Genomic DNA, 288,358 nt, shown 5'->3' on the forward strand with positions numbered 1-288,358 from the left:
TCTTTGAATGTGGGTATGCTCCTTTTACTTTCTTTCTATTATGCTGCATTATCCCTATTGTTCATTTTTTCCCTCACATTGTCTAGATAACTGCTCCCTTGGCCTGTGCTGATACTTTAGCGAGGGATTAGCTGATGTGCCTCTCACACAGGCATCAGATGGTGTTCAATCGATTCCAGATCTGATGACGCGTGTGCATGTGAGTTCAGGCTGCTTCGGTAGTTACTGTGCATTCGGAGCTATGTGCTGCCTCAAGCCGCTCCTCAGCCTCTGTATACTTAGAGCGATGCCACGCGTTTTGCCAACAACCTTACCAGCAGTGTTAGCGGGTGTTTTTGATCCCACTCAACCGCAGGATGTCTGAATGCTTCCACAGCTGTGTATTGGCTGGGGCAGGCTTTCACTTTACATGTGCATTGTCGCAGACTGCGTTGCTGCGATTCTGGCACACCTGGCACTCACAATCAGTTTGCCGTACTGTTGCAAACTCTCAGCAAGAACAGACTTGTCCTTCAAAAGCGCGTATCTCCTATTCATCGCCAGATGTAGTATCTTCTCGTACCCAGAGCATTCCATGCAGATTACGCCGCACACACAGAAGCTTTGGTTAAGCACAACTTTATTCTCCAGCATTCACTCACTAAGGGCCTCATTGACAAGGCCCCTAGTAGCACTTTTGCACCGTCCAGAGCATCACTTTTTTGATGCTCCATTGATGCAATGTGGCACAGCATATTTACAAGCCCACAGAAAGTCACTTTGCGTGGCTTTTCATGGCTGTGTAAATATGTGCACATTTCAGGCAGAACACTGAGTGAAAGGGGGGGTTCCATGGCTGTTGCTGTGGGTGTTCCCAGGCAACAACCATGGAATCTGAAGCATTCTCAGATTTTACGAGGAATCGTAAACCTGGGAATGCGTCAGATTCTAACTCTACCCAAAGGGTGGGATTAGGGAGGCACAACAAGGAGAAATCTTTTGTTTTTTCCTCTTTCTATGTGTGCTGCATTTTGCAGCACACATAGAAAGAGGAAATTGTCTCGATTGATTTTATGCAGAAAGGTGAAAAGGGGAAAAGGATAGAATGTGCGAGATCTTATAGATATGACGCATTCCTACCATTTTGTTTCGACACAAGGCAGCACAGCAAGATTCCTTGCGACACTGCCCTGTGCCAAAAAAAGCCTCCTAAATGAGGCCTCAAGTGACCATTACCTCACACTTTGTAAACCATACCCGACCCTCTCCTCCATATGTTATGTAGTTCCTGTCTCAGAATCCACCATCAGGGTCTTAATGCTCATGGCACTGATATGCTACAATGTTCTCTTGTTGAGTGTGAGGGTGCAGTACCGCAAAGCGTTACTAGATGTAACAGCAGTCAACTGCCCAAGGTGCAGTAGTGCAGGTCTTTACTAGATATCCCTATAGTAGCACAAGGTGCAGTCCCGCATGTCATTACTAGACAGATCCCCCCCCCAGGATATTGCAGCGTAGATTTGCAAATTAACGGCACAAAATTGGAAAATTAGCAGCACAAAAATGGATATTTAGCTGCATTAATGCAGCACTTTATTTTACTCGTAATCATTCCTCTTCAGCTTTAAATCAATGTAAACTGATTTATTAGGGTATTCCACTGTGAAACTGGCATGTTTAAAGTGTCTGCGGCTCTACGGAAGCACAGCTCCAATCTGCACCTTGTGAGATGGGTCCTATTTTTCCCTGGGGTGTTTTAGCACCCATGTATGCAGCCCTGCCAGGGCACCCCCATCTCTCTTACCTTGAGGATGCAGTAAAATACCACTAGCCTACCCACCCTCACCATTTCGCCTCAGTCTTCCATTTTAGATTTTGCCAAGGACTGCTCTGTCTGGAGCAGGGTAACATGTCCTGTGACCTCCTTAGACCTTACAAACACAGAATAGAACCATCAAGATAAGCCTTCAGAAGGCCAATTGACCATAGATCATTGTTTCCACTCAATATTGAGACCTCTGTCTCTTAAGGGTTAAGTGTGAGCCAACTTTACACATCCATTCCCAGACCTCCTCCACATATGGTTGGACGGTCACCACTGGCACTGTATGCATATCTGCTGGTAGGTAAGCTAGTTAGTACTAAGTTGATGGCTACAACCAATATCGATATACGATCAGACAGGCTGGAGAGTGCTAAGCCTACAAATGCTTTTCAGCCAGATAGCAGGGTCTGCCACTAACCTGTTTAACAGCCACTGTTGCCCTCAAAACAGACACTGTTGCCATCAGTTTTATGTCTTGTAACTCAGCACAGCATTGAAGGAATGTGGAGACAAACTAAAATGGCACCTCTCTAGTGCCGTTTTAGTTTGTCTCTGCATTCCTTCAATTTTGCGGGCACTTTTGTAAAATCGCGGCATTTTTACAAAAGTGCCAATTTTGCGGGAAAGTCCTGGAGGGTCTGACTCTGCTGTGCGGGATTGTGAGAAGCACGGTAACAGGAAGTGCTACATGACTGCATAGGGCTCCCGGAAATCGCTTACTTTGCTTCCTGGGAGATCCATACACGTGGCAGCTTCTATTTCACATCAAGTCTACGGCATTCCTTTATGAGGGTGATGTTGTGGATACAAGGACCCTGAGGACAATTCCCTGGGCAGATGGTGAGGAGAGCAGGATTCCGAGGAACAGATACAGAAGGATGATGGACGGGCACCTGGATGGGGTGCTGGACAGTTGATATGGGTGAAGAAATAAATAGGCTGAAAATCCCTACATGGCTACTGTGAGTTCCTAGACACATGTGACATGACAGAAGGACTATCCCTTCCTCTGGGGGGATGGTTATCAGAATTCATTCTTAAAAGTAGTGAACTTATTTATACAAACATCTGTGTGTTGGAACATGTGCCATGCAACAGCTCTGAGAGCTACAGATCTTAAACAGACGTGTAGCGGTAAAAAATATTTTTTCCTAAACTAGCATGTTTTACTACTTTTGGTGAGTTTTCAGGCTGAACTTCTAGCTGTGCACTACAGTGTGTGATTCTTTGTTACTTTATATTTTAGAAAAACTCACTCTTACACCTGCACCAATACATATATATATCATTTTCGCGGGCACTTATGTAAAAATTGCAGCATTTTTACAAAAGTACTGATTTTGCAGAAAACCGCGAAATCGCGAACTCCTGGAGGGTCTGACTAGATGTTTCTGTAGAGTCCACCACACAAGGTGCATTACCGCACATTGGTAATATATGTCCCTGTAGAGTCAACTGCACAAGGTGCAGTAACGCACATTATTACTAGATGCCTCGAGATCCTGTACTGCAGGTTGTTACTAGATATCCATGTAAAGTGAGCAGCACAGGAGTCAAATACCACAGGTCGTAACTAGGTGTTCCTGTAGAGTCAGCAGAACAAAGTGCAGTTCCGTAGATGGTTAGTAGATGTCCCTGTAGAGTCAGCGGCACAAGGTGCAGTAGTTACTACATTTCCCTGGAGAGTAATCTGCTCAAGGTGCAGTGCCCATGTCCCTGTAGAGCTCTCAGCACAAGGTGCAGTACCGCAGGTCGTTACTAGATGTCCCTGTAGAATTAACACAAGGCACAGTAACGCAGGTCTTTACTATATGTCCCTGGAGAGTCAGCAGCCTAAGGTGTGGTACTGCAGGTAGTGGAGCCCAGGTTTAGTAAACTCTTGCGTTGCTATTGTGTCACTCAAAGCAAAGCAAGGGCTTAAGTGAAATTTACTAAACCACACGAAGCCAACTTATGTGGCTCTGCGTGTCTTAGTAAATGCAGACTAAGGCAAGGCAGTGCATATCGCTGACTTGTGTTACTCTCCATTGCGAAGGCGTTCCATGGGTGGAGTGTGCACGTTACCAGGCATCCATCTACGGATTTTGGCACATCCCCAGATTTACTAATTATAGTAAACCTTGGATTGTGTCAAAATGCTATGCCATCCCAACAGATGCGTAACGAGAAGAAATCTGTTTATTTCTCCTCGTTATTTCCTCTTTCTCTGTGTGCTGCATTGTGCAGCACATGTAGAAAGAGGATAATGCCTCTGGGGAAGGTGTGCCTTTTAGGGCGACCAACTGGCATGGGTGCAAATTCAAGACAGTCAGTGTAAAAAATAAAAATTCAGGAGAAAGGGTCAAAATTCAGAACAAGAATTCAGGACAGAAGGTCAGAATTCTGGACAAAAGGTATGTTTTACAGACACATCAGAGCAGGTCACGCAATATTACTTAAGTGAATAGACAACCAAGGAAAATAAGTGTATATTAGGTTGAGAGAGCCTTGCACTGCATCTATTGTGTGCACGAGTGAAACTTGAACACCTGTGTTTATATATTCAAAAGAAAAAAGAAAATGAAGAAAAGATCAAAGTTAAAGGCTTCTCAGATCTTACATACCCCGCTCCCCCATAAAAAAACAACCGACCCGATCAATCATCCCAAGGGATGTGATGTGTAAAAGCAAAGGAGGCTCGGATGGCCAGGGTACGCATGAAAATAATAACAGCACAAAAGCAGAAATTTTGCACTTTTGGAGTAAAAGAAATACATAACAAAAGACAATTGTATTTGTACCATTATCACTGGTTGTGTGACAGTTTAAGAGGCTAACAGAGGATGCACCTGGGTAACATGCACCAAAATGAAGCATCTACCTCCCCAGAGCTAGGTACCTGGTGAGGTGACAGGAGCCCATTAAAAAAGCAGTTTGCCATGCCCTGGCTCTGGCAGGAGGAGGCCCAGAAAATGGTGTCACTGCGCAGTTATCATTCTGTATGTGATAATTAGGATGACATACAGAATGAAAAAGGGCTGATAGCAGCCTGTGCCAGGTTGGGGGGAGGAGCTGCTGCAGGCCACTGACCACAGCAGGAGCATGAGCTGGCCCCTGCATTGAGCGTTACAGAACTCTCAGGCTGCTTGCAGGGGCAGTTCTCTCCAATGTATGAATTTACGGACAAAAGGCATCTGTGGAAGAAATCCTCACGGACAAGAGGCCCAAATTACGGGCAGTCCAGAAATGTACGGACCGTTGGTCACCCTAGAGCCTTTCTGCACAAAAACAATTCTGCCTGTAAGGCAGGTACCCTTGCACCATGGTGCGAGGGTGCCTGCATTGTTGCTAGTTTGCATGCAACCTGGCAGTGCAGAGAGAGCAGAAATTAGCCATTTCGTAGTAAATATGGTGCATTCTTGTTCTTTCATTTTGAGGCAGCTTCATGTTCCTGTAGAGTCATTTTCATTTTTCATTTAAGAATCTTTATTCGGTGATTAAAAAACACCATAAAAGCACAAACATATATACATTAATAAAAAGTTATTAAACATTGATCAAGATCCTTGTACATAGTCAGCATAGGTAAAAAAAAATGTCAATATACAAATCCATAAGCATACAATAGATGATCCAGATTCTTTCATACCTAACCCCTGGTCATCCTTAATCGGACCGCAACCTTAATAAAATTCATGATACAACACAGGGTAAGGGGATCGGAGGCTTTTTGCAAAATGATCCGCGCATCCCTAGCTTGTTCCTGATGGGCATTTTTTAAAATATTTACAAGAAAACTGCGCCTGGGCATAGAAAAGTAGGGACAGAGCAAAACAAAGTGAAGGGAGTCCTGCGGAGACCTGTTGTCGCAGCCGCAGGGTCCCTTCTGCTCAATTGATGTAGAGAAACCTGCTGGGGAAGCCAACATAAAGGGAAGTAAATTCAGTCTAAAACGGCACATAAGAAATCTATCCTGTGCATTGTGCATGAGATACAGATAAGGCTCCATACCCTCCACACTCTTCACCAGATTATGCGCCCTCACAGTCTTTTTGAGTGTTTCTGCCTCAGCTCTGTAATGGATTTTCCGCTCTAGGAAAATTTCCCCTACTTGTTTCTTATGCTGGGCTAAAATTGTTGTGGGGTTCGTGAAGAGGTTACCAAAACCTAGATCTTCGAGGGTATTTTTCACGTATTTGAGCCAAGGGATACGCATACAATTGGTCCTATCCAAGCAGTCCAATAAAATTTCTCTGCTTAGATGCGCCTCTGGGTTAGCCCATATTTTTAACCAAGCCACAATTGGCCTAAATTTTAACAGGTCATCCAGGTATGGCCTCCCTAGCTCCCTGTGGGCTATAAATCCAGCGGTGCTGGGTGGAACCCTCAGGATAGATTTCAAATATTTGTTTTCTTCCTGTTGAATTCTAGTGGTGTTCACAAAGCCCCATACTTCTGCCCCGTAGATTACTTTGGAGCATGATACGGAGCAATACAAATTCACCACCTGTTCCGGGCTCCATCTACCTAACCTCCTGCCGTATCCTGCTATTGCCCCGTTTGAGGCAATCATTTTGCGACAACGTTCCGTCACCAAGGAGTTAAACTGTAAAGCACCATCAAAAGTCACTCCGAGATAAGTGAACGTTTTGACCTCCTCTAAAATATGGGTACCTATTGTATAAATAAATCTAGAGGAAGGTTTTTTGCCGGCCAGGAGTACATAAGATTTACCCAGGTTGACAGATAGATCCAGGGTGCTCATAAAATTAACAAACCCATCAATCAGGATTTGTAGACTGCGTGGGGTGCGCGCGAGCAGAACCGCGTCGTCCGCGTAAAGCAAGACAGGGATGTGCCTCTGCCCCACCCTGGGGGAGTCTGCCTTTAAACCCAAAAGAAACTGCTCCAAATTGTTAATGTAGAGGGAAAACAAAAAAGGGGCAAGGATGCAACCTTGTCTGACTCCACTCTTACATGGAAAGGGGTCAGACAAACCTCCCTCCCTGTTAAACCGAACCCTGGCCGTGGTATCGCTATGTAATTCCCTTAGTATGGAGATTAAACCACTATCAATCCCCATACTTGACATCATGTCCCATTGCTTTCCTCTGTTGACGGGGTCAAATGCTGCTGCCAAATCCATGAAACCCATGTAAATAGGTTCATCACTTGCCAAAGTGTATTTGGCAGTCAGCATATAAAGGTTCAGGCATTGGTCGCTGGTAGACCTCCCTGTCCTAAACCCGTATTGAGTGTCCGAGAAGGTGTTATTCTCATCGGTCCACTCGGACAGTCTATTGAGGATTGCCCTACCCAAAAGTTTGGCCGATACGTCAATCAGGGAAATCGGCCGATAGCACTTAGGGTCGTCCCTGTTGCCCTTTTTAAAAATTGGCACAATAATTGCTTTTGACCAAGATGGTGGCAGGTCACAAGAGATGGCAGTATTTATGACCCTGGTCATCAGAGGGGCCCATAAATCTATGTTACTGAGAAATAGGTCAGGGGGGATCCCATCCGGACCCGGAGCTTTATTTTTAGTCAGACCCTCCATCCCTACAGTGATCTCTTTAAGAGTAAATACTACCGGAGAAACCTGATTTAAGGCTACCGGTTGCTCTACAGAGGGACCGGACTCATAATTATATAAACCTCTGAAATGTGCGGTCCACTGTTCCGGAAGGATGTTAGCCCCTATGTCCGGAGAATCTTTTTCTTGAAAAGTCGGTCTGTTAATAATTCTCCAGAAGCCCTCCAGATCCTTTCTTTCCCCTGCCTCTCTTAGGTCTGCCCAAGCTTCTGCCTGCAGGGCAAGTTTCCTCCTTTTAGTTTCTTTATTATATTTCTCTCTACATTCCCTAATTTTTTTGGGGTCCCTCGGTTTTAGCTTTAGGCAGCATTTCAACTCCCTTAGTGCCTTAGAGCAATCTTTGTCAAACCACCGCGGATTGACCGGGTTACGAGGGGGCGCACTGGACTTAAGTAGGCCATCAATCAGGTTAGCAATCTGCTCGAATGCTTCCAGTAACCTTGGTCCCTGGACTTCCAAGTCTAGACAATCGTTAATGGCCGGTAGGCCCTTTTCACCCAGGGTTTTGAAAAACTTTGCCCCATCTATTTTGGACCATTTCAATCGCCTACCTTGGTCTGTAACCGTCTCCTCAATTATACCACGGGGTCTAGTTCCAACACCCACCCTGTATAAGAGCACCAAAACGAGAGGGTTGTGGTCGCTAAAACTGCTCCATTCTATCCCTGCCCCAACTATTTTGTTTATCAGGGATCTTGAGGCCAGAATATAATCTATAATGGATGAGCAGCCCCTGCCCTTAAAAGTCGGAGGAAGTGTGCCATCCAACTGTGGGTCAATCATGGTAATAGTGTGTTCTAAGTCATACTTCAGCCGAAGTAGACCCAGAGCCGACCCAGTGGGTGTGTGAGAGAAATGCGGGCCCTTTTCCAATGGGCATTGTGACCAATCTGAGTTTGCCGTAACCAATGCCGGACAGAGATGGCAGTTAAAATCTCCCATTAATAGCAGCCCATACAACTGCCCCTTATTTTGGGATGTTATTTCTTGTTCCAGCCTCTGGTCTAATTCAGCTAGTAGCTGGGTTTGGGTGTTTGCTAACACACTGTTATAGATGTTTAAAATAGAAAGTCTTAGCCCCTTTCCACGGAACCGAGCTACCTGGATCCCATGCGAGTTCCAGTCTGGAGAAGACCAGGTACCTGGGAGGTCTAAATCTATGTAAATGGACAACCCGCCCATTGCTCTCCCGGATCTAGATTTTTGGGCAGGAACAAAAAAGCACTTGTATCCCTGTATATGGTAATTGCTCACCAGGGCCCATGTCTCCTGTAGACATATAACATGAAATTTCCTAATGAAATCGACCCATTCCTTATTGGTGAATTTACCCGCTATCCCCGCTACGTTCCAGGAAATTAATCGCATTCCCTCCCCCCTCTCTTCTGAACCCTCCTGGGGGTTTGAAACAATCTCCCGCGTTGGCCCCTGCATAGCCAGCCCATATCCCCCTCCTGTACATTCTGTGGCTATAACCTTGGATTCAATGCGCCCTGGTTTCCCAACACCAATCATTACAGTTTGCTGAACATAAGAGCTACCCCCTCCCAACACATCCACCAGGACACTCTTTTCCCTATGACCCTGGGGGGCATTGTCCATCTGTCAATCCACCCCCTCTAAATCATTCAGACAATTGAACCGATTATAGATGTGAATAGGTGGTTCTGGTCGGCCAAATGAAAGTCTGTAGTTAGAATCCTGGTGTCTCCCCCTCCTGCCCGCCCTCTCCCAGTTGTTTTGCATTTGTGGCGGCTTCAGTGGGACTGGAGTGATAGGGAAGAAGAAAGACACCCGAAGGGTTTGAATAGTGGATTCCCTAGATCTATTTTTCCCTTGACATATAAAGGACACTGTGTCTGTGTCCCTAAAACTCACAAGTATACAGTCCCCAATAATGGATTTTTGGGTTCTTCCCACCCATGGCACCCTTCTTACCATTATAATTTCATTATTGAGGTGTAACGGGAGGGGTCTATTTATGTTGAGCCACTTAATGACCCTACTTTTCAGGGCACAAAAATCCTCAGTTTCACCTACTTCGAGTGGGGGAACACCTGCCAAGACTACAGTAAAGTCATTGGTCTCAGGGGGTAGGTTGGGCCTACGTGGTCTCGGCGGAAGTTTCATTAAGGGAATCATTGTGGTGCTGTCTGCCTGCTGTGCCGAATTGGCTGGGCCTGACGGGGGGATAGGGATGTTAAAATTAGGGGGCCTAGTTGATACAGGGTTATTTTGCAAGACCACCGTATTTGCGGCTTGTGAGGGGACTGTATTTGCAGCCCTATTTACGGGCTGATGGGGGGCTGGGGTAATGGGAGTAGGTTCTGAGTTCTTTTTCTGATGATCAGCCGGGATTTTCAGACTACCTAATGTGGTCTCCAGTATGGTTAGTCTGATCTCGATCTTTTTTATACTCTCGCTAATCGGTAATAATAGAGACCTTAGCAAGAATTCCAGGTTCCCAAGCGGCACAACAGAGAGGGGAAGATTGGCAATATTAGTTCCCACGTTTATTGTTGAAGCGGGCGCTAAATTATCTTGGGCAGTAGATTTGGGGTGTGGGTCAACCGGTAACTTTGATACTAGCACAGGGGGTTTGATGGAAGACTTCCCAAAGTCCAAGCGCGAGTTTTTTGGCTTATTCCTTCCCTGCACACCCTTCGACTTTCTTCTACGTTTATTAGGGGGAGGCCCAAGTACTCCTTGCGCAATGGCAGGTGTGGATTGAACTTTACTAGCCTTTGGGCCTAGGGGTGCTTGGGAAACTAAATCAATGGTCACCCTAGTGGGGCTGGGACTGGGAACTGGGGCTATACTCATAGCTTCAACTGGAGGCGTGTTCATACATCCCCTCAACAGAAGTGGAACATCGTCTGTAAAAGACAGCTCCTCCCTGGGCATAATGGATTGATCTCCAAGGGGGGTGTTTTTCAAGTTGTCTATGGAGCGTCTCCTTTCAGCCCTTAATCGAGACAGGTTACACTCTTTATCCCCCTCCCCCACCCCTCGCGTGAAATAATTCTCAAGGGTTCTGCTTTTACCTCCTCCCGGCTTTAGTGGGGTACTCTCCTTTGCAGGAGACGGCATTATCCAAGTACAAAGTTATGTTCGTCCGGGAATTGTAACCAGAAGTATATCCAGGAATCCAATACACCAACTAAGGGGGGTGGGCCCAGCCCGGCCTCCTGCGGCCCCGGACGGCCACAGACGGTCCCGCCCTTGTCCCGGGCTTCTCCCGGCGCCCTCCCGCGCGCTCCCGTGCAGCGGGTTTGTCCTGGGTGTTATTAGATGACTGACGTAAAGGGGGAGGAGCCTGCAGGGAGAGCTGGCCAGGTGGTGTGGGTTAGGGCGGGCGGGCGCTCCTGGGACAGGTAGTCCTGCGCCTCCCCGCCTGCTCGCAGCCCTGCAGTGTCTTGGAGCTTCAGGTCGCTCCACGCCCAAAGATGCAAAAAAGTTTCCCTTTCGCCTCACACGCGACGCGGGACCCGTGCAGCGGGTACCGCTAGCTGAAGATGAAAATGCTGGGTTGATCACACAGAGACCAGGCTGCTTCCTGCGCTAATTCAGCCGCCTCCGAGGTAAAGGTAATGCTGGTGGTTCGCCAAGAGTCCCACCAGTGGACCGGTGCAGCTCGCTTTTCCGTCGGTGAGAAGGGGGAGGAGCCTGCAGGGAGAGCTGCCCAGGTGGTGTGGGTTAGGGCGGGCGGGCGCTCCTGGGACAGGTAGTCCTGCGCCTCCCCGCCTGCTCGCAGCCCTGCAGTGTCTTGGAGCTTCAGGTCGCTCCACGCCCAAAGATGCAAAAAAGTTTCCCTTTCGCCTCACACGCGACGCGGGACCCGCGCAGCGGGTACCGCTAGCTGAAGATGAAAATGCTGGGTTGATCACACAGAGACCAGGCTGCTTCCTGCGCTAATTCAGCCGCCTCCGAGGTAAAGGTAATGCTGGTGGTTCGCCAAGAGTCCCACCAGTGGACCGGTGCAGCTCGCTTTTCCGTCGGTGAGAAGGGGGAGGAGCCTGCAGGGAGAGCTGGCCAGGTGGTGTGGGTTAGGGCGGGCGGGCGCTCCTGGGACAGGTAGTCCTGTGCCTCCCCGCCTGCTCACAGCCCTGCAGTGTCTTGGAGCTTCAGGTCGCTCCACGCCCAAAGATGCAAAAAAGTTTCCCTTTCGCCTCACACGCGAAGCGGGACCCGCGCAGCGGGTACCGCTAGCTGAAGATGAAAATGCTGGTTTGATCACACAGAGACCAGGCTGCTTCCTGCGCTAATTCAGCCGCCTCCGAGGTAAAGGTAATGCTGGTGGTTCGCCAAGAGTCCCCTTTCTGCACAAAAACAATTCTGCCTGTAAGGCAGGTACCCTTGCACCATGGTGCGAGGGTGCCTGCATTGTTGCTAGTTTGCATGCAACCTGGCAGTGCAGAGAGAGCAGAAATTAGCCATTTCGTAGTAAATATGGTGCATTCTTGTTCTTTCATTTTGAGGCAGCTTCATGTTCCTGTAGAGTCAGTATCGTAAGACTGCAGTACTTTAACCCATACTGCCCTTGTGCTACTTTACTCTACAGAGATATCTAGTAACAACCTGCAGTACTGCACCTTGTGAAATTGTCTCCACAGGGACATCTAACTGAGACCTGCAGTACTGCGCCTTGTGCTGTTGACTCTACAGGGACATCCAGTAATGGTCTGTGCTAATATTGCACCCCAGTGCTGCTAATTCAACAGGGACATCTTGTAGCAAGCTGGGTGTTGTTGACTAAACATAGCCACACCTGAAGACCAACAGATGCCGTGAGCTACTAATCTTGCAGCTTGGAGACCCAAGAGAGCCACAACACCCACCCAAACCACCCCCAGGATCCCCCCCTCACCCCAGAACAACCCTCCTGTACCACCACTGAGACAGAGCTGAACAAGACAGCGGACCTTCCGAAATGCACCAGCCTCAGAGACTTAACGCCAGAGGATGTCATTGCCCACTACAGACCAAAAAGGACAACCATCCTCCACATTCCTGACCCACATTGCCCACAGGCTGACGGTACCAACACAGCGGACAACCAACATCCCTTCGCAGACAAAGCTGCTGGCTGTGCTGCACTTGTTGGCCTCTGATACCCTCCAACCAACAACTGCCAAAGTCGGAGGAGTCTCGCAGCCAGCCCCATCAAAGTTCCTCACACCTGTCTTGGATGCCATAATCAGCTTGATATCCCAGCACTTTCACTTACCCCCACACTGCGTAGGAACAGCTGGACACCAAGCAAGGCTTCTCTACGCCATAGCTGACTTCCAGCACGTGTTGGGGCAATTGACTGCACACATGTCCTACTTGTGCCCCCTGCCGACTCAATTACCGCAACAGAAAGCACACGCATTCCATCAATGTATAGGCAAAAGTGGACCACCGGGGACTGTTCACCAATGTCGTCGCCAACTTCTCAGGCAGTGTACATGATTCCTACATCTTGTGACAGTCCATCATCAACCAGCGCTTTCAGGATGGCACCTATGGAAATGCACTGCTCGTTGGTAAGTACCAACGGAACACACCACACACCTCAACTCCACAATTATATAACTCACAACTGTGGGAATGCAAACGTAACAAAATCACATACAACATAACATGCCAACCAGCACGCCCACCTGCCAGACACAACAACACAGTAAGTGTGGTAACAGGGGCCAGACATATAGACAAACCATCCACAAAGGCATAGCCCCTCGGCCACACAATTGCAGAATGTGGGGAGAGGTGGGAACCAAGAATGTGTGAAGGAGGAAATGGACCCACAAATAAGAATGTACACAAGGCCAAGTGTGGCGGTGATTTGCTGGACAGTCTTGAATATGCAGAGCACATATATGTCCATGTGGATATACACTGCTGGTGTTTGGAGTGTTGTGGACAGTGGACACAACCATGTTACCTCAGGCAGTGGGGAAGACCTTGGACATGTAGCTATGTCGCCCCCCTGTAAGCGTAAGTGTTGTGGGCTGGGCCCGCATATGCCAGTCCAGCGAAGTAGTGTGAATATATAGCCTAGGGCTGTGGGCGTGGTTCACTTCCGGGCTGGCCACAAAAGTAACTATGGCATGTGTTCCTGTTGTAGTTTCGGCGCCAGCCGGCCCTTAATCGACAATGTTACAATGTAGCATGCACCCGGAGGGCAGGCTCGCCCAAATGGAAAAATAAAGGAGCGCAAGACCGCTCGGGGTCTTGGCTCATACATGTCAGCTGTTGTGTCTGTATCTGCATTGCCGCAGCATAGGTCAAAGGCCTAGCCTCAATTGCAGCGGGTGTTCAGCCAGGCCTGTACTCCACATCTGTGTCCGCCCTATCCTTACAATAGGCCTACACACACGTGGCCACCCACCTTCAACGGCCAACATTACAGAGTTGTTGTCAGGCTTGCGGACATGCGCAGACAGGCATGACAATGGTGTGCCGTAGGAGTGCAAGTGATGCGAACTTTGCTGGGTACAGCACATGTGCATTGGTTTGTTGTGAGATTGGTGTTGTGTGGGGAGGACCCCCTCTGGACACATCATCGATGGGGGTATACTTGCTGTTTCTATGTGTGCTGCAGTATGCCAAGGAGATCAGGCACATGAACCAGAGTCATTATAGGTGTGCACTGTGCTATACTTAATTGTGTATTTGTGCCATTGTGCTCATCTCCCCTGTCCCCCCAGTGTCTTGTCGTTACTCACCCTGTTGCTGTTGGGTCAGGTCATGTTGAGCAGTGTCCAGTCCCTCAACTCCTGCCACAGTCTCCCCACTGAAGACTGTGGACACCCTTTCCTCCACCTCATCCAGCTCCTCCTGTGATGCTAAACTCCCACCTGCAGTCTGCATTGCTGCTTTCCGGTCGTTAGCAAGATTCCCAACATAATACACTGCACATAATACCACTCAGCACCACATAATTAACCTCCACATAATTATGCTCTACCCCATATTACATAAATACACTCCACATAAATGCAGTCTATGGCACATAACAACATCCCACATAACTACACTTAACACCATGCCTCATAATACCACTCAACATAATTTTCACTCAACAGCGCACACTTCCACGTCACACAATTCAACTCCACACATTTCCTTTCCACACCACATAATTCAACAACAAACTACATAATTCACACCAACAACACAATTACACAACAAACCATATACATCCAATCTACACCACACAATTCCACATCATGCTACAATATTTAACAGCACACCACATAAGTAAACTTCACTACATACCACTTCACAACACAAAATACCATTGCAGATAATCTCACTTCAAGACACACAATCCCACTCCATGACACTCAATTTCATGCCACTTAATTCCAGTACACTCAATACCACATAATTACTATCCACATAATTACACTGCACACAATGCCACATTATTTCACTAGACAGATCCAATCCACATAAACCAATTCCACAACTAACAATTTGATTCCACACCACATATGTCCACTTGAAACCACACACATTCACTCCACTCCAAACAGAAAATGCATAGGTAAAATACATTGGGCCCGATTCACAACATGAACTGAAGACGCAATCCTAAACTTACTACTATTTTGGTATTCACAGAATGCACTTACTACTTTTGGCATTCACAGAATGAACTTACTACTTTTGGTATTCACAGAAGTTAGGATTTTGTCTTAAGTTTGTCTTAAGACAGACTTAAGACAGACTTAAGACAGACTTAAGACAAAATCCTAACTTCTGTGAATACCAAAAGTAGTAAGTGCATTCTGTGAATACCAAAATAGTAGTAAGTTTAGGTTGAGTCTTAAGTTCATTCTGTGAATCGGGCCCATTGTCCTTTTCAACGTCAATAGCTCTAACTCTCACAAATGCGACATCAATTGCATTGCAAATGCTTGTTTACCTTCCAATGCATCCCAGCAGGTCCTGTTCCTGGAGCTGCAAACATTCTCTGGCCCCAGTCAGCACTGTGCTGCCTTGTCCCAAATGCATTCTATGGCATGTAGCAACATCCCACATTACTATACTTCACACCATGCCTCATAATACCACTCAACATAATTTTCACTCAACAGCGCAAACGTCCACGTCACACAATTCAACTCTACACATTTCCTTTCCACACCACATAATTCCACAACAAACTACAGAATTCAAACCAACAACACAATTACACAACACACCACATACATCTAATCTACACCACAAAAGTCCACATCATGCTACAATATTTAACAGCACACCACATAAGTAAACTCCACTACATACCACTTCACAACACAAAATACCATTCCAGATAATCTCACTCCAAGACACACACTCCTACTCCATGGCACACAATCCCACGCCATATAGTTCGAGTACACTCAATACCACATGATTACTATCCACATAATTACACTGCACACCATGCCACATTATTTCACTACACAGATCCAATCCACATAAACTAATTTCAGAACTAACAATTCGATTCCAAACCACATATGTCCACTTGACACCACACACATTCACTCCACTCCAAACAGAAAATGCATAGGTAAAATACATTGTCCTTTACAACGTCAATAGCTCTAACTCTCACAAATGCGACACCAATTGCATTGCAAATGCTTGTTTACCTTCCAATGCATCCCAGCAGGTCCTGTTCCTGGAGCTGCAAACATTCTCCTGCCCCAGTCAGCACGGTGCTGCCTCGTCCCTTCTCAGAGGAGCAGTGCCCTGTGGAGAATGGTCTCTCTGAGGGCCCCCACCCCATCCTTGTTCCGGCCGGCTCTGAATGTAGAGAAACAATGTAACTTGTTACTTTGTTTCTCTTCAGTCCTGGGTCAACCCGAGAAGCTCAGAGCAGGCTGCCCACTGCAGCTGCTTTAGAGCAAGAGTGCAAGACACACATAGCTCTCTACAGATGAGTTGAGGGGGCCCCCTTCATGTACTGAAGACTGGGGGCCCCCGCACTGCAGAGGCTGCATCTCCATGTGTCTCTATGGCAGTGTGGGTCTCCTTAGTGGGGTGTGGATGGTCCCTGAAGACACTTACTTATGTGTCCTAGTTCGCATTCCATGGGTTCGGCCCCCATCCACACCTGTTGGGCCACCTCCTTTGGCGTGCTGACACATGTCATTGGGGTGCCATGTGTGGGTGGGTGAAGTGTCGTGAGCCAGCTGTGCTTGCGGGTGCTCCCTGCTGTGTGGTCTGTTGCAGGCTCGGTGTTCTCCTCTGAGTAGCTTGGCTGGCCGGGTCCTGGTGGGGGTTCCATGGGATAGCCATGGGCTGTTTAGGGCGTCGGTGTCGACGGTGTGGTGGTCCTCTCCTGCATCACAGATGTGTTGTATTCTGTGCTCCATTGAAGGTGTTGTGTGCCCCTCTGCAATGTAAAGGGGAGATGCATGTTGACATTGTTTTGACATGTGTGTTGGCGCATTGTGCTGGTTTGCAAACAGACTGTATGTCAAATTTGTACATTTTGACTGTTTTGGAGGTGCTTGATTCGTCTGCCGGACAGTGTACATTTGGACTACATGACGGTTGTGAGGTCGTACATGTACATTTCCATTTCGCAGTTTCCGGCTCTGTCAGATGTAGTAGGTATGTTTCTGTGCATGTGCGAAGCCAGTTGTGTCCTCTGTTCTGCAGTGTCGGCTATGCGCATTGTACCATGTTGTCGTCAATGTGGCTGTGCTGTTCTTGCTATGTGCGTGTGCTGCAGTGTGCGAAGGGGATCTGGGACATGATCCTGGGTAATTGTGGGTATGCAGTGTGCTACACCTCGTTGTGCATGTGTGCCATTGTGCCCATCTCCTCCGTCCCCCCAGTCCCTGTTCGTTGCACTCCCTGTTGATATTGTGTCAGGTCCTCTCGAGCTGTGTCCGTACTCCCTACTCCTTGCACCGTCTTCACAATGATGACTGTGGCCTGGGTTTCCACCAGCTCCTCCTGTGGCGCTGGACTGCCACCTCCTGTCATGGTTGCTGCCTTCCTATTGGCATTACCATTAGAAAAAATGGGGTGACCCTGTGTTTATCAGAACCTGGGTACGTATGATATATAAAGAAGTGGTTCTGTCTTGAAAGTGTCAATTGCTTTGTTCAATGAAATCAATGCATCCACAACATTAATTTTTTTGTGAAGAACATTTATGATTTTGAGAAAGGTGCAACGTCACTATTAGAGAACCAAACCACAATTCTTGAAACACACCACAAGGACAATTATTTTTTTGTAAAAAATGGCACTTTGTATTATATGAGTGTTATGTACACAAATTAATGAACATGGCTGTCCATAAAACAATATAATGCAGGGTAATAAAGTGATTAAAGTGCAAAAGTGACTTCGTGGTGATAAGTGAAACAAGCATTGGCATAGCCAATAGGTCTTGCCTTTGGGAACTTATAAGTATTTAATTATGCAGCACAATATCCTTGATGCAACATCAACTGTTGCATGGCTAAACACTTATAATGCCCCAAAGGCGAGACCTATTGGCTATGCCAATTCTTGTTTTAATTGTTGACGCAATGTGCACAAGTAAATAATGGTATTTGAGCATTTGCTGTAGATGTGCGAATACTTTTATGAACTGAGCCCCATGTGAGAGGAGCTATGGGGGCTGTCCCAGTGGTTTAACCGTCAATTGGATTTCAATTGCCACATTTCATAACCCTGGATCTCTCACCCACCCTCTTTGGTGTTTCGATCTATGAGCAGGACCCCTGGAATTATATTTTTGCACCTGTGGTGTTTTTCACTTAATTATGGATTTTCTGCATTTGCCACATAATCTATCGACTGCAGCAATATCTTTTTGCTCATAAGGGTAAAAAGTTATTAAAAATGTAGCAGTGTGTATTGCAGTGTAGTGGAAGGCCTTTAGCACACCTAGACTCGTCACCTTTCAGTTCCTTATTGCTGTATTTCAGTGTTAACTGTTACTAATGAGGTGGAACCTTTGCCCAGACAGTGTTATTGTTAACGTGAAAAAAGACAAAATAATGCAGGAGTACGGTCACAGCATGTGCTGCATTACGCTGTATAATTTAGTCGACCCTACTGCATAATTTGATCTTCCCCATCGCATAATTCCAGTGCCTTTGCATAGACTCAACATCCATGAGGAGCATTACTCCCTTTCGATATACCTCCACACAAAGTAATACCACGTCTGTTTCCCCCCTCTTCTCTAAAGTGCCACTCTCATGGGCAGGCAGGCAGAGCACACAATGACCCATGACTCACTTCAGACCCATGAAGCACTCACAGCACCGGTGAACATTGCATGTGACCCCCTGAATGCACATTTAGGGTGCACTCCCCTCCATAGAGCACCACCACTTGCACACTGCTTCACATGAATGGCCCTAGTCAGTAGCCACCTCTCACCTGTTGTTGAGGCGAGTCTTCTGGCTTGGAGAGGCGCTTGGTAGCCGAGGATTGTAATCCCGAAAAAGGCCATTTTGGGTCAGGAGAGTTCGGTGTGATGGCTTATGCACTATCTCGGTGGTGAGTCACTTGTGATTTAGGAAGGTGTGGTCAGTGCTGCTATGTATGGCGTAAGTCTTCTGCTTTGGGGGCTATTGCAGGGGGAGGGGGTTAGTGTCCTCTGAACTGTTTCAGGGGTTGTGAAGTAGAAGTGGGTATTTCGGTGGTCCTTACTCTGTGTCTTGGATAAGTAAGTGTCTTGCTGTTTGGTGGAAGGGGGCAGTGACCGTTGGTTGTTCTTTAGCTCTTCCTAGTGGGTGATTAATAGAGAAGGTTGAGGCTTTGCTTGTTGCTGGCTTTCTGTGAGTGAGGGGTTCCTCTTTTAGTAAAACAACCCTGTTGTTTTAGGGGGTTTCTATATGTGGGGTGTAGTATCTGTGAGGTTGGTCTATTTGTCTGGGGTCACGGACAGTTGATGTCTCTGCTTTGGGAGTAGTCGGAGTATTGTTGTATCTGTGATGTGGATCCGTCCATAACGGGTCTGTTGCCGAAGAAGTCGCTTCCGGTTGCACATTGGATTACTGCCTGGAAATGTGGACCTCTGCAGTGCAAAAGCCTGTTGTTGCGGGGAGCTCTCTTGCTAGGAGTCGCTCGGAGCCCAGGGACGACCTGCTCCTCTATTTTTAGGTCTCGCCTGGACGTGGCAGGGCAGTCCCTCACGAGTCAAATGCAAAAGCTTCATGAAAGGGTTTCAATGCTTTTCTATTAGACTCGTAAGGGACATCTACTAACGACTAGTGGAACTGCAGCTTGATTTAGGAATAATTTTAATGTATTTACATTTGACTCGTGAGGGACATCTAGTAACGACTAGTTGAACTGCAGCTCTTTGTAGAATTATTTTGATATTGGATACTATAATATTCACTGCCCACTGCTAATCTCGTCCCATAATGCTTTGCAGGGCCTTTGGTTGGGATTGTTTTTTTGCCAATAACTGTGCTTGGGGTGGTCCTAAGCGGATGGGACCACCACCGAATCGTTCAATCATATGTGCTTTTTGTTTTCAAGGCATCTGCTTGGTACTCTCCCTAGGTTAGGGAGGATCCCAAAATCATCACCTCTCTCACTGCTTGTTAATTTATCAGTTTCACTTTTGTGATAGTACTATATGCATTTTTAGCATACAAAGATAATCATTTATATCATGTCTTGAACTGTGCAGGATGCCATTTGCAATTATTTCATGTTGTAGACAAGTACACAGTGCCATCAGCTTACAAAGCATACTAGTGAAACTGCAAACTACAAACTACAACCAGGGTTATTTTAGACCCACCCACACCCTAAGGACAGAAGATAGGGCCATGTCGGTTTTCTGATGCCACGCTTCTTCCTGCTGCCAATGTGGAGGCGCCTCGGATGGGCAAAATGGGTGAGCGCCATCCGGTATAACTGGGAGACCCAGTGGTTCTACAAAGAATTGGAGATGTTTGTGAAGGAATTTGGCCTGGAGGCAGCTAGCCCCGACACGTGGACTTCAAAGCTTGTCCAATGACAAATACGTGAAAGGGACATAAGCGAGCCGATCGGCGCCCTCCCCTCAGCCACAGCAGACCACATGTGGGGAAATGTTGCATCCAAGCGCCTGACGAACCAGCACAAGGAGATTGCCTGTAAGTGGCCTTCGCGCTGACTGATGCCAGGCCTTAGATTTGGGGTGCACCAATTGCGAAACACACGCAGCAGTTGGCATGTATGAGCCAAGGGCCCGATTGGCCTTGCACTCGTTCAGTTTCTCTCTTTCTCTCTCTTTCTTCCTCTCCCTCTCTCTCTTTCTCTTCGTCTCTGTCCTTTGATTAGTGCCTGACACACATTCTTATCTTGGATATTGTCTTGCAGGCTGTGACTCACAGATTGTCCAGAGATGCCCCGCCGTGACTCATCAATTTGATTGTGCTATTTTGTTCGGACTTTCAATGGTGAATGAATTAATCAGATTTTCTGTACTCACATGTATGTTGATTGCTTTAAAAGTGCGAACCGTGCCACATCAGGTGGATGCTATTGTTCATGATTTTGTGACGTTGGTGTGAAATCTCTTGGTCCGGGGGAGGTGGGGAGTGCCCGGTGGGGGGGGGAGTGGTTTGTCCTGAGGATGGTGGCGGTGGGTGTAGTGGCCCTCTTGGGTGTCCGCTCTGCATGATCAGTGGCTCAATGGCATCTGTTGTTTTTTAGGTGTGGCTCTGGGCTGGGTTCCCTTTTCTGGTGAAGGTTGTCATCTGACTTTACAGCAGGTCAGAGCAGGTGTTAATTTCCTGCTGCTAACGTGCCTTATTGCGTGTTTTGTGATCTTATCACCGATTTAGCTGGTCGTTAAAAATGTTGTGAAGTGGTGTTGTTGCGGCTTTTTGCACGGGAACGCCTTCTGTGCATCTCATTAGCGATAGTTGCCGGGGTCATCTGTGGCAATGTTTTTTGCAGCTGCTATCGCAGGTTAACTGTGGATATGGGCTGTTTGCACCAGCTTTATGAATGGGGTGATACATTTATTGTGACTTTGGCTGCGATAAAGTGCCGATTACTCGGAGATAGTTCCTTGAGAATATGCCCCTTTATATTTTACCAAATGAATTGCTGTATACCCGGTGCACAACAAAAAAACATTACAAGGTGCAGCTCAGTTATTGATGCTGGATACCTCAGGATGTTGGTGAACCTGCAAGTCCTATATAGCCCCACAACCAAACTGGTACAGCGGACGTAATAGTATATTGCTTTAAAAGATATGTCATGGTCAAAAGAAGTTACAGGTGAAAACGCAGGCATTCCAACTCAAATTCAATATTTTTTTATTTTAACTGTTACTTTGCACAGGAAGTCGAAGTCCCAGTTTTATCTAAGTTTCAGAGATATATGGCTTTATGGAATGCCGCATATGTATTAAAATTATTTCTGCCATTAACAGAAAGAAATTTAAAAGCACTTACTAATAAACTTTATAGACAATGTCTCATTCAAATGTTCCATCACTGGATACCACCAGTATTGTTACGGTATACTGCAATGAACTATTCACCAAAGTGCAATTGACGTAACAATTACTCCTATTTAACACACACATGGACATCCAGATCCAAGGATATTCTCTCAAAATTTGATACATCGTTTACCTTTTCACTACCACATGAAGTTTCGTAAACGTAGTAGATGCTTGATGGGAAATAATAAAATAGAGCAAATTGGAGGAGCAAATATAAGCAACAAAGCTCTCTTCTGTATTAGGGGTATGAAAAAATAAATTACACAGTTATTGTGATTCTGATACTGTGCGCTCTCTAAAATAAAAATTTCTTCTCATGAGTAGAAAATCGAAGTGTTTAGGATTTTTCAGGGAATCCTGCGTAAGCAGATTACGAACAGGGGGTTGTGGGTATGCCTACGTCATTGCGGCACGTGAGCTCCCTCCAGAGGTGGCTGAGCCCGGCTGCTCTTCTCTTGATTTCCATTGGAGCCTCAGAAGAGACCTGACTCTGCTCTGGAAGTCCGGGGCCTCATTTTTGAGGCTGTGCGTCACTTTTACGTCGCCGGTGCGTCACTTTGTGTGACGCACCAGTGGCACAAAAAATGCGCCTTGTTGCGTCATATTTACAAAGTGACGCATCTAGGTAGATGCGTCACTTTGTAAACCCCTGCGCCACATTATACCTGCGCCAGGTATAATGTATGCAAAGGGGGCGTTTTGACACAACAATGGGTCATGGAAGTGACGCAATGAAATCTATAAGATTTCACTGCGCCACTTCTAGGACACAAATGCATCAATTTCTTATGCCTGCCTCACAGCAGGCATATGACTGACGCAGGCCCTCTCACATGGGGCTTGCCCCATTCGAAAGGACACATTGCTGGAGTTGCGTCACTTTTGTGACACACTCCAGCAATGCGTCACTTTTGCGCCATACAGATACGTCAGAAATACTGACGTATCTGTAACTCCTTGCGCAATGATACGTCATACTGTAAATATGACGCATCATTGGTGTAGCAAGGAGGGCGCAATGAAAAGTGACGCATCGCTGTTCGCCGTCTGTCCCTGTGGTTTACTTCGCCTAAGTGATAAGCATTGCTGATATGCTGCTAACATGATGAAGTAAAACAGCGATAGACGGCGATATTTAATATTGCGCTATGTGCGTTTAGCGATAATTATCGTTTGTCCTTGTTAATATGCCCCATTGTTTCTCTTCAGTCAGAGCCGGGCCCGGAACAAGGATGGGGTGGGGGCCCTCAGAGAGAGCATTCTCCACAGGGCACTGCTCCTCTGAGAAGGGACGAGGCAGCACCGTGCTGACTGGGGCAGGAGAATGTTTGCCGCTCCGGGAGCAGGACCTGCTGGACGCATTGGAAGGTAAACAAGCATTTGCAATGCAATTGGTATCGCATTTGTGAGAGTTAGAGCTATTGATGTTGTAAAGGACTCAGGGCCATATTATGTGAACCTGGGCTTCTGTGGGAATTCACAAGTGCATATTATCAAGCCCCTTATTGCCGCTTTAGCTGCAGTTTATCGCGGTTCTTAATAATATGGCCCAATGTATTTTACCTATGCGTTTTCTGTTTGGAGTGGAGTGAATGTGTGTGGTGTCAAGTGGACATATGCGGTTTGGAATCGAATTGTTAGTTGTGGAATTGACTTATGTGGATTGGATCTGTGTAGTGAAATAATGTGGCATGGTTGGCAGTGTAATTATGTGGATAGTAATTATGTGGCGTGGGATTGTGTGTCTTGGAGTGAGATTATCTGGAATGGTATTTTGTGTTGTGAAGTGGTATGTAGTTGAGTTTACTTATGTGGTGTGCTGTTAAATATTGTAGCATGATGTGGAATTGTGTGGTGTAGGTTGGATGTATGTGGTGTGTTGTGTAATTGCGTGTTGGTTTGAATTATGTAGTTTGTTCTTGAATTATGTGGTGTGGAAAGGAAATGTGGAGAGTTGAATTATTTGACGTGGAAGTGCACGCTATTGAGTGAAAATTATGTTGAGTGGTATTATGAGGCATGGTGTGAAGTGTAGTTATGTGGGATGTTGCTATGTGACATAGACTGCATTTATGTGGTGTGTTTATGTAATATGGGGTTGAGCATAATTATGTGGAGGTTAATTATGTGGTGCTGAGTGGTATTATGTGCAGTGTAATTTTGTTGTATGATGAATTGTGTGGGGATGAATTGTGGAACTGTGTGACATGTGGAATTATGTGGCATGGTGTGGTTTATAATTGTGCGGAGTGAAATTATGCAGCATGTTGCAGAGTTGTATTTTGTGGAGGGTAATTTTGGGGGGCATTCTCAAGAACAGGCTATAATTATCGCCAACCTAGGTTAACGCAATTTTACATAACGCAGTCTATCGTGGGAAACTAACGTCGTATTAATGGCGTATTCTCAACACGCCGGCAACAGGCGATAGTTTCTCGATAACAAGCCAAATGTCCGCGTTAAAATTACCGGGACACCGATAAAAAAGGAAACTCAAACGTGAAAAAAGTGGTGATAGGCCCAACAGCGATAAAAAATATCAGCAATAAGCAGCGGCAGGTTTGCAATTCTCACATCAGGTGGGAAAAATCACTATAAAAGCTGCAAAAAAAACAAAAACAGCCAAACAACTGATAAGCACCATGGAGGAAGCTGGAGCAACTACAGACGCCAACCTGAACCCCACAAACCCCCCGGAGGACCAGCTGGGGACCTCGTGGAAGGAGAAGGGCAAGGAGATGAAGAAGAGGAACACGCGATTCAGTCCACAGGAAAACAAGATCCTGATTACAGAGGTGATAGTGATGAAGCAAAGCTTCGCATATTTTGCGGCTTGCCGAAATCAAGAACCTCGTTTATGTGTAATAAGGTAACAAAAATGTATGTTTTACTAACCTTTATTTTGTTTAGGCAAAGTTCCCGAAGCTTGCCTATGTGTATTTCTAATGAATTAATCCGTGTCCCTAAAAAAAAAAAAAAAAATGGCCGCCGCTTGTATTTTAGTTACTGCGCATGCGTCAGCCACACTCACGTGTCCTGACGCGTCTGCAGAAGTGGAGGGAAAGTTATGCGCATGCGTAATTCATAGCTGTGCTTATCATGTGGTACTGCTCGTGCCACTGCTCTTGTGTCCGTGTCAATGTAGCTAACATTTTATGCAATAAGTTTATTTCTTGATGATGAGTTAAAAGTACAAACCCTGTGATGTGTTTTCATAATGACATTATTATGTATTAATTTGTTTTCGCTTACTTTTCATGTACCGCGGGAAATGGGGGTCTGAGTGAGAGGAGAGCCATATTGGAGGTCCCTTCTGCGCCTGTGCGACATTCGGCAGCACGAGGGACCTTGGCTGATGGAACATAGCCAGTTGGCAGTGATGGGCGAGATGCTCCTGAGAAAGTCACCTCTGCCCTGCAAGAACAGCGAATGTGGCTCCTTATATGATACATTGTAATGTTGCGCTACTGTTTGCCGTGTAACTTCTCATGGGAACCCCAAACCTGCTAGGCGGTACCCAAAAATGTTAATGAAGGCTTCAATTCGTGTATTGTGATTGGTGTGTTACCCAAACCCTACCTTAGGACCAATCGAAATTGAGGGATTCTGACACTTTGCAACATTGGGGGGTGGTACACTGTCCCCAAACTGTATATCTACCCTGGGTTCACCTAGTGAACCGTCCGACTTGTCTGGTTTAGCTGACCTGTCACTGACCCAACGCACTCAATAGGTGACTGAAGATACAGAGCGCTGCGGAGCACTCTGTCCGAATTTGACCATAGACTAAGGTTCTACTGAACCTTAAAGTGCTGGCAAGGCACTTAGCTGGGAGTTCGCTAACCCAATCGGGGTCTTGATCGATAGCTGCAGAGCGGGTGGAGCGCAGGCGTTGCTTCCGAACTGTGGGTTCCGGTCCTGTCCTGAAGAGGGTCCTGTCCTGAGGGTTTGCTGTCCGGTCCTGAGGGTCCTGTCCTGATTCGTTTTCCGAGGGTATCCTGTCCTGTCCTGGGTGTCCATTCTGCACCTGCTGTCCTTTGAGGGGTATCCTTCCTTGAGGGTTTCCTGTCCTTAACTGACCCGTGGCCAGGGTTTGGTTTCCACACTTTTCTAGGTAAATATTGCTCTGAACCTCTTGAAATTCTTGCACCTTCTGAATTTCTAACTTTTGCTTTAATAAAGTTCAACATTGCATATGTGATATTTTCCATGCCTTTCTGCAACTATTGAAAGTCATTTATAATTTTTGCAAAGTTATTCCTATGTCTTCTCATTTGTTAGAAATTATATTTTGCATAGCAGTGTGTCATTTCCTGATATGGTCTAGAACTTCGTTGCCTAGATTGTTTAAAGGCCCCTTCACCTTAAGTGAAGCGTGTTATTCATTATAAACTCTCCTATAGTCACCCACACTTAGTCTATCCCTGTCTAGATAATACTGACTTGCATAGTATTTTTCTCGCTACATTTTATTTAGTACCTTGATGATTACTCTGTCATTATTTCTTCATGCTTATGTGATTTACGTTATCTTGGTTATTGATTGCCTTATTTTACTGTACCTCATGCAAGAAATTATTGAACTTTAGATAAACATTTTAAAACTTCCAGTTGTCCGTGGTCATTTAAACAGTATTTGAATGTTATTGGTTGGGTTTGTATTTTGCTGCCTTTTCTTTTACAGCTAGCTCCCTGATTCATTGTGGTCATTAGGCACCCGTATCGGTGGATGGTAAGTCGGGTGCACCGAAATCTGGTAGCAGGGAACACACACACACTCAACCTGGTAGAGCTCGTGAAGTCACCCGATCGATGTATATGGTGATTTGGAAAGTATATGGGCCCTGAAGCCGGAAACGGCGAAAACTATCGGCCGGGTGGCCTCGCGCGCTCTATCAGTTTTCTGGTAGCTAGAGGATGGTTAGGGACTAGTTGAGAGTAAGGCAGGGATTAGTTGGACTAGTTAAGTCGGAAGCTGCTATTATATTAATGCTGCTATAAGAGCGGCTGTTCTGAGGGAACTGATCACTCTCTTGTGAATACGCACGAATAATATCTTGTAAAAATAATTCATGAATTACTGTATTGCCATTATTCTTGTTCTTATATTGTTATATGTACTAATCCATGCAATTGTCAATCGTCTAGTTAAGTGTTGTCCGAACTCCCCGGGGAATTGAAAGGGCAAGTGGTGAATAGAATCCATTGTCCTGAGGTCACAGGTTCGAGGAAAGTTAGGTGCAGGTTAGGATAACCGGGAAGCACTAACTAGGGTTTTCTGAATACATGTGTGAATAAATGACAGTAACGGGGTTCATTGGCAAAATTCCCATAGTGGCGTAACCTAGTAAGGGTCACATCGGAAAAGTAGCAGGTTCCTCGGAGCTAGCGTGAAAGCAGAGGGGTCCGCTGAGAAACCTTAAACTCGGAATATATCCCGGAAAGAAGTGGATGAGTTTAGGGGAATAACAGGTTCACCGATGCTAGAGTGAAGGGTAGGCGGAAGAGATCTGCCCGCAGCGAGTGAAAAGTAAATGGAAGTAGTTTACTTGCAGTAAAAGAATTCTTTCTCTGTCTAGACACTTGAGCACTGTGGCGAATGTGTATTTGTTGTAAAATAACCAAGCACTGAGCACTTTAAAAGAAAGAAAGTTTCCGTTACCTTGTGAAGGGAGGGAGTCAGTCGCGAAGCGCCTCTGACGTCACTCTGTGCCGCGCTGGGATTGGTAGAAGCAGCGGGCGGGTAGCGGAGCTGAAATTGTAAAGGAGGGGTGAGTGCCGGAGCGTGGGAACTGTCTCACGAAGGGGCCGCGCACCCATTGGCGGAGCTTATTTTGTGTCGCGCACCCATTGGTTGCACGAATTTTCTGAAGCGCGTTTTGATTGGAGGTAGTTTGTAAACAAAGTTAGCGCAGAAGTCGTATGTGGCACTCGCAGACTACAGAGACTCGACCTGATCCAAGGCATCTAGGGTTTGAAAGGGATCAGTGGAAGGCTAATAGATACGATATTATGTACGGAACCAAGAGAAAAATGTCCCTTGTAAGTAAGGTGAAAAATTATTTTAAAACGGACAAACCGATTAAATCTAGAGAAGGTGTTCTTGTCCCAGCACCCAATACTCCCGCCTCATTCATGATGTTTGACCGAGGGTACAATACCTGTGTGTGGCTGGAGAATTGGGTGAAGTACACAAAAGATGACGGAGTATTGGCTTTTCCGTTAGATGGTACTTTCAATGGTAGGATCTTATTTAATTTAAGAACCCGAATGAATGAACTGCATCCCAGACCAAGACTAACGCAGTATGAGGCATTAGAGGAATGGGAGATTGAGGCTTTTGAAAGAGAAAGACCCCGAATGGACAAGGGTTTGACCAAGTGGTACCCCAGGCAGAAACAGGAGTCCAGGGATAAAAGGATGAAACAGTGGAGGCAGAGCATGATTGTTGAGGGTCTGTTTCCCATGATGCCGGCATGTCATAACATTGGAGCGGGTGAGAAAAGTACTGAAAAATGTAAGCATTGGGGGGCCCTGGGGGATTCAGATGATGAATTAATAGATGACATCTGTACCAGAAGTCCGCCACCTTACAATGAGGGAACCCGACCTTCCAGTGTAGGAGATGTTCCCCGACGCCACTTCCTAAAAGAAGAAGACAGGTCCCTGGGACTGGGAGGGGGTGGTCAAGTATTGCCCTATCCTGAAAAACCCGAACCGACGGAAACAAGGGATATATATCCCAAAATGCCCGCAAGCCAGGAAGAAAAATATTCACGTACGAAAACCTTTTTCCCCCGACCCTTGTATGAAAGCGAAGAGAAACCATCGAATTCAGGACTGCCTTTTGTTCAACCTCCATATGGGGAAGAGCGCAGGTCCTTTAATACTGGAACTTTATTCCCGAAACCAAATTATGGGGGAGGACCAAGTGAAACGCATCCTACTGCCCCGAGTTTTACTCCTCCATTGACCCCCCAGATATTACATGACACAACTTTAAGAAGGGTACTAGTGGAAAAGGAGCAAGAGGCTCTAGCTAGACAAAGAACAGAAATAATTCAGAAAATTTCTCAGTTAAATACCAGTCCTGAGGCATTGACTATTCCAGTAACTATTGGACCGGTGGTCCCGTTATACGGAAATGGTCAGGGAAATCCGATTACTCCAGTTATGACCCCAGTCATGGCAACCCCGAGACAGGAACCGATCATCATAGATGATCAGTCCAGTGAGTGCGAGTCTGAAGTTGCGTTTTTGGAATTGCCAAACAAACAGACTGGAAAGGGAATACAGCAGAGGTATAACCCTTTTAATACAAAAGAAATTAAATTAGAGACAGCAACAGGTACTAGGAATGTCTCTCTGGTAACTCCGGATGAAATAGAGAGTTGGAGTCGTGAATTAGAGAAGCAGACTCCGCAAACAAAACCTTTAGACCTCTACAAGCTGAGGGTCGAAATAGAAGAATTAATGGCAGGTAATGTGGGGTTGGATCGATTGAATACCTACTCTGAAGAAGAATTGTCGTTCATATGTAAAAGCTTTACAAGGAACACCAGAGTGCTCCACGAAAAACTGACCGAAACAGCAGTTAGTATGGGGGTAGATATCTCAAAATCCAAGCCCTTACAGAAACCGTACAGAGCAGACTTCTCAGACAAAGACATAGAACACCTGAATGTGGCAGGGAAGAAGTTGCAGATTAAAGAATTAATGGGGGTACTGCAGAAATGGGGAGATGTGGAAAAATGGAGAAGCAGGTGGGCGAAAAAGAGGGAAGAGGTTCGCTCCCGACAAGTGACTCCCGAGTTTGCTTTAAGAGAGGTAGAAAAACCTGAGCAGTTATGCCCCATGCGCGAAGTTCCAGGGGGGAAATATGTGCATGTCCCCTGGTCTAGGCAGGATATTGTGTCCTTCACGAACGATTTTCCAAAATTACGAGAGAAACCAGTTGACTGGTACAGACAGGTGGAGAGGTTCGTGAAGGTACAGAAATGTCTGTGGAAAGACCTGGATGGGTTTTTCGACATTGTGGTTCCAGTAGATTTATGGACCCAGTGTAAAATAAACATAGACTGGCCGAGTGAGGAGTACCCCAGAAACAAGGAAACTGGAGAGCCATCAAAGGATGTCATGCGAAAATATGAGCAGGTAATTCAGCATTTGAAAGAAAAGGTGCCCGCAAAGGAAACTGATTGGACAAAAATAGATAGGACAACCCAGGAAAGGGACGAGACAGTGCACTCCTTCTATGAGAGGTTATTGCAGGTATTTAAAACATACAGTGGTATTGACAACATCGACCTGAAAGATATGACGCACTTTATTTACAGGTTTGTAAATGGTTTAAGACCTGAAATTTGTCAGTGGATAAAAGACAATAAAATCTGTTGGCATACTAAGAAAATGGATGAGGTCCTGCGGTACGCTAAGTACTGCGAGGACGAGATGGCAGAAAAGAAAAAGGCCCTTAAGGAGAAGGTTATGTGGGCTCAGGTGAAGCTCGCAGAACAACAGGAAAAACAATTGAGTAACATGGTTAAAAATGCTGAGAACAAAGGTCCTGGGGGAGGGGGTGGAGGAAAGCCCCGGCCCAAATTTAGCAGGGAAGAGGCTATGAAAAAATTTCCCTGCCATCAGTGCGGCGAAATTGGACACTGGCGAAACGAGTGTCCCCAATTAGTCGATGTTAATGAGAAAACTCCTGATTTAACTCCACAGACGCAGAAAGAAAGACCAAGAAAGACTCAACCCCAGGTAAAAACAGTTCAGGTGCCTCGAGCACCCAAGCAGGTATACAGGGGAAGACAGGCAGAAAATGAAGAGATAGAGGTTTGGGAAAGCGGGGAGAACAGAAATACAGCAACTTCGCAGTATCTGCTAAATGATACCTTCCTTTGTAACGATCAGGACTGACGGGGCCTGAGAGGGGAGGACGAGGAGTGCGTACTTGGCGCTTCCTTGCCGGTAGACCAGTCTGGACCATATATTGAAGGAAAGGTTGACGGAAATGATGTCACCTTCCTGTTGGACACTGGCGCTACCCGTTCTACTGTAAGAACAGTGGACGTTCCAAACCTACCCCTCTCGGGAGAAAATATCCAAGTAGTAGGTGTATCTAATCAATTGATTAGTACTCCTGTTACCGAACCAATGGAGATTTCAATTGGAAATTTTAAACAGATGCATAGATTTGTCGTCTGTGACACCAGTCCAGTGAATCTACTGGGACGTGATTTGCTGTGCAAAATGAACTGTACCATCTTTTGCACACCAAAAGGTGTTGAAATACAGACCCCAGATGAAGACGGCATTTATAAATTATTGTTGCTTAGACCTGACTCAGAAATTAAAAGATTGACCCTGCAGGACTTGCCCCAAGAACTACAGGAAGCTGTAAAGCCAGAAGTGTGGGATTTCACTGGAAAGGATGTGGGGTTGATGAAAGATGTGGACCCCATACAAATAGCCATCAAGGACAATGCAGTATATCCTAACACTAGGCCCTACCGAATGAATGCTGAAGTGAAAGCAGGTGTCACTCTGGAAATACAAAAATTATTGGAAGGAAACATCATACAGGAAGTGATGAGCAGCCCATGCAACTCACCAATTATGGGCATCAAAAAGCCTAGTGGCAAGTATAGGGTAGTGCAGGACCTAAGAAAGGTTAACAAAATTGTAGTTCCTTGCTGCCCTATTGTCCCAAACCCTGCAGTGATATTGTACCAGATTCCTTGGGATGCTGAATGGTTCACTGTGATTGATTTGTGTCATGCATTCTTTTCGATACCCCTGCACCCCGACAGCAAATTTCTTTTCTCATTTGCTTTCGAGGGTCACGTGTATTGTTGGAACAGGGTCCCTCAGGGGTATACAGAGAGCCCCTCTATCTTTAATCAGATCTTGAAGAAATGTCTAGAGACTTTGATCTTACCTGGGAACTCTGTGTTAGTGCAGTACATAGACGACCTTCTACTGGCGTCTAAAAGTCACCGGGACTGTGTAGTTGACACCATTGCCCTTCTAAATCATCTGTGTGAGAAAGGGCATAAAGTAGCCCCTGACAAACTACAGTTCTGTGCGAAATCTGTAAAATATCTGGGACACCAAATAGAAAAGGGTGTCAGAAAAGTCACATCAGAAAGAGTGAGAATAATTCAAAAAATGCAGTTGCCCCGTACTCAAAAAGAGGTCAGAATGTTCCTGGGTGTATTAGGGTACTGCAGGCAGTGGATTCTTGGATTTGCAGCCTTAGCCAGGCCCTTGATAAAAATGACCACGAGAGGAATGCCAGATGTTGTACAGTGGGACGATGAAAGTCTAATGGCTTTCACAAGACTGAAAAACTGTCTGTGTACAGCCCCTGCATTGGGAATGCCAGATTATTCCAAAGAGTTTGCCCTTTTCTGTGACACTCGCGATAATTGCGCATTGTCTGTCCTGACTCAAGAACATGGCACGACCAGAAGGCCTGTGGCTTATTTCTCTGCCACACTGGACCCAGTAGCTGCTGGGTTACCAGGCTGTCTGAAAGCAGTAGCTGCTACCTGTGCAAGTTTGGAACAGAGTGAGTCCATTGTCATGGGACATCCTGTGACCGTGTATGTTTCACATGGAGTGGTAATTCTATTGACCAGAACTAAAACACAGTATCTCACCCCTAGTCGGCTGACTAAATACGAGAGGATTCTTGTGGGTGCAGCAAATGTAAGCATTGTTAGGTGCGGTATTCTGAACCCTGCCACCTTACTCCCCGACCCCTTGGAAATGGAAGGTGGGGATGATGATGAACATGATTGTATTGACCTGACAGAGTTCAGTACTAAGCCACGCCCAGACATAAAAGAAGTACCATTGCCTGAGCATGATAAAGAACTATTTGTGGATGGTTCCTGTCTAAGACATGAATTAGGAGGCTTGAGTGCTGCTTATGCAGTAGTGTCTTTCACAAAAATTGAACAAGCAGGTTACCTATATAACATCAAGTCTGCACAAGTAGCCGAATTGATAGCCATGATAAAGGCTTGCAAAATTGGGAAGGACTTACGCATAACAGTGTATACTGACAGTCAGTACTGTTATGGCGTTGTGCATGACTTTGGCCAATTATGGCTACAGAGGGAATTCATGACTTCCTCAGGTACTCCCATTCGGAATGCAAAAGTTGTTCATGACCTTTTAGAGGCCATCCAGTTGCCCAAAGAACTGGCAGTGGTAAAATGTACCGCTCATCAAAGGAGCATGGACAGAGTATCACTGGGAAACGATTATGCTGATCGAGTGGCTCAATGGTGTGCCAAAGATCGGTATATTGTAAATCCAAAACGAGGGGGGCCAGGAACCAGCTGCCAGCTTCAGGTGTTTGAGGAAGTGCCTACATGGGATGAGGTGAGAGAGTGGCAGGAGTCGGCTCCTTGGCAAGAAAGAGAGAAATGGAAGGAGGATGGATGTAGACCGAGACGTGTGGATGGTGTCATCTTGGGCCCAACTGGTATGCCTGTGTTACCCCGACACTTGCTTGGCACAATGGCTAGATTAATACATGAAGGATCACACATTGGTAGGGATGCCATGATTCTGGTATTTCAACAGACTTGGTACAGTAAAAAGTTCAGGAAGGTAGCAGAGTCCCTTTGCCAGAGGTGCCTGTCATGTCAACAGATGAACCCAGGCAAGAGGACAATGGTTGAACTGAGCAAGATTGGGAGATCAGGGGGTCCCTTTATAAGGATACAGGTTGATTTCATCACCATGCCCCGTTGTGAAGGGAAACGATATGTCCTTGTCATTGTTTGCGTATTTTCAAAATGGGTAGAAGCTTACCCTACTCCTCAAAGTGACGCACTGACAGTAGCGAAGTGTTTACTAAAAGAACTGATACCTAGGTTCGGAATACCATGCATTATTGAATCAGATAAGGGTGGACATTTCCAGAATGACATACTGGCTGAACTCTGTAAGGCCTTTGGAATAAGGCAGAAACTCCATTGTGCATACCACCCAGAGGCTTCTGGAATAGTGGAACAAGTAAATGGAACTATCAAAAACAGACTAGCAAAGCTGACAGATGCTACTGGCATGACCTGGGTGAAGGCCCTGCCCCTGGTCCTGATGGGACTGAGAAGTGTTCCAGACCGCAAGACAGGCCTAAGTCCCCATGAAATCATTATGGGAAGAGTGATGAGACAAGCATGGGTGCCAGGAAGCAAACTGTTGAGTATTACTGATGATTTGGTGCTTGAATACTGCAGGAGATTGGGTGACCAAGTGCGTTCTATCTCTCGCCAGATTGGAGACGACGGCATCCTCAATCCAACGACCCCTCTCCACAGCTTGGTTCCAGGAGATTGGGTCAAAATAAAGAAGCACACTCGATCAAGCTGTCTGGCACCAAGGTGGGGAAAGAAACGCCAAGTAATCCTGGTGACAACCACTGCAGTGAAGGTCGCAGGTGTTCCTCAGTGGATCCACGCTGGACACACCCAGAAGGTATTGCCAGACAGAGGATTTGAAGAAGAAGGGCAACCAGCAGAGGACCCTGAAGGAGCCAGACCAGAAGCAACTGACAACGAGCAGCCCAGCACCAGTCAGGTTGCAGGAACAGCAGACGTTGGCCCAGGAGTAGTTGACTACGAACTGCCAAGAATCCAGCCTGCTGAAGAGGTCCAGGAAACTGAGCCAGGAGTAGCTGAAGACGAGCTGCCAAGCATATGGCCAGAAGAATGGATACCGATGATTGATCTGACTGAAGATCCTATCAGAACAAGAGAACGACTTAGTGAAGGTAGAGAGTGGACTAGTCAGGAAAAGCAAGGCACAGGCGAAGAACCTCAGCCGCTTGAGATTCACATCAAAACTGAGGAAGGAGAAGGTCAGACAGGGACAGAGCAGGTATTTGATACACCACCGCGCACACCTGATGCAGATAAGGGAGAGACTAGAAAAAGAGTGATAGTTCGAGCAGAAGAAAATCAAGAGATCGAAGTGCTTGAACAGGATCAGAGAGGGTTAAAAGAACGGGTTCAGGAAACAGAAACAGAAATAAAGACAATCGAAAGCCAAAAACAAAATATTCCTGAACAAGGCCAGATTAGCAACCAGGCAGAAGAATTTGATGCTAGCCCTGGAACTAGCCAGATAAGGGAAGTAGGAGAAGAAAGTGGAGAAGAATTACCACAAGATAGAGAGAACAAAAAGATAAGGAAAGAAAGTGAAGTCCAAGTACCGACTAAGAGACTAAAGAAAAGAAACAACCTTGAGCCTAGGTTTGTAAAAAGATTGAGACTTAGGATAAAGACAGTGGAAGAAAAACGTGCAGAGGCAAGAAGAAGTGCTCGGATAGCAGAGCAAGAAGAAGACTCTTCCAAAAGAAGGAGTGAGCGAATAAAAAGACAAAACAAAAAGTACAAGTCTCCTGAATGGACACTGGTTTTGGAGGAACTTGAAGATCTTGATATAACTGACGTGAGCGACGGGGAACCTGTCCCAGAGTACTCAGCTGAAGAGGAAGACGAACCACCGTGAATTTGCACAAAGTAAGCTAGTTGTGTAAAAAGCCAAAAAGAGGGGTGAGAACACTCCTTCTGAGCCAAAATGTCTGATTCAACAGTGAATGGTAGTCCTAGTTGCAGCCGTTTTAAGACGTGTTGCAAGGTGTGTATATGTAGTGTAGTAGTACTGATAGTTATCTGGATAGGATTAACAATTTTCATTCCCTTTGCTGTAAGTAAAGATACTAACATTGTCCCTGCTGAAACTGTAAATACTGACAGTGAGGAGTTGACAACACAGAGTGTAGAAAGACATGAAAGAGCATTGAGACAAACAAAACAGAACTTAGAAGCATCAGATGAGGGAGGACTACATTATCATGGAGTTAAGAACAAGACACACTTAAATGTTTTCGCAAACTTGTTAATACACTATGTAGAGACTATGGAAATTGAAGATTGCTATGTCTGCATGAAGCTACCTACTTCTGTGGCTGAAGGCGTGACATACCATCATCTGCCATTGACATATGGAATTTCCTGTAGCATTTTAGCTAGTTTATTTTACAAAAGGGGACCGTTACAGTATTATTACTCTAACAATGACGTGATTTTTTCTGAACTTCCTATACGTGGGAACTTGAATCCTGTACATACCAAAACTGACACCATAAGATATATGGGAGACTACTTTCTGACTATAGGGAACATTGACATAGCAGACGCACACAGAGATAACTTGACTTGTTCTTTGCGTGAGCAGGAAAAGATGTTCCTGAACATGGCAGAGAAAAGGAGAATTAAAATTCAGAAGAAGGCTAATGACGAAAGTCAGAAAAAGCCAAAGTGGGCAGAAAACATGGAAGGCACCTCATCTGGTGGAGCGGGTCCTGCTCTGTTGCTGGATTTTGAAAAGAAAGGCAAGCTATGTCTTCACCGCGAGAAGACTAGCTACTATAATAATGTTTTCATTGGTTCCAGTGAATGCGAACATAATTACAAGGTAATTGGAGGTTGGGGTTTCAAAAATGGGTCAGAGCCTGTGTTTCCTGGAATTTATTACATTTGTGGGGACAAGGCTTATTTCAAATTGCCGGATCACTGGTATGGGAGCTGCTACTTTGGCATTGTTTTCCCGAAAATATACCATGTGAATGGAAAAGCTGGAAGCAATGAAGATACTAATGGCTTAGTGCGTAGTAAAAGAGAAAGTATAGGTGAAATTATGGGTAGTATTTTCAGTGCACTGATACCTGGAGTGGGAGTGGTTCTGAACACTCACAGAATTTGCAAATTGTCTACTATAGTAGATGTGCTGTCTACTGAAACAGCTCATGGATTTCTGCTGGTCAATACCGAAATGGTTGCGATCAGATCAATGGTTTTACAAAATCGACTTGCTCTTGACACCTTATTAGCGAAAGAGGGCGGAGTCTGCCGGATGTTGAAGGCGCAACATTGTTGCACTTATATTCCGGATAAAAGTGTGCAGATCAAAAGATATGTGAAAAACATTACTAATTTGGCAAAGGAACTCAAACCACTCGAGGTTGATAGTGCCTGGAAGAGACTGGTAGATGGTCTCTCAAATGTAGGTCATTGGCTTGCTAGCATAGGTAAAAGCTTATTATTCAAAATTCTGATGCCAATTGGTATTATAGGTCTTATTTTACTTTCCATTTTCTTATGCTGTAAATACCGCAAGCGCACCAAAAAGCACGAGATAAATGCAAGAGGAGTGAAACGAAGTGTGGATGAGATTGAATTAGAGGAAGTGAATGATCAGATATACAAAAAGGTGAAGACTTCTCACCCTGCTAAAACTGAAAGAGAAAAGTTAGAACGGTTGCTGGAAGAAATAGAACTTTATAAAGTGTGAAAGAAAGTTGGCATCTGGTTCCATTATAATTTGTGATGATAGTAGATATCATCAAAGAGGGGATTGATGAAGCAAAGCTTCGCATATTTTGCGGCTTGCCGAAATCAAGAACCTCGTTTATGTGTAATAAGGTAACAAAAATGTATGTTTTACTAACCTTTATTTTGTTTAGGCAAAGTTCCCGAAGCTTGCCTATGTGTATTTCTAATGAATTAATCCGTGTCCCTAAAAAAAAAAAAAATGGCCGCCGCTTGTATTTTAGTTACTGCGCATGCGTCAGCCACACTCACGTGTCCTGACGCGTCTGCAGAAGTGGAGGGAAAGTTATGCGCATGCGTAATTCATAGCTGTGCTTATCATGTGGTACTGCTCGTGCCACTGCTCTTGTGTCCGTGTCAATGTAGCTAACATTTTATGCAATAAGTTTATTTCTTGATGATGAGTTAAAAGTACAAACCCTGTGATGTGTTTTCATAATGACATTATTATGTATTAATTTGTTTTCGCTTACTTTTCATGTACCGCGGGAAATGGGGGTCTGAGTGAGAGGAGAGCCATATTGGAGGTCCCTTCTGCGCCTGTGCGACATTCGGCAGCACGAGGGACCTTGGCTGATGGAACATAGCCAGTTGGCAGTGATGGGCGAGATGCTCCTGAGAAAGTCACCTCTGCCCTGCAAGAACAGCGAATGTGGCTCCTTATATGATACATTGTAATGTTGCGCTACTGTTTGCCGTGTAACTTCTCATGGGAACCCCAAACCTGCTAGGCGGTACCCAAAAATGTTAATGAAGGCTTCAATTCGTGTATTGTGATTGGTGTGTTACCCAAACCCTACCTTAGGACCAATCGAAATTGAGGGATTCTGACACTTTGCAACATTGGGGGGTGGTACACTGTCCCCAAACTGTATATCTACCCTGGGTTCACCTAGTGAACCGTCCGACTTGTCTGGTTTAGCTGACCTGTCACTGACCCAACGCACTCAATAGGTGACTGAAGATACAGAGCGCTGCGGAGCACTCTGTCCGAATTTGACCATAGACTAAGGTTCTACTGAACCTTAAAGTGCTGGCATGGCACTTAGCTGGGAGTTCGCTAACCCAATCGGGGTCTTGATCGATAGCTGCAGAGCGGGTGGAGCGCAGGCGTTGCTTCCGAACTGTGGGTTCCGGTCCTGTCCTGAAGAGGGTCCTGTCCTGAGGGTTTGCTGTCCGGTCCTGAGGGTCCTGTCCTGATTCGTTTTCCGAGGGTATCCTGTCCTGTCCTGGGTGTCCATTCTGCACCTGCTGTCCTTTGAGGGGTATCCTTCCTTGAGGGTTTCCTGTCCTTAACTGACCCGTGGCCAGGGTTTGGTTTCCACACTTTTCTAGGTAAATATTGCTCTGAACCTCTTGAAATTCTTGCACCTTCTGAATTTCTAACTTTTGCTTTAATAAAGTTCAACATTGCATATGTGATATTTTCCATGCCTTTCTGCAACTATTGAAAGTCATTTATAATTTTTGCAAAGTTATTCCTATGTCTTCTCATTTGTTAGAAATTATATTTTGCATAGCAGTGTGTCATTTCCTGATATGGTCTAGAACTTCGTTGCCTAGATTGTTTAAAGGCCCCTTCACCTTAAGTGAAGCGTGTTATTCATTATAAACTCTCCTATAGTCACCCACACTTAGTCTATCCCTGTCTAGATAATACTGACTTGCATAGTATTTTTCTCGCTACATTTTATTTAGTACCTTGATGATTACTCTGTCATTATTTCTTCATGCTTATGTGATTTACGTTATCTTGGTTATTGATTGCCTTATTTTACTGTACCTCATGCAAGAAATTATTGAACTTTAGATAAACATTTTAAAACTTCCAGTTGTCCGTGGTCATTTAAACAGTATTTGAATGTTATTGGTTGGGTTTGTATTTTGCTGCCTTTTCTTTTACAGCTAGCTCCCTGATTCATTGTGGTCATTAGGCACCCGTATCGGTGGATGGTAAGTCGGGTGCACCGAAATCTGGTAGCAGGGAACACACACACACTCAACCTGGTAGAGCTCGTGAAGTCACCCGATCGATGTATATGGTGATTTGGAAAGTATATGGGCCCTGAAGCCGGAAACGGCGAAAACTATCGGCCGGGTGGCCTCGCGCGCTCTATCAATAGAACACCAACAACTATTGTTCATCACCTCCACTGTGTCATTGGCAACTAAAAATGCAATATGGCAGTCCATCTTGGCCATATGAATGCAGTCGGAGTGAAGAGAAGGGAAGTGGGAGACTACAAGTAGCTCTGGAATGATGTGAAGCGCAAAACCAAGCTGAAACTCGCTAACTAACAGAAAGCAGCAATGTAGACTGGAGGTGGGAGTCCAGCACCACAGGAGGAGCTGGATGAGATGGAGGAAATATTGTCCACAGTCATCAGAGGGGAGACGGTGGCAGGAGTTGAGGGACCAGACACTGTGGAACGTGACCTGACCCAACAGCAACAGGGTGAGTAACGACAAGGGACTGGGGGGACGGGGGAGATAGGCAAAATGGCACACTTACACAATTAAGTATAGCACAGTGCACACCCACAATGACTCTGGATCATGTGCCTGATCTCCTTGGCATACTTCAGCACACATTGAAACAGAAAGTATGCCCCGTCGACGATGTGCCCAGAGGGGGCCCTCCCTACACATCACCAATCTCACAACAAACCCATGCACATGTGCTGAACCCAGCACAGTTTGCATCCCCTGCACTCTTACGGCACACCATTGTCATGCCTGTCTGCGCATGTTCGCAAGCCTGACAACAACTCTGTAATATTGGCCGTTGAAGGTGGGTGGCCACGTGAGTGTAGGCCTATGGTAAAGATAGGACGGACACAGATATGGAGAACAGGCCTGGCTGAACTCCCTCTGCAATTGAGGCTAGGCCTTTGGCCTATGCTACGGCAATGAAGATACACACACAACAGTTAACATGTATGAGCTAAGACCCCGAGCGGACTTGCGCTCATTTAGTTATCTATTTGGGCATGCCCGCCTTCTGGGTGCATGCTACATTGTAACATTGTCGATTAAGGGCCAGGTGGCGCCGACACTACAACAGGGACACATGCCATTGTTGCTTTTGTGGCCAGCCCAGAAGTGAAACTGAAGAATAGTAGTTAGGAAACTACTAGTAGTGAGCACTGTTCACAATGGAAAAAACTATTTTCCTAACTATTAGATTTGTAAATCACAATTGTAATTTTTTTTTTAGATAGATACACAAATAAAACACAGAATGTATGTTTTCTACAATCAATTGTATTGAAGCAGCATACAATTTAACATATACTTTCTGTTCAATTCTTATTTAGTGTCGTGTATGTACACGTGATCATAATGTGTTCATCTATCGATGACTCAGTCATAGTATTAGTACATAGATATACTAAACGAAGTGAAAAAACAAATTCATATATCACTATACATTGTAGAATCTCCATTTTCTCAGAAATAATTAGTGTTCTTCGGCAATGCCCAATGCATTTCGAGACCTTTAGGTACCCTTCATCAGGGGCGGATTCCTAGAATGAAAAACATATATATCACATAGCTACATAGGTCATAACATAAAACTAAGTGTACAAGTGCATTACAACCATAATAACTTTTGACACCAAAGAGGGGGGAGAATACTTATAAAAAGAGCTTATGAATGGTCTAGGAAACTTGACCGTACTAATTGTTATGTTGCTAAGATGCCCATAGGTCTAGAAAATCCTTACGTAAACTACAGTAGTCCGGAAAATTTCAGGACTTAAAGTCTAAAAGTGGTACAGCGGAATGACTCATTAATACTAATAGCGGTACCCAATCGAATTAATTTCTGCTGTCAAAAGGTCTGTATTAGCGGTCTGCTCCAAAGTTGACCTACATGGAAAACACTATCCTTACGGAACCTCAATATTGTTAGGCAAGTGTTATGTAGAATATCACATGTCACGTACCACGGTCACGTGTCGTTAATGATAGGTTTGGGTCTGGAATTGTGGATACTTAAGATGTGTCAGCGCCCGCTGAACTGAATGGAAACATAAAAGTATCGATTAAACCTTGTGGAAAGTACTTAATGGTGGACGTTGGACAAGCCCGTTAGACAAGCCCGTTAAATAGTGGAAAAGACCCTACCTGTTGCATGTAGCTATATTGTTCACGATGGGAGAAAAAACCTGTTCGTACTAATACTGGTCAACGATGTCGGACACAACAACTGTTATCTTCACACGACCAGGGATATGTAACTGAGCGTCTGAAATTAAATGAAATGTGCAACCTGCTAAGTAGCTATACTAAATATTAGGTAAATGGATGCACTGGATGGTAACAAAATCTGTTGTACCTTATGTTGAGTCGCAGCTAACTGTACGTGCACAATATCTGTAACAAGACCACTGAGGTTCCAATTTCTGAGAAAAACGTCGAATACAAAATTTAAGTGGTGCTGTTAGTGTTAATGACTGGAAATATTGTCACAGGTGAACTATCCTATGAAACAACGATAGTCATACCTTGTGTCGAAAAATGAAACCTTTTTGCGCACGCCGTCTTGGAAACATGCTAACTACCAAGCTGGCCAACTCGTGATGAACTGCTTCTAAAAACGTCCGGGAACAATCAGTGCGTTAGTGTAACCAGCTTTCCTGCGTGCATGACTCACCAAGTATGAGAACACAAGATCTAGACGCCTACCTTTCCCAAAATATTTGTGTGATGGTATCACGTTTTTCCAAACATGCTGACTGGCCTGAACTGCTAGTTAAGTAACCGCGGAGGGATATCATACCGGTGAACAGATAGGTACACGGCCAAAGGGAACTACTTGACGCCAGGAATTATGGGAGATGTAGTGAACCATTTCTATGGTGGATATGTACATAATGATAAGTCCCACCCTGGGTTTATGCTAGTTGCACCGAGTTGCCACTATTCTGGTGCCTGCTTGAAATCTACATGATAAACATCGACTATATGCAATATAACGGCATCAATACATAACGACTGTCCTATCGTATGTGAATTCTCACTCGCTGCATATATATACAATGTTTCACAAATTCATTGCGGGGATGGGTACGGCGCCCGAGTCAGTGCTCGATAATGCACACTATCGAGCATTGACTCGGGCGCCGTACCCATCCCCGCATTGATCGGTGGATCTTTTGAGCATTTGCTCACACGGCACGCCAGACTTCTGATTCTCGGAGCTGTTTTGCAGAATTGCCGGATTCAATCCAACAGCCACATACAACCACGGCTGGTGCCATTTGATCATCTCTAATCCCACCTTGCTAACTATTACGTATTCTTTGGATCGCACTAGCGATTATTGTGTACCTTGGTCCTTGTTGCCACGTATTTAGAGATGAGGCCGCTTCACACTGAGTAAAGGCATTAATGTATATGTCCTGATGATGATCCCATATCCAAAGGGGATCGAAACGTCGTCGACAACTTACACTTGATGATTTGAAAATTTGTGTATGACGAAATCACACAAAGTGTACCTAATTGTCTGTTTTAACTGTGAATAATTTACAGACCTTTTGCTTTTGCCATGCATTTAAATGTTTTTTCTGTTTGTATTCAAGTGGTAGTTGGACACAGGCTGTGTCCCACTTGGAAATTGTTGAACAACTTTACTACATTTGGATATAACAACTATTAAATATGTCCGGCTGGACATTTAATATAGATTTCAATTTTGGTCTACATTTATTTTTGTTTGGTTATCTGATCTGAAGTTTGGGACCACTGTCTCTTGTAATATTGCCTAATCCCAAGGTCCCAGACCTATTGCTACTTTGGGTTCCCTTGTTGTGTATAATATCCTGTAGAGTAAAGCAGCACAAGGGCAGTACCACAGGTAGTTACTAGATGTCACTGTAGAGTAAGCAGCACAAGGTGCAATAGATCAGGCCATTACTAGATGTCCCTGTTGAGTCAGCAGCAAAAGAGTACTTTTGCATCACTCAACATCCATGTTTACTTTGAGCTTAATTTCTTTAACTGAAAAAAATATATTCTATTAGTGACGAGTTTGCTCATAGTTTAGGACGCATTTTAAAACTGCAGATCACAGCCCAGATGACCTGACATGGGTGGTACTTGAGAAGGCATCCCTTGGCCCGAGGGGTGGTAACATTGCAGCAATTCTCAACACAAGAAAATGTAAATGGATGTCCCTACAGAATGGCCTCAACGAATCCGAGGTCAGTCACGCCCAATTAGCCTGTCTCACGCATGAATAAACTTACCAGCTCAACGGTACTGTTTATCCACATTGGGTTTATAACATTCGTAGTAATGCACAATTCTCATGTAAAAATACACTATCAGGGTTGGCAACAATGAGCATTTTGTGGCGAGAATCATGCCCCTGTAAAGATGTGTCTGTATAATATATTTATTATGGGGCAACAATGTCTGAATCTAATCTGTAATGCTACTATCCGTACATGCACTGTGAAGAAAGCGGAGATAAAATTATCTCCCTATTACCTAGCTGTCGCTAACACCAGCTAGCAACAGCTAGTAGGAGATAGCGACCATCTTGGGCCCCGCTTTGCATGTCAGTGAAATTTCTCACTAATGACATGCAAACTGGGCGTGCCAAGATGTTAGCGACTGGAAACAGTCGCTAACATCGCTATCTCCTATTACCAACTTTTGGAGATATTCGCGCTAAGCGCAAATATCTCTAAAAGCTAACACCTGCCCCTGAGCAGTTCTTAGCCATGTTATCCAATGGTAGGTGGATAACATGGCTAAGAGCATTAGCTCGGTAATGCATGAATATCGCTGACTTTTCAGCGATATTCATGCATTGCGGCCGATTTTTATCGCTTAGGAGATAAACCTTGATAATAACAAGGGGGCATATTACCAACAACTAGCGATAATTATCGCTATGTTGGCTTAGCGGCAATATTTTTATCGCCGAGCTGCGGTGATTTTTATCGCTTAGGAATCTTGCTATTATCAAGGTTTATCTCCTAAGCGATAAAAATCGGCCGAAATGTTGGCCAGTGTGAACAACAGCGATCCATTCCTGTGGCAATGTAAAAAATCATGACAATTTAAAATGTTTGTTTTATCGCAAATTTGTTGGGCTTTAGAATGATATGTCAGTGTTTTTTGTAAATAATATATGTGTGTGATATACACTTCCTACTCACCTTACTATCCTCACTTCAAACATGCAGCCCCACTTCCCCTCTCTGCTCCAGGGGCATTTTTGAAAACAATTGAATAATACTATTAATGTGTATACGCCTAGTGTGATTAAATAACACTGAGTTAACCAAACATTTTTTTGCATATTTGTTTTTGATTGATATATTTGGTGTGTTTATTTATTGTTTACTGGGACCATTGTTCAGGGCAGCCAAAATAGGAGGCACCGCCAAAAAGTAAGACCAGGGAAACCACAGTCTTAACTTGGCGAAACCAGGAGAAATGCTTTATTTCTCCTAATTTTTGCTTTTCCCATGTGTGCTGCAAAGCAAAATGCCTTGGATTGTTTAGGTTCAGGAAGGTGACCCTTCCTGCACATTAACAATCCTTGGAAAAAATGACATGTTGTAGCTTCCCAGGAGCATAACAAACACCCCTGCAGCCCCTGCAGTCTGTGGGGGGCAGTCTTCAGTACATGAAGGGGACCCCCTCAGCTCATCTGTAGAGAGCTGTTTGTCAGTCAGTCAGTCAAAATACTTTATTTCTATAAATCAATATAAAAAAAGGCGCAGTACAATCATTATACAGTATCAAATTCAAACAAAACAAAGCACACATCATTCAAGATTTAAAATATACTTCAGTGTTTTTTTTTTTTTTTAAATACAATCATGTTAAAAGCAAAAAAAGGAGTAAAATGTCAAAATACATCACTAGTTTCATAAAATCAACATTTATCACAATATAAATTAGTCTCTCCTCCGTTGTCCTTACTTCCAATACACGGTATCCTTTGTATAACAAGATGCAAACTTCATAAGGATATAGTTAATCTCGCGTTTCCCATGAGCCTGTTTTTTGAACGCACAGCACCCACCAAGTAACTGGCTACATGGGAGATGACACTAGGGTTATTTAGAAGCTGCAGGTAGAGGAGTGCTGGCCTAACTTGCATAAACCCTGCCTTTAAGAACAGGCACAAGAAACTTTCTCCTCTCCTCTATGAAATGACCACAAAACATCATGAAGTGCATAGTGTCCTGCGACGAAAAATTATCGCAGCAACAAGGTAATGATTGTTCAGGCTTACACCATGTTGGATATTGACCTAATATCAAATGTATCATGTTTAAACGGAAGCGAGTTAAAAGGAACCTATGAAAGGGGCGGTTGACCAAGGTAAGGTAAAATTCTGGACCAGGGTGATTGGCAACCAAAAGGTTAGCTCTTACAGTTGGTTTTATGAGCTCCTTTTCCTCTCTTACTGAGGACAACCTCGTATGCATATCCCTTTTGGTTATGGCAATGTCTTTATGTGTAATTGTTTCCGGTGAGGAAAAGAGCTCAGATCTCCCCAGTGCGTTGAACCCATTTTTTGCATAAGTCAGCCACTTAATTTTATGTACATTATCAAGTGAGAGACAATCTTTGAAGATAGACCGATTAAGGGACAGTTCATCGTTCAGCCAAGTCTTAAGCCACATAATTAAAGGGGCCACTCTGATTATGTCTGTTATGAAACCAGCCCCCAACTCAGAATGGATAGAGTAAGATGGCGTAGAATGGGGCACAGATAGGACTGATCTAAAAAAAGTATTCTCTGTGACTTGAAGACAGTCTGTCGGACCATAGCCCCATAATGAACAGCCATAAGTGGCGACAGACAGGCAATTGGCTTTATAAATGTTAATGAGGGCTGAGATTGGCCTTGCCCCCAATCTTCTGCTAAAGCCCATAATAGCCGACGATGTTCTTACAAGGGCGCTGTTTCTATTTTTTATTTGTGGACCCCAGCTTCCTTTATCCTCAAAAATGATCCCCAAGTAAGGAAATGTGGACACTCTGCATAGTTCCTCCTTACAACAATAAAAAACTTTTCACTCTCTTACACCGTGAGCCACCTCCCGTGATCATTATTTGTGATTTTTTAGCATTTATTTTAAGGTCTAGGGAATTCATGAATAGACCAAAGGTGTCTAATAACCGTTGGAGCCCTACCCCTGTACGTGACAAAAGCACAGCGTCATCCGCGTACAGGAGGACCGGTACACAAGTCTCCCCTATGCGCGGTATATCAGGGTTCGCTTCCTTAAGCACAGGTTCAAGGGCATTAATATAAACTGTGAACAGCAGAGGGGCCAAAATGCACCCCTGCCTCACCCCTCTTTTAGATTTAAAATGGCTGGTGCATCGCCCGTCTGAACTAACCCTAACTGAAGCCAAAAGGCCTGAGTGAAGGTCCGCCAACAGGTTCACAAGAGCACGATCAAGCCAGGATGTGCCAAAGTTTAGTACGGTTCACGAGGTCGAAGGCCGAAGATAGGTCCATAAACCCCAAGTACATCGAACCATCTTTGGCCCTGGTGTATTTGTCCAGTAGTAACTGCAGATTTAGGCACTGATCCAAGGTACCACGCTTAGATCCGAAGCCGTATTGCATATTGGATAGAACCCCTCTAACATCAAGCCACGTCTGTAATCTATACAGAATGACCCGCCCCAAGATTTTCACTGATGAATCAATAAGGGATATCGGGCAATAACACACTGGGTCAACCCTACTACCCTTCTTAAAGACTGGGATGATTACAGACTCCTTCCAGGAGGCAGGGATACTATTCTGGCTCAAAACATTGAAGTCCCTGCACAGAACCCTAGACCACAGTTTTGGATCACTTTTAAAGAAGTCGGCTGGGACCCCATCTGGGCCAGGGGCCTTGTTTTTTAGTGTCTGTTCAATTGCCCTCTCGACTTCAGAGACCTCAAAAACTACACCGGGGACCTCCACAGTGTAAAGGGATGAATTTGGCAAGTCCTCATTGAGTGCGCTAGAGTATATCTTTTCAAAATGATTAATCCAATCATCATCCGGGATGTTGGATTCGAGGGAAGAAATATCCTTGTTTGAAAAGAATGGCTGATTAACTACCTTCCAAAACTCAGCGCTATTTTTAATAACCTCAGGATCAAGTAGTTGCAACCAAGCATTGTCTTTTATCTCCTTTTTCCTGGTTATAGGTGGATCTTAATATGGATATTAATGGGCGATCTTTTGGGGTGGCTTTAAAGGCCTTAAGCAAATCAGCATGCGCCCTGGAACATGCACGGTCAAACCATTTTCTCCCTGTAGGCCTAGACAATTTTTTGCTAGATGTAAGGCTACTATTAATATGTTTACAGATATTGTCAAAGGCAGTTACTACTTGGAGGTTTGATGCCCTTAATTCCAAGCAGGTAATCACATCGCTTTCTGCTCTATCCATGACAGACTGCGAAACATCCTCTGGAACAACACTTGACCATTTCAATCTACGGCCCTGATCCTTTACGACCACATCTTGACCTCCAATTACCCCTAGCCCCCTGCGAGTTAAAATAACCGTAGACAGCACCTCTGCTACTACTGGGTTGTGGTCGCTAAATACTGAAACCAAAGTGCTATAGCTAACCACCTTAGCTAAAATTTGACACGTCATAAAAATATAATCAATTACAGTACCGTCGCCATTTCCCTTAAAAGTAGGAATTCTACTTCCAGCCTCCCCACAGCTTGACTCATATAAGTTCCATGCTTCCAAGTAATTTTCAAGTGCCTCCCCCCTATTGGAATGCTCAAAGTGCATTACTAACGAGTGAGGTGGCCCCTCTTCTAAGAAGCTGGCGCATGGCTCGTTGCAGGGATGGATATTGAAATCGCCCAAAAGAATTATTTCAAAATCGTTTACTTTGGTTCTATAGTCTGACAAAAAGAATTCAATTATATCCAAATTATGCCTAGTACATTCATTAGGACTAGAATTATAAAAATTAATGAATAAAATTTTTGAAAAGAAAAGCGGATTCAATTCAACAATCATACAGTTTGGGGAGCCTACAATATACTGTGTTAGCACACCTTTTAGGTCAGTTTTAAACAAAGTTAATAAGCCCCCCTTTGGTCTTCCTGCCCCACCGCTAGTAGCAGGGATAGAGAAGTGTCTGTACCCATCCAAGGAAAAACTGTTCGATAAGTCCCATGTTTCCTGGAATGCGAGAATGTCAAAGGTTTTCAGCAATTTAATCCAATCGTCATTCCCAGCCTTGGCCCTAATGCCAGCAATGTTCCAAGTCACGATGGGGCATGGGTGGCCTGTTGTCCTTGGATTTTTAGACAGTCAATCATTTTCCCCTAATGATGATAACGGGGAAAACCGATTAGGGCAAAATTGGTTCAGGTTGTGGATTAGGCCTACACAAATTATAACAATATGCATCCGTAGGCATAGAAAGTTGGTGATCGTGTTGTGCCCTAGGGGAAAACACCTGCCTATGTATGGGATATGAAGGAGTCTGATGACCAGCATGGGGACTGGTAGTCATACTAAGGTGGTTGTAGAAGAATCCTAAGGGGCGCACACATATATTGTCTTCTGTGACCGGTAAGGAGGCGGCCCTTAACAGTACAGTGGCGACGTGCTGAGGGTGCTTAAGGTTTACAATAACGCAATAGCCTCTGCATGCTTTTCTCGAAGTACCAATCCAGTCAACTCTGCTCACTGACAATATGTCATTACAAAAAGCAGTGGGGAAGCCGCAGTATTTATTTAGCCATGCTATTACTTTGTTGCTTATAGAATTTCACATTTCCTCCCGTGCTTCATATGAGTTTGGGTCGACTATTGGGACATTAGTCAAAACCACTGTATACGGTGCACAATCAGGGGGTAAATTAACTATTGGTCTTTTTTTCCCAGAGAACCGCCCGAGTTATTTACAACTGCCCTGCTGTCTGAGCTGTTGTTCCTCAAAGTCGAAGCAGTAGTATCAGACTTTGACACGGACTGAGCTGATCTTACGGAGGACACCAGTTGTGTCACTTTCTCCCCCCTACCATTAGAGCTTGGGGCCATTTTAGTTGCAGATGTTCCAGCGCTAGCGTTCTCGGGTGATTTAGCCTGGGACAGGTGTGAGGATAGAAGACCCCCAAGTCTAGATACCTCCTTAGAGACCTGTTCTAGTTTGTCCCCGACCCCCTTGCTGTCAACAGCAGCACCTTTATGTGTTGCATCGCTCATGTTAACGTTAGTGCTCTTCTTTACAGTTACAGCAGCTGGTGGGGATAGGAGAGTACTTAATCTAGCTACCTCTTTTGATACTAAATCAACTTTTACCATTAAGAGTTTAATCAAAAGCTCCATTTTGGTGGTCAACAATTAGCGAGGAGCTGGATATGGTCGCTATTTAAGGTGTTCGTATCTGCCTCACTTAAAATAGCATTAGTAAGCTCGGGTTGTTTAGGTGGAGAAGTAGCTTTCTTAGTTCTTCTAAGCTCTCCCCGTTTGTTGATCAGCCTTCTGCAAGCCCTCACCGGTCTGCAGACCGGTGATGGCACCACCGTAGGAGTCAGGGGGATGTGAGATGTTGATGGCAGTGGGCTGTCCAATAAATCCATATTGGCTGGGAGGTTAGCAGAAGTTGAAACAATGTCTAAGTCCATCTCCACTGAAGGCAAAGCAACCTGACTAGCCCCAATAGTGTCATCGAGGTTATCTGAGGTAGGAAGTACATTAATAGGTGAAACAGGGGGGCTAAACCTACTAAGTGAAAGGCGTCGATCAGAGTTGATCTTGCTGACCACCCTGACCATATAGTTGTCCATGGTGCAGGATATTGTCGATGTTTTTCCAGAGTGCAGTTTAGCCATTTATGCTATATAGACATGCAATTTTGAACACAGTATATTAAACACTCACAATGAGGAACAGAATCCTATGTCCCAGCAAGAAGGATAAGGGTCCGTGGCCCAGCCCAGCCTCTTCCTGCCCCGGATGGCCACAGACGGCCCGCCCGCTGCCCGGGCTCCGCCCCGCGCTGCCCGCGCGTTTCCCGTGACGCGGGAGGGCGTCCCGATGTTTATTCGCCTCCGGGCGGAAGTGCGTGCTGCCAGGCGGAGTCCCTGTCACCGAGGGGACGCTGGGAACTGTAGTCCGCTGTCCGTCCACCCCTCTCGGCGGCCGAGGTTGTCTTGCGGCAGCGGGGGCAGACAGCACTGGTCGCGGACTCTCGGAACATCCTGGGCTGCGGTGACACTTGCGGTAGATACCCCAAACAGGCAACTCGGACCCCCCCTCCATCGGAGGGCGTCCCGATGTTTATTCGCCTCCGGGCGGAAGTGCGTGCTGCCAGGCGGAGTCCCTGTCACCCAGGGGACGCTGGGAACTGTAGTCCGCTGTCCTTCTACCCCTCTCGGCGGCCGCGGTTGTCTTGCGGCGGCGGGGGCAGACAACACTGGTCGCGGACTCTTGGAACCTCCTGGGCTGCAGTGACACATGCGGTAGATACCCCAAACAGGCAACTCGGACCCCCGCTCCACCGGAGGGCGTCCCGATGTTTATTCGCCTCCGGGCGGAAGTGCGTGCTGCCAGGCAGAGTCCCTGTCACCCAGGGGACGCTGGGAACTGTAGTCCGCTGTCCGTCCACCCCTCTCGGCCGCTGCGGTTGTCTTGCGGCGGCGGGGGCAGACAGCACTGGTCGCGGACTCTCGGAACCTCCTAGCCTGCGGTGACACTTGCGGTAGATACCCCAAACAGGCAACTCGGATCCCCGCTCCACCGGAGGGCGTCCCGATGTTTATTCGCCTCCGGGCGGAAGTGCGTGCTGCCAGGCGGAGTCCCTGTCACCAAGGGGACGCTGGGAACTGTAGTCCGCTGTCCGTCCTCCCCTCTCGGCGGCCGCGGTTGTCTTGCGGTGGCGGGGGCAGACAGCACTGGTCGCGGACTCTCGGAACCTCCTGGGCTGCGGTGACACTTGCGGTAGATACCCCAAACAGGCAACTCGGATCCCCGCTCCACCGGAGGGCGTCCCGATGTTTATTCGCCTCCGGGCGGAAGTGCGTGCTGCCAGGCGGAGTCCCTGTCACCCAGGGGATGCTGGGAACTGTAGTCCGCTGTCCGTCCTCCCCTCTCGGCGGCCGCGGTTGTCTTGCGGTGGCGGGGGCAGACAGCACTGGTCGCGGACTCTCAGAACCTCCTGGGCTGCGGTGACACTTGCGGTAGATACCCCAAACAGGCAACTCGGAGCTGTTTGTGTCTTGCATTCTTGCTCTAAAGCAGCTGAAGTGTGCAGCCTGCACTGAGCTCTGAGTTACATTGGTTCTCTTCAGTCAGAGCCGGGCCAAGAAAAAAGATGGGTTGGGGGTCCTCAGAGATAGTATTCTCCACAGAGCACTGCTCCTCTGAGAATCGACAAGGCAGTACAGTGCCAACTGGGGTAGGAGAATATTTGCAGCTCCAGGAACAGGACCTGCTGGGACGCATTGGAAGGTAAACAAGCATTTGCAATGCAATTGGTTTCGCATTTGTGAGAGTTAGAGCTATTGACGTTGTAAAGGACAATGTATTTTACCTATGCGTTTTCTGTTTGGAGTGGAGTGAATGTGTATGGTGTCAAGTGGACATATGTGGTTTGGAATCGAATTGTTAGTTGTGAAATTAGTTTATGTGGATTGGATCTGTGTAGTGAAATATTGTTACATGGTGTGCAGTGTAATTATGTGGATAGTAATTATGTGGTATTGAGTGTACTCGAACTATGTGACGTGGGATTGTGTGTCATGGAGTGGGAGTGTGTGTCTTGGAGTGAGATTATCTGGAATGGTATTTTGTGATGTGAAGTGGCATGTAGTGGAGTTTACTTATGTGGTGTGCTGTTGAATATTGTAGCATGATGTGGACTTTTATGGTGTAGATTGGATGTATGTGGTGTGTTGTGTAATTGTGTCGTTGGTTTGAATTTTGTAGTTTGTTGTGGACTTATGTGGTGTGGAAAGGAAACTACAAGATGGCCTCCTGGTAGGAGCTCTTGATAAGAGCTCCTAGTGCTTGGGATCCCACTTGTGGAAATATCCCTGTTAGCTCCCACTATTTCGAGGAACTCAACACTCACAAGTAACTGGATTGTAACCACAACACTCTTACTTGACTGGCAGATGGGTGAAACCTGCTGAAAGTCCCGCGGTCACGTGGAAGCTGTGGTCATCGGAGGAGTCCGAATCATCTGGAGTCACCCCCACCTTCACCGGACTGCCTCTGGCCATCGGTAGAGCCCGAGACGGATGGCTGGAGCCTGCTGAAGGTCTTGCAGCCACCTGGGAAGCTGTCGTCTGGAGTCTTCCCCACCTTCACCTTACTGCTGCGGGACATCGGTGAGCCCGGGATTGATTGCTGGAGCCCGCTGGGAGTGTCTGCTGGAGAGCTGTGCTGGCCATCGGAGGTGTCCGACCCATCTGCAGTCATCCCCACCTTCACCGGACTGCTGAAGACTGGGTCTGCACCTGGAGTGCTTGCGTCGATGCCCAGGTGAAGCGGCCAGAGTGGAGCCCTGGGGGCAGACTGGGCAGTGCCTCACGGAGCTGTCTGGGGGTGTGTGCACGCAAAAACTCCCATCGAGGTGGGCTTGGCTCCCGACCCGGACTCCAGGATGTTTCACGGCAACCCGCGGCCATCTTCGCCCTTCGCACTGCCGTGACGGGGGCTCCTGCTCCCGACGACGACGACGACAGTGTATCCTTCGTCCTGGCCCCCGGCTGCCCGCTGCCTGCATTGGCGATCCTGTTCCTTGCGTCGTGGATCTGCCCACTGCCCGCACTTCTGATCCTGGTCTTCGCCTCACGGCTCTGACTTCACGAGGCCCCCCTGCTGTTCCCGGGACCCTCGGGAGCAGACCCGCAGACCGTGCCAGACGACGATGCACACAACGACGATGCACACAACGACGATGACCCCGATGACTGAAACGAATTGCCGATAACGCGGTAGATACCCCAAACAGGCAACTCGGAGCTGTTTGTGTCTTGCATTCTTGCTCTAAAGCAGCTGAAGTGTGCAGCCTGCATTGAGCTCTGAGTTACATTGGTTCTCTTCAGTCAGAGCCGGGCCAAGAAAAAGGATGGATTGGGGGCCCTCAGAGATAGTATTCTCCACAGGGCACTGCTCCTCTGAGAATCGACAAGGCAGTACAGTGCCAACTGGGGTAGGAGAATATTTGCAGCTCCAGGAACAGGATCTGCTGGGACGCATTGGAAGGTAAACAAGTATTTGCAATGCAATTGGTTTCGCATTTGTGAGAGTTAGAGCTATTGACGTTGTAAAGGACAATGTATTTTACCTATGCGTTTTCTGTTTGGAGTGGAGTGAATGTGTGTGGTGTCAAGTGGACATATGTGGTTTGGAATCGAATTGTTAGTTGTGAAATTAGTTTGTGTGGATTGGATCTGTGTAGTGAAATATTGTTACATGGTGTGCAGTGTAATTATGTGGATAGTAATTATGTGGTATTGAGTGTACTCGAACTATGTGACGTGGGATTGTGTGTCATGGAGTGGGAGTGTGTGTCTTGGAGTGAGATTATCTGGAATGGTATTTTGTGATGTGAAGTGGCATGTAGTGGAGTTTACTTATGTGGTGTGCTGTTGAATATTGTAGCATGATGTGGACTTTTATGGTGTAGATTGGATGTATGTGGTGTGTTGTGTAATTGTGTTGTTGGTTTGAATTTTGTAGTTTGTTGTGGACTTATGTGGTGTGGAAAGGAAACTACAAGATGGCCGCCTGGTAGAAGCTCTTGATAAGAGCTCCCAGTGCTTGGGATCCCACTTGTGGAAATATCCCTGTTAGCTCCCACTATTTCGAGGAACTCAACACTCACAAGTAACTGGATTGTAACCACAACACTCTTACTTGACTGGCGGATGGGTGAAACCTGCTGAAAGTCCCGTGGTCACCTGGGAAGCTGTGGTCATCGGAGGAGTCCGAATCGTCTGGAGTCACCCGCACCTTCACCGGACTGTCTCTGGCCATCGGTAGAGCCCGAGACGGATGGCTGGAGCCTGCTGAAGGTCTTGCAGTCACCTGGGAAGCTGTCGTCTGGAGTCTTCCCCACCTTCACCTGACTGCTGCGGGACATCGGTGAGCCCGGGATTGATTGCTGGAGCCCGCTGGGAGTGTCTGCTGGAGAGCTGTGCTGGCCATCGGAGGTGTCCGACCCATCTGCAGTCATCCCCACCTTCACCGGACTGCTGAAGACTGGGTCTGCACCTGGAGTGCTTGCGCCGATGCCCAGGTGAAGCGGCCGGAGTGGAGCCCTGGGGGCGGACTGGGCAGTGCCTCACGGAGCGGTCTGGGGGTGTGTGCAAGCAAAAACTCCCATCGAGGTGGGCTTGGCTCCCGACCCGGACTCCAGGATGTTTCACGGCAACCCGCGGCCATCTTCGCCCTTCGCACTGCCATGACGGGGGCTCCTGCTCCCGACGACGACAACGACAGTGTAACCTTCGTTCTGGCCCCCGGCTGCCCACTGCCTGCATTGGCGATCCTGATCCTTGCGTCGTGGATCTGCCCACTGCCCGCACTTCCGATCCTGGTCTTCGCCTCGCGGCTCTGACTTCACGAGGCCCCCCTGCTGTTCCCGGGACCCTCGGGAGCAGACCCGCAGACCGTGCCAGATGACGATGCACACAACGACGATGACCCCGATGACTGAAACTAATTGCCGATAACACCAGCGTACTTGCTACACAGGAATGTATTTACAACAAGGGGTGGTGAGGGACAGAGTCTCTGAATTAAGCAGAATACTCTCACCCAGTCAAGAGATCAGGGCTAGATCCAACACCGTTTATTTAGCTCATTGCACCATCCCAGTTTCAGAACCTGGCTGTATGCAAATTAGTCTGTCCCTGGCCCAGTGCATCATGGGAACAGGGCAGACCAGACTACAAAAGCCAATTCTTACACTGGGAAGGAAACAAGCTTCCGGGGACCGGTTTCTGGCATTACAGCCGTCTTCGGCCCAGCTTGCTTGAATCCTGATGGTGCAATGAGCAAGGGACTCATGTCTGAGTATACCCTTCCACGCTTAGGGTGGACAAAAATATTTACAACAAGGGGTGGTGAGGGACAGAGTCTCTGAATTAAGCAGAATACTCTCACCCAGTCAAGAGATCAGGGCTAGATCCAACACCGTTTTTTAGCTCATTGCACCATCCCAGTTTCAGAACCTGGCTGTATGCAAATTAGTCTGTCCCTGGCCCAGTGCATCATGGGAACAGGGCAGACCAGACTACAAAAGCCAATTCTTACACTGGGAAGGAAACAAGCTTCCGGGGACCGGTTTCTGGCATTACAGCCGTCTTCGGCCCGGCTTGCTTGAATCCTGATGGTGCAATGAGCAAGGGACTCATGTCTGAGTATACCCTTCCACGCTTAGGGAATGTAACAAGGTATTATCTCTGCTCCGTTTTTAATTTAGATTTTTGACCATTTACCCCTCTGAGATCTATTGCCCAAAATGGCTGGGGTCATAAACTGCAGCAATGAATCGCCTCCGTTACTACCAGACGCTCACAAGGCTGAACAACAACTCTGCCTGGCACTGGGATCACAAAAATAGATATAGGACTTGTCCTCCCCACCCAGCAAGCTAGAAACTGGACTATCTCGATCTGCCCCAGGTTAGAAAGCAAAACTGGTCTACACCCCTGGTCTCAAAACATAATAACAAACAGAGGACTACAATACTTTTCTCTATCTGTCCAACTTGGCGGCCATCTTAGACTAGTCATTCTTCATTACTTAACCACGCCTAAGGAATCAGCCATTTTAGACTAGTCACAATCTCCATTTCTCCACGCCCACTTTTTAGCTTAACCACCCACACCTTACTCGCACTTGCTATAGCTCTGTATCTACACCTACCCACACAACCTCCTTCACCTACCTACACCTCTACTCCCAACATGGAACCCCAGGCAAGCACACATATAAAATGAATTACCCCCCGAGCTCCCCCCAAAAAACGCCAAACGTTTTAAACACAACTTCCTGAAGTCCCACCCTGAAACCCCCTTTGTGGGCCCCTACTTCTCACTAAACAATGGAGCCAAGAGCACCAATATCATCTTCTACACTATACGTAGAGCACAATGGAGTGTTCCTCACCTTACTCACTATCTCTGCCACCAGGAAATCCGCTCATGGCCTAACACTTTCCACCGCACCATCCCAACTCTTCCCTGCTAGAGCAACCATCACTATCTACAGCAACTGTATTATCTTAATTCAATCCACAGACAGGAACCTTGACCTATTCGACAACTTGTTCCCCACTTTCAAAGAATATATATCCAACCCTCAGACTCCAATCCATCTGACCTCCAATCCTAGCACCCTTGACTCCACAGCGCCTCCTACCACTAATCGCCTATCCGCCCCCACCCTCACCCCTTCTAACCTAGCACACCATCATAATGACACACACCTCCTCCCTCCCCCCAGTACTCTAGTCATTCACCCACCTACCACTTACCCCCGCCCCAGTAACACCAACCCCCTTACTAATCCAATCACACCCCTCTCCCCCAACTTTCCTACCCCTCCTACCACCAACCCCATCACTTGTACCACCAACCTTCTCCCTAATTCAACCACACCCCTCCCCCCCAACCTCCCTCCCCTTCTGAATACCAACCCACTCACTAACACCACCAACCCCTGCACTAACACCACCACACCCCTGCCCCCCACTCCAGTACCCTGGACACTTACTCACCCTCAGTGCCCATCCTCAACACCATTGCCAATCCCACGCTGGACAAGATTATGTCCACCCTCCTCCAAGTCATAGAAGATCTTCACACCCTCAAAGAGTTACTCTTCATACACCCCAGACACCCCCTACCCACCACCACTTCCCCTCCTAACAAGTCCCCCACCCATCCTACTCACCCTCTCACTCTAAACTCCCCACACTGGGCCTCAATTCCCGCTCGCAATCCCACCAACCGCTCCTGACGCACCATCAATCCGCTTTCGGACCACAACATATGCACCCTCCTCCGCTCATATGACCCAGTTCCCCAAAACCACATAGCCACCACACGCCTTTCCATCCCCACGATTCACTCAAACCCCCTTAGGCACCCCACACAAAACAGCAGAGGCTCCGTCCCTAATAACGTTTAAAAAGTCCCCCTCACTCTAGAACCCTTTACCACCCTTCCCCCCCACCCGGCTCAAGTGCACACTACTCAACTGCAGATCGGCCCATAGACACTCCTCCGACATCGCTGATCTCATCAAAACACTGGACCTTGACCTAACCATTCTGACTGAAATCTGGTTAACTGAATCTTCTACACCTATCATGGACATTCTAGTTCCCCCCAACTACCACATCATTAGACTTGACAGGTCCGGCAAGATAGGCGGTGGAATCGCATGCATTTATAGGAGCAACCTCTCAGTCACTAGAGTCACTTCCCCCTCTCTTACCTCCTGTGAATACATCTGCCTCGATGTCATCAGCGAGGGAAAACCTGTATGCTCTCAACACGTCGTCTACCACCCACCTGGGGACAACCTCATCTTTACCCAACAACTCATGGACACGATCTCAACCGATTCCGGACGGCAAAACACTCAAATTTTCCTTGGTGATTTCAATCTCCACTGGAACGATCACAATGACGCGGTGGTAAATAGTCTCAAAAATTTCCTCAACGCTCTTGACCTCACCCAAATCTGCAACGACCCGACCCATGACAAAGGCTCTATCTTCGACCTTATCATCTCCAAAGAGGACTCTACCCAACTTGGGTCAATCCAACCCCGTTACTGGTCAGACCACCACATTATCACATTCTTCATCAATGAAAAAGTTCAATTTAACCCGGTTAGATCCATCAAATCCAAGGTCTGGAAAAGGGACCTGAAGAAACTCAACCCCAACTCTTTACCTTCCCACAGCTGCAATCTCCTCCTTCCCCCTACCGGCGCCTCTGACGTTCAATCTCTGACCGACCACTACCTCAACTGTATGACCTCAATAGTCAATGAGGCCGCCCCTTGCAACTGAAGAGAGTCTTCACTAAGAACTCTAACCCATGGTAGTATGGTAGACTCAACGAAGATAGACATGCCATGTGAATGGCAGAGCACACCTGGATATCAGCCCCTTCGGCACTGCACCTTAAAGCTCTTAAGAAAAAGAGAAACGCCTACTTTAGGAAAATCAAGCGCTCAAAATCAGATTTCTTCAGCCTCCAGCTCGACCAAGCAAAAAACCGACCAAGAAAACTGTTTGAAATAATCAAAACACAATCCAAGGAACAACCCCAACAATCACATAGCATAATGGGCGATATACCATCCTGTGAAGACTTCTCTGCTTTCTTTAATCTAAAGACTGATAACATAAGGAGCGATCTCCTCAATGACATAAGCCTTTACTCCAGCCCCCACAGCATAACACCCACTGAACCAAAAAACAATGCTGCATGGTCGTCCTTTGACACCTAGTCAGAAGAAACAATTGACAAACTGCTCGGCACCTTGAAACCCTTTAATCACCTCACAGACCCCCTTCCTGCTAACGCTGTAAAAGACTTCATCCCATTGCTCCCCCCACTTTGGACCAAAATTATTAACAGTTCACTTCAACAAGGACTCATTCCCGACTCCCCCAAAGTGGGACAAGTCACCCCTATACTCAAGAAACCAACAGCTGACCCTACTGACCTAAACAACTACCGTCCTATTACCAATATCCCCACCCTGGCCAAACTGTTGGAAAAATGCGTACAACTCCAATTGACAAAACACATTGATCAGTTTGACCTCCTCAACCCTCATCAATCAGGCTTCCGAGCAGGACACAGTATGGAAACTGCTATGACACACATAATTGATGACGCCCTCCAAATCCTACATCAAAACGATAATACCTGCCTCCTCATCCTTCTTGATCTCTCCTCAGAATTTGACACCGTCAAACACGAGAACGTACTCGAGCTGTTAAACACCAGAATGGGTCTATCTGGGACTGTTCTCAAGTGGTTCACTTCCTTTCTGCATAACCGGTCTCAGAATTCAAGAGCAACAACGTGATGTCCCCGCCTGTAACATTAGGCGTCCCACAAGGATCTTCCCTATCCCCAACATTGTTCAACCTAGTCATGGAGCCACTCACCACCTTGTTACAAGCATCTAATGTACACTTTCACATGTACGCCGACAACACCCAACTCCATCTCAAATTACAATCCCCCGAAGACATCAAACTTCTGAACTCAACGCTCAGAAACACCCAATCGTGGCTGGCCGATAATCACCTCAAACTCAATGCTCTGAAAACTGAGTTCCTTCTGATCTCACCTCCCGCGAAAATCTCCACCACTCAAACTTGGCTTAAGCACCTAACTGCACTCAATGTCCAACCTACCATCGTGGACTCCGCAAAATCCTTAGGCCTAACACTTGACGTCAATCTCAACATGCAGCAGCATATCAGCAAGGCAACTAAGGGAGCTAATTTCCAAATCAATACTTTGAGGAAACTTAAACCCTTCCTCCCAGCTAAGGACTTCCAAACTGCAGCACAAGCCCTAGTCATTCCTCGCATAGACTACGGAAGCGTCGCCCTCTGCGGACTCCCCCTATCAACAACCACACCCCTAAGAGCCTCTTTTAACGCTGCAGCGAGACTTATCACTGGATCAAAAAAAACACTCGCATATTTCCCCTGACTTAAAATCCCTGAACTGGCTGCCTTTTGAAGCCAGAATACATCTGAAAATTGCCTGCATGACACACATGGCTGTACACCACAACTCACCCAGCTACCTCACTCAGAAGCTGACAATATCAGGTGGCTCAAGAACCACTAGAAGCACAAAAAATCTTCATCTGAAACCTCGAAGATTCCGGAAGGAAAAAACGTTTAAACGCTCCTTTTCAGGAATGGCACCCAGGATCTGGAATGCACTCTCTCCAGAAACCAGGCTTATCTCCTCCACTGCATTTTTTAAGAAAGAAGTATAAGCTATCCTCATGGCTAAATTCACCTGAACTTTTACTTTGGACCTATTGGAGACTCTGCACCTTTTTGTACTATTTGTTTATCGGATTGTCTATTTGTACTATTTGTTCATCTGATTGACTATGCTCCTTCAAGTACCTACCCTATTTTGCTACTCATTTATTACCTACAACTATTTTGTACTCAAAAAGTCTGTTCATCACTCTCTTGTTTTTCTTACCCCTTGTTTTTGTAAAGCGCTCTGATATCTGCAAAGATCTTGTTTGCGCTATATAAAACTTTCAAAATAAAAAAATAAATAGAGTTGAATTGCGTGACGTGGAAGTGTGCGCTGTTGAGTGAAAATTATGTTGAGTGGTATTATGAGGCATGGTGTGAAGTGTAGTTATGTGGGATGTTGCTACGTGCCATAGAATACATTTGTCTGGAGTGTATTTATGTAATACTAGCAGCCCGTCCCGACGTCCGGGTATGAATTGCTGCCGGTATATTATTTTGTAGGATTTCGTTTTGATAGCATTTCTTATCTGTGACAGGCCTGTGAAACGCTCCGATTCACAGTGCACTGCTGATGCACTTAAGAGTGTGCGTTCAGTAATGTGTGAACTCGAGTTTCCCTACTTTATTTTTCCTTGCAATATAATATAGCGCAAACTCGACAACATGGCATGAGCAAAATTTACATTACAGAAGAACACATTCATTTGTGGTAAGCGCAGGGAGACAAAGCGATTTCCCTGGAATCACAGGATGTTGAGCTGATGCCGATATTCGAACGTAGCTCCCCAGCTCTAAAGTTCGCAATTCTAGAACTTGTGGCGGGAGGTGTGTCTAAAAGTGTATGTCGGGGCTGGCTATCAATGAGAGAGACCTGTGCATTTTTCAAATCGGTGGTGAAAAAATATGAGTATGTTGCTGGAGATATGGGGCCCGATTCACAAAACTAAGTTAAGACAAAATCCTAAACTTACTACCATTTTCGTATTCACAGAAGGCACTTACTCATTTTGGTATTCACAGAAGGCACTTACTCATTTCGGTATTCACAGAAGTTAGTAGTCTTAACTTTAGGACTCTTAAATGCCTTCTGTGAATACCGAAAGTCTTAAAATTAGGATTTTTCTCAATTTAGTAGTAGTAAAGTTAGGAGTCCTAACTTTACTACTACTAAATTGAGAAAAATCCTAACTTTAAGACTTTCGGTATTCACAGAACGCATTTAGGAGTCCTAAAGTTAGGACTCCTAACTTCTGTGAATACCGAAATGAGTAGGTGCCTTCTGTGAATACCAAAATGAGTAAGTGCCTTCTGTGAATACCAAAATGAGTAAGTGCCTTCTGTGAATACCATAATGGTAGTAAATTTAGGATTTTTTAAGTTAGTTCTGTGAATCGGGCCCGTGGACCGCGGTGCCACCAATGTACTTACCGGGGAGGGTAAACACCCATTATTCCGCAACTTTCTTTCCGCATACCATCACTCCGCATACTTTCATTACGAAAGTACCATGACTCCGCAATGCCATTTTAACGCATGGCATTACATTTTATATGCTTTTACCATGCATACATTTTGAAATTCGTTGTAAATGCATGAATGGTAAAAGCATGTTTTTTTAATGTTTGGATAAGGTAAGTATGAGTATAGGGGTATATGATTTGGGTTACTGAGGTATATGTTTTTGGGTGTTTGGGTATTTTAAGGGTTCAGATATAGTTTGGGGTTATGGGGTACAGGGGTAGTGTTAGGGTTTAGAGATAGGGGTTCAGGAGTAGGATTGGGTTTTGGGTACAGGGGTATTTTAAGGGTTCAGGGCTAGGTTTGGGTTTGGGGGTACAGGGGTATTTTTAGGGTTCAGGGCTAAGTTTGGGTTTTGGGGTACAGGGGTATTTTAGGGTTCAGTGGTAGGTTTGGGTTTTGGGGTACAGGGTTATTTTTATGGTTCAGGGCTAGGTTTGGGTTTTGGGGTACAGGGGTATTTTTAGGGTTCAGGGGTAGGTTTGGGTTTTGGGTTACAGGGTATTTTAAGGGTTCAGAGCTAGGTTTGGGTTTTGGGGTACAGGGGTATTTTAGGGTTCAGGGGTAGTTTTGGGTTTTGGGGTACAGGTGTATTTTAAGGGTTCAGGGCTAGGTTTGGGTTTTGGGGTACAGGGGTATTTTTAGGGTTCAGGGCTAGGTTTGGGTTTTGGGGTACAGGGGTATTTTAGGGTTCAGTGGTAGGTTTGGGTTTTGTGGTGCAGGGTTATTTTTATGGTTCAGGGCTAGGTTTGGGTTTTGGGGTACAGGGGTATTTTAGGGTTCACTGGTAGTTTTGGGTTTTGGGGTACAGGGGTATTTTTAGGGTTCGGGGTAGGTTTGGGTTTTGAGGTACAGGGGTATTTATAGGGTTCCTGAGATTACCCGCCTCAAAGGTTTGGGCTCTCTCTTTATTATATTAGTATGGATGGAGTAGAGCATAATTATGCGCAGGTTAATTATGTAGTGCTGAGTGGTATTATGTATAGCATTGTATTGTATGTATTGTATCGCGTATTTATATAGCGCTAAACTGTCACCCAAAGGGTATCCTGGCGCTTTAACTCCTTGAAACCATACGCGATGGAACACTGCCATAATGTCTACACTATCCTGGGAAAAAGGAAAGTTTTTAACCCCTTCTTAAAAGAGGAGAATTCCCCGACGCTTCTTAGGGACAGAGGAAGAGAATTCCATAGTTTGGCTGCCAAAAATCCAAAGGAGCGTCCTCCCATCCGGGTCCTCAAGATCTTGGGAACTACCACCAGGCATGCTGATGAAGATCGCAGGGGTCTGGCTGGCATATACCACGAAAACAGCTCCTGCAGTGGAACAGGCCCCTGACCATGAAGGGCCCTAAAAACTAGGCATACTGCCTTGAAACAACTGCGCTGATGGATTGGCAGCCAATGAAGGTCCGCAAGCGCCAGAGAGGAGGAGTCAAAACGCCGCCGAGAGAGTGCCAGCTTAGCAGCCATGTTCTGTATTCGCTGCAACTTGCCAATCAGGTAGTCGGGCGCGCCCAGAAGTAGTGCGTTGCAGTAATCCAACCTGTTTAAGATGATACTACGCACCACCTCTGGTCGAGCATGGGCCGGGAGAATGGGAAGGATCTTGCGTAACGTGCGAAGCAGCAGCATACAAGTAGCCACTTTTTTATTCATGAACGCATCCAGCTGTAAATTTGATCCAAACATCACACCCAAATTCCGGACAGAGTCTGCCGCCACGATATTACCCTGGGAGGAAATAGGCCAAAAGTCCGTCGGCAGGGGCCGTGGGATAGGGTCCAAGGAACAATGCAGCACCTCAGTTTTTGAATTATTAAACTGCAAGGAGTTTTGGCGCAGCCATTCCGCAGTAGCTGTCATACAGCGATGGAAGGTCTCCTGAGACACAGCATCACTACCTTCAAACGAGAAAATAAGCTGCATGTCATCAGCGTAATTGATGGCCCCAATACCAAAGGACTTAATCAGCCTAACCAGAGGACGGAGATACAGGTTAAATAGAATAGGGCTGATAGCCGACCCTTGGGGTACACCCTGCCCTACTTTTTTGATGTCAGATCTGTAGGGCGGCAGGGCTACCACCTGGTGTCTGTCACCAAGATAGGAGACCAACCAGTCCCGAGCCAGGCCAGCCACCCCGATTTCCTCCAGTCTACTGACCAGGATGGCGTGGCTGACCGTATCGAACGCGGCCGACATGTCGAGCAGCACTAAAAAGGCTGCCCGGCCAGAGTCGACTCGCGAACGTAGATCGTTCAGACCCACCAGCAATGCGGACTCAGTGCCATGAGCTGGCCTGAAGCCAAACTGAGCCACATCCAGGCGGCTATTAGACTCCATGAAGCTGGACAGGTGTTTGGTAACCAGCTTCTCCAAAATCTTAATAGGAAAAGGGAGCAGCAAAATAGGTCTATAATTCGCCGGGCAGGTGGGATCCAGTGTAGCCTTTTTCAAAAGAGGAGAGACCACAGCCATTTTCCAGCATTCCGGCACCCTGGCGGTACTAAGAGACTGACAACAGATGGCATGAAGAGAGGAAAAAAGATCTTCTTGAAAAGTCTTCAAAAATTTGTGAGGAAGGGGGTACAGGGTAGAGCCAGACGATATACCGTTTGCCAAAGAGCAGAAGTCTTCGAAGGAGGGGAGGGGAAAACTATCCAGCTGTGCCTGCCTTCTAACTTCCTCAACAATCCTGGAGGTGGATACAAGAGCTGTGTCAGGCAGATGCTGGGGACAAGGAGTGGTCGGTCCACCATTGTTTCTCAGAATAGTGGCGATCTTATCCTCGAATGCCTTTGCCAAAGAGTCGCATAAAGATTGTGAAGCCGGGATGTCATTAGTGGCACAGGCAGGCCGAGAGAGATCCTTGACGATTTTAAACAGGGTCTGAGATGTATTCCCTGCTTGCAGCAGCGTTTCCTCGAGAAACCTGGCTTTGGCACACTTAATCTGCGCTTTATAGTCCGCCAAGGTCTGTTTAAAGACAGACTTGTCAGATTCAAGATACTGTTTTCTCCAGGCTCGTTCCGCCCGCTTACACCGGAGTTTCAGCTGGAGAAGATCTTGTGAGTACCAAGGCATGGCAAGTTTAAACTTGTCCCTAGCTTTCCGCAGAGGGGCCATAAGATCCAAAGAGTCTGTGATTTTCCGACTAAGGATCTCGTAGCTCTCCTCCGCGCTTCCTCCTAAGGTGAATCCCTCTGAAAGCAGAGTTGGTAGGCTCGATTGTTTTAAGAGCTTGGACCATTGCCTACTAAATTTGGTGGCGACTCCTGAGCTGCTACTCTTCAAGGTATGAGCAGGAAGAAAAAGTGAGAAGTGAACAAGAGCGTGATCCGTCCAGCATTGAGGGATAATGTCCCGGTACACAGCCTGACTAGCATCCGCAAAGATCAGATCTAAGGCATGGCCCTTTAAGTGGGTCTGGGAAAGCACCAACTGCTGCAGGTGAATATTACAGCAGGCCTGGGCCAGATCTTTATAGGCTGAGTCTGTAGAATTAGAACATAGTGTAATTATGTTGTGTGATGAATTGTGTGGGGATGAATTGTGGAATTGTGTGTTGTGGAATTATGTGGCATGGTATGCTTTATAATAGTGAGGAGTGAAATTATACAGCATGTTGCAGAGTTGTATTTTGTGGATGGTAATTAATGAGGGACATTCTCAAGAACAGGCGATAATTATCTCCAACCTAGGTTAATGCAATTTTACATAACGCTGTCTATCGCGGGAAACTAACACCGTTTTAATGTCGTATTCTCAATATGCCGGAAACAGGCGATAGTTTCTCGATAACGCGCAAAATGTTCACTTCAAAATTACCAGGACGCCGCTAATAAAGGAAACCCGAACGTGAAAAAAAGTGGCGATGGGCCCAACAGCGATAAAAATATCAGGAATGAGCAGCGCCAGGCATGCAATTCTCATGTCAGGTGAAAAAAATCACCATAAAATCTGCCTACAAAAAAGCCAAAAAACTGAGAAGCACCATGGAGCAAGCTGGAGCAACTACAGAGGCCAACCAGAACCCCAAAACCCCCCCGGAGGACTAGCCAGGGACCACTGGGAAGGAGGAGGGCAAGGAGATGAAGAAGAGGAACCCGTGATTCAATCCACAGGAAAACAAGATCCTGATTACGGAGGTGTTAGAACACCACCAACAACTGCTCATCGCCTCCACTGTGTCATCGGCAACTAAAAATGCAATATGGCAGTCCAACTTGGCCAAGGTGAATGCAGTCGGCATGAAGAGAAGGGAGGTGGACGATTGCAAGAAGCGCTGGAATGATGTGAAGCGCAAAACCAAGCTGAAACTCGCTAACAACTGAATAGCAGCAATGCAGACTGGAGGTGGGAGTCCAGCGCCACAGCAGAAGCTGGATGAGATGGAGGAAGTGTTGTTCACAGTCATCAGTGGGGAGAAAGTGACAGGAGTTGATGGACCGGACACTGCTCAACATGACCTGACCCAACAACAACCGGGTGAGTAACGCCCAGGGAACGAGGGGACGGGGGGAGATGAGCACAATGGCACAAATGCACAATTAAGTATAGCACAGTGCACACCCACAATGACTCTGGATCACATGCCTGATCTTCTTGGCATACTGCAGCACACAGAAACAGCAAGTAGGCCCCGGTCGACAATGTGCCCAGAGGGGGCCCTCCCCACACATCACCAATCTCACAACAAACCCATGCACATGTGCACAGATGTGGAGTACGGGCATGACCTTTAAGTGTAGCCAGTTTCATCTCATCTCATGATTCAAAAAAATTCAAATGTTAGTATTCTGGAACTGTAGCTCATGCAATTACACTACTGTGTCAAGAAAAGACAACAAGCCTCTTTCAATTAGGCCTATGGAAAAATTGCAAAGGCATTCTGCACAATGTCAGTCATGATACTAAGAAGCATATTATTCTTGAAAAATGAGCAGAGGTGATGATTTTGGGATCCTCGCTAACCTAGGGGGAGTACCACAGAGATGCCTTAAAAACAAAAAAGCTCATCTTATTGAACGATTTGGTGGTGGTCCCATCCTCTTAGGACCACCTGAAGCAGAGTTATTGGCAAAAAACATTCCCAACCAAAGGCCCTGCAAAGCATTATGGGGTGAGATTTGCAGTGGGCAGTGAATATTATATAGTATCCAATATCAAAATATTTCTACAAAGAGCTGCAGTTCAACTGGTGGTTACTAGATGTCCCTCACGAGTCAATTGCAAATGCTTGATTAAATGGTTTCAATGGTTTTGCATTTGACTCGTGAGGGACATCTAGTACCGACTAGTGGAACTGCAGCATGATGTAAGAATAATGGGGCATATTACCAAGGGCATTATCGCCGCATTAGCGGGACTTTTTCCCGCTAATGCGGCGATAATTTTATCGCCCTATTACCAAGCTGTCGCTAAAACCAGTTAGTGACAGCTTGTAGGCGATAGCGGGCATTTAGGGGCCCACTTTGCATGTCAGCGATAATTATCGCTAATGACATGCAAGGTGGGCGTGCCAAGATGTTAGCGACTGAAAACAGTCGCTAACATCTCTAACTCCTATTAACAACTTTTGGAAATATTCGTGCTAAGCGCAAATATCTCCAAAAGCTAACACCTGCTAAAAACAGTTCTTAGCCATGTTATCCAATGGAAGGTGGATAACATGGCTAAGAGCATTGTCACGATAATGCATGAATATCGCAGATTTTTCAGCGATATTCATGCATTTCGCAGGATTTTTACCGCTTTTGAGATAAACCTTGATAATATCAAGGTATCTCAGCGGTAAAAATCCTCGGTGCTCGGCGATATTTTTTTCCCGCTAACCAAGCAATAGCGATAATTATCGCTATTGCTTGGTAATATGCCCCAATTTCATTGCTTTGCATTTGACTCAGTGAGTCGTGGACATTGATGTCTACAATTGGAAAATACTAAGGGGCATATTACCAACAACTAGCGATAATTATCGCTATGTTGGTTTAGCGGAGATATTTTTATCGCCGAGCTGCGGCGATTTTTATCGCTTGGGAACCTTCAGCCTGATTCATGTACGGGCCGTTTTGCGTGGCCCTAATAGCGAATCATAGCGACTCGCTATTGAGGACACGCAAAACGGCATTCATGTAGGAATTGCTAAATAAATAGCGATTGCTACATGTTCTTTATTTGCGAGTAGCAATTTGCTACTCGCAAAAACTCCCCATTCATTCCTATGGGCCAAGAGGCCCATAGGAATGAATGGGGAATATCCCTTATTTGCGAGTAGCAATTTGCTACTCGCAAATAAGATAGCGATTTTAAGGGTGCCAGGGGTGTCCAAAGGACACCCTGTAGCACCCCTAAAATGCACATTTGAACAGGTGTTGCGCACACACATGTCCAAAGGACATGTGTGTGTGCACATGCAACTTAGAAAAATGCTTTTAAAAGCATTTTTCTGAGTTTTTGCTATTTACCAAGAGGTCTGACCTCTCGGTAAATAGCGGCCCAAAAGTGCAAAATCACAATTTTTTAATGTGTCATGAATAGCATTTGAGGAATCTCTAATAGAGATTCCTTAAATGCTAATCCTCGCATATTTGCTAATTCTTAAATAGCGATTTTTGCATTTGGGATCATGAATACCAAATGCAAAAATCGCACTCGCAAAGGGCCAGATTCTCAGAATCTGGCCCTTTTGCGAGCGCTGTTAGCTACATGAATCAGGCTGCTTGCTATTATCAAGGTTTATCTCCTAAGCGATAAAAATCGGCCGAAATTTATGAATATCGCTAAAAAGTCAGCGATATTCATGCATTACCGAGGTAATGCTCTTAGCCATGTTATCCACCTACCATTGGATAACATGGCTAAGAACTGCTCAGGGGCAGGTGTTAGCTTTTGGAGATATTCGCGCTTAGCGCAAATATCTCCAAAAGTTGGTAATTGGAGGTAGCGATGTTAGCGACTGTTTCCAGTCGCTAACATCTTGGCATGCCTAATTTGCATGTCATTAGTGATAAATATCACTGACATGCAAAGCGGGGCCCAAGATGGTCGCTATCTCCTACTAGCTGTCGCTAACTGGTGTTAGCGACAGCTAGGTAATAGGGAGATAATTTTATCTCCGCTTTCTTGGCCTTTAAGGCCAAAAAAGCGGAGATAAACCCCCTTGATAATATGCCCCTAAATTAAAACTTCTATGAACAATAGACACCATCTTTACATTCTCTGCCAAGATGGGAAACAAGCTAAGTAGAGAAAGATTTACACTATACAAGAGTAAGTGTGTCACTGGTGCTTGTTACAGCGTTGCACTGTATGGAATATCTAACTGTGCTTTTTTTCAGATTCAAAAGAATGTTTTTTACGAAGACTACTGGCCGTTCCAAGTTGAACCCTATCTTACGTTGTACATAAAGAGCTTGCAGTTCCCTATAAAGTAAAGAGGACTGCATTCGTGTCAGCCCAGTTATCACTTGGCGTAGTATGTGGAGTAAAACTGGAACTAAATTTACCAACAAAATTATAGCTGACTGAGTGACAGTTTGCTCTTGACCACAGTAAAAAACTTCCATGATTGGCATATGTCGATAGACTCTTAAAGGAGCTAGATTAGAACATTGATATCAGTGACCTTACTAATGTGTTGTGTTATTGCAAAAAAAGAACAGAAGACAGGTTTTATTGAAGCCAGCGAGTCAAGAGAAGCTTGTAAATGTCTTAAGACTACTATAAAAATGTACTGTGAAGGGCCAGTAGAGCAAGGAATTCAAAGATATTTGTTGCTGGTACCAAATCTACAACATATATTTAGCTTACCAGGTTACCAATGGGTACGCCGCACTTTATGGTAGCTTTTCCTAATATGGGTTAATTGAATCAAAAGCAACAAAAATATCCGTGCGATGGCAAATCCCGACAGTAAACCCAACATTTTCTTATTTCTTGTCATTTCCATAGGGATATTAGGATAAAATATGTTATGTCCCTTTTTTATAATGAGAAAATATATTTTTATAAACAATTAATACAATTTTAGCTTTGGTCTTGAAAATGAGGGATTATGTTACGCTGTGGCCGCTTATGTTCAATTAGTTATTTAAAGAAGGAAGGCCAAGTCCCATCTTGGGGACCTATTCAAATGTTAAAGGTTTGTGAAACTTATGTGACTCAAAGTGTGTGTTATGTCTCTTCTTCTTATTATATTTATGCTAAGCACTTTTGCACTTTATATTTGACATTGTTATTTTCAAATATTTGATTGGTTATACATGGATCAGAAGTAAAATGAAATGTAAGATGCCTTTTTGCATAAATATATTGCCTTTTTTCCTTCCTGTATAGATTCTTTGTAATACAGCCACTACAAGGTGTGATATTTCAGTTTTTTTCTTTTCTTTTATTATTGTAAATCTCTTCTATGGTTTTTTATCCGAATAAAGATTAAATCATTTGATTTGATTCTAGCAATGATCTCCTAGATATGCTGTTATCAGCCAGTCCACCTCCATATAATGTAGCCCAAACTAAAGGGATGATTGGTGCGGTTGACAGTGTAAACTCAGTAATAGCTACCACTCCAGTAAATTCAAGTCAGAAGTTTACAGGAGAGATTTCAGGGATTTGTGTCCCTGTGAACTCCACAGTTCCCAGTACATCAGATGTGATCACTGTTGCAATCACTATTGGTCCCACAGTTCCTTTGTATAAACCTGATTCAGCAGGAACCATGAAAAATACTTTGACAGTCCCTACCGGAGGAGATATGTCAGTTAATACTCCTGTGGTCCCAGGAATGGGAGGAACTCCTTTAATCCTGACTCGCGTGAATACCCCTTGTGTTATCTCTCCAGCATCAATCATGAATCAGACACAACTTACTCCTTGAGGAAGGTCCACTCCGAGATCGCAAAATTCGAATCTGTCTATTTGGAATTCAGCTCAAGGTGTTATCAACGGTAGTACCAGAGAAAGAATAGAGTCCAATATCCCTGTAGTACATAATAATACTAATTCTCAAGTGCTAGATGATTTGATTTGATTTTCAGTGGGTCCGCAAGAGAAAGTGAAGGTTCCCATCAGGCAGAGAAATAATTCACAGGATGGAGAGGATGAAGAGGGTGCTTCAAATTTCCCATTGAGGGAAGTGCCTGGTGTAGGTTATGTCTATGCTCCTTGGAGTAGGAGTGATCTTGTGTCATTCACAAATGATTTCCCAAAATTAAGAAAAAAAACAATGGAATGGTATAAACAGGTAGAGTGGTTTGTGAAGATTTCACAAGTCTTGTGGGTGGATTTCAATACCTTCTTTAGCATTGTGGTACCGAGCCACCTGAAAGAGACTGTTGACACCTGAGAGAAGACCAGAGACGATTAGGGAAGACAGTGAGTTAGACGAACAACAACAGGTTGACCGGATTGATATTGTGGATGAAAGTCAGAACTTGATCAGACCAACTGACCAAAACGAGAAAGAAAGATCAATCGGAAATATTCAGGTCCACACTGGACGTACCTTGCCAAAATCAAGTTTGAAACTCTTCAATGTCTCAATCTCACTTTTCAAATTCACCTTCCCACTCATAAACACGGTCACACCCTGGATCAGATTTGGACAGCCAACTTGCCTATTCTTTCCCCACAGTCCTTCCTTGCACTTGGTCTGATCACTCCCTGATCTCCTTTTCCATTGATCTTGGGGCCGTCAATAAGCCCTCCCCCCCAAGAACGTCTGGGCCCGCAATTGAACCGTGTGGATTCTGCTGCACTCTGCTCCTCCCTTGCGGCCTCCCGTCCCTGCTTGGCTGATCTTTCTACCGATTTCCAGGCTGCTGCCATTAACAGCTGGCTCTCTGCCTCCTGTGATCCAGTTGCCCCTCTCAAGCTGGTTAGGACGTGCCGCTCTCATGAGGCCAATAGATGGTTCACCAACGATCTTAAAGCTCTCAAACTGGCACTTAGACAGGCTGAACGCCTTTGGAGGAGTGGGTATTGCCCCATCCTAAAGACACAGGGCCCGATTCACAGAATGAACTTAAGACTCAACCTAAACTTACTACTATTTTGGTATTCACAGAATGCACTTACTACTTTTGGCATTCACAGAATGAACTTACTACTTTTGGTATTCACAGAAGTTAGGATTTTGTCTTAAGTCTGTCTTAAGTCTGTCTTAAGTCTGTCTTAAGACAAACTTAAGACAGAATCCTAACTTCTGTGAATACCAAAAGTAGTAAGTTCATTCTGTGAATGCCAAAAGTAGTAAGTGCATTCTGTGAATGCCAAAATAGTAGTAAGTTTAGGATTGAGTCTTAAGTTCATTTTGTGAATCGGGCCCACAGTATTCATCTCTTCTCCGTGGTTACAAAAAAGCCATTCTTTTAGCAAAAACTGAATACTTTTCCTCGAAGATTCTCCTTGCACCAAATAAACCCAAGGAGATCTTCACCATTGTCCACAGCTTAGCAGCTGCCGACAGAGTCAACCCCAAACCCGCTCCTTCTCAATCCCTTTGCAATTCCCTCAACGATTATTTTATTGAGAAGATTGCCACTATTAAACGTAACATTCCCTTGCCATCTGCCTCCCTCTCACCGCCTTCTCTGTCTCCCACGTCTATCTTCCTTGACCAATTTCCTTTGATTTCCAAGGAGGTCTTTCTCACTCTGGTAAAGAAAGTGAAATCGGAGTCTCCCTCCGACTGCTGCCCTGTCTGCATTCAGAGGGAGGTCTTTTCCAGCTGCCCTGACCCCCCTTTAACCCTCCTCAATACTTCTATCAGTCAGGGAATTGTCCCAGTTTCTCTTAAATCAGCTCTTGTTATCCCCATCCTAAAAAAACCTGGGGCCGACCCTACTTCTCTTTCTAATTTTTGACCCATCTCCCTGCTCCCATTCCTGGGAAAGATCCTGGAGAGCTATATCACCGCTTGTCTCTCAGCCTTCATCGAGGAGAACCGCTTCCTGGCCTCTCACCAGGCCGGCTTTCGCCCAGCTCATTCGATGGAATCTGTTGTCATCTCCGTCCTATATGAGCTCAGGAGGAGTGCCGATATCAACGCCCCCCAGGCCCTGATCCTTCTCGATTTGTCCGCCGCATTCGACACGGTCCATCATTCGATCCTTCTTGACCGTGTCGGGGGCGCCGGCATTCGGGGGACCGCCCTGGCCTGGCTCACCTCCTTTTTACAGGGTCGGACCCAAGCCGTCCAGTTGGAGGGCTTTTCTGCCCCCACCCGCTCTGTCCCCTGTGGGGTTCCCCAGGGTTCTTCCCTCTCTGCCCTTCTTTTCAACCTCTATATTCAACCTCTCATACCTGCTCTGCAAGACATGGAGGTCTCGGTATTCAACTATGCCGATGACCTTCAGCTTGTCTTCAATCTCTCCTCTTCCCCCGATTCTAATCTCAAGCTCCAAACAACACTAATCTTCATCTATGACTGGACGAACCACAATCATTTAAAACTTAATCCGGACAAGACGGAGTTGGTCCTTACTGGTGGCTCTTCTAGCCCTTGGTCTCCTGCCTTTTGGCCCTCTGCCCTCGGTCCCTCTCCCTTGCCCTCCGTCTCTGTGAAGACCCTGGGCATTAAAATCAGCCAAGACCTCACCATGCGTCCTCAGATTAGCACTGTTGTTTCCACTTGCTTTTTGGCTTTCAGGATTATACGTAAGATTTCCCGTTTCTTTTCTACCCAAGCTCTTAAACTTATCATTCTGGCCATGATTACATCTCGCCTCGATTATGGCAATGGCCTGTATGTAGGTATTCCTGTGTACGAACTTCGGCGCCTACAATCAATCCAAAACCAGGCAGCGCGCCTTATCTACAGGCTTCCGAAATTCCACCGCATTACCCCTCTGCTGAAGCCTCTTCACTGGCTGCCCATCTTACAATGATCTTTATTTAAGATGGGCTGCCTGATCTTCATGGCTCTGGCCGGCACTGCCCCAGTCTTCATCAATTCTAAGATCTGTCTTTACGTTCCCAGCAGAAGCCTCCGTTCCTCTACTCAGATTCTACTGAACGTTCCTCACTTTCGAAGGCTCAAATTTGGTGGCATGAGGTTCTCCACCCTTGCCCCCCGCTTTTGGAATGCTCTTCCCTTTGCCATCAGGTCCATCTCTGTCTATCTGGATTTTCGTAAAGCTCTAAAAACTCATCTTTTTTCCCAAGCTTACCCATTGCAGTAATCCTCTGGCGTCCTCTCAGTGCTGTCAACCCTTAGTGCCAAGAAACTGCCTGGTGTTAGAGCGCTCTATAAAACCTTTTAACTTCAACTTCATGTGCTGTTGTATGTCATTTGAAATTCCAAATGAATTTCCCGATTCATGCCCTTATATTGGTACAATTCACATTGCCCTTATATAGGCATAGAAAACCAGTCCTTATTTAGGCATAGTCCATGCTACCCCAATACAGGCATGGCTACTTCCATCCGTTCATCTACGTCACAATGATTTCTTGGAAAACCAGACTCTTAAGCAGAAGGGGCTTCCCCTAGCCTGGATATTGATTTCTCCAAAAAACTCATTATTATGCAAGAACATCTATTCCTTTGGGGTTCATCCATGACATTCATATGCCAGACTCTTACGTCAATAACGGCATTCCTAAACACCTTCAAGCTATAAATATACCTTCACTTGCTATGGCAAAGCACGGTGTGGTTCAGTGCAGTTCGACTACCTACTTGCCCGACGCAGCTCGCTACAGCCAGTGCCAGAGGAAGCCAACTCTCCAGCTGACGCACTGACTAGAAGCTGTCATCCTCCTGCCGAGAACCCAGCTCCAGTGTTTCTGACTCCCCTTGCGGGGTGTTGGGAAATCGAGTCCCGTCTAAGGTAGGGAGCTGATTAGAACCTAGAGAAACCTTTGGCAATTCTTGGCAAAACTAAACATATGCTAAAAGATAAACATCTACTTCTTCCCTGGTACTAGACCTAGGTTAGGTACATTGGGCTAGGCATATTTTAGAAGCACCAGTTGAGTACTTTAGCCTGTGTTATTTTGTATGTATTTTTTTATATGACATAGCAACAGACAATGCTATTACAGTATTATTTTATACTAGCAGCCCGTCCCGACGTTGTCCGGGTATGAATTGCTGCCGGTATATTGTTTTGTAGGATTTAGTTTTGATAGCATTTCTTATCTGTGACAGGCCTGTGAAACGCTCCGATTCACAGTGCACTGCTGATGCACTTAAGAGTGTGCGTTCAGTAGTGTGTGAATTCGAGTTTCCCTACTTTATTTTTCCTTGCAATATTATATAGCGCAAACTCGACAACATGGCATGAGCGCAATTTACATTACAGAAGAACACATTCATTTGTGGCAAGCACAGGGAGACAAAGCGATTTCCCTGGAATCACAGGATGTTGAGCTGATGCCGATATTCGAACGTAGCTCCCCAGCTCTAAAGTTCGCAATTCTAGAACTTGTGGCGGGAGGTGTGTCTTAAAGTGTATGTCGGTGCTGACCATCAATGAGAGAGACCTGTGCATTTTTCAAATCGGTGGTGAAAAAATATGAGTATGTTGCTGGAGATGTGGGGCCCGATTCACAAAACTAAGTTCAGACAAAATCCTAAACTTACTACCATTTTCGTATTCACAGAAGGCCCTTACTCATTTTGGCATTCACAGAAGGCACTTACTCATTTCGGTATTCACAGAAGTTAGTAGTCCAAACTTTAGGACACTTAAATGCCTTCTGTGAATACCGAAAGTCTTAAAATTAGGATTTTTCTCAATTTAGTAGTAGTAAAGTTAGGACTCCTAACTTTACTACTACTAAATTGAGAAAAATCCTAACTTTAAGACTTTCGGTATTCACAGAACACTTTTAGGAGTCCTAAAGTTAGGACTCCTAACTTTACTACTACTAAATTGAGAAAAGTCCTAACTTTAAGACTTTCAGTATTCACAGAACGCATTTAGGAGTCCTAAAGTTAGGACTCCTAACTTCTGTGAATACCGAAATGAGTAGGTGCCTTCTGTGAATACCAAAATGAGTAAGTGTCTTCTGTGAATACCATTGTGGTAGTAAGTTTAGGATTTTGTCTTAAGTTAGTTCTGTGAATCGGGCCCGTGGGCCGCGGTGCAACCAATGTACTTACCGGGGGAGGGTAAACACCCATTATTCCGCAACTTTCTTTCCGCATACAATCACTCCGCATACTTTCATTACAAAAGTACCATGACTCCGTAATGCCATTATAAAGCATGGCATTACATTTTATATGCTTTTACCATGCATACATTTACAACGAAATTTGTTGTAAATGCATGAATGGTAAAAGCATGTTTTTTTTTTTATGTTTGGATAAGGTAAGTATGGGTATAGGGGTATATGATTTGGGTTACTGAGGTATATGTTTTTGGGTGTTTGGGTATTTTAAGGGTTCAGATATATTTTTGGGTTATGGGGTACAGGGGCAGTGTTAGGGTTTAGAGATAGGTATGGGTTTTGGGGTACAGGGGTATTTTTAGGGTTCAGGGCTAGGTTTGGGTTTTGGGGTATAGGGGTATTTTTAGGGTTCAGGGGTAGGATTGGGTTTTGGGGTACAGGGGTATTTTAAGGGTTCAGGGCTAGGTTTGGGTTTTGGGATACAGGGGTATTTTTAGGGTTCAGGGCTAGGTTTGTGTTTTGGGGTACAGGGGTATTTTAGGGTTCAGTGGTAGGTTTGGGTTTTGGGGTACAGGATTATTTTTATGGTTGAGGGCTAGGTTTGGGTTTTGGGGTACAGGGGTATTTTTAGGGTTCAGGGGTAGGTTTGGGTTTTGGGGTACAGGGTATTTTAAGGGTTCAGGGCTAGGTTTGGGTTTTGGGCTACAGGGGTATTTTAGGGTTCAGGGCTAGGTTTGTGTTTTGGGGTACAGGGGTATTTTTAGGGTTCGGGGTAGGTTTGGGTTTTGAGGTACAGGGGTATTTATAGGGTTCAGGGCTAGGTTTGGGTTTTAGGATACAGGGGTATTTTTAGGGTTTAGGGATAGGTTTGGGTTTTAGGGTACAGGGTATATTTATAGGGTAAAGATGGGTTAGTGTTTAAGGGTGTTGGGGTATTTTAAGGAGTAAGGGTAGGTTATGATTATGAGGTGCAGGAGTATTTAAAGAAAGCAGGGTGGATACCCGAATGTACAAACAACAGTTGATGGACAGAATGCAGAACAATGTCATAAATTCACCCCAGTACAGAGATCTGGGCCTAAAGCCATCATTTCTTTTGCACTCCACACCACCCCAGTTCAGACATGGCCATATGCAAATCAGCCTTGACCCTGTCCCTCATGGGAACTGTCCAGCCCAAGCTGCCAAGCCATGTCTTTACTGAACCAGAATCAAGCATCCTAGGACTGGTTTCTGGCTATCAGCCACCTTCAGCCAGGATAGCTTGACTACAGTGGTTTGGAGAGCATGGGACTCATGTCTGAGCATACCCATCCCACTCGGTGTGACAAATGCAAAAACAACAGTTGATGGACAGAATGCAGAACAATGTCATACATTTACCCCAGTACAGAGATCTGGACCTAAATCCATCGTTTTTTTGCCCTCCACACCACCCCAGTTCAGACATGGCCATATGCAAATCAGCCTTGACCCTGTGCCTCATGGGAACAGTCCAGCCCGAAGGGTGGAACTATCACACGCCTCCAGCATTCATCACGCCCCCAGCACACGCCCACAGCACAACGCAGACACGCCCACAAGGGACTACTTTGCTGGCACGGTTCTTTTACCTTTTAAATGTATATGGTGGGCGTCTGCCTAGCCTATGTCCTTCTGCTGCAACTGCCCTTTCCAACGCTGTATTGGGTGTTGTGATTGGTGCTGTGGTTCTTGAGATTACCCGCCTCAAAGGTTTGGGCTCTCTCTTTATTATATTAGTATGGATGGATTACTGTTCACCCTATACGCATTATACTTTGCATTCTGTCTATCGATTGTAGCAGTTCATATCTCTTGCATGAGAAATAAGACTGTTCAATAAATCCTTTTATTCAAACACCCGTCTCACTATTCAATTCAATTCAATTCAAATGATCTTTATTCGGATTTAGTGCATCCATAAAAGTACATACAGAATGAATATACAATTAAAAACAAGTTAAAAGCATGTATAAAAGATTAAAAAACTGATTATACAATTGGGCCTAGGCAGCATATATATCATAAAGTGCGATGTACAAGTATAAAGTGCAAAATACATAGTGGAGATAGAGACATTAATCTATTGGGGTACTTAATCACAGAGTTCAGTTTATGTACTCCCAAAGTGATCGTTTAATCAAGACACATATACAGTTAAATCTGTGGTCAATTTGCAACGGATTGGTAAAGTGCAAAGGGTGCATCAAATAACATAATACTGTTGTCCATTATCCATATTCCATGCTTGCCCTCGATCTCACACAAACTTTTATAAAGCAGCTTACAATATATATAACTTCATCTGTGTGCAGCATTTGAAAAAATTTTAATGCGAGATTGTAGTCTCTGAGGTTATATTTGCGAAGAATCGGCATTAAATATTTACAGGTATACAATTTGTCATGGCCACAGAAGAAGAGATAGTGCAACAAACTTTGTTTTCCGCCATGAGGGCAGGGACAATCCAACTCTTCGAGTCTTTTGTTATAGCCAAGGGGGAAGCTAAGCAGATTAACTATGCTTCCATCCCGAAACCTAAATAAAAGGCTCCGATTCCACTTTCCTAATGGTGTAGACAAGTATCTGTAAAAATTATTCAGATTATCACTGCCTGGGTCAATAATGCGCAGATATCTAATAACAACAGGTTTAATGGATTCTGATCTCATACGTTCCTCTTTATAAGACTCAAGCAATGCCCGTTTAATATTATTCTTATGAGCGGGTACAATAGAATTGGGGGAACTAAATAATGAACCTTTACCCACGCTCTGCAGGCTATTTTTGACTGCATTTAACCAGGGTATATGATGGAATCTATCACTTAACAAACAGTCAGATATTATACTGCGCGTTAAGGATGCTGCTGGATTTAACCATATTTTGATCCAGAAAAGAGCAGGCCTAGACCTAATAAAATCAACAATATATGGCAGCCTCAGTTCGTTGTGACAAATAAATGTAGGGGCACAGAGAACTCCCCCCAACACCCTCCTACAGAATCTGTTTTCCTCCGACTGGAGAGCCGTGCTGTTACAGTAACCCCACACTTCTGCTCCATATGTCCCAGTTGGCTGACATTGGGTTCGATAAATGTTAAGCAGGGGTGTAACGACATCAGCCAGTTTGGGTTGTCGGAGAGATAAAATTGAATTGATTGACCTTCCAATTTTATTTCTCGCGTAGGCAACGTGTGGCTGCCATGAGCCTGAGTTGGAGAATAACAACCCTAAGTAGGGAAAAGTGTTAGTGCATTTTAAAATATTGTTGCCAGATTTAATTGAAGTAATATTGTACTTTTTTGGTCCGCAATTCATGATAAAAGATTTTTAAAAATTGGTATTTAAACCAAGGTCGGACATAAAGGCAACAAACCCAGAGATTAAAATGCGTAGAGCATTCGGGGTACGCCCCATTAATACTGCGTCATCCGCATAAAGTAAGGTAGTAATGGGGGAACCGTTTATAAATGGGACGTCCTTAGTGATCTTACTCAAAGTGCTACTCAACCCATTGATATATAAAATAAAAAGCAGTGGGGCGAGTACGCAGCCCTGTCTAACTCCTCTGCTAATAAAAACATCATTGGACAGATCGCCATCATTATTAATTCGTACTCTCGCTTTTAAGTCCCGATGTAAATCAGAAAGAAAATACACCAGTGAGTCATCCAAACCATAATCAAGCAAAAGTGACCACAACCTAGAGCGATTAACAAAATCAAACGCGGAACTCAGATCCATGAAACCTAAATAAAGAGGGGATTTTTTAACAATAATGTATTTGGCCATGATTAAATTTAAGTTTAGACATTGTTCGACAGTGCCTACTTGGCTTCTAAATCCCAGTTGACTACAATGAAGAATATTGTTGTCCTCAGCCCAATTCCTTATCCGTTTAAAGATTACCCTACCAAGGACCTTTAACGTGTTATCGATCAGTGAGATCGGACGGTAGCAGGCGGGATCCGACCTGTCACCTTTTTTAAATATCGGTACGATGACACTGTTCGACCAGGATTCGGGAATTGGGCTGTCACACAGGTTATTAAATAGGTTGCATAATAGGGGGGCCCAAAAGTTAATTTCTGATTTAATCTGGTCAATAGAAAGACCGTCCGGGCCGGGGGCTTTATTGCTAGCGCTATCAGTTATAGCATCCTCGACCTCCACTAATGTGAAGGTCAGAGGTTCGGCGCTATTGGGTAGGGGAACAGTATCTAGAAGAGTATCTGATATAGCGTAAATTTGAGAAAAATGTTCTACCCACGCCTCACCCGTTATGTTACAGTTAATTGGGTTGATGCTAGAGCCAAATGATCTTAAGGACTTAACCTCTCTCCAAAAACCTGTGGTATCCTTTAGTGTGGCAGTACGCGTGAGAGATTCCCAGTGATTGATCACTAAAGCCTCGGATCTAGTGTGTAGGGCAATTTTGTATTTTGATCTTAGTTCTCTCACGATAAAGCATCCCTTGGGTTAGTTTTTAAAGCAGCCCTCAGGTCCCTATTGGCCTTAGAGCAGGACAAATCAAACCAGCGGGGACCATGAGCTGTATTCTGCCTAAGTGGTTTGGAGGATTCTCTTTTAATGGCCCCACATAGGTTGCCAAAGGCATCAACCACATCACTACCAGGACTCATGTGTGACAGGCAAGTCTCTACTGTCTCAGGATGTTTTTTGATTACTCTTGCTAGAATATCTTTATTGTCCACCCCTTCCCATACTAGTCTTAATCTGTCGGTGGATAATGCCAGATTTTGTGGTCCAGTCTCTAACTTTGCTGCAACCTTCATGGTCTGTGGAATGTGTAGGTATATTCTAAGCGGATAGTGGTCGCTATAAGCGGAACAGATGACTTCTGCTTTTAGAATTATATCACTTAATGTTGGGCATGTAAATATGTAATCTATCGTAGAAGCACAGCCATGACCTATGAAAGTAGGTGTAGTTATATTATTTACACTAGAACCTGCAGTTTCCATTACATTTACTAGGTCGCGGGATGCTAGATGGTTTTTCAGCTCCTCGCCGTTTTTGCATAGTGGGCTATTGCGATACATATGGGCATTAAAATCCCCTCCGATGCAAATGCCATCAAAAGGCCCATACTTATGCCCTTCCATAATGTCATCAATAAAAGTAAACAATGAAATAAAATTATCATTAGGGCGAATTAAAAAATCATTATTATAAAAATTAATAATGCACAATTTCATTCTGTTAGTGTACTTCATTGCCATAAAACAATTACCCGGTGTAGGGATCAATTTGGTTTGCACCCCGGATTTTATTTTGGACCAAATGGATAGGCCCCCACTGGGCCGACCCATATGAGAGGGGGAAGCCTTTAGGTTATAACAACAAAATCCCTCCATTATTGGTGTCGTTAAACACCAAGTTTCTTGTAACATCAGTATGTCACAGTTGTTGTCGACCCAATTTAACCATTCTTTAATTTTCAACTTGGATTTTAGTCCTGCTATATTCCAGCTGAAAAGAGATAGTTCGGAATCCAAGGACGGTTGTCTATGAATCAGGGGTTCTTGACTCATAACAGTCCGAGGCAAAGGTTGTGGAGCAACCTGGGGTTCGGGAATTGGTGACAAAATTGATGCAACAGGATTAATCAAAGAAGGTCAATCTTGCATATCCAGATCCGACAGAGGTGCAAATCTATTGAACATCTTAAATTGGAATGGGGCAGGTTGGAATTGCATGGGCGGTTGCTGAAAATACATAGGTGATGGTTGAAAATGCGTTGATGAAGGTTGAAATCGCATGAAAGGAGGCCGAGGTTGTGTTGCCATTTGTCTGTAGAAATAACTCAGAGGTAACATAGTTGCAACAGTAGAAATGGAAGAACAGTTACTATTCCTGTTAAGGAGGTTTCTCACAGTCCCTGGATTTTGAAAATTAAGGACTATGCAGTCACCTTCCTTGTCTTTGATCAGGGGCCCGACCCACGACACCCTGCGGACCGATAGAATCTCTCTTGAGATCTCATATCCAACGCCTTTATGCTTGGTCAGCCAGTCTATGCATTTATTTCGCAGTTGCACCCATGATTCCCCCTGGTCCTCCCTCAATGGCAGTACACCTGCAAGGACCAAAACAAAAGGGCAAGCATCCGGAGGCAGATGTAAGACAGGCCCTTGGTGTTTAAAAGGTTTGCTTGTCCCTTGTTGGCCGATGCCCTCATTATTATTAGCAACCGTTGGTCTTGATGCTATTGTAGGTTGGATAGGACCATTATTGCGGTTGAAGGCAATGTTGTTGCTAATAGTGGGGGTGGTAGTTTTTCTAGGGGCAGGTGTGGGGGTAGGTTTAGTGGGTAAATTGGATTTTGTCAAGTTTGACCCTCCATTAGTGGATCGGGGTTGAATAGTAGATGGTGCAACAGGCGGGAGTAATGTTCCAGGGTTACTCATAGCCCCACCCAGAATGGTGGTAGTTTCCTGTTTCTTTAATGACAATATGTTATTTACAGATTCCAATTCTTTTAAAAGACGGTCGGCTCTGATTTGATCCAGAATGACAGACCCCTTCCTTTTTGTTTCTCCATTTTTAACCAGGTTGTCTAATCTATCAAGTCTTTTAAAAACATTATTAAACTGGTTGATCATTTGCTTTTCTAACCGATTAAAAACAGTGTCCACTATAGTTTCTATGAGGTTCACGTTTTGTCTTGAGAGATTATAATTATCTCCCATTAGTGTGGTTTGGGTCCATACAGTATTTGAGTTCCCACTCGAATGAATGATGGATGCGGCAGCAGTGCTGTCCGTGTCCGATAAATCTTTATCCTCCGTAATAACAACAATTTGTGCCCCCGAAGATTTTTGTTTATTCCACAAGCTTTGCGGTGTAGGCTGATTCTTATGGGTTAAAGGTTGTTTCCTTTTATTAGCACCTTGCTTAGTAATACCTCTTTTACGTTTTCCCCCTCCCTGTATGTTGCTAGGTTCCATACTGTCCAGAGTGATAACGTCGACCTGAGAAGCAATTGTAATAGTAGGGACGATATCAGTCAGTGAAGATACAGGAGGTGTTGATATCAGTACCGGGTTTGGGATAACAAAAGCTGGTGTTGAAGAGGCGGAGTCTGGTGCTATATAAATGACAGTGTTTTCATCATCCAAGACGATGGGCACATTAACAGGTGGATGAGATGGCTTCACCACAGTGACTGCAGGGGTTATATGTATATTCCCATTTGTACAACTTGTACTACTTGTTAAACTCGATAGATTGTTGATAGTAAGTGAACCCATGGAGAACCTCCTCTCGGTCTCCACAATCTCATTAAAAGCTGTTTCTATCAGTGTCTCGAAGGATGTAATAAGGGAGATGGAGGTATCAACACCCTGGGTAGAAGCATCAGTATTGTTGCCGATAGCCGTGCAATCGCCCATTTTGTTATCCTGATATAGTGCTCACCTTTGGAGGGGGATGTTAGGGAGGTGGCCCGCCCGTCCACTGCAGTCCACTGACGGCCACAGACGGCCCGCCCTCTGCCCGGGCTCCGCCCGGCGCCGTCCGCGCGCGTCCGCGACGCGGAGGTAGCTCCGTGATTTTAAGCACCTCCTGGTGCGCGGGACAGGAAGTGGTGGTGTACGGCTGCTAGGGACGCTGGGAACCGTAGTTCCTCCCCTCGGCAGCCGAGATGGTGAATGGCGCCGTCAACAGGGATCACGGACGGCGTCAGCAGCCCAGCGCCCAGCAGCAGCAGCAGTCTCCCAAGGGTGAGTGCGTTTCAGCGCAGCACTCGGTCGATTTTGCAACAGTCCCCGCTCCACCGAGGGAGCTCCGTGATTTTAAGCACCTCCTGGTGCGCGGGACAGGAAGTGGTGGTGTACGGCCGCTAGGGACGCTGGGAACCGTAGTTCCTCCCCTCGGCAGCCGAGATGGTGAATGGCGCCGTCAACAGGGATCACAGACGGCGTCAGCAGCCCAGCGCCCAGCAGCAGCAGCAGTCTCCCAAGGGTGAGTGCATTTCAGCGCAGCACTCGGTCGATTTTGCAACAGTCCCCCGTCTCACTATTTCTGTGCAACTCTGTAGAAACGAAGCATGCATGATTGAGGGAGTGAAATAGTTATCTATTGTTTCCACGACTCTGGAGATATGTTTCGGTTTTAGGGGAAACAAAGTTGTCATGTTTATGCGGTTGTCAGAGACTAATCCCTTCTTGTTTAGTCGAGAAAGTTTCTGGTGACCTCTGAGTTAGCTGGCACACACACAAGTTTAGTATACTCGATAGAGACATATTGACCTCAGTCCTATGTCAAATCTATAGTGTATATTATTCCAATGTGCAGAGCCTATTGGGAATATAGGAACTACACTACAGTGCCTCCTTGAAATGGAAAAAATGCTACTACCACCAGTTGGAAGGACTGGTAGAGAGTTTGGGTAACGGTTAAAAAACGATAGCTCCTTTAGGCCTTCAGTTGATGCAGAATAAAAATCCTGATATCTTTCGTGATAGGGTAGAGACAATAGGATACAACCCAGAGGAATAACTGCTTGACTTGAGAGTTCCTTGATCTAATTTAGGTTAACATGGCACAGCCATGCTGCAAACGTTTGACGGTAAGCATGGCAATTCCCATTTCTGTTTCCATGTTTGGAAGGCTATTAAATGTCTATTTGTTGGGCAGAGATATCCCTAATATGTCAATCAACTCTTGAGCCTGTAGTTAGACCTTCCTCACCTAAAAGCAAGTGTCACATATCCCCCAGCATGGGAGTGTGTATAGTTATAATGTGCATCATCAAATGTTAGCAGAATACATGAAAGTCATGAAAGTGGAGGATTGGTTCGTTTCTTTTTATCTTCCAACTTCTGCAGCTGAGGAGCAGCATACTTTCCATTACCCCGTCCTATTCTTTCTCCTGCTCAGTCTTTCTAAATCTTTTCTATCATCAGGATTCCATCAATCTGTTTTATTCTGATTTTGATACACCATTAGAAGAGGATCCAATTTTCAATGGCGAAAATCTCTACTTGCGGAATGCTAGACATATTTGTCTCTTTTATGAGAGGTTTAAGCCAAGGGATCAGCATGATTATATGATGGAATTATTCCCCCCTGTGACTAATGTGAGCACTGCTAACCAAAGCATGTATGATGTAACCTGCAAAATTAACCACACTGAAGGAAATACCTGTGCTGAACAAATCATTGAGAAAGGTGAAGAGACACTAAAGGAACCACCACCTAGATTAAATATTGAGGTCACCAAGAAAGGATCTTTGTGCATCATACAGCAGCCAGAGGGAAGCAAAACTGTTGAGAAATTAGGATGGAGCGAATGAGAGCATAACTATTTGGTTAAAGGGAAAACCTTCTCAAATTCTGATGCACGTATAAAAGGGATTTATTGTGTATGTGGTAAGGCAGACTATGCCCAGCTACCACATAACTGGACTACTAGATGTTATGCAGCACTCTATTTTTTCCAGGATCCATCATCCTAATGAATTTTACTTTCCTCTTGAACAATATATATGGAGGGGTAAACGTAGCTTTAACCAGATCCATAGAAATATCTTTGGAGCACCAATACAAACTATAAGAGTGGCTTGTAAAGTTTAGAAATTTATCCAGTTTACTTTACTGGCATGCCACTGACACATCAGTTGCCTTAACAGTGATAAATAAAGAGATGCTTGCAATGAGAGCCATGATTATGCAAAATTGCCTTGCACTGGATTTACTCTGCGAAAAGGAGAGCAGAGTTTGCAAAGTCACTCATGCACGGAAATGCTGTGCCTATGTGAAATGCAGAGATAAGCAGCTTGATATCGATATTACTAACATCACGATTATAATGTATGAGCTAACAGTGTTGGAAAAGTCAGGTGCCTGGGAAGGGTTAGGATCTATATTCGGATCCATGGGAAAGGGGTTTGCCAAGATAGGAAAATGGCTTGGTAATGTAGGTGGAGGAATTCTGAGACTGCACTTTTTGCTTATATTGCTTGGCATTCCATGTGTGCTTGTTTCTTTGAAGTTTTGCAAAGGAATTGCACTGTGAAAGGTATGGATTGTGGGTATAGGAAGCTGAAACTTCACAAAACCTTGAAGGACCTGGACAAATCAAACAAGAAGAACCTGAAATTAATGAATGATGATTTGTAATAAGGAATTGATGATTTAAAATCATCAGGGGTTACACTAACCTAGACTGTGCTTACAGTGTCCTACATCTTTTACCAAAGTTGAGAAATATCATGTGCTAACTGTTGTTGTTCTTCTAGTTCCTAATAAAGAATTGCGAGACTCACACTAATAAACTGAGTAATGTTCTCAGAGACCTTTTCTCCTTCTGTATCCTAACCAAGGACATTTCAACCGTCCCATGCTATTGCTATGCAATGTATCCATTTAATTTCTTGAATAGACTGTGAGAATGTCTGCATATCCAATGTAGAACTACCCTGAGAGAAACTTCAAATGTATTCTGTAGTAAAATGTTTCTTCTTGCTTGTTCCCTATTGGGGCAAATCTTGAGAACCATGATCTCATGTTAAATATATGAATGTCCTTGTCTAAAGCCCTACAAAGGATGTGAACATTTCTATGTAGAGGAGACCCTTTTCCCCCCACCTTTAGAAGGCAAACCTACGCTGGATTTCACTAAGAAATGTACTGAGTTCTTTGTACTTATGTTTTGCACGCGTGGCTGCACAAATTTACTTATGGCATGTTTTCTGTAATCTGCCTATTCATCTATACTACTATTATATAGAAAGAACTTTGAACCTTTGAGGCGGGTAAACTCGGGAACCACAGCGCCAATCCACACACCCGATACATCGTTGTAATCGTCAGGGTGTGCAGATGGACATAGGCTATATAAACGTAATAAATATACGTTATTTAAAAAATTTACAGAAAAAAAAGTAGTCTCTTGGAAGAAGCGCCGGCCGCAACGTGCGTGCCCGACGTGAGGAGCGCGGGGAGGAGCGGCGTCCAGGATCGTGCGGAGGACCGGTGGACATGGTGCGGTGAGGAGCGGTGAGGAGCGGCGGACAGGCGGTGAGGAGCGGCGGACAGGCGGGGAGGAGCAGTGAGCGGCGGATGAGGTAGGTTATTAAATGTATTTATTTAGGAGCGGTGAGTGGCGGAAAAATGAAGCAAAAATGAAAATCGTGAGCAAGAGGAAGCAGACGGGGCGTTACAAAAGTGAGCCAAACGCTGCATTACTGGAGGAAAAACGTACGTGTGCAGGTTACAAAAGCGTACATCGTGAGCAAGAGGAAGCAAACGGAGCGTTACAAAAGTGAGCGAAACGGTGCATTACAGGAGGAAAACGTTACGTGTGCAGGTTACAAAAGCGTAGAAAGTAAACATAGAGGTATAGGAGGAAAAAGTGACGTGTGCAGGTAGCAAGAGGAAGCAAACGGATCATTAAAAAAGTGAGCCAAACGGTGCATTACAGGAGGAAAAAGTTACGTGTGCAGGTTACAAAAGCGTACAAAGTAAACATAGACGTATAATACTGCAATATATGGAGGAAGGCTCCTGGGGACCCACGGACAACGTCGGGGCGGGCGGGGGCCCTGAAGCCTAATTGCTCCCGGACAACGTCGGGACGGGCTGCTAGTTCTTTATATAAAGGTTTGAAACAACAACCCTTGTCTGTCATTCTTACAGGAATGTTCATCACCTTCTACTTAACTTAATCCATATGAATGCTCTAGTCCTTGGGGCATCAAAGTCTGAATAGGGCTACACCACTCCTGGTCCTAGTTATTGGCACATCCCATGAGCTGGATTTACAATAGTTTTGCGCGCTGTAATAAGTCTCAGGTGCACATCGGTCTCAGGTATTTCTGACATTTTTGCTCATCTGGAGATTGTCCTGGGTGTTAGGGAGTTAGGGCCCGATGTAGGTGGCCAAAATACCGGTCGGTAAGGGTAAAATTAGGTACATTTCACCGTTGCCGACCGGTATTTTGGCATTCGTGATATAGGGATGGATTCGGTACTTAGGAATCGGTAAATACCGATTCCTCATTACCGATTTATAAATAACCAAATCTGAATTAACGATTCCTTTTTTACCGAATCGGTAAATAAGAAACAGTAAAAATGATAAAAGATGTAGGTAAATATGGCGATACCGCATTTCATGAAATTCGGTATTTAGGAGTCGGTAATTAACACTGACTGAAAGCAGGTGGTAATCAGCTGCAGTGTATATAAGCAGTCCCAAAATGCAACAGTGTGATCACTATGGCGGCTTTCTATGTGATACCAAGTCGGCTACGGCTACAGGCAGCAGGAGTGAGGATCTGGAGATGGGAGGAGCGCGTTTACAGACAGCGCATCACACTCTTCCAACTGACTGAGGCTGAGATCCATGAAAGGTACAGGCTACACCCCCACACCATCCTGGACTTGATAAGGGACCTGCACCCACTCCTGGAGCACCCAACACCAAGGGTGCACGCCATACCTCCACATGTGCAGTTGCTCTGTAGCCTACACCTACTTGCATCTGGCAGTTACCAGGGGGTGATAGCTGTGGTAGATGGGGTGTCACAGAGTAACCTGTCCTGTTTCTTTAACAGGTTCCTTGATGTCATGATGCAGAGTATGCATCACTACATTAACTTCCCAAACACACAGGTGGAACTGCTGAAAACCAAGACAGACTTTTACCATATGGCACAGTTCGCGCATGTCATAGGGTGTATTGATGGCACACACATTCCAATCTGCCCACCTGCAGCCACTGAGTATATCTACAGGAACAGAAAGTCCACCCGCTCCATAAATGTGCAGGTAATCTGCGATGCTGCCAACATAATCACCGACATCATGGCCAAATTTTCTGGGAGCACCCATGACTCATACATCTTCCAGAACAGTGGGATCTACACACGCCTGGCTGCAGGAGAATTTGGAGAAGGATACCTGCTAGGTAAATCACTGTGACACACCCTGATAGATACTGCAGATGAATGTGCTTTGGTGTATGTAATTAATGGCACTCTCTTTCTCACCTAGGCGATAGCGCATATGCCGTGCGGTCATTTATCCTTACTCCCTACCTAAGCCCATCAACCCAGAATGAGAGACGATACAATGTGGCACACAAATCAACACACAACGTTGTGGAGCACACGTTTGGACTATTGAATAGCAAGTTCCGCTGCCTCTACAAAAGCGGAGGCGCATGTCAGTACACACCCATCATCTGCTGCAAAATCATTGCAACTTGTGCTATGCTTCACAACCTTGCCACTAAGAAAGGAACAGAAGTTGAATTACTCTGATGATGATGAATTTGCACAGCCAGAGCCCAACACAGCAGGAGTGGCGCCAACACCAGATGGGAGACAAAGACGGGCAGAGATCACACACAACTATTTTTAAGTAAGTAAGGAGACACAGCCAGTTGTTATATGTAAATGACGTAGTTTTAATCATAGGGCCCTACGCCACTACAGAAAGTGCTCAACCAGCCAGTTCAAATTGTGATAACCCCAAGAGGATGTCATGGGTTACTTCACCCAATTTAGAGCACAAAGTGTGGGCTGCATCAGCGTCTGCGGCCACGCACAACAGTGCTGGATGCCATCACCTGACTGTCTTCACTGGCTGTGGAGCCGGTGCCAGCCCCATGCCATCTGCTGCTCCTCCGGGTGTCAGTTGAAGGGTGGGGGTAATGCTGCTGCGACTGGTCGTCTCCTCACTGTCCACCACATCCACAGGACCTGTATTCAGTATTAGCAGACTGAGTTGTCAGCAACTCTTCAAGTGCAGTTGTTACCTTGACCAGCCCCCTAGAGACATCACGGCTGCAGTGTGCCAGGATCGGCACGTGCACAGAGCACCTGCAGAGCAGAGGAGTAGCAGTTGCTAGGCGGTTCACTGCCTTTGTATGGTGTTCTCTCCTCTGCCTCTCCCTGCGCCGTGCTACCCTGTCCTCAACCAGTTTGCTGCACAGCAGCATCACTGACTGGGACATGTCCCGCATGCCCTCAGCTATCTCCTTCATGCCGTTAGACAGCGTGGATGTCATAGTGGTGATACCCCTCTCAATGTTCCCCATGTTGTTGTTAAGGTGCTTCATTTGCCGCTGTACTGACTGAATTGCGTTGCAGGTGCTGCACCTTCACCATGTTTGCCTCCAGCCCTGCGAAGACACCCTGATCCTCACCCTGTGAAGGTGGACTTCTATCCCGGGCCCTGCGGCTTCTGGCACCTGTGTGTGCTCTCTCAGAGGTGGACTGCAAAGCAGCATTACTGCCATCCACTGGCACAGTTGATGTTTCCCCCCTTGTGTCTTCTGAGGACGACTCCATCTCCTGGAGCGTGGCAACAGCATGCCTCCTGGGTCTTACCACTGCAGGTGGTGTTGCTGCTGGTGAGGCTAGCAATAGTGGTGATGCTGGCAGTGGTGGTGAAGCTGGCAGTGATGGCGAGGCTGGCAGGGGTGGTGATGCCGTGGTGGCATTGTGGTGTGCCCTGCCCTTGCACTGGCCTCTTCTGCTCTTTCCTTCCGGGGTGCCCTTCCTGCCTTGCTTTGATCAGACCTGCGCGATATCTCGCCTGTGGACAGAAATAGTACATTAGCTCAGTAGTCCGGCAGCCCTTCATAGCTATAATAAATTTACATTTCTGGCACACTATCTCAATGTCCTCTGCTTGCTTATCACTTATGGGTGTCACATTCCTTGTTGTTCAGTGTGATTACTGTCATGATAGGTGTTTCACTGACTACATCTCCCATAATGCATTGCTGGTCTTTACAAAAACCTGTACTGGAGTGGGATTCACACAGCCTAATTGGGGATTTGGGATAGGGAAGGGGTCACAATGCTGTGCATGCTTCTCACCTTGTTTGGTAGCAGCTCTGGCTGAGCTGTCTGCATCCCTGATTCAACAGACTCTCTCTGGCTCTATGGTGGACTCCACTAGCTGCTCAAGTGCAGACAGGGCAGGTGCCCTGTTCCTTCCTCCTCCTGTCTGGCTGGCTTGTTTTTTGTTCTCCGCTATCTTCTTCTTGGTGATGCTCCTGATGTCAGACCACCCTTTCTTAAGCACTTCAATGTCCCGGGTGTCACTCCTATGACATTCACCTGTGCCTGAATTCCCAGCCAGATCTTCCTTTTTTACGATTCAGCCACTTGCAAGGACTGCTTCCCAAACAACTTGGTATGTTGTTTTACCACCTTCTCAACCAGCACCTGCAGCTCCCTTGCGCTGAATTTCAGCTTCCTCTTCCTTTCACCCCCTTCTCTTTCTGTGTCCTGGCTAGCCATTGTGCAAGGTTTGCAGGGAAAGTTCACCCAGTGGCTAAGTTGTTCTCCTCTGCACTCCCAGCCTCTCCAGAAGGTTCTGATTGAGTGCACCTGCATGGGCGTGGCCACTTCCTGGTTGGGAGGGGTGGTGGATGCACAGGATTGGCCGATTCCTCAATTGCTGGTGTTTTGAATTTCCGATTCGGAAATATTTACCGATTCGGAAATATTTACCAATTCTGTATTTACCGATTCGGATATACCAATCGGTATTGAGGATTCGGTAATATTTTTCCGATTTTACCGAATCGGTAAATTTTACCGAATTTTTACGTACATTGGAAATACCGATTTCTTAATACCGAATTGGTAAAATACGGTATTTAGGAATCGGTATTTACAATTTACCTACATATGGCCCTTAGTGACCAACTCTCTCCATGCTGTGCCAGTCAAGCACAATATCTTTATATTTTTGTGACAGTAGAGAGCTAGGCTCCAGATGATACTTACATTCACATCTTAAGGATTTTGGGGCTCTGGGCAAGATGCATTTTTGGGGCCCCATGTATAAAACAACTTTGTATTTATCTCCAATTTCCAGCGAATCTAGGCTCACATGATGACAAACAATATGGAATTATATGTTAAGCTTTCATTGAAGAAGGCAGGTATGAATTGTCAAAAGTCAAGTTGCCTGGTGTCTGCCGGCTATATAGTGCCAAAAGAAAGCTTGAATAAGCATTGATAAAGCCATTTCTTTTTGCCTTTGGATCTAGTGTTTTTTGATTGGTAACACTAAGGGTATCTAGGGGATCAGGGACATAGCCTGTCTCCCCACAGGTAAGTTTGTGCAAGTGGCACAGGCCACACCATCCAGGGGACAAGGATAGGTTAAGGACAGGAAAGGGAGCGGGGTGAGGTCTAGGATTATATATGTTGGGGAGGCAAGATGTTTAGCTTCTTTTGCAACTCCTTTTTGTGAGGGAGAAGGTTTTAGGGGGAGGCACAGGTTTTGTGAGACATTAGTGTTTTTATAAGTGTTTTTTATTATTTAGTGGGTCATGGCTAGTGACTCCAGTGCGTTGGCGAAGGAAGCCTTACACATTTTATGCTCTGCAGGTAAGGAAGATCTATTTCGCCCAGGTGTTCAGGGTCAGTATGCAGAGACCCAGGAGGGAGGTGGCAAGTGGAGTGGCAGCGGCCATAGCAGAAGGAGTCTCAACGGCTTCATACAGGTGTGTAGGCAGAGGTAGGAGAGATAGTGCAGATATCCCCATAAAGAAATAGAAATGCTTACGACTTGCACATGGGCACAGGTGACATGCTGGGGAGGTGCTCCATGCTGCAATGAAGCAGAGCGCGACTGCAGTGGTTTCAGTAGGCAGTGGATGTTAAGAGGTAGAAACATGAGGTGGAGTTTCAAAATGTTTGAGCCATACTTAGGGCACGCTGCCGCCCCTTGACCTCTAGGCAGAGCTTGAAGCAACATGCTCACAGGCTAGGAGCGGTGATACAATACCTAAGGATGGGGAACATCCTTTACAACGCAACTTTTACAACGCACTACCATTACAACGCAACTTTTACAACGCAAGTTATTACAACGCATTGCGCTGGGGGCGCTCTAGGATAGGGAATAGTTTAATTTACTATTCAACACCTTCCCTTCTATCCACGGGAACTGGAGTTGGAATAGTAAATTAAACTATTCATTATCCAGCGCCCCCCAACGCAAGTCGTTGTAACAACTTGCGTTGTAAAGGCATACGTGGTAAAAGCATGCGTTGTAACGTCATACATCCCCTAAGGATATTATGGGAAATTGAGTTTTTTCACTCAATAAGAATGCCAATGGTATAGCAAGATCAAGACTCAGAAGAAAGGGAAAGAATAAACAATAGTGAGGACAGGAGGTCTTTCAGCCACACACTGTGTTGATATTGAGGAGTGGTGGAACACTATGCGCGACAAAAGGTAGAATCTGAAATATTTGTCAACAGAAATGAGAGAGGGTGAGGAGGACCAATTTTTGTCCTTTAGGCAGGGAATGGGAAATAGGTTTTCTGAGGCTACTAAAGCGATGGTAGCAACAGGAAAATGGGTTTGAATACCGGATTATGCTGAAGGGAAATCTGATGTGAGAGTTGCAGTGACTTGTGGGCCTCACAAAATTGGTTACCCCCTATGCCCGAGCTCGACTTTGGGCCTGAAGTCAGATGACAGTATGCAGATGCAAGTGGAGTACACTACAGTTCTCCAGTATTGTATCTTTTATAGATTCACATGCTTGAATCTTTCCCGTCGTCATGGTGGGAGTCCCACGGTAACAGTCGAAACAGTAGAAATAGCAGTACTGAATACATTACCATAGACCTTCATAGAAAGAAAAATTCAATTGAGTACCCTTTCAACCTCAATATATAGCATCCAAAGTTCAGCCAATACAACAGAGACCTCAGAGCAACCCTCCTCACAGAGCCACCACACCTCAGATTTCCTACAGCACGTCGTGTGATTGCGAGTCTCTCTGAGCTCTGCTCAGTCACAGTTGGCTTTTCAACTTTTGACCTCCAGATTCCAGTTCAAGATATTTGATTCTGTGTCTTTCAAGATGTCAGATAAAAAAGGGTTGTTTAGGCCTGTAAAACTAGTGGGAAATGTAGACTTTTCTCTTAAGATCCTGCAAGCAATGTCTCCATTGACTCTACCCTGGCCATAAGCAAAGCAATAAAGGCAGATCCTCTTCCCTCCATGGGGACCCCAAAAGGTCAAAGTCTCAGGTGCAGGAAAAATATGAGGTGAAACGCCACAAAAAAACCTGAAGAAATGGCTTCAAAATCATCCTCTCCTCCAGTCTCTGCTTCCTAGACTCCTGTGAGGGATAGATCTTCTCATCCGTTGATGGATTCGTCCATGAGAGCTATCGCCGCTGGTAGATCTCAGGCAATTTCTACACCGTCGACGGTTTCTTCGGCGACGGCTACGACACCAACAGTTAAAACGGCGACAGCGTCGAAGGGACCGCAGTTGCTTTTGATGACGGCGTCATCATCAACGAGACCATCACAGTCAACGAGATCTTTACCATCGATCTATTAGGGCAATTCACATAGTGGATTAACTGTAGCCAAAAGGTTATGAACTGATGAGGATGCAAGCCTCTATCCCAGTGGTGATACCAAAACTGGCCAAGAAGTATAAAGCCCTGAATAATTCACCCACATGCCTTATTGGCCATTCTAGGCTGGATTCCGTAATAATGCAGACCGCACAAAGAAGAGCTAAAAATCCGTCATCTCAGTGTTCTGCTCCTCCGGATAAAAAAGGTTGCGGCTGTACATAGGAAAGAGGTTTTCTGCTCGGGTGGCTACCTCTATAAGGGCGTCTAACGCTATGGCCATTTTGGGAAAGTACGACCGACAGATGTGGTCAGACCTGTCTTCCTTACTGGAACATCTTCTGGAAGATAAGAATAAAGAAGCAAAGGATATTTTATCTGAAGGGGAAAGAGCTTCCGCTGAGCTTGTAGAGATCGCTATAGCTATCTCTTCTATTTCCTTTTGTCAAATGGCAGGAGCAGCGGTGCTGCGACTTCAGGGGTGGCTAAAGGAGACCAGCTTCCGTCCTGAGGTACAGGCTAAGGTATTAGACATGCCTTTTGATGGCGAGTGTTTATTTGGCAGTCATATAGTTGAAGCTCTCAAATCTATAAAGAAGGATGCAGACACTGTTAAATCCTTAGCAACGCTTCAACAATGTCGTTTCCAGTCATTTTGGGGCAGAGTTTGAGGACTGTATACACCTAGACGACAGTTCCAACAGCGGTTTAAACATTACCCTCAAACCACCTATCAGTCGTACAACCAACCTTTCAGGTCCAATGCTGCATCATCCTATTCAAGGCCCACCAGTCGTAAGAGGCTGCAATCTGCCGGGAGATCTCAGGATTCAAACAAAAGGCAATGAGTTTCACTAGGCTCCTGCCACTGCAGTCCCTCAACAATTTGGTCCAGCCTGCTCAAACTTCTTACAACAATGGATGTCCATCTCATCAGACAAATGGGTGTTATATTACTTTCATCATGGTCACACCCTAGAATTTGTTCAGCATCCCCCAATTACCCCTCCTCCGAAGGTACCGCTACATCATCTACCAAATCTCCAGAGGGAAATAAATTCCCTTATTTCCAAACGCACCATAGAGAAGGTACCCTTACAACAGCGCAATCAGGGGTTTAATTCCTATGTCTTCCTAATCTAAAAGAAAACAGGGAAATCGAGACAGGTTTTGAACCTCTGGTTACTGAACAAATTCATCAAAAATCAATCTTTCAAAATGTTATCTTTACAGGAAATCCTTCTTCTCATGGAAAAAGGGGATTATCTGTCATCTCTCGATCTTCTCGATGCTTATTTCCACATTCCCATTCATCCCAAGCATCAAAGGTATCTTAGGTTTGAAGTGACGGGGTGCCATTATCAGTTCAGAGTACTTCCCTTCGGTTTGAAATCAGCCCCCAGGGTCTTCACCAAATTCATTTCTCCATTAGCTGCCTTTCTAAGATGTTCAGGTCACCAGGTATTTGCCTACCTGGACGACTAGTTAATAAAAGCTCCTTTGTTTCAGGCAGCCAAGAACTCTGCTCAAGCTTGCCGGAATCTCTTCCAGTCTCTTGGTTTTCACCTCAATCTAAAAAAATATTCTCTTATTCCTTCCAAATTACTTAGTTTTCTAGGGGCTCGCATCAACACAAATCTCAGCAAAGCCTTTCCCTCTCACGAAAGGATCTTGCATCTTCAGGAGATAACACGTCTTCTATCATCAAAAAAGTCTGTTTCTGTAAGGAAGTACAAATATATGCTTGGGATGATGTCCTCATGCATTCAGCTAATTCCCAATTGTCGTCTTCATATGCGCCTGCTGCAGGAGCAGCTGGTCACTCAATGGGTTCAATCCAAAGGATTGTTCAACGACATGATCCAAATCTCGACGACCATGAGGACTGCGATGTACTGGTGGAAGACCATGGAAAACCTCACTCAGGGTTTCTCTTTCATTCACACAGCTCCTCAGTTTATGATGACGTCCGATCCATCCATGGAGGGTTGGGGAGCCCACCTCCAGGAGTTAAAAGTGCATGGAAAGTAGTCTAAAGAGGAGTCGAAATGTCACATAAATCTCCTAGAGCTAAGAGGGAGCAAAAGGATCTCCAGTTATAGTCCGGACGGGCAACACTACAACCATGTTCTATCTCCAGAAACAGGGTGGCATGAGATCTCAAGCTCTCTCTCTTCAAGTTCAGCAGATTTGGGAATGGCTTCTTCTCAATCAGATCTCACTACGAGTGCAACATGTGCCAGGGGCCCACAATCAGTGGGCCGACTCTCTCAGCAGGGTGTCCAAACAGTGCCACGAATCGGAGCTCAACGACCAGCTGTTGCAGATGGTTTTTCAATCCTGGGGCTTCCCAACATTAGATCTGTTTGCTACGTACCTCAACAAAAAGTGCAGCTTTTACACAAGCAGAACTCCTCAACTGGGATTGTGGTGAGACACTTTTCTACTCTCTTGGACAGGAAAATTTGCCTACATCTTCCCTTCATTTCCCATCATTCCTCAAGTCCTTCAGAAAATGAAGCGGAAACCATGCTGTTTCATTCTCATTGCTCCCGGTGGGCAACATAATTTTGGTTCACAGAGCTACATCACCTATCAGAGTGCACTCCGATTCTCTTCCCTCCGAGAGCGGATCTTTTCTACAAGAACAGGCGCAAGTGATCCATCCTCAAATTATCTCTGTTCAATTGTCGGCTTGGCTCCTCACTTCGCTGAATTTGGGAACCTGTACATACCTAATGATTGCAAAGCAATTTTACAAAAGCCTCGAACACCTTCCACGCTCAAGTGTTATCCTTCATAACCAAAGTGCCATCCTCTTATCATCTCAATGAGCTTATAATCTTGCCTACATTTTTTCCAAATCCGTCCTTGGTTGCGAAAAAGTCTCTCCATTCTCTGGACATCAAACGCTGTTTGAAATTTTACTTGCAAAAAACAAGAACCTTTCATAAGTCCTCTCAGCTACTGATTCCCTTCTCTGCACCCAGGAAGGGACTCATCCTAACTAGGGCCAGTATTGCTTGTTGGGTCACTTCAACAATTGTCTTCTACCATGAAAGGGCTTGCCATCTATTGCTTGCAAGGGTGCTGGTTCATTCAACGAGAAAAGTGAGAAACTTCATCAGCCCTGTTTGCGGGGGCATCTCTCCCTGACATATGCAGGGCGGCAACGTGGTTGAGGACGCACACGTTCACAAAGCATTACTGCTTGTATGGTTGAAGAAAGGCAGATATAGCCGTTGGACAGGCTGCACTTCGTCATCTCTTTGCCTAAGGTAGGCGGCTTGTAGCCATCCTGGTTTCTTTATTTGTTTTATTGATTCATGTGTTCCTATTTGATTATTATTGCTTGCTTTAAGAGTCTTGTGAAAAAACATGGCTTCTCTTGTGCTGTCACAGTACGATAGTTCACTTTCCCGCCTTCATTTTTACTTCTATTTTATTATATACTGCTATTTAATTAGATTCAAACATGTGAATCTATAAAAGATACAACACTTGAGAAAAAACAAGTTACATACCTGTACACTGTGGTTCTCCAGCATTGATATCTTTTATATCCCCAGTTAGGGTCACCAAATCACCTCAGAGTACTTTATTATATTCTAGCTTACCCGTTGCGCGTTGCTGCGATCTCAGAAGAAAGGAAATTTAAGGAAACTTTTTAATATGGAAAACATTTCAAAGTGTTGTTTTAATTCTGTTTTTTTATTCGAGTGCTTGTGGATACACGATATTTTTTGTTTTTCCGTCTGGTGCGTAGACGAATAAATCAGAAGGTTTTCCAACGCGTGAGCTGGCCACATACAGTTGTCCATGTGAGAAGCACGGATTCTCCAAATCTAGTCCACACACTTGCAGCGATTGTCCTTGTGCTTTGTTGATGGCCATTGCAAAAGCGAGTCGCACCGGAAAGTGTAAATGTTCAGTATTGGAAAGATTATGAGGGCCCTGGGTGGCCGGGGGGCTGATATTTAACTATTCTTTTTTTTGCCAGAAGCCTTCGCCGGAGTGTACTCAACAACGTTTAACACATTTTTTTTTTTAGCCAGAAACCTTTGCAAGAGTGTACTCAACAACTTCCCAAAGTTTCATGCTGATCGGATGAATGGTGTAGTAATGCATAAAGGACAAACGGACATACTTTGGTTTTTATATATATAGATTTGCACACTTGTGGTCGTAATATGAGGTGTGGTGTATTTGATGAGAGGGTTACTCTGAGGTCTCTGCTGTGATTGGCTGAACTTTGGATATTATATAATGAGGTTAAAAGAGTACTCAATTGAATTTTTCTTTCTATGGTGGTCTATGGTAATGTATTTAGTACTACTATTTGTACTGATACCGTGGGACTCCCACCATAACAACGGGGAAGATTCAAGCATGTAAATCTATTAAAGGTATCAATACTAGAGAACCACATTGTACAGGTAAGTAACTTGTTTTCTCTTGGATGTTGGCCTGAAGACATGGAGAAGCCTTCAGCGTTTTTTCCAGCATCGCAGGAACACAAAATTGATCAGCTACCAAAGACTGCAAAAGCTTGGGGATTTTTTGATGGTGGCTTGGGTGACAGTATGAGGACCAGGGATGAGTGGGCCATGTGAGATGGTGAACGTGGAGGAGTTGATTTTGTATTGTGGTGAAGAGAGCAATGATTTGGAGGAAGGTGAGGTGCGAAATAGTGGTATTGCATTTACAAGCCTGAGGCAGGTTCAGGTGCAAGAGGGGTTGGGAGAGTAAGTAGCATGCTTAAAGAAGAGTTTTGGTGCCTTTCAGGGGTCGTGTGCGGACAGAAAGAGCATCAAGATGAGAGCTGAACAAGGAAGTCTGAGCCTGCTGGAGGACAGAGATGCTGCTCACAAGAAGCACTTGTAGAAAGGTATTGAACAGTGGTGGCTAGTGTGGGATGTTTGGATGGAAGGTAGTGTTCATGTTGTGAAACTAATCGGCGAGGATTAGTAAAGGTATGATTGAAGAAAGGGCAAAACAGGCCTCAAACATTGCAAGTTCAGGCCAGAAGGGTAAATTTATGAGGATTTCTAAAACAGGGAAGGTAATGCGTGATAAAGAAATACAATGCAAAGATAAAAAAAGACACAGACTAGGAGGATGGTAAGAAGGGGGATGATGATGAAGATGATATGAAACATATGAAAAATATTGCCTTACATGAGGATATTGAAGCCTTTGAGGACACATTTATCTGAGAAGGCAAAATGGTTATTATTAAAATGATGAAGCTTCAAATGATATAGAAAATCCAAGTATTTATTTAAAGATAAGTAGCTGAAGCACAGCACGTCCGTTGCAAAGCAGATCCTGGATAAAAACAGTTGAATCTAGAATCTGGAACCCAGCATGTAAGATGCAGGCACGCATCATACATTCCAGGCTCCAATAACTAGAAAGGATGTGTAGATACAAGAACATAACTTAAATAATTAAAGAATGCAACACATTTTATCCCTAACAAAAATAAATTAATACAAATACCTACTGGGTATTCTTTTTGGTCTAACATCATTTTTAACTCTAGAGGCAATTGACAAATCATTTTGTAAAGAATCTTGAGGACACTTATTATAATTGTGTACCAACCTTCCCAGATTATTATCAGGACAAGACAATTGAGAACAAAGTGGCTTGTAAGTATCAGGACATTTAGCTACTCTACGAACATTCCAAACTCTTCCATCCTGAGTGACAACACTGTTTTTAAAAACCTTCACCACCTTAATGGGAGGAAAAAATTTAGAAAACCCTTTGGTAAGAAAACCAGGTTTTTTAATCCTCACCCATTCTCCTACCACAAAATCATGAGCTTTGACATTCATTTTTGAATCAAACAAGATCTTCATCTTTTGTTGTTTATCCTCAACACGTTTGGCAATGCATTCAAGATCAACCAAAGAACCACTTTTGTTTAACTTTTTAATCCACCAGGGACAAATTATAGAAGAAGGTTCTCTTCCTTTCAAAAGTCTGAAAATACTCACACCAGTGACAGAATGGGGTGTGATGCGATATGTCCACAACCTTTTCCTGACAACTTCCAACCAATCCCCACCAGAAGAATTTACACTACTAATACAATTCTTAAGAACTCGGTTGAAACGTCCAACCTGGCAATTTTCCCTAGGCTCATATAAAGAGACAGTATGATGTTTAATACCACAACTTGCATACCGTTATCAGTGATAAATGTTTCTGGGAAACCTTCCCTAGCAAAAATTTCCTTCAAGAAAACTATAATTGCTTGCAAAGAGACATTTCCAACAAACTTTACTTCGGGCCATTTCAAGTGGTAATCAACCAAAACTAAAGCATAGCGAGCATTTAACGGCAAATGTCTGAAAGGACCAGAGATATCAAATGCTACCTCCTGCCAAGGAAAATCAGGCCAAGTCACAGGCTTAAGAGGAGCAGAAGATAGATGAGGCATCTTATCACTACCAATACAGTGTGAACAGTCCCTCACCATTCTGTCAATCATTTTATCAATGCCAGGCCACCAAAAATTTTCCCTAACTAGGCGTTTCATAGACGACATACCAATATGACCTTGGTGAGAAAGTAACAAAATTTTCTCCTGTAAAGAAGGAGGAATTATCTTACCAGCTTTAAATAAAAGACCACCAAATTCTTCAATTTCAGAAGCTACCTGACAAAAAGGGGCTAACTCTACAGAAATACACTTACTATTTGGCCATCCTACTCTCACATACTCAAAAATTTGCTGGCACACAGCATCTATATATTCAATTCCTCAAACCACTCTTCTTCACTTAAAGTTAAAAACTCTTGAGAAATGCAATCACCAATAGAAGCAACAACATCAACATCCTGATCAATAGTTGAAACCTTATCATCATTACAGGGTAACCTCGAGAGAAAATCTGCTGTAACATTGCTCTTTCCTGGTACATAAACAATTTCAAAATCATACTCTTGAAGACGTGAGGATAACCGGGCTATTCGCGCTGTAGAGTTCCATCCACCACCAGGAGACAAAATACCCACTAACGGTTTGTGGTCCGTCTTCAAAATGAACCTAATTCCCCACACATCATTTCTAAAATGTTCCACAGCCCAAATACAAGCTAGTAACTCTTTTTCAATAACTGAGTACCTCCTTTCTGTTGAAGACAACGTCCTTGATGCAAATGCCACACACCATTCATCTTTAACCGAACACTGACTCAGAACTCCTCCAATCCCATACAGACTAGCATCCACAGTAATAATGCATTTCTTATTAATGCAGAACAATTTTAAAGTGGGGGCATTGACAATCTCATTCTTAATATGCTTAAAAGCAAGATCTTGTTTGTCCGTCCAGATGAATTTAACAGAATTCCTGGTCAACTCTCTAAGCGGTTCCATCTTGTTAGCAACATTTTGAATGAATTTGCTATAATACTCACATAACCCTGCAAATGAGAGTAACTTTTCCTTATTATCAGGAGCTGGTGCTTTTATAATGGCATCAACTAGATTTTTCTTTGGTACAACCCCTTCTCCAGACAGGGTATGTCCCAAATACTTGACAGATTTACAGAAAAATTTACATTTGCTAGCCTTAATCGTTAAACCATATTGTTCTAACTTAGAACATACTTCTTTAAGATGAGAAAGGTGGTCAGAATCATTCCTAGAAAAAACAAGTATATCGTCTTGAAAACATTTGACAAATGAACCTAGATCTTTAAAAATGTGATACATGGCTCTTTGAAAGACCGAAGCGGCCGAGGCCAAACCAAATGGCATTCTCTTGAACTGAAATAAACCATGAGGGGTGATAAATGCTGTATATTGTTTTGAATCTTCAGTGAGCTCGATCTGGTGATACGCAGACCTAAGATCTAATGTCGAAAATACACATGCACCATCCAACATACACAGCATTTCATTAATGTTGGGAAGTGGGTGGCAGTCAGTAACTAAACTCTTATTAACCCCTTCGCTGCTAGGCCTTTTCCCCTCCTGTGCTAAGCCTTTTTTTGGCGTTTTGGAGTAGTGCGCGCTTAGGCCCTTGTAACTTTTTGGCCACATAAGGTATCCGCGCCAAATTTGCGTCCTTTTCTTCCAACATCATGGGGATTCTAAAGGCACCCAGGGTTTGTGGATTCCCTTGGAGGGGTCCCAGAAATTAACCAAAATATAGTGATTTCTTTGTTTTTTTCTGAAAAATGGGAAAAACGGGCTGCAAATGAAAGCCTCTGGGTTTTTCCCTGAAAATGCTATCACAAAAGGGTTTGTGGGGCTGAAATCTCCATTTTCTCAGCTTTCAGGGAATGACAGTCTTTTGTCAGAGAACCGAAATTTTTTACTCAGTTTTGGCATTTTTCTGGGACATAGCCTATTTTTGCTATTTTTAGAGCTTTCCACCTCCTTCCAGTTAATGGTAGAAATGAGTTTGAAAGCAATAATGGATCCTGGAAAGCTTTACATTTTCGAAAAGTAGACAAAAGTCCAAATTCAGAAAGGGGTCATTTGTCTAAATCCATGAAGGTTTCATTACAGAAACTAACAGTTAGATATTGGAATATTTGAAATTTTGTTGAAAAAAACAGCCTTTTGTCTCAACGTTTTCACCTATAACTTTTTCTAATTTTGACAACTCTTGGAAAGCAATATACCGTTACATCCGTTAGACCTTCCTGGTTGTGGGGATATATAGGACTTGTAGTTTCACCAAGAACCTGACGAACCCAGATCCAAAAACTGAGCAGCAACTTGCAATGGTATTTTTTCATTTACTGGGTATAGTGCACTTTGTCTTGGAAAATGTATACATGGAATAATCTGTATGAAAGACACCTATGTATTTCTGAATTGGGTACAAATTATAGAGTTCAGAAACAGTATATAATTGCACATTTTCAAAGTTGGGAATACTCATACTAGCATGAGAATTATTGGTCATTTTTCATAAAGATTTTTTTTTTACACAATGTCTTTCATTGAAAGGGAGAAATGCATGAAAGGTCAATTGGTAATAACAGTTGATTTACAAATCTGAATTACCCCAAGTGTCCCGATAAAAACGGTACCTCACTTGTGTGGGTCGGCCTTGTGCCTGCGACAGGAAACGGCGCAAAATGCAACGTGGTCACACCTAAATTTTGCAGTTACAAATTGACCCTTATTTGGCAAAATGCCTACCTGTAGTTTTTGCACCCTAGCTCTGCCGGCACCTAGGGAAACCTAGCAAACCTATACATTTTTGAAAAGTAGACACCCAGGGGAATTTAGGATGGGGTGACTCGACTGCCTACCACCAGGTTTTGTTACCCAGAATCCCTTGCAAAGCTAAGATTTTGACAAAATAAACACATTTTCCTCACATTTCTGTGATGGAAAGTTCTGGAATCTGCGTGGATCAACAAATTTCCACCGACCCAGAGTTCCCCCAGGTCTCCCGATAAAAACGGTACCTCACTTGTGTGGGTCGGCCTTGTGCCTACGACAGGAAACGGCACAAAATGCAACGTGGTCGCACCTCAATTTCCCAGTGAAATTTTACGTTCTTTGGACAAAGAGACTACCTTTTGTTTTTGAGCCGTAGCTCAGCCAGCACCTAGGGAAACCTAGCAAACCTATACATTTTTGAAAACTAGACCCCCAGGGAAATTCATGATGGGGTGACTCGTCTGCCTACCCCCAGGTGTTGTTACCCAGAATCCCTTGCAAACATAAAAATTTGACCGAAAAACCACATTTTCCTCACAATTCTGTGGTGGAAAGTTCTGAAATCTGCGTGGATCAACAAATTTCCACCCACCCAGCGTGCCCCCAGGTCTCCCAAAAAAAATGGTACCTCACTTGCGTGGGTAGGCATAGTGGCTGCGACATGAAACAGCGCAAAACGCAGCATGGTCGCACCTCAATTTCCCAGTGAAATTTAGCACGATTCGGACAAAAAGACTACCTTTTGTTTTTGCGCCGTAGCTCTGCCTGCACCTAGGGAAATCTAGCAACCCTATACATTTTTGAAAAGTAGACACCCAGGGCAATTCAGGATGGGGTGACTCGTCTGCCTACCCCCAGGTTTTGTTACCCATAATCCCTTGCAAACATAACAATTTGACCAAAAAAACACATTTTCCTCACATTTCTGTGGTGTAAAGTTCTGGAATCTGCGTGGATCAACAAATTTCCACCCACCCAGCGTGCCCCCAGGTCTCCCGAAAATAATGGTACCTCACTTGCGTGGGTAGGCATAGTGGCTGCGACATGAAACAGCGCAAAACGCAGCATGGTCGCACCTCAATTTCCCAGTGAAATTTAGCACGTTTCGGACAAAAAGACTACCTTTTGTTTTTGCGCCGTAGCTCTGCCAGCACCTAGGGAAATCTAGCAACCCTATACATTTTTGAAAACTAGACACCCAGGGAAATTCAGGATGGGGTGACTCGTCTGCCTACCCCCAGGTTTGGTTACCCAGAATCCCTTGCAAACATAAAAATTTGACCAAAAAAACACATTTTCCTCACATTTCTGTGGTGGAAAGTTCTGGAATCTGCGTGGATCAACAAATTTCCCCCCACCCAGCGTGCCCCCCGGTCTCCCGAAAAAAATGGTACCTCACTTGCGTGGGTAGGCATAGTGGCTGCGACATGAAACAGCACAAAACGCAGCATGGTCGCACCTCAAATTCCCAGTGAAATTTAGCACGATTTGGACAAAAAGACTACCTTTTGTTTTTGCGCCTTAGCTCTGCCAGCACCTAGGGAAATCTAGCAACCCTATACATTTTTGAAAACTAGCACCCAGGGCAATTCAGGATGGGGTGACTCGTCTGCCTACCCCGAGGTTTTGTTACCCAGAATCCCTTGCAAACATAAAAATTTGACCAAAAAAAACACATTTTCCTCACATTTCTGTGGTGGAAAGTTCTGGAATCTGCGTGGATCAACAAATTTCCACCCACCCAGCGTGCCCCCAGGTCTCCCGAAAAAAATGGTACCTCACTTGCGTGGGTAGGCATAGTGGCTGCGACATGAAACAGCGCAAAACTCAGCATGGTCGCACCTCAATTTACCAGTGAACTTTAGCACGTTGAGGACAAAAAGACTACCTTTTGTTTTTGCGCCGTAGCTCTGCCAGCACCTAGGGAAATCTAGCAAACCTATACATTTTTGAAAACTAGACACCCAGGGCAATTCAGGATGGGGTGACTCGTCTGCCTACCCCAAGGTTTTGTTACCCAGAATCCCTTGCAAACATAAACATTTGACCAAAAAAACACATTTTCCTCAAATTTCTGTGGTGGAAAGTTCTGGAATCTGCGTGGATCAACAAATTTCCACCCACTCAGTGTGCCCCCAGGTCTCCCGGAAAAAATGGTACCTCACTTGCGTGGGTAGGCATAGTGGCTGCGACATAAACAGCGCAAAACGCAGCATGGTCGCACCTCAAATTCCCAGTGAAATTTAGCACGATTCGGACAAAAAGACTACCTTTTGTTTTTGCGCCGTAGCTCTGCCAGCACCTAGGGAAATCTAGCAACCCTATACATTTTTGAAAACTAGCACCCAGGGCAATTCAGGATGGGGTGACTCGTCTGCCTACCCCAAGGTTTTGTTACCCAGAATCCCTTGCAAACATAAAAATTTGACCAAAAAAAACACATTTTCCTCACATTTCTGTGGTGGAAAGTTCTGGAATCTGCGTGGATCAACAAATTTCCACCCACCCAGCGTGCCCCCAGGTCTCCCGAAAAAAATGGTACCTCACTTGCGTGGGTAGGCATAGTGGCTGCGACATGAAACAGCGCAAAACTCAGCATGGTCGCACCTCAATTTACCAGTGAACTTTAGCACGTTTCGGACAAAAAGACTACCTTTTGTTTTTGCGCCGTAGCTCTGCCAGCATCTAGGGAAATCTAGCAAACCTATACATTTTTGAAAACTAGACACCCAGGGCAATTCAGGATGGGGTGACTCGTCTGCCTACCCCCAGGTTTTGTTACCCAGAATCCCTTGCAAACATAAAAATTTGACCAAAAAAACACATTTTCCTCACATTTCTGTGGTGGAAAGTTCTGGAATCTGCGTGGATCAACAAATTTCCACCCACCCAGCGTGCCCCCAGGTCTCCCGAAAAAAATGGTACCTCACTTGCGTGGGTAGGCATAGTGGCTGCGACATGAAACAGCGCAAAACGCAGCATGGTCGCACCTCAAATTCCCAGTGAAATTTAGCACGATTCGGACAAAAAGACTACCTTTTGTTTTTGCGCCGTAGCTCTGCCAGCACCTAGGGAAATCTAGCAGCCCTATACATTTTTGAAAACTAGACACCCAGGGCAATTCAGGATGGGGTGACTCGTCTGCCTACCCCCAGGTTTTGTTACCCAGAATCCCTTGCAAACATAAACATTTGACCAAAAAAACACATTTTCCTCAAATTTCTGTGGTGGAAAGTTCTGGAATCTGCGTGGATCAACAAATTTCCACCCACTCAGCGTGCCCCCAGGTCTCCCGGAAAAAATGGTACCTCACTTGCGTGGGTAGGCATAGTGGCTGCGACATAAACAGCGCAAAACGCAGCATGGTCGCACCTCAAATTCCCAGTGAAATTTAGCACGATTCGGACAAAAAGACTACCTTTTATTTTTGTGCCGTAGCTCTGCCAGCACCTAGGGAAATCTAGCAACCCTATACATTTTTGAAAACTAGCACCCAGGGCAATTCAGGATGGGGTGACTCGTCTGCCTACCCCAAGGTTTTGTTACCCAGAATCCCTTGCAAACATAAAAATTTGACCAAAAAAAACACATTTTCCTCACATTTCTGTAGTGGAAAGTTCTGGAATCTGCGTGGATCAACAAATTTCCACCCACCCAGCGTGCCCCCAGGTCTCCCGAAAAAAATGGTACCTCACTTGCGTGGGTAGGCATAGTGGCTGCGACATGAAACAGCGCAAAACTCAGCATGGTCGCACCTCAATTTACCAGTGAACTTTAGCACGTTTCGGACAAAAAGACTACCTTTTGTTTTTGCGCCGTAGCTCTGCCAGCACCTAGGGAAATCTAGCAAACCTATACATTTATGAAAAACTAGACACCCAGGGCAATTCAGGATGGGGTGACTCGTCTGCCTACCCCCAGGTTTTGTTACCCAGAATCCCTTGCAAACATAAACATTTGACCAAAAAACACATTTTCCTCACATTTCTGTGGTGGAAAGTTCTGGAATCTGCGTGGATCAACAAATTTCCACCCACCCAGCGTGCCCCCAGGTCTCCCGAAAAAAATGGTACCTCACTTGCGTGGGTAGGCATAGTGGCTGCGACATGAAACAGCGCAAAACGCAGCATGGTCGCACCTCAAATTCCCAGTGAAATTTAGCACGATTCGGACAAAAAGACTACCTTTTGTTTTTGCGCCGTAGCTCTGCCAGCACCTAGGGAAATCTAGCAGCCCTATACATTTTTGAAAACTAGACACCCAGGGCAATTCAGGATGGGGTGACTCGTCTGCCTACCCCCAGGTTTTGTTACCCAGAATCCCTTGCAAACATAAAAATGTGACAAAATAAACACATTTTCCTCACATTTCTGTGGTGGAAAGTTCTGGAATCTGCGTGGATCAACAAATTTCCACCGACCCAGAGTTCTCCCAGGTCTCCCGATAAAAACGGTACCTCACTTGTGTGGGTCGGCCTTGTGCCTACGACAGGAAACGGCACAAAATGCAACGTGGTCGCACCTCAATTTCCCAGTGAAATTTTACGTTCTTTGGACAAAGAGACTACCTTTTGTTTTTGAGCCGTAGCTCAGCCAGCACCTAGGGAAACCTAGCAAACCTATACATTTTTTAAAACTAGACACCCAGGGAAATTCATGATGGGGTGACTCCTCTGCCTACCCCCAGGTTTTGTTACCCAGAATCCCTTGCAAACATAATCATTTGACCGAAAAACCACATTTTCCTCACATTTCTGTGGTGGAAAGTTCTGAAATCTGCGTGGATCAACAAATTTCCACCCACCCAGCGTGCCCCCAGGTCTCCCAAAAAAAATGGTACCTCACTTGCGTGGATAGACATAGTGGCTGCAACAGGAAACGGTTCAAATCGTACGGTGGTGAATTTACATTACCTTATTGCAAAACTACCTTGATTTGGGGGGGGGGCATCTGAGTTTGTGGCCCGGGGCTCGGTGGTATTCTTTGCAAAGTAGCAAACCCAAACAGTTCTGAAAACCAGACACCCGGGGGAGTCCAGGGAGGTATGGCATGCATGGGTCCCCCAAGGTTTTCCTACCCAGAAGTCCTTGCAAACCTTAAAATTAGGTAAAAATAGCACTTTTCCAAACTTTTTGGCGTGGGATCGCCGTGCCGGCAAAAATGTCCTACCACCCTGCGTTCCCCTTGTTCTCCCGAGTAAAAGGATACCTCACTTGTGAGGGTGCCCCAAAGCAGAACACGCCAAAAATTAATTTTGAAAAAAGTAGTTTTTAGTCATATTTAAGTTTTACAAATTAAGCACCCCAGCCTGAGTCACATGACTTTGGCCCACCCACTCAAGTGAGGTATCATTTTACTCGGGAGAACAAGGGAAACGCTGGGTGGTAGGACATTTGTTCCGGCAGCGAGATCCCACCCAACAAAGTATGGAAAAGTGGGTTTTTTGACCAAAATTTCAGGTTTGCAGGGGTTTCTGGGTAGGAAAGCATTGGGGGACCCACGCATGCCATACCTCCCTGGACTCCCCCGGGTGTCTAGTTCTCAGACCTGTTTGGGTTTGGTAGTTTCCAAAGATGCCTGCCAAGCCCCGGGCCAAAAGCTCAGGTGACCCCCTCAAAAAATAAGATTATTTGGCTAAAGGTAATGTTTTGGTCTCCACAGTATGATTTGGGCCTTTTCCTAAAGCAGCCGCTATGCCTACCCACGCAAGTGAGGTACCATTTTTATCGGGAGACCTTGGGGAACGCTGGGTGGGAGGTAATTTGTGTGAGCCCAGTGATGCCACGCTTTCCCACACTAAAACGTGTGAAAAAACTGTTTTTTTCCAAGCAAAAAATGAGGTTTGCAAGGGATTCTGGGTAAAGGAACGTTGGAGGATCCACGCAAGCCATACCTCCTTGGAAGCCCCCGGGTGTCTACTTTTCAGAAATGTGTGGGATTGGTAGGTTTCCCTAGATGGCTGTCTCGCACGGGGCCAAAAACCCAGGTAACCCCTCTTGCAAAAGCTGGTGGACTTAACATTTTCACCATTGTTAAATTCACAAGCTTTTGCAAGAGGGGTTACCTGGGTTTCTGGCCCCGTGCGAGACAGCCATCTATGGAAACCTACCAAACCCACACATTTCTGAAAAGTAGACACCCGGGGGCTTCCAAGGAGGTATGGCTTGCGTGGATCCTCCAACGTTCCTTTACCCAGAATCCCTTGCAAACCTCAATTTTAGCAGAAAAAAATCAATTTATTCACACGTTGTAGTCTGGGAAAGCGTGGCATCACTGGGCTCACACAAATTACCTCCCACCCAGCGTTCCCCCAGGTCTCCCGATAAAAACGGTACCTCACTTGCGTGGGTAGCCATAGTGGCTGCAATAGGAAAAGGTCCAAATCGTACGGTGGTGAATTTAAAATACCCTGAAGCAATATAACTTTGATTTTGGGGGGGGGGGGGTGCACCTGAGTTTTTGGCCCGGGGCTGGGTGGTATTCTTTGGAAAGTAGCAAACCCAAACAGTTCTGAAAACTAGACACCCGGAAGAGTCCAGGGAGGTATGGCATGTGTGGGTCCCCCAATGTTTTCCTACCGAGAACTCCTTGCAAACCTTAAAAATAGGTAAAAATAGCAATTTTCCAAACTTTTTGGAGTGGGATCGCCGTGCCGGCAAAAAAGTCCTACCACCCTGCGTTCCCCTTGTTCTCCCGAGTAAAAGGATACCACACCTTAACAGAGTTACTCAAAAGTCAAACATTCAAGCACGGCTATCTATTCCTCAAAGACACACACATACAGGTTGGATTTGGCACGAGGGCGAGTGACGGTTCAGTACATAAAATTTTATTAACAAGATATTTCAAAAAAATGAAATGCTCTGTCAATAAATAAATGCATAAAAACTGAACCAGTGACTCGCAACTCGTGAGCTGTAAAGCCACGACAAGGCACCAACCGTTTTACAGGCCATTCACGCACCTTTCATACCTGATACAAACCAGACCATTGACACCATCTGAATGGAAAAGCAACACATAACAACAATCACAATAAGGGGCAAGGTACACCCTACTGCAGAATGAGAAAAAAAACTATTATTACTGCACACCCATCTAATCCGCAAGCACACACACATACTGGTTGGATTTGGCACGAGGGTGAGTGATGATTCAGTACATACAATTGTATACGCAAGTAATTTCACAAAAATGAAATACACTGTGTATAATTGAAAGTATGATAAACTGAACCACTGACTCACAGCTCGTGAGCTGTAAAGCCACGTCAAGGCACCAACCTCTTTACAGGCCATTCATACACCTTTCGTACGCGTGACACATACAAAACATTCACACGGACCCATCACATTCCAACACTCACACCAGCAAACAGCGCCATTCAAGGGCCCATCACTTTCACACGCCCACATTTCGGACACTGCAACTACACAAAATGATGGACTGTGTGGAGTGTCACTCAACTAGCAGTGTGTGTAGTGACCAACAGAAAGTAACTACTCACACACCGCCTGCCGAGCGCCAGTCCACCCACACCACCATCCAAGCACCAGACCATGCACACCGCCAGCCAAACACCACTCCACACACACCGCCAGCCAAGCACCACTCCATGCACAGACAGCCAAGTACCACTCCATGCACACCACCAGCCAAGCGCCCCTCCACACACACCACCAGCCAAGCGCTACTCCACAAACACAACACCAGCCAAGCACCACTCCGTGCACAGACAGCCAAGTATCACTCCACGCACACCGTCCAGCCAAGCGCCACTCCACACACACAGCCAGCCAAGCACCACTCCACACACACCGCCAGCCAAGCACCACTCCGTGCACAGACAGCCAAGTACCACTCCATGCACACCACCAGCCAAGCGCCCCTCCACACACACCACCAGTCAAGCACCACTCCACGAACACCACCAGCCAAAGACAAATCCAAACACAACACCAGGCCAGCGCAAGAGCACGCACACCGCCAACCAAACACCAGACCACGCACACCGCCAGTCAAGCACCAGTCCACAGACACCGCCAGACAAGCACCAGTCCACAGACACCGGCAGTCAAGCGCCAAACCATGCACACAGTCAGACTTTAGTTTTTTTTTTAAATAAAAGAGAAACAAAAACAAATTGCAAATTGATACAAATCTACTAACTCGACAACTAAATCTAAATCTAAAAAGACTACACAAATACAAACTTTGTAACTGAACAATAACTATTACAGAATAAAGACCAACCAGTTCACTTTACCACTCATTAATACTCCCAAAAATTCTTTTGCGTGTGGTACAATCTAAAACAAGCAGGTACACACAGCCCGGGGTTTGAAGGGCAGTCGGGGCAGTACATGCGAACCTCCTTCCGCAAACCTCTTCGCCAACAGACTCTACATCTCCGACTGGGAAAGTCTTTTGAGGTTGTAGGAGGAATTGTATCAGGAAAGTGGCGATCTTTCAATCTGGCAACATCCTCCACCACTCCAACTCTAGGAACACTTGCCTGTTCCACTAAAACAAGGCTGCCTATTACAGACTCCTGAAACTTTATAAAAGTCAACTTTGACTGGGGACAAGATTTCTGGAACACAATAAAAGCATTAAAGGTTGCCAAGTGGAAAAGATGGATAACCAACTTCTTGTACCAAATGTAAGCCTTACGAAGAGCAGCATACGGTTCCAACCTCTGATCAACTCTGTCAACACTACCCATGTACTTATTGTAGTCCAGTATGCACACAGGTTTGCGCACTTCTGCAACCTGACCCCAAACATTCCGCGGTTCAGTGCTTTCATCATGTATTGTAGTCAACATGTAGACATCTCTCCTGTCTGTAAACTTCACAGCTAGAAGCTCCTCACAACGCAAAGCACTGCACTGTCCCCGAGCAAGCTTTCGACAAACAAGTTCTTTTGGGAAACCTTTACGGTTTGAGCGGATTGTGCCACAAGCAACAGTGTCCACTTTGGCCAATTCCCTGAACAACCGCACACCAGTGTAGAAGTTATCGACATACAAATGATGGCCTTTGTTAAAAAATCCACGACCAAGTTCCCACACAATTTTCTCAGTCACTCCAAAAGTCGACGGACAACCAGGGGGGTTAATCCTGGATTCCTTACCAGTGTGCACCCTGAAATTAGAGACATATCCAGTCTCACTGTCACACAGCATATACAGTTTGATTCCATAGCGTGCCCTCTTACTAGGAATGTATTGCCGAAATACCAAGCGGCCCTTGAACAACAGCAAATACTCATCCACTGCAATTTCTTTCCCAGGATAAAAGATCTCAGAAAATCGATCAACCAAATGATCAATGACAGGCCGAATCTTGAAAAGACGGTCACAATCAGGGTGATCTCGTGGCAAAGCAAGACTATTGTCAACAAAATGCATCATCCGCAGCAGAAGCAAAACCTATCACGAGTCATGACTGCCGGAAATATAGCTGTTGCCATCAAGGGACTAGTAGACCAATATGAAGCCATTGATGGTTTCCTAAGCAAGCCCATCAAAAGAGTTAAACCCAAAAACTTTTTCATCTCCTCCAAATTGGTGGGAGTCCACCGGGTAGCTCTAGCGTGGGGCTTAAGGCTGGCACTGTTCACCCTCAAAAAATGTTCAGCATACAAATTAGTCTGCTCTACAATCTCTGCCAAAAACACATCATCCATAAACAACTTGAAAAAATCAATAGGCAAAAAGTTTTCAGTGTTCACCCTACACCCTGGAACACCAGTAAATTCAGGCAATGCCGGCTGCACCATGCCTGGTGCAACCCAGAGGTCAGAACTTTCATCGTCAAGTCTTGCAGCCGCAGGCCGCCGCCCAGCTAACTCTTGTCTCACAACACCAACTGGAAGTCTAGCAGCCCCAGGCTGCAGCCCAGATGTCTCTTGCTGCACAATTGGCACATCACTGTCCTCCGCAACCACAGGCACAACCATGTCCTCCAAAACCGTAAACACAGCAATGTCCTCCCCAACCACAGGCACATCATCCACACCAAAAGTAGCTTCATCAGCACTCAAAGTGTCTTCATCATCAGATGAAGCCATGTGTAGAGAAAACTCACTACCTGAATCTTCACCTCCCACCTCTGGCTCAGAATCAGAGTCAGACTCTGGACCATGGTCAGAGGAAGAATCAAAAAGCATTCCAACAACTTGCTGAGCAGTAATCCGGCGGCTAGCCATTATCCTTACAAATAAAGGAGTCTGCACAAACAACTCAACAACCCCAACACTGCGCAAAGTAAGATAAAAATGTAAGACTTTTTCACCCAAAAATATATTTAGAAAAAATATACAAATCACTTACAAGACACAACTACACTCACCAGCACCTACTCTGCAAAGACACAGCAAATAGGCAACAATATCCCACTAGAAAGAAGAAAAAAAAAACTTACATCTACAGAAGGACACATCAAAAACAAATGCAAAACATGTTTTACAATCACAACAAACAGCAACAACACATACTCGTATTACTACACACTTTGCAAAATAAACAATTACATTACAATTGAACAAAAAAAAGGTCTCTTACCAAACACATGCAACTACAGAAACAGCAGAACAACAGAACCACCAGTAACAGAACCGCACACTGCAACAATCTAAAGAGAAAAAAAAACAATACACATTAGAAGAAACAAAAACAACACACATTACAACATGCTATGTCACAGGGTATGTCACAAATGGGGTGTCTGTCCCCAAGGGGGGAAGATTATAAATCATTATAAACGTGGGCCCCCTGGAGCAGAAAAGTCTAAAAAAATATTAGGGCCACTAGGAAGCGACCCTTCCCCAAGGGGTCGCTTCCTTTTCAAATAAAAAACAATCCCTAGTGTCTAGTGGGCTTTTCTGCTCCCCCTGGGTGCAGATCGGCCAAAAAAAAGGCCGATCTGCCCCAGGGGGGGCAGAAAAGTCTGAAAAATATTTTATCCCCCTAAGGAAGCGACCCTTGCCCAAGGGGTCGCTTCCTTTATAAATAAAAAACAATCCCTGGTGTCTAGTGGGCTTTTCTGCCCCCCCTGGGTGCAGATCGGCCAAACAAAACGGCCGATCTGCCCCAGGGGGGGCAGAAAAGTCTAAAACATTATTTGGCCCCCTAAGGAAGCGACCCTTGCCCAAGGGGTCGCTTCCTGCACACAAAAAAAACAAACACAAGCAATCCCTGGTGTCTAGTGGGCTTTTCTGCCCCCCCTGGGTGCAGATCGGCCAAACAAAACGGCTGATCTGCCCCAGGGGGGGCAGAAAAGTCTGAAACATTATTTGGCTCCAAGAGGAAGCGACCCTTGCCCAAGGGGTCGCTTCCTCGACAAATAAATATGCCCAAAAACAATCCCTGGTGTCTAGTGGGCTTTTCTGCCCCCCCCCCCTGGGTGCAGATCGGCCAAAAAAAACGGCCGATCTGCCCCAGGGGGGGCAGAAAAGTCTGAAAATATATATGCCAGCCAAAGGAAGCGACCCTTGCCCAAGGGGTCGCTTCCTACACACAATTTGCCCAAACAAAACAATCCCTGGTGTCTAGTGGGGCATTCCTGGTGCACGATCGCGACGCTGTGCGCGATCGTGCACCAGGAATGCCGTGCATTGGGACATCAGGGGAGAGGAAACACAGTTTCCTCCCCCCCGATGCCTCAAGGCACCGAAAAACGGCCCCCCCGCCCCACCGGAGCAGCAAACACCAACCTTGTTCCTGGACGCGCTGGAAACAAATGGCTTCCAGCACGTCCAGCGCTTCCTGATGATGTCGGCGCGCGCTGTGCGCGCTGACGTCACCAGGAAGCGTGGGGGGGCCAGGGGGTGGCAGCGGAAAGTCTTCCGCTGCCACCCATGCAAAAAAAAAAGATCGCTGCACGGGGGGGGGGGGGGTGCGCCAGCGCTCTCCCCCAGGGCTGTACTGATGACGGAGCGGTTCCGTCATCAGCACAGCCCAACCGATGCTGATGACGGAACCGCACCGTCATCAGCATCGAAGGGGTTAAGCGCTCTTAAATCTACACATAACCTAATACTTTTATCAGGTTTAATGGCTAAAACAATGGGAGAAACCCACTCTGACGATTCCACCTCCTCAATTATGTTTTCCTTCACCATAGTATCCAACATATCTCTAAGCTCATTCCTAATACTTATAGGAACCCCCCTTAGCTTTTGTTTAACTGCAACAGAATTAGGTTTAACCTTGATCCTGTGACTGAAACCATTCAATTTACCTAATTTATTGAAAAACACTTTAGGAAAAGACTGGGAAATCTCAGTGGACTCAGGTAAAAGACCAGACACCCCATCAGATATTGTAAGAACCTACACAGGATCCTTTAACCTAGGATTCAAAGTAATACCTAATTTTGCTTGATCTCTCCATCCCAAGACATTCACACCTTTCCATGCAAAATATAGTTTGATAATAGCAGAATTACTTTTGATAGTAAGGAGAACTTCCTTAAAACCAATAAAGTTCATTTTAGATCCATCAAAGTTGTAAGTCCACCATAAGTTCTAATACCTTCCCTAAAATGTTAACAAAACTTTTAGGAGATGATAAACTACCAGCTTGTGAAATATCAAATGACTCTTGTACCGATACAACGATACCAAATTCCTTAATATCTGGATCATTCTTCCCTTCATCATTAACATATGAGACATTACCACTAGGATGTTTAGAAGTAGGAAACGAAGATTTTTTAGTGTCTTGGAAAGATTTTGTAGGAGTTTTACACATTTTAGAAAAATGCCCAGTGCGTCCACATTTGTTGCATTGTCTATTAATAGCTGGACACTGCGGAAAAGAAGCAACATGATCAGGATTGCCACATCTGAAATAAAAAAACTGCTTACCCTTACTTTCATTTCTATTAGAATAATAATTCGTTTTTGTCTCTTGAGGTTTAACAACACTGACCTCATTATTAGAGGTAGAAGGACTAGAAGTGGATGCTTTATCTAAAGATTTGATCCACATATCTGACTGCTCAAGATCTTTAGCTGTACTGATAGCTGTTTCTAAGCTAGGATCACCTAAAATCCATAACTGTTCCTGAACTTTCTTACTCTTTATGTGCACAATGATCTGATCCCTGATCATTTCATTTGTCATAAGACCAAAGTTGCAATGTATTGATAATGCCCATAAAGCAGTAAGAAAATCATCAAAACATTCTTTATCATCCTGAAGTATAGAATTTGAATCTGTTAAGAGCTACACTAGTAATAGGTTTTAATCTCCCTTCAATCCTCAAAACAGCTTCATCATACACATTACTATCACCACCCGACCTAACAGGCGGTAATGTTCTAAATACTAACTGTCCTTCTGAACCAAGACAATGTAAAAAAATGCTCTTTTTTATCTCCGCAGACATTCGTTCTCCATCCATTGCCTTGAGATAAGTAAAAAATTCTTCTTTCCATCTTGTCCATAGAATTGGTGGATCACCTTTGGACTGCAAATATTTTGATGGAGGATCAAATTGCATGTTAAATGATATATAAAATCCTAGATGTAAGATGAATAACTAAACCAATAATACAGAATACTAACAGATTGGTTCATCAAAATCAACAAAATTAAGAACAAGAGAATAAAATAATATCTCCATATACTATTTAAAGTAAGTAGAATCTAAATGAAATTTCAATGAAATAAGAGTAATTTCTAAAATATCCAGTAGATGGCAGTCTTGTAATAAAAACCATTTGAATTCTTCTTCAAGTCTTCACTATATATAAATTCCAGTGATATAATGCAATGTAGATCCAAACAGTAGTTAATAAGTTAGTCGGGTCGTTTTCGTCGAGTTCATTAAAGTTCACCTGAATAAGGATTTATTATAATGAAACACGCAAAGAATCTAACAGCGTGTTAAAATGCACCTTATCTCTTATTATGAAAGTAAACGCGGTTAGATTTCCTTCCTCCGGTAGCCACCAATATAAACTCTCCGTGTTTCTTTTCTCCGGTAACTTCAGTTACCATAGAAACAAAATGGCGGCCTGGCGTAATGCGCGATGACACAATGCGCAAATCTACGTCTTGTTTGATGACGCTGGATAACGTGTCACGCAATGAGCGTCAGGGGTGACGTATGCAATTCGTCTCGAGCAGAGCTTCTGCCCTTTCACTCACCAAAAACGCCGAAACACACAGAAATGCAGCAAAGTCTCCAAACTTAACGAAAATTAACCGGAGCAGAAGGGAAAACAACAAGGTGTAGACCGCTTCTCTCCCCAAGTAAGTAACGTAGCTTTAAAGTCATTTATAAGTGGATTCTTGCATTTCTGCTCCTGTGCTTTAAAAACGCGGCAGAAATATGATGAAAGTCCGTCGTCGCCAATATTAAAATGATGAAGCTTCAAATGATATAGAAAATCCAAGTATTTATTTAAAGATAAGTAGCTGAAGCACAGCACGTCCGTTGCAAAGCAGATCCTGGATAAAAACAGTTGAATCTAGAATCTGGAACCCAGCATGTAAGATGCAGGCACGCATCATACATTCCAGGCTCCAGTAACTAGAAAGGATGTGTAGATACAAGAACATAACTTAAATAATTCAAGAATGCAACAGTTATGCTTCAGTATATGATGCTGTGGGGCTGGTCTGCATGGGGGTGTGGGTATAGAGCTAGCAAAAAGTGACAATATGTATTTGTCTGCCACCAGTCCATCCAACCGATTTTTCCCTATTGGGCATGTAGTTCGGAGGAGCTATGTTTGTGGTTAAGGTGCTGCCTATGAGCTTTGCTGTTCTATGTTCGCTTTTTGAGATGTTTAGCTCACTCTTCCAATGGGTTTTCACAAGAAGCAATAGGCAGACACTGGTATGTCACTATTTGTATGACTTTCTGTTTGTGGGCAGAAGAGAGGCAAGCAAGTGTGGCAGAGCATTGCAGTATCTTCAGCTTTTAGCTCATGAATAGGGGGACCGCTAACTGCAGAAAAGACAGAAGGCCCAGACACATTATTGACCTTTTTAGGTATTGAACTGAACACGTTAGCATGCTAGCAAGAATACCTGACAGTAAAGCGTCAGAGATTTAAAAAAAAATCTTTCAAATGGTGATTGGTGAAGGGATGGTTGATTTATGCACTGTGGAAAAAACCTTTGGGCTACCTCAATTTTGCTTGTAGAGTACTAACGGACTTTCTGTTGAAGGTTGGGTTATGCATTGTCAGGAGCTACATTACCTCATCATAGAGCAAGAATTTCTATGGCAGTGAGAGTATATTTGTGTATCTGGAGAACCTTTTAGGATGATGCAGGAGCACATGGTTTTGGTATTTTCTGGAATGGACGATGATGTGTCGGGAAATAGCCAGGATATTGGATGACACAGGAAAGGAGCATAGCTTTTTGGGAATTTTTTCCCCTTTCGATTGCATTGGCAGTCTGGGACCAGAGTTGACAAACAGGACAGTTATATTCAATGTGTACAATATGACAGTAGTAGAAATGGTAAAAAGACAAAAAGCAAGACACATGTGTGTCCTAAAATTTTTATATTTTTGTGCTTGCAGAAGAACATTGTTGTTAAAGCTAGACATGTGTCCTGAGCGAGCAATTATGTAGCTGATGCCTTGTCTCGTTCACAGTGGCAGAGATTCTGCACTTTGGCCCCCGGGAGCGGAGGAACGGAAGGCAGAGCTGCCATCGTAAACCTGGACTTGGAGGGAATGAGGGGTGTGAATCTGGTTGAGAACTCGGTTACAACTTCCACAAAGCAGTCTTATTCAGGAGCATTTTTTTTTTTGCTCTGCGTCTTGGCTCAGACGTCGTTCGTGGGGTAGGTGCACCGGTTAGGACCAGATGCCGCAAAAGGTACCATACCTCTTTAGCCGGTCCCACGGGAGCAGACTGTGAGGTACCTCAGGGAATCTTCTGGGGTTATAATACTGCAGCAGGACCAATTGGCCTGCATTCCGGTATTACCGACCATAAAAGGTTGTATACCTCATTGTAATTTTTTATCCTTCACCATTATTTTTCACTGTGTGGTACTGGTTTACCGAGGTCCTGAAGAATTGCCATCAGGCAAGAAACATGTTGACCATACTTGAGGGTAGTAGTTAATATTGCTCGGGTAGCTCCAGGGCAGTTTACCTCCCCTCACACCCCTTTTAACCAAGGGAGTCAACCACGAGAATAAATTAGGTTGTGGACTGACTCACCTTTTTTAAACCTCACTTTCACGACACAACCACACTCCCCCTGCCCTCTCACACGCATGCACCATATGGCCGGAACAAAAGATCTCCGATAAAGAGCCCCGGTTTCGGGAGCCTGTCAGACATTGCAGCGCCAGTCTGACGAGGAGCAGAACCCATATGATGAAGCATGACACCTAGCTTGCTGGGTGTGTGAGGGTTTTAGTTCCAACTAGGGGATTCCCCCCTCTCACTTGCACACACTCTCCTCTGTTCCGTCACTCTTCCCGGGGAACTTTGTACCCTCTTTTTGCTACTTATTCAGGAGCATGACAGGAATTCTCATAATTTGGTTGCATTAGGTACATCGGAAGGGCAAAGATTGTAAGAGAAAGAGAAAGTAAGATTATTCATTTTGATTGAACCTAAACGACAAAGGTTTAACTGATTCTAATAATGCAGAAAAACTGGCAGGGATATCCTTTTACGGAAAGTTCTGTTGGGGATACGATCCGGCAAGAGGAGATTTGGTGAGAAGGATTTTATGTGCTTTGGGTAGAGTGAGGGACCATGTGGCACAGTTACGAGAGAAATTGACAATTTAACTTTTGGGTCAGCTGCTTACATTGCTGCCCGGTTTTTGTAATGATGCTTTTGAAACACATCTTTTTCGTCTGACTATTTTATGGGAGGTTCTATGAAAGTATCAAAGTCTGATCAGATGGGTCGAGGCAGATTGATTTGATTACGTATTGGAGAAGTTGAGGACATTTGCCCAGTAGGTGAATGGGATTTTTTTTGTGAATGACCTGGTAGGAGATGTGAAGGGGTATTGTGTCACACCCATGGGTCCAGAATTACATCCTCTAATTTGTTGGCTGTTATGAGGATGGTTTTGGATAATTGTGGTCTTGATAAAGTTAAATATGGCACTAATTTCTTCAGAATAGGGGCAGCTACTAAGGCTGCAAGGTTGATAAAGAGGTAGAAGAGAGATACAAGGGCATGAGCTAGAATCAGAGAGGGAGGGTGGAGTAAGGGATATGAGCTGGGATAAAGGGAGGGGTATAAGCAGAAGAAATAATAAGGTAGGCACAGAGAGTGGTATAGAAAAGAAGTGAGGTCATGAGAAGGGGTAAAGAGGTATATTGAGAGAGAGGAGAGGTGAGGTCGACCTAGGTGAGGTAGAGAGAGAGTTGAAATAGAGAGGATGCAAGTACATGGGGCCTCATTTATGAGGCCTTGCGTCAGTTTCGCGCCGCCGGTGCGTCACTTTTTGTGACGCACCAGTGGCGTAAAAAATGCGCCTTGTTGCGCCATATTTAAAAAGTGACGCATCTAGGTAGATGCGTCACTTTTTAAACCCCTGCGCCACATTATACCTGTGTCAGGTATAATGTATGCAGAGGGGGCGTTCCCCCGCAAAAAGCCTCGTAATAGTGACGTAGTGAAATCTATGAGATTTCACTGCGTCACTTTTAGGATGCTGTTGCGTCAAAATCTTGCGCCTGCCTCATAGCAGGCGTAAGACTGACGCAGGCCTTTTCACATGGGGCTTTCCCCATGTGAAAGGACGCATTGCTGGAGTTGCGTCACTTTTGTGACACACTCCAGCAATGCGTCACTTTTGCGCTTACAGATACGTCAGAAATACTGACGTATCTGTAACTCCTTGCGACATGATGCGTCATACATTAAATATGACGCATCATTGGTGTCGCAAGAAGTGCGCAGTGAAAAGTGACGCATCGCTGTTTTCACGCAGCGATGAGTCACTTTTCATAAATAAGGCCCATGGAGCTGTTGAGATAGGTAGAGAGAGTATTAAAATGAGATGGGTGAAGTAGAATAAGTGAGGAGCTATACCTTAATTTCAAACTGCATGAGAGAGTGAGAGTTAACCTTGGGCAAGCAGAGCATGTACACCATGTTTTTGTTAAGCATTTTCAGCTGCAAATTAAACAAGAAAAAAAGTTATGCACACCATTATCGTGACTTGGCTTTAGAGTGTCACAAATATTTCATCTTGGGTCCTTTAGAAACATGAGGCCCTGGGCCATTGCCCACTCTGCTCAGGCCTTTAAACATCTCTGGCTACATGGTCATTCCCTTTTGGGTGGTAACTTGACTGTTTTCGGCTAGCCTCATTTCAGATGGATGTGAGATGCCAGACCTGTTTTCACAAGAGGTGTTTTAAGCTCCAGTTCTGTCATGCACTCATGAGTCAGAACTTGAGTAAGGAGGTGAACTCTCTCTGCCAGGACTTCTAACTGCTCAAAATGGCCTTTGCTTCTAATGTCATTGCTTTGAGGGTTGTCATCTAACCCGCCTTCTTCTGGAGGCGGTGATGACAGAAACTCTTTGAAGAATGACACATTTCTGATGAGTGATGAACTCTGGGCCTTTCTGAGAGGCTATAAAGGTTCTTTTAGATCTGGATTACCCACCAAGGTTCAATCTTAAAAAGAAGGTGGAACTTGCTGCCAGATGTCTGTCCTACGAATGTATGGCGATACAACATGTGGTTTTACCACGCGTGGCTTTACATCGCAAGTCATTTCTACAACTTGCGCTAGACGGCGCGCTGGACTTAGGAGTAGTCTAAATAACTATTCCTACTCCAGTTAGCGCAACAGCAGGGAATGTATTGGATTTCAAATCCAACACATTCCCTAGTGTTGCACGCCACCTAGCACAAGTGGTAGAAATGACTTGCCATGTAAAGTCACGGGTGGTAACAACGCAGTCGTTGTAACGAGCGCGTTGTTACCTACCTGCGTGGTAACAACAGGGTTGCAACCGCTGTTTCCTCTGTCCTAGACAAGTACTAGATCAGCAACCGGCAGCTTCATTGGCCGGTTCTGCTCCATTTAGAGATTTTCTCATTTCGCACTTTTTGATGATGTGCTGTTTGCTTCACCACCTCTGGTGACACAGGCAAATTGACATAGTGAGTTGGCCATCACTTTTTGCATACTTTAGTACATCACCCTAAATGGGACGGGTATGCTCAAATGTGTGCCCTGTGCAAACTCTAACACTGGAACCAAGCAATACCTGGCTGATGAGTCCACAACAAGGGTGAAACTGGTTCTGGGATGCTTGTGTTCCGGTTCAGGGAAGACCCAGGCTGAACTGTTTTCATAGGAGTAGGGTCAAGACTGATTTGCAAATAGGTGGGTCCAATCTGAGGTGGCGTGGTGTGCAAAATAAAGATGGACTGGGATGCTACCCTGAGTAATTACCAGTGGCTGAGATTTTTTAAGCATTCCAGCCATCCCTTTTTGTATACTGAGGTACTGTGTCCACCACATTTTGCCGGAAACAGAATTGAATGGGGCTGACACCTATCATGGCATTCAATGTAAATCAGAATTCTCTCAAGAAAGTGTACAACGCATTCTCAGAGTTTAGGTCAGATATGTTCTATGCAGATAACCTTGGAGAGAGTCCTTATAAAACGTTCAGCTTCCCTGTTTTCTTGGGGCCATCTCAGGGTGATATGTCAATGGGTGACAGTTTTAGACAGCAGGTATTTGGTAATGCGTTGACCAGAGAAGGATGGGTCATTGCCCATGTGGCGCTTCTTGATTAGCCCATGAGTTGCCTTAATTTTCTCTAACTTGGGAATAGAGTGCCTGCCGACTTTAATATCTCCACCTCTGGATATTTCAAGAAGTCATCCATCACCATCAGTATATGGCGACTTCCAAAGACGCAACTGGCACGATGCCATGGCACAGGGGCTATGTCTTCAGTTATTATTGGCGCCAGTAGATTTGGGGCCGGGTGGCTTGGAGCAGTGGCCAGTGCTTTATCGTTGGCTCCACCCACTCGTCTAGTCCAGGGAATAAAACTTCAGCAGGAGACACAGTGGGAGGCACGTCGGCACACCTGCAGAGCTCATGGTGTGACGGCAGTAGCAAGCAGTACGGGGGTGGCGGTGGAAACAAATTCAAATACACTTACCTGATCTTGCTGCATCTCTCCTTTGTCTTTCCCACATCGTGTCTCTTCCAGGAAGGACCCAGCCTCCCCTCAGCCAATCACAACACTGAAATGCAGCATTGTGATTGGTAAGCACCCAGGCTCCCCTGAGCCAATCTAATGCTGCAATGCAGCATTGTGATTGGTCTGAGCGCTGTGGTTCTGCGCTCAGACAGGGGCCTGCAGGCTGTGCATGTTCTCCACCGAGTCTGTAATGCAGGCTGGGTGGGGAACATGCAAAGAGCGCATGACACTTTGGCCGGCCCGAGACGGCTGGCCAAAGCATCATGCGCACTTTAGAGTGCTCCGATGCCAGGGGAGCCAAGGCCTACCTGTGACGATACTAAAGATAAAATGATAATAACCTCAGTTATTATCAGTTTCTCATTTCTTTTACACTGCTCCGTGAGTAGTGAGGCGATGCTCCTCCACCTTAGCGTAGGAGCCGCCACTGTGTGATGGGCCTTTGGAGGGGTGAGGGGCCAGTGCTGCGGAGACAATGAGAAGAACTTGGCGGATAGGCACAGTTGTGTTCTTTATAGCGCCTAGCTTGCAGGTGTGCTGTATTGTTTGTACTACATGCAGATAATGGAAAACTCATGACATCTTTTACTTCCTCAGTAACAGTGAGGCCCCAGCTCGGCTTCACATTTTTTTTATTTTCTCTGTCTCACATGATTGTGAAACCACCCACCATACTGATTATTGTAGAGGACAACCTCAGACCACCCTTGCAGGTTCCACAGGTTATGTCTTCCATTCCCCTCTGTTACACTCTCAAGAGCGATAAATCAATGTAGATATCAGATATCAGAACTCAGAAGACACAGAAATATGTGTATTCATAAAGCAGACCAGACAGGGAAAGCATGTTTTCTTTTATAGTTTTATCTATAGCAATTTTGTTCCATGGGCACTAGAAAGCTTATGTAAAGCATCGTATTTTTTAATTTGTTAGGCACTGTGAGAAGGAGGCCCAGATTTATCAAGGTTTTGCGTCGCCCTCGTGCCTAGAACGGGATTTACCATGCTACCCAGAAGCAACCTGCGTAGCTTGGTGAATCTGGTGTAAAGCAAGGAGCGCATGTCGCTGTCCAGAGTCACATTGTGCTGGGAAGGTGTTACATGGGTGGAGTGTGGGTGTTCCTACGCATCCACCTTTGCACTCCTAGATTTATAACACTGGTAGATCTGGGAATGTGTCAAAATTCTATGCCAAGGTGCAACGGGTAGACATCTTTTTCTTTCTTCTCATTGTTTCCTCTTTCTAAGTGTGCTGCATTCTACAGCACACTAGAAAGAGGACAATGCCTGTAAGGAGTGTTGTTGTTCAGGAATGTGCCCGTTCCTGCACAAAAAACAATCCTGACTGCAATACAGGCACCCTTGCACCATGGCACTAGGGTGCCTGCATTGGCACTAGGCAGCACTGAGTGTGCCAGTACAAGGAAAGGAATGCTCCATATCTTGGTAAATATGGCACATTCCTGCCATTGCGTAGCAGGCAGGATTGTATTTGTGCAGGAAGGGAGACTTTGTATTTGTGCGGGAAGGGACTCCTTCCAGCACAAATACAATCTTTAGAGGCATTTTCCTCTTTCTAAGTATACTGTAAAATGCAACACATTTGGAAAGAGGAAACAGCGAGGAGAAGTACAAATATTTCTCCACGTTGTGCCTCCCCTGGGAAGGTGAAGCATTTTGACGCATTCCCAGGTTTACCAGTCTTGGTAAATCTGGGAATGTGTCATAATCTATGAGTGGATGCATGGCAACACCCATGCTACACCCATTGAACACCAGCCCAGGTCAGAGCAATGCAAGGCAGTTACTTGCACTGCCTTGCATTACTCCAATTTTACCAAGCAACACAGAGCCACGCACAGTGGCCTCGCATAGCTTGGTTAATCACATTCTAAGTTTTGCGTCACCATGCCTTGCCTTCCGTGGTGCAAAGGTGACACGACAAAATGATAAATATTGGCTCCACTGCCATATTTATCCTTTTTTCACACAACACAGCAAGACACCTTGCAGTACAATTGAAAGGGAAAGGGAAGGAATGTGCCATATCTACTAAGATATGAGGGCATACTTGTAGAGATTATGCACCACCCTATGCCACACAAGGTGACAAAGCACCTACAATGAGATTTATCATGACACGCAAGGCACCCTGCGTGGCTTGGTAAATCTAGTGTAACGTAAGGTAGCACAAATCACTGCCTGGCGTTACAGTGCTTGGTGAGGGCGTTACATGGGTGGAGCTTGGGTTTTCCCACGCATTCACCCAGGTATGCTGATGAATTCCCGATTTACCAAGAGTGGAGACCTGGGAGTGCATCAGAACTGTATGCCTCCCTAACAGAGGCAGCACACTTAGAAAGAGGAAAATGTCTCTAAGGATTGTTCTTGTGCAGGAAGGTGCCCCTTCCCACCCAAAAACAATCCTGCCTTCAAAGCAGGTACCCCGGTGTAAGGGTACCTGTGTTGACGTTAGGCACGCACATTGTGCGCCAGCGCAGGCAGAAAGCAGGAATGTGCCATATGTTAAATACGGTACACATTCCTGATATGTTAAATATGGAACACAATCCTGCCCTCCCCCTTTCACGCACTGCTAGGTGGCTGACCGTGCTGTTTTGCATGAATGTTAGTTAAATATGCCCCATGGCGTATTCCTTGCACTGGAGCAATTTTTGCTGCCTAGCCTCAACGCATGGTGCAACGGTGCCTGCTTAGCAGGCTCAATAGTTTTTGTGTAGAAAAAGGAAAAAACTAGCAGACATGAAGATATTTCTCCTCGTTACACTTGCCCTGGGTTAGCTTCGCATTTTGATGCATTCCCAACTCTGCCACTCATGTTAAATCTGGGAATGCACTAAAATCCATGGGTGGATGTTAAGGAACACCCACACTCCGCCCATGGAATGCCTCCCACACAAGGCAGCCTCTTGCATCACCTTGCGTTACTCCAGATTTACAGAGCACCGCAGGGACACACAAGGTGGCCTTGCTGGACCGGGTAAAACTCTTCTAGATTTTACATCGCCCTTGCGTTACCTTGCAAGGGTGACACAAAACTTTTATGAATATAGCTCTTCGCCTGTAAGATACAGGGGAGGGGGGGGTGCAGATGTGGCTGCTTGTCCGTAAATAATCAAGGTGCTGGATCATTTGCATACCCACAATCTCTTGCAAAGCCACACATACCTCTTTATTTTCTTTGTTGTAAGTGAAGCTACAGAGGTGTATCTAGGAGAATAATGTAAAGAGCCGAAATAGGTAAGAGCACTCTGAAAACTGATGCGAAAGAGATTTTAACTTTTTAAGTCGCTTTAATATTTTTCAGGTGAAAATCTACTCAGTTAGGTAAGCAGACGATTTACAATTTTACGATTTATTAGTTTTTTTAGACCCGAGTGACTGATTTTCCATTCCCACTTCGTGTGGCAATAAAGGTTTCATCTTTAAATGTGGCCTAACGGCCAAAGCTGCCTACTTTAGGGCTGGGAATGCCGGTTCGAGCGTCGGCTAAATATATTGAAGATCTTCACAACATGGCGAGATCTGTAAAGTGCGATATAAGAGATTGTTAATATGCTCTCAGAATTAAAGAGGCTGCAGTTATTGTAAAGTGGTCGTTTTTTAGGTCTCGGCTAGGCAGCGCGCATGCGCTGTCTCTCCGAGAAATGTAGTAATCTATATGGGTGCAAAAACTTTGCCTATTGCCGGATAATATCTACCCGCTTGCCATTGGTTAAGTTTTCTCTTTTTTTTGTTAGCCTGCTTACTATTGAGTTTTGATCCGATATGTTACTTCCGTTTAAAACGGAAGCAGCATAGCCTAACTACAATCTCGTCACGCGAATTGTTTTTTAAAAGAAATAGTACGCAGTAACATAAGCGCGCTAACTTACATTATACGCATGCGCCAAAAGTATCACACTATGCAAAACAGGCAGTGATGTGCACACACCACTCTTCCGTTTGTCTGTTTGTCTCTGGTGATCTTCCTACTGGCGCACACTTACGCCATGGGGACGAAGGTCGCTGTAACAATATTGTGGGACGCTTCTCGGTTTTTCCTCCAACATGTACACTCTGGCGTTCCTCGTGCACCCTCATCGCGTCCCGCCTCCTCTCATTGCACCTTCCGTCAATGTCTTTAAGGGAGATTCCTGAAATAGCTGCCCGCTCTGGTAAAAACTTGTTGCCGTCTAAATTCTGTCTCTGCTACCCCCTGCAGCAGCCCGGAGCCTTCTGTTTGCGCACTGCTCCCGGGAAGGCAGGCCCCGCTCCTAATCACTATCTCACATTGATGCTGTTAATTGGCCTCAAGCGTTACCATGGCAGGCTGAGAGCTGCAGCTAACCCTTTAAACAAGGGATTCAGGGGTGTAACCTAGGCCCTGCCATAATCCAAGGTGAGCTCCCGCAATGTGTTTGAGCCCCCTTACCCCCCCACCCTGTCACACAATGCAATTGTATTTTATTTATATAGCGCTTACTACCTCTGACGAGGCGTAGTGGTGCTTTTTCAGCAAGTCCGAGATGATTTCCTTTCATTTTGTGGTATTATACTATGACGCACAAGGCACACAGAGATCTTTATAGTATTTAGATGTGAGTTGCACATTTTCACATGATTCCTTGTTTTACTCTAAATACCTGATGTTTCTGAATAAAGAGTTGGGACGCTCCATGTGAAGAGGCTGCCATGAAATAAGCAGGGCTAGTGTCTCTAAACCTTGCGAACAAAGGTCTGTAATCTGAATCCAGGCTATGCAGCGGTCCCTTGTCCCACGTGATTCAGGGGCGTAACCTAGGCTCTGCAATAATCCAAGGCGAGCAGCCACAATATGTGTGAGCCCCTCTATCCCCCATTCACTTAACGTAATTGCAATTGCATTTATATAGGCTCACTGCCTCTGATTTCCTTTTGTTTTGCGGTTTTACATAATGACAATGCACACTGAGATCTTAGAGTATTTAGATATGTGAGATGCGCATTTTCCGACGATTCCGTAGTTTCCTCTAAATACATGATGTTATCAGAATTCAGGGTTGGGAAACTCCATGTGAAGGGGCTGCCATGAGATAAGCAGGGCTAATGCCTCTAAACTATCTAAACAAAGGCCTGTAATCTGAATCCCCTCTGTACTTCGGATCCACGCAAAAAGAAAAACCGACTTAGTTGGACACTCTTTAAACACATGCCCTCACACGATCACCTAATTTAAACAGACGGATACCAGCTGACTCTATGCTACCTGGACCGCCCTTGGGGTTTCCATATGTAAATAATTGTAACGTGGAACTTCGGTGCAGTTTTATTAATTGAGATGGATCAGGACTACACGGCTCTTGGTTGTTCATACAAGGTTTCTTCAGTGAGCTGGATGGAGCAATTTGTAAATCTAGAATACAACAGAAATAGTAACAAGCATTTGCAATGCAATAGGTCTCGCATTATGAAAGTTTGAGCTATTGGTCTTGTAAATGACCATTTTTGTATTTATGTGTTGGTCTTGAAAATAGCTAAATTAATAGCTTTGTCATTTACAATGTCAATAGTTATAACTTTCGCAAATGTGACACCTATAGCATTTGTAATGCAACATGTTTTGTATTTACGTGACTTAGCTGTATTGATATTACAAATTACAATGGCTTTTAATTTTTTTAAATAATTAATACTTAAATAAAAGTGATTGTAATTTATAATCAGTAGAAGAGGGGGGTAACCCAATAAACCCTTGCGAGCTTGGGCAGATAATCTATCAAAAACAAATTGCCAGCAAGGGATTTGTTTCACACTTTACTAAGCAGCATTAGGGATCTCTAATGAAAAAAGGTTTTAGATACGAGCTGTAAACATCAGTTGCTGTATTGTATTAAAAGGTCCAGTTATTTGAAACAGTGCACAGGGTCACAATGTGAGGCTACCACACTAGCCAAACAATAAGGAGAAGCAACACAACTTCACGTACACTCCTGCCAGTGTAGACATCTCACGTTCAGTGCCTTATTGCGATTGTAACAGTAGCACTGTACCATATACAACAGCTGGGACGTATTCTTATGTACTGTTGGATTAATTAATGTTTTCCTTGTACATCAGAATTTTTTATGTTTGATTCTAATAACTGATGAATAACCCTTACAATTGTTTCTCAATAATAACAATTTTTGATACATAATCTCTTTGTGTTGCTTCTCCTTATTGTTTGGCTAGTGTGGTAGCCTCACATTGTGACCCTGTGCACTCAAATAACTGGACCTTTTAATACAATACAGCAACTGATGTTTACAGCTCGGATCTAAAAACTTTTTTCATTAGAGATCCCTAATGCTGCTTAGTAAAGTGTGAAACAAATCCCTTGCTGGCAATTTGTTTTTGATAGATGTAATTTATAATGGCAATAGCTTAAACTTTTGTAAATACCTTTTGTGAAGATTATGTTCAGTGTATTTTATTGTGACGAAAATCCAAGAACAGAAGTGAAATATTGACATCTTTTTGTGACATTTGTAATAAAGCTTGAAACATTGAGAGAACATATTTGAACCAGTTGTTGTTGAATGATTGCAGAGATTGATGCTGTGATGGCGCGGAGTGATGTTGTAGTGGCGCGGAGTGATGCTGTGGTGGTGCTGAGTGATGCTGGGGTTGCGCTGAGTGATGCTGTGGTGGTGCTGAGTGGTGCTGTGGGAGTGCTGAGTGATGCTGTGGTGGTGCTGAGTAGTGCTGTGGTGGTGCTGAGTGATGCTGTGGTGGTGCTTAGTGGTGTTGTGGTGGTGCTGTGGTGGTGCTGAATGGTGCCGTGGTGGTGCTGAGTGATAATGTGGTGGTGCTGAGTGGTGCTGTGGTAGTGCTGAGTGATGCTGTGGTGGTGCTGAGTGATCCTGTGGTGGTGCTGAGTGATGCTGTGGTGGCGCTGAGTGATGCTGTGGTGGTGCTGAGTGATGCTGTGGTGGAGCCGAGTGGTGCTGTGGTGGTGCTGAGTGGTGCTGTGGTGGTGCTGAATGATGCTGTGGTGGTGCTGAGTGGTGCTGTGGTGCTGTTGAGTGATGCTGTGGTGGTGCTGAGTGGTGCTGTGGTGGTGCTGAGTGGTGCTGTGGTGGTGCTGAGTGGTGCTGTGGTGGTGCTGAGTGATGCTGTGGTGGTGCTGAGTGATGCTATGGTGGTGCTGAGTAAAGCTGTGGTGGCGCTGAGTGCTGCTGTGGTGGTGCTGAGTGGTGCTGTGGTGGTGCTGAGTGGTGCTGAGTGATGCTGTGGTGGTGCTGAGTGGTGCTGTGGTGGTGCTGAGTGATAATGTGGTGGCGCTGAGTGATGCTGGGGTTGCGCTGAGTGATGCTGGGGTTGCGCTGAGTGATGCTGTGGTGGTATTTTTTTCACAAAGCAAATTAGGCAGTGGACCACTCAAGACCTTTGGAAGCACCAACTCAAATATCGCCAGTTATTTAAGTAAACTCAATCTTTCATATAGCGTGCAACAATCAAATACTCCCTGCCCTGAGAGTATATCCCAAATCCTTGGGAAGAATCAGTATTAAACCAAACTTTGGAGTGCACAGCCAGTCAATTCCAAATCTCCACCATGTGTGGTTAATAAAGTTTGTGTGCTTGAATATTTTCCACAATAAGGGACGCTGTATCCATAAATGCCACAAAAGTTCAAATTTCTTTAATAATCCAATAAGGTACCAGCCAACGCGTTTCGTTCCGTCAAGCGGAACTTCTTCAGGGCTTATGATTTCCACAAGTATCTTATTTTATTTCCACATCATAATTTTTCGATTGGCTTTATTTTCGTTTGTTATTCCTATTCCCCATATGGCATTAACCTTGAAACCGGTAACGTGCACGTCCTGCACCGTTATGCGAGTCTAACTTCTGAATCGTCTGTCGACTCTGAATTTCAAGATATTTAGAGGCAGTCACCTATCAGGGTCAAAATATAGGACCCCCAGCCGGCGTCTCCTTCTTCCGCGCGCCAATTCTTTTCCGGAAATTTTTGATGCTGTGGTGGTGCTGAGTGGTGCTGTGGTGGTGCTGAGTGATGATGTGGTGATGCTGAGTGGTGCTGTGGTGGTGCTGAGTGATGCTGGGGTGTCGCTGAGTGATACTGTGGTGGTGCTGAGTGGTGCTGTGGTGGTGCTGAGTGATGCTGTGGTGGTGCTGAGTGGTGCTGTGGTGGTGCTTAGTGGTGCTGTGGTGGTGCTGAGTGGTGCTGTGGTGGTGCTGAGTGATAATGTGGTGGTGCTGAGTGATAATGTGGTGGTGCTGAGTGGTGCTGTGGTGGTGCTGAGGGGTGCTGTGGTGGTGCTGAGTAATGCTGTTGCATTGAGTGATGCTGTGGCGTTAAGGGATGCTGTGCGCTGAGTGGTGTTGTGGCGTTGAGTGGTGTTGTGGGATAGACGAGACCTAAAAAATGAAAGTGTCCTAATGTAATGATACTGGTGCTCAGGTAAAGCGCTCTAATGCCTTCTGGTTTAGTTTGTGCTATATGAAATCACTAAAAGAACACATAACAGTGGCTATTGCCACTGTGTAACATTTTTATATCAATACACATACACACGAAAAAGATAGAAAGAAAAGTACATCACTCCAAGCTTGGTACAGCCTCCATGCTGCCTTTCACTCAAATCAAGCACGGAGTCACTCTTCTTATTACAGATTAGAACCGCCGACCATCTAAATAAAAAATGCAAGCAATTGAAGTGCTCTGACGGGGCAGCGGGAGAGTGGAAGCAGCCTCGACGTGGGATTGGTGTGGGAGGCAGGAGCAAGTCAGGAGAGGGAGGAGGGGGAACTGCTTGCGAAATGAAATTAAAATCGTCCGGCTGGGAAATGCTCTCGGCATTGCGGGGGCGGGGGAAGATAGAAAGAAAAGTACATCACTTCAAGCTTGGTACAGCCTCCATGCTGCCTTTCACTCAAATCAAGTACGGAGTCACTCTTCTTATTACAGATTAGAACCGCCGACCATCTCAATAAAAAATGCAAGCAATTGAAGTGCTCTGACGGGGCAGCGGGAGAGTGGAAGCAGCATCGACGTGGGATTGGTGTGGGAGGCAGGAGCAAGTCAGGAGAGGGAGGAGGGGGAACTGCTTGCGAAATGAAATTAAAAGTGGCTGGCCGGGAAATGCTCTCGGCATTGCGGGGGCGGGGGGCACATTCCTTTGAAGTGTGAAGCAGGGGGCCGGAGCAGCCTTTGATGTGCGAACGAGTGGGAGGGAACACCATATGGGGTGTGATTGAGAAGTGAGGCCAAGCGCACGCTGGGGAAGCGTCGCGCTTGAGTACCTCACATGCATTGGGGACAATCCTCACTGGTTTCAAGAGTTTGTTTCGCCTACTATACTCTCGCAGAACAACGCATGCGCGTTGGTTCAGCGAGACCTAAAAATGTGTTATTTATGCTTTTGTCCTTCGAGGAGATCTCACAATATTACTGAATTATCTAACACTTAGTGATGCCAAATTCAATCTGATATAGTAATACCTCATCTGCTTAATACTGCACACACTGTGCCAGCATTTACCAGGTGTAATATTACTGAGTACAAAACTAGTGCACATAATTGTGTTCACTTCAAATTCAGACCTTAAATGTTGTGTTAAAACTCAGCACAGTTGACATTGTGCCACAAAGCTGTACCGCCTGATTTAAAAGTAAATGATGATAAGAGACTTAAAGTTGTCTCCGATTTCCATTTTTGAACTGGTAACTTTAGGATTGAACCCTCGGGGACAAAAAGCAAGTAAGGGAACCACTGTTCATGTGCATGACCAGCAATTGTGGCCCAGTGATGCTACTTCTAGCAGCAAGCCACGTGTATGGTGATAGGTCTGCTTTCTCTTCACAGCAGCAATGTGGCATACAGGCCAGAGCTGCCGACTTTGGAGCTGGGGTAAAAGGTTGGCTCAACATCCTGTGATTCTGGGCAAATCATTTAATCTACCGAGTCTACCAAAATGAACGTGTCCTTGTGTAACGTAACTGGTGCTTATGTAAATCGCTCCAATAACTTTGGGTCGAGTTCGCGCTTTGTAAAACTGCAGAAAAACGATGAATGATGGGTGCTGAAGATTGGGCTAGTTGATGGCATGATTGCAATGCAATGTCTCGCATTTGTGAGAGTATGAGCTATTGACATTGTAAATACCAATACCTTTTATTTGTGTGTTTTAAAAAACCTGCAAGAGGTGCGTAAACATGCACTTTGTACTTGCAGTCATTGCTTGCGAGAAACAACTCTGGCAGTAACTAGGCCTGTTTACTGCCCGCCTTCCTTTTAGTAAGCAAGGACTATGGTGCAGATTTATGTTAACTGGCGCATCCCCAGGGATGCGCCAGTTAATGTGCGCCACAGCTCCGCCACCCATGGTGCGCCGCATTTACATTGCGGCGCACCATGGGGCAAAAACGGCACAGATGCGTGATGCATCTGTGCCGTAAAGGTGGCGCATTGCTGGAGTAACGACGCAGCTCCAGCAAGGCTCGGGGGTGCCCCATCTTCACAATGCTGCGTCAAGACCTACGCCTGCTTCAAGCAGGCGGAGGGTTTTGACGCAGCATTGGCCTGAAAGTGACTGAGTGAAATCTTATAGATTTCACTCAGCCACTTTCAGGAGGCGTTCCTGCGCAGGAACGCCCCCCGGCGCAGGAACGCCTCCTTATGGCGCAGGGCTTTACAACGTGACGCATCTCCTAGATGCGTCACGTTGTAAATAGGGCGCATTGTTTGCGCCGCCGTTGCGTCAAATAAAGTGACGCAATTGCGGCGCAAAGAGGCGCAAGGGCCTCATAAATCTGCCCCTTCAAGTACAAAGAGCGTGTTAATGCACCGCATGCAGCTTTTCCAAACACATAAAAAAAAGGCATTGTCATTTACAATGGCAATAGCTCCAACTTTCGCAAAAGCGAGACCTATTGCATTGCAAATGCTTGTTTGTTTCGATTTCACAATTTGTGTTGCTAGCTTTGGATCTGATTACCTATGAGCTTCCCTCTGTTACTGTGCTGGCTGCGGCTCGCCCCCTCTATTGCAAACAAGCAGGGCTTTTCTGGTACCAAAGCACAGCCATCTCCGTTTTACTCTCAACAGTGGTAAACAAATAGTTCAGCTGCCATCAGAAATTCACAATTTGTGGATCTTTTGTAAAGCGCTCTGACGCCTTCGGGTAATGTTAGCGCTATAGAAAATCGCATTAGATAAAATAAATAAATAAAAAAGGAGGAACACCTGTGGGAGGGAGCACATGCAGACGGGGTACTGCAAACCACGGAACACCGGACCGGCTGCTTTTGTCCGGAAATACTCCGGTGCTTGGTAGTAATCTCCATACCCACAATGCTTTGGAAAGTCGCAAACATTTCCCCATTATTATAAGTGGAGCTAAATGTATTTGTGTAGGCGGATACCGTAAAGACTAGAAAAAGACAGGAAAGCGTGCTTTAACATCATGTGATATGAAAAGCTGAACTTTGGAAGTCGCTCATGTATATTCTAGTGAAACATTTCAATTACACATAAGAAATTCAAGCATTTAAAAATCGCAACTTCTTCTTATTTAATTAATTCGTATTCCGAGTTCCATTGAAAAGTTCCCGAGATTTGAGACATTTCTTGTATCGTCTGTAGCTAGGGTGACCAACTGGCATGGGTGCAAATTCAGGACGGTCGGTGTAAAAATTCAGGACAAAGGGTCAAAATTCAGGACACAAATTCAGGACAGAAGTTCAAAATTCAGGACAAAAATTTGGATCAAAAAACATACGTTTTACAGACATATCAGAGGAGGTGGCACAATAATATGTAAGTAAGTAAATAGACAACCAAAATAAATAAGTTTATATAAGGTTGAGACAATTGCGCACTACACAGTTTTTCAGTATGCGCACAGCATTGCAAAGTGACATTGACCCTTACTGCAAGCAAGATTTGTGCTAATGTAACAATAAACATTAAATAGTATTTTTGTATTTCTGTTGAAATCTGACTTTTAATTGTACAGGGAAAACGCTGTTAGTTATTTTATTTCCTCCAGCATGGTGCCAAGACAAATGCGGAATGCCTTGCCTTAGTCCGATGCAGGAGAAGGCACACCACATGCTGTCACCAGCAAGTTCTCTACATAATTTATTAAGCAGAGCAAGAAAGGAACAGCACATTTTATAGAAAATTCAGACCTGTGGTACAATACGCTTTGTTTGGTAAGCATGCAGATAGTTGTGATAATTCTGGGCCAAGTTTAATACAGTCAGTGCTAAACCTTAAAGACTTCAAACTGAAGACCTTTTAATTCGACCCGAAACTTCAATGCTACAATAAAGTAAAGGAACCAAAACACTTGTCGAGTATAGAGGAGGAGGCCGAGGAGGGTTTCTTATTTGCAGCCTCTTATAGAATCATATTCTCAAGAAACTAGGCGACAGAAGTTATGTTCCCAAACGAAAACACTGCAGCCGAGACCTCGTAGCATTGAGAAGCAGAGTACAAACCTGGCTGAAGCAGACCCACATTCATCTGCTTTGCAATTCAGAGATACTTTAGAATTTAAGAAAAAGCATCATCAACAACTTGACCTTTGGAAACCAGTTGACGTAATGTACACTTTCCCTTATGAGAGATTTCTGCTGAAATAAAGCTAGCTTTTTCTTTCTACATCCACTGTTAAAATAGTACAACAATATCTTAAGAGTCTTCAGGTCAGAAAATGAAATTAAAAAGGCTCCTTAGTTCCCGTATTGACCCGCAAAATAAGTTTGTTTAAGTTTAACAGCATGAGAGCTGCAATACCTAGGGTGCTTTGCTAGTCTGGCCGCCTTTTCTTGAAAGAGCTAAGGTAATCACGGATAGTTTGCTCGACGTTCAGAACAGCATAGTTCTGAGCTGCATAGATCCCGAGGCAGGCACTAAAAGCAAAACCTGGGACAGCTGAGGCTCAGAGCTAGGCCACCACTTACCCCGCAAGGAAACCCTTCAGAAATAGAGAACGAAGCAACAAGCATTCCTGGGTCACGCAAGCTTGCACCTCCTCCTCCACCCACCGCTGCAATCATTCAACTTATCTTTAAGAAAAGCCACACCTTTCAGCTTTGGTGTAGAACCCTTGTCCTCAGCGATCTTCATTGGCAAATTGTTTGGCGCACGCTGTCACTACAATTGGGCCCATTGTCATTCTAAAGTGCTAATCAGCTGCACTCAGAATGACAATGGGCCACTCCACAGTCTGCGCGAGGTCCGGGATGGGCCGCTGCAGGCAGCCTCTAAAGATTAAAATATAGGTGCGAAAGTTTTCACTCGGGCCTCTCGTAGGGAAACAGCATACCTTACTGAAATTTTCCTTTTCAATTTTAGTGTGATGTCTGTAAATCGTCCGTAATTTGGTGACCTCAAATTACGGACGCCTTGTGACATCATACTAAAATAACGGACGGTCCGTGAAATTTACGGACGGTTGTTCACCCTGGTTGGTTATCTGTAGCACGCCACCCGGCCTCTCCCCCACGCCACGTGCAGTACACGCCCAGGCGTTGCGGGCGGAGTATATATACAACAGGGGGCGTGGCCTGCTGGTAGCCACGCCCACACGAAGCTCCCTGTCCAGCATGGCACCCGTAGACTCCGGGATCACCGAAGTGGCGACGAGGCGTTAAGACCCTCGCCTGCCTGGCTGGTGTGGTTGCTGCATCCTGCTGCCCAGCGTGGGAAGCCTGCAAGCTCCTGCCCGCCTCTGGGCTGCTGTGCTGCCCGGGGCCCACCCTGCTGCTAACAGCAAGTGCATGTTTGCAATCTGCCTCGGGTTCTCTGGCGCCACCGTGCACCGCACTCGGAGTGAGTTCTGCTGATCTCAGGTCTCCATTGGCTGATCCTGCGCCGATCACCAAAAGAGCATAGCCAGGCCTGCAGGCCCCTTCACAATCCAGTGACATCTTCAGGCGTCTGACCTGCTGCAAGGTCACACTCAACCCAAAGGACTCACGGCACCCCAGACTGCCTGCTGCCCAGTGAGTGTGCCTCCAACGTCCTTCTGTGCATCCCTAGACGCCATGGCAGATGGGCAGCGTGCAGGAGCTGCTAAGTCCCCAGCTGCAGCAGGAAATAACCCACACTACTCCCTGCCTACTCTCGAGCCGTTCAGTGTCCGGGCCGACCCAGCCACTGTGGTGCCAAGATGGCGCTTGTGGAGCGGACGGCTCGACAACTACTTCCGAGCCACCCGCGAGATTGATGGCACAGTAAAGAGGGCCCTCCTCTTACACTTAGGAGGTGAGGAATTATACATCTTGTTCAAGACCCTGCCTGCCACCGGCGCCGACAGTGATTACGATGCAGCAGTGAGGGCGCTCAATGCGTACTTTGACTCCCAACTAAACCCTGACTTTGAGCATTTAAAGCTGCGCCAGGCTAGGCAGAGGGACAACGAAAACATCGATGCCTTCCACATTCGGCTATGCTGCCTCGCCAGCACGTGTGTGGATATTGACCAACCTGAGGAGATCCGAGCTCAGCTCATTCAAGGCTGCAGGTCCACCACGCTTCGCCAGCTCATCTTCCGCCAGCCGGGCATTTCGCTTAATAAAATTCTGGTCCTAGCCCGTTCCCACGAACTGTTCAACAGCCCGGCTGAGGAGATGGAGCAAGCCCTCAGCAGACCGGCAGGAGCCTCAAGCAGGACTGTCTTCCACCCCTCGAGCATCAAGACAGAAAGAGTCAATGGCGTTCACTGGCAAGACCAGGCTGCACAGGTGGCTCCCTCTTCTGTTTCATGTCCAGGCCGCTGCGGAAACTGCGGCATAGACCAACACCGAGGCAAGGGGTGTCCTGCGAAAGGCAAAATGTGCTTCAAGTGCGGGAAGGCAAACCACTTTGCCCTTGTCTGTAGAAGTACAGAGGAGGGCCACTAACCCTAGAGCAGGCGTAGGCCCCTGACCCCGCTGAGACACCTCACACTGGGTCACTCAACACCTCAAGGAAACGGGAGCGGATGCCACTCTGTGAGGGGAACTCCGGAGAGCGAGGACGATAATGTCTTCGACATCTTTACCACCCTCCCAAGGGGGCATGAAACGGTAGTGTTCATCAAAGATTGTCACCCAAGCCACACATTTTAGACCAGTGTGCGTCCCCCTGGTATAAATAAACGGGCAGCGGACTGCTTGTGACCACACCCAGATGAAGACCCAAGGTGCCTGGGGGCTCATTTATGAGCCCGTGCGTCACTTTTGCACCACTGGGGCGTCACTTTTTGTGACGCACCAGCAGTGTAAAAAATGCGCCTTGTTGCGCCACATTTACAAAGTGACGCATCTAGGTAGATGCGTCACTTTGTAAACCCCTGCGCTAAATTATACCTGCGCCATGTATAATGTACGCAAGAAAGGGTCATAGAAGTGACGCAGTGAAATCTACCAGATTTCACTGCGCCACTTCTAGGACTCAAATGCGTCAAAATCTTACGCCTGCCTCACAGCAGGTGTAAGACTGACGCAAGCCCTTTCACATGGGGCTTGCCCCATGTGAAAGGATACATTGCTGGGGTTGCGTCACTTTTGTGTCACACTCCAGCAATGTGTCACTGTTGCGCCATACAGATACGTCAGAAATACTGACGTATCTGTAACTCCTTGCGACATGATGCGTCATACAGTAAATATGACGCATCAGGTATGTCGCAAGGAGTACGCACTGAGAAGTGACGCATCGCTGCTTTCATGCAGCGATGCGTCATTTCTCATAAATGAGGCCCCTGATGTCTTCTTGTTTGCCCTCCTGGGCTGAGTCTGTTTCTTTTAGTCCCCGCCCCCATTACGGGCTCCCTTGTTATCGTGGGATCTGTTTTGTGTTAACAATCGATACAGCTTTAACTGTTTATTGCCGATTTAACCCCTTAAGTGCAGGGCCTTAGTTCGTACCCCCGTGTCAATAAAAAATTTTTTTGAGCTATTTGGGGTAGTTTGTGCCTAGGCCTCCATAACTTTTTGTCCTTTTTCTGCAACATCCAGGGATTCTAAAGGTACCAAGGGTTTATGAATTCCCATGGAGGGGACAGAGAAAATGACCAAAATATGGCTAAATTCTGAGTTTGGGGGAGCAATAGTAAAAAAATGCCTTGGATAAATGTGTCTGTTTTCTTTGTTCATAAAAATTGCACCAATGAACGGTTTGCCGTGCTAAAGTCATCATCTTGCCAGCTTTCTTAAACATGCACAGCTGAATCAAAAAGTCAAATGTATTACCACAGTTTTGTCATTTTTAGGTTGAGCATTCAAGACCTGTTGTAATTTCTTACTTTGGCTTAAAGCCATCCATCAGCTTTAAATGTGTTTGTTTCAGTGTCCTTAAAACATTCTTGCTTGCCAGTGGTCATTCCTGACTCTTTGTCCCTCCTTTGTCCCTCCTTTCTCTCTTCCGTTCCTCCCATGCAGCGGGACTAAGTACTGTCTCATCACACTACAGTTCTTTGTCTGTTCTCTGGGGACTACTTTTTGCTTGGTTTCCTGATCTGTTTCTGTTTGCCTGTGTGTGGTTTCGGCACCATAGTTCATTACATTTGAACACCTCCCTTCAAAGTTACTGGCGAGAAGGTGCTACAGCCTTGGCGCATTGTATAGACACATCCTTTTTGCCAACATGGGAAATTAGCATCTTGGGGGTTTATGTCAGGTCCAAGAAGAATAGCGTTGCATCACGATTCAGAGACGTAGGTTTAATAACTGCCAAGCGCTTAATTACAAAACAGTGGAAACAGGCAGACCCCTCAGAGACGATCAGCTGGAAAAGGGCACTCAAGATATGGGCAGAGAATACAGCACTGCACAGGGAGGAAACGGCGGGGCTCCGCAAGTATCCCATAGCACAGCACTGGGACACCATACTTACAACCTTCAGCAAATAAGTAAACGGGAGGGTGAAGACACCCAGCCACCTGCTACATAGTGCATAAGCCGAGGGTCCTGGGCGGCAGGGGGAACAACAGTGGCAGATAACAATCACACTTCCTTAGACGTCACCTCATAGAGAAGACCTGATGTAGTAGGGCCCCTGCCCCTTCTTGTTCTGGCACCTAGTACTATGTCACTAACCCCCAACACCCACATGAGTCCGAGTTCCACCGTGGTGAATCATCAAGCCACAATTCACACAATATATGGTCCCAAACTCAGTAACGTAATGGTTATTTTAATTGCTTCTAGATGGCAGCCCTTTAAATTTGTTGTTAAATATTGTTATTCAGATAATATATGCTTTATTGGCATGTTTACTGTTATCCTTCTTCTTTTCTTCATTGGAAGAGTCCCCTCGTTGGATTATTGTAAAGACCACACATGATTGTTTCCAGCACCTACTAATGTCATGACAGTTAACCACCAATTACTTAAATGGCGCCAGCAATGCTAGCGCGTGAGGCTGGAAAATGTTCTATTCTTTCTCCTAAATAGGCGACTAGAAACTGTGGGAGTATGCGGAGGGCAGGCAATCATAACGATGTATGAGAGACTGTCTATTAGCAATAAGTTTGTATGTAATTATACCTTGGAAAACACTCTGCTGTAATGGGAACAGTAGCTCTATTATAGTATTGTTAAGATGATGATACATGCGGAGTTAAATTATGCCCTTGTCATCTCTGTTTGTTATGTATTGTTACAGAATGGAAAAATATGAAAAGACCAATAAAGATATAAAAAAAAAAAAGTTTATTACATTTAAACATAGTTTTCCTCCCTCCCACCTCCTCTTAATTTCACAGTTGTATTAGGGGTACGTCTTGCGCCATGCCTCGTGATTGATTTGTTAATGTTTTTTAAGTTTTAAGCAATTTTCCATATCGAACGTCATTTGGGCTTTTTTTTGGTAGGATGTTTGGTTTTGGGCTTTGTTTTAAGGAGGATTGGGCTTGTTTAATGTTTGTTTTACAGCCAATGTGCATCTTAGCTTTGCGCTTGGAGTGCTTTGTTTTAAGAAGGATTGGGCTTGTTTTTTATTTGTTTACTTTTTTTGCAGTCTGATGCACTCGCTCTTTAGCTGTTAACACCGTAAGCTAAAGCGCGAGTGCCACAAAGGTCTCGCATTTGCGACACTTTGAGGTGTTGCCATAATTAAATGACAATGCCTTTTATTTATGTGTTTTGAAAACCTACAAGCGGTACGCACACATAAATAAAAGGCATTGTCATTTAATAATACCTATACCTCAAAATCTCGCAAACTAAAGGCCTCTTGCATTGCAAATGCTTGGTTCCTTTGCTGAAGGAACTGTCTGCTCCCAGGCCTTGCCAGGCAGGACCGGCTCCCTGTACCTAAAGTCCTCGCGTTTCGTGTTGTACTCTAAATCCTTGGGTACAAGGAGTGCACAGTGAATTCCCTCTATCCCTCCGCACCCTGGCTGCTCGGAGCTAAGGAAATCGGGAAACGGAAGCAGCAAAATGCCCCCTTTATCATATATTCACCTTTCACTGCCCCTGCTTGTTTCTCTGAAACTCTGAGAGGTGTACATTTTGGCAGAATTAAAGTGTCGTCTGACAGTGTGACAGAGTAGGCCCAGGGACTCGTAGAAGCGCTACCTCTGTACCCTTCGGATTTAGGAACATCGGGGCATATTATCAAGACAGGCGATACAGTTATCGCCGTGTTAGCGGCAGAAAACTGCCACTAAAATGGTGATAATGGGCTTGATAATATGCTCTATGGAATTCCAATAGAAGCCCATGTTATATGTGAAGGACATCTAACATGGGCTTCAATTGGAATTCTAAAACGCATATTAGCAAGCCCATTATCGCTGTTTTAGCTGCCGTTTTCTGCCGCTAAAACGGCGATAGTTTTATCGCCTGTCTTGATAATATGCCCCATCTTTTGTTGGTAGTTTACATGCCACTAGGCGCAGTAACTGTGGAATACTCCAGTTTCAGTGAATTTTACATTTACTGCATTTGACTCGCTGTATGAACGGGCTCCGTTTTTGGAGCTGCCTAGAAACATCCATGTGTCATGGCCAGATTCCAGGGCTGTCTCCCTCTGCTGGTGGCGCCGTGCCTTACCCATCGGTGCCCCACGTGAACTCCGTGAGGGCCGGGCACAGCCTTGCGCCTGTTCTGAGATGCCCAGCACCAGGCCGCCTGCACTGCACCAGCTTCCAGGTAAGACTCGGGTCCCACGTCTGTATGTCCGCATGTTTAATACCTTCGGTCAGGGCACTCGGGCAAAGTGCTTTGGAGTAACACGAATGTGTCTCTTGGCAACGCAGGAAAGCTGAAACACAGGGCTTTTGTTTATGTGTTCTGTTATGTTATTTGTACTTCTAAAGCGCACTGCTACCCTAGGGTGTCCTGGCGCTGAATACTGGTGACCTAGGGACAGCTGTTTAGTGTGCACCCCCTTACACGGCACTCCAGGTAGGCACGCTTAAAAACCGAACACCCCACCGAGGGACAGAAAGGCAGGGGCCAGAGCTACCAATACTGCAACAGGTGCAGTGGCACCGATGCCCGGTAGTATGTCGGGTCCACTTCAATTACTGGCTGTGTTTTCTTTTTTTCCCGTCAAAACCGGCGGAAGTGTGCCACCCGTCCCTTCTTGCATGCACCTCCTTCAGGAGGATGAATCATGCGCCAGGCAGGGGTAGCTTCCACACCCAGGCAGAATGAATTGTTTGGAACAACAGACCCATCGGGTGATCTGAGACAGGAAGGGCAGCCGGTGCTCCCAGCAGTGTTCTGCTGGGCTGCAGAGATACCGAGTGCCCACAGGGCATGCCAAGGTAGGCCTCAACTGTGTGTATAACAGACGCAACACGTCACAATAGAAAATAATTATTATGTTAAATTCGTGTAGATGAGACTGTAAACATAGCTTGTTTCTCATTATTGACGCAATTGCAGTCAGTAGTGTGGGTTTCTCTGACTGAGAGCGGAAACTATCTTCAACGAGCACAGACGGTACCTCATTCTGCAACCTTCATCTTTAGCTAGGCTATGTCTGTGCCTCACATCCCAAGATGATGACAGCGCCAGGCGACTCCACTATGCAGAGGTGGTGTGGCAGATGTGCTGGAACCTTCCAAGGGGGCCAGGGGTTCTCTTGAGCACCCAAAGTGTACAGATGCAAAGAGACTCCGGAAAGAGATGGGCCATCGCACCCATCCACTCAGCTCATTCCCATACCCGCTGGTACAGGGGGGTTACGCAAATGCAGCACTTGTCCACGTAAATGTGAATTTGCCACATCTTCCACATAATCCACAATCTGCTGCATCATTCCAGTAAGAAAATGTTTCTAGCTCAAAAAAACAGTCACACCAGCGCATTTTACAAAAGTTACTGTTTGTCATTTCTGCCCACATTGACGTTCACCTCGCAGTTTTATCCCGGGGCAACATTTGTCTTGCACATTTTGGGCCATATTATGAAGAAAGGGCGATACATTATCGCCGCTTTTATCGGCAGGAAACTGCCGCTAAAAGGGTGATAATGGGCTTGATAATATGCACTTGTGAATTCACATAGAAGCCCAGGTTCTGGTGTTAACCTGGGCTTCTATGGGTATTCACAAGGGCATATTATCAAGCCCATTATCGCCGCTTTAGCGGCAGTTTCCTGACGATAAAAGCGGCGATAATGTATCACCCTTTCTTGATAATATGGCCCTTTGTTCTCAAAGGACAGTCTATTCAAGAGGACAACCAGCATTTAGAACAATTTGAAAGCATGCTTCTTTCCTTTGTAAGGACTGAGTCATTCACTCGTACAGGGCTTCTTGAAGAGACATATATGTGATAAACGTACAATTTACAAGACTGTTCTGCAACAATGATTCCTAATGAAAACAGGTACCTCCAAAGGGACATGTAGCGTGAACCTAGCATTGAACATTGCTTTTAAAACATAACCTTGAGGACCACCCTTTATTACAAGTAATGTATACACATAGCCTTCTTTTCTGCACAGTGCAACATTATATATGTTTTACTCTGGGAGGTAGAAGGGACCCATTTAATAACATGGGGGCATATTATCAAGGTGGGCGATAAGAGATTAGCGCCGCTTTAGCGGCCGTTTTCAGCTGCTAAGCGGCGATAATTCTATCGCCCAATTAGCAAGCTGTCGCTAACAGCAGTTAGCGACAGCTTTTAGGCAATAGCGAGCGGTTTGGGGCCCGCTTTGCATGTCAGCGATATTTATTGCTAATGACATGAAAAGTGGGCGTACCCAACTAGTTAGCGACTGAAAGCAGTCGCTAACGTCGCTATTGTTTATTAGCAAGGCAGGCGTAGCGATGGAAATATTCGCGCTAATTGCGAATATCTCCAAAAGCAACGCCTGCTCAGACCAGATCTTAGCCATAATATCCAATGGGAGGTGGATATTATGGCTAAGACCCTATTGGCGTTAATGCGTGAATATCGCTGTATTCTCAGCGATATTCACGTATTTTGCCGCTATCGCCAGATATTTTATCGCTTTAGAGATAAACTTTGCTAATAGCACGTTATTTCTGCGATAATATCCGGCGATGCTTGGCGATAATAAAACCCTCGCTAAGCCCATTTAGCGATAAAAAACGCTAGTTGTTGGTAATATGCCCCGTGGAGTTCCTGTCCGTCGATGCATCATAAAATCATTAACTGATGGAGAATTTTAATTTAAATGGGGTTCGTTCAGTAGCTATAGTTTTCTTCATGCTATATATCATTGGAATGTTTTTCATAACTGTATACATTACCCCGTCAAGAAATAGCTAGTTAACAATGTTATAAATTGTGCCACATATTTTATATCTAACTAGCAGCCCGTCCCGACGTTGTCCGGGTATGAATTGCTGCCGGCCAGTAGTATATTGTTCTGTAGGATTTCGTTTTGATAGCATTTCTATCTGTGACAGGCCTGTGAAACACTTGACAACATGGCATGAGCACAATTTACATTACAGAAGAACACATCCATTTGTGGTAGGCACGAGGAGACAAAGCGATTTGCCTGGAATCACAGGATGTTGAGCTGATGCCGAGATTCGAACGTAGCTCCCCAGCTCTAAAGTTCACAATTCTAGAACTTGTGGCGGGAGGTGTGCCTAAAAGTGTATGTCGGTGCTGGCCATCAATGAGAGAGACCTGTGCATTTTTCAAATCAATGGTGAAAAAATATGAGTATGTTGCTGGAGATGTGGGCCGCCGTGCCACCAATGTACTTACCGGGGGAGGATAAACACCCATTATTCTGCAACTTTCTTTCCGCATACCATCACTCCGCATACTTTCATTACGAAAGTACCTTGACTCCGCAATGCCATTAAAACGCATGGCATTACATTTTATGTGCTTTTACCACGCATACATATACAACGAAATTCGTTGTAAATGCATGAAAGGTAAAAGCATTTTTTTTTTAATGTTTGGATAAGGTAATTATGGGTATAGGGGTATATGTTTTGGGGTACTAAGGTATATGTTTTGGGGTGTTTGGGTAGTTTAATGGTTCAGATATAGTTTTGGTTATGGGGTACAGGAGTAGTTTTAGGGTTTAGGGATAGGTATGGGTTTGGGGTACAGGGGTATTTTTCGGGTTCAGGGCTAGGTTTGGGTTTTGGGATATGGGGGTATTTTTAGGGTTCAGGGGTAGGTTTGGGTTTTAGGGTACAGGGCTATTTTAAGGGTTCAGGGCTAGGTTTTGATTTAGGGGTACAGGGGTATTTTTAGGGTTCAAGGCTAGGTTTGGGTTTTGGGGTACAGGGGTATTTTAGGGTTCAGGGGTAAGTTTGGGTTTTGGGGTACAGGGTTATTTTTATGGTTCAGGGCTAGGTTTGGGGTACAGGGGAATTTTTAGGGTTCAGGGGTAGGTTTGGGTTTTGAGGTACAGGGGTATTTATAGGGTTCAGGGCTAGGTTTGGGTTTTGGGGTACAGGGGTATTTTTAGTGTTTAGGGATAGGTTTGGGTTTTGGGGTACAGGGTATATTTATAGGGTTAAGATGGGTTAGAGTTTAAGTGTGTTGGGGTATTTTAAGGAGTAAGGGTGGGTTATGATTATGGGGTGCAGGGGTATTTAAAGGGAGCAGGGTGGACACCTGGAGCTGGAATGTACAGAACCTGGGAAGAAAAAACAATGAAATATTTGGCACAACGTTTGCTTTTTTTTCCCCGTAATCCCGCACCCCGCACACGCCCAGGCCCCCAGCACACGATATGAGACATGGCATGAAGGGCGGAACGTAAAAACAACAGTTGATGGACAGAATGCAGAACATTGTCATACATTCACCCCAGTGCAGAGATCTGGGCCTAAATCTACTATTCTTGTCAAACGACTCAGTGAGCTGGGAGTCAAGGGTTCTGCACTCAATCTCCTTGCTTCCTTCCTTGACCAACGGAAGCAAAGGGTTAAGCTAGGCGAGTACATGTCACCCATTAAGGCGTGAAGTGTGGGGTCCCCAGGGCTCCTCACTGAGCCCGACGCTTTTTAACGTCTACGTCACCCCTCTCGCCAGGCTTATAAGATCCTTTGGGCTGGAAGTTCTCTCCTACGCCGACGACACGCAGATTATGGCCTCCATCTCCCAATCTGCGAGCATAACTGCGCATAATTTAAAAAACTGTATTGAGGCGGTCGCCGGATGGATGGTCAAGAACTTCCTTAAGCTGAATGGGGAGAAAACGGAGGTCCTCATTTTTGGGGGCAAAAGTGAGACCTGGTCTATGGACTGGTGGCCGTCTGTCCTTGGGGCTTGTCCTCTGCCGACCTCCTTTGCCCGCAACCGTGGGGTCATATTGGACACCTCCCTCTCCTTGGAGAAGCAGATCAGTAGGACAGTGTCCACCTGTTGCAATGCCCTGAGGATTTTAAGAAAAATCACTCACTACCTCTCCCCTGAGGCACGCAAACAGGTAGCAATAAAAAGTCCACATTTGTAAAGCGCACAATCACCCGTAAGGGTCTCTAGGCGCTGGGGGCCGTCGGGAAGATTAAGCGAGCTATTGCCCAGAGTCACATGGTGCTGGGCTAACCTGCCGCCGGAGCCGGGGATCGAACCGTGGTCCCCAGATTCCAGCATCAGTCGCCCTGGCCGCGGCGCCACACCTCTTCCACAATAGCGGTCATTGCCTCTAGATTGGACTATTGCAATGCCCTATACCTTGGCATTAGCAGTGGTCTGATCCAGCGCCTCCAGACCGTGCAGAATGCAGCTGCCCGGTTTGTTGTCGGCGCCCCTAAATGTTCCTCTGGCACTACCATCAGAAAAGACGTGCACTGGCTTCCCATGCAGGCAAGGATTAATTTTAAGGCTTTATGCCTTACTCACTGTGCCCTCAATGAATCTGGGCCGGAGGCTATTCGTGCCCTGGTGGCCCATTACATCCCTGGGAGAACACTCCGCTCTTCCAGCAAAAACCTGCTTGCTGTCCCCCGTATAGCCAAGGCCAGGTGGGGCGGAAGGTCTTTTCGCTTCCTTGCACCCAGACTTTGGAATACGCTCCCTAATGATCTCAAGGTGATTCCCTCTTACACTCTGTTCCGTAAGGCACTCAAGACCTGGCTATTCCAAGAAGCCTATCTCTAAATCCCCCGCTGGTGATATTTGAGCTCTCTGGCTACCATCCTCAGCGCCTTGATGCCTACGGGTTCAGTTGCGCTCTTTGCATATAAATTTCCATTAATAATAATAATAATAATAATAATAATCCATCGTTTTTCTGCACTCCACACCACCCCAGTTCAGACATGGCCAAATGCAAATCAGCCTTGACCCTGTGCCTCCTGAGAACAGTCCAGCCCGAACTGCCAAGCCATGTCTTTCCTGGACCGGAATCAACAATTCTAGGACCAGTTTCTGGCTATCAGCCATTTTCAGCCAGGATAGCTTGACTTCAGTGGTTTGGAGAGCATGGGACTCACGTCTGAGCATACCCATCCCACTCGGGGTGACAAATGCAAAAACAACAGTTGATGGACAGAATGCAGAACAATGTCATACATTCACCCCAGTACAGAGATCTGGGCCTAAATCCATCGTTTTTTTGCACCCCCCACCACCCCAGTTCAGACATGGCCATATGCAAATCAGCCTTGACCTTGTGCCTCATGGGAACAGTCCAGCCCGAAGGGCGGAATGTACCACACGCCCCCAGCGTTTGTCACGCCCCCCCAACACACGCCCACAGCACAATTCAGACACCCCCACAAGGGACTACTTTGCTGGCACGGTTCTTTTACCTTTTAAATGTATATGGTAGGCGTCTGCGTAGCCTAAGTCCTTCTGCTGCAACTGCCCTTTCCAACGCTGTATTGGGTGTTGTGATTGGTGCTGTGGTTCCTGAGATTACCCGCCTCAAAGGTTTGGGCTCTCTCTTTATTATATTAGTATGGATCACAGAATACTCCACATAATTTACATTGTCTTTCCTGTGTACTTCAGCCAACCCAATATATCATTATTTGTCTTCACAAGGGCTCTGTAATTTAAATATTTGTTGTATAAATCTTGCCATTCACAGTTTGAATATTGGCAACACACACTCAGGCTTCCATCGTTCCGAGGTCGGTAAACTGCCTCCTATTAAATCAGCGGTAGTAACACCAGTTATTTTCAGTGCTTCCAAATGGCTAACGTGTGTTACGAAGCCCTGCAAAAATAGGGGATTATTAGTTTCTGCGCACCTACAAATTGTACAATCCCCACGCTTTACCTGTCCATTGCTGTGCTACTCATTTGTAAATATAAAAAAAAACGATACCACATCTACCCTTTGCTGAGACTCCTCAATCTCAGTACAAGTGAACACAGCGCACAATCGGAGTAGATCTGTGCAAAAGTAGGAGTACAGTTTCTGATAATTGACAGATGTTGCGATGCAGATTAAGTCACCTCAAAGTGCACCATTCAGGTTAGGAGTGTTCAAGAGTCACAGTGAAAGGTCAGGGCGCCGCCCAAAGTAGGCAGTGTATTCTAGGAGGCAATCTGAGGTCACAGTTCACTGAAAAAAAACATTCTAAGCAAGAAATTATTTAGGCACAGCTGCCACATAGATAGTATACTACCGCATCCAGACATCTGTATTTCCGCTAGGATTCTGGGAGTGCAGTGCAGGCCATAAGGCAAAGATTTTGGAAAGATAATGTGAAAAAGCAGAATGCCATCACTCACAGTGAAATTAGTCAATGACTGACGTAGGCTAACCAAATGCCCCACGCTGTAGAGGGAAGAAGAAAAATGTGTGTGTCACAACTGATCAGTGGATTACTGAATACCCGTAAAATCAAAAGGCTTTGGTCAATTCCATACCTAAAAATACATGCATATAAACAATGGTCCAGACATCTTCATCGTTAGTTCGTTCAGCTGTCATTTACATTACACCAAAACAAACAGCGTGGGACATTGGGCCATGTGAGTTACATGTCTGATCACATGAGGCCCTAGGTGTAAAAAGAAGTGCAATTGGGCAGTCCTTTTATTTTACAATTTTTATTCTTTGCAGTCTAAGTCCTTTTTGTCATTCTTATATGTTTAAATTAAGTTCTACGGTTACAGTAATAAAATACAATAGTACTTTTTAGTGACCTTGGCATGCATACTTGTCTGCACTGTTAAATAATTGCAAATGGCATCTCACACAGTGCCAGTTACCATAAAATACATATCTCAAGCTTTATATTATACAAAACATATATTATTTTCACAAAAGTGAAACTATTAAACTAGCAAGCAGTGAAAGAGGTGATGATTTTCGGATCCTCTCTAACCTAGGGAGAGAACCAAGCAGATGCCTCGAAAACAAAAAGCACATCTTCTTTAACAATTTGGTGGTGGTCCCACCCTCTTAGGACCACCCCAAGCATAGTTATTGGCAAAAAAACAATCCCAACCAAAGGCCCTTCAAAGCATTCTGGGATGAGATTAGCAGTGGGCAGGGAATATTATAGAATCCAATATCAAAATAATTCTACAAAGAGCTACAGTTCAACTAGTCCATACTAGATGTCCCTCACAAGTCAAATACAAATGCTTGATGAAAGGGTTTCAATGCTTTTGCATTTGACTTGTGAGGGACATCTAGTAATGACTAGTGGAACTGCAGCTTGATGTAAGAATAATTTCAATGCTTTTACATTTGACTTGTGAAGTTCAAAAAGATTTGCGTTTGGTTTATGCTCCTTGTGTTCAAGGCATCTGCTTGGTCCTCCTCCTAGGTTAGGGGGACCCCAAAATCATCACCTCTCTCATTGCCTAATTTTTTCATTAAAAATGTTCACTTTTGTGAATTAGTTATATACTTTTTAGCATGTAAAATTGCTTTATCAAAGCATCTGAGGATGGTGTTGATTTAGCTGCTATGCTACGACTGTGCTACGTGCAATTTGCGGAGTGGAATTAGTACAAACTATGGGGCAGATTTACAAGCCCCTTGTGTCTCTTTTATGCCGCCTTTGCATCACTTTTGTGACGCAGCAGCAGCGTATAGCCAGCGCCATGCTGCGGGGTATTTACAACGTGACGCATCTGGGAGATGCGTCACGTGGTAAAGCCATGCGCCACATGAAGGCATTCCGGCTCGAGGGGGGGGCGTTCCGGCACAGTAACGCCTCCTAAAAGTGGCCGAGTGAAATCTACAAGCTTTCACTCAGTTACTTTTAAGGCCATGCTGCGTCAAAACCCTGCGCCAGCTTGAAGCAGGCTCAAAAATTGATGCAGCATGTCAGGGATTGACTCAGAGAGCTTGTGTAACTTAGAAATGGCCTGGTATACTGCAGGAGCATTATCTGGTATGAAAACACAGCAACTCGATTGGATCACTTTACATACCCCACCTCAGTCTGCAAGTATGACGTCTAAAACCATTCGATTCTGTAATGTCATTAGGCAATCCGCTTGAAGCTCAGCGGGCAGATTACTAAGGGCACCAGTAGTCTCATTTATGGTGGATTCAACCACTCTGCTAATGACAAGGTCAGCTCGTCATGGAGTGCCCATTCATTTCAATGGAAATATACAGTAAATTGCTCCAGTGCCATAGCATCCCAGTGGTAATTGCCGTAGATTTCTACTGTTTGCCATAGGTCCCCAAAACGGTAGGAAACCCTTGAAAAAGTCTCCCACTTCTTGTCCCGTGGTATCTTCCTTATTGAAGACACCCCTAACAACTCTCATTCAGTGGTAATCTACAGCAGCAGTATACGTAGGAGGCAACAAATATGCAACATAACATGTTCCCGAAAAATCAGGGGCAACAATGTATATGCTCTATCATAGCAGACAAAATACGTGCCCTTAGCTGCTAAGAACAGTGGGGAAGTTTGGGACGCAAAGACATACGTGGGAGTACAAACACTCTTCCCTAACTGAGCTCTCGGATTCTTGCCTTTACCTTGCAGACAAAAATGACCACGATGGGGTACGATCCAAATCGGAGGTGACCTTTTTCGTCTCTGCTTTTCATTCAGACTAACACTATATCCAGTCATGTTCCATCCGATATAAGCTAATGCCTCATCCTTGAGAATGGTCTCATATGTATCAATATCTCTGATCATATCTGTTATTCCCTTCACTAAGGCACTATTACTCGAGTTATCTTTCATGGAACGCAGGGGATAGACTTCATTGGCATAAATAAACATCGTCTGATATGCCCATACGGACCCATTGTAACTGAATGGCAGAACCAGACAAGGAATACCTCTATCCGTAGTATGTGGCATAAGACCACACACCCAACAATTAGTGGTGGTCACTACCAACTGGTGTTGATGGAGAAGTTGTACAAAGGAATTATTAATAAACTCTGACCTTCTAATCAATTCATGTTCAGGTAAAGTGTGGAACGAATGCAAAGAAATAGTAGTAGGAAAAGACATAGGTTGGGAGGTAGGTGCAAATGTCAATTGGGTAGCGTAAACAATCCCACCCACCAAAGACAACATCATGCTAAAAAACACTATAAAACATGTTATTAAAAAACATTTGCTACGACTCAATTTACACAATTTTGTCTTAAAGTTCATCTTTGCACTAGCTCTCTCAATCTCAAAAAACTCCATCCTCTAACCGTGCTGTTCGCAGCAGTTAGTTTTCTTCGCTCAGGTGTGGGTCTGTAAGTCTAGGGAACACCCTAGAACAAACCAGAACCGTCGACCTTGCGTCTACACAGTTTGCCACTCCAAGTTTTGATACCGCGACCCTACAGCTGAACCCGGATGGTGGCTCGAAAAAGGGAAAAAAGCAAAGCAGCTTCTTGGATGAGAGAGTGCAAAAAGGCAAAAAGATATTATTATTTTTTTATTAGTCCATTGTTTCTTGGTCTCAAATCAGAACGACCTTTACCAGGCACTGTCTGATCTCGAAACAACAACTCAGGCTCAGTGGTGTCCAATCTCAAAGGCGGAGGCACAGCTGCTAGCAAGATATCGTCGTCCTCTCGCTCAGACCTGGTCCCTACCAAATGTGCATCGCTAAACAGCATAAATTTCGGCACTCTTTCTGTTTCTGAATCACCAATACCCTCATGGATCCACTGGTCGTACGGCAGAGGTAAAGGTACCTTCTTACAATGTACGCCGTGGATCCAATTTTTCTTGCCGTGCACTCTTACTGCCGTTTGTGTTGATAAAAGTACTTGGTATGGGCCAATCCAACGGGGCTGAATGTTCTTGGTCCGCTGGAAGTTGCACACTAATATCCAATCTCCCGTATTGATGGTGTGCCCTGGATCTTCAGATGATTGTTGTGGGAGGTTATCATGAACCTGTTGATGTAAAATGCGTAATTTAGCCATCAAACCATACAAGTAATCAACCAACACAGGATATTCGATGTCACTGAACTTCGTTGGTCTCGGCACTCCCCACACATTTGCAGGGCGACCAAACACGATTTCATATGGACTAAGTCCTATTCGGGAATGCACTGTAGTTCTAGTTGACAAAAGTGCCAACGGCAACGCATCGGGCCATTGGAGACCAGAACTTGCCTGAATCTTGGCTAGCTTAAGTTTCAGAGTACCATTATAGCACTCGACTAAACCAGCTGATTGGGGGTGATTTGCAGCATGAAATTTCTGCCGTATACCCAAACCCTCACACACACTTCATAATCTGGCCCACAAACTCACTTCCATTATCACTCCATACCATTCTTGGCAAACCAAATCTAGGGAAGAATTCCTTGAGCAGAACTTTAGCTGTGGATACAGCAGTGTTATCTTTTAGAGGATAAGCCTCTACCCATCTTGAAAAGGCACAGACAACCACAAGGACGTATTTCAGATTGTTACATCTCTCCATGTGGATACAATCCAATTGCAACACCTCAAACGGATACGTCGGAGGCGCAAAGTGACCAGCTGGAGTTGGGGTTCCCTTGCCAGGATTATGCATCAGACAAACCATGCAGTTCTTGACCAGATTCTCCGCACATTTGGGAATTCCACCATTCTGCCAAACTGGAGCCAACAACTTACAAATCCCTTTCACACTAATGTGAGCCATTCCATGTGCCATTGTAACCACTGCAAGTACATACGCATCAGGCAACAACCATCGTTGGTGTTCTGACAATTCAATCTAACAGCCAGTCGAATCCAACATTCCCGTACTCTCTCTCCACACGCTCAATCCTTTCTCAGTAGCTTCAGCCTGAATCAATTTCACACTCTCTATTGTGTCTTCACACATTCCTCTATCCGGAACCCATCTTGCAGGACCTGCAACATACATTCGACTCATCACATCTTTCGCCGTTTCTCTTGCTACTTCATCCGCAAACGCATTACCACGACTAACGTCATCCTTAACCTTCTTATGTGCACTGCATTAAACAATCGCAACTTGCGTCAGTAACGTAAGCGACTCAAGAAGTTCGTTCACCAACTGTCCATGCTGGATCTTCGTACCATGAGAGGTGAGGAATCCACGTTCCTTCCACAATCGCCCAAAGCTATGGGGACACCAAACGCATATTGACTATCGGTATGCACAGTCACTCTTCTTCCTTTTGACAACACACACGCTCTTGTCAGTGCAATCAATTCTGCTGCTTGAGCTGAATTCTGTTGAATTCGTGAAGCTTCAACAATCGTGTACAAAGTCGTAACCGCATACGCTGCAGTCGTATCGCCATTTGGAAGCTTAAAGCATGAACCATCTACCCATAAGGTACCATCAGGATTCAAAAGAGGAGTATCTTTCAGGTCAATTCTACCCTTAGTCTCTTCCTCTGTCCTAAGAAAACAATCATGTTGCGCTTGAACATCTTTCTCTACAGAAATCGGCAACAACGTGGCTGGATTCAACGTGTTGCATCTCTTTATGTGTACATGACTTGCCAAAAGTGTCAGCTCATAACCTGACAACCGCGCACTAGTCAAATGCTGAGTCTTCGTTCTGTTCAATAAAGTATTCACCGCATGTGGAACCATCACAACCAACGTATTGTCCATCACCAATCCAGCAGACTGTCGAATAGAAACAGCCGCTGCCGCTGTAGCTCTCAAGCAACTTGGCAATGCTTTAGCTACCGGATCCAAAGTTGACGAGAAATACGCACATGGACGCTGCTTATCACCAAACTGATGCGTCAAAACTGACAATGCATAACCCTCTCTCTCGTGGACATAGAGTGTAAAAGGCTTACTGTAGTCGGGAGTACCCAACACGGGAGCAGAACACAATGCATCACGTAATCCAGAAAAACTTTTCTGACATTCGTCAGACCAAGGAAGAGGATTCGGAGTATCTTTAAGAGTAAGTGCCAACAGAGGTTTTGCAAGTAATGAAAAATTCAGATTCCACTGTCTACAGTACGAGGTAATACCCAAGAAAGCATGCACTTCTCTCTGTGTGGATGGCACAGTCATTTGCGCAATCGCTTAAATTCGTTCTGGGGTCAACCTTCTTCCCCTCTTCGATAAGAGATGACCTAAGTAGGTCACTTCTTGTCGACAATACTGCAACCTTGACGGTGACACTTTATGGTGAAGGTCAGACAAATGTCACAACAAAGAAAGAGTAGCTTCTCTACAAATTTCCTCATCATCAGCAGCCACTAACAGATCGTCCACATACTGAATTAGGGCAACACCAGCAGTCAAGACAATCGCGTCAAGCTGTGTTTTCAAAGCTTGACTATAGAAAGAGGGACTTTAACAATAACCTTGGGGAGCGCGTTTAAACCGGAAGCTTCGGCCTCCTAAAGAGAAGCCAAAAATATCTCTACTTTCCTCGGCAATTGGAATACTGAAGAAAGCATTCTTCAGATCTATAACCGAAAACCAGGCAGCTGAAGCAGGAATCATAGTCAGCAAGGCAGTAATGTCCGGAACAACAGGAAACTGTGGCACTACAATCTTATTGACTTCTCGAAGGTCGATCACAAACCTGTAAACAGGCGGCTGAGAAGAGTCGGTACACTTCAGAACAGGCAATACAGGACTATTACACACATTACCTCTCGTTTCTTCAATCACATCTTTATCAATCAAATCATAGATGATCGCTAGAAGCGCTCTTTCACCATCGCTAGAAATCCGATATTGGGGAATACGTGGCAATTTAACATTCGCTTTAAGCGTTACAACATAAGGTGGAATCTCCAAAAGACCAACGTCATTAGGACCAGTAGCCCAAAGGGTATCAGGGAGAGAACGTAATTCCGGTGGAAGCTGATCTTTACACAAATACATCGGAGAGATCACTTTCTTACCCAATGTAAGCTGCACTCCTGAAGGAGAACAATGCAATGTCGCATTCAACCTTTTCAACAAATCCAAACCCAACAAATTTTCACCACAACCTGTCGTCAAAATAAGAGGTGCTTCCAATTCATGAGGCCCGATGGAAAGAGACAAAGGACTAGAAACTGGATTACGAACTGGGGCGCCAGAGAATCCTACCGAAACATTAGTTAAGCCAGACAAAGGTGCGCCAGGGAGTTTAGAGTGCATGATAGAACTCTTTGCTGCACCAGTATCCAAAAGAAAAGGCTCTACCACACCCGATGTGGCTACTGCAACATAAGGTCCACTCTGGTCTACTGGAATTGACACTACTCCCACCCTTTGTCCTCGGCTATCCTAGCAATCATTATAATCAGTACTTTCGCCCTCAACGTAATAATCATCAGCATAATATTGAGTAGATCTACCAGTCGGAACATTCTGCTGATCAAAATGATTCATAGAATTCTGTGGGGGAAAGGAACGCTCGTTCTGAGGACACGCGCCACGCCCTCTACCCCTTGATACTTGCTGGAAACCACCACGACCTCTCGGACCCGACATACCATTCGCACGTTGTCTTAAAACAGGACAATCACTCTTGAAATGCCCGTCCTCCCTACAATATGCACACTGATTCGGACCTAACTGCGGCCTTGGAGGAAAATACGCAGGCTTCTGGGATATCTACTGAAACTGTGGCTGTTGCTGAAACTGCGAACATTGCCTGTTGAATCGAACGAGGTGGATACGCCTGTTGCAGAAGAACCTTTGTCTTTAAATCCTTAGTCTTTTTCTCTACTCTATCTTTCTCATCCTTATCCCTATTCTGGTAGTACTGTGCAGTTGCCAATATCTGGGCCGACGAAGAAACAGCCCATGAACTCTCAGAATCTTTCAACTTATTACAAAGCTCGGGTAACAAATTAAAAACAAACTTGTCCACGAACAACCTGTGACCACCTTCCGTACTCATATCCTGACCATTATGATCTATAAATGTTTCCTCAAACCTAGTGAAGAAGTCAGACACACTTTCATCTTTCTTTTGCTTACATGCGGCTAATTTATCCCAATTCACTCGTAACGCCGGCATCATCGTCTTCATAAGATCGATAATCTTGCCAGGTAAATCTGCAACTAAAGGTTCAGGCTTAGCTCCACCAACCTGTCTACCATCTGCAGCAGCAATATTGGCCCATGAGTCACCTAATTCAATCGCAAGATCCTCATGACGAATCTTCGCCCACAAAGGTTGGGGAACCACGTTACCCCACAACATGTCAATGTCAGCAAAATTCATGATGCATGTCTCAACTGTCTGGGACAACTCCTTGTAATATCCAGCTGGATTCTTACGGGGATCAGGTAAAGACTGTTTAAGAGCCAAAACCTCAACTCTCTTCCACGGAACATGTACCCATACTCTTTGAAAATGTGGCAGAACAGGCGGATTAGCGTTTGCATTTCCTTCTCTCCAAACTGGGGGAACTTCTCTCATTGGATACTGTCCCTTTTTCCTCCTAACGGAAGGATCAGACTCAAACAATGGCTGAGACGGAAACTCGCTCCTAAACGCGAGTATCGTCGCAACGGCTTTCTCAAAGCCGGGACCCACTATTGTCCCTTTCGCAAACTCGGACTGTACATTAAGTAACTCCAACGGGACTTGACCCGATTCATTATCTTCCCATTCCCCACGGAGGAAAGTACACATAACATCAAAAACATACCTTTGCTTCGGTGCTTCCCACTGTTGGAAGAAATCTATAACTGACACTAGATCATATCTCAAGACATTCGAAATCCATCTACGAGCCAAAAGAACTAACACTGTCCGTTTTTCGGGACCAGGAAGCTGGCTACGCAATTGTTTACGCACAGAAACAGGGGTCATACTCAATGACCCAAAGAAAGGAGACAAAAGACCAGTAACAGTATCAGTCATTCTTTGTCGCACAGAAGGAGAAGCTGTCATAAGGACAGGAGACAAAGTATTTTGAGGTGATAGAAACGTAGCAGTAGTATTAAGAGAAGTCGAAGGTACGGGAGAGTAAGACGAAGAAGTTTGAGGCAGAACTGATAGCAAAGCAAAGCCTACTTAAGCGCTGAACACTAGCGCTGCCTCGTTTCATTCACTTCTCCTGAGGCACAGCCGGGAGCGACGAATTGTTGTGTTTTTTAAAAACTGTTTGAATCTGTGTTTTTAAAACTGTATACTTGCCTGCTCTTGGCACAGCATATTCCATTTGCTCTCTGACACCCCTGCACAGCGGATTTAGCGCTGCTGCGGGCGAGGTGGTTCTGTTTACGATTGCCGCCATTCCCGCACTCTCCCGGACACGCCCACCGGCGCTGGCCACGCCCCTTTTCGCCAAAGCCTACTTAAGCGCTGAACACTAGCGCTGCCTCGTTTCATTCACTTCTCCTGAGGCACAGCCGGGAGCGACGAATTGTTGTGTTTTTTAAAAACTGTTTGAATCTGTGTTTTTAAAACTGTATACTTGCCTGCTCTTGGCACAGCATATTCCATTTGCTCTCTGACACCCCTGCACAGCGGATTTAGCGCTGCTGCGGGCGAGGTGGTTGTTTACGATTGCCGCCATTCCCGCACTCTCCTGGACACGCCCACCGGCGCTGGCCACGCCCCTCTTCCAACCCTTTTCCCACCTGTATATAGGATGTGCCCCTACCGTAAGCGCAGCGGACGAGCGCAGCGGGCGCGACGATTGCGCGCCGAAGGCGCGCCTAAGGCAAGCCCGTCTGCGCCCGTCCGCGGCCGGCCGGGGCCTGGGGCCTGTCACCCTGCCCAACTCACATCCTATGCCCCTAGGGACCTGATCGCTCTACATTCACTTTTGCCGCTGGATTCCGCTTGTCACCTAAAACTTCAACAACTCGGCGTTTTCCAAGCCCGCACTTCTTTTCCCGAGCTCAGGACCCTCCCATCCTCCCCCACCCTGGAACACACAGTCACCTCCCCTTCTTCTAAACCTCTGTTCGCTCAGGCACCTGCTAATATGGAATTAGCAATCACTTACCTTAACACCCGGTCGTTAGTCAGGCATCAACATGACATATGCCACCTCCTGGATTCAGACCGACCTGATATTCTCCTTTTAACGGAGACTTGGCTGAATGATGACTCCCACCCTGACATCTTGTCAGCCATTCCACCGGGCTATTACATCCTTCAAGCCAACCGGCCGGCTGGTAAATTGGGAGGTGGCGTAGCCGCCATCATCAAATTCCCCCTTAGGTTCAGCTCCCTTTCCCTACTCACCATCCCCCAGGTTGATTGCCTGGTAATCAGATTTGAATCCTCGGTGTCCCCTTTTACCTGTGTTTTGGCATACCGTCCCCCTCAACCCATGCCTAACTTCCCTTCTCTCTTTGGTGATCTTCTCGCTCAGCTTATAACCAATAATTCCAAAATCCTGGTTCTAGGTGACTTCAATTACTGGCCGTCAGATGAACATGAAAGGCCCCATTCTTTGGCCTTCACCGACCTACTAAGCGGGCTCAACGGTCTTCAACATATTCACACAGCCACTCATTCTAAAGGCCACATCTTAGATCAGGTGTGGACCTATAATCTGGAAATCAAGCTGCTCTCGATCCTACCTTGCCACTGGTCGGACCACTCTTTAATTTCCTTCTGTCTTCTGGTCCCTCCACCGCCCCCCCACAGCCGAGGCCCTAGCCTCATGGCTCGAAACTGGAACAAAGCAGACCTCGATCTCTTCCTTACCTCTTTATCATCTTTGGCTCCGTTCAGTCTAGGCTCCATAGACTCTCAGGAAGCCGCACTTAGTAAATGGTTAGAGTCCGCCAGCGACAAGGTCGCTCCCCTTAAATTAATTAGAGCCAAGCGTCCCCATGACGCACATCGTTGGTTCTCAGATAGCATTACATCCCTAAAACTGGGACTTCGCCAAGCTGAGTGTCATTGGCGTAGAAACTATGACCCCTCAGAGAAACTTCACTTCCTAAAACTATCGGGGGAATATAAACAGGCTATTTCAGCGGCCAAAACTACCTACTTCTCCACAAAAATTCTTAACTCTGCGCAAAAATCCAAAGAAATTTTTGCCATTGTGGAGGAGCTTTCACACCCGGATAGGGTGACCATTAAACCCCTCCCGTCCCAGGCACTCTGCGATTCCCTCAACTGTTTTTTATAGATAAAATTAGTAAAATCAAAAACAGTATTTCCTTCGGATCTTTGGCGTCGCCCCTTTCTGAGGCTACCCCCTCTCTTAACCCCTATTCCCTCACTCAGCTCCCCCCCATACTAGAGGAAGACTTTCTCTCCCTACTCAATAAAGTCTCATCTGGCTCCCCCACAGATTGCTGCCACCCTGTGACCCTCCGGGCCGCCTTCTCGGCTTGCCCCGCCCCTCCGTTGGCCCTCCTGAACAACTCTCTCTTGCTCGGTGAGGTCCCCAGCCAGTTCAAGAACGCTGAGGTGGTTCCTATATTAAAAAAACCTAACGCTGATCCCGCGGTTATGGGTAACTTCCGTCCCATCTCCCTTCTCCCTTACCTTAGTAAGGTACTTGAAACACATGTGACCAGCGTCCTCAGCTCCTTCATTGAAGACTCCAACTTCCTTGACTCCCAGCAAGCCGGGTTTACACCTGCCCATTCGACAGAGGCGGTCATCCTCTCCGTCATGGAGGAACTCCGTAGAGGCGCCGATTCCAACATTAGCCAAGCTTTAGTCCTCCTGGATCTGTCGGCGGCCTTTGACACGGTCGACCACACCATCTTGGTCGACCGTGTCAAAGAGGCGGGCATCAGTGGGACGGCCCTTAACTGGGTCCGCTCCTTTCTGACGAACCGCCATCAATCTGTCCGACTCTCCCAGTTCTCGGCTGACAGGAGGAGGCTCACCTGCGGCGTTCCGCAGGGTTCGTCCCTGTCCCCACTTCTTTTTAACCTGTATCTTACCCCTCTGATCCGCTCCCTCCGGGGAATTAATGTCTCTGCATTTAATTATGCAGATGACATTCAGCTTGTCTTCAATCTTGACTCCTCGGATAAAGCGGCCCAAGATTTCCAATCCACCCTCTGCCATATCAGTAATTGGATGGGCGCTCACCATCTCAAACTTAACCCCAACAAGACGGAGCTTGTTCTTGTCGGAGGCCCATCCAACCCCTGGAACTCCACCTTTTGGCCCCTTTCTCTCGGCCCTTCTCCTCGCCCTGCTGATAAAGTGAAAAGTCTGGGGGTTTATATCTCCCACGATCTTTCTATGAAGCACCAGGTCAGTGCTACTGTGTCCTCCTGCTTTTTTCAGCTCAGGAAGATCCGAAAAATAGCTCACTTCTTGACCACTGAAGCCCTCACTTGGGCACTGCTAGCCTTAGTCATCTCCCGGATCGACTATGCCAACGCTGTGTATGCAGGTATCCCACAATATCAAATCAAAAGACTGCAGTTGATACAGAATCAGGCAGCTCGCCTGATCTTTCATCAGCCTAAACATCATCATGCCCGCCCTCTGCTTAAAGCCCTTCATTGGCTTCCTGTATCAGAGCATTGCAAGTTTAAACTTGGCTGCCTGACCCATAAATCTTTAGCCGGCATCGGCCCCTCCTTCATCTCTTCCCTTCTGCATCGCTATGCCCCTTCCATGCACCTTCGATCTTCTGACCATGCACTCCTCCAGACGCCTAGATTCAGGCGCAAAAAACATGGAGGTCTCAGATTCTCTTTCCTGGCCCCCTCATTCTGGAACTCTCTCCCGCTGGAACTCGGACTCTCTCCCTCTTACCCTCAATTTAGGTCCCTCCTTAAAACTCACCTTTTCCGTATTGCCCACACATAAGCTTTTCTCCTCCCCCTATGCCTCTCACTGAATAATGCGAACAGCGCCAAGAAACCGTCCGGTGTATGCCGCACTTTATAAGTAATTTTTACATTACATTACATTACATTACAAAGTCGGCGGCCCCAGAGGAGGCTGCGCCGTAGGAGGAGAAACTAGCTGAAGAGGAGCTGGCGGCTGAACAACAGCAGGAGGTTGCGGAGGTGCTGTAGCACTCTGCACATAAGGGGGTGGTAATCTCAACAAATGTGACATTAAAGGATCCTTTTCAGTGTCCTTTGTCGCACTTTGTAGAAGAGGGGGCAAAGCTGGATAACATTTATCAATAGCCATATTATGTTGCCTATGCAACTCCTCAATCGCTTGATCCTCTTCATTGTCTTTAAACTGCTTAGCAGCTTGCATTATCGATACACCCTTTTCTCTCTTATCTCTTTTAGCTTGTTTAATCTCTTGTTGTTTGGCTTCCTTTCGCCAAAGGCGGAAAGAGTCAAACATTGCCGGCCGGGCTTTCTTTCTTAATAATACAGCTTCCAAATTATATAAAATCTCGGTATTGAAACTACTAGTGTAGCGGACCCATACTTCATTAAACATAATGGGACCCACACCATGTTTAGAATAAAGCTCATAAGATGGAGTTCCAACCGGAGGTATCGGACATGAGTCCTCCAATCGGGAATCCCTGTTACGACCACAACAAAATATCTTCCTAATTTTGCTAAGACCAGGCATCTTCGCTCACTAATCTAGCTTCAAACTTAGAGGGATTTACCACAAATGATGGTCTCATAAATGTACGAGTCCCTCGGCTTTGGTAATTGCAAGAACCAAATCAAAGACCCAAAGAAACCCAAAACAAAGGACTGGGAGCGACCCACTTATACTTAGCTAAGGTATCATTCACGCCTCCAGAAGACCCGTCTATCGTCTCGCCGTACAAATCATCACAAAGGTGGGTCCAAGACAGGGCGACAGTCAGGGCAGCAGTCCTTCGTAGCCATCAGGGAAAGCGGGAAGCCGTGCAGCAAAAACCTTCAGTCCACGTTCGACATACCGGGGTCGATGAAGTGGGGGCCCTCTTCCGGAATTTCATCACAAAGCTCCTCGCAATCTTCGGGCTAGGACCGGTACCACTGAAGTCGCCCCACGTTGGGCGCCAACGGAAGAACCGGGATTTCTTAATACCCAGCGGCGCCAGGGGCACGCCCAAAGTCTTCGGGTTCACCTGTCTTAGAATACAGAGACACGGGAGTACTTCTTGGTGGCATCAAAGATCGAATTTATCGGCTGCAACCAGAAACAGAGGTCCACGAAGTACAACACTACGTATATTCGTAGGAGACTGCTCAAATTTGTAAAAATGAGTCATCCATTTTATGCCAAAAACCACATTCCGAACAAACACCCATTATTTACATTTTGTCCAATCATAAGCATTACTATAGAAGGTATCACATAACGGCAAACCCACTTTTCGGTTGTCCGGCCCACCATCAATTATACAGGGAAGCCCAACATTCCTTCTTACATAAGTCAAACGATACCCATAATAAAAGGACCACGACCCATTTCATAAAAGAGGCCGTAAAGGAAGAAACAGAAACAGATACAGAGCAAGATAAGGGAGGTGTGTATGCATATCAAACTTTACAATGTCATGTGCTCTGATCCTTAATCTTGATCAGCTCTAGGGCAAGGAACTAGTTCAACAAGGTCAGCTTCAGGCAACGAGGTCAGTTCACTTGCTTCATTCAGTAGTCAGCACGAACTCGAGCCAACGTGTACGTGTACCAAGGACTCGCTCGGCCGTAGTCGCCGGCCTATGTGAGGGCAACCAGAAAATGGCTGCCATGCACAAAATGGAACCCAAGGTTCGGAATGAAATCTCCACATACATAGTGAATCTGTAGGTCTAGCGTGACGAGATCACTCGTACTTGCCGAACTCATTAGTTACGGTTTGCTACTATCAAAATTCGTAACCAAACCAAGCTATTTATAAAACGGGTTCAGAATTCACAGAACCACAGGATAGGGCACCCCGTGCCTTGCTGGAGCCGCGTCGCGCTTGCGACGCAACTCCTGCAATGCGCCGCCTTTCCGACGGGGGATGCGACACGCATCTGCCCATCCGTGCGCCACGGTGCTGCGGCGCATCAGTGGTGGCGCACGGGTGGGCAGATGCATCGCAACTCTTATGGCGCATCCCTGCTGCTTAGCAGAGATGTGCCAGAAGTAGTAAATATGTCCCTCAGTATGCTCCGTAGTGTAGTACTATGCCCAGGGTTTCTTTTTAGGGTCGAATCTGCAAGCGCCTGCGTGCGTTTGCGACACTATTGTGTTCAGCATAGGACTTGAAGCCTTCACTTACCTACTATATGCTGGTTCCTGCTCCACTCTTCTTTGCTGCCTCCTAACTGGCCAGCGCAGACCCAAATGTGAGTTACGCTTGCCTCTATGGAGCAGGGACCAAGCACAGATAATTCAAACATAATCCCGTCCCCTGCTCCCGAGGTGATTAAGCTAATATTTCTCCTCCCTCCTCCCCCCGCAACTCTCCCTTCTTAACCTCACCAAATAATCTTACACTGTGATTCAGCTTGTTACTTCTACATGCGATATAAACAAGATTTTTTAATTTAATTTTTTGACCGTTTGTAAATAGAGAATAGGTGCAGGGTGCCAGGGCTGGTCGTTTCTTGCTGCTTTCTCACCAAGAAGTATTTATTTTTAATTTATTTAGTGTTTTGTATAGCGCGAACATGCCCCAGTGTAGGGTATCAGAGCGCTTTACAGTAGCGGTTCATCAGTCCTTAATGTTTCACAATACAGTTTACCATATATACATATATACATTCAGTAATACAATTGCCAAGGCACAGTTAAAGAACTGGATCATCTTTGAACATGACCTAGTGTGGGGTAGCAGAGATCTTTAACATAGCAATTCATCTGTCATAATTTTTACACTTCAGTTTAGCATATAGACATATCTACAATCAGTAATGAAATTCGGCAGTTTGTGGCCCGCAGACCTCCAGTATAGACTTTATGGAAGAAATTTGCTCATATAGTACGATTTTGCTTCCTTTTTGAAGGTTGCGATGGATGTATTTCTTCTGATGTTTGGTGGGAGATCATTCCAAATTCTTGGTGCTGCTCCTGAGAATGCTCGGTCATAGGTCTTTTTCTTGCAGAAGCGAGCCGGTTTCAGAAGAAAGTCTGATTTGCTCCTAGAGGGTTGGTTACCTCCGGATAACGTAAGTTTCTTGGCCAGGTAGCCTGGAGTTTTGTGGTGTATTGCATTATGAGTGATGCATGCCTATTTGAATTGAGTTCTTGCTTCGAAAGGGAGCCAGTTCAGCATTTTCAGGTGAGGGGAGATATGGTCGAATTTTTTGGATCCTGCTGTCAGCCTTGTGGCTGCATTAAGACAAGCTTTCATTGGGGCAGTTGAGATCTTAGGGAGACCAGCCAGGGTACTGCACCCGTATTCGATCCTTGATATGACCAGTGTTTGAACTGCAGTATTAAGATCTGTTTTGTTCAGGAAAGGTTTAAGTTTTCGCAAATAACACAAGTGGAACCTGGCGTTTTTTGCCATTGTATTAATATGTTCTAACATGTTCAGTTTTTTATCTAGGGTAATTCCCAGTGATTTGGTGGAATCTACAATCTTTGGAGTACAGTTTAGATCAGTGATAAGGTTGGTCCATTCTGTTGACTTTAGTTTGCTTTTATGTGGTGTAATCAATAGGAATTCGGTTTTCTGAGAGTTTAGTTTCAGGTGATTCTTGGTTAGCCATTGGAGGGTTCTTGAAAGAGCATGGATCTCTTCTGTTGATGCGACCCTGATGTACAACTGAGTGTCATCCGCATACATGTGGAAAGCTATGTTTGCTTTTTGTAATATTTCTGTGAGAGGTCCAACTTATAGATTGAAAAGCGTCGGTGAGAGCGTTGAACCCTGTGGAACTCCGATTGTATTATTGGTTGGGCCAGATAGGGTTTGGTTGACCATTAATTTTTGTGATCTGTTCTCAAGAAAGGAGCTGAACCAGTTAAGGACTGTACCCTCTAGGACCATTCTGTTTTTCATCCGACCTATAATTTTTTCATGGTTCACCGTGTCGTACGCGGATGAGAGGTCTAGCAAGATTAGGAGGCAGGTTTCATTGTGGTCAAGAGCCAGCAGTGCGTCATCTACAATGTGCAAAATTGCGGTTTCTGTACTATGGTTTGGATGGAAGCCCGATTGACAAACATTTAGCAGGTTGAACTCAGAAATGGGTAGACTCAATTGTTGTTGGACACATTTTTCCAGAACTTTTGCTAACATGGGGATATTAGTAACAGGTCTGAAATTGTTTGGAACAGAGGGGTTCTCTGTAGGTTTTTTAGCAAAGGAATGACTTGTCCTGTTTTAAGGCAAGCTGGCATTTGTCCTTGTGATAGTGAGGCATTTATGATCTTTGTCCAAACTGGGATTATAGTGGTTGTTGGGCTTGGTGGTCGACCTGATCTTTGAGATGTCTAATTCACTGATCACTTTAAAATCTGACCATCTGGCATTGTTTTTTGGTTTCTTTACTTCTTGTCGAACCATTTCTTCATCCTCCGTATCCATCATACTTTCAATGTCTTTGGCTGCTTTTTTTAGTTCCTTCTCCAAAGAGTCAGCTTTGTCTGTAAAGAAGGTTGAGAAATCTTCACTATTTAGGCAATTAGTGTTGATGGCTGGTGCTAATTTAGCGGATTTATTAGATTGTTCTTTACGAAGATCAAAAAGTTTCCTGGGTCTATTTACTGCATTGTCCAGTTCTTTCCTGAAAAAGTATTTTTTAGATTTAATAATGCTTTTATTGTAAGCCTTCCTCGATTGTCTTAGTAGGGTTATGTGGGGTGAGGAAGGATGCTGTCGTCATTTGTGTTCCGATAGTCTCATTGATCTTCTTTCTTCATTAAGGGCATCGTTGAACCATGGGTTTTTGATTTTGTCAGTGACCCTTTTCAGTTTAAGAGGGGCTATGTCCTCGATAATATTTGACATTGTTTTGTTATAGTGCAAAGTGAGGTCATTGACGTCAATCATGCTTTTGGGTACTTCTAGATCCGATGAACATCGTGCGGCTATTTTTTCCATATTAGTTCCTCGAGTGCCCCTGATCCATTTTTTTGGTTTAGCAGCTTGTGCGGACGATTTGGTTTTCTTGAAGGGAATTTCGAATGTGATTATATGGTGATCGGACCAGTCACATGGTGTGATTACAATGTTCTCCATCGCTTTCTCTTTAGCTATGATCCAATCTAGGGTGGATCCTTTAGAGTGGGTGGGGAGATGACATCCTTGGACTAATGATTGCTCTACCAGGAAGATTTTAAGGATGTTAGTTTGACTATCTACCTGATCTTCCCAATGGATATTAAAGGTTCCTAAGAAGATATCGTTAGATTGCGGGTTGGAGTTGGTGGTAATGATATCTATTAGCTGGTCTATGAATTTGTTCTTTGTACCTGGGGGGTGGTAAAGAGCGTGAAGTTTACATTTTGGGTTATCATCTGATCTAAGTGACATGCCCATATATTCACAAGACTCTAGTGGTTCAGCGGGAATTTTTGTGATGGAAATGTTTGATCTGGGAATGCAGGCGATACATCCACACCTTCCTTCATTTCTGTCCTGTCTCATAATCTGGTAGTTCGGCGGGACTAACAGGTCTAAACAGGGCGAGGACGAATCCAATAGCCAAGTTTCAGTTAAGATGATAACATCTATTTCCTGGTTTAGTATGATGTCTGCTATGTCAGCCGCGTGTTTATTTGCTAAACGATAGTTGAGTAGTATACACCGCATGTGTTCATGATCATTTATCCTAGCCGATACAGATTTTTCGGGCATTAGTGTCACATTCTTAAGATTGTTTGTGTTGAGCCCTCTATCTTTGGCTTGAGTAGTTCTGCCTTCATTCGTTATGATTGTTTTGATTGTTTGGATGTGATTTTCTCCTGTCTTATTGAGAGCAGTGGGAGTGGGTTCATATGACGAGAGAATGGATACTAGTTCACTATTTGTCAGCTAGTTAAGTTGAGAACGAGGACGGTAAATTCTGTTAGAAGTCACCAAGGGGGTGGACCTGTGCTTAGCTAGCGTTTCCCTGAAGGTAACCTGTAGGACCTCCATTTTAGTGAGCCATTTTTCTGATAGGTACAGCAGGTTTTTCATGTCTTTAATAGTGTTTTTCTTGTGTTTTTCTTCCTGCAAGCTTTCCACTCCTGTTTCAGTGGACTTTTGTGGCTTGTGCTCGTTTACTTATGTGTTTTTGATTGCAGTGGAGTGATCACATAACGGTAAAAGACATCGCCATTTAGAACCCAATAGCTCTAACATAAAAAATGCGAGACCTATTGCATTTCTAATGCTTTTTCAAAGAGGTAGCTCATTTTTCATATTTTTTTCCTACTTCCATTTTTGTGTGAAAAACAGTGTGACATCCATGGGTGATCCAGAAAATCGATATATTTCTGAAAAGTAGGCAGAATGCCGAATTCAGTAGGGGTCATATGTGTAGATCCCCGAAGGTTTTCCCAAAGAAACAATTGAAAGAAAGAAATATTGAAAACGTTTAGGAAAAAACAGCCATTTGTGATAATGTTTTTATTTGTACCTTTTGTCAATATGGCCGAATTACAAAAGCAATGTACCATTAGGTTATTTAGACCTTTTTGGTTGTGTGGAGATATAGGTTTTGTAGGTTCTCCAAGAACCCCAGGTACCTGTTTAGACCACACATGCATCTGGTTAAATGAGTTTCAAAAGAGGAGTCCAAACAATCAACCCCAGGCAGGCAGGAACCCAACTGCTCTGTCCTGGAATCTCACATCTCCATGGAGACATATAGAACACACCAGCATCAACTCCCAGCTACAGAATACAACATTTCCCCTCCTTAAACAAGTAACCATGAAACAATAAATTCTAAACACTCCTATATAGGGCACCCCACAGTACATAGAAATTAGGGCACAACCAAATTTGATGACAATTAAAATGAGCAACCATAGCATAAGAAACAACTGTGATCACATTAGAACACAAAATACTCAATAAAACATTTAAAAAAGCTGCGTATACCATGGCAAGGAAATCTCTCTGGTCACAGACACACATACGTAATCGTCATATTTACGGGGTGTCCTCTGTGCATAAACGCTACTGCGTTTTATGTTACCGTCACGCCCATCCTCCATGTTCGCCTTGACATTTGGTGACCTTCTGCATGTTCTACCATTTTCCCCCTTCCAAGCAGACCACATTGCCTCGTACATCTAACACCTTCTTGGGAGCCGACCTTTTTTGACAACTGCTCCGACACGCACCCTGACCCAATCTCCCTTCTTAAATTCCAAACAGTTCAAATCTTTGTTGTGTCTTTCAGTGTAGTTGTATTGATATTGTTTAACATGGACCCTCATTGCAACCTTGTCCACCGTGATCATCGATGCTGATGCACTCAACTTGCAAGCCTGTCTCACCTTCAATAGAAAAAAATTAGTCTTCTTTGTAACAGAATGGGGGGGGGGGGTCATTCTATTATTCCATAACATGTCTCTCACTCCCTGCCTCCACTTCAACCTCTTTTCCAACGCCAACTTGATACACTCGCCCAAGACACAATTGAATCTCTCCACTCCACCATTTCCCTGGGGATTATTAACCGATGTCTGTGGTGCCTTATCCCCTCATGTTTAAGAAATATCTAATTCCTTGCACAACCTTCCATCCGGAAAATCCTTTCACAGAATGCCACCATGTTATGGGTTTTGAGCTTTCTGACAAACGCAAACTCAGACCATTTGGAATAATAGTTCATCAGGACTAAAGGGAACCTGCTGTCAGCCCCTAGGCACTCAACGGGTCCACAAATGTCAATGGCAACCATTTCCCAAGGTTTCTCAGGAAACCTTACGGGAGCAATGGTAGTTTTTGATACTCTATACGTATATGTTTTGTCACTGACTGCATACACTTGATTCACAGTTCCTCCCATACCTTTCAATGTAATTGTTCATTCCTGGCCACCAAAAATGATTGTGAGATTCAGCTTTCCTCTCCATCGCCGATGTACCCCCATGGCCTTGGTGCTATACCTCAACAAGCCTTTAGCGCAAAGTAATGGGTACCACTAACCGGTCACCTCTCCGGATCACTTCATCAGTCACCGACAATTCATCCTACACAGGAATGCATTCATTTAGCCTTACCTTATCTACCTTAGATAATTTTTTCCCATTAGACAATTTGTCCCTCAACAAATTCATCATATCATTTCCAACTTCCTTCAACCATTCATCTTTCCAAATTGCCGCTTTCCCCAGAGTACTGATTCCTACCACTCCCTAATAATCTTCCTTACAATCTGACTTACACTTACGGTGCAAACGAGACAAACAGTCTGCGTAAACGTTCGTGTGGCCCGGAACCTACTTGATCTGGAAGGAATATTCCTGCAACCTATATAACCACTTTGCAATACTTGGCATGGCCCTTCCTGCACCCTTTGTAAACAAGTCAATAGGGATCTGTTCTCAGTTCAAACTGAGTTCCCCATACAAATGTTCGATAATACGTCACACCCCAACAGCTCATAAGGGCCTCCTTTTCAATAACCGAACTCACTTCACCCCTTAAAGTATGCGACTCAAAGGCCACAACTCTTTCCTTGCCGCCACGTTCTTGCATAAGAATTGCTCCCAAACCATAACAACTGGCATCAGTAACCAAAATTACACTTTTTGCTGGGTCAAACGGCACCAACACTCCAGCTCCCACAATAGCAGCCTTGATAACAGCAATCACCATTAGACACTCCTCCGTCCACACATACTTGCATACCTTCTTTAATAAATCATGCAAAACATGTGCCTTGTTTGAAAAACTCTCTACAAATTGGCGGCCGTATTATCAAGAAAGGGCGATACATTATCGCCGCTTTTATCGGCAGGAATAATGGGTTTGATAATATGCCCTTGTGAATTCCCATAGAAGCCCAGGTTAACACCAGAACCTGGGCTTCTATGGGAATTCACAAGGCCATATTATCAAGCCAATTATTGCCGCTTTAGTGGCATTTTCCTACCGATAAAAGCGGCGGTAATGTATTGCCCTTTCTTGATAATATGGCCCTTAGAGTAATACTCCGCTAGACCCAAAAACGATTTTAGTTGCTCTTTGTCCTTGGGTGGCGGCGCATTTTCGATTACTTCAATTAACCTCAATTTCAGTTTGATACCTTCAGCAGACAGCGTGTATCCTAAGTACTCAACTTTCTTTCTCAAAAATGTACACTTACTCCATTCTACCAGTAAACCAACCCCTTCCAACCGATCCAACACGCTCTTCAGCTTCACATCATGTTGACTCTTCCTTTCACCACACACCTAGATATCATCTTGAAAAACTATCATCATGGATAATCCCCTCAGCACCCTCTGCTTAACTCTCTGAAAGCAAAGTCCTTCATTAGTTCCTATGACACATCCGGGACGAGTCTTCCTCTGTTTTGCCAACTCAAGGAGAGTATAACCAATAGGAAGGTTGCCTCTTTCATTCTAATCGTTCCTCGAGCAGTGGTACAGACCTTCCATGGAGCTGCCTCTTCCAGTCATATAGTAAGTGCTGCTGTTCCCTTTTTATAGCTCCCACAATGTGTCTTTACACAGACCTGCATGTTACCCTGCACTGTATATGCCTCATTACTAATAGGTGTGTGCCCAGTTATCAACCTACTCACTGGAGACTCAGTAGGAGCTGGTTATACAATCTATCACTTGACAATTTGCATGTAGTAGGGTAATAAGCATAGCAGGGTAATAAGCATAGCAGTTAAATAAACAACATCCTCAGATACTTTGAAAAACTAGTTTAACAGAGAGCTGATGATTTTGGGGTCCCCCCTAACCTAGGGGGAGGACCAAGCAGATGCCTTGAACACAAAGAGCATAAACAAAAAGCACATTTTGTTGAACTTCAGTGGAGGTCCCATTCTCTTAGAACCACCCCTAGCACAGTTATTGGCAAAACAAAATCCCAACCAAAGGCCCTGCAAAGCATTATGGGACGAGATTAGCAGTGGCCAGTGAATATTATAGTATCCAATGCCAAAATAATTCTACAAAGAGCTGCAGTTCACCTAGTCATTACTAGATGTCCCTCACGAGTCAAATGCAAAGCTTTGAAATTATTCTTACATCAAGCTGCAGTTCCACTAGTCGTTACTAGATGTCTCTCACAAGTCAAATACAAAACCATTGAAACCCTTTCATCAAGCATTTGCATTTGACTCGTGAGGGACATCTAGTAACCACCGGTTGAACTGCAGCTCTTTGTAGAATTATTTCGATATCGGATCTACTATAATATTCACTGCCCACTGCTAATCTCATCCCATAATGCCTTGCAGGGCCTTTCGTTGGGAATGTTTTTTTGCAAAAAACTGTGTTTGGGGTGGTCCTAAGAGGATGGGACCACCACCAAATCATTCAATAAGAAGTGTTATTTTGTTTTCAAGGCATCTGTTTGGTATTCCCCCTAAGTTAGGGAGGATCCCAAAATCATCACCTCTCTCACTGCTTAGTGTTTTAAGGTACACTTCTGTAAAAGATGCACTTTAGCTATAATTCATTGTTCTTTGTGTGGTAATGAAAGTCTCAGCACAGTAAAATTACAATCATTTGGGGTTTACTGGATGGTGATGATTTTTTTGTAGGTCAGCAGGAATGGCTGGGCAGCTGTGCAGGTCAGTTGTGATTCAAGGCTGACCAGCTAATGGCTGACTGCAGATTGGTTCCCCACTTTCAGCTGGGCTGGTCAGCTGCTGGAAGGAGGGCAGAGCTAACAGACCAGGGCTGCTGAAAAGATAAGTGTTGGAAAACGAGGCAGTATCTGTGAGGCCTGCACAAATAACATGACACACTTGTCCTTCACTGGGAAATAAACACCCTAGGGCAGCGCCTGACTCTCAGAGGGTAGTGTTGCAGAGCAGTCTGAGGCTTACTCAAGGGAGGTGGTGTGGGCTAGTAATCGCCATTTGCAGGTGCGCAAAAATAACACTCAATAATTGATTGTCCAGTCTGTACTTTGCTTTATAAAAGTAAGAGTACATTTATTAAACACACACACCACTCAATACCATACACCAATTTACAAATATACATAAGTTGTTGGAATTACTTTGTGACATTGCATAACATCTCCACCCCTCTCAGGGGGGTTGGGGTCTAGTACCACCACTCCCATGTATGCACATCATCTTGCCCCCAATGCAATTAGTTGAACCTATCCTGGAGCGAGGGCCCTGCGCACTGGCACCATCCCAGTGGCGACCCCCCCCCATTACCTCAACAAGCATTAAACAGGGATACACCTGCCTTGGTGACACATGACCCTGACCAAGCATCTCCTACTGACCCTAAAGTATACACCTCTATATCTTAAGGGCTAACAGTCGGGGGTCTTCACCTAAGCGCAGCAGCAAGACTACATGTTTACGCACACTTTAGAATGACAGAACTCAGCACATTTGGATATCATTAAAAATGCATTGCAATTACAGCCCCTAAAGGCATCACAGATGATCACAGGATTAAGTTGTAAATACCGTCCGACACCCTAGCAGCAGTGTCTAGCCACTTAAATCCACTTTGCTTGTGACATCACCTTACACCAGTACATCACATTGAACATCAGTCCCTCTAAAAGAAATAACCATTAATAAATGCATTTCAGTGCAATTACGCCATTTCACCTCCAGGGGATGCCCTTCTTGAGACATCTCCAACTCAGCCCTTCAATCTTTGATGCACTTCTCCATGAACCCCCAGCTGTAGAACAAAAGTTCCAGTCTAGGAGGTGATGCAATCTTCGCTGAGAGTTGAGGGGTTATTCTTTTTAAATCCTCAAGAAACGTAGGGTGGGACTTAGCTTTGTGCTGTGGGAGAGACTGTGCTGCTCCAGCAGCTCCCCCAGCACCTTTTCACACTCAAGGGTGACCCCTTTCCTCTGGGGGCCACCAAAACGCCAAAAACGATCCATTCCTCATGCCTTGCAAGGCATCATGGGGCGCTTCAAGCTCCTGCCTCTTTCTGGGGCCTCGGTGGGGGGGCCCGGTCCCACCCGGACCCCTGGGTAAAGGTATGTGATGCGGGGAGCCCACACCCGGGCGCTCCGTGCTTTGGTCGGGGGCCCGGTCCCACCTGGGCCCCTGGCTCCTCTTTCCTTGTTCAGGGCCCCGGTCCCACCCGGGACCCCCGCAGGCTCTCCATGTTGGAGGGCAGTCCCCGGGACCTGACCCACCCCGGGGGCCTTTCCGGGACCAGCGGCGGAGCCTCACGTGCTTCGCCGTCAGGGGGCCACAGGTCCAAAGTCGCTCACCTTCTGGGGGCCATATCTCAGCCCCTGGAGGTCCGATCTGCCCCATTTTCGCATCTTCTTGCTCCTGGTGGCGCCCCCCAGCCACTGGGAGCACTCTCCATCCCCCTCCGGGTCTCCAAGAGGGTGCATTCTGCAGGGAGCTGTCTGCACTGGCTCCCTGCGCCAGCCTTTCACCTGGCTCTCCCCCTGCGCCTCTCTTCTCCCTGTGCAGAGGCCTCTTCTGCGCACCGGTCCTGGGCTCTTTTCCTGGCGCTGTTAGTGCCATGGGGGGCAGTCAGGGGGTCTCTCCTTCCAACTGCCCATTGCACCAGGCTCCAGCACCTTTCGCCTCCACAGACCACACCCCAGAGAGAGCTTCTCTTCTTGTGCAAGTACTTTTTAAAAGTTGAGAAGGGGCTGGCAGGAGGTCGCTGTGTCCTATCACACAGCGACACATCACTTCCCTGCCCCCTCCCTCCTTCTTGTCCAGCCTCTGGGTTGTTCAAAATGGAGTCGTCCAGTGTCTCTGGCCACATGGCCTCTGAAACCCAACTCCTTCCCCCCCTTCACTGCCTTCTCTCCTGGGTGCAAACTGGTGCCTGGCACCCAGCGACAGCAGTTGATGGATTGGCTTTAGCTCCACCTATCTTTTGTCTTTGGAGGGAAGATCTTGCTCTGGGAAGAAAGGCCATTAATCTAACCTGCCATGGCCAGACCCCAGCCAGGGACTCGGAGAAATATGACATTTCTGGACGACCCAAAAGCAGTACAAATATGACTTTGGACTTTGCAGAATACTCATTTTCACATCTGCTACACTGGACATTTGTGCGTGTCTGGAATCTATAGGCTTTGTGGAAGTCATTTTAGCCATGGGTCCCACATCCCCATAGGGAAATAATGAAGTAAAAACACAGTAAAACACAGTAAAACACACTGACTTTCCCTGGCATGTTCCTTCCCAGGGTATAAAGCCTATTCCATGTCACCGCCCAATTCTGCATAAGCTGGCCACGCCATTCACTCTGTAGCTGCTCCTGGACTGCGCACGCTAGGAATCTCCCCAGCGCAGCTCCTACAAGTGGGCACACGCATGTACACCCGTGTCTGCATGTAATCAGCACAGAGTCCCATACTCCAGCTGCTGCGCAGTGGCCTAGTCAAGCCAGGCGGACACCAGTAAAATCTCCATGCAGTCTCCTTCATTATGAGTTCACTGTGGGTGAGTCCCAGATTATGAGGCTCCCCCACAGTAGAAGCTCAACAATTAGGTGCTCAAAAAGCGAAAAATCCGGGCGGCCCATAGTGTCAGAACCACCTTCTAACAATAAGCCATGCCAAGTACCCCCCACGCTAGTAGGCTGAGGGAGGGCTGGCAGGTGTGGCAGAGTGGCCGGACCTGCTGACTGAGGGTCTGACGGGTAGGACAAAAAAAAAATATGCATTTTAGCATCATGCATTTGTAACATGTGCAGGTGCCTTTTCTCTTATTCTTTACTTAGCCAAGTTGGATTGGTTATATAAACAAGCATTTACAATGTGGTTTCGGCATTGTTAAAGTTAGAGCTAGTGGCATTGCTCATGACATTTTTATTTATTTTTTTGTTTTAAAAAAAAAAATGGCATTGTCATTTACAATGCCAATAGCTTAATCGCTCGCAAAGCGAGACCTATTGCATTTGCACTCACACAGAGCCACACACACAAAGCCACCCACCCACACATAGAGGCCATCCATAGAGAGTCATTCACATAGAGCCACCCACCCATACACAGAGCCACCCACACACACACAGAGCCACCTACCCACACACAGAGCCACGCACACACACACACACACAGAGCCACGCACACACACACACACAGAGCCACCTGCAAAAAAGCTACCCACAGAGCCACACACACAGAGCCACCCACACACAGATAGAGCCACCCCCACACACACAGAGCCACCCACACACACACACAGAGCCACACACAAAAAAGCTACCCACAGAACCACACACAGACAGAGCCAACCACACACAGACAGAGCCACCCACACACAGACAGAGCCACTCACACACAGAGCCGCACACACACAGACAGCCACCCCCCCACACACCGAGCCACCCCCCCACACACAGAGCCACCCACCCACACACACATACAGAGCCACCCACACACACATACAGAGCCACCCACACAGAGTCACCCACACACACACACAGTCATTCTTTTATTTAAATCTTTATTTCGGCACATTACGGCCATAAAAGGTACTTAAAACCAGAATACATTTCGCATTAAAAAAAGGACATTTACATGATGATGAATTGGGTTTTGCAAGAGTACAATAAAAACCTTAAATTAGTTAAAAAGGCATATATAAACAGTAGTTAAAAACAGTGGTACATAACCATACATTTAATTACTAGGAGCGTTTCATTAGTACAAACAATAAAAAAGGATACAAAGCAGCCTTGCCCATCATAGATATATATACACAGATCTGACCAATTAAAGATCGAAGCCCATTTTTTTACGAGTATTGCATACCCTCAGTAGACATCTGCTTACACAGAAAACAACCATTTGTCTAGAGTCGGTTTTGATGATCCTGTGTGCTTCGACAAGGGAACGGACACCAATTACATTACACAGTGGACTTATCCATTTTTTCCTTGCCAATAAATACGCACTACAAAAAAATAAGATATGGACATCATCCTCTTTTAGGCTAGACGAACAACACATACACCTCGTATCTTTTGGAGGCAAGGTAACTAAACGAAGCATTGCGCTTCGCGCTCCCTTCATAGCGCTATTTTAAAGTACCTGTTTTGTATTTGTTTTACCGCTATTATTTGGCTTTTCCCTGATTTTAACGAGGGATTCTTTTCTCCCCTTACCTGCACTATAATCGGTCCTCACCGCTCCTGTTGCGGGTCCGGTTCCTGGGGTGGGGAAATGTTTTGAGCGCCATCTTGGAGTGGAGTGTGTTCAGTGGGAGGCGTTGCCTACGAGCGGGCTAGCGCTCCAGGTGAACAGAGGCACGCCTACATAAGGCGACCGGCCCTGAGTTCAGCCCTGTCAAGGTAACTAAATGCAGCATTGCGCTTCGCGCTCCCTTCATAGCGCTATTTTAAAGTACCTGTTTTGTATTTGTTTTACCGCTATTATTTGGCTTTTTCCCTGATTTTAACGAGGGATTCTTTACTCCCCTTACCTGCACTATAATCGGTCCTCACCGCTCCTGTTGCGGGTCCGGTTCCTGGGGTGGGGAAATGTTTTGAGCGCCATCTTGGAGTGGTGTGTGTTCAGTGGGGGGCGTCGCCTACGAGCGGGCCAGCGCTCCAGGTGAACAGAAGGCATGGCTTGGCAGTTCGGGCTGGACTGTTCCCATGAGGCACAGGGTCAGACTGATTTGCATATAGCCATGTCTGAACTGGGGTGGCAGAGTGGGCTAAAGAACGGTGATGGATCCAACCCAGATCTTTTGACTGGGTGTGAGTGTTTGATTGGTTCAGATGCTCCGTCCATCACCTCCCCCTTTTGTACCGCTTTGGCCGCCATAAGTGTGGCAGGGTATGCTCAGACGTGAGTCCCTTGCTCACTTTGCCACTGGATTCAAGCAAGCCGGGCTGAAGACGGCTGGAATGCCAGAAAACGGTCCTCGGAAGCTTGTTTCCGGTCCAGGGAAGGCATGGCTTGGCAGTTCGGGCTGGACTGTTCCCATGAGGCACAGGGTCAGACTCATTTGCATATAGCCATGTCTGAACTGGGGTGGCAGAGTGGGCTAAAGAACGGTGATGGATCAAACCCAGATCTTTTGACTGGGTGTGAGTGTTTGATTGGTTCAGATGCTCCGTCCATCACCTCCCCCTTTTGTACCAGGTGAACAGAGGCACGCCTACATAAGGCGACCGGCCCTGAGTTCAGCCCTGTCAAGGTAACTAAACGCAGCATTGCGCGTCGCGCTCCCTTCACAGCGCTATTTTAAAATACCTGTTTTGTATTTGTTTTACCGCTATTATTTGGCTTTTTCCCTGATTTTAACGAGGGATTCTTTTCTCCCCTTACCTGCACTATAATCGGTCCTCACCGCTCCTGTTGCGGGTCCGGTTCCTGGGGTGGGGAAATGTTTTGAGCGCCATCTTGGAGTGGTGTGTGTTCAGTGGGGGGCGTCGCCTACGAGCGGGCTAGCGCTCCAGGTGAACAGAGGCACGCCTACATATAGCTCCCTTGTAAGCGCAGCGGGAACGCGCAGCGGGCACGCCTTCGCTGTGCCTGAGTCGTGCCAGAGTCCTGCCCATCTGCGCCCGTCCGCGCTAAGGAGGCGCGGGTCGCGGCAGTCCTCTGGTACTGGACATCATGGCCTTACCGCTGAAAACTTACAGCAGGGCCGATTTACTGGCCATTCGCGATCTATTTACACGCTGTGAGGTCTCGCCCGTGGCCCCTCTTTGTGGCCCCTATCATTGTAGCTGTGGTGCTTGGTTATTGGAACCCCCTTCTCCTATTCGCTCTTTGGGGCTGCCAACTCCTGCGACAAAGAAGGTAGGACAACGGGACCTGAGTTTCTGGAGCTTAAATGTCAGATCTTTGGTAAAGCATCATCAGGAGGTTTACGATCTCCTCATTGATGGCTCCCCTGATGTGCTTTTCCTGACTGAAACTTGGCTCCAGGACTCTGATTACTCGATATTTAATCTAGCCTTGCCCCCAGATTACGCCATTTTTACTTTAAATCGGACGGCTAGAGGTGGAGGCATTGAAATGGCCACCAAACGTTGTTACCCCTGCGAGTGGAAAGCTGCGGAACTCTCGGGGTGTGAGGGTGCGCTATTTAAAATTTCGTTCAGTCACCAGTTTACCTTCTCTGGTCTACTAGTTTACCGGCCTCCGGGCTGCGATTCCGTTTTTAGGGCTGCTCTTCCTGATTATATTAGTATAGAGGCTCTAGGATGCGCCAATTTCAATGTCATGGGAGATCTTAATCTCCACCTTGACTGCCCTTCTCTACCCTCCATCAGGAGCTTCCTGGCGGATCTTGAGGCCCTACAGCTCTCACAGATGATCTCCTTTCCCACACATAGAGGTGGTCATACCCTTGACCCTTTCTTTACAAACCTAGAAGGATTCAGAGTTCTTGATTCCTCTCAGCTGGTCTGGACAGACCACATGCTGGTGAAAGCGGCATGCTCTCTGTCTGAATCTCCTTTTCTATCTCAGGAAATACTTGTTCTTAAACGACACTGGAACAAATTAAGACTGGAGGACTTTTACCATCTGCTCGAGGAGGCTCCTTTAGGCCCGCTCACCGAGGTTGATCGTGGATACGATTCCTTTTGTGAGTGGATCTCTGGGGCCCTCGACTCTCTGATCCCTATGTGTTGGTCTAAGTGTCGTTGGAGGGATCCGAGTCCTTGGTATGACAGTACCTTGGCATCTCTTAAGAGGGCTTGTAGACAGGCCGAAAGACTATGGAGGAAGTCGTACGATCCAGATTTGAAGATCTGCTATCTTGCCAAGATCAAGCTCTACCACAGGGCAGTGTGTCAGACACGTGCCTCCTTTTATGCCCATGAGTTTCAGAACTCTGCTAATCCATCGAAACTCATTTTCAAAGTATTAAAGGACCTGATGGTAAAGAGAGCTACTGCGGTGGAAATATGTTCGGACACCCACTGCGAGGGTCTGGCCTCCTTCTTCCATGAAAAAGTACAAGCCATCTATCGCACCTTTCCAACGGGCTCCCTGACGCTACAGCAGGTTGGTTGCACCTTAGGAGAGGGGGAGTGTCTTTCTACCTTGCCCCCCTTATCTATGGAGGTGTTTGACTTTCTCAGCGTTAAAATCAAGTCTATGTCTCCGGCAGACCCGCTGAAACCGGCCCAACTTAAGACCCTGGCGCCGGTTTGTCGCACCCCGGTGCTGTCTCTGATCAACCTGTCTCTTTCTTCTGGAGTGGTTCCCGTCAGATGGAAGCAGGCGGTAGTCGCGCCAATCTTGAAGAAGGCGACCCTTGACCCCCTCAAACCTGAAAACTACCGCCCTATCTCCCTTCTTCCTTGGGCCACGAAAGTAGCGGAGGCCCATGTGAATGCCTCCCTTTCAGACCATCTTGGTAGGTTTAACATTCTTGACCCTACTCAGAACGGGTTCCGTGCGGGTCACAGTACAGAGACAGCCCTTCTCTCCATGGTCGAGCACCTGCGTTCCGTGCTGGATTCGGGTCGAAAGGCGGCACTACTGTTATTAGATCTCAGTGCCGCCTTCGACACGGTCTCGCACGGGATTCTGCTTCGGTGTTTGGAGGAGGTGGGCGTCTCTGTCCTTGCCTTGTGCTGGTTTCGATCTTTTCTTACGGATAGGTCATTCCAGGTGGCGATCCCGCCCGGCAAGTCGCCATCTTACCCGTTAGACCAGGGGGTCCCACAGGGGTCATCGCTGAGTCCCACCCTTTTCAATCTTTATGTGAGACCGCTGGCTGCGGTCGTCAAGCGGTGGGGCCTGACCATTGTCTCTTACGCAGATGACACGCAGCTGGCGGTCACACTGAGCGGGGACTCAGGTCTGGAAGCTCCCAGGTTCTGTGATGGTCTGCGGGAAGTGGCTAACTGGATGAATTCCAACTGTCTCCAGTTAAACTCCAAGAAGACGGAGATTATGGTGGTTGGTAAACAGGTGGCTTTGTGGGGCAACAATTGGTGGCCTTCGGACTTGGGTGTGACTCCCCTCCCAGCGTCAGAGTTAAAAAACCTGGGGGTGTGGCTTGACCCCTCTCTGAATTTCATCTGCCATACCAAGAAGGTGGCAGCTTCTTGCTATGGCATCATTAGAGGACTTCGGCCCATCCTCAAATTCTTTGACGCACCCACAAGACAACTGGTGGTCCAAGCATCAGTGCTGTCCAGGTTGGACTACGCCAGCTCACTACTGGCGGGAGTTAATCAGTTAGAACTCTCCCGATTGCAGCGGGTTCAAAACGCCGCGGCCCGACTGGTGACAGGTTTGCCTAGGCGGTGCCCGGTGTCTAACACCCTGCGCTCTCTTCACTGGCTCCCTGTGCAGCAGAGGATTAGATTCAGGGTTCTTTGCCTGGCATTTAAGATCCTCAAGGGTATATCCCCTCAAATTTTGGAGAACCTGTTGATCCCTTACGTCCCCTCCCGTGCTCTCAGATCACCCGGCCAGAACTTAGCTGTGGTCCCGCGTTTTAAGCTCAGCAGAGTTGGTGGCCGCTCCTTCCGAGTTCTGGCGGCGAGCTGGTGGAATTCGCTACCTCCACAAATCCGGGCCATTGATGAGCTCCTTCAGTTCAGACGGGCCATTAAGACCTTTTTATTTATTTAGTCGCTTTGCGGTGTCTCTTCTTCCTTTTATCTGCTGTTAATGCTGTGTTATGTCTACCTTTGCAAAGCGCCAGGACGCCCCTTTGCTGGGGCAGCTGTGCGCGGTACAAATAAAAATAACATAACATAACATCATCGTAGGCAACCAGCTAGCAATCATTACATTAGTTTTGAGTATTCCATATCTGAATTTCAAATAAAGACTTTTTGCAAGTGGAGGTTGAACCTCATCAAGAAAATCCTCAAAGTGTGGTAAGTCCTTGAATGCCAAAAAGTTCTTGGTGATAGAACCCCCTGTATGGCTATTTGGGAGATTTTGTGCTATGTGCGCCCAAAATTTAATTTTAACCACTTTTTTGCAACTATATGAGAGGCATTGGGGATCCTCCCAATAGTGTGATAACCCAATCCTACGTAGCCAGTTTTGGATATGCTTTAACCAAGGATTCAAGTTATAATGGTCCAACCTCTTTATTTCAAGGAGTCCATCTCTGTAATCACCAAGGGGCATATTATCAAGGACAGGCGATACATTATCGCAGCTTTTATCGGCAGGAAACTGCCGATAAAGCGGCGATAAGGGCCTTGATAATATGCTCTATGAATTCCAATCGAAGCCCATGTTAGATGTGAACACATCTAACATGGGCTTCGATTGGAATTCATAGAGCATATTATCAAGGCCATTATCGCCGCTTTATCGGCAGTTTCCTGCCGATAAAAGCTGTGATAATGTATCGCCTGTCCTTGATAATATGCCCCCAAGTTCTGCTGTACACCGAAGCCTCACCCAGTAAGAAAGTGGACGTAAAAGTGCAAAGTGATCTGTACGTTTTGCACTAACATCCAACAATAATGGTAAAAGTGGGATACATTTGGGTAATCCTAATATACTTCTATAAAAATTGTTTTCGCTCTTTACGAAAAGATTCCCAGCTTTCGGACCCCAGATTTCAGCCCCATAAAGAGCTGCAGACTGGGCCTTAAATTTAAATACTTCTAGTGCTGGCGATATAGATTTATTAACGCTCGCCCCATGTTTCCTTAAAATTGGTAAGGTGTTCTGTGTTAAAATGGTTTTGCTTTTTTCAGTTTGAGTAATCCATGAATTTTTTGCGTCTATGGAAACTCCCAAGTAAGTAAAATTGGACACAAGTTCTAATTTTTTGTTGTTAAGGAAAAAGTGCCCCGTAAACGATTTGTGGGGATTTAGGGCCATACATTTATTTTTTTTCACATTTATCTCAAGCACGTTCTCATTGCAGTAAAGTTGGAATCTGCTTACAAGGGTTTGAAGACCTTTGGGCGTCTGCGAGATCAAAATGGTATTGTCCGCGAATAAAAGTGCGGGGACCCTTATGCCATTCAATTTTGGTGAGTCTTGTTGCATTTATCCAGATAAGCTGGTATATCATTAAAAAATAGCGAAAAGAGCGTGGGCGCCAGCACGCAACCTTGGCGTACTCCCCGCTTAATGGGTATTGGTTTTGATAATTCCCCATTTTGACCCCAACGCACTCTTGCTGCGTCGCTCACTGCCCCTTCACATAGACCTCACGGAGACAGACCCTCAGGGCCGCTTTGCAACGGTGTCCGGCAGATGGGAAGGTTATCACCTTAACCTGCTTTCTGTATACATCCCACCTGGCCTCCAAACTCAAGCATACACAGATCTGGACAAACTGCTACTCTCCCTCCCTGACGGTCAATTAGTAATGGGAGGGGATTATAATGCTGTAGTGTCAGGGACCCTGGACAGACACCCCCCCAGAGACATACCACAAGGGCAAAAATGGCTGGCGGACTTCGTGGAGACCTTTGGGCTCACAGACGTCTGGCGGCTGCTACACCCGTCGGATACACACTTCACTTTCTTTTCCGGGCCACATCGCTCATACTCCCGCCTTGACTACATCCTCACTCTACTGCAACACGACACAATGATACAAGAGGCAACACTCCTGACCCGTGGCATTTCTGACCACTCGCCGGTTCTTACACGCTTAACGTGCGGGAGTCGGCGTGTGGGCTGCGTCGCACCAATAAGCGCTTGGCACTTCAGGAATGAAGAGACCAGAGGACGCTCTCTAAGTCAATTACCCACTACTTTGACAATAACGTGGGGTCGGTGGACTCCCCAGTTACCCTATGGGAGGCCTTTAAAACCGTGATCAGGGTGGTGGCGTTATCGGCCATCGCAGGTAAGCGAAAAGAGAACGAAAGGCAGGTGACCACAATGGAAGTGGATCTGGCGGAGCTGAAGAGGGAAGCGCGTGAAGCCGGGACACCTGATGTGCTCCATAGAAGGCAGCTCAAAACAGCAGAATATAGGCAACTAATTACGCGGGAAGCTCAAACAGTAGCCAGACATAAGATGGGAAGACTGTATGACCAGGGCGACAAAGCTGGGAAACTTATAGCGTGGCTCGATAAAAAACAACAGGCCACTAAAGTAGTGCCAGAAATACGAACGGCCCTAGGGACTGTTGTGACTGAACCCCGGGAGATAGTGGCCAAATTTGCACAACACTATAAACATGTTTACAGCCGTGAGTCTGACCGGCCCGAGGAGGACTCGGTAGCCCTCCTGACAGATATACGAATGCCTCACATATCGGAGGAAGACCGAGAAGCTCTTGGAAACCACTAGAAGTCACTGAGCTTCAGCGTGCTATTGCTGACCTTCACCCGGGCAAGGCCCTGGGGCCCAACGGCCTCCCAATAGAGCTCTAAAAGTTAAAGCCGGATGCCCTCAGTGAACACCTAAAATGTATGTTCGAAACAAGTAAAGAGGCGGGACTGTTGCCACGAGACCAACGCCTAGCGACTATAGTGGCAATACCTAAAGAAGGGAAACCTAGAGAGTCCTGTGCCTCATTTAGACCAATCTCGCTGCTCAACGCGGAGCCAAAAATTTTGCCCAAAACACTGGCTAACCGGCTTCAATCAGTCCTGCCTACCCTGGTCCATCCGGATCAATCAGGATTCATGCCCCACCGCAACACCGCACTTAACATTCGACGCCTTAACGGGGTACTCGGGCAGCGCCACAGGCTACAAGACGATGCAGTGGTGGTCTCTCTTGACGCCACCATGGCATTCGTCACCCTGGAATGGCCCTATATGATCGTGGTACTTCGCAAATTGGGCTTTGGGCCGAATTTTATATCCTGGATCCGTCTGCTCTACACTGAACCGCTGGCCCAGGTGGTGGTGAATGGTAGGGCATCCGAGGTCTTCACCCTTGAAAGAGGGACTAGACAGGGCTGCCCGCTCTCTCCCCTCCTGTTTGCGCTCTCCCTTGAACCGCTCGCGGCCTGGATAAGGCAAGATGTCTACCTTAAAGGAATATCCTGGACGGAAGGATGGAAAGACAAGATCTCGCTATACGCCGACGATATCCTTCTTTACCTCTCCAAACCACGTAGATCTATCATGGCGGCGCTAGATATCTTCAATAGCTTTGGACGAAACTGCGGAGTCCGGATAAATTGGAGCAAATCCCACCTATACGTACTACACGGGTACCCCCGAGGCTCCCGGCCACTTGTCCCATAACAGTGGCGGAGGACGGCTTCAAATACCTAGGTGTCTTTGTCTCCACAGACAAGACTCTACGATACGAAAGAAATATACTGCCCCCTTTACGGAGGCTCCAGCGCAACGCTAAGTCCTGGCAGCAACTCCCATTGTCGTTGCTGGGCCGAGCGGCCCTGTTTAAGATGATGGCGCTGCCAAGATTTCTCTATGCTCTGCAGAACCAACCAGACCTGGTGCCCAACTCGTATTTTGCAGCAGTTGAAGCGGTGCAACGTGACCTCCTTTGGGCAGGGGCGCCTAGAATCACATTGCGTAAACTCACAATGGGGTGGTACGATGGTGGAATCGCCCTCCCTGACATCCGCAAATATTACTGGGCCGCCCACCTCTCAGCGATCAACCAAGGTACATACGGCGACGGGAACGACCCCGGGTACGGGATGGACAGATGGCTGCTTCCTGGGGGGAACTACGAGGTCGCACTCTATTCCAAGCCGGGTAAACACCAACTCACGGGCCCAACTCAACACTCAGTCCAGATATGGCATATCGCCCAGCGGAAACTAGGGTGGTCAGATGTCCTTACTATGTCTACTCCACTCTGGGCCTCGGAAAAACTTGGCAACTTGAGGCACACCAAGGGGTTCCGAAACTGGGACCTGATAGGAATATCACAAATCAAAGACGTCTGGGGCCCCAAGGGAATTCACACGTTGGAGACTCACTTGAAAAGAGTGAACGCCATAATACTTGGGTTCGCAGCTGAAGGGTACAGATTTAACTTTAAAAAATCACGAATTGCCCATCTAACTGTCCTATTTTTAGGATATGAATTATCAAGTGAAGGCAAAAGCCTAGCAGACAACTTCTTAGAGAAGTGTGCAGTGCTCCAAGCTCCAAAAACGCTGAAGAACTTACAATCAATACTTGGGGCCATATTATCAAGAAAGGGCAATATATTATCGCCGCTTTTATCGGCAGGAAACTGCCGATAAAGCAGCGATAATGGGCTTGATAATAGGCCCTTGTGAATTCCCATAGAAGCCCAGGTTAACACCAGAACCTCGGCTTCTATGGGAATTCACAAGGGCCTATTATCAAGCCCATTATCGCTGCTTTATCGGCAGTTTCCTGACGATAAAAGTGGCGATATTGTATCGCCCTTTCTTGATAATATGGCCCTAGGTTTCGTGAATTTCGGAAGAACATACATTCTAAATTATGCAGAGAGGGTTAAACCTCTCTACGAACTAATAAAACCTGATTTTAAACCAATTAATTGGACTCAAAAACACACAGAAATTTTAAGATCACTACAGACAGACATGTTAACTAAAACAAAACTGCAAACATGCGCAAACGAACGCAGCCTTGTAATCCGAGTCATCCCAGGAAGATGCGGATTCACATACCTGACCTCTAATGAGGGAGAAACGGTACCAATATCTTACAAATCACATTTGTACACACAAGCTGAAATGAAATTCAGTTCTACTGAAAATATTCTAACTGCGGTTCAAACTGCTGTAGCAAAAGAAAGAGCCCTCGCACAAGGTAAACGAATAATTATCGTTACACCAATACCTGCCCTAGAAGCAGTAACAAGAGCAAGCATCCCCAATGCTAAAGCTTTACATCCGAGATGGATACAATGGGTTAATTCTCTTGCTGCACCGGATGTAGTATACGAATTTGATCCTAACTTAAAAGCACAAGAATTTCTACAATATGAAAATGAATGTCCTCTGCCGATAGAAATTCTGCCTCTCGAACAGTACACCTGTGTAATCTACACGAACCGATTTGCACAACACTACGTTGTGGAAAAACAGATTTACAATGCAGCGTGCGCGATTGTTAAAGGTCGCTGGCGCTTAGGTGAATTCAGACCGATGGTCACTAAAACTGAATCTCTCAGAAACTGTACAGCTCAGCGAGCTGAAATAAGATCTTTAAAGATGGCGCTTGAAAATGACGATCGCGAATTCCCGACACTAATAGTGAGCGATTCGCATTACTGCGTCCCATCTTACAATAATTCCATGCAGACCTGGATAAAAAACGGTTACAAAGATGAGACAGGTGCCACAATAAAGCATAAAAAACTATGGGAACAAGTAGTTCTTTTGCAGAAAGAACTACAAAAGACTCACGTGATACATACGCAGAGTCTTCAACGTGATGGCGTTCACGTTGCAGGGAATTCATTGGCTGACAAAGCCACAGCGGCAGCTGATCACTCGGCTTCCGTAGCCACATAAAAGCATACGAAAAAACAAATAGATGGCGAAACGCTGCTTGCAGTAAAAGCCTCAATGGAAGGCAATTATGCGGCGTTACCTTTAAACTATCCACTCGGCAATACATACATAATTGATGCAAACTCCGTTCCGTTTGCTCAAATCCCTGGAGTGAGGGATAGAGTAATTCTAAACACGAACCGGAGAGTCTTCTTGATACAAGAAGCACATATGGGATTGGGTCTGAGGCACCAAGAGATCCTGAAATCTCTAATAGAATTACAATCACAATACTGGTGGCCGGGAATGAGTGTGCATGTTTATAACTTTGCAACGGACTGTCAGGACTGCAATAGAGATCCCAGTTGTGAACCGGACCAGATACCAATCCAGACACCTCTATTAGACAGCATTAGACTGTCTACACGCAGACGTCCGACCGGACAAATGCGGTCCCATAAATATTAAGACGAGATTTATTTGGATGTGGCCCCAGCGCACGGCTGACGCCAGAACTGTTATAAAAGATTTGCAAATCTTTATCGGCACATACGCAATTGGCATGCTACATTCTGACCAGGGTCCTGCCTTTAGCTCTCGGGCTTACTAGGAGGCCATGGCCAGCATGGGCATTGCATTGCGGTATTCTAGTCCATTCCATCCCGAGGGAAATGCGGTAGTGGAGAGAAAAAGCGGGGACATAAAGCAATCTATAACAGCGAGGATATTAGGTTTGGGTGACGGGTACGTCAAACATCTAATAAGTGTCCAACGTAGTCTTAATAATATGCCAAGAAATTCTCTAGGAGGTATCAGTCCGTACAAACTTTTATTTGGTACTAGAATGATCACCCAGGACTTGGATTGTCAGACTTCAATGGTGCAACAAAAAGCCTTTGATATCAAAGATCGTTTGGCTGTTTTACAGTACTTAAATGAAATAAGAAAAAGTCTGAGTAACGAAAAGCTAAAGCCAACTACCACTGAAGAAAAAACACCTTTTCTTAGCAAAACCTGTCTGGATTCCAAAGATTGGGGATCTGGTCAGAGAAAAGAACGCGGTGAAGAAGGAATTTGGGCCTTCTTACAGAAAAGCAATACCTGTCTTAGCTGTCAGCGGAACAAGATCAGTTGTACTACCGCCCCTTGCTGGTAAAAAGGAGAACCAAGTTGTATCAATCGACCTGGTGAAACCACAATCATGTGGCGAATAATAAGTAGTAGGCCCAGTGGACTCCCAAGAAATAGCAGAAGACCAAATCTTGCTACAATCCAAGAGGTTCAAACTGAGAGACTAATCACATTTGACAAACCTGTAGTGATTAAAAATGGACTATGCAACAAAGCCATGGAACTTGTGCCTCTTGAAACCCAAATTGCAAGAGTTCATCAAGAAACACCAGTCTACAACGATGTAGCCTCGGACTATACAAATGTAACAAAAGAAAATGCAAAGATCAATGGAAATCCGGAAGCAATCCCACCAATTGACAGAACTGCATCTGGCTACTTTATCAGCTTTGATGACTTTTCCGATGATCCAAGTGAACATGGAGACAAGCCAGCAACAAAAACTTTCAAAAATAAAATCACAGAGCTCTTTCATCAAATCAGAGAAACATATCTAACTTCACCATGGATTAAATTATGGATTGTGTTAGGTGTACTTTTCCTCCTTCTATGGCTCATCTTGGTTTTAAGTTTGGGTAGATTTATTGATGGAAAATATAGTACAATGGACATAGCAAGTCAGAACATCAACGTGGTCCTATAACAACACAGATCCTCACACATCGAAAAAAGAGAACTGTCATCAGTCAACATCACAGCAAAGCGTATACCTGGTGGTATAGCATGGGACAAAACTGATTATGAAATCTATGGCCCGGTTGAGCTCTTGAAATATCCACACCAATTTAAGATCTCCTTAAGTGACTTTGTATCACCTAGTATTTTCTCTGATGATTGGGACTTTGAAAATATTAATAATATGATGTCAGATTTAGAAATGTCAGCAAAATTTACAGAACATGATTATTTACAGGGTTCGTCGAATTATGAGGCAATGTATTGTTGCAATCACTTTGGACATCATTATCTGCATAAATCTGCAAATCCTAGAAATGTTTTCAGTTATAATCAATGGGAACATTGTCCAACTCCACCAAAAGGCAGTTCAAAAACATTTTATGAGAAATTTCCATACTTCTCAGAGTTCAATTACACCAATCCAGAAACGTTTTCTTTCAAAATGTTAAATAAGACAGGAGTGAAAAGCATGTTGACAAATAGTAAACTGATTTATTCTGAAATTTTTTATGAAAAAGCGTCTAAAATTGGTTTTGAATTTTGGAAAAACAACATTGAGCCAAAAAACATCTGGGGTACAAAAGAATGGCAGGTACAAGGTTTAGAAGCATTGTTTAGAGCCTGCATGGTCCCAGAACAAATAATGTTCCTGAATGACACAATTCAGCAAACAACCTGTCTTGGTTTAGCCAAGATAAAAGATTTAAACAACCCGTCTATACCAACGCCTATGCCTGATAGAAACACCACTATAGATGAGGGGTTAGACGTGGCCTATATTTTAAAACAAAACAGAACACTTCCTGATTGGAACAAATGGTTGATCTGGCCCACGGGCACTAATAACTGTCAAGATAGATTCCTGAACAAAATACAGGGGTTCAAACAGAATAGGCCAGACCCAAGATTTTCCCAGAGACAACATCCAGGGATAGTTACAACATACAGTGTAGGAAAACTATGCCTCGACTGGCTACAGAGATCCACACTTCCCGAAATTAAGCAACACTTAACTTTACTTAAAGAAGGTGCTGACTTGCGAGATTTCATACTGGGACCTCGCAAACAGCGTAAAAAACGTTTCATATACGCCGGTATATACGCAGCTTACAATGAAGCTTGGAAATTAAATCAAATTGAAACTGCAGAAAACATACGAGAAATTGATCGTATTAATTTGGAAAAAACACTTTCTGTAGTGGACAATGGGTTAACGACTCTGTCCTCCAGAATCTATTCACTGGACAGCATTGTATCATCTGCTATTGATATATTAGAACAGGATATGATAATGTTACAACATGGTCAGTCCCAATTGCGTTCTATTGTACAGCTAGGCTGGATGTTACAAAACCTGCGTTCAGGTCACGTGCCATGGCGTCTAATCAACATAACGTCATTATTTTCTATCTTTAACCTTACTGATAGACAAATCTCGTTGGCACCAAAAGGACCAGATTATACGGTGCTGAGCATTGAAAAACTTGATAGATTACCACTGACAATGTCAGAAAGACCGGTCATTGAATGGATAATACATGGATCCATTACTATCCCGATAACAACTTTTCAGTTTCAATACTGCCAAAAGTATATACCAGCAGGCCTGTATGAAAGGTTGGGTAAAGGATACATCAAATCAACCTGGAATTTACCTTATGCACATAGATGTTGGAGTGGGGGCAAGAAAGAGGTATTTCTTAGTGGTAATAATTGTAAAACATCACTGAGCAGTACACTTCTATGTCAAGGTATAAACTTGCATGGAGACTGCGAAGGTTCATCAAACAACCTTTCATGTCATCTGCACGGCACCCCAGCTACACAGATTGAGCCCTTTTTCAGACAACTTTCCAACGGTAGCTACGTTATATTAAGTGACCACAGCTGTTGTGGCATGATGCCAGGAAAACCCTATCTCGTGAGCGTTACTTCCAGGGTCATTTGTTGTATGCAAGTATTGTATCCAAACAGCAATCCAGACATGGAGGCAGCATTATGGCCTTATGCCTTTAACCTCGTCCAAAGAGACGTATGACCTGCAAGCTGCAAGGACAGCGGCAGAGATACATACCCTATTATCGACAAATTTCCCCATGCATTCCGTAGAAATGTTAAGCCAAATTTTAAACATGTCAGATACCAGTGGCATCGCACATGTATTTAAGAAAAAATTTTTGGGACTGTTAGCACCCTTTGAAACAGTTCTGGGCATCTTCCCGAATTTTGTGCATTCTCTTTTCGGTGGCCTGCCTCTTATTTTGGGACTCGTAGCAGGAATTTTATTTTTGTTCCTTCTGCTCCGATATGGCAAGCCAAGTCACAGACAAAACTCAGGCTACGATGGAAGAAACAATCCTAGCAATACAATACCGAGACCGTATCACTAAGGTCCTCGATTGGCCCGGCTAAGAGGTCTGAATACTACCTGGTTTCTTTCATTCAGACCGATCTGGCAAAATTGCATCTTACTTGTGCTTCGATGTCTGCTATGCGGAGAAGAATGCGTGTTGGACGTCTGTCTTACACTACCATCAGCAGTACCAATGGATATCGACGCTTTGCTTTGTCCGGTAATGACTCATGCGACATGTTGTCCCCAGCGGCTACCGATTCTGATGACGGCATTCGTTGAGACGTCACCATTACGATTAGGTGGCGGTGAAGTACGAGATGAAAGCGGCAGCACACAGGTACAATCTTCTTTGACCATTGCTGATCTGAACACCGATGATGGCAATGCATCGCATATATGCACTATTTCTGATTTTTCAGCGTTGGCCCAACTTTCACCTACTGTTGTAGACACATTTTTTGCTGGTCTAGCTGAGGTAATATTCTCTCCTAACAACGAGAATAATATTTGAAATAGTGAGCACACAGCGTTCCCTGAACTCTGAATTCGGCCTTCAGTTTTTATAAACAACACTGCTGAAAACACTTGGAACTAATTTTTCCCTTGAAAGCAAAATTATTTTTCCCAACTTCCAAAATATTTACCTTTTTTTTTTGGCACAAGGTACTCTGCTTAAAGTAGAACTATTCTTAGAGAACAGAGGGGCATATTATCAAGGACAGGCGATACATTATCGCCGCTTTTATCGGCAGGAAACTGCCGATAAAGCGGTGATAATGGCCTTGATAATATGCTCTATAAATTCCAATCGAAGCCCATGTTAGATGTGTTCACATCTAACATGGGCTTTGATTGGAATTTCTAGAGCATATTATCAAGGCCATTATCGCCGCTTTATCTGCAGTTTCCTGCCGATAAAAGCGGCGATAATGTATTGCCTGTCCTTGATAATATGCCACAGAGCTTCTACTCCTAGAGACGATATTTTGCATCAGCCTCTAGCACATGTACAATCCATAGTAATATAATAAAGAGAGAGCCCAAACCTTTGAGGCGGGTAATCTCAGGAACCACAGCACCAATCACAACACCCAATACAGCGTTGGAAAGGGCAGTTACAGCAGAAGGACATAGGCTATGACGACGCCTACCATATATATTTAAAAGGTAAAAGAACCGTACCAGCAAAGTAGTCCCTTGTGGGCATGTCTGTGTTGTCATGTGGGCGTGTGCTGGGGGCGTGACAAACGCTGGAGGCGTGTGATAGTTCCACCCTTCGGGCTGGACTGGATTTAGACCCATATCTCTGTACTGGGGTGAATGTATGACATTGTTCTGCATTTTGTCCATCAACTGTTGTTTTTGCATTTGTCACCCCGAGTGGGATGGGTATGCTTAGATGCGAGTCCCATCCTCTCCAGACCACTGGAGTCAAGTTATACTGGTTGAAGAGGGCTGATAGCCAGAAACTGATGGCCATGTCTGAACTGGGGTGGTGTGGAAGTGCAAATAAATAATGGATTTAGGCCCAGATCTCTGTACTGTGGTGAATGTATAACATTGTTCTGTGTTCTGTCCATCAACTGTTGTATTTGTGTTGTGTCTTTCATGCTATATCTCATATTGTGGGCGTGTGCGGGGCGCGGGATTACGGAAAAAAAGCGAGTGTTGTGCTAAATATTTCACTGTTTTTTCTTCCCAGGTTCTGTACATTCCAGCTGGGTGTCCACCCTGCTCCCTTTAAATACTCCTGCACCCTATAATCCTAACCCACCTTTACCGCTTAAAATACCCCAACACCCTTAAACTCTAACCCATTTTAACCCTATAAATATTCCCTGTACCCCAAAACCCAAACCTAGCCCTGCACCCTATAAATACCCCTGTACCTCAAAACCCAAACCTACCCCTGAACCCTTAAAATACCCCTGTATCCCAAAACCTACCCCTGAACCCTAAAATACCCCTGTTCCCCAAAACCCAAACCTATCCCTGAACCCTAAAAATACCCAAGTATCCCAAAACCCCAACCTAGCCCTGAACCATAAAAATAACCTTGTACCCCAAAACCCAAACCTACCCCTGAACCCTAAAATACCCCTGTACCCCAAAACCCAAACCTACCCCTGAACCCTAAAAATACCCTTGTACCCTAAAACCCATACCTATCCCTAAACCCTAAAACTACCCCTGTACCCCATAACCCAAAACTATATCTGAACCCTTAAAATACCCAAACACCCCAAAACATATACCTCAGTACCCCAAAACATATACCCCTATACCCATACTTACCTTATCCAAACATAAAAAAACATGCTTTTACCATTCATGCATTTACAACGAATTTCGTTGTAAATGTATGCGTGGTAAAAGCATATAAAATGTAATGCCATGCGTTATAATGGCATTGCGGAGTCATGGTACTTTCGTAATGAAAGTATGCGGAGTGATGGTATGCGGAAAGAAAGTTGCAGAATAATTGGTGTTTACCCTCCCCGGTAAGTACATTGGTGGCACGGCAGCCCACATCTCCAGCAACATACTCATATTTTTTCAACACCGATTTGAAAAATGCACAGGTCTCTCTCATTGATGTAAAGAAATGAGACCATTCCCTTGGAACATATACTAGATCTAGCTACAATCAGGCTATGGAGCATTCGTTACTATAATCACAGAGGCATACAGAGTATTTCAAAAGGTACAAAAACATTTATTAAAATGACAAAAAACAAACCAATTCCCATTTATACATTTTACATTTCTTAAAAACAAATAAAATAAATTCGTAAACTAATAAAACAATTAGACAGATTCTTGTGACCTGCACAATGTAACAGACAGACTAAAATTGCAAAACATGAAAATTGTGAAATACAGGGTGTACATTCGATACTCCAATTCGATCTCTCCCTAGTCTTGTAGACTAATACTTGTATATCAACGAGGGAGGAGGAGATATGAATTGTAAAAGTTTGGGCGTCATATTTTTTCACCACCGATTTGAAAAATGCACAGGTCTCTCTCATTGATGGCCAGCACCGACATACACTTTAGACACACCTCCCGCCACAAGTTCTAGAATTGCGAACTTTAGAGCTGGGGAGCTACGTTCGAATCTCGGCATCAGCTCAACATCCTGTGATTCCAGGCACATCACTTTGTCTCCCCGTGCCTACCACAAATGAATGTGTTCTTCTGTAATGTAAATTGTGCTCATGCCATGTTGTCGAGTACGCGCTATATAATATTGCAAGGAAAAATAAAGTAGGGAAACTTGAGTTCACACACTACTGAACGTGCACTCTTAAGTGCATCAGCAGTGCACTGTGAATCGGAGCGTTTCACAGGCCTGTCACAGATAAGAAATGCTATCAAAACGAAATCCTACAAAACAATATACTACTAGCCGGCAGCAATTCATACCCGGAGAACGTCGGGACGGGCTGCTAGTCTTGTATAAATATGTGATGAAATGGTCTCGACCTTCTCTTCTGTATTAAGAGCCATTTCATAAATGCAATTCACTCAGCTGATATTTATATTTGCATTATCTGAATGATACCACTGCTTGAAAGCGTACAGTATAATACTCATTTTCGTGTATCTATACCATTTCAAATGCATTTGATGTATTTTGGGGTGGGCTGGAAAACACATGCATACCTATATGTTTATATACTGCTTAGTATTTAGTAATGATGGACATTATACGTGGAGTGGGTGTTGTGAACGTATCTAGGACCCTAACTAAATATTCCCGATTTATGCCCTTATGTGGTTATAACAAATCATACCCTTATAAAGAATCATATCCATATTTAGTAATAGCCAATGCAATCCAAATACGGCAAGGCTACTTCCTTAGACTCCTAGAAAGTACAACGAGTTCTTTCAACAAACCAAACCTCCAGCAACCTGGGAATTCCCCATGCTTTTGTTTTGATTTGTCCTAGAATTCCTGCGAGTCCGAAAGAACGGCCAGTTCTTAGTGACATCTTTTATTGACATCTTATGTCCAACCTTACGTCAAACACAGCACCTTCCAGGTATAAATATACCAGCGTTTGCCTTAAGCAACACACGGTGGTTTGGAGCAGAGTGGCTATCTACTTATCCGAAGCCCAGCTGATGCGAGTGCCGAAGGAAGCCGTCCCTCCCATTTGACGCACTGAGAAAGACCATGGGCCCGATTCACAGAATGACTTTAAGACTCAATCCTAAACTTACTACTATTTTGGTATTCACGGAATGCACCTACTACTTTTGGCATTCACAGAATGAACTTACTACTTTTGGTATTCACAGAAGTTAGGATTTTGTCTTAAGTCTGTCTTAAGTCTGTCTTAAGTCTGTCTTAAGTTTGTCTTAAGACAAACTTAAGACAAAATCCTAACTTCTGTGAATACCAAAAGTAGTAAGTTCATTCTGTGAATGCCAAAAGTAGTAAATGCATTCTGTGAATACCAAAATAGTAGTAAGTTTAGGATTGAGTCTTAAGTTCATTCTGTGAATCGGGCCCGCTGTCTTTTTCTCCTACCGAGAAAATCCAGCTCCAGTGTTTCCAGTCACCCTTGCGGGTTACTGGGAGATCGAGTCCTGAGAGCGAGATACAAGACCTCCTTCATTCTAAAACCAAGGTACGGAGCTGATTAGATCCTTAGAGAATTCTTGAGTCAGATTCTTGGCAAAACTAACAACTTAAAATCTCCTTTACTCCTTCCCACGTACTAGGCTTAGGTTAGGTACACTGGGGTAGGCGTATTTAGAAACATCAGTTCAGTAAGTTTAGTCAACTTTTATCATTGTATGTAATTGTATATATTTTATACCTTTTAAGTATCATATGGCTCAGAAACCATATCAATGCTTTTACAGTATTATTTCATAATACTCCTTTTACTGTACGCACTTTACTTCATGACAAGTATTGCAATTGTAGCAATTCACTTCTCTTGCATGAGAAAGAAGACTGCTCAATAAATAACACCTTTTATTGAAAACGCCCGTCTCTCTATTTCTCTGCACTCTGGTGAAACTAAGTATGCACGATTGACTGAGTGAAATAGCTATCTATTGTTTTCACACGACTCTGGAGATATACTCCTTATTCTGGGGGAGCAAAGTTGTCATGTTTATGCGGTTGTCAGAAGCTAATCCCTTCTTGTCTAATCAGGGAAGTTAACTCCTCCCTGTTCATTCGAGAAAGTTTCTAGTGACCTCTGAACTAGCTGGCAACCTAACCTATTCAATGGAGACCTAGTCGACCTCAGTCCTACGTCTAAACTATCGTTTATATTATTCCAATGCGCAGAGCCTATTGGGAAAATAGGAACTACACTACAGTGCAGCTGGTTTTGAGAGAGCTTTACTGGCTTTTGGGTTTGGCCGGTCTGAGATGGTGGCCACACCGACGTGTGCAGTGAAGGCTGTGCCAAAAATTCCCCGTCACCAACCTTCCCCAACCCCAAGCCTCCGCACAAGCTAAATAAAACGGATAACAAAACGGATTTTAAACCAGTTTTATAATCGTTTTATTTTTCACATTTTTTTAAAGTGTGGGGGTGACACTCCTCTGCCAGAGCAGAGGACCCGCCTCTGCTAGACGGACATGTCTGAACTTATTACAGTTCACTACTCTGCATTTACCTGTAATTTACAGTAATAATTCGCAAATGTCTGCTCAGATCTGAAGATGTTAAAATTAACTTTTCAACATAGAGGGGCTTATTTACAAGCCCCTGTCATCACAGGAATGCCACTTTTTTGTCACGGCTCGCGGCATTACCGCGGCCGGCCATTCCCGCAGACACACACGGGCGGCCGGAATACTCACTTCCGGTCGGAAGTCGATTACCCGGTCTAGTCCCGGGCAGCAAGGCACAGAAGCACTTCCGGGGGAAAACGCTTAACTCTCGCGTTTCCCGCCGGCTTGGTGCTTCGGATTCCGAATCCGCGCTAGAGCCTCGAAGTTTGAACCTGTCCGTCACGGCTGGAGACGAGCCCCGCTGTTTGGAACCTGCCCGTCACGGCTGGAGACAAGCCTCGCTGTAGTGCAACTCGGCATCAGGAGACCGCGCTAGTCAGGAGCGCTTGGTTGGTCTGCACCTGGGGACTTCCTAGGTCTGCTCTTGAAAGTCATTAACCCTTAACGCGCAGGAGCGCTTTGAAGGGTATTTCCTGAACCTAGGTTTCTTAGGGAATTGCACCATTGGTTTCCCACCGCGCTGGAGCGCATACGAGGGAGACAGCTCAGCCTATAGATAGGGTTGAGAGACTACGTACTTTACCACTACACGCGCAGGAGCGCTTTCTTTTGTTTTCACTGGGGTGCCACGCGCAGGAGCGCTTTCTTTTGTTATAGCTTTGTTGTTCTGCGCAGGAGCGCTTTCTTTAGTTGGAACTCGGGGATTACGCACAGGAGCGTCTTACCCTCACCTTTACCCATCGGAGCTGAACCCATCTGGGCCTGCCTTCCCGGAAGCATCGGTGAGTCCACAGAAGGTTACACGGTCCGTGTGTGCATGTGGGGGGTGGTTCCTTTTCGGGTCTGTTCCTGATCTTGCTTTTTTCTTGGTTTCCAGTTGCCACCGGAACGCCCCGCCAGCTCCACGCTTTCCTTGCACCACACCCTGGCTCCCATCCCTGCGTCCATCTCATCCCTGCTGGGTATTGCCATTCCACGAGGGTCAGGTGGGTACAGGGACGGGTGCTCTTGTCGTCTCTGCGGAATTGCGTCACAAGCAAAGGTAAGACTTGTGGGGCATCTGACATTTTTTCGACGTTCCTGTGGCAATATGGGCTTTGCCTTATTTACAAGGCGTTGTTAAGGCACTTGCATGGCTTAAGCCCTTCCATGCATGTGACGGCCGGGAGCCGTCACGCGATACGGTGGGCGTGTACGTGGAATGGCTCCCGGCCATCCCAGCCCCCATAAGGCAAGGCAGCGGAAGCCCTTTCACTGCCCCCGCCACGTCATCTAATGATGTCAGTGCGCGCCGCTCATAGATGAGGTTGACGTCAGTGCACACATATGAAGTCAGATGCGCTGGAGCCATTTGCTTCCAGTGCGTCCAGGAAGAGGAGGTACGTTTCTCCTTGTGCAAGGCTCTTATTTAAATTAAAGAGGCATCATGGGAAAAGAAAGGGTTTTCCTTTCCTCGAATGTCTCTTTGGGGTATTCCTACTGCACTGTCGCACATTTTTTGGATTACTTTTGTGTTTCGGGGAGCGGCCCCTTGGGGAGGGGTAGTTCCCCTTGGGGGAGCAATCTTGTGGCCTAGTTCTGCCCCCCTGGGGGAAAGATCGGTAGTTGTTTTTTATTTTATTATGTGTGCTCCACCAGTCCAGCTGCGATTTTTGTTATGTTAGGGAGAATCCCCTTGGGCAAGGGTCACTCCCCTTAATGTGGCTAATTATTTTGGCCATTTCTGCCCACCTTGGGGTGAAGATTGGCCTTATGTTTTTAAGCCTTTCTGTCCTGAGGGGGGCGGACTCCATTAGACACCAGGGATTTTATTTGGCAATGTCGGGGGCGGCCCTTGGGCAAGGGTTGCTTTCCTTTATTGGGGTAATTCTTTTGCCCGTTTCTACCTCCCTTGGGGGCAGATAGGCCTTATGTTTTTAGGTCTATCTGCCCCCAAGCGGGACAGAATCAACTAGACACCAGGGGCCTCATTTATGAAAAGTGATGCACCACTGCATGAAAACAACGATGCATCACTTTTCACTGCGCTCTCCTTGCAACACCAATGATGCGTCATATTTACAGTATGACGCATCATTGCGCAAGGAGTTACAGATACGTCAGTATTTCTGATGTGTCTGTATGGCGAAAAAGTGACGCATTGCTGGAGTGTGTCACAAAAGTGACGCAACTCTAGCAATGTATCCTTTCACATGGGGCAAGCCCCATGTGAAAGGGCCTGCGTCAGTCTTACGCCTGCTGTGAGGCAGGTGTAAGAAATTGACGCATTTGTGTCCTAGAAGTGGAGCAGTGAAATCTCATAGATTTCACGGCGTCACTTCTACGACCCTTTCTTGCGTCAATACGCCCCCCTTGCATACATTTTACCTGGCGCAGGTATAATGTGGCGCAGGGGTTGACAAAGTGACGCATCTATCTAGATACGTCACTTTGTAAATATGGCGCAACAAGGTGCATTTTTTACGCCACTGGTGCGTCACAAAAAGTGACGCGCCAGCAGCGTAAAAGTGACGCACAGCCTCATAAATGAGGCTCCAGGGATTTTTTATTAATCAATTTTGGCAATGTTGGGAAGCGGCCCCTTGGGCAAGGTTCACTCTCAAGCATCTACTTTAAGAAAACATTTGCATTCATCCTTACAGGGTTGCAAAGCTGGTGCCTGTTCAATGATGGGTTTGACCTTGTTAATTGTGTTGTGTAATTATTTACTCCATTTGAATTTGGCACCTTTTTTAAATAACGCTCTCAAAGGTTCTACTATTTGAGCACAACAATGCACAAATCGTACATAATATTCGGCCAACCCAAAAAAATAGTGTAAAGCATTCTTATCTCTAGGTGGGGCAGCTTCGTGTATTGCTTTGATTAAAATTTAGGTTTGATACCATCTGGAGACAAAGTGTGTCCTAAATAGTCAAGTTCTTGAACGCCAAACTTGCATTTTTTGTGTCTAATGGTCATACCAGCACTGCACAATTTTAAGAGAACTTTGGACAATGCGTCACTGTGGGCCTCTCGACTGCTAGTGCGCACCAGAATATCATCCTGGTAATCTTGGACTCCAGGAATGTCTTCAAAAAGAGAATTTGTGACCTTTTGGAAAACGCCAGCAGCTGAGGCCAAACCAAATGGCAGTCTGAGGTACTTAAATGAGAAAAACATGGAAAGACAAATTTATCTGGTATGGAAATATCCACACCTGCTCCAAACTCACAAGCAGAGGCTAGGATCCTTAGGGCTGTTACATATTCCTCATATTCATCAGCGCTTTGTTTTGTTCAAAAGAAAATTGTGACTTTCAAGTATAATGCTTGGTTCTTCATCATATTGCCTGCCCATTCGTTTAAGCGGATGTAACTCTTGTAGTCAATTTTTTAGTCTCACTGGCTTCGCAAGGCAAAGCCTATCACACAATCTACACCTATAGGTCAGTTATTTCTGCTGAACACATCCTAGTTGATGGAAGACCCATCGGAGAACACCCCATGTTTTGCTATCTGTTAAAGGGAGAACATTACGTAAATCCTCCTCTAACTAAGGGGTCGATTACGATGGCGGACGGAAGGACGACAGCCGGCCTGGAGTATGCAGAAATTGCCTTTTACAGTCCGCCAGCCGCGGCTAGTCCGTCTGCCTAATTAGGAAGGGAAGCGCTGTCAAATTTCCGTATGCCGCGGAAGAACATGCACCGCAGCGTAAATTCACCCGACCCCGCGGCGGACGTAACCAATCCTGAGACACCGCCGTACGGAATGACGTCTCCGACCGTCCTCTAAATCACGATGGCGGAAATGACACAGCAAATCGCTGAGGAGAAACCACCAGCCTGAACACGGCGGATTCACCACAGCGGAGAGGCAAAACATTGCAGAGATACCCACCACAGCCAGACCGCCGTCATGGACCCAGCTCTACACGCATTTCCGCTACTCTTCGTGCTCCACCACCAGCAAGTCATGGACCGTCGCCAACGATGACGCTGGTACGCAAACACAACAACCGCTGTCGGAAGGGGAGTACCTGCCAGGGCTGTGATGTGGGGAGGGGGAGGGGCATGTCAGGGGTCAACAATGTATGGCAAACGGATGTATGCTGGTAAGTCAACATATAAATAAATCTAATGAATCAGACCCCGCACACCCAGAACACACACGCACCGCCAACAAGCAGCCAGACCACGGACAACGCAACGGAGCAGAGCAGACGACTGAACCCATGCCCACCATCAACTAAGCAGGCAGGCAGGAATGGCTAAGCCACACAGCTCATCGGCCCACATACACACACCAACACACAAGGCATACCACACATAAGGAGACATGCTGGCCCACCCCCAGGCCAACACCACACCTGCCACACTAACAGACAGGGGCCCATACACCACACACCACAAAAAACAACACTGCTGCACACACAGAAACAACCAACACACACACAAAGAGCCTTGACATGTACACTGACAAAGTCGACACTGAACAACCTACTGTGTACCCACAAATCATGAGTGTGACACATGTACCAAATTAAAAACATCCACATAACCTGCATTGCATGGGAAGCCACTGTTGTCCCAAAATAAGCCTCAGAGTGCCTCCTCCACCCATACACAGTCCACAGCCACATGGTAATGACTATCCCCCAGCCAAACGAAAGGAAACAGTACTGGGCAATGTTAATGTGAAAGTGGCAGACACAGCATATACGATAGCACCAATATATCAACAATGCAAGGAGACAACCAGGAATGACACAGAGAAACCACTACACAGGAGTAACTTGCTTTATTGCACATAATAGAGGTTGACTCCTAGAGTAGCCAGGAGCATGGCCACTGGTTAGAACAGAACAGGTACATCTGAGGCAGCACATGAGAGGGGATAAGTGCATCAATAGCCCATGGTACAGAACAGGTACATCTGAGGCAGCACATGAGTAGGGCAACGAGCATCAACAGTCCATGGTACAGAACATGTAAATCTGAGGCAGCACATGAGTAGGGCAACGAGCATCAACAGTCCATGGTACAGAACATGTACATCTGAGGCAGCACATGAGTAGGGCAACGAGCATCAACAGTCCATGGTACAGAACAGGTACATCTGAGGCAGCACATGAGAAGGGCTAAGTGCATCAACAGTCCATGGTACAGAACAGGTACATCTGAGGCAGCACATGAGAGGGGCTAAGTGCATCAACAGTCCATGGTACAGAACAGGTACATCTGAGGCAGCACAAGAGTAGGGCAACGAGCATCAACAGTCCATGGTACAGAACAGGTACATCTGAGACAGCACATGAGTAGGGCAACGAGCATCAACAGTCGATGGTACAGAACAGGTACATCTGAGGCAGCACAACAGATAACAGACAGTAATCAGAAGGAATCTTCTACCGCAAACCCAGACACGATCATCTTATGTTCCTGGAATGTTCACGGCTTTAACAACATGGGGCACGACCATGAAACCGCAAATTTCTTCAAGCAACGCGATCTAATACTGCTACAAGAAACTTGGAACCTGTGCCAAATTTCCATCGCGGGTTATATTGAGTTTCATGTCCTTGCAGAAAAACTCTCAAAATTTGGACACCCGAGAGGAGGTTTATCAACGTATATCGCCCAACAAATCAGATGGCAAGTTGAAGAAATAGATACCGGGGTAAACTGGACTCAAGCAATAAAACTCATGGAGTGGTCGGACACAGGATCAGGCATTCGCAATCTTCTAGTACTAAATGTTTACATACACCCGGATAAGAAAAAGAAAAATGATAAACTGAAAACATTAACTTTGATTAGGGCTCTGCAAAGCACTCATGAGTCGCATTCTTTGATTATTTCAGGGGATTTCAATAGTAATCTAACAAAAGATAATAAAATAACTCAAGCACTTGGAGAACTGGGCCTTTTTATCCTAAATAAGATAGACAATGGGGAGAGTGGCATAGCAATAACATTTGCAAGCGGTAACCGGAAGTCTACAATAGAATACACAATATTGAGAAATAACTTGAAACCGATGGTGAGCGCATTTTCTGTGAGGCAGCGTGCGGAAAGTGATCATCTTCCACTAATCACCAAAATAAAAATGTTGGTCACTAAGACAGAAAAAGAAAACACCGTCACTCAATATACCGAAAAATTCAATCTACGTAAACATGAAATGGGGAGGGAAGGATATTAACCCAACAATGGATACATTTAAAAACAAAGTGCTCAGATTAACACCGGACGAAAAAGAAATCCCGATAAGGACATGGGAATACTTATGTGAAGCTGTTACAAGAAACCCCCCAATAACAACTCAGAATGTGAGAAGAGCTAATACTGGGAAAAAGCCATGGTATAACACTATCTTGAGAGAGGAAAAAAGGAAAATCGCACGAGAAACCCGGAAGCAGGTATTAATGATAAAAAGTGGAATAAAACCAGATAAGTCAAAATTGAAAGTTATGCGGAAAAGATAGAAGACAAAGCTAAGCAGCGCAAAAAGATTGTATCAAGAAGAAATGTGGACAAAATTACTAACTGCCGTAAAAAACAAAAGCGCCCGATCATTTTGGGGACTCATTAACAAACTGGCAAAGGGTGACACTCTAAGACAGGAGGCAGGCATTGAAGAAAGTAAGTGGATTGAGTATGTCAAAAACATGTTTACTGACAGGGTGGATGGACGAAACCGGTCCTGTACAGCAGAGTGCAAATCATGCAACAGAAACCGCGAACACGCTGGAAAAATCTCAGGAACAGGAAACACTCTACCAGCAGTAATTCCGAAAACAACGCGGGATCGAGGAAACATAGGGAAATCAGAGAACAGACCCGCTAATAAAGCAGGAAAAGCTGTCGGTATAGTACCTGAAACCCTAACAACAAAAGATCAGCTAAAAGCAATAATAATTCGTCTGAAAAAAGAGGGTGCAGCGGGTCCTAATGGGCTTCCGAACGCTTTTTTCAAATTTTCTCCTGAATATTGGGCAGAATATTTAACACCGCTCTTCAACTTAATTTACAATCAAAATAAACTGCCAAGATCCTGGAACGGGAGCATAATTCACCCCATTTTTAAACAAGGTGATCATAACGAGCCAGGGAACTATAGGCTGATTTCACTGATGGATGTAGAGGCGAAAATGTATGGGTTATTTCTAATATCAAGTCTTCAGGATTGGATGGAAGATATGAAAATAATTCCAATGTTCCAAACGGGTTTCCGGCCAAGGACCGGCACACTAACAAACTTGACAACCCTAGCTCTCCTGAAGGAAAAGGCAGAAAAAGGAAGACGAGACTGTATGCTTGTTTTATAGACCTGCGTGCAGCTTTTGATAGGGTGAATAGAACCCGATTATGGGAAAAACTGAGATCATGGGGCCTCCCGAACAAGCTATTGGAGGCTATTATAGGCTTGTATAGTAGCACCTGGGCCCGAGTTAAACTGGGAGAGGGTAGCAGCGTAACAGCCGAAATTAGAACTCAACATGGCCTAAAACAAGGCTGTGTATTGGCACCAAGCTTATTCAACCTATACATGGCAGATATTGTCAGTAATATGGAGGTCGGAGATGGCCATTCACCATACCTGTCAAAAATTCCAATCCCCTTCCTGCAGTATGCGGATGACATTGTCATTTTGAGTCAAACGCCGATAGGTCTGCAGAGGATGATCAACAAAATGGTTACCTATCTGGAACACGAATGTTTGGAACTGAACAAAGACAAAACCAAAGTGGTCTGCATTGTGGATTCGAAAAAGCCAACTTTCAAATGGTACGTAAATAATACCCCAATAAAGGAGGAAGTCGCATATAAATATTTAGGTCTGAAACTGGGGCGAGGCCAAACGAACAAAGAACACAAAACAGACCTAAAAGCCAAAGCACATTCTCTGATCTATGCATACCGCCAACTACAAAAAAAGCTAAGCTGCCCGAATTACACTCACCTGCTGAAAGTGATACAAGCCCAAACCCTACCTACCTTGTCACACGCATTGGTCACCTGGTGTGGCAAAGAAGCGGGGATGTTGAACCGCTTACAAACAAAGATATATAAGGCAACTCTAAACCTCCCAAAATCATCAGCACCGGCGCAGGTTCGCCTAGAATTTGGCCTTCTGAACCAGAAGCTCCGCAGTATGGGAACCTTTGTAAAACTCTGCCACAAAATACGCATATCAGAAGTAGGCTCACTAGACAACCTGTGTTGGATAGAAATTGAGACCCAGAAGAAACAACACGTGCCAAAGAGTTGGGGAGAATTCCTGTCCCAATCCTTGATCTGTTTAGGAATTGAAGAAACTTGGGATTTGATGCCAGATAGACACACCTTTGACAAAATAACAAATAACGCAGTCAAATGGGAATCTTATCTGGAAGATAAAATAAGTACCGCAAAACGTCGACATGGGTGGATGGTGATAAACACATATTCCGGGATAAAACCACAGTCTTATCTGGGAAGTCACTTTAATTGGTCCCTAAAACAAAGACATATAAAACACCGATTAGGACTACAGTTTTCAAAAGACTTGTTACCATCCTGGGAGAACTGTCACAGTGACCCCCGTTGTCGTCTATGTGGATACCCAAACGAAACATTAACTCTCCTGCTATGTGTCAGCCCGGTGCTTAAGGACTTGGGCAACGAGCATCAACAGTCGATTGTACAGAACAGGTACATCTGAGGCAGCACATGAGTAGGGCAACGAGCATCAACAGTCCATGGTACAGAACAGGTACATCTGAGGCAGCACATGAGTAGGGTAACGAGCATCAACAGTCCATGGTACAGAACAGGTACATCTGAGGTAGCACAACAGATAACAGACGGTAATCAGAAGGAATCTTCTACAGCAAACCCAGACACGATCAGCTTATGTTCCTGGAATGTTCACGGCTTTAACAACATGGGGCACGACCATGAAACCGCAAATTTCTTCAAGCAACACGATCTAATACTGCTACAAGAAACTTGAAACCTGTGCCAAATTTCCATCGCGGGTTATATTGAGTTTCATGTCCTTGCAGAAAAACTCTCAAAATTTGGACACCCGAGAGGAGGTTTATCAACGTATATCGCCCAACAAATCAGATGGCAAGTTGAAGAAATAGATACCATGGTAAACTGGACTCAAGCAATAAAACTCACGGAGTGGTCGGACACAGGATCAGGCATTCGCAATCTTCTAGTACTAAATGTTTATATACACCCGGATAAGAAAAAGAAAAATGAAAAACTGAAAACATTATTAACTTTGATTAGGGCTCTGCAAAGCACTCATAAGTCGCATTCTTTGATTATTTCAGGGGATTTCAATAGTAATCTAACAAAAGATAATAAAATAACTCAAGCACTTGGAGAACTGGGCCTTTTTATCCTAAATAAGATAGACAATGGGGAGAGTGGCATAGCAATAACATTTGCAAGCGGTAACCTGAAGTCTACAATAGACTACACAATATTGAGTAATAACTTGAAACCGATGGTGAGCGCATTTTCGGTGAGGCAGCGCGTGGAAAGTGATCATCTTCCACTAATCACCAAAATAAAAATGTTGGTCACTAAGACAGAAAAAGAAAACACCGTCACTCAATATACCGAAAAATTCAATCTACGTAAACATGAAATGGGAAGGGAAGGATATTAACCCAACAATGGATAAATTTAAAAACAAAGTGCTCAGATTAACACCGGACGAAAAAGAAAACCCGATAAGGACATGGGAATACTTATGTGAAGCTGTTACAAGAAACCCCCCAATAAAAACTCAGAATGTGAGAAGAGCTAATACTGGGAAAAAGCCATGGTATAACACTATCTTGAGAGAGGAAAAAAGGAAAATCGCACGAGAAACCCGGAAGCAGGTATGAATGATAAAAAGTGGAATAAAACCAGATAAGTCAAAATTGAAAGTTATGCGGAAAAGATAGAAGACAAAGCTAAGCAGCGCAAAAAGATTGAATCAAGAAGAAATGTGGACAAAATTACTAATACAAAAGCGCCCGATCATTTTGGGGACTCATTAACAAACTGGCAAAGGGTGACACTCTAAGACAGGAGGCAGGCATTGAAGAAAGTAAGTGGATTGAGTATGTCAAAAACATGTTTACTGACAGGGTGGATGGACGAAACCGGTCCTGTACAGCAGAGTGCAAATCATGCAGCAGAAACCGCGAACACGCTGGAAAAATCTCAGGAACAGGAAACACTCTACCAGCAGTAATTCCGAAAACAACGCGGGATCGAGGAAACATAGGGAAATCAGAGAACAGACCCGCTAATAAAGCAGGAAAAGCTGTCGATATAGTACCTGAACAGACCCCCCAGGATATAGCGGCATGGATAGGCAAATTTAGCGGCACAAAAATGAAAATTTAGCGGCACAAAAATGGAAATTTAGCGGCATTTAGCGGCATTTTATTTTGTGGTTTTTGCAACACCAAACACAGATATCTTACTGTTTGAGTTATTTGACAACATGGAGCTATGTACATTTTGTTTATTTACAATTCAGCCCATTTGTTTTAATTAAAAGGCATGTTAATCTTGGGCAAGTACGGTAAGTTCTTCCGAGCACTCCAAATCAAGACCAGTATTGTGCTGCTGGTTGTAGTGTAAAAACAATAATGCCCGGATTGATTGCTCTGAAAGGGACCGTCGTCTGGAAGAGAGAATAATTTTGTATATACTGTTGCTCCTTTCAGCATCTGCAGAGCTTGTGACGCAGTCCTTATACACAGCTGCAAGTTGGGAAAGAGCTGGAAGGCGGTCAGCCAGCCCACGCCAAAAGAGGTCGGTGTCAATAAGTCCAGAAACAGACACCTGCACTGCTTCTGGCCCTACATTGTCAAAGTAGAGGCGAAGCTCCTGATCGGGAACTTCGCTGAAACCAGGGATTGCTGAATAGGCACTCTTCTCATTAGGCAGGATGCTGAGTCGCGCAGGGTTGAAGAGGCGCACTTGTTTCAAGAATTGTATGCCTGGCTGGGCCTCCCCCATGTATTTGGCCACCTTTTCTAGCGAATGTTCAAAAGCTTCATTAAGCTGGGCTGTAATTTTTTTTTTCTGTGCCAGGCTTAGTTTTGCCCCTGCAGTGGTCTGTACAAACGGCTCTAGTGACTCCACAGTGAGGACTGAATTGTTGGTTAAGTTCATGTGGAGGTCCTCCAAATAATCGTATACCTTCATGGTAACTGGAGTCTGACTCTGGAATAGCTCCATCAGGTTTAAAATGCTTTGGCATTTTTCTGCCACAATGTCCAATTGGACTTTAATGCACTCCCTTTGGTCGGTGTTAAAAATCTTCTGTAGATTTTCAAGGGAATCTGGGGGAGACTTGCTGAGTTGCATCTCTGACTCCACAAACCCAGCATAGGCCTCAAAGTGCTTGCAGTGGTACTGGACTGCGGCGAACCAAGAATTCCAGCGGGTACTGCAAGGGTCAGGTGCCACCCGTGCCTTCATCCCATGGTTCTCTGCAAGATGGTGCAGGTACCTTCTCTTTCTGCTGCCAGCCATATAAAAGATGCGGGAGAAGTACAGCAGGAAAGCATTCAGCTCCACAAAAGGCTTCCTAAATGACTCCCCAACAAGATTCATGATGTGTGCCAAGCAGGTGATGTGGATGGAGTTTGGGTACAGATTCCTCAACACTGTGTTGAATGCCTTGAGCATGTATGCCGCATTGTCAGTGTTGAAGGAAACAACGTTCTGGAAGTCTATGCTGTACTCTGTGAGCACCTTTACAACAGCTTGCGCTACAGTCCCATGGTTGCACTGGGATAGGAAGACTGTGTCCACCAGGTAGGTTTGGATCTGACGGTCACCCTGCGGAGAGACTACTCCAACTAGCACATTCAAAACACACCGCCCTTCGACATCTGGTGTTTCGTCAAAGATAACGCTAATCTTCTGATCTTTCAATAGCTCTTTCAGCTCGTTCTTGGCACTTGTATATCTCTCTGGGAGATACCGTTCTTGCAGCTGACTCCCCCCAGGTATCGCTCCACCATTCCGTACTCGCTCGTGCAGGAACTTGCGCAACACAGGGTGGTCGGTTTTGCTGAGCGGAATGTTCAACGCGGTGCAGACATTAACCCACTCAGTTATCATTTCGTGGTTTGCGGCACCGCAAGCTGTACTCTTGGTGAATAGCGAGTTCACTGTCATCTGGCGTGCACGTTTCGGCGAAGATTGAAGGTCAGGATCATCTGAACAGCGCTTCAAATGTTTTTGGGACCGCACATGCATATCCACAGTGTGTTTCCGGATGTGGTCCACCGCCACATTGCACACACTGCAAAACAGCACCCCACCATCAGCGTGCATCACATTGCTGTAGTCTCTGGCCCGGTCTGCTGCGGTTATCTGGGTGGGCAGATGTGATCTGTGCTTCACACCCTTTGCAGGCTGCATAAACTTCTCCATTCTGCTTTTCTTGTGGTGGCTTGTTGCTCCCTTGTAAAACAGAAGATCTCCCGGTTGTGGCGCAGTCAGTTAACTCACCTACAAAGATAGTTGGTATTACTAAAGACACCTCAAAGGGGGGAAAGGCAATTGTTGAAAGGAAAGTTCAGAATGCGCCGGTGCTCAACGATAAGAAATGCATGCAACCCTGAGGCACAAGTAAAGTGACAAACGTGTTGGGCCATAACTGCAATGGTAAATGCCAGTCCCCGAACGGTGTTGAGCAAACAGACAGTGTGAAAAGCGCAGGGGGAAAAAGCCATAGCAATTGTTGAAAAGCTCAAATTAAGTGCCCGAAAATAGAAAATGTAACATGCCAACGGTTACATGGGTGGTGCAAATTCGACCAAAACGTGTCCAGTCAGCCACGTGCAAAGAAAGAGAAAGAATTGCCCCAAAATAAACAACGATGAAATTCCCCCGAGGTGCCCACAACCCCAAACTTACCAGTGTGCTGTGGCAGCTGACCCAATTCTGGCTCTTGCAACAGCAGATTCTTCCCAGTGATGCTCTGCAAAAGAAACCAAGTAAAGAGTTAGGAAACTCACCTGGTGCCCACAACCCCAAACTTACCAGTGCGCTGCGGCAGCTGGGCCAATGAGTCTTGAAGCTGCAGTCCCTTGCCCCACAGAGAAAACAGCAATTGCCTCAAACCAAAATAAACAACGATGAAATTCCCCCGAGGTGCCCACAACCCCAAACTTACCAGTGCGCTGCGGCAGCTGACCCAATTCTGGCTCTTGCAACAGCAGATTCTTCCCAGTGATGCTCTGCAAAAGAAACCAAGTAAAGAGTTAGGAAACTCACCTGGTGCCCACAACCCCAAACTTACCAGTGCGCTGCGGCACCTGGGCCAATGAGTCTTGAAGCTGCAGTCCCTTGCCCCACAGAGAAAACAGCAATTGCCCCAAACCAAAATAAACAACGATGAAATTCCCCCGAGGTGCCCACAACCCCAAACTTACCAGTGCGCTGCGGCAGCTGACCCAATTCTGGCTCTTGCAACAGCAGATTCTTCCCAGTGATGCTCTGCAAAAGAACACAAGTAAAGAGTTAGGAAACTCACCAGGTGCCCACAACCCCAAACTTACCAGTGCGCAGCGGCACCTGGCCCAATGGCAAGTAAAAATTAATGGCAAAGGGTCAGGATTCAGGACAAAAAAATCAGTAACAGTGACAGTAAAAAATCAGGCCAAAGGGTCAAGATTCAGCAAAAAAATGCAGTACAGTCCAGAGAACACAACAATTCCCCAGAACCAAAACAAACAATTATGACATTCCCCAGAGGTGCCCACAACCCCAAACTTACCAGTGCGCAGCGGCACCTGGCCCAATAGCAAGTAAAAATTAATGCCAAAGGGTCAGGATTCAGGACAAAAAAATCAGTAACAGTGACAGTAAAAATTCAGGCCAAAGGGTCAAGATTCAGGAAAAAAATGCAGTACAGTCCAGAGAACACAACAATTCCCCCGAACCAAAACAAACAATTATGACATTCCCCAGAGGTGCCCACAACCCCAAACTTACCAGTGCGCAGCGGCACCTGGCCCAATGGCAAGTAAAAATTAATGGCAAAGGGTCAGGATTCAGGACAAAAAAAATCAGTAACAGTGACAGTAAAAAATCAGGCCAAAGGGTCAAGATTCAGCAAAAAAATGCAGTACAGTCCAGAGAACACAACAATTCCCCCAGAACCAAAACAAACAATTATGACATTCCCCAGAGGTGCCCACAACCCCAAACTTACCAGTGCGCAGCGGCACCTGGCCCAATAGCAAGTAAAAATTAATGCCAAAGGGTCAGGATTCAGGACAAAAAAATCCGTAACAGTGACAGTAAATCGGGATTTTTTGCTATTTTGTGATCGGGCCATGGTGTTCTTCTGGCAGTGTGCACAGAAGAGCTCAGCCAATAAAGATAAACTTTAAAAAATCCGCAAACATTTTCCCAGGTGCATACAAAATTTCCCACACGTAAAATTAGAGAAATATTCTTGGTATCTTTCCTAGCATGGCAGGGATTGCAAATGCTCAGAGCTTTCCCTGGCAAGAAAATCCCTTTGCAACCCTGATACCCACTGTGACTCATAGCGCGGACTTTACCCGAAGGTGTCAGAACGCTTCACAAAAGGAACATAAATGGAACACAAATTGTGAGCAACCAAAAATACATGAGGTAGTAAAGGTAATAATGACAATTGTGAGCAAACTGAATACATGAGGTAGTAAAAATGTTGAGCAATCAAAAACACATGAGGTAGTAAAGGTAATAGTAACAATTGTGAGCACACAGAATACATTAGGTAGTGAGAATTGTGAGCAGCCAAAAATACATGAGGTAGTAAACAGTGCACAGGAAGAAAAAAGTGACAAATGTGCAGTTACAAGAGAGAACAAAGTATCATTTGAGGCGTAATACTGCAAAAGGTGCTAGACACTCAGGCACACGAACAAGCGTTATGTAGGCAAGGTGGCACTTGAGCAAGTATCAAAGATAAAAACATGTGCGAGCGCTTTACACAGTTTGTGGCACTGTTACTCCCTACGCGTTTAGCACTCCCTGCACTGCCCCCCTCCCACCCGGCCAGCGCTCTCCCAGAAACACGCAGCCCGGGGCCGGTCGGCCACATCTCCACTGCCCCCCTCCCACCAGGGCAGCGCTCTCCCCTATGTGTGCGGCAGGCCCCCACCAGCGTAGGACGGACCGGACTTACCTGTCTTCTGTTTGCCGGCCGGCTTTCCTCCTGCTCCGAGCCCCGGTCTCTGCTGAGGAAGAGTCTTCGTGTCGCTGCAGCTTCGTGCTCTCTCCTCCCCCTCTTGGTGTGGTGCTGGTCTTCTCCCTTCGCTCGGCCGCCGTCTTCTCTCGCCGCAAATGACTCAATGGGTGCCTCGCGCCTTCTTTTAAGGCGGAAACGGGGGCGACGGGCGGAAACGGCAAATTTCGCGGGCTTTATGGCAAATATCGCGGCATTTGCAGAGATCGCGCGATTTCGCGATTTTTTTGCAAATCGCGAAATCGCGATAAGCTGGAGGGTCTGCCTGAAACCCTAACAACAAAAGATCAGCTAAAAGCAATAATAATTCGTCTGAAAAAAGAGGGTGCAGCGGGTCCTAATGGGCTTCCGAACGCTTTTTTCAAATTTTCTCCTGAATATTGGGCAGAATATTTAACACCGCTCTTCAACTTAATTTACAATCAAAATAAACTGCCAAGATCCTGGAACGGGAGCATAATTCACCCTATTTTTAAACAAGGTGATCATAACAAGCCAGGGAACTATAGGCTGATTTCGCTGATGGATGTAGAGGCGAAAATGTATGGATTATTTCTAATATCAAGTCTTCAGGATTGGATGGAAGATATGAAAATAATTCCAATGTTCCAAACGGGTTTCCGGCCAAGGACCGGCACACTAACAAACTTGACAACCCTAGCTCTCCTGAAGGAAAAGGCAGAAAAAAGGAAGACGAGACTGTATGCTTGTTTTATAGACCTGCGTGCAGCTTTTGATAGGGTGAATAGAACCCGATTATGGGAAAAACTGAGATCATGGGGCCTCCCGAACAAGCTATTGGAGGCTATTATAGGCTTGTATAGTAACACCTGGGCCAGAGTTAAACTGGGAGACGGTAGCAGTGTAACAGCCGAAATTAGAACTCAACATGGCCTAAAACAAGGCTGTGTATTGGCACCAAGCTTATTCAACCTATACATGGCAGATATTGTCAGTCATATGGAGGTCGGAGATGGCCATTCAATATACCTGTCAAAAATTCCAATCCCCTTCTTGCAGTATGCGGATGACATTGTCATTTTGAGTCAAACGCCGATAGGTCTGCAGAGGATGATCAACAAAATGGTTACCTATCTGGAACACGAATGTTTCGAACTGAACAAAGACAAAACCAAAGTGGTCCGCATTGTGGATTCGAAAAAGCCAACTTTCAAATGGTACGTAAATAATACCCCAATAAAGGAGGAAGTCGCATATAAATATTTAGGTCTGAAATTGGGGCGAGGCCAAACGAACAAAGAACACAAAACAGACCTAAAAGCCAAAGCACATTCTCTGATCTATGCATACCGCCAACTACAAAAAAAGCTAAGCTGCCTGAATTACACTCACCTGCTGAAAGTGATTCAAGCACAAACCCTACCTACCTTGTCACACGCATTGGTCACCTGGTGTGGCAAAGAAGCGGGGATGTTAAACAGCTTACAAACAAAGATATATAAGGCAACTCTAAATCTCCCAAAATCATCAGCACCGGCGCAGGTTCGCCTAGAATTTGGCCTTCTGAACCAGAAGCTCCGCAGTATGGGAACCTTTGTAAAACTCTGCCACAAAATACGCATATCTGAAGTAGGCTCACTAGACAACCTGCGTTGGATAGAAATTGAGACCCAGAAGAAACACGTGCCAAAGAGTTGGGGAGAATTCCTGTCCCAATCCTTGATCTGTTTAGGAATTGAAGAAGCTTGGGATTTGATGCCAGATAGACACACCTTTGACAAAATAACAAATAACGCAGTCAAATGGGAATCTTATCTGGAAGATAAAATAAGTACCGCAAAACGTCGACACGGGTGGACGGTGATAAACACATATTCCGGGATAAAACCACAGTCTTATCTGGGAAGTCACTTTAATTGGTCCCTAAAACAAAGATATATAAAACACTGATTAGGACTACAGTTTTCAAAAGACTTGTTACCATCCTGGGAGAACTGTCACAGTGACCCCCGTTGTCGTCTATGTGGATACCCAAACGAAACATTAACTCACCTGCTATGTGTCTGCCCGGTGCTTAAAGACTTGAGGAGACGGCTTTTAAAGAACATTTTTAATAAATTGAATATTCGGACATGTAGGCAAGCGGTAATCCGATGGCTGGACGGTTCATCCCCCATGTTGGCCTGCAGGGGGGTCAAATATATGATCAAAGCACAATCTCTCCTACAGCAAGCAGAACAGGGAGCACAGCCCTAAATTTAACTACACGTCACTTATTTATTTTATTTTTCCAACTGATTTTTAATACTTACATATGTGTTTTAATGTTTCATGATGATTAAAGCGTATTTTTGTAATAATTTTAACACATTTTATACAATAAAATTTACTTGACTTGACTGAGGCAGCACGTGAGAGGGGCTAAGTGCATCAACAGTCCATGGTACAGAACAGGTACATCTGAGGCAGCACAGAGTATGGCAACGAGCATCAACAGTCGATGGTACAGAACAGGTACATCTGAGGCAGCACATGAGTAGGGCAACGAGCATCAACAGTCCATGGTACAGAACAGGTACATCTGAGGCAGCACATGAGAGGGGCTAAGTGCATCAACAGTCCATGGTACAGAACAGGTACATCTGAGGCAGCACATGAGAGTGGCTAATTGCATCAACAGTCCATGGCACAGAACAGGTACATCTGAGGCAGCACATGAGAGGGGCTAAGTGTATCAACAGTCCATGGCACAGAACAGGTACTTCTGAGGCAGCACATGAGTAGGGCAACGAGCATCAACAGTCCATGGTACAGAACAGGTACATCTGAGGCAGCACATGAGTAGGGCAACGAGCATCAACAGTCCATGGTACAGAACAGGTACATATGAGGCAGCACATGAGTAGGGCAACGAGCATCAACAGTCCATGGCACAGAACAGGTACATCTGAGGCAGCACATGAGAGGGGCTAAGTGCATCAACAGTCCATGGGACAGAACAGGTACATTTGAGGCAGCACATGAGAGGGGCTAAGTGCATCAACAGTCCATGGTACAGAACAGGTACATCTGAGGCAGCACATGAGAGGGGCTAAGTGCATCAACAGTTCATGGTACAGACCAGGTACATCTGAGGCAGCACATGAGTAGGGCAACGAGCATCAACAGTCCATGGTACAGAACAGGTACATCTGAGGCAGCACATGAGTAGGGCAACGAGCATCAACAGTCCATGGTACAGAACAGGTACATCGAGGCAGCACATGAGTAGGGCAACGAGCCTCAACAGTCCATGGCACAGAACAGATACATCTGAGGCAGCACATGAGTAGGGCAACGAGCCTCAACAGTCCATGGCACAGAACAGATACATCTGAGGCAGCACAAGGACGTGTGTTATGCGCACCATCCCATGGACAATAATAATGCAAGGGTGGTTACAATGGACATTCCTGACATCAATTACAATCACATTTCAGTGATGTGAACTGCACCTCACAGCACAGAATCAGGTGGACTGTGTGAGCCCGTAGCTTCGGACACAGTCGCAGGATCTGATACAGGAATGGGAGATACAGGCCCAGTACTAGTACTGACACATGAGCCATAGACCCAGACACACTTGCAGCACCAGATACAGGAGTGTGAGACACAGCCACAGCTGTAGTGACTGACACATGAGCCATAGACCCAGACACACTGGCAGCACCAGATACAGGAGTGTGAGACAGCCACAGATCTAGTGACTGACACATGAGCCATAGAGCCAGACACACTGGCAGCACCAGATACAGGAGTGTGAGACACAGCCACAGATCTAGTGACTGACACATGAGCCATAGACCCAGACACACTGCCAGGACATGTCCCTGTACAGTGTCCAACAAATACCATGCCAGCATCTGAGACATGAGAGTGGCGGACACACACAGTGGCAGTACCTGAAACAGGAGAGGGCACAACTGACACAGTCCCACTATCTGGCCCATGAGAGTGAACTGCAGCTGACCCACTAGGACCACTAAAATGATGAACCACAGGGCTGTATGGTCCAGGAGGCAGGGTGGCTCTGGGAGCTGGGGACAGCTGTACTGGAGCGACATAGGGGTGGTCAGGTGTCACCGGTGTGTGTTTCTGTTTCTTTGGGATATGTAAGGGCACCCTGGCCATGACTGGACTGGTAAGTGGTGCGGCCTCATCAGAAACATGACTCATCAAAGGTGGATCATGTGCTGGTGGGGGTCTGCCCTCTGGGGACGTGCTGGACCCTGCTTGACGTTTGCTGTGGCCCTGCCTTCTGCCCTCTGCATTATGTGTAATGGGGGATGCAATAACAGTGTACTCCTTCCTCTGCTTCAGCGGGGTATGGATGGGAGTAAAGGTATGGGGGGACTCCACCGCTGACACATGTGTTTTACGTTCCTTCACCAACACCAGCCTCAGGGGACGCAGGGGTGATGTATGCCTGTCCTTGGTGGAGGTCGTGTCCATGGGAGAACCCTTGGCCCTGGGAGGTGCCTGCTCCCTGGGAGGTGCCTTGGCCGTGGGAGACGCCTTGGCCGTAGGAGGTGTCCTGTCTCTGGAATGTGCCTTATCCGTGGGCGGTGCTCTGTCCCTGGGAGTTGGCTTGTCCTTTGTAGTGTGCCTGTCCATTGCAGTGTCCCTGTCCTTGGGAGTGTCCCTGTCCTGGGGAGGTGCGCTGTCCTTGGGAGTGTCCCTGTCGTTGGGAGGTGCCCTGTCCTTGGGAGGTGCCCTGTCCTTGGGAGTGTCCTTGTCCTTGGAAAGGTCCCTGTCCTTGGGAGGTGCCCTGTCCTTGGGAGGTGCCCTGTCCTTGGGAGGTGCCCTGTCCTTGGGAGGTGCCCTGTCCTTGGGAGGTGCCCTGTCCTTGGGAGTGTCCCTCTCCTTGGGAGGTGCCCTGTCCTTGGGAGGTGCCCTGTCCTTGGGAGGTGCCCTGTCCTTGGGAGGTGCCCTGTCCTTGGGAGGTGCCCTGTCCTTGGGAGGTGCCCTGTCCTTGGGAGTATCCCTGTTCTTGGGAGGTGCCCTTGCCTTGGGAGTACTTTTTGAGGGGGATGTCTGTGTACCATGAGAATCCCTGTCCCCCAACATCCATTGAGGATCCTGTGTGTCAACTCCAGGGTAGCTGGTGTCTTGTTCTGTGAATTATTTCCCTGTTCCAGGGGATGGTGTCTGTGGCCTCCGTGCCCTGCCTTGCTGCCTGTGCCTGCTTCTAGTGCAATACCCAGAAAATGAGGCCTGTTCTGAAATGTCACTCTCCCCTGAGACATTAAGTGGTGTGGATGGGGAAACTGAAGTAGAACCTTGTCTATGTGACTGATGAATGTCTGCAGACACTGTGTTGGATAATGACTGTACTGTTCTGTGGAGACCTGCAACATCGCCATGCACCCCCTCCATGAATGCAACCACCTGACCCAACTTCCTATCGTGGTCCAGGAATGCATTAATCATGTTTGTATGCCCTACACACAGATGTCGCAGCAGATCAACCGCCTCAGCACTAAGGGCAGTTTGTGTCACATGGGCAGGAGCAGCGGTATGGTATGGTATGGTATGGTAAAATGTTTTGTACCGCGCTCGGCCACCGTACGGTTTCATGGCGCTCATGAATAATGCGGGGAAGCTGGGACATGTGTTATTACTCAGAAGCAGAGTGAAAGAGATACGTTTTTAGCAGCTTACGAAAACAACCATAGGTAGGACAATGACGAATGGCCGGTGGAAAAGCATTCCAGGTTTTGGGGGTGCAGAAAGAAAAACAAGAACCACCATGTTTTTTCCGTTTAGTTTTTGGCGGTGGGTGACGGGCCATGGCCATCCATGCCAGGGTTACATTATTACACATGGCGGTCACCCACCGCCCGCACCTGGCGGTGGGTGACCACCCGCACCTGGCGGTGGGTGACCGCCCGCACCCGGCGGTGGGTGACCAGCCATGGCCATCCATGCGAGGGTGACATCATTACACAGGGCGGTCACCCACCGCCCGCACCAGGCGGTGGATGACCGACCGCTCCCGGCGGTCTGCGGTGGGTGCTGCAATGTGACTGAAAGGGGGGGTACCAACTGCCATTTCCACTTGCACATTCAAATGTAAGTGTTAGCCTGCCCCGCCCCCTCGGAATGCGTGCTCAGCCATTGCAACGCCAGTGAGTGATGAATTTCAAATGATGCACCATCGCGGTAGCGCGCACATGCGGTTGGCTGTGTGTGATGACCATGCTTACAATGGTACGCAGATTTGCAGTATCAAGGATCATGTTCTGTGATGGCGGAAGGCGTACCCGGATGCCGTGTGTATACACACTTCATGTCTCCACACACATGTAATGATTGTAGGTGTACATGTGTGTCAGGCCATGTCCAGAAAACGACAATACTTGTTATGTCATGTAAATGGCCCCTGTCCACGTGTCACATTAATGTCCATTTGTTGCATGTGTGATCATGATAATGACCTTGCCAGTGCTTTACAAAGCACAGTGATGTGAGCCCAAGTTGCGTCAGATGTGCATGGCAATGTGGGGACATATTGTTATTGAGGTCAGACGTTTGTAATTGTACACATCTACACAGTCCATTAGGGCTGTGTACCAACATTTTGAAGCAGTCGTGAGTGTGTGTTTTGTGTGTGCAAGTAGCAATGATGGGGGTATACATGCTTTCTGTGTATGCGTCTGGGTGTCGTCTGCTGTATGTCCATGCCTGTCATGTGAGGATGCACAGCATTGTTGGAGGGGTCATGGGTGCATGAAGACAAGGAGGGTGTGTTCCATGTTTGTGTTGTGAGTGCACATCAATGTGTGTCTGTGGGGATGCTGGTCTACACATGGGCCCTCAGTCATGTGGTGTTGGCTGTTCTTTCAACATGTGCGCACGTAGCATTGGACACGTTTGCACACAGGATGTTGTTTGTGGGTGAACAGTGTGTGTGTAGTTATCTGTAGTGCCTTATATTTCTGTCACGTCACACATACAATCAGTGTCTGCAACATGTATTATTTAAATTGTGTTGGTCAAGATGTGATAGTGTGCTACAGCTGTGCGGTGTTGGACGATTGACATCTGCTACCATCTACTCCCACACAGGAGGGCTACAAATGTGCATCGACCATACACTGTGCTGGAGGACATGGTTGAAGAGGATGTGATCCACAAATTCCGGCTTGATCGACCAACATTACAGGAGCTTGTAGCTAAATTGGCACCTCATCTGCAGCCACGCAGGCCATATCCTGGAGCAATTACACCCACAGCTAAGGTGATGGCGGCACTTCACTTCTTTGCGACAGGCACATTCCAGTACACAGTTGGTCATGCCGGGGGGATGTCCCAATCCATGTTCAGCATGGTACTGCGGGATGTGCTGGAAGCCATGATGCGTTACAAGGATGATTACATCCATTTCCCACGTCCCGCAGAGTTGGCTGCAGTGAAATGGGACTTCTATGCCCTGGGCCAGATTCCACACATAGTGGGTTCCATCGATGGCACACATATTGGTCTGGTTCCACCACAGGCAGGTGAACCCATCTATCGCAATCGGTAGCACTACCATTCAATCAATGTGGAAGTGGTGTGCCTGGCTGACAACATCATCTCACATGTGTGTGCCAGATTTCCCGGGTCTGCACATGACTCACACATCCTGCGGAGCAGCATTGTCCCCCAACTGATGGCCAATCTGCGTCAAGAACGTGCGTGGCTTGTAGGTGAGTGTGCTGTGATGACTACTGTGTTGTATGCGTGCCATGCTGTTCACACCAGTCCTGGTAATGATGTATGTGTCTGTCATCCCCCCACCTAGGTGACTCTGCGTACCCAAACCGCCCGTGGCTGCTAAGGCCCCTACGGAATCCTACTACTCCAGGTGAAATGCGCTATAATGAGGCCCATGGGAAGACACGTAGAGTGGTGGAACGTACTTTTGGGATGCTGAAGTCTAGGTTTCGCTGCCTGGATAAAACCGGAGGGGCCCTGCCATACTCACTCGGCAAAGTATGCAAAATCGTGGTTGCCTGCTGCATGCTCCACAACCTGGCCTTGCGCAAGGATATTGAACTGATCATGGACCCTGATGACCAACAGGTTGCTCCGCCTCCCATCGCAACCATGTCCAGTGATGAGGATAGTGGGAGGAAGAAGGTGTGGACCAGAGGCGTCAGCTCATTGATCGGTACTTTCCTTGATTGTGAGTAACTACCTCTTGTGCTGCTGTTCAATGCGTGATGTATGTCTGCTGGTGATGGGTTGATGTGGTGTGTGAATGCTGCCTGTTCTGTTATGTTCTGTTTGTACATGTGTGTGGGACATGGTGTACGAGCAATGCTCCCTGATGTGTGTCCTGTGATCCGCTTACTTTGTGATGATTGCGGTTTGTGGGATGTTGCAGTACGTTGTTGTGTGATGGGTGTGATTCAGTTTCCTGTCCTGTGCTTGCTGTTCTCTGAATGTCCCTAGGTCACTCACACAGAGCCATGATTCCAAACAACATTGATCCCTGCACCTGCTGATGACAACAACTAAGACAAACCTGTGTTTAAACATGGAGATCACACAGCCTTGAGTGTTTCCGTGAGTTTTATTTACAGGGTGTGGATTTGTGTTCGTAGATATTTACAAATGTGTGGTGGAGGGGAAGTGTGAGTTGCAGGTCATGTCAGATGACACCACCGTGGGGACACCACATTGTGTGATGTACACCTAGTCCAAAAGACGTGTGCCAATGCTTTGCATTGTGGGGCAAAATAGTTCACAGAGTCAATGCCAGGCTCAAGGAAGGGTGTAGTCAGTGCCGGCTCCTCTTTGTGCGGGTGTCTGGTGCTTTGCCACTGCTCTGTCCTGGATTCTGCCTCGGACAGCCCTTCCGTCTTGGAGCCTGAGTGGAGCCAGCTGTGGGGGCAGGTTGTTCGGGGGACACCTCCCTGTCAGTGGCCTCAGGTGATGTTGGCGGTGGTGGTGGTGTCCTGTCCTGCTGGCCACTTGGGGGAGGGGGAGGTGGTGTGGCGCGGGATAACCACTCCCTCCAAATAGTTGTTTGCTGCCCCATGTGGTCCACCATTTGGCCCATACGGTTGTCCACGTACCGCAACAGCTGGCAGGTGTCATGTGAGTCTTGGCGCGCCCGATCCACCTGTGCCTGCGACCGCTCGTATGACGCTTGCACTCTTGCAATGGCATCCAGGGTCTCGGTCCCAGGATTGTGTGGATCTTGTCCCCGACCTTGCCTTGCACCTGCCCTCGTGTTCGTGAACTGTGGCCTCACCTGTGTCCTCCCAGTCTACTCTCCCTGCTAGCCTGTGATGTTGATGGTCCATCATCGTCCGATGGGTCAGGCAGGAGGGCACTGGCAGGAGTGGTGGTGGTGGTGGTGGTAGCTGAACAGGTCACATTCCAAGTAGTTGCTGTTGTTCCACTGGCCGAGGTGGTGGAGGCAGGGATGTCCGGGGAGCCTGATGGCCCTGGGAGTGTAGTTGGACCGGCATCGTCCTCCGCACCCAAGTTGTCCAGGGAATCATCACCGGAGAGTCCAGGCTGTGAGGGGGTGGACTAGTGCTGGCGGCTGGTGTTTTCTCCTGTCAAGTCTCGGTCACCTGAGGGACAAGAATTTAAGAATCAATGCTGTGGACATGACAGGTTTGTTGTTGTTACATTTCAATTTTCTAGGGAATCAGGACATGGTTGTTGGTGTCATCAAATTGGTGTGGTACACAGTACTGGGCATTATGGTGGTGTGGAGGTGGGGAGACAGGACAGGACCACACATATCCAAGTATTGCTATTGGATGGTACCCTGTGAAGATGGCTACCTACATGTAACTTTGAAGAGGGAGATGCAATGGTCAGCACATGGTAGGCGGAGTCCATCTTGCTCTGGGATGGGACATGGGGGCCTGTTGGGAGTTGTAGTGCTGGACCCACCCCCACCCTCATCCTCACCCTCCCTGTAGACATGGGGGCCTCTTGGGAGTTGTAGTGCTGGACCCACCCCCACCCTTCCTGTAGACCTGGGGGCCTGTTGGGAGTTGTGGTGCTGGACCCACCCCCACCCTCCCTGTAGACATGGGGCCTGTTGGGAGTTGTAGTGCTGGACCCACCCCACCCTCACCCTCCCTGTAGACATGGGGCCTGTTGGGAGTTGTGGTGCTGGACCCACCCCCACCCTCCCTGTAGACATGGGGCCTGTTGGGAGTTGTAGTGCTGGACCCATCCCCACCCCCACCCTCACCCTCCCTGTAGACATGGGGGCCTGTTGGGAGTTGTGGTGCTGGACCCACCCCCACCCCACCCTCCAAGTAGACATGGGGGCCAGTTGGGAGTTGTAGTGCTGGACCCAACCCCACCCTACCTGTAGACATGGGGGCCTGTTGGGAGTTGTAGTGCTGGACCCACCCCCAGCCCCACCCTCACCCTCCCTGTAGACATGTGGGCCTGTTGGGAGTTGTAGTGCTGGACCCACCCCTACCCCCACCCTCACCCTCCCTGTAGACATGGGGGCCTGTTGGGAGTTGTGTTGCTGGACCCACCCCCACCCTCCCTGTAGACATGGGGGCCTGTTGGGAGTTGTGTTGCTGGACCCACCCCCACCCTCCCTGTAGACATGGGGGCCTGTTGGGAGTTGTAGTGCTGGACCCACCCCCGCCCCCACCCTCACCCTCCCTGTAGACATGGGGGCCTGTTGGGAGTTGTGGTGCTGGACCCACCCCCACCCCCACCCTCCCTGTAGACATGGGAGCCTGTTGGGAGTTGTAGTGCTGGACCCACCCCCACCCTCCCTGTAGACATGGGGGCCTGTTGGGAGTTGGAGTTCTGGACCCACCCCTACCCTCCCTGTAGACATGGGGACCTGCTGGGAGTTGTAGTGCTGGACCCACCCCCACCCCCACCCTCACCCTCCCTTTGGACATGGGGGCCTGTTGGGAGTTGTAGTGCTGGGCCCACCTCCACCCTCCCTGTAGACATGGGGGCCTGTTGGGAGTTGTAGTGCTGGACCCACCCCACCCCCACCCTCCCCCTTCCAGTAGACATGGGGGCCTGTTGGAAGTTGTGGTGCTGGACCCACCCCCACCCCCACCCTCCCTGTAGACATGGGGGCCTGTTGGGAGTTGTGGTGTTAGCTGCTTGACCACATGCAAGCCTGGGAACATAGGAGGCTACATTTGTGGTTGATCATGGTGGGTGCATTTGAGCCCTGGCCTTCACATTTGGGTGACTGGGTGGTCCACATGCATGGATTGGAGCCTGGGAGATGTGTCTTAGCAGTTGTGTAAGGCAGAACATGACAGTGTGATAGTGGTCATGGGTTTGTACTTACCAGCCTCAACTCCCTCTTCTATTCCTTCCAGACTCTCAGGGTGCAGTATGCCTAGCACCTTCTCCTCCCATTCGGCGTATATTATTTGCTCCGCAGGACCGCCACCGCCAGTGTCGTGTGACCGCAGGTGGTTCTTGGACCTGATGCCTTTCACCCTTGCCTTGAGGTCGTGCCACCGCCTCTGGATGTCGTGTTTGGTGCATGGCACGGTCCCTGAAGCATTGACTCTGGTCACTATCCTGTCCCACATAGTGGTTTTAGTTGCCAAGGTGGTCTGCTGCACTAGGGTACCAAAAAAATGTGGTTCGACACAGATGATTTCATCCACCATGACCTTCAACTCACTCTCTGTGAACTTGGGGTTTTTCTTGGGTGCCATGGTGTGTGATGTTCAAGGTGTTGGTGGTGTGGGGTGTGCAGGTGTGTGGTATGTAGGGATGGTGTTGTGGGGGTTTGTGTGGTGGGTGTGTTGGTGTGCAGGTTTCATGTGTGTTTGTGTGTGTCTGTTGTGTGTGTTTTCTGCCTCTTTCTTCCAGTTGTGCTGTGTTGCAAAGGATTGTGGTTATGGGAGGGATTCCTTTTATACTCTGTGTGGTGCTTGTGTCCCAATGGTTTTTAGCAGTCAGGTGTTCTGTGGGTGTGGTGACTTGGGTGCTCTTGTTTGTGCTAGGGGGGGTCATTGGGGCGTGTAGTTGTTGGGGGTGGGTGTTCCAGGTGGGCGTGTGTCCTGTTTTGTGGGTTTTCTATTTACTTCCGTCTGCCATTTTTTAATCGGTTTGACGGCAGGGGTGATGTTCGTTTGGTCCTTCCGCAGTCATGCTCCGTTTGTCAATGCTTTTTTTCCGCGGCGGTCGAGGACGGTGGTGAGTTCCGTTGGGATGGCGGGGTTATCCTAATCATGCGCCCGGACCCTCCACAGGTCTGGCGGTGGTTGGGCCTGTTTCCGCGGTCATTGCGTATGCGGCGGACGGTGTTTCTGTGGTTCTGGCCACGTGCAGCGGTCTTTGATGTTATCCATCCGCCGCGGTCGGTGTGTGATGACAGAAATATCCTAATCGCACCCGCGGTTTATCCGCGGTGCGCTCGGGAGTATATTTGCCGCGACCATGGCGGTCGAACCAGTTTCCGTCCTCCATTGTAATCGACGTATGAATTTGTTTGTTACAATGCAAGATTATATACTTCTTTCTCTCAAACAGTTATCTGCAAAATTAACAATGTTATTTAAATCTGGGCGGTGAACTCCGCTCCACTGGCTGAGTTTGCAGAGATTTCCACATTCCGAGTTACGCGGAGCTTGCAGAGTTTTTTACCTCATTCGCGGTCGTCAACATCAAGCTGGTGAGCGCTAGCATGGAAAATCAACCTTCCAGCAAGATTACTTAGTGTAGGCGATCAGATTTCTCATTGCAAGTGGTCTTGTGAACTCACGGGCACTCGAGTTGAGAAAGTGTCCGTTCACTTTGAGAAAGCTACCGCTCGAGTAAAAATCTACTCGAGCAGCAGAAAAGAAGCAGCAGCCGCTTACGATCTCCATGGTGCTGCTCACGATGATTGCACACTGCAGACAAGCACCTGGCACTGAAAATCATCACAAACAGCATTTATCCAAGGCACTCCGCCACTTGCGGAGCTTCTTGTAGCACGGCTGAGTTTTTATGCACTTTGCGGAGTTCCGTGGAGCAGACATTCACACACTCCGCCAAAGCTTAATGTTATTAATATCTGTGAAACGGGTTTCAAATGTTACAGATTTTGCTGTGTCCTCTTTTCAATAGTCTCCTTATGGTGTTATTTTTCATGTTCATAGACGTACCAAGACTAATTTGACTCTAGTTCATTATCCCTTTTCACCTTCTCTACCTAAATTATGTGTTGCCTAAAATAGAACATTTCACGAACAGCAGATTTGAGGTCCTCCTCTTCTACTCAGTTATTCATTTCTTATCAGAAACCCCATAAGCCTGTTTTCCCCCTCTTTAGCCCGCTGGGTTAAGTGGATCATGTCCTTGGCAGGGGTTGATACTGCTTCCTTTGGTGACCATTTGGCCAGAGGAGCTATGGCTTCTCTTGCCTTCTGGGCCAGTGCAGGTTTGCATGACATCCTCAGATCTGCAGATTGGTCAAACCTTTTATTGTAAACCTATTGCTCAATTATCTGATTCTGTTGTTGCATTTCTTTGAACAAGCATAATATAAGCCTCTGGTCTTGTAATAAAATATCAATTTTCTGCTACTTGGCCAGTGGAGGCCAGTTTGGCACTCGCTTAAGTATTGCCCACTGGGCGGGTATACAGCGTGAGATGAAAAAAGCATCAGAATACTATCAAGGGTATTCTGGCCGCAGACGCTGATATTAACTAAAAGCAATTTTATGCTGGGGTTCCGAGGTTTGATGGTACGAGGTGAGCAGAGCTGCATCAGCCCTTTTTATGATGTACAATTTGTTTGCATTCTTGAGACACCTGCGCTACCAATGGCTTTGGAGTAGCTCTTTGTATGAAATTGAGCCTTGCATTGCCATCTCAGAAGGCCTCTGTGCCTTTCGGTAGGTCAGTGCCCCGGTGAAGAGTGTCAGACCCAACATCAGCACTGGAACAGACACGGGCTGCCGGTAAGAATTGGTAAAAGGGCCAGGGCATGGTGATGGGGAGGCAAGGGGGGCTTTAATTTGCACAGCTGGAGGTCCTGAGGCCTTCACTCAGTGACACATAGACAGTGCAGTGTAAATGAGAGTACGGGAGTGTTGTGTGGTGCAATAACCACCACTGAAGCACAATTTAGATTAATCCACGTTAAGTCAGTGATGGGAAGCATTCTCATCAGACAGGCCCTCAGAAGAACATTGGGGCATATTACCAACAAGTAGCGATAATTATCGCTAAATAGGCTTAGCAACGATTTTTTTATCGCTGCCTATTCCTGGATATGTTAGTGGAGAAAAAATGCTATTAGCAACGTTTTTCTCCATTGTGCTAAAATATCCAGCAATAGCGGCGAAATGCGTGAATATCGCTGAGAATACAGTGATATTCACGCATTAGCGCCGAAATGCTCTTAGGCATTTTATCCATCTCCCATTGGATAACATGGCTAAGAACTGGTCTGGGCAGGTGTTATTTTTTGGAGATATTCGCGCTTAGCGCGAATATTTCCATCGCTACGCCTGCCTTGCTAATAGTCAATAGCGACGTTAGCGACTGCTTTCAGTCGCTAACTGGTTGGGTACGCCCACTTTGCATGTCATTAGCGATAAACATCGCTGACATGCAAAGCGGGCCCCAAACCGCTCGCTATCGCCTAAAAGCTGTCGCTAACATCAGTTAGCGACAGTTTGCTAATAGAATTATCGCCGCTTAGCGGCCGAAAACGGTCGCTAAAGTGGCGATAATTGCCTACCGCCCTGCTTGATAATATGCCCCACTATTCTCTACACGGGTCTCTCACTGCAAAGCATTAGACAAGCAGCTCTGTAAACCATTCTTTACAAATATGTCGATAGAACAGGCCTCTGTGTGCTCATGTGAGACATGTTTGCCACTTACGGGAAACAACTCAGCCAGCCTCTCACATAAACCAGCTGAGCTACTTCAATTGTCATAGCTGCCAAGTGGTTGTGTTGTTATTTCATAGTGTTAGCCAGTAGTACCAATAGTCCCAAAATACAACATAATGTAGATTAATAAATTAGAACTATAATGTTTTGTTACACAGGATAAAGAGTAATTTAGCAATTAAATATTAAATAAGAGTCTTGCAGACTAAAAGAGGCAGTAGCTCTCAATATGAAACAGAAGTCCTTGTGATAGATGCAAGAGTAGGCAGAAAGAGATCCAAATCAAGGTTTATTGAGTGCAAGTCAAAACACCCACTACCTGGAGCGTCCAGCATCCGCTGATCCGCAGATCTCAACCGCAACTGAATAGTTGTAGGGAGACCTCCATTGCTGTTCCACTGCCTGAGCATGGAACATAATTGAATGACAACAGCAAGCCTCTACTTTAATAACATCGGTCTCGAGGAGACCGCATGTGCCTCCGTCGCGCGGCGAAACACACTTTAATATCACAACATTTCCCCCCTCAACAAACATAAGGAAGAAGCAAGAACAAAAAAAGAATTTACATTGTTATGTAATACAGAAAATTGTACAATACAACATTAGGTAGGCAGATGAAACAAACTTTGTCTTGCAACTTACGAAGTAAATGTAAAAAGTTATTCCAATATATAGGGGCATATTACCTAGGGCAAGTATAGCCGCTTTCTCGCCGAATTGTGCCGAGAAAGCGGCGATACTGCCAGAGCCCTATCCACAAGGGCATTTTAAAGCCTGCCCCAAGCCCACTTTGCATGTCGGCGATAAACATCACTAATGACATGCAAAGTGGGGGTTACCACGTCCAACCACATGATAAATGTGGTTGGAGGTGGGAACACCCTATTACCGAGGAATGCGATGGGAGGAAAAGACTTGCGATAAACTCATTTATCGCAGGTCTCCCAACGCCTGCTCTGACCAGGCGTTAGGCATTGTTAACATGTGGGTGTGGATCATAATGCTGAATCCACCACCCCATGTTATCAAGGCCCACATTAGCATGTGAAAACAACATTTGTTTTCATGCGCTAATGTGCCATATCGCCGACTATCGCCAGATTTCTATTCGCCTGCCTGATGCGCATTGATAATTGCGCGCTGAAAAGGCAATGAAATCCGGCGATAGCCGGCGATACGGGAATGTGCCTTGTGCGGTAATATGCCCCATAGTTTTTTAATTTACAAGGTAATTTCCTACAGCGAATAATCTCTCTGTTGACTGTCACCTCACCCAAGGAAGTCACAGGGGACAAAGCATCTTGGGGTGTTCTGGAATCACCTGCAGACAATGTGGTATTAGCAGCAGAATTAGAAATTACAGTATCTTAATCGCCAAAATGGTGATACTACTACCCAAGTTCCTGGATGTTTTTGTCAATCTCCCACTGCGGAATTCAGTCAGTCAAAATCACTTTATTCGGTTATTTAAAACCATAAAAGCATGTCAAAAATACACATCACGTTTCAAAGTTAGAAATTTTTATATAAAATCAATCATAAGTAAAATATAATCCAAAATCCGAATATACATATGCCACTATAAGATACAAACAGTATAAAAACATTTCATACACAATAGGTCAATGATTCATAAGAGGATCCGATTACCTAAGCCTGTTTGCTCGCAATTTCTTTTTTTTTTTCCTTAGTCTAACTGCTGCTGCTAAAAAGATTGCAATGCTAAAAGTTTCCCAAGGACTACTCAACATCTGCAGATATATAAGCGCTGGTCTAGCCTGCAGGAAACTTTTGTTCTTTAAAATTGGGAGGATATAGCGCCTGCGTATGGCTTAGTAATAATCACAAAACAGGACAAAATGCATGGGGCCTCATTTATGAAAAGTGACGCATCGCTGCATGAAAACAGCGATGCGTCACTTTTCACTGCGCCCTCCTTGCAACACAAATAATGCGTCATATTTACAGTATGATGCATCATTGCGCAAGGAGTTACAGAGACGTCAGTTTTTCTGAGGTATCTGTATGGCACAAAAGTGACGCAACTACAGCAATGTATCCTTTCACATGGGGCAAGCCCCATGTGAAAGAGCCTGCGTCAGTCTTACGCCTGCAGTGAGGCTGGCGTAAGAAATTGACGCATTTGTGTCCTAGAAATGGCGCAGTGAAATCACATAGATTTCACTGCGTCACTTCTACGACCCTTTCTTGCGTCAATACGCCCCCCTTCCATACATTATACCTGGCGAAGGTATAATGTGGCGCAGGGGTTTACAAAGTGACGCTTCTACCTAGATGCCTCACTTTGTAAATTTGGTGCAACAAGGCACATTTTTTACGCTGCTGGTGCGTCACAAAAAGTGACGCACCAGCGGCGTAAAAGTGACGCACGGCCTCATAAATGAGGCCCTTGGGGTCCTACCTTGGAGAAACAATCGCAAGAGCAAGGCCTCAATCTTAGCCCAACCTGAAGGGTCAGCCAGCAAGAGATGTAGATAATTAAACCTAAATCTCGTCAGAAAAAAAACGGTGCTGAGGTTTGGTGACAATATCCAGATCAGGCTCCATAAAAAGAGAAGTTTTTAGGAGCTTGTGGTATCCTCATGTTGTATGTATTTTCTTGCATCTAGCTGCTCAGCCCAGTGTGAGTGTTCTCATTGGAATCTTAGTGTGGGTGGAATGTTGGATGCATGATAGTGGCAGTTAAGGATGGGCTGAGCGGCTAGTAGGCTGCTCCTGATGGGGCTGTTATCTTGTCCATGATATCTGCATCGGAAGAACTAATAAACATCTTCTACATGTACCTGATTTGGTCTACGGTGTCTTCATATCTACACCAGAACCTGTGGGACCAGCCCACTACATTTTGGCGACGAGGATGGGATGAAAATAACAAGAGCTGCTCGTGCCCACTACAGAGCTGGTGGGCACGAGCAGTGCGTTTCAGTAATTCCGTGGCCTCTCTTTCTAATGACGCTATGTGCAGAAACGAGGTCTTGGCCCACAAGAGGTCTTTTTGCATATTGATTCTAGGTTGTCAAACAAGGCTGGGCGGCCTAATAAATCAGCTGTGCTTTTCAAATGTCTCAACCACCGTATATTGCTGACCCTATCTAGGGACTTGCAATCTCGTATAATCACCTTATTTAACACCAAGTCAGGATTGGACCAGATTGAGATCCATTTAAGAATGGGTGACATTCCAATCAAATCCACCACATAGCAAATACCCACCTCCTGATGAAAAATGTACCAGGATGTCGATTTGAGGACTAAGAGCAAGGATCTTAGGGGCATATTCCCAAGGGCCTTATCGCCGCTTTAGCGGGATTTTTTTCCGCTAAAGCGGCGATAATTTTATCGCCCTATTACCTAGCTGTCGCTAACACCAGTTAGCGACAGCTAGAAGGAGATAGCGATCATCTTGTGGCCCACTTTGCATGTCAGCGATAATTATCGCTTATGACATGCAAAGTGGGCGTGCCAAGATGTTAGCGACTGGAAACAGTTGCTAACATCGCTATCTCCTATTACCTACTTTTGGAAATAATCGCGCTAAGCGCGATTATCTCCAAAAGCTAACGCCTGCCCAGAGCAGTTCTTAGCCATGTTATCCAATGGAAGGTGGATAACATGGCTAAGAGCATTGTCACGATAATGCATGAATATCGCAGATTTTTCAGCGATATTCATGCATTTCGCAGGATTTTTACCCCTTTTGAGATAAACCTTGATAATATCAAGGTGTCTCAGCGGTAAAAATCGTCGGAGCGCGGCGATATTATTATAGCCGCTAACCATGCATAGCTATTGCTTGGTAATATGCCCCTTAATTTTTTTTTTTTCAACGATTTGTAGCTCAGCACAATTATTATTATAACCCCAAATGTCAGAGCACTGCGTAATTCAAGAGGAGACTCTTACACTTCTATATGAGTAAGGGGGTTTGGGAGCCTCGGACATGGAGTTGTATTATAACTGTGCACAGGCCCAATTCAGGTTCCACTGGATTTAGCCCACTCCATTCATGGCACACACTGCCCCTGAGAGTGGCCAGGTGGACCCGACCCTGCTGCACATGGCATTGTACAAGCCCCAGAGCCGCCCTTGGGCTGAGATTAATACGGTTGGCAGCCCAGTTTGGGCGTGGCGGGAACTCAGGCAATCTATTTGCACCCTCAGTGCCATTCACTATTTGCACTCACAGTGCCCGCATTATCCTGTACTGTAGAGGCGGGGTATGCCAACGACTGTGGAAGCTGCAGTTGCAAATGATGGTGCGGGGGTTTCCGGACGGCATCTTCATTTGCATGGATCCTGCCCTCGGGGACGAACGCACGGGTCTTTTAGATCGAAGGATGTACTTTCAGTTAAGGGCAGCGCTGCGCGCTCTATACGATTCCTTCCCGGTTGCACCACCAACATTTTGAGTCCTAGAAGAGTTTTTAGCTAACCCCATACCCCGTAAACTCATAACATGCTTATATTCAGGAATGCAGCGTGAATCTCCGATAAGTATTCCCCCGGCGAGAATGGGAGAAATGCCAGGGAGTTCCATTTGAGGAGGGTATTTGGGCCTCCTGCTGCGCACAGGCCAGGGAGCTGTCACCCAACTAAAGATTGAGATTGATACATATTACATTACATTTATTAATAGGTTGTATAGGACCCCTGTGTGGCTGCATAGAGCTGGGCTGAGTGCTGATGCACGATGTGTGCACTGCAGGACGCCGGAAGCTCCTTCCTGCACCTGGCTTGGGAGTCTCCGACTGTTGCCAGGAAATGGGGTAGAGTCTTTGATGTGTTGGATGAAATGATAAGTTATGGATTTGACCGCTATCCGCTGACTGCACTCCTGGGATATGTACGAAAAGTGCCGGCCGAAAATAGGAAGCTGGCGGCTTTGCTGTTGTTCCTTGCTAAGAGGCGGGTGGCAATTTGCTGGGGCCGCAACCGCAAACCCAGTTTTAAAGAATGGGAATTAATGCCTGTGCAGGCGTGCCCTCAGAATATATGGGAGCCATTGCAGGGCTATCTTGGAGTCCTTGCTCCTGATTCGAGCAGAGGCACTCAATACAAATGAGCAGGCAGAGCGATAGGAGTGTATGAAAGGGAAACAACCATTACAACGCAGTCATTACAACGCACTACGGGCCCGATTCACAGAACTAACTTAAAACAAAATCCTAAACTTACTACCATTTTGGTATTCACCGAAGCCACTTACTCATTTTGGTATTCAGAGAAGGCACTTACTCATTTCGGTATTCACATCAGTTAGTAGTCCTAACTTTGGGACTCCTAAATACCTTCTGTGAATACCATAAGTCTTAAAGTTAGGATTTTTTTCAGTTTAGGAGTAGTAAAGTTAGGACACCTAATACCGAAAGTCTTAAAGTTAGGATTTTTCTCAGTTTAGGAGTCCTAAAGGTAGGACCCCTAACTTTACTACTCCTAAACTGAGAAAAATACTAACTTTATGGCTTTCAATATTCACAGAAGGCATTTGGGAGTCCTAAAGTTAGGACTGCTAACTTCTGTGAATACCGAAATTAGTACGTGCCTTCTGTAAATACCAAAATGATAAGTGCCATCTGTGAATACCAAAATGGTGGTACGTTTAGGATTTTGTCACAACAACGCATGCCAATTACAAATCCATCCATACTAATATAATAAAGAGAGAGCCCAAACCTTTGAGGCGGGTAATCTCAGGAACCACAGCACCAATCACAACACCCAATACAGCGTTGGAAAGGGCAGTTGCAGCAGAAGGACATAGGCTACGCAGACGCCCACCATATACATTTAAAAGGTAAAAGAACCGTGCCAGCAAAGTAGTCCCTTGTGGGCGTGTCTGCATTGTGCTGTGGGTGTGTGCTGGGGGCGTGACAAACGCTGGGGGCGTGTGGTACGTTCCGCCCTCCGGGCTGGACTGTTCCCATGAGGCACAGGGTAAAGGCTGATTTGCATATGGTCATGTCTGAACTGGGGTGGTGTGGAGTGCAAAAAACAATGGATTAGGCCCAGATCTCTGTACTGGGGTGAATGTATGACATTGTTCTGCATTCTGTCCATCAACTGTTGTTTTTGCATTTGTCACCCCGAGTGGGATGGGTATGCTCAGACGTGAGTCCCATGCTCTCCACATCACTGAAGTCAAGCTATCCTGGCTCAATACGGCTGATAGCCAGAAACTGGTCCTAGAATGGTTGATTCTGGTTCAGGAAAGACACGGTTTGGCAGTTCAGGCTGGACTGTTTCCATGAGGCACAGGGTCAAGGCTGATTTGCATATGGCCATGTCTGAATTGGGGTGGTGTGGAGTGCAAAAGAAATGATGGATTTAGGCCCAAATCTCTGTACTGGGGCAAATGTATGATATTGTTCTGCATTCTGTCCATCAACTGTTGTTTTTGCATTTGTCACCCTGAGTTGATTGGGTATGCTCAGACTTGAGTCCCATGCTCTCCACACCACTGGAGTTAAGCTATCCTGGCACAAGACGGCTGATAGCCAGAAACCTGTTCTAGGATGTTCGATTCCCGTCCAGGAAAGACATGGCTTGGCAGTTCGGGCTGGACTGTTCCCATGAGGCACAGGGTCAAAGCTGATTTGCATATGGCCATGTCTGAACTGTGGTGGTGTGGAGTGCAAAAAAACGATGGATTTAGGCCCAGATCTCTGTACTGGGGTGAATGTACGACATTGTTCTGCATTCTGTCCATCAACTGTTGTTTTGACGTTCCACCCTTCATGCCATGTCTCATATCGTGTGCTGGGGTCCTGGGCGTGTGCGGGGCACGGGATTACGGGGAAAAAAAAGCAAGCGTTGTGCCAAATATTTCATTCTTTTTCTTCCCAGGTTCTGTACATTCCAGCTCCGGGTGTCCACCCTGCTCCCTTTAAATACCCCTGCACCCCATAATCATAACCCACCCGTACTCCTTAAAATACCCCAACACCCTTAAACACTAACCCATCTTAATCCTATAAATATACCCTGTACCCCAAAACCCAAACCTACCCCTGTACCCTAAAATACCCCTGTACCCCAAAACCCAAACCTACCCCTGTACCCTAAAATACCCCTGTACCCCAAAACCCAAACCTAGCCCTGAACCCTAAAAATACCCCTGTACCCCAAAACCCAAACCTAGCCCTGAACCCTTAAAATACCCCTGTACCACAAAACCCAAACCTACCCCTGATCCCAAAAAATACCCCTATACCCCAAAACCCAAACCTAGCCCTGAATCCTAAAAATACCCCTGTACCCCACAACCCATACCTATCCCTAAACCCTGAAACTACCCGTGTACTCCATAACCAAAACTATATCTGAACCCTTAAAATACCCAAACACCCCAAAACATATACCTTAGTACCCCAAAACAAATACCCCTATACTCATACTTACCTTATCCAAACATTTAAAAAGAAATGCTTTTACCATTCATGCATTTACAACGAATTTTGTTGTAAATGTATGCGTGGTAAAAGCATATACAATGTAATGCCATGCGTTATAATGGCATTCAGAGTCATGGTACTTTCGTAATGAAAGTACGCGGAGTGATGGTATGCGGAAAGAAAGTTGCCGAATAATGGGTGTTTATCCTCCCCCAGTAAGTACATTGGTGGCACGGCGGCCCACATCTCCAGCAACATACTAATATTTTTTCACCACCGATTTGAAAAATGCACAGGTCTCTCTCATTGATGGCCAGCACGGACATACACTTTTAGGTACACCTCCCGCCACAAGTTCTAGAATTGCGAACTTTAGAGCTGGGGAGCTACGTTCGAATCTCTGCATCAGCTCAACATCCTGTGATTCCAGGTAAATCGCTTTGTCTCCTCGTGCCTACCACAAATGAATGTGTTCTTCTGTAATGTAAATTATGCTCATGCCATGTTGTCGAGTTCGCGCTATATAATATTTCAAGGAAAAATAAAGTAGGGCAACTCGAGTTCACACACTATTGAACGCGCACTCTTACGTGCATCAGCAGTGCACTGTGAATCGGAGCATTTCACAAGCCTGTCACAGATAAGAAATGCTATCAAAACGAAAACCTACAAAACAATATACTACTGGCCGGCAGCAATTCATACCCGGACAACGTCGGGACGGGCTGCTAGTTATACCATATAATGCATGCCATTACAACGGATACCATTACAATGCATGCCATTACAACACATTATAATGTCAGTAATGGCGTTTTTTTTTTTTAGTGTGGGTTTGGGCTTGGGGCTACATAGGAAGAGTAATTTTTACCCCTACACTATCCAACATTTACGCTACTGTTGCATTCACTGGAGTGGGGATAGTACTTTTTTACCCTGCCTACACTGTCCAACACTTACCCTACTGTTGCACTCACTGGAGTGGGATGTTACCCCTACACTATCCAACACTAACCCCACTGTTACCCTAAAAGTATTATGCGTTGTAATTGTATGCGTTGTAATGGAATGCGTTGTAATGGATTGCGTTGTAATGGAATGCGTTGTACAGGTAGTTTATAAAAATGCGCTGTAGTGGTATGCGTTGTAAAATCTTGAGTTGTAAAGGTAGCTGCAATGTAAAACCTACGTTGTAAAGGCAGGCATTGTAATTGTTTGTGTTGTAACGTCATATATTCCTATGAAGGCACGGCCTGCACTGGCAAAACACTTACGATAGCTTTGTTTATTATGCCACACCCCTAGCTTGTTTTATTTCAGTTGCGAGGGAGGGTGCATATTCGAAGCTCTTCCCCCTCCCATGACGTATTTGTTTCCTGCTAATCGGAGCTTTTGGTGGGCACCAGTTCGATTCTATGATGTGGCTTAAGTCAGGTAAACTGTGTAAACCCTCATTCTGGTGTGTTTTCCATTGAAAAATGAAGGCAATTGGAATTTAAACCTGCCGGTTGTTTATCTAAAAATTCTAACTTTTGAAAGTTAAATCAGCTTCCTGCATTAACCCTCACAGATTTCCTTCGCATATTCAGTTAAACACACCCATTCATCGGAACCCAGCACTGTAAAATGGCAGGATACCAGGGCGTGGCTAATGCAAGGTGACACCTCTGTTTGAATATGCTTGCCTGCTGTTCACCAATAGTGTAATGAAAGCTTTGTTTACTTCTTGACTACTGATCCTTGTTCAAAGGATAAAGACTGTCTCCTGGTTTACATTAAAGCGGCATTGCTGACCCTGTCCTTGCGTAGTGAAAGGTGGGCCTGTGCTCCAGCTCCTGCGGCTTTAGGGCACCGACTGTTCATGTAGGCCACATACTTTTTCTTTCCAGTTTGGCAACCTGCTGATCTTGTGTGAAATCGGTAATTTTACTGGAGGGTGACACACTCACCCAGCGGTGGGAGTTTCATTACCCCTCTACCAGTTTGGCTGCCGAATTGCGCCGTTCATAGCAACTTGCTTACCGTTCGCCTTCAGCACAAAGATAAACAAGAGGCTCACTCTGAATTCTACAACCCAGGCCTAGTGTGCAGGTCGGTCTACCATAAACCGTACACCTTATGAGCACGCTGCATGCTCACAACATTAAAATGTCTTTCACTATTGTGTTTTGAATAACCCTGGGCGTAGTTTGCGTAGCAGCACGTAGTACTGCGTAGCTTAGCTGATGGCACTGTGTACTTTTCTGCACTGTAAAATAATTGCAAATGGCATCCTACACAGTGCCAGTTATGATAAAATAAGTATCTTTATATGCTAAAGAGCATATAGTACTTTCACAAAAGTGAAACTGAAAAATTAGCAAGCAGTGAGAGAGGTGATGATTTTGGAATCCTCCCTAACCTAGGGTGAGTACCAAGCAGATGCCTTGAAAACAAAAAGCAGATCTTATTGAACAATTCGGTGGTGGTCCCATCCTCTTAGGACCTCCCCAAGCACAGTTATTGGCAACAAAACATTCCCCTGTTAGCGTAGCACAGTACAATGCCCAGGGTTAGTTTTGAAGTAATCGAATATTCAAGAAATTAAAATCCTTTCTGCCACCTCCCAGAATTCAAACAAAGAGTACAATCATTAGTGATCTCCAAACTAGAATACGGATCTGCAACCCTGTCAAGTCTTCCCAAAGCGAGAACAGCTCCACTCAAAACAATCCTTAATGCAGCAGAGTTATACCCTCTTATTTCTTTTATTAATTTTCCTAGACGTGCACAGCAACAGACGACAACCTCAGAGCATATTAAAGTGCGTGTTTTTGTTTTTAAAAGAGCGCCCCGCTAAGTTATAAAATAGTTTGTTTTACCTAAAACCTCAGGGCCTGGGGATCTTTCAATTGATTCAGGATAGCTCAGGAAGTTAATGTAACCTCCTGAGCTGGTGCAGAGGTCTCAGTCTAAATCTCAGCACGGCCCTCTTGGACTTTTATCCTTCAAAGGTAGGTAAAATGAGATGTCTAACAGCTTCTGTTTGTGATCAGCTGCTGGCGTGTGCTACATGCGACGGGATGTGAGTGACAGTTAAACAGAGGTATTTGCTTTGCTATTGCTGGTTTAAGAAGTCTCCTTCTGCTCTCTCGCCTCCCACACTGCTCGAAGGACCCCACCACTACTGTTTTGCTTGTTGTGTCAAGCAGCGCTTTATCTGCAATTATGGCAGCTGCGCCTTTTGCCACGCTTTATTTAAATGTTATTCTGGTGTCACGTTACTTGCTTTCTCTTTGCCCTTAACTCCTGCAATCAATATGCCCACACCGTTAGACTGCAAACACTAAACAGAGAGCAAGTGAGGGGAGCAATAAAAGAATGTATTCAAAATGACATGGCATTATTTGTCTTGGGCCTCATTTATGAGAAATGACGCATCGTTGCGTGAAAGCAGCGATGCGTCACTCCTTGCGACATGATTGATGCGTCATATTTACAGTATGACTCATCATGTCGCAAGGAGTTACAGATACGTCAGTATTTCTGACGTATCTGTAAGCGCAAAAGTCACGCATTGCTGGGGTGTGTCACAAAAGTGACGCAACTCCAGCAATGCGTCCTTTCACATGGGGAAAGCCCCATTTGAAAGGGCTTGCCTCAGTCTTACGCCTGCTGTGAGGCAGGCGCAAGATTTTGATGCAACAGCGTCCTAAAAGTGACGCAGTGAAATCTCATAGATTTCACTGCGTCACTATTACGAGGCTTTTTGCGGGGGAACGCCCCCTCTGCATACATTATACCTGACGCAGGTATAATGTAGCGCAGGGGTTTACAAAGTGACGCATCTGCTTAGATGCGTCACTTTGTAAATAGTGCGCAACAGGAGGCATGTTTTACGCCGCCGATGCGTCACAAAAAGTGATGCATCGGAAGCGCAAAACTGATGCAAGGCCTCATAAATGAGGCCCCTTGTGTTTTGCTAACAATATTTAAAAGGGGTTCGTGGTTGTTTAACATTTGCAGTAATCAATAAACTAATATTAATGTTAGCACGCGTGCGCGAAAAGACAGCATTGACATAGCAAGCAGTGAGGGTACTTTGTCAGCGTGTAGGCATTGTCTTTGTTTGTAATTGAACGTAAACAGCAACCTGCGCTCCACCCATCTGTGTGCGCGGTGGGGTCAGTGCCGCAGGCCTGTGTCAGGTTTCACCTGCGCCTAGAAGCTGTGCAGCGCTGCTCCAGTCTTCTTCCCACAGCAAGGGCTGAAGCTGTGCTGCATGGGTTAGGTGAGACGTCGTCTCCTGCTCTGCAAAGAAGCCGAGAGGGATTGCATTTTGAATCAGAAAGAGAAGCTTGCACGGATTAATTACTGCAGGACGGCTTGTGTTTACTTAGAAATGTTAGAATCATCATAACCCCAGCAGGGAGGTGCAGTTAACCCCTGGGACTGGGGGGAGGCGCGGGTTAATTTCTCTATGAGCATTTCTTGTGGGGTGCGGTTTTGTCCCTTTGGCAGGGCAGCGCATGTTGAGCCGTGGATAATTAGTGTGTACATTACAGATATAGTTCAGCATCAGGTGGTATTTCTGGCACTGCTTTGTCTCTCCTTTGTCAGTATGAATCTTACATGGATAAAAGAGTGCTACACTTGATGCTTCCTGTAGAGTTCAACCTCAGAAGATACTTCCGGCATTGCTTTGTCTCTCCTTTATAGCATGAAATGTATGTGAAGAAGATATGCTACACTTGATGCTTCTTGTGCTTTCATTGACTGCAAATATGCACTTCACAGTAGAAGAATGTGAAGGTTAAAATATATTAAAGTTAGCAAGCAGTGACAGAGGGGATGATTTTAGTATCCTCCCTAAGCTAGGGGGGAGTACCAATAAGATGCCTTAAAAACAAAAAAGCACATCTTATTGAAGGATTTGGTGGTTGTCCCATCCTCGGAGGACCACCCCAAACACAGTTATTGGCAAAAAAACATTCCCAACCCAAGGCCCTGCAAAGCATTATGGGATGAGATTAGAAGTGGGCAGTGAATATTATATAGTAACCAATATCAAAAGAATTCTACAAAGAGCTGCAGTTCAACTGGTGGTTACTAGATTTCCCTCACGAGTCAAATGCAAATGCTTGATGAAAGGGTTTCAATGGTTTTGCATTTGACTCGTGAGGGACATCTAGTAACAGCTAGTGGAACTGCAGCTTGATGTAAGAATAATGTAGATTTTCCTAGTTATTATGACGGAAAGTCTTAAATTTATTAAAGACACGGTGCGAGTATTATGCATTCTAATCTTGCATTTATTACAATAGCAGCCAAATAAGTGAAAAACTACAGTTCCCAGAGGGCCAGGCGAGAACTGGGCCATGGGAACGAGAAAAAACGTTAGTACATTAGCCAATCAGCACCGTGTAAACAGATAAGAGGGCACACTGACTGCGCAGCTTACTCTTTTCGCGGCGAGTAGGTCAGATAACATTAGAAAACAAAGGAAAAATAGCCAAAACAACAGAAACAGCCAGAGTCCAGGAGCAGATATCTTGAACCACAGGGAGCCAAGGGCAAAGTCCGATTTGAACAACTGGAGAAGGCGTTGAGGGAGCCGAAGAAGTCCATGATGGAGAGGCACGAAGTCGATGGAGAGAAGACCTCCTATGATGAAGCAGGTGGCAAGGCCGGATTCGTTGTAGGGAGGGAGAACACAGATTAGTAGTGTAGCGGCGGGATAATACTTGCCTCCGTGTCTTTAATAAAATTAAGACTTTCCGTCATAATAACTAGGAAAATCTACATTTTATGGCAAGACCGGAGGCTCCTATTATGCTTGTTTAAAGCATATTAATGACATCAGAAGCAACAGAAGGAACAGGTTTACAGTTGAACGTGCGAAAAACACTGTCATTGGACCAATCTGCTGATCTCAGGATGTCTTCCAGACGGGAGCCGGACCAAAAGGCCTTAGAGGCCATGGCTCCCCTGGCCGAATGCGCTCCGAAAACGGAGACGTCAATACCGGCAAGAGACATGACCCAACGAACCCACCGGGCAAGGGTAGGGGAAGATGGGGTTTGCGAAAGGAGATAAGGAGTTGGGAACAAGAGGACGCCCTGATATCAGCTGTCCTTTGCTCATATATTTTCAAACACTGTCCCACACAAAGCTGTGGTTGATCAGGGAAATAAGGGTAAAACACAGAATCTAAATTTGTCTTAGTTCTTCTGCGAATCTGGAACAAAACACCTGTAGGAGAGAATTGTCTGGAAGAAACATCTAAAGCTCGAACATCAGAAACTCTTTTAAATCGATATCAAACAAAGTAACATGGTTAATTTAGCAGATAACATTTTGAGAGATAAGGCAGAGTTAGCAGGCCAATTCATGAACAGTCTAAGGACTACAGAAACATCCCATAAAAAGGTATACTTAGCCAACGGAGGTTTTGCACATCGAACTCCCTTGAGGAGGCGACAGATCAGAGGATGAGCGCCAACTGGTTTGCCATCTATCTGAACATGGTTGAGAGAAATTGCAGAGCGGTATAGGTTAACGGTACGATATGCCTTACCGGCGCTGGCCTCAGAAGCCAGAAAAATGATAATGAAATTTAGAGGGGCTGAAAGGGGATCGATATCCCTCTCCAAACACCAGCTTGCCCAAAGAGACCAAGCGGATTTGTATGCTTTGAAAGTTCCCGGTGCCCAGGCCTGGTTGATGAAGAGAGTAGCCTCTTGCGAAAGGAGGACGTTAGAAGAGGGAGGCCGGAAACTTTCCAGGTCGACAGGGTCAAGGAGTTGTCCAGAATAAGACTGTGACGAAGGCACTGGGGGTTGAGGACAAGATCTTCGAAAGGTGGAAGGAGAACAGGAAAGTCTATTGCCATCTCCAGCAAGGAGGGGAACCAGATTTGAGCTTGCCAAAAGGGGGCAACTAGCACCAGAGAAGTGGACTGGCGACGAACTTGGGACAGAACTCTGTTGATCATAAGAAAAGGGGGGAAAGCCTAATTGAGGTGAAGAGACCAATCCTGAAGGAAAGTATCCGTAGCTAAAGCCAGAGGGTCCGGCCGCCAACTGAAGAATTAGGGCAATTGACAGTTGAGGCGGGAAGCAAAGAGATCTATAGAAAAGGGACCCCATTTGTGAGAAAGAGAAAGGAAAACGGAGGGACAAAGCTTCCAATCGCTGGAATCGTGGAGAAACCTTGAGTGCCAATCTGCCACGGAACTGAGATTTCCGGGAAGGTATTCCGCTGTTAAGGAGAACTGATGTGCAAGGCAGAATTCCCACAGACTTTTCGCTAAATCCGCTAGGGGTTTGGACCTGGTGCCGCCAAGATGGTTGATGTAGCGAACCGCAGAAACATTGTCCATGCGAACGAGGATGGAACATTGGATTCTGTCTTTGGAAAGGCTTTGGATCGCAAAGGAACCTGCAAGCATCTCTAAACAGTTGATGTGCAACCTGGACTCCTCTGACGACCATGTACCTCCAGTCGAGATTGGTCCACAGCGGGCGCCCCAACCCGACAGGCTTGCATCGGATTCTAATACAAGATCTGGGGCAGTGGCGAAAATAGTGCGCCCGTTCCACACATCTAAATGGTCTATCCACCATTGCAGCTCGGTGCGGGTTCGGGGTTTAGGGCGACGAGATCTGCGTAGGCAAGGCCTTGGCGAAGATGCCTGATTTTTAGGCGTTGAAGAGCGCGATAGTGAAGAGGACCTGGGAATATGGCCTGAATGGAGGAGGAAAGAAGACCGACGATCCTGGCCAGGGACCTGAGGGACAGGAGGGACAACTGAAGGACTGAAGCAATCTCCGCTTTGATTCTGGAAACTTTGGAAAGGGGCAGGCGGAGGGAAGCAGCCACCGAGTCCACAAGGAAGCCCAGGAACTCCATGTTTTGAGACGGAGTCAAAGAAGACTTCTCTGTGTTGACAAGAAAACCCAGTTCTAGAAGGAGAGGCTGAGTTGTCCGCAGATCGGACAGAAGAGAGAGTCTGTCGGAATTCAGGATCAGAATATCGTCTAAGTAGATGATAAGTCTGATTCCGAGAGAACGGAGAAAGGCAACCACTGGTTTTGTGAAGCACCAGGGTGCGGAAGAAAGACCAAAGGGGAGAGAGGTAAAACAGTAGGTCACTCCTGACCATTGAAACTGGAGAAACTTCCAATGGGACTGGTGAATAGGAACCGTGAGATAGGCGTCTTGAAGGTCCAAACGAACCATCCAATCTTTGGGACGTAGAGTGTCCCGCAAGTGGAGAATCGTCTCCATCTTGAAGTGGCGATATATCACAAACTGGTTGAACCACTTTAGGTTGATGACAGTACACAGTTTCTTGTTTTTCTTTTGGACAAGAAAAATGGAGCTTAGAAAGCCGGAAGAGTCGTAAGGAAAAATCTGAATGGCCTGTTTTTGGAGCAGAGAAAGAATCTCGTTTGACATTAGAGCGGCCATATGGGAGGAGAAGACTAGGGGGGGGAAAGGAGGTCTGGAGAGGAGAACTCTATTAGGTAGCCTTGAACAGTGTTGAGAACCCATTGGTCTGAACTGATGGTGCGCCATTTTGACAGAAACAATTTTAGACGGCCCCCTACAGGAGGAGAAGAAGAAAGGCTTACCTTGCTGGATGGAGTTGGAATTGCGGTAGGTTTTCTGTCCTCTACCTCTGAAGCCACGGCCTCGCTGTGGGTAGAACTGAGGCTTGTATTCTTGGAAGGAGTTGAAGGAACCTCTGGAGCCTTGGTTATAGGGACGGCCGGAAGAGCGACCCCTGCCTCGTCCGGCCCGGCCAAAAACACGAGGGGCAAAGACCTTCTTGATAGACTGTTGTGCCTTGTCGAGGGAGGCAAAGGTCGAAACTAAGCATGGGCGGATCTAGCGGATCTCGCGTACGCGAAATTGCGGATTTACGGATTCGCAATCCGCGAAGATACGCGAACTCTAGCGGATTAGCGGATTTTCCCGTTCTTTGTGTTGGCACGCGTTCGCGCCGATTTTGGGACAAGTTCGCAATTGCGAACTTACTTTTCGGCTCGCAACGGCCGCGACTATGTTGTTTCTACGTCTTGTTTATCATCACAGGTTCACAGCACCCTCTGTTTCACCACTGCCACCCTCTGGGACACCCATGCCACCCTCTGGTACATCCTCACTGCCACCCATTAGGTTTATTTATCACTGTAGATTATGGTGGTTGAAAAAAGCAAGCACACCTGCCCTTCTTCAACTGCCATCAATTAATTTGTGGGTCATTAATGTGTCAGTAATTTTGAAACTTCCAGTCTGGCTGGCACCTGCTTCCTTCCTTATCTGTAATTTGCTTTTTGTTGCAGTGAATTTTTTTTTCACAGAACCTTTATGGTCTACTTGTATCTATTCTATGAGCCTGCTGTTTGGGTCATAGCAGGGTCATAGAATAGTTGCAAACTCTGGAGGGGCCCCTCAGGAAGCACTACCTTGAATGTTACTAATGTTAAGTTTGAACTTTTGCACCTGCTCATTGCTTTCAGTTTAGCTAAAATCGTTTTTTCTGCAATTTCGCGCGTTTTTTGGGGCTCGAATCCGTGCGAGATCGATTTCGGAAGCCGCGAATACGTGCAAATTCAAAATTGTTTTTTGTGCGACGTGTATGTTCGCGTGATCTTGCGCGTGTTCGCGAGGCGCTTCTAGCTATACGTTTGCCAAGTTACCCTATCGGTCACAGCACAGTCAAGAAGTGTCAGAGGCACTCATGCTTGCAAAAATTCCAAAACCTTTAGCTCATCCACTCTAGTATGGAGGAACAAAAACCACAGAGTCTATTTAAGTTTAAAAGCTTTATTAAAACTAAACACATTTATTAAAATTTATTTTGTCATAAAACTATTTAACTGAAAACGGAAAAGTGGTTAGTGCTGACGATTAATTGGACACATTTCTTGTGGTCGAGCCGAGCTCTCACCTGGTTTGAACTTGATCCTGGTCGTGTTCTTAGGAGTCAAGCTTCTGTCTGTTAGGAGAAAAAGTGGTGCGTGTTAAAAATCAAAAGCAAGCATTCATCAGTTGTGCATAAAAGTGCAGCAAGACAACAGCCTTCCCTGGAAAATGGGACATTTTTACTTTGGAGTAGACAGTCACAAATTATTACATTGTATTCAGTTTTTTTAACATTTCTCCTAGACCAAATATTATATAGTAGTGAGTGGTGTATTCTAACATTCTTAAATGTACTTTGTAGGTGTAACATCTGGTGACGGGGCCAGCGCGGAGGTGGCTGTGTTGGGCGAGGACTCGGCGGACTCTGGGGAGGAGGCGGTGCAAGAGCCGGCGGACGGTCCTGTGGGGGTTCAAACGGTGGTGGCGGAAACAGGTAAGCTATATATTCCTTACTTATTGAGATTGAAGACTGCATAGTGTGCTTTCTGCACGGGTGTATTACAAATCAACCAGGTAGTAGCCTCCTCGAAATGTACTTCGACTTAGCTGTGAAGTTTTTGGTGAGAAGAATCCCAATAAGTTCTTAGACGAACGTGATGGATGGGATGAACGAAAAGCAAAAGAAGGGTGTAAGTAAGTGGGACGCGAACTTGTATGATGGCTGGCAAAGAAGAACGATATGTGTTTGCTTGGCCCCCGAGGTGGCTGGGAAGGAAAGAATATGGTATGGTGCATGGCTGGGTCAATGATGAAGCAAGGATGGGTGGAAGGACAGCAGCCTGGGTGGGTGAAACAGAAACTGTATGTGTGCGTATACTTTGACTGAATGGATGCCTGGAGCATGGTATTCTCTGACTCTTAGATAGCACATGTGTATCTAGAGAGAGTAGATGGTCGCCAGATGAAGTAAGTGTTACCTTGAAGAGCATGTACCACCGCACCCGCACGTCCGTTCCAGTGCAGGGAAGGCAAGGAAAAGAAATTGTAAATGTGTCCAATACTACCATGAATAGTAGCAGTACTTTGTATTGCGTCTGCAATCACAGCATATATCTGGTTATTACGGTGGACACTCCGTACCTCTCTTAATAACTTTAGTTTACTTGTAGTACGTCATTCATGTGTGGGTGTATCACTGTTCACTCAATATTAAGCAAAGCACCTAAAGTCATCCCATATGTCATCAAATACGTCCCATGTGAAGTGATAGATAATCAAATTAGTTAGCTTCTTCATTTTCCTTTTCTAGTACTCATTTGCACTGTAGGGTGAAAGGTAAATTAATTAAGCAGTAGCCCTTGTAACAGAGTATTCTCAGTGCCACCCGTAATAGAAAAGTAATAGCTTCACCACCTGCATGTACTGGACCGGTACAGTAACGCAAGTCTGTCTCACTCATCATGGTGTGCAACTTTTTTTCTCGGGTGCAAGTTCACTGTGCTGTCCATGTCATTCTGCCGGCTTGCATAAGATAACGTACCAATTTCCCTAAACAAGAGAGAAGAAGAAGAATAAGACTGGTGTACTGTCATAGTCTACTGTAATGGAAGTCCATAGTGGTCGTAGAATTTGTTCATTAAACTACCACTAATGTTAGAGCAAGGATGCAGACGTGGGAGGTTACATAGATACTGTCCTCAATAGTTATGTACTGTGCTTTCAATTTGCTACTTGTACTGTGACCCAACTTTCGGCTCAATCACTTTGTGTTATTAATGCTAAGGAGCATTGGTTACAGACTATGTCTTTCTTTCTTCATATAGTTGCTCCTTCCAAATCAACAACACGGAGGGAGCAGGCTAGACTGGCCCGGCAACGGAGGCTGGAGGCCACTGTCGCCGAATATCGGCGGCTGGTGGCCCTGGAGGAGGAGGAGGACACGCAGTCGAGCGGGGCAACAACAACATCCTCAACTGTGACCACTGCATCCTCCTCCGTGACTAAGCCAGCGGGACCGAGCCGGGCTAAGAAAGACAACCGCCACCACCAAGCAACAGAAATACCAGCTGCCCCCCACAGGAGCTGCAAGGAACGCCAACGCCGCCTACGAGTCCGAATGTCCAACCTGGAGCAGGAGTGGGATTTGGGAGTTGGGATCGTTTTGGGACGTTTCAAAGACAATCGTTGGGGTTAGGGTGGGTGAGGGAGATTATTTTGTTAGGGATACATAAATATATTTTTAAACTTTATCTGACCATACCTGTTTTTTACTGCTTTTCAGTCTGGTGGGTGGGGGGTGGGGGTGTAACAGTAACTTTGTTTTCCTGAACAGTCGTAGGACTTTAGTAGTACAACCGTCAATCTCTTGTCTACTCCGAAATAATACTCCATTATACTACCTCCCACCAAACGCTTATCTTACCTGTAATTTGTGTTAGAAATTAGGGCTAGGCCCAGGGCTGGCTCCACGTGAAATGGGGATTAACGTTGTCAATCCTGGGCGGGTGACATTTCCTCATTGCGGTGGTACTAGTGGTGTGACACAGTGGCAGTTGCATGCCTATGGAAAAAAAGAAAACGAAACCTTGTTTGTCCTTACTGTAGCATTACAACGGTTACGGTACGATCGAGAATATAGCAGGTGACAGACAGAACAGTGCCATAATGTAGCCTAACAAATGGTAAAGTATTTGCTTGCAAGTATAACTAGTACTTGCGTTGAATTTATTTGACATTGGCTACTACTACTAGAAGATATAGTACTGAAGCTGAGTAAGTCTAGAAGATATCCTCGTATTCCTTCACCAGCCTGTTGCTATGACCTTATCCTCCCCAGCAAGTGTGTGGAAATATTGATGTCATTTTAGTCAGACATCAAGCAAAACAACACAGCCCGGGGGAAGAGGGTTAGGGTTTGTAAAATGGATGGGAATGGGGGTTTCTTTTTGGGTAGGTTTTGTTGAGAGAAGAAAAAAAAAAGCAGAGCATGGACAAACAATAATTGAAGATAAAGACAATCTTTGGTTACAAAGTAAAGCTAAGCACATGCAGTCACACTCATAGAATAATACAATGGATACTGTATCTGTATTGCGTATGTTTTTGGTGTTGTCCTTGAATTTGGTAAGTAAGTTGCATGCAGCAAACAATTCCTCTTATTGGCGGCACTTCTCCATTCCAGCTGACGCTTCGTCCATCAATGTTGGTGACCACTGACAGAAGACACCCTGTCCACTGCCTGCCTGGCGGATGTTGACTGAAACCCGGCCTGTAATTATTGAACGGAAAACAGGAAGTGCTATTACAATACCACTGATAAATAAATAAAAGGTATGTACGCTGTGTGGTTCAAAATGTGACACTTTGATTTCCCTAATAGACAGTACAATATTTTTGAAATTGCGTGCTCTGTCAGACTCACCTTTTTAAAGATAAATAAGTATGGCCAAAATATTATAGCGGATCTTTCCCCTCAATTAAGGTGTACTATAAACTGTGTTTTAGAACAAAATTTGACCTTCCCAGCAATGCTCCCACCAAGACCCTTACTAAAGCCAGTCGCAAAAATATAGAAGAACCCCAATCAGATCTCCAAAAACGATGCCTAGCAGAAAAATGGTTACAAAACGTACTTTGAACGTAACAGTAGGCCCAAATACAGACCGTGGATTGTATTCCAACCACTTGCAAGCAAGCAAAAGTATCCATAGCCAGCATCGCTCCAACAGTGCTCTACAACACCTGAACTGCGTTGCAATAGAACCCCCCGAAACACATGCAATCGTGCTGGTAGGGCTAACCCTAACGAACCCTAACTTACAAAAAGTGCCAAAACTGGTGTTTCCTTCAGGATTTTGTCCAAAACACTTCTATCCGGTATTGGACCTTCCCAGGAATGCCCCAGGCAAGACCCGCCAACCCACCCGGAAAAAACCACCCGACAACACCCCCAAACAGCGAAAAAGCTAAATCTCATACTTACAATATCTCTCGGCCTTCGGTCCAAACGCGGCGCTGTGCAGCTAGGTCATCATCATCATCAATCATCATAACTCCTGTTTTCCACCACGGATTTCCTGAAAAGCAAATGCAATCAAGATTAGATTGTCGCAGCAGTGCTTCGACAGAGACCCCGGCCGCAACCCACCCACGAACAGCAGGAAGCCCCCCAAAACGCTACATTGAGCAAGATGACAGAAGAAATGGCAAAAAAAAGGCTGTTCCTTCAGGATTTTGTCCAAAACACTTCTATCCGGTATTAGACCTTCCCAGGAATGCCCCAGGCAAGACCCGCCAACCCACCCGGAAAAAACCACCCGACAACACCCCCAAACAGCGAAAAAGCTAAATCTCATACTTACAATATCTCTCCGCCTTCGGTCCAAACGCGGCGCTGTGCAGCTAGGTCATCATCATCATCATCAATCATCATAACTCCTGTTTTCCACCACGGATTTCCTGAAAAGCAAATGCAATCAAGATTAGATTGTCGCAGCAGTGCTTCGACAGAGACCCCGGCCGCAACCCACCCACGAACAGCAGGAAGCCCCCCAAAACGCTACATTGAGCAAGATGACAGAAGAAATAGCAAAAAAAAGGCTGTTCCTTCAGGATTTTGTCCAAAACACTTCTATCCGGTATTAGACCTTCCCAGGAATGCCCCAGGCAAGACCCGCCAACCCACCCGGAAAAAACCACCCGACAACACCCCCAAACAGCGAAAAAGCTAAATCTCATACTTACAATATCTCTCGGCCTTCGGTCCAAACGCGGCGCTGTGCAGCTAGGTCATCATCATCATCAATCATCATAACTCCTGTTTTCCACCACGGATTTCCTGAAAAGCAAATGCAATCAAGATTAGACTGTCGCAACAGTGCTCCCAGACACCAAAAATTACCCACAAACACCCGGAACCCCGCCAAAGAGCACCTCAAAGGCAAGCAAGTCAGCAAAAACGGCAAGAAATTTCCACCTCATATTTGGTCCAAAACACTTTTGTCCATTATTAGAGCTTCACAGCAATGGGCCCAAATCCGTCAACTCACCCGCAAAGAAGTACAACACCCCCACAAGTGCTGAGTCTTTCTTCATTGGGCGTAATCCAGCACTCTGCTTTGAGGGAAATCGCAGTCTGGAGGAGGAGGATAGAGGAGCATGTTCTTCAGAACTTGTGAACCTGAGGAATGTAGACTGCGGCACCTTCAAATCAATAAGCAAACAAGTGAAGACAGTTCTGATGATGGTCTTGTTTTTGGGATTAGGTGATTAAAGTTTGAATTAAATTAACTGTGCAAAACAAAGAAAGAGAGACACAAAGCACACAGGAATAAAAGTGAATAAGGACGAAAAATAAAGTTCTTGATTGATGGTCTCATTTTCAGGGCTCGGTGTCAGGGAATAAGAACAAGATTTCGTCATCATACTCTGCGAATTCAGGCTGGATGAGGTCAGTGCCACCGAACAGAGAACAAATCCCCTCATCTACGTTGCCGTCCTCCTCGTCTTCATGCGGCGTGCTTTCTCGTACTTTGTAATCTGGTGGTATGAGGTGCTGATTCATCTTGATCATTGTCAGCCGCTCCACATTTTTGGGCGAGAGGCGGCTCCGTTTGGGAGTTACAATGCCACCAGCAGCACTGAAAACACATTCAGAAGACACACTTGCGAGTGGGCAAGACAAATAGTTTATAGCCAGGTTGAAGAGCTGTGGCCACAATTGTTTTTTGCCATGCCAATACTGCAATGGCTCATCATTAAGAAAGACCTCTGTTGAGTCATTCAGATAGTCCTGCACCATCGACTCAAGGTCATCAACGGTTCCTCCACTTTGCTTACTTTTTGCTGTGGCTGTGACATTTTTTCGAGAACCATACCCAAGCAAACTTAGCCAATCCTCTACAACAGCCACTGTTTTTGTTGTGTGTGGTGCAGATGATCCAGTTGCCGGTGTCTTTAACGGCTGAGAGGTCACTTGTGCCCCAGCCACAGGTGCAGAAGTGGATTCTTGTGACTGGGGATGGCCTGCTGATGCTGATGCTGATGTACTGGCTTCTCCTTCAATAACCTGCCGTTCTTTTTCAAACCTCTTGGCTGACCAGGCTAACCAATGTTTGTACTTTTGAACATCTGCATCAGCAAAAGGAAAGAATGCTTCGCCTGCCAGCGCCTTTTTGTAGCGTGGATCCAGAATAGTAGCACAAATGTAATGCTGATCTGACTTGATCTTTTGAAGACGTTCATCACCACGTAGGCGCTCTAATAATTTCTCAGACAAAATAAAATGGTCTTTTTTTTGTACATCTTTTTCAAACTCAGAAGACACCGCCATCAGTTGGTGCTCCAGCATGCACAACAATGGGATAGCTTTTCCCAAATTACAGTCCTCCTGGCTGACTGCACGCGTGAAGAACTCAAAAGGACGAAGCATGTCTGTCAGGCTTTTAACTACGTCCCATTGCGCCGCACTCATCCGCAGGTCCTCCTTCTGAGATGTACCCTCTGTGAAGAAATAGTGATCGAGTACCGTATACTGCTCATACAGACGCTCAAGCATGTAGAAGGTTGAGTTCCAACGTGTTGCCACCTCCTAGATGAGTGCTTTCACTGGCATTCCACGTTGAAGTAGCAGTCTCCGCAGATGCTTCCGGGCCTTAAAAGAATGGCTGAAATGGTTGCACATTTTGCGGCAGGTGGCCATTACCTCGAACGCTGGACTCTGTTTATCAATCAAGAATTTTTGAACTACCAGGTTGATACAGTGCGCCAAACACGGCACTCTAACATGGTCACCCATCTACATGGCCTTAACTACATTGGCGCCATTATCCGTGGAAACATAACCAATCTTGCGTTTTAGGGGGGATAGCATTTTCAAGACCTTTTTGTTAAACTCTTCCAAAAGGTTTTCTGCTGTGTGACTTTTCTCCAAGCCAAACATGGCTAGTGTTGCATGTTTCCGAGCAGCTTTGAAAACTTTGTCCGGGTCAACACCTGCGTTTAGCTTTGCTTTAACACCTGGAAAAGAGACCCAGTGTGCAGTGATGCACATGTAATCAGCGCCTGCGCCACTGGTCCACATGTCTGTTGTCAGATGTATTGTGTGAACAGCACTCTTCTGCAAAGCTGCCCCAATCGCCTCCAGCACATCTTCATGTAGTGCTGGAACCGCAACTCTGGCAAAATAGAACCGGCTCGGAACCTTCCATTTAGGGCAGAGCGTTGCCACTAATTCAAGAAAACCTACCGCTTCTACAAAAGAAAAAGGTAGAAGGTCCACAGCTAGCATTTTAGCCAGCTTAGTGTTATACAGACGCGTCAGTGGGTGGTTGCGTTCATATGGCACGTCTGAAGTAAGCATTGTTCTAATGTTGCCCTGGACCAAGCATTTACGGGCTGATAATGACTTCGTTGACCCAATTTTGCTCGCTGGTGAACTTTTGTGCGTTGGTGTCTCACTCGCTCCAACACTCTTAGTGTGCCTCACATTGGGTGTGCTGCTGACAGGGGTACTGGGTGTAAGGGAAGTGTTTGACACGTCTTCTTCCTGCTCGTCATCATCAGATGAAACATCAACGTTTCCTTGAATTTGGCCTTTCTTGATCGCATCTAGGTGCACAAACCATTTGACAGTGTGCTGTCTCCTAAGATGACCTCTCTGGCCTCCGGTACCATAGTTGGTACCTGGCTTACCACGACTAACTGCTTGCTTACAAATGGTACAAATGGCAAACTTTGGATTTTTTGGACAAACAGTAAAGAAGTCCCAAACTGGGGACTTGAAGTGTCTGTGGGACATGGAGGAGGCGGCGATACTGGTGGTGGTGGTCATGAAGCTAATGCCAGATGAAGTGGAGGATCTGGATTGCCCAACTTTTGTACGTTTTGCACTTTCACCGCCACTAATTAAGGTCGAGGTTGACGGAGGTCTCTTCTTGCCAGAAAGAAATATGGAAGCGGGACGAGTTGGTGTACTACTTAACTCCAATGATTGTGGTGTTTCCACTGCCTCCTCATCGACAACATCATCATCATCATCATCACACTCAGCAGCTCTTCGGGCTAGGGTCAAAATGTCTGTTTGCTGCATGCCCGCTGGGGCTGCAGTGACCTTTATGATGACTGGGTTGTCGTTGGCAGAGTCTTCATCAGCAGCAGTATCCGCCACTTCTTGTTGAGACTCATCACACTCCATAACTCTGAGACTTTGGACGAGCTTCCTTTTACGCTTAACTACCTTTGTCGGACCATGGTGTGCCTCACTCTCAGACGGCTGTGGTGCTGGTTCCCAAGTTTGATCCGTATCATCAGAAGGAGGTGTGCTTGAAGAAGATGTAGACACCACCCTTGATCTCTTCCTTGCTAGGGGTGTGGAAGACAATGAAGGATCATCAGGAGGAGTGGCTTCCTCAAATGATACCTCGCCTTGATTGTCGATTTCCTGATGTGCCCCTACTTCGGGAGGAACAACTATTGTGGGCACTTGTGACCCTCCATGCACCTCTGCTTGCGCATCTCCTTGCGCTGCCTCTCCTTCCACATGTACTTGGGCTTGTACTTGCACATGTGATTGTTGTTGCGGCTGTGGTTGTTCAACACTCGTCAGATGAGCTACAACAACCTGTGTTGATTGAGGGACATTGCTGCTGCTTTCTTGCGATGAGCCAACATCACTGGTCGATGGTGATTGAAGAACTATACTGGCTGCCTCTGCAGCACTCAAGGGCTTGGACTTAAGTTGGCGTGGTGGTGGTGGTGGCACTGAGCCCAATGGAGCGGGGGTGCTGCTGCCAGCTTGGTCCCCAGCAGATCCCGCTGCTGCTGCTGCAGGCATACTTTTTTTTTTACTCCCAAAAAAAGGGGCGGGCAGCACACCAGTGTCCTTGGTAACTTGCTTCTTCTGCTCCTTACTGGCACCTTTCTTGCTAGAGGAGCTACGGGTTACTTTTTTTGGGGCCATCTTCTTCAGAGCAGGTCAGCACGGCAGCAGTTGCACGAGTTGCAGAGGGTTCTGTGTCCAGACGTGACGTCGCGTGACGTTATGCTGCACACACACACCGCTGCAGGACGTCTTCCTGGCACTGGTGGTTCTCTTGAGTCTTTTTGTGCACCTAAAAGCAATGGAAGACAGAGGAACATCAGTTCAGTTATACACCCCAAAAAATCGACAAAGCACAGAAAAATGAGCACAATCCCATGCCATCCATGATGTTTACATTGAAGACACCCCACAGAAAGACTAGGGAGTGGGACATGCAAGTATGCAACACTCAGTCACTACCCCTGGGCATAATGGATGAAAAGTAGGCAAAATAAGTGCAGGCCTCAGACACTGCCTCTCCTCAAAATGGCCCCTTACACCCCAAGCACATGTTGCCTGTACCAGCCAGCACTCAAGATGGCCACCACCACCACCCACATGGCCAGTCCACATCAACAGTACACCCCCAAAAAACAGAAAAACAGCCAGAAATCACCACAATCCAATGCCATCCATGATGTTTACATTAAAGAGAGTGAGACCACACCACAGGCACACTCAGTCCATGCACCACCACCCCTTGGCAAAAGGCCACACCAGCAGCCCCCCAAAAAACGACAAAAAACAATAAAATCAGCACAATCCCAGCCCATCCATGGCCTCAATGGTGTTTAAATTCAAGAAGATACCCCTCAGAAACACTAGGCCCATGCAACACTCACTACCCCTGGGCATAATGGATGAAAAGTAGGCAAAATAAGTGCAGGCCTCAGACACTGACTCTCCTCAAAATGGCCCCTTACACCCCAAGCACATGTTGCCTGTACCAGCCAGCACTCAAGATGGCCACCACCACCACCCACATGGCCAGTCCACATCAACAGTACACCCCCAAAAAACAGAAAAACAGCCAGAAATCACCACAATCCAATGCCATCCACGATGTTTACATTAAAGAGAGTGAGACCACACCACAGGCACACTCAGTCCATGCACCACCACCCCTGGGCAAAAGGCCACACCAGCAGCCCCCCAAAAACGACAAAAAACAATAAAATAAGCACAATCCCAGCCCATCCATGGCCTCAATGGTGTTTAAATTCAAGAAGACACCCCTCAGAAACACTAGGCCCATGCAACACTCACTACCCCTGGGCATAATGGATGAAAAGTAGGCAAAATAAGTGCAGGCCTCAGACACTGCCTCTCCTCAAAATGGCCCCTTATACCCCAAGCACATGTTGCCTGTACCAGCCAGCACTCAAGATGGCCACCACCACCACCCACATGGCCAGTCCACATCAACAGTACACCCCCAAAAAACAGCCAGAAATCACCACAATCCAATGCCATCCATGATGTTTACATTAAAGAGAGTGAGACCACACCACAGGCACACTCAGTCCATGCACCACCACCCCTGGGCAAAAGGCCACACCAGCACCCCCCCAAAAACGACAAAAAACAATAAAATAAGCACAATCCCAGCCCATCCATGGCCTCAATTATGTTTAAATTCAAGAAGACACCCCACAGAAAGACTAGGCCCATGCAACACTCACCACCCCTGGGCAAAGGGCCACATCAGCAGGCCCAAAAAAAGGACAAAAATCAGCACAATCCCAGCCCATCCATGTCCTCAATGGTGTTTAAATTCAACAAAACAGTTGTATCATGCACCCCTAACCAACCCTGGTCCTACTGGATACTGTGGCTACCCACAATATAATTTATTTAATGTTCTGAAAAAGTTCCAAAATTTTACTTGCAGCAACTGTAATGCCCCAAACAAACTTACTTGTGAAAGTTGATTTCTAATCCAAAAGTGATCCAAAGACAGTCAAAAAGGCCTCAAATCCAAATATCCAGCAGCACCCACAAAAAGTAATCCTTCCAGCTCCAGATCCAAATGAAAGTGACCAGGAGATGGACAAAGCACTGGGAGGAGCCTGCTGGACAGGAACAGGAAGTTGGAGACTGTGGGGCACTTCCTTCCTCCCCCCCCCCAAAATGGACTCCTTGCAAAAAAAAAGGCCATGCAAATGTCAACCTGAGGAGTGATTCTGATAAAAATCATAATTTTCTGAAGGTTTATCCTGTTTGCTGGTGATTTTCTTGTGCGAAATTGCAAAATCTCTATTTCGCAAGTGCAAGATTGTTCCTTTCCGCCGCAACTACGTGTTCGCAATTGCGAACTCTCGCGAGGTGTGCTGTGCAAGGTGGCAAGCCGCGAGTACGTATTCGCGGGCGCCAAACTCCCGCGGGAACACGCAGCAAGATCTAAAATGGCGCGTCACTCGCAAAGAAAAACAACTCGGCAAACGCTAAATGACGGAAAGTGAACGCCGTGCACCACGCCGCGCGCCGCAACCAAGCAAAAAATCCGCCGCGAGCGGATTCACGGATTTTCGACAAATTCGCGAGCGTTCGCGGATCGCGAATTTGCCGAAAATCCGAAAAATCCGCGAGCGGAGCGGATTTTACGCCCATGCTTAGTCGAAACAAACCTACTAAGGTCATGGACCAGGTTATCTCCAAAGAGGAGGCCATTGGCTTTGGGACCAGGATCCATGGGAGCGAGGTTGGCAAGTTTGGGATCCAGCTTGATCAGAAGTCCTTTACGACGTTCGTGGGTAATGGCACTAGGAGACAGAAAGCCTGTTGAGCCCACATGGAGATATCTTCTGCAGAGAGGTCTGAACCTTCCAATCGGGCTGTTTCCGCCATGTCCAAAATACGGGCCAGGGGACCCACCATATCCAGCACCTTGTCCTGACAGGAGGACCACGCCTTGTCTACCCCCTTACGGGGATCTTTGCCAAACTTGGAGAAGAAAGTGAGGAGGGGTTGATCAATGGAGGGAATTAGGGTGATTTTTTCGGGCAAAGAGGGTTTGGGACACTCAGATTTGAGCCTAGACCTCACAGCAGTCTCCAGCGGGAGGCGCAAACGAGCTGAAATATATTCACCCACGTGATGTGAGGGGAGCCATTCGGTTGAGTTAGGGTGCCGAATGGAGGAGGGGTCGAACATAGGGAGACCCTCAGAATCAAAAACAGGTTCAAAAGTAAAGGAATCTGACTTAGAAAGTTTGGGAAGGGGGGTCAGCCACATCAAAAACATCCAATAAGTCGTCAGCATCAGTCATATCATCGTCTGTGTCCAAGACGGTGGAAATACCCAATTTTTTAACTGGTGACTCTGCGTGCTTTGTCTTATGCTTTTTCTTGCCCTCGGAACCAACAAACCCCTCCTTGACAGGAGGCCTGGGAGGCACAACGTCCTCAGTCATATGCGAGTGAGGCTCGCTCATCAACAATGACGACTTTTTAGTAATATGCACGGGAGCAGAGTGATCCACCTTACGTTTTCTGCTATCCCCCACAGAATGGGACAAAGCCTTGGACATTAGGCTGAGCATAGAATTCTCCATTGTTTTTGACATACGTTTCATTGATAATTCCACAGCCTGCTCCACAGAATTATTAATAAACTTGATTAAGTCTTGTTTAAAAGACCCATTATCCTCCTTGGAGGGACATTCCTCAGAGGAACTGTCGCGTTCCATTAGTGCTGTGGAAAAGTAGACAAAAAACGGGGCAGAAAGGGTTAAATATTGAAGAAAGGCACTGTGGGCGTGTGCGGGGCGGGCTTAAGGCAGGCGGAGGCAGGACGAGTAAAAGTCAGCAGTGGAGCACGAAGCCGGTAAGCTGCAGGAGCTCCGAAGCGTCGTGGAGAAAAACGTCAGTTAAGGTGAGGAAAGGGGCGAGCAGCGCGAGGAACAGAGCCGGGCGAAACCACCGGCAGCGAGGGTGAAAGGGAGGGGGGAACAGCTGACACACCGCGAGCGGTCGGAAGCGTGTGAAGTGGCAGGAGAACGCACCGCAGCGCGAGAAGGCAAACGCCAAAAGGCGAACAGCAACGTTAAGGCAATACAAATAACCAAGTAAAGAATAACATTAATAACAATACAATATGTACTGGGAGCAAAGATAGGAGAACACTTATCTGACTGCGAGCAGCAAGAAAAGAGGAAGCTGCGCAGTCAGTGTGTCCTCTTATCTGTTTACAGGGTGCTGATTGGCTAATGTACTAACGTTTTTTCTCGTTCCCATGGCCCAGTTCTCGCCTGGCCCTCTGGGAACTGTAGTTTTTCACTTATTTGGCTGCTATTGTAATAAATGCAAGATTAGAATGCATAATAGGAGCCTCCGGTCTTGCCATAAAATTTTAATGCTCTGCATTTGACTCGTGGGGGACATTTAGTAATGACTAGGTGAACTGCAGCTCTTTGTAGAATTATTTTGACATTGGATACTATAATCACATAATGCTTTGCAGGGCCTTTGGTTGGGATTATTCTTTTGCCAATAACTGTGCTTGGGGTGGTCCTAAGAAGATGGGACCACCACTGAAGTTCAACAAAATGTGCTTTTTGTTGATGTTCTTTGTGTTCAAGGCATCTGTTGATCCTCTCCCTAGGTTAGGGCGGGGGGGGCAAAATCATCATCTCTCTCATTGCATTTGTTTCATTGACTATGCTCACTATTGTGATTTGGTTACGTGCTGTTAAGCATTAAGGGGCAGATTTATGAAGGCCTTGCGCCGCCGGTGCGTCATTTTTAACATGGGAAAAAGTGACGCACCGGCGGCGCAAGGCCTTCATAAATAAGGCCCTAAGCATGTAAAATTTCTATTTCAAAACATCTGAAGAAGTTGGTATTTTAGTTGTTAGTGTAGCTATTAAATACAGAATGATCTCTTAAATCGCAGGTAAATGTTCATATTATTATACAAATCCTTGTACTGGTACTAAGAGAACAGCTTACTGCACCAGTGCAGCAATAAATGAAACGCATTGATAAACATTGGAAAAATTACACCAGTAGGATATGTCTTGGAAAATATTTCGCTTATTTGATACATTTTTAAAAAGACAACTTGGGGGCATATTACCAACGATTAGCGATATTTAACTCTAACGAGGATTAGCAACGAATTTTTTAACGCTAAGCATCGCCGGAAATTATCGCAGAGATAACTTGCTATTAGCAAGGTTTATCTCAGAAGTGATAAAAATCCTCACGCTAACTGCCAAATGAGAGATTATCACTGGAAAACCAACGATAATCTCTCGAAGTTTGGAGTTAGCTTGATGATAGGGACTCACAAACTTAGCCATGATATCCACCTTCCATAGGATATCATGGCTAAGGCAGTGCTAACCGCGGTTAACACTGCTTTGTTTATCACTAACCGGGTTAGCGAAATCCTTGATAATAGGAGAAATGTCGCTTAACAACATTTCTCCTTTTATTTTTCTCTGGAACGCCCCCTTTGCATCTCATTAGAGATGCAAGGGGAAGCGTAGAGAAAAAGGGTGCTAACATGCGAATTTGCGTGTTAGCACCCTGTTGCTGATAGGGAGATAATTTTATCTCCGCTTTCTTGGCTTTCAAAGCCAAAAAAGCGGAGATAAATCCCTTGATAATATGCCCCGAGGTCTTTGAATAATTTTGCTTCATGAGTAACCTTTCTGCAAAACGTTAGTTTGAAACAGTTCTTTTTTCGTAATTTGCGGCTTACACTAGCAGCAAAGGTAATTTGCTCTATTTTTGCACTTGTGCAGAACTTTATGTAGCTTCTAAGTGCTTGTTTCCCCGCAAAGGGACAGGCATAATATTACATCAACTTTGGTTCTAAATGGCTTTGGACAATGATTTGCTTTTTTTCTGAGAACTTGCAATTTTGTTAGATTAGGAGAGTGAGGCATTAGGAGAGGAGACACACTGGGTGTGGAGCTTATGGAGAAGTAACACCCCAATCAGAATGTGGGCCTCCAGGTTTCAGACATTTGTTTTCTGTTTTTTTGCAGTCTTATGTAGCACACATGTAGGTAAGGGCATTAGAGTAATTGACATGAGCACCAGGTAACAAAACGTAAGGTCATGTTATTTATTTTTTGTGTTTTATGACTATTGGGATTAAATGCATTGCCCATGGAATATTGAACCGGAGCCAGGTCTCAAACCAGCTCCAACAAATAAATAACTATTGCAATAGTAAAAAACATTGCCATTTACAATGGCAATACCTTCTACTTCAACAAATGCGAGACCTATTGCATTTCCAATGCTTGTTTATTTTTCTTTCTATTGGTTTGCTAGTGTCTCCCATTGGGAGCCCATGCAGGCTGGCAGTCCGTTATTTTGGATATAGGGACATTGGATGTTTCTTGGGACTCTCAAAGTGAAAGATACAACATGTGCTTCAGTGAGTATAAACGTGCCCTCATGACTCCGATTGTCTCGTCAACCACTATTCATTTGCAATTGTGTATTGCTGTTGTTGTATGTGATGTAAACTTACCAATAAAACAATAAAGAAAATATATTATGTTTCCCTCTCTAGGAGGAGACAGTTAATATACGGATAATGTATTCCCACTGACTGCTGTATTTTGAGTGACTTTGAACACAAGTTTACTCATGCAGGTTTGCTGAGCCAGTCCATGTTTTCCAGGCTGCGCCGGTCAGCCAGCCAGTAGGATGACGCCGGGCGCCGGAATGAAGAGTGAGCGAGCGTGCGGGCGAAGAGCAGGGAGGACGCCGCTCTTCTACCTGAAGCCCCCAAACCCCGTAGCCCCCGCAGCAGCTGACAAGCAGGAGCGGGCAGGGCCGGACTGGGAACCAAAACCGGCCCTGGCAAAGTGCTCGGCCGGCCCCCCGCCCCCCGGGTGGGAGGGGGCGAGCACTTTGCCAGGGCCGCTTTTCAACCGATTTTGTTACAGGGCCGATTTTGCAGCTATGCTGCAAAAACGGCTCTGCAACAAAAACGGCCCACAGGGCCCACAACCGGCCCCCACCCTTGCGGCCGACCGGGGGATTGCCCGGTGCCCACAACGGCCAGTCCGGGCCTGGGAGCGGGGAGAGGTGTGCTGCAGTCGCGCTGAGACATCGAAAAGAGCCGAAAAAGAGCAGCTGCGGTGCTGCGATCAGCGGGCGGTCCCGCAAGCATTCTTCCCCTCCTTTGGTGCACGGGTGGGAGGGAGTCGGGGAGCGGGTAACACGAGTTAGAGCGGTCCCGCAGGAATTCCCTCCCCCATTTTGGTGCAGGAGCCGCAAGGAGGACTCCGCATTCTGCACTTTGTGCACTTACACTTCGGACTTGCACTCACTCCCTTCGGTGCATGGTGCTACAGCCACTGCGGTTGGAGCTGCAGCTGCGGTTGTGGTTGTTCACTGAGGCGGAAGTGGTGACGACTGACGGCAGATGCGGACACTGACACTGAGGCGGGTCAGACCGTGTGTGGACATCTGTGGCAGTGAGTAATAGCATGTGGGAGCAAGTGGGAGCGAGTAACAGCCTATGCTGTCTTTCCATTTGCCAGTTCCCATTTTTTCAAGCCACTGAGGGAGTTAAAGCGTTGGTCTATATAGCTCCTACATTTCGCCCCCCCCCCGTGCCCACCTTGCCCTCACGGAAGTGGCTAGGCTGTCCCTCATTTGAGTTTGAGACGGAACACAGCTTGTAGTGGGGTTGCGGTGTGGCTTGTGGTGTGGCCCAGAGGTTGTCTGGTAAATTGAGTGGCAGAATTGTGGCAGAGCTGTGGCATAGCTTTGTAAATAAGGAATGCAAATAAGGATTGGAAATAAGCTGCGTAAAATAAGGTTTAACTTATCCACCACTTGTACAACATGGAAAATTGAAAGCTGTAACTACACTTACACTATGGAACTGAAAATTTTAATTTGAAAAGTCGTAGTCGTATTTGAACTTGGAAAACACGGGTGGTGCGGAGTTAAAAAAAAGCTACTCTGCCATCCCTACACAGCACCCCTACATATATGCCTATTCCCTGCTGACGAGAGGTAACAACCTCGAAACACGTGTCCAGGGATGGCCAACGCGACAGTGATTTTTTGCTCAAGTCTCCGGCAGAGGCGCACCCACTGATGCTTATTTCATGGACCACAATGCTTTGGGGCAACACGCTGGTAGGTCAAGCAGTGTAAAGTAAAGTCCACATTTGTAAAGCGCACAATCACCCGTAAGGGACCGTGTTGACCAAATAGGAGGGGGCATTGCTATTATTCACAGTAGAGATCTTGTGTGCAATTTTGAACCTGCAGACATTCCTAACTGCGAAGCAGCATCATTTAAAATTACCCTCAGTCCTAATTTTATTTTCTCTGGCTTACTTATCTATCGACCGCCAGTAAATAACCCCTCATGGTCAGACAATTTGGTAAATTTCATTCTACCTCACCATCTGAACGCCCAAAATTTTACGGTACTTGGAGATTTGAATCTTCATTTAGAAGACGACAATAATAAGATCTGTAAAAACCTAACTGATGACTTTATGGTCTTAGACATGACTTTACGTAATAAGGGTCCCACCCACAAAGCTGGACATTTGTTAGACCCTATTATTTCAAACATGAGAGAACTCTTATGGCTGAATACCACCCCTATTTGCTGGTCAGACCATTTCCTCACACTTTTCTCTATTTCACTTAAACCTATCAAACGCCCTGCCATGATTCCCTCTGAAACTTTCAGGAGAAATTGGAAAATTCTAAATATGGATGATCTCAACAATGCATTGAGGAAAGATCACCCATGTTTAGATGGGGATATGGAAAGCATATCAGAGGCCACACAGATATGGCTAAATGGCGCAGTGAATGCCTGCCTGCCCCTATCCCGTTGCAAAGGGAAAGTGAATCGCCCCCCCGCCCCCTGGTATACAGAGGCCCTTAAGAAAGAAAAATCTACATGTAAGGCTCTGGAGAGGCAGTAGCGTAAGAACTATGAACTGCATCAAAAAGAGGTTTATCGCAAGGCCAGAAATAGCTACCACTCGGCATGCATGAAAGCTAAAGCATGCTATGTTACTACCACTATTAATACGGCCGTAAACAAATCCCAGACTCTCTTTAACACTGTAAAAGAGTTGGCTGGAGAGAATTCAAGAGCGGAGATTACCCCTCTCAATACTCAGCAGTGCCAGGACTTGGCGTCTTTTTTCACTGGAAAGATTGAGAATATTGTCTCTAACATTAACAGAGACAGCATTATCACACATAAGCAAGACAACATCCCCCAAGTCTCCAGAGGAAGTGGTCACCTTGATGCTTGGCCTCCGATTAATTTGGACAATCTGAAGGAACTATTAAAATCTATTAAATCGGGTTCCCCACGTGACCCCATTCCTATCAGTATCATCGGTCAACTAGAGGACTCGGCCTTGACTTCCATAGCAGAGATACTTAACGCCTCTATAGAACAAGCCACAGTTCCTGCTTTATGGGAACATGCCATGGTCAGTCCTCTGCTCAAAAAGCCGGCCGCAGATCCTACGATATTGGCCAATTATCGACCAATATCGTTACTGCCTGCTTTTTCTAAAATCATGGAGAGGCACATCCATAAGGCTCTTTCAACCTATGTGGAAAATAATGACCTACTTCATCCGTCCCAATCTGGCTTTAGGAGTGGCTACTCCACCGAGACTGCCTTGCTCGGGGTTACAGAAAAGATCAGGGAGCTCATGGATGATGGCCAAACGGTAGCACTGGTCTTGTTGGACTTAAGTGCAGCCTTTGACACCATTTCTCACTCCAGACTACTTGTCAGGCTGGAGGAGAGTGGTGTCGAGGGCAGGGCACTGGAGTGGATTAGATCATACTTATCCCTCCGCACTTTTCAGATCTCCTCGTCTGTGGCATGCTCTGATGTATTCTACTCTCCCCATGGTGGACCACAGGGATCTATCCTGAGTCCTTTATTTTTTAATTTGTACCTACGACCGCTGGCCAACCTTGCAGAAAATTTCGGTCTCATCTTAATGACCTATGCAGACGATTCTCAAATGTTGTTTTCACTTTCTAAATCTGACTCGTCTGCTCCATCTGCACTAAAAATTGGCCTTCACGAAATATTTAATTGGATGTCGGCCAACCAACTTAAATTAAATGGGGAGAAAACCGAGATCCTCCTCTTAGGGAATAGTAAAGATCTTTGGAGTGATCCCCATTGGCCGTCGTCGTTAGGTAAGCTCCAGCCACCAGCTTCTCAGGTCAGAAACCTAGGGGTCATCATAGATGACAGCTTATCTATGACACAACAAGCCAACAAAGTGGCAGGCATATGCTTTACCATTCTTAGATGGCTACGCAAAATTGTCTGGATGTTACCATCTACTACCCAGAAGACCGTAGTCAATGCCTTAGTGACATCTCGGCTTGATTACGGTAACATCTTGTACCTGGGCTCAAACAAAGCAGTAATAAGACGCTTGCAACTCGTGCAAAACGCTGCTGCCAGACTGCTTTGCAGAATCCCCAGATACGCCAGGATCACCAAACATCTTAGGGATCTGCACTGGCTCAGGGTTGAAAACCGGATTCGTTTTAAAACCCTGAACTATCTGTTTAAAATCAAAGCTGGTACTGCCCCCAAGTACCTACAAGACCTTGCCAAGCCCTACCTCCCCAATCGCAATCTCCGTTCATGCACAGCAGCAAATTTTGCGGTGCCAAGGTACAAACGGGCTAGAATGGGCGGGAGATCCTTTGCTTATTTGGGTCCAACTCTTTGGAACACATTGCCCATTCATATACGCAAGGAAGAAAACTATATGAGATTCAGGAAAAGCGTGAAAACCTGGTTGTTCGATAAATAAGTGCCTTTTGATTGTTCTCTGTTGAGTTGTGTTTTGTGCTTGGCTAGTTCGGTGCCGGGAAACCCTTTGTGGGTAGCTGCGCGCCTTATAAGTGCTATAAAATAAATAAATAAATAAATAAATAAATAAATAAGGGTCTCTAGGCGCTGGGGGCCGTCGGGAAGATTAAGCGAGCTATTGCCCAGAGTCACATGGTGCTGGGCTAACCTGCCGCCGGAGCCGGGGATCGAACCGTGGTCCCCAGATTCCAGCGTCAGTCGCCCTGGCCGCGGCGCCACACCTCTTCCTCTGGTGTGCGACCAATTGGACTTTCTTTTATATTCAAGCTCCCTTGAGCTGGTGGGGCTGACGAGCCCGGGTTACGCACCTGCGTGCCACGAGTGGTACTGGACCGGAGGATATTTTTTGGCAGTTTACGCAGCACCCCTACATATATGCCTATTCCCTGCTGACGAGAGGTAATACCTCGAAACACGTGTCCAGGGATGGCCAACGCGACAGTGATTTTTTGCTCAAGACTCCGGTAGAGGTGCACCCACTGATGCTTACTTCATGGACCACAATGCTTTGGGGCAACACGCTGGTAGGTCAAGCAGTGTGCGACCAATTGGACTTTCTTTTATATTCAAGCTCCCTTGAGCTGGTGGGGCTGACGAGCCCGGGTTACGCAACTGCGTGCCACGAGTGGTACTGGACCTGAGAATATTTTTTGGAAGCCTACGCAGCACCCCTACATATATACCTATTACCTGCTGACGAGAGGTAACAACCTCGAAACACGTGTTCAGGGATGGCCAACGCGACAGTGATTTTTTGCTCAAGACTCCGGCAGAGGCGCACCCGCTGATGCTTACTTCATGGACCACAATGCTTTGGGGAAACACGCTGGTAGGTCAAGCAGTGTGCAACCAATTGGACTTTCTTTTATATTCAAGCTCCCTTGAGCTGGTGGGGCTGACGAGCCCGGGTTACGCACCTGCGTGCCACGAGTGGTACTGGACCTGAGAATATTTTTTGGCAGCCTACGCAGCACCCCTACATATATGCCTATTCCCTGCTGACGAAAGGTAACAACCTCGAAACACGTGTCCAGGGATGGCCAACGCGACAGTGATTTTTTGCTCAAGCCTCCGGCAGAGGCGCACCCGCTGATGCTTACTTCATGGACCACAATGCTTTGGGGCAACACGCTGGTAGGTCAAGCAGTGTGCGACCAATTGGACTTTCTTTTATATTCAAGCTCCCTTGAGCTGGTGAGGCTGACGAGCCCGGGTTACGCACCTGCGTGCCACGAGTGGTACTGGACCTGAGAATATTTTTTGGCAGTCTACGCAGCACCCCTACATTTAAGCCTATTCCCTGCTGACGAGAGGTAACAACCTCGAAACACGTGTCCAGGGATGGCCAACGCGACAGTGATTTTTTGCTCAAGTCTCTGGCAGAGGCGCACCCGCTGATGCTTACTTCATGGACCTCAATGCTTTGGGGCAACAGGCTGGTAGATCAAGCAGTGTGAGACCAATTGGACTTTCTTTTATATTCAAGCTCCCTTGAGCTGGTGGGGCTGACGAGCCCGGGTTACGCACCTGCGTGCCACGAGTGGTACTGGACCTGAGAATATTTTTTGGCAGCCTACGCAGCACCCCTACATATATGCCTATTCCCTGCTGACGAAAGGTAACAACCTCGAAACACGTGTCCAGGGATGGCCAACGCGACAGTGATTTTTTGCTCAAGCCTCCGGCAGAGGCGCACCCGCTGATGCTTACTTCATGGACCACAATGCTTTGGGGCAACACGCTGGTAGGTCAAGCAGTGTGCAACCAATTGGACTTTCTTTTATATTCAAGCTCCCTTGAGCTGGTGGGGCTGACGAGCCCGGGTTACGCACCTGCGTGCCACGAGTGGTACTGGACCTGAGAATATTTTTTAACAGCCTACGCAGCACCCCTACATATTTGCCTATTCCCTGCTGACGAGAGGTAACAACCTCAAAACACGTGTCCAGGGATGGCCAACGCGACAGTGATTTTTTGCTCAAGACTCTGGCAGAGGCGCACAAGCTGATGCTTACTTCATGGACCAAAATGCTTTGGGGCAACACGCTGGTAGGTCAAGCTGTGTGCGACCAATTGGACTTTCTTTTATATTCAAGCTCCCTTGAGCTGGTGGGGCTGATGAGCCCGGGTTACGCACCTGCGTGCGACGAGTGGTACTGGACCTGAGAATACTTGTTGGCAGCCTACGCAGCACCCCTACATATATGCCTATTCCCTGCTGATGAGAGGTAACAACCTCGAAACACGTGTCCAGGGATGGCCAACGCGACAGTGATTTTTTGCTCAAGACTCCGGCAGAGGCGCACCTGCTGATGCTTACTTCATGGACCACAATGCATTGGGGCAACACGCTGGTAGGTCAAGCAGTGTGCGACCAATTGGACTTTCTACTGATATTATGAATTCTGCATTGGTGACAATTATGCCAATAAGAAAGAGTGGAGAAAGAAATATGGAATTGAGTTATGGAAATCAAGATTGTGACACTCCTAACCAGTTAAAAACAACGATTATCAAAAATATGGGAGGCAATGAGCAAGTAGTAGTAAAAACCTGAATACACCTGTGTAGGAACTGGGGTCACCAGTTCCCCGGGGGTAGCCTGGCACGAGCAGGTTGGCACCCGAAGGCTCAGGTGTTAAGTGACTACACAGCACACGCATCCACTGAGACAATAACTGAGCACGCAATGACTGAGACCACACCAGTATACTGGATTCAAATCAATAAGGTATTTATATAAGACTAGCAGCCCGCCCCAGCGTTGCCTGGGGCAGAAAGGAGCTGGGGCAGCATTTCAGGCTTGCGTGCACAGCATTTCAGGCTTGCGTCCCTCTGTGCACACCCGCTCCCGTCACGACTCCTCCCGCCCGTCCCTCTGTGCACACACGCTCCGCCCCCCTCCCGCCCGACTCCCTCCCGCCCTGACTCCAATGTGCCTTTACCTTACCTGAGCCGCTGCTCCTTCCCGCGCTCCTCACTTCAGCGCCGCTCTATGTCCGCCGCTCCTCTTCGTCATGACGCACCTGAGCCGCCGCTTATCCCCGCGCTCCTTACTTCACCGCCACTCCATGTCCGCCGCTCCTCCTCGTCATCACGCACGTTGCGGCCAGCGCTACGTCGCGGCCAGCACAGCGTCACGGCCGGCGCTACTTTCTGGGCACTACTTTTTTTTAAAAGTTATATTTTTGAATTTACGTTTTATTTTTTATTTTTTATAGCCTATGTCCATCTGCACACCCTGGCAATTTCTACAATGTATCGGGTGTGTGGATTGGCGCTGTGGTTCCCGAGTTTACCTGGCTCAAAGGTTTGTGTTCTCTCTTTATAATAGTAGTATAGATTAGCATCAGGGTGATCAAAAATTCACAGGAGTATATATTATTAGCTTCTCGTATGAATTGCTGCCGGCCAGTAGTATATTGTTTTGTAGGATTTTGTTTTGATAGCATTTCTGATCTGTGACAGGCCTGTGAAACGATCCGATTCACAGTGCACTGCTGATGCACTTAAGAGTGCGCGTTCAGAAGTGTGTGAACTCGAGTTTCCCTACTTAATTTTTCCTTGCAATATTATATAGCGCGAACTCGACAGCATGGCATGAGCACAATTTACATTACAGAAGAACACATTCATTTGTGGTAGGCACGGGAGACAAAGCGATTTGCCTGGAATCACAGGATGTTGAGCTGATGCAGAGATTCGAACGTAGCTCCCCAGCTCTAAAGGTCGCAATTCTAGAACTTGTGGCGGGAGGTGTGTCTAAAAGTGTATGTCGGTGCTGGCCATCAATGAGAGAGACCTATGCATTTTTCAAATCGGTGGGAAACGCGACCTGAATCAGCGTAAACTGAACTTTGCGGGAGCCTCCCTTCCCATCGTTGACCCCCCGCCTGAGGCCCGAACGGAGGAATCGGGGGGTGAAGAACGAGAGGATGCCACTTCCCTCATGACAGCCATGATGACAGAGATGAGGGCTGGTTTTAAGGCACTAGATGGGCGATTTGACAGTCTGGAGCGCTGCATGGCAGACATGGGCACCAAGATCCAGGCACACGACCGACGACTGGACCTGGTGGAATCCAGGGTCTCTGATGCGGAAGATGGCGTGACGAAATCCCTGAAAAGACTGGAGAGGGTGGAGAGGATCCTCAAAGAAGCGGCCATCAGAAACGAAGACCTAGAGGCCCGGGGACGAAGAAACAACGTTCGTATCACTGGCATGGCGGAGACGACGCAAACTGGCCGGATGGACACGTTTGTCGAAAAGTTGCTTATTGAATTCTTTGGCCGCGACTCCTTCACCCAGGGCTTTGTGGTGGAACGTGCCCACAGATCACTAGGGCCTCAGCCCAGAACGGGTCTCCCGCCACGCCCGATCATAGCTCGCCTCATGAACTTTAGAGACCGTGACACTGTCCTCCGGGCGGCCCGAGAGCGTGGAGAGGTGCAGTGGCAGGGAAACACGCTCTCCTTCTTTCCTGATTTCACCTTCACAGTGCAGGAGGCACGCAAAAAGTTTAACGGGGTGAAAGCCACACTACGGAATCTTGGCCTGCGCTACGGAATGCTCTACCCAGCTAGACTCAAAGTAGACATTGGAGGCAGGCCCCGCATTTTTGAAACACCAACGGAAGCTCAGGAATTTTGCCAACATTACAAGCGACGAGAGGAGGACCTGTCCCGGTCTGGGACATTCCCGCCGTCCTCCCCGACCGGGAATGCCTCCCAGGCCAGCAACGATCGCTTTGCCGAGACGGGCAATGGCTGACCATTACACCTAGACATTACAGGCTGAAAACATAATCTTATTGCTTCTCAGACACCCAAATTGGTTTGGTTACACGCACTTAGATTCTCCGATGCAGTTCACTCCCCGACCGGCGTGGCGTTGCCACACCCCATGGCGGACTCCACTGTTGTCTCTCTATTCCTTTTCTTACTGCAGCCGAGCTATACTTCGGAAATGTACTTTGCAACCCTGTGTTTTGTTTGGCTCGCTGCATGGTTCATGGGGAACTGCCTCCATGGGTTGTTCGGAGGATGGGTGGGGTGAGGGGGTGGGGGAAGTTTATTGGTTGGTTTGAATTCATTCTGCATTCAGATTGCGAGCACACACCACAGTCCATCACACGTCGCAGCAAACCCTGACACACCCTGGATTGGACATATAGACATCAATACTCATGGTTAGACAGCCCAGGCAGGATGATTCGTTCCAGATTACCCTGATGACATGGAATGTCAGAGGTCAAAACGACACGAGGAAGTGCAGGCAGGTCCTCAACTATCTAGGCAGGCATACAATCGACATTGCGTTTCTTCAAGAGACGCACTTGACTCCAACGGGGTCCCCGCTCCTGGCTAGGAGCTGGGGTTCGCACCGCTTTTTTTCAGACTTTAGCAGATACTCCAGGTGGCCATCTTGGTACATAAAAGACTACCCTTCATACCACACTCCACGGTAGTAGACCCGGAGGGCCGTTACTTGCTGGTGACGGGCTCGTTGTTTCATCAGACGGTTACACTGGTGAATGTATATGGCCCCAATACTGACTCTCCGGTCTTCTTTCAGGATTTGCAGACGAAACGGACCGCGACAGCCACTGGCCACATACTCATCGGGGGGATTTTAATTTGCTCCTTAACCCCGCACGTGACGGGACTTCGGCTGCTGCCGACACCAGGAAACACTCCAGACCAGTCCTGGTGGACATATGTGACGACTACTCCCTCATAGACATCGAGGCCAGGCTACACGGGGTATCCCCAGAATATACACACCATTCCGGCTTCCATAACACTTGCACAAGACTGGATTACTGGCTGCTCTCCCCTGGAGTGGCTACTTGGGTGACATCCCACACTACGCTGCCGCGTACACTGTCAGACCACTCCCCGGTGGCGTTACAACTAGACATCCCACAACCTGGCGGCTCTGAACGGCAATGGAGATTCCCCGGTAAGGCCCTTACTGACACGGTGTTCACTGAAACAATCCGCACTGCCATTGTTGATTATTTTGAACTAAACACGGGGTCGGTCGACACACATGCAACCTTATGGGAGGGATTTAAGGCCACTATCAGGGGGGTTTGCATCGCCACCCATGTGGGAGTTCTGCGCTCCATCAGATCCGCCCTTACACGCATAGAAAATGATATCCGAATTGCGGAAAGTGATCAGCTCCGAAACCCCTCTGAGACACTCGAAATGCGCCGCCTTTCCCTGCTGCTGGAGTTTCGAGAAGCGGCCGACAGAGAACTACACTTCCTAGCCACACAACACTCAGCACAACAGTATGGGGAGGGAGACAGACCCGGGAGGCTACTGGCACACCTAGTCCGCCCACCGAGACAGGCGCATTACATAACGGAAATAACGACCCCGGACGGAACGCTACTGCACACCACCCCCGAAATATCCCACACCTTTTTAACCTACTACACTTCCCTCTACTCCTCATCCATTGCCACCGACCTTCATGCCCAGGGCTCTTACCTTGACGAAATTGCATTGGTCTTTCTAGAACGACACATGCAGGATTTCCTTGCACACCCGATCACAACGGACTCGGTAGTGGAAGCCATAGATGCCCTACGAGGCTCGGCTGCTCCAGGCCTCGACGGCTTCTCGGCCGATTTTTACAAAGCCTACAAGGAGGAACTGGTACCGGAGCTAATAGAGGTCTATGCTGAAGCGCTGGAGACAGGTATCTTGCCCCCCACATTCCGGGAGGCGGTGATCATATTGCTCCCGAAACCTGGTAAAGACCCGACTCTTTGTGGCTCCTATAGGCCCCTTTCGCTATTGAACACAGACTATAAAATCTTGGCGAAAATAGTCGCCACACGGTTGGCTCTTTTAATGGAATTTATCATATCCCCCGCCCAGTCTGGGTTCGTCCCACATCGGTCCACCTCGCTGAATTTGCGTACCTTATTCGCGGTACTTCACCGTGTAGACCCAGAAGCATACCGGCAGCTGCAGTGCTCTTAGACGCTGAAAAAGCGTTTGACTCCCTAGAATGGCCCTTTTTCCTATCGATTATGAGACGGATGGGCATGCCGGAGTGTTTTGTCTCCACCGTGGCGTTGCTGTACACCAAACCCACGGCTCGTATACGCCTGAATGGCACCATCACAAAGGCATTCTCCCTGTCCAGAGGTACGAGGCAAGGGTGTCCATTGTCCCCCTTACTATTCATATTGGCGATGGACCCCTTAGTACGTCACTTCCAGGAAAACCATAGCTTCCGGGGCCTACAATTTCGCACCGGTCCTCTGCTTGCGTCATTGTATGCAGACGATCTAATCCTCTATATCCGCACACCGGCCGACAACTTGGCACCGCTTTTAGAAGAAATTACGCGGTTTGGTACCTACTCCGGGTTGCGCATGAATTGGCGCAAATCCCTCATTTTCCCACTGACCCCCGCCGCTACGCCATGGAACTGCGACTACCCGTTGGAGTGGTGTGACAATTCGGTGAAGTATTTGAGTATACACGTCCACCTTAACACCGGTGACATTATTCGCCTCAACTATGGCAGAGCACTAGATTTTTTAGAAGACAACATTGACAAATGGCTCCGGCTGCCACTCTCTATGATGGGACGCATTGCTATAGTGAAAATGGTGGTATTGCCCCGGTTTTTGTATTTATTTAATAACATCCCGATACCTCTGACTAAAATTTTTTTTGCACAGCTGCGAACACTCCTACTGCGTTTGATATGGGGCAACAAAACCCCTCGAGCTGCATGGCACGTGCTGACCCTGCCCTACGAGAGGGGTGGCCTGGGAGTACCCGATTTTCTCTTGTATTTTTTGGCAGCACAGTGTTCCTTCGCATACCCATGGTTCCACCCTGATGCGCGCATACTATTCCTAAAACCAGAGGCGGACCTGGTGTTGCCCCACCCATTGGCCACATTGCTCCCGAAGGGAATCCCACGTGACCCCCAAGATATCCAAACGGTATCTTCCAAATGCTGGACGTGGGAGAAACTCCGGAGGCTACTCAAACTGGATATACTATATTCCCCACACCTCCCCCTCCCTAATGCGCACTGGCTTCCGATCACTGGCGAAACGGTGGTACGCACTACACTCTCCAAATTAGGATTAAACACAGTAGGAGACCTATTCCCAGACGGGCATGCCTTTAGTTTGACAGAAGACCCCCGACTTCAGGACCGCACCTTTATGGACTCCTTTGTACTGTCCCGATTGCGCTCCTTATTGCGAGCTACATTTCCCACCTTCCCGCTGGCACCGGAGGAGGCCTCGCCTCTAACTACTGTCATTCAACACCCATCAAGGGCACACATGGTTACTAAACTTTACAGACTCAGCATCGCAGCCACTCCCGCAGCAGATGCGAAGGTCCGCTTGGCATGGGAAACGGATCTGGGGAAACAGATCTCAGATGTAGAATGGGCTCAGTGCTGCGCAGTAACCAAGAAAGTATCACTAAACACCCGGCACAAGCTCATTCATTTTAAGTTCCTGAGGCGTTTGTACCACACCCCTGCTCTGGCCCACAGGATAGACCCCACCCGCTCCCCTAACTGCCCGAAATGTAAAACTGCAGGTGCTGATTTTGCCAATCTCTCATGGACCTGCCCCCGACTGAGAGACTACTGGCTACAGGTGCACACCACATTTGGTAAAATACTAGGTGTCCCCTTGACCCCGACACCCGAAATTGCTTTGCTAGGCTTCGTAACAAATTTCCCACTAGCAGTTCGGAGACTCGCAACGCTAGGCTTCTTGTTAGCTAAACGAGAGGTGGCCTTGCTTTGGTGCTCCCCATGAAGCCCGACGGTGAAATCCTGGTTAAAGAGCTTGGCCTCCTGCAATGTTAACTGTATCGAATACTCCTCCACCATCCCTACATCATCTAGACCCTTGGACATATGGGGGCCGTACCGCACATACATTGCTAAGCTCACAGCAGACAGACAAGAACAATTGAACAATCAACTGTACCCTGAAGGAGTGGGCTAACATGTGTTACGGTTGCGCATTCTGCGCTGTTACTATATGCTGTTTGCATGTGCCGGGTGGGACTGTATCGAATCTGGGGCGATTTGAGGGACGTGATCACCTGCTGACGATGACACCATTCTTTTTAGACTCTGCATTTGTTTTTTGAGCCGAGAACTGTCAGTTTGAGAGATTTGTACTGCAAGCTGGTGTGTATTATTTTCCATTGCTGATGGTTTATGTGTGATGCTTCTGAAAATGACAAATAAAGTTTAAAAAAAAAAAAAAAAAAAAAAAAGTACTATGACTCCGCAATGCCATTATAATGCATGGCATTACATTTCATATGCTTTTACCCCGCATACATTTACACCGAAATTCGTTGTAAATGCATGAATGGTAAAAGCATGTTTTTTTTTTAAAGTTTGGATAAGGTAAGTATGGGTATAGGGGTATATGTTTTGGGGTACTGAGGTATATGTTTTGGGGTGTTTGGGTATTTTAAGGGTTCAGATATAGTTTTGGGTTATGGGGTACAGGGGTATTTTTAGGGTTCAGGGCTAGGTTTGGGTTTTGGGGTATAGGGCTATATTTAGGGTTCAGGGCTAGGTTTGGGTTTTGGTGTACAGGGTTATTTTTATGGTTTCAGGGCTAGGTTTGGGTTTTGGAGTACAGGGGTATTTTTAGGATTATGGGGTAAGTTTGGGTTTTGAGGTACAGGGGTATTTATAGGGTTCAGGGCTGGGTTTTGGGGTACAGGGGTATTTTTAGGGTTTAGGGATAGGTTTGTTTTATGGGGTACAGGGTAATTTTATAGGGTTAAGATGGGTTAGTGTTTAAGGGTGCTGGGGTATTTTAAGGAGTAAGGGTGGGTTATGATTATGGGGTGCAGGGGTATTTAAAGGAAGCAGGGTGGACATCCAGAGCGGGAATGAACAGAACCTGGGAAGAAAAAAAACAATGAAATATTTGGCACAACGCTTGCTATTTTTCCCCGTAATCCCGCACCCCGCACACGGCCCCCCAGCAGACGATATGAGACATGGCATGAAGGGCGGAACGTAAAAACAACAGTTGATGGACAGAATGCAGAACAATGTCATACATTCACCCCAGTCCAGAGATCTATGCCTAAATCCATCATTTTTTGCACTCCTTAAATCCATCTTTTTTTTGCACTCCACACCACCCTAATTCAGACATGACCATATGCTAAGCAGCCTTGACCCTGTGCCTCATGGGAACAGTCCAGCCCGAACTGCCAAGCCAAGTCTTTCCTGGACCAGAATCTACCATTCTAGAACCAGTTTCTGGCTATCAGCTGTCCTCAGCCAGGATTGCTTGACTTCAGTGGTGTGGAGAGCATGGGACTCACGTCTGAGCATACCCATCCCACTCGGGGTGACGAATGCAAAAACAACAGTTGATGGACAGAATGCAGAACAATGTCATACATTCACCCCAGTACAGAGATCTGGGCCTAATCCATTGTTTTTTTGCACTCCACACCACCCCAGTTCAGACATGGCCATATGCAAATCAGCCTTGACCCTGTGCCTCATGGGAACAGTCCAGCCCGAAGGGCGGAACGTACCACACGCCCCAGCGTTTGTCATGCCCCCCAGCACACGCCCACAGCACAATGCAGACACGCCTACAAGGCACTACTTTGCTGGCTTGGTTCTTTTACCTTTTAAATGTATATGGTGGGCGTCTGAGTAGCCTATGTCATTCTGCTGCAACTTCCCTTTCCAACGCTGTATTGTGTGTTGTGATTGGTGCTGTGGTTCCTGAGATTACCCGCCTCAAAGGTTTGGGCTCTCTCTTTATTATATTAGTATGGATGGACTAGCAGCCCGTCCCGACGTTGTCTGGGTATGAATTGCTGCCGGCCAGTAGTATATTGTTTTGTAGGATTTCGTTTTGATAGCATTTATCATCTGTGACAGGCCTGTGAAACGCTCCGATTCACAGTGCACTGTTGATGCACTTAAGAGTGCGCGTTCAGTAGTGTATGAACTCCAGTTTCCCTACTTTATTTTTCCTTGCAATATTATATAGCGCAAATTCGACAACATGCAATGAGCACACTTTACATTACAGAAGAACACATTCATTTGTGGAAGGCACGGGGAGACAAAGCCATTTGCCTGGAATCACAGGATGTTGAGCTGATGCCGAGATTCGAACGTAGCTCCCCAGCTCTAAAGTTCGCAATTCTAGAACTTGTGGCCGGAGGTGTGTCTAAAAGTGTATGTCGGTGCTGGCCATAAATGAGAGAGACCTGTGCATTTTTCAAATGGGTGGTGAAAAAATATGAGTATGCTGCTGGAGATGTGGGCCGCCGTGCCACCAATGTACTTACCAGGGGAGGGTAAACACCAATTATTCCGCAACTTTCTATCCGCATACCATCACTCCGCATACTTTCATTACGAAAGTACCATGACTCCGTAATGCCATTATAACGCATGGCATTACATTTTATATGCTTTTACCACGAATACATTTGCAACGAAATTCGTTGTAAATGCATGAATGGTAAAAGCATGTTTTTTTAAATGTTTGGATAAGGTATGTATGGGTATAGGGGTATATGTTTTGGGGTACTGAGGTATATGATTTGGGGTGTCTGGGTATTTTAAGGGTTCAGATATAGTTTTGGGTTATGGGGTACAGGTGTAGTTTTAGGGTTTAGGGATAGGTATGGGTTTTGGGGTACAGGGGTATTTTTAGGGTTCAGGGCTAGGTGTGGGTTTTGGGGTATAGGGGTATTTTTAGGGTTCAGGGGTAGGTTTGGGTTTTGGGGAACAGGGGTATTTTAAGGATTCAGGGCTAGGTTTGGGTTTTGAGGTACAGGTGTATTTTTAGTGTTCAGGGCTAGGTTTGGGTTTTGGGGTACAGGGGTATTTTAAGGGTTCGGGGCTAGGTTTGGCTTTTGGGGTACAGGGGTATTTTAAGGGTTCGGGCTAGGTTTGGCTTTTGGGGTACAGGGGTATTTTAGGATTCGGGGGTGGGTTTGGGGTACAGTGGTATTTTTAGGGTTCAGGGCTAGGTTTGGGTTTTGGGGTACAGGAGTATTTTTAGGGTTCAGGGGTAGGTTTGAGTTTTGAGGTGCAGGGGTATTTATAGGGTTCAGAGCTAGGTTTGGGTTTTTGGGTACAGGGGTATTTTTAGGGTTCAGGGCTAGGTTTGGGTTTTTGGGTACAGGGGTATTTTTAGGGTTCAGGGGTAGGTTTGGGTTTTGGGGTACAGGGTATATTTATAGGGTTTAGATGGGTTAGTGTTTAAGGGTGTTGGGGTATTTTATGATTATGGGGTGCAGGGGTATTTACAGGGAGCAGGGTGGGATTAGCACACGATATGAGACATGGCATGAAGGGCGGAATGTACCACACGCCCCCAGCGTTTGTCACGCCCCCAGCACACACCCACAGCACAACGCAGACACGCCCACAAGGGACTACTTTGCTCGCACGGTTCTTTTACCTTTTAAATGTATATGGTGGGCTTCTGCATAGCCTATGTCCTTCTGCTGCAACTGCCCTTTCCAACGCTGTATTGTGTGTTGTGATTGGTGCTGTGGTTCATGAGATTACCCGCCTCAAAGGTTTGGGCTCTCTCTTTATTATATTAGTATGGAGTATGGATTAGATAACTGTAGGTCTGGCAACAGCCTTGCTCTTAATTAGCACCTGCAAGGAATTCTTTTTAAAGGTATTCAATTAACATTGCATCAAGCATCATTAACCATTTCATTTAGTGTCTGGAAACATCCAGGGTCTTTGGCAATAAAGGCATACATTCTTCCTTAAAATATTTTATCATCACATTTCAATATTCCTGTCAGGAAAGAAATAACGTTTCTTTACGCAGTGATAACCAGGCCTTATATTGCTGTAAGCTGTCAAGAGATGTGGCACTGTGAAGGAGTAAGCATTTCATGGAGATTTACAAGCTCCCTAATCAGGACTAACTATTGCCTTACCCCGGGATAAACAAGTCATTAACCATCAGGTAGAGTTAAACAGCACCTCACTAAGTAGTACCGACCCCTAACCAGGGGTTAACTTTACTGTACTGCAGGCCCCAAATGGTCTTCCAGGGCTCCAGTCCCGTTCCGGTTCTTCTTGTGGGGCTAAGCAGGGCCAACCGGGCCCACTAACAGTCTTCCTGGGGGAGGGGCGCTCTCAGGGCCTTCTTCAGGCACTCTAGGGGTCCCGCATCCACTCAAGCGTGCCGCCCTCCTCTCCCAGGGGTTACCTGCGATCCTCGGCCCTTCAGGGCCCTTGCGGCATCTCCCGGGTAAAGGTGGAGGGCCCTCACTCTTCCCGGGGCCCTCCCAGGTATCTCCGGCACTGCAGGGGACGGGGACGCGCTGATGGATGGGCCGGCCCAGAAGATGCAGCCTGACAGGGAGGCGCGTTAGAGGCAGGGCTTGGGGATCCAGTCACGGTGTGGCGGGGGCAGAATCTCTTCCGACGCCCCCGTCACGTGAGCTGAGCTGCAGGCTTCAGGCCTAGCTTGGAGCGTTCACTGATCACGACGTCTCTCACAGGCTTCAGGCCGGGCGCGGCCCACACCAGCACAAAGGGGCCCGCCGGGGCAAAGGTCGGAGAGAACGGCGCCTCACAGGGTGCGGGACTGCAACGGGGAACCAGTCGGCTCAGATGTAGGTTGAGCCACGCTTTTGGCAGCACAGCACTCGGCAGAGATAGCGCTTCTAGGGTCTAGCGCTTCAGGGCTATGAGCAGTTCTGTGGGACGCAGCGCGTCCAGGCCCAGCGCTAGGGAGCTGTGGGGCACCTCAGGGATCTAGCGCTTCCGGCAGGAGGACACCTCAGGAGATAGCGCTAGTCAAGGGGAGCGCTGCGCAGACAGCACAGAGGGCTAGTGTTGGGGCAATGTCAGCATTGAAACCAGGCAGGGCAGCGCAAACAGTTAGGTGCCTCAGGTTGATAGGAGAGGAGGATAACGCCTCAGCAGATCAGGCAGTTTATGCAAGACAGATGACAGGCGCTGGTTACCTGGTTGATCCCCAGCAGTTTTTAGGGGCACAGACAGGGAGTCTTCTCGGCGCTTGTTGGGTCCTGCGCCGTTTAGAGTCAGTTCCTTGGTTTCTTGAGGGGAGGGGTTGGAGTTGAAGGTTCTCCTCAGCAGGTCACTTCAGGTGGTCCCTGGGTTCCCCTCCCACCGGGCCAGATCAGCGGGCTAGTTCAGTGTTCCTCACACAGCTTGGTGGGCAGCGCCTAAACCCGGTCACCCCCAGTGGTATAGGTTCCTGACTAGGCCCTACCGCCTAAGTCTCCTGCGGTGGTCCCCCAGGACAGTGATGCCCCAACTGCTCTACTCTGCTCTGACTGGAAAGTTTCCCTCCCTTTCCTTATATATCGACAGTTGGCAGTTGGCAGTGGCAGTTGGTGTCACCTCCCCTATTCTAGAAGGTTCTAGGAGCTTCCCTCATTCTAGCAATGGGCAGGGTGCCAGGCTGGCATCGCAACATTGTTTAAGGGTTCCAGCCAGCTCCTAGAGTGCGCCTACAAAGACCGCGCTGCAGTAGCAGGGGTCAGTGGCAGCCATCTTAGGGGAAGAGAGCACCTGCATCTTAACATTGGGAAACAATGGGAAGGTGCCCAGAGACCTAAGGCCAACAAAAAGTATGTGGGAAAAATGAGGCCAAGGCTAAAAGAAAATAGGGAAAGACCAGCCTAGGGCTGACAGGTCTAACAACCTGTAAACATAATAACTCAGTTAAATCAAAAATTCAAACAGAAAACCAAGCAATTCTCCAGGTTGACACAGACAAAATACACATTAATCAAAAATTTTAAAATGCAGGCAATCAGGATCTAGGATCTATAGTGGATCAATTTTATCAAACTTCAATACTAGCTCCAGAAGCACTGACATATCAGTCGAACACAATGGATACTTAAATTTAAATACTTGGGAGCAGATTTACAAGCCCCTTGAGCCTCTTTTACGCCGCCGTTGCATCACTTTGGTGACGCAGCGGCGGTGCAAAAGATGTGCCATGGTGCGGGGTATTTACAACGTGATGCATCTGAGAGATGCGTCACCTTGTAAAGCCCTGCGCCACATGAAACCTGCATCAGGTTTCATGTGGGCCTTTCCACGAAGGGGGGGGTTCCATCGCAGGAACGCGTCTGAAATGTGACTCAGTGAAATCTACAAGATTTCACTGAGTCACTTTACCAACGCTGATGCGTCAAAACCCTGAGCCTGCTTGAAGCAGGCGTAAGGCTTGACGCACCACGTTAACAGAGAGGGCAAGTTGGAAAAGTGCTGGAGTTGCGTGCCGCATGCAACACAACTTCAGCACTGCACCAACTTCACGCCCAAGACGCGCACGCATCTGTTTATTCCTGCGCATTGGTGCGCCGCATAATAAATACGGCGCATCATGGGTGGCGCAAGGATAAACTTGCGTGCCGCATATTTCCTGGCGCATCTCTGATGATTTGCAGAGATGCGTCAGGCAACATAAATCTGCCCCTTGGAGACATTGCCAGTGCAGTCGTCGGAATGGATCATAAATTAATTGAGTTAAACAACCTAATAAACAAAGCTCAAAAAGAAGCAGCCTCAAATTATTTCGATTGCACATGTGCACCCATAATAAACAAACTGGCAACTATCCCGGATGTAGTAAACACTATATTGGAAGATGTTAAAGACATTGTGCGCAAAAAACATGAAAATCAAAAAGAGGAGATAGGTTGCATTGACAAAAATCCATCTGATTCTGTAGAAAAAAAATGAAGCAAATTGGTGACATAATAGATTCTAATGTCGACTTGTGACCAAACTGAACTCAGAAATAATGCAGAGGACACAACACTAAACAAATAGTTTAAAAAGTAAAGAAATACAGCTTGACTTCCCACAGTTGAATAATGAAGGAAAGGATAATGAAGATCTAATAGCCTTTGAAATTACAAAGAGACAAAGGAAAAAAATACTTAAAGCAAGAAATAAGTCAAAAAAAGGAAAATGCTGTAAAAACATACTCCAAACCAGAAACACCTGCTGATATGACAAAAGAAGGAAAAAAAAGATAGTGATGTATCCGGGAGTCAGTCTGCAACATTATTGGAAAAAAAATAAAAATATTATATCCATACTAATATAATAAAGAGAGAGCCCAAACCTTTGAGGCGGGTAATCTCAGGAACCAATCACAACACCCAATACAGCGTTGGAAAGGGCAGTTGCAGCAGAAGGACATAGGCTATGCAGACGCCCACCATATACATTTAAAAGGTAAAAGAACCGTGCCAGCAAAGTAGTCCCTTGTGGGCGTGTCTGCGTTGTGCTGTGGGCGTGTGCTGGGGGCGTGACAAACGCTGGAGGCGTGTGATAGTTCCACCCTTCGGGCTGGACTGTTCCCACGAGGCACTGGGTCAAGGCTAAAGTTAGGACTCCTAACTTCTGTGAATACCGAAATGAGTAAGTGCCTTCTGTGAATACCAAAATGAGTAAGTGCCTTCTGTGAATACCAAAATAGTAGTAAGTTTAGTATTTTGTCTTAAGCGAGTTCTGTGAATCGGGCCCAGTGAGTCCACCTCGCCCTCTTTCGCTCGGAAGCCACCAAGATCATCTCCGGCATACCCCAAGGATCCTCACTCAGCCCGACACTCTTCAACGTCTACATGGCACCGCTCGCCAACATCGTCCGATCGCACCACCTTAACATCATCTCATACACCGACGACACCCAGCTAATCCTCTCCATCACCAATGACCCCACCACAGCCAAAACCAACCTCCACGAGGGAATGAAGGCCGTCGCCGAATGGATAAAGAACAGCCTCCTGAAGCTGAACTCGGAGAAGACGGAGGTCCTGATCCTCGGATCAACCCCCTCTGCCTGGAATGACTCCTGGTGGCCGGCCACACTGGGAGCCGCACCGAAACCCACTGACTACGCAAGCAACCTGTGAATCATCCTAGACTCATCGCTATCAATGACCCAGCAAGTCAACGCCGTCTCATTCTCCTGCTTCAACAACCTCTGCATGCTCCACAATATCTACAAATGGATCCCCACCGTGACCAGAAGGACGGTCACCCAGGCCCTCGTCAGCAGCAAACTGGACTACGGCAACACCCTCTATGCAGGAACCACAGCCAAACTCCAGACGCGACTCCAACACATACAGAACGCCTCTGCACGCCTCATCCTCGACATCACCCGCCACATCACAAAACACCTGAGAGACCTACACTGGCTCCCCGTCAACAAAAGGATCACCTTCAAACTCCCACCCACGCCCACAAGGCACTCCACAACACCGGACCAGCATACCTCATCAGATGACTCACATTCTACACCCCGTACCGCTAGCTCCGCTCCGCTGACCTGGCCCACGCCACCAACTCACGCATCCGAAGAATGACCGCCGGGGGAAGATCGTTCTCCCACCTCGCTGCCAGGACTTGGAACATCCTCCCCATCAACCTACGGCAGACCCAAGACCTGCTGACCTTCAGGAGATGGCTCAAGACCTGGCTGTTCAAGCAGTAGCTGCACCTCCCCTCCCCCCCCCCAGCGCCTTGAGACCCTCACGGGTGAGTAGTGCCCTTTACAAATTATTGATTGATTGATTGATAGTTGTTGAAATGTCACTCATAATTACACTGAATTTATGAGAATATAACACATAGCAATCTAAAACCTTGGCGGTTATGTTCCCTGCTCTGTCATTCTCTCTCTTGTTTTAATTTACAATGTGATTCCATCTCAAAAATTAAAATTCCATTCTTTCACTCCGACTCTGTGCATATGTTTAATTTTCACTTATTCCACGTTTCTTTCTTTGTACTACTTGCGATTTGTTTAAAAAATAAAAATGCATTCTTCCACTCTGACTCCGTGTATTTATTGAATTTTCATTTATTTCACGCTTCTTTCTTTGTACTACTTGCCACTTGCTTAAAAAAAAAATCCATTCTTTCACTGTGACTCCGTGCATGTATTTATTGAATTTTCATTTATTTCATGGCTTCCTTCTTTGTACTACTTGCCACTTGCATTAAAAATAATGGGGCATATTATCAAGGCGGACGATGAGAGATTATCGCTGCTTTAGCGGCAGTTTGACCGCTCAGCGGCGATAATTCTATCGCCCTATTAGCAAGCTGTCGCTAACAGCAGTTAGCGACAGCTTGTAGGCGATAGCGAGCGGTTTGGGGACTGCTTTGCATGTCAGCGATATTTATCGCTAATGACATGCAAAGTGGGCATACCCAACCTAACATCGCTATCGCCTATGATCACGCAGGCGTAGCAATGGAAATATTGGCGCTAATCGCGAATATCTCCAAAACCTAACGCCTGCTCAGACTAGTTCTTAGCCTGTATATCCAATGGGAGGTGGATATTCAGGCTAAGTCCCTGTTTGCGATAATGCCTGAATATCGCTGGATTTACAGCCATATTCATGCATTTCGCCGCTAACGCCGGATATTTTATCGCTTCAGAGATAAACGTTGCTAATAGCATGTTTTCTCTGCAATAATATCCGGCGATGCTCAGCGAAAAAAAAAAATGTGCTAAGCCTATTTAGCGATAAACATCGCTAAACATTCCATTATTTCACTGTGGGGCATATTACCAATGATTAGCGACATTTATCGCTAACTAGGCTTAGCAACGAATTTTTTTATCGCTAAGCATCGCCGGAAATTATCGCTGAGATAACGTGCTATTAACAACGTTTATCTCCAAAGCGATACATTTTCCGGCGATAGCGTTAATATCGCTGAGAATAGAGCGATATTCACACATTAGCGACAAAATGCACTTAGCCATGTTATCCACCTCCCATTGGATAACATGGCTAAGAACTGGTCAGAGCAGGAGTTAGTTTTTGGCGATAGCGGGAATATTTCCATCGCTACGCCTGCCTTGCTAATAGGCGATAGCGACGTTAGCAACTGCTTTCAGTCGGTAACAGGTTGGTTAAGCCCACTTTGCATGTCATTAGCGATAAATATCGCTGACATGCAAAGCGGGACCCAAACCGCTCGCTATCGCCTAAAGCTGTCGCTAACATCAGTTAGCGACTGCTTGTTATGTTATGTTATGTTAAATTAGGTTTTGCAAAGCGCTCAGCTACTCAAGAAGAGTGTCCCGGTGCTATACACCAAAAGGCACAGAGCAGGAGAGGGTAGCAAGCTTACTGTCCGAATAGCCATGTCTTGAGATCTTTCCTAAAGGCTAAAAGATTGTCGGTCTTCCGTAAAGACAGGGGCAGGGCATTCCACAATTGGGGAGCAAGACGTTTAAAAGAGCGTCCACCAATGCGCGCTCGCCTGATTGTCGGGACAGTAGCAAAGGCCAGTGAAGAGGACCAAAGCGACCTAGGAGGCTGATAGAAGTTCAATCTTTTCCTGATATATCTGGCGCCAGTGCCATAAAGAGCTTTGAAAGCTAAAGTTAGCGTTTTAAAAATTACGCGTTTATGAACCGGAAGCCAATGGAGGGCCTTTAAAAGGACTGTCGCGCTAGATCTTCGATGAAGACCGAAAATTGCTCGTGCAGCAGAATTCTGCACAATTTGCAGATGGGACAGAAGATATTCAGGAAGGCCCAGGTATAACACATTGGCATAGTCCAAACACGAACCTATCAACGCCTGGACAATGATTCTCCTATGGGCTAAGGATAATAGTGGTAGAAACTTCCTGAGCATTTTTAAGAGCCCAAAGCACTGACCCACTAAGCCAAGGATCTTTGGCTTAAAAGTGAGACCATTGTCCACCTTCACTCCCAGATTCTTGGCCGCAGAGGAGGCGACGGAAGGAGGAAACATGGCCACCGGCCACCAGGACTTCCAGCCGGGATCGGGAGGACAGACGAAAAAGAGCACCTCAGACTTATCTGAATTGCACTTAAAGTTATTCAGTTGGAACCAACTAAAAACTGCCCCAAGACAGCTCATAATGCTCTCTCCATTGAAATCGATATTCCTGTCACAGTTAAAGAGAAGCTGAGTGTCATCGGCGTACGAAACAATCTGGGCGCCATGGGATTCAGCCAGCGCCGCCAGTGGGGCCATATAGATATTAAATAGAGTACGGATCAGGACGAGCCCTGCGGGTCTCCTACCTCCAGAGGCGGCACTGCGGCTCTGTACGGAGGGGCCCAGACTGTTTGTCGGTGGTCGACCAGGAAAGATTCGAACCAGCTGAAAGCCGTCCCGCTCAAGCCGATCTCAAAGAGTCTTTAAAGGAGCCGGCTGTATCAAAAGCCGCCGAAAGTTCCAACATCACCAACATCGCCTTTCCTCCCGAATCCATAACTTCCTTGATTGCTTCTGTCACCTCCAACAGTGATGTTTCCGTGCTCAGATTTGCACGGAACCCAGACTGGGTGTGGTGGAGAATGTCATACGTCTCTGAAAAACTGGAGAGGGAAGCATGAACATGCTTCTCTACAACTTTAGCAAAAGCCGGAAGAAGAGAAATAGGTCTGTAGTTAGCGTGTGATTTGGGGTCCGGATTAGGCTTTTTTAAGAGAGGGAGGATAAGGGCCTGCTTCCAGGCCTGAGGAACCACTCCCGTGCTGAGTGATAGATTAAGCACTGGGTTGATTAAGGGATTCATGACATGCGCTGTTTTGGCCAAAAGTTTGGCCGGGCAAGGATCCAGTGGGGAGCCCGACTTCAATTTGGTTAAAAGGTCCAAAGAGGCCGGAAGGGAGAGGGTAGGAAAGTTAGAGAGGATGGGCCCTTCAGAGACAGAGATAGATGAATGGAGAGTTACATTGGCCGCTGCTGCCACATCTGCAGGCAAAAAAGATGCCTGAATGCTCTTAATTTTGTTAGCAAAGAAATCTGCTAGTTGAGCAACCCACAGTTCAGAGTGGGAGCACTAGGATGTTATAGAAAGAGGGGATGTAAATTCCCTTACTATCGCAAAGATTTCCTTGCTGGTATTAGTGGCGTCTTCTATTCTCCTCGCAAAATAAGACTGTTTCTCTAGAAAGATGTCTCTGTGATGAGTCTTAATGCACTCTCTATAAATTCCTTTTAGTAGTCCATCATAATTGACACGCCACGCTCTCTCCGCTTTTTTACAACGCCTCCGACTCTCATTGAGAGCTGGTGTGAACCAAGGAGCCGATGTGCGAGAGGAGTTTTTGCGAGCAGCCTGGAGAGGAGCTAGTTCATCCAGGCGCTGCATAAGCCAGGTCTGCAGGAGGTCCAAATCGGCCTCTAGATCGCCAGAAAGCGAACAGGGGTATGTTCTAATAGCTTGCTAATAGAGCGATAGAATTATCGCCGCTTAGCGGCCGAAAACGGCCGCTAAAGCGGCGATATTTGCCTATTGCCCTGCTTGGTAATATGCCCCTTTGTCTCCGTGCGTGCATTCATTTAATTTTCCTTTATTTCGCCTTTCTTTCTTTGTGCTTGTTGCGATTTGCTTGGAAAATAAGCATTCCGGGGCATATTATCAAGAACGGGCGTTACATTATCGCCGCTTTTATCGGCAGGAAAATGCAGATAAAGCGGCGATAATGTGCTTGATAATATGCTCTATGAATTCCAATCGAAGCCCATGTTAGATGTGAAGACATCTAACATGGGCTTCGATTTGAATTTATAGAGCATATTATCAAGCACATTATCGCCGCTTTATCGGCAGTTTCCTGCCGATAAAAGGGGCGATAATGTAACACCCGTTCTTGATAATATGCCCCTCCAGTCTTTCACTTCGACTCTGTGTCCATTTAATGTTCGTTTATTTAACCTTTCCTACTGTGGACTGCTTGCGACTTGCTTCCCTGTCTTCTGTGCAGCGGCGGCTCCAGTATTAAAGAAACGGGAGATCATTTGTAGCCTGAGACTGTCTGGTATCCCATGGAATCGTGGGGCATATTATCAAGGATAAGCGAAAAATATCGCTAAGCTTGGTTAGCGGCTATAATTATATCGCCATGCTTCGCCTATTTTTATCGCTTAGGAGCCTTGCTATTATCAAGGTTTATCTCCTAAGCGATAAAAATCGGCCGAAATGCATGAATATCGCTGAAAAGTCAGCGATATTCATGCATTAACGAGCAAATGCTCTTAGCCATGTTATCCACCTACCATTGGATAACATGGCTAAGAACTGCTCTGGGCAGGCGTTAGCTTTTGGAGATAATCGCGCTTAGCGCGATTATTTCCAAAAGTAGGTAATAGGCAGTGCTTTAAATGAAAAAAAATAAGTGCAGGTACTCATCAAATTGAGTTAAGGGTGTGGCTAGTGGGCGGGGCTAGGGGTGGGATATGATAAAATGGCACTTCTTCCATCTGATGTATATTCATTTTGTATTTGCATTGTCCTTGTTGGTAATCTCAAAATCCCTATATGTCCCTCTGCACAAGTGGCATATTACATGCTTAGTAATTAATAGGCAATTTGTTGTTATTTAACTACTAAAATATGTATGCAGCCCATTGCACTTAAAAGTGACCTTGACATATTCTGTGTGGTCTTTGGCCAGAAATGTTTTCACACTGCTCAACACTGTGTGATTTTTAAACCTTCTTTGTCTGATCATGAGCCCTTGCTGTATTTAGCCAGTACTGAGTGATGTTGGGCAACCTATGTAGTATCTTGTGCCAGTGATGTGGGGTCCTGGTTCAGCCCTATCAGACCTTGCCTCTGGAATTTCAGATCTTTGCTCTGTACCTTGTTTCTTACAGAGAACACAGACCACAAAAAGATCAGGATGAGCTAACAAAGAATAGCACTTAGCTCATAATGGCAGGCATGCAAAAACTGGTGAAACAGAGAGGAGCCGTTTAGCTTTAACTTATATTTGTGGAGAAGTGTGGCTCAATGGTTAGAGCGGACCTGATAATTCTCGCCTCGGTGCCTATTCCAATCATTGAGTCCCACTCTGCAACTCTGGGCAATAGCTTGCTTAATCTCCACAGCGGCCCCCACAACGCTAAGGATGCTTGGCCTCCACCTTGGGGGTGCCCAGGAGTGGACACCTCACAGGGAAAGCCAGGATGGGTTCCACAGCGGTATTCGTACAAGCGCCTTGAGACCCTTGCGGGTGAGTAGTGCGTATACAAGTATCAATTTACATATTTTTACATTTATTTGGAGTTTCTCATCCATTTTGCTTCATTCTCAGGAAACCTAACAGGAAATACAATTGAAATGTATCTCTCTAATAACTCTTAGGTATTCAGAATATGTTGACATGCATACATTGGAGGTCTGTAATGTAAGTAGCCATGGTCCTTCCACCTATCTTTACTACATGAAAGGAGATTGCAGGGGAAACCCCTGGCACAGCAGCTTCAACATGCACATTCCTAGACTACTGCTTTATCATTTTTTTCTTTTCAACCAGGTAACACCAAACCGTATTTGTACAGTCCTGGGCACCGTCCCTCCTTTAACACCATAGTTTTCAGGAGATCCTCATTTAAAGGGCTCATCCTCATCTCCTCTTAAATGCAATGAGATCTCAGCAATGTGTGATACTGGGTGTTGGTAGTTTAGTATGTTAATTAGGGCACTGTCATACTGGGTCTGCAGTGGGCGTGCGGAGCAGAGTAGAGGCAGGGATGGGTGG

The sequence above is a fragment of the Lissotriton helveticus genome, chromosome 1_2 (genome assembly GCF_964261635.1).
Source record: "Lissotriton helveticus chromosome 1_2, aLisHel1.1, whole genome shotgun sequence".
NCBI lineage: Eukaryota > Metazoa > Chordata > Amphibia > Caudata > Salamandridae > Lissotriton > Lissotriton helveticus.